General features: G+C 36.1%; 1 protein-coding gene and 1 pseudogene across 5 annotated transcripts; both read left to right on the top strand.

Annotated features, from left to right (window-relative positions):
* The first annotated feature begins 49,065 nt into the window (after positions 1–49,065).
* Positions 49,066–204,011, top strand: RPS6KA6 (ribosomal protein S6 kinase A6). 5 transcript variants are annotated; one of them, XM_058536259.1, is made up of 22 exons: positions 49,066–49,176; positions 95,438–95,497; positions 100,490–100,606; positions 111,622–111,703; positions 112,376–112,456; positions 114,173–114,252; positions 125,018–125,124; positions 125,404–125,441; positions 133,288–133,430; positions 135,961–136,031; positions 136,272–136,360; positions 137,189–137,247; positions 139,151–139,253; positions 139,877–140,007; positions 140,455–140,577; positions 141,061–141,150; positions 142,819–142,977; positions 145,412–145,573; positions 150,063–150,139; positions 151,953–152,070; positions 173,277–173,417; positions 181,002–186,624. In XM_058536259.1, the coding sequence occupies exons 2-22, from the start codon at positions 95,453–95,455 to the stop codon at positions 181,125–181,127; spliced, it is 2,142 nt and encodes a 713-aa protein (XP_058392242.1). In that variant the 5' UTR covers positions 49,066–49,176; positions 95,438–95,452; the 3' UTR covers positions 181,128–186,624. The 5 variants fall into 5 exon arrangements, with proteins under 5 accessions (XP_058392242.1, XP_058392241.1, XP_058392244.1 ...); XM_058536258.1 differs by lacking the exon at positions 49,066–49,176 and adding an exon at positions 49,260–49,620; XM_058536262.1 differs by lacking the exon at positions 49,066–49,176 and adding an exon at positions 51,287–51,367.
* Positions 204,012–269,926: 65,915 nt separating this feature from the next.
* LOC131400301 (vesicle transport through interaction with t-SNAREs homolog 1B-like) overlaps positions 269,927–274,342 on the top strand; it is a 16,578-nt pseudogene continuing 12,162 nt past the window's right edge.

Genomic DNA, 274,342 nt, shown 5'->3' with positions numbered 1-274,342 from the left:
TGCTGGAAATTCATCATGCCTGAAATCAAATGCTTCTATTTCCCCTATAAATCAGCTGTTCCTCTTGACCTACCTATTTCTATCAATATTATGATCATTCTAGTCACTCAGACTCGGAACTTGGGAGTCATTCTTTGCCTTCTCTCATCCATCACATAAAATTAGCTGCCAAGTCTATAATTTCTGAAACATCTTTTATATGTGCCTCTTCCTTTCCAATTCTACTGCCACAACACTAACTCATGCTTCAGTTTTTTTGTTTTTTGTTTTTTTTTTTAATATGGGTTACTGCAGTATTGTAACAGCTTCCCAACTGTCTCCTTTCTCTTGACACAATTGAACTTACCCAATTTTTTGTATGTATGCATGTCTTATCCTTACTATTTAGAGTATGGGCTACTTAGAGGCAGGCAGGCATGGGCAGTGTCTTTTATCTCTTCCTCTATGGTGCCTTGCATATGGTAGGCACTCAAGTGTTTCTAAGTGGATAAAATTAGATTGGGATTTGTTTTTCTGTCTGGAACTGAGAATTAGGGTTCAGGCCTTGGGGTTTGGAGTTCACATAATTCTTTCCAATTTATACAATCAGGTGAAGTTAGAGTTAATCTGGCAGTCTAAAAAAGCAGTGCTTCCTAAGTTCATATTCAGTATTCTTGTTAGCTATTCTGCAGAATCTCACCTTATCTGAGAAAATCATTTCATGAAGAAAATAAGTATATTGTGGGTGAAATGCCACTTCTCTTTCCTGAAACATGCTCACAGAGAGCATTGTCTCTCATTCTTTCTCCTTGTCTTGGGAGTCAAAGTTGAATTCTGAGCTATACTTTATTACCAACTTCCTATGATTACTTGGGTAAATTGTTACAAATCGTATAAGCTTGTTATGTTTATAGAAATATTCAGGCCTACCTCCATCCCTACTTTCTTCACCTTCCTCCAGCTACCTCATAGAGATGGAAGAAATGTGATCCTACATCCAATATAACTTAAGATTCTTAGAAGAAAAACTCGTTATAAATTCAGAGCAGGGGCCAGCCCAGTGGCGTAGCGATTAAGTTCACGCACTCGGGTTCGGATCTTGGGTGCAGACCTACACACCCCTCATCAAGCCAAGCTGGGGCGGCATGCCACATACAAAACAGAGGAAGATTGGCATAGATGTTAGCTCAGGGACAATCTTCCTCAAGCAAAAAGAGGAAGATTGGCAACAGATGTTAGCTCGGAAACAATCTTCCTCACCAATAAATAAAGTCAGAGCAATGTAATGAAGCTGCTTCTTGGAGAAAAAGGGAATGAAAATGAGATCTAACTGGCTCATTCCTGTGTAATTATGGAATTGTATTGTTAGCTTGTTCAAAGACCTTCAGAAACGGTATATATCAAGTAGTCTCAATGCAAACGACTTATTGAATGCATAGATAGTAATGCCTATATTCTTTCCTATTTATGTTACAAACACGCTTGGTGGATTTGTAACTATCCAGCCACCTATCTAGCTACCAACTCTAGAATTTCCCTTTGAGTTCCCCATGACAATTCCAATTCATTTTTGTATGGCATTTATAATACAAACCATGTTGTTTCTATAAATCTCTCCTGTTTTCATTTTAAGCACCAATTCACTAACATAAAACTCACTAACATATTTAAAATGTACATCATTCATTTCTAGCTGTGAATTTCAAGCCCCAAGACTTCTTCCTTTTGTTTTTATCAGATTGTTTTAACACCAAAGAAAGTCAGCACTCAATGCAGATACTGGCAGCCATGGCTTCTCCTTGATTCAGACCGATTATAGCCAATGCCTTTAGGTCTACATGACAAACAGGCTGCTGACATCACCATTGATTGCTCCGCTTCTCCCACGTCAAAGCAATCTGTTAAATCAGTGCAAAATTGATTTCTGCAACTTGAAGCTACAAGGATACAATTGGTTTCTAAGCTGCTACATCAATCAAATATTTAAAAAATCATTACTGAGCCTGGGTGTAATTCATGGATGTGCCCACCCACATGATTAGATGTGTTCTCTCTATCTACATACATTTTTTCCTTGAGAGTCATGTAATATGTGCAGAATAAAAAAATGCAGAGAAGTATACCATACTGTACAGGCTACTTCATTTAGATTACTTGTTGTGAATCATCTCAGAGCAGTTACTGTAGCAAATTTCTGAGCAATACTTGACTGTTGAAGAGGATATGTTCTTTTGGTCATTTCAAGCTGATAAAATCCCAGAGGCATTTTCTTAACCAGCTTCTAATTTGGAAAATTAAATTTTGTTGTAAATCTACTGCTTTCAGTAGTTCCAGTTGAGTAAGGTATTATTCTCTGGAGTAATTAGGGCCTCTACAGTTATCTCTATTCTCCACTTCCTATCAAAGCTTGTTACAACAGGTTGCCTGAGCTTTAACTCTGTCAAATGTACTCCAGAATTAGCTTTGTTACAAAGATGTATGAACAAATTTCTACAAGTGTCATGTTTGTCAAGAGTTTTTAGGCTTTGAAGAGTACAAATAGCTTCACAGTATCAAGGAGAATGGGAGTTTGGTTTCTTTTCAGTACTGAGATTTTATGAAACTGTCACGCATGCTGGAAATAGAAATTTATTGCTTTCCATGTGTGTATACGGAGGGAATTGGAAAGATTCATATGATGGCAAACAAACAAACAAACAAAAACTTCAGACAACTAGGGAGTAAAGCTAATTTATTCCAAAATTTGGATCTCAAAATCTTATGAAAGCAGACCCAGCTTGTGTGGCTGGTTTTGGAAAACATTAAACTAAAAGAACTAATGAAAGGCAAGTACATAAATTGGTCCTGATTGATACTCCATCCTGCCGGCTTCCTAGTGATTTCTGCATAGGTTCTTAATAGCAGAGGCCTTTTTATAAGGGTCCAGTGCATCATGTTATTTTAAGATCAACTATGCTCATTGCCCCTATGTTCACAAGGAGAGGGAATGCTTTAGTTCTGCCCCTCCTACCTCCTGTTTATGCTCAAGGAGGTGTCTTTTCTCTGATCCACAGACTAAGAATTAATTTTATAAAAAATACATATTACATGCAAGGTATTTTCACATAAGCTATAGCCATTTATCCCCACTACAATCCCTATTTTACAGTTGAGAGAAGTAAAGCTTACGTATTTTAAGTCACTCATCCAGGGTCACAAATTAACAAAAGGCAGAATTGTTATTGGAGCCCCTGGTCCTCTTGAATTATTAACGATGAGAATGGAAAAATTTACCTCTACCTGGACCCAAAAACAAGCACTCAAGAAGACGCCATTTCCTAAGAGATGCTCTTCGTTTGTTGCTAATCTGGTTATGGAAATTCTTCATAACATGAAATCAGTTGCCCAATATTCTTACAGTGATTTGCTTTTGGACTAGAAATATCCCAATAACTTGAAATAGTGTCTATAAATGCCACCTTGTAGATTGTCACTGGGACATGATCTATAACCAGGATTTTTTTCTAGCTACCGAGCTGAGGCATGGAAATTTCTCTCTCCATTTGCCAAAGTTACATTGTTAATTATTCGTTTTATGTAAGTTTTTAAAAATGTTTTTATTGAGAGACAACTGTGGAACAGCAGAGTGAGAGGGACTTGGAATCTGAAAGTCAGGTTTCATGTTCTGTCTCTGTTGCTGTGACCTTGGACAAGTTATCTGCCTAGGGGAAACTGATCTTAAATGGGTGGTTGTGATAACTAACAGAGATGATGTTTGTGAAAGTCTTTGTAAACTGTGAAAGTACTATATAAAGTTTAGATAGTAAGCATAATAGCTACATCTGAATATTTCACTATGTTAGAGTGTTTGCTTAACGGCCAAAGTCTTTGTCTCTTGGCCAAACTTCATTGGTTTGTTGTTATGATTCCTTCTCAGTGCATCTTATGGTGATGATCAGAAACAGCCATAAAATCCTTTTATCAGCTTTGTTTGAGAGCTAATTGCTGGAGAATCAAATGTGGTGGGTTGTTTTAAATCGATCTCTTGTTTTAAATCAACCTATTGTTTCTCATATGTCAGTCTCTCTTCATTTTCTGGTAAATCTTGGGACCATTACTCTTATTTTGGCCAAACATAAATTAAGAATTGCCAGATATATTTCTAAGTTAAACGTGTGCCTCAATTACTCTACCTTTTGAAAACAAAATGGCATCTTTTAGTTTTTCTGAAGGACATACAATATTTTATTTTTTATGAATTTCCAAAGAATGTGATCTGAGTATTACTTTTAATGACCATCACTATCCTAAATCACCAAAACCTTCAGTGTCACTAAGAAAGCTATCCATTTTTAGCCTTAAGATAATTTGATGTAACTTTACATTTAAAACCTCAGCTAAACCAATATAACTCAGAAAAGTGAAAGTCAGTTTTCAAGGCTGATTTTACTATTAGGTTGTTATAGTATAATCAAAGAACAAATGCACTATCTCCCACTCTTCATTGCAATGGTATAGAGGTAGTCATTTCCCCAACACTCTTATATAGATTATAATCATACTTGCTCTAAAAAGTTTACTTCAAGTATGACAATTTGGGGGCAGTTTAAATTTTCAATATTAATTATTCCTCTTCTCTGTCTCTGTGAAAAGCCTATGGTTCAATTGCAGCTTTCAGGTGAGATATACGATATTTTATCATTAGTAATCTGACCCTTCTGTCTGTTTTGTCCATTCCTATAACTGGGCAGTTAAGTGTCACCAAAGGAAGTTGAGATTCTTTATAAACCTCTGTCACGTTTTCAAATGATTACTAGTATCCTTAAGTCCTAAACTCCATCCTCACCCTCATCAGTTTTCCTCTCAGTAGTCCTTACATTGACATTGCCAAGTAAATGTTTGTGTAAATGAGCCCTTTTTCTTCTTTCCATCTCAAACCTCTATTTCTTCACTCTATCGTTTCTACATTCTCTTCTATCTACGGGACAAGTTTCTTTCCTTTACGTACAATGCTAACCCCTATACCCATGTCCTTAATTCTACTCTTATTCTGCCTGTACAGGAATTTTGGTTCATCTGTTATCCAGGTCTGTAGATAGGACCAACTTTTGGCCCAATAACAAATCAAGTAAGCAACGTTTTCTACCTCTTTCCTTTATTTTAACATCTTCTCCTGCTGCAATCTTGCCCTAGGAGCCCTTTCCACCACAGAATGTAGTTCTCTCAACTACTGGTCATAAAGTATTTGCGAATATTGCTGATAAAGTACTATGGTGCTAATAACTGATAATTACAAAAAGATCAGCCCTTGGCCTTCTTTGGGAATAATTACATTTTAATTTGGGATGAGGGAAGTGCTAAAATCTACCAGCTCTGAAACTCTTAAATTAATGAATTCCTAAGGATGGAATTTTAACCATTAGTTAAGGAGATAGTTTGGAGCATATGCCTCTCCCAATGTCTCTTAAATCACACCAGATAGGCAAGTGCCTATTCTGGCTACTTTAAAATCAGCCTTGTTTACCATTCAGAATGTTATTCTTGTCACGGTTTGAGTGGATGTTCTCTAGAATTATTTGGTAGATAGTAAATGTCCACATGCTGAAATTTAAAGCAGTGTTGCCTAGTGCTGGTTTTTACAATATTATGAAGAAATATTTTGAAATAGCTCTGGGTTTTGGCATGAGCATCTTGTATTAAAAATTCTGCAGCAGTTCACAGCTCAGTACTTTCAGATAGCTAACGAGTTTGGCCAGCAAACTTTTGTTCGGATAGTCTAGTGGGTAACATTTGAATAATTATCTGTTAAATAATTTCCCATTTTGCTTAAAGCATGTTGCTTCAGAGCCATTGTATTTCATTGTTTCCCAAATGCTTGCTTAAAATTCCAAAATCTTATAGTCGAGTTCCCATCCTCCTAATATTCAACTTGGAGCAGTTGTAATCAGGATAGCTTTTATTTTGGTTCTTCTGGAAATCCTTATTGGACTAAACATGTGAATACTTTTCTAAACAGGTGACTTGTCTTCCCCTCCTGCCCAGCTCAGCTTCTGCTCTTTGATGCGGGAACTTGTGTAAAATCCCAATTTTCATAAAAAATATTAGTCTAGTTATTCGTTAACATTTCTTGTAGACAGTGCTGTGATGTCCATAATCTCTACTATTATGAGACACAGTTTTCTATTTGTGGGCTTTAGGCTAGGCTGTTCTTTCCTCTTTACTGGCATAAACTTTAAATAAATACTTAAACAGGGAATAACTAGAGTTTAAAATAAATTCACTGTTCTCCCCTTGAAATACTTTCAATATTTGACAAATTCAATGATATGCAACTTTTGGAGGAGAGTATCACTGGAATTCTGTCCAACTGTGCTTCAGTGTCTTTAAATAAGTTCATGATAACATTAAGATGGTTTTCTCTTATGTCAAACATTTATAGATTCTTTCATTCACAGGCACCACTTGCTCTTTCTTTGTTTATCTTCTTTCATTATTCCAAGCAATAGCTTCATCTTCTGATTCATTAGCTGCAGGGGCTCCTTCATTTACTGTTTGGTTAAGTCCCCATTCTTCTGCAACCTCCTGTTTAATGGCATTGATTTTAGCTGTAGTTAGCATGTTTTCTTCCACAATGGCCTGCTGCCAATCTGCAATATTTTGTTCATTTTACCTACTTTTCTTTTCTGAATGAGGATACAAGGAAGGGGGTTGAGGGAAGCTGTGGGGATCCATTGCTGGCCTATCCTTTGTTTTGTCAGTTTCCAATCTAGTGGCTAAACAAGAATAGCATAATTCCATTCCTCTTGTCTACTTAATGTGAGTCCTGGGAAATGTGACTGGGTGATTGGTTGACTTGCATTTCAACCAGTCACCCAGTATTTCCCAAACTCCTCTGAGACCATTGTCTTGGTGGCTCTTGAAATTTTTTGTGGTGCCTAATCACTGGTTATTAACAATCATCCCACTGTCCACAATTTGTGACTGACTTTTGGTGAAAGCAACAACTTTCGCTTTTGTTTTGCCTCTTCTTATGTTGGTCACAGTAATCAAGACCTCCACAAATGAGACTTCAACATATTAATTTTATTTTCTCTCTTTTGGGATTGCCAAATCATCTTAAAAGGAATAGAATGGCAACCATTTCTTGATGGCGAGTCACTTATATTTAACTGAAATTTTGTGATTATTACAGGCATGCAGGGGAGTATGAGTCACTAAGTTAAGGGAGTAGTTCCCCCAGAACCAGATTTTTGTGTGTGTGTGTGTAAGAAAGTTCAGCCCTGAGCTAACATCCATGCCAATCCTCCTCTTTTTGCTGAGGAAGACTGGCCCTGGGCTAACATCTGTACCCATCTTCCTCCACTTTATATGGGATGCCGCCACAGCATGGCCTGACAAGCGGTGAGTCGGTGCGCACCCGGGATCCGAAGCTGGGCCACCAGCAGCAGAGTGCGCGCACTTAACTGCTATGCCATGGGGCCGGCCACCCCCCACCCAGATTTTTGCGTGTAACCTCCCTCCATTGGGCCTCTCTGTAAGCCTTAGAGAGGAACATGTGATTAGAGAAGCTGACCTACATATTAACATTTCAACCCTTGATCTACATGGCTTGGAGACCACCCAGGTAAGGCTTTGAAATCTACTGTAGATCATAATTGCTGGGGACAGCTGACCAAGGCTGATTGGACTATAGGATGTCATATTTTGAGAGGATTGTTATTATTAGTTTTATTAATGACTAAGAATCCCACTAAGAAAGGAAAAGCAGAAGGAAAAAGCCATAGGGGAATTAAAAAGGCCATACTGACTCATTCTGTTCTACTACAGCTGCTGTTCTTCTCCATAAGGGATTGTGATTGATGATGCAAGGTAGATGGTATAACATCCTCCTGTAAATGATGACTAAGGTAATATCTCCAGAAACGTTTATCCTTCACTTCCTAACCAGAGGTTCAGCCAAAAATTATCCTGAAAAAATGTTAAAAAGTACTTTAAATATTGTCTTTGCTTTCTTTTTAAAAACTAGTTCTCATTTCAACCAAATGAGTTTGCCTAGACTAAGTGTGTCAGCAAAGGAGTCATGAAACTCCTGAGTGGTAAACCATCAAAGCTTGAAATTACAGATAATAAAATGGATTAAAATGATAGGAGGGTTTCAAAAGTAGGAAAAAAACTTAATAAGAGATAGAAGAGATTTTTGCAGAAAATGTAAAGATAAATAATAATGATTTCAAGAACAAAGAAGAGAATGATGATCTATAGAGGAAATAGAGGTAAACATTTATTGCCAGAAGAGTTAGAGATTTCTAAAAAAAAATTACATATATATATGTATAATATATATATATATATATATAAAATATATATTCCCAAAAATAGAGGGAAGGAAATAAAATATTAATGTTTCCTCCTATCTACCTCTCCTTCCCAAAATAAATTTTTTTCTGGAAGAAAGGAGGAGAAAAAATGATTATTCAAAAAGAGAAAAAAAGGAAGTGAAGCATCTCCATGAAAGCTGTCAGAATTCAAGGACTACAGACTAGATTGCAAAGGGACTTTGCAATCATTTCTTTGAATGAGAAGACATTAAAATTGAAAATCGAGCAGGGAAGGGAGATGTGAAAACTAAAGGACAGAGAATGGGGTGAGTGGAAAGCAATGGTAGCTGGCATATCATGGGGCAACACAATTTGGGGGGAGAGTGAGCAAGGGATGAAGAATTAACAGCTTCAAAGTTATTGTTAGATAAGACGGATTTTTAAGACATCTGAAATTTTGGGGCTCAACTCAAAAGTTTATACTGCTAAAAAGCTGATGAAAATTAACTACCTCTGAAGTTTTGAGACCTTGGTTTGGGCTCACATAAAAAGTAAACTCGCAACTGGAATCTTATTTAACAGCAATCTACCCACCCTCGCAGTATTCACTTAGTAGAGCAGAGGAGAGAAAGCTCTGAATATGGATTGAGTAGCTCAGGTTTTCTAATGATTCAACCCACTGTTAATGAAAATATGTTCCTTTTTATGACTGCCTTAAGTGATGAATAATGAACTGCTTTATCTATCTGTCGTTATACCTTCATATCCGGTTACAGTAAACTGTGCTTCTAGGCACATTTACAAACGAGAGATTCTGGTTTGTGGACTGCTTTATCCTTAGGTCCTTTTGTTATTGCTGCTTCACAAGCATAAGCCATTTGAGTTTTCCTACAGCTCAGGAGGGTAGACTTTATTTGTAATTTGAGAAGACAAAGCTAGAGGGGCAAAATGGCAGTGTGAGGATTCAGTTTGGAGCTTGTGATTCCTTTTGAAATTGACACTTTTGTCAACAAGTATTTATTGAACACATAATGCAGACTGGACTTTTTAAAAAGTGTAATTAAGATGTGGAACACTTTCTTCTTTTGCCAGTTTATAGAGTTTGAAGTAGCAGGCACAGTGCAGTTAAGTGGTATTTTTTCTATTACTTTTTTTTCTGTTGCTCAAGTACAGGAAAGGAGGTAGGAAATAGTGGTTGTGAGCAAACTAGGTGTACCTATTTTTAATCTAGTATTTCCTCTGGTGCTTCTCTGCTTCTTGCTTCAGAGTCCACCCTTTAAGTCAGCCCAGGGACTACAGTCATGGAAACAATAAATAAAATCTACAAAACAATTAAACATTATATCCACCCCCAAAACAACCGTTCCTTCTAAAATCACAGCAGTTTCTGCCAGGCTGGATACCCAAAGCCTCCCACTAAAAGGAAAGCCTGAATCTCATCTGTTACCCAAATAGAGAAACTCTTGGAATACATGTTTGTGTACGCACTGAGCTTATTGAAATTAAAGTTTGAGTCAGGCAGTTTGTATGTTTTGTACAATATTTGTCAAATCAGAGCTTACACCAGATTCCTAATTTTGATTGCAAATCTAAGATTTTACCAATTGTGGGAACATTTGTTAAAGGGAGACCATAGCATTTGCCTTCATGGCCATAATCTTCCCCAGGAATGTTGAATAAGTTATTAATTTTAAAGAATATTTGGATTTAAATCAGTACATGCATCAGTAAATGATTCCACATATGCTGTCCAGAGGAGAAAAACGTTACTCATGTGTGTATTGGCATTTTCATTTTTACTGCAGCAATACATCATTCTTTTTTCCATGTGCTAAGAAATGCTGCTGCAAAATACACTCCAGATCTCAGGTAAAAACCCATGGCTGGCTTTTAAGAAGCTGCTCATTTAAATACAAATGTCAGCTAAAAGCCAAGGAAAATATGCTTCATTATCTGTCTATTTGTTCACCCTCTCCCAAGAGAATTGATACTTTCTGCTTCTTTTTTTTTTTTTAATTTTTTGTTTATTGTAGTAACATTGGTTTATAACATTGTATAAATTTCAGGTGTACATCATTATACTTCTATTTCTGCATAGATTACATCACGTTCACCACCCAAATACTAATTACAACCCATCACCACACACATGTACCAAATTATCCCTTTCACCCTCCTCCCTCCCCACTTCCCCTCTGGTAACCACCAATCCAATCTCTGTCCCTATGTGTTTGTTTATTGTTGTTATTATCTACTACTTAATGAAGGAAATCATATGGTATTTGACCTTCTCCCTCTGACTTATTTCACTTTGCATTATACCCTCAATGTCCATCCATGTTGTCACAAATGGCTGGATTTCATCGTTTCTTATGTGTGTGATTACTTACTGCAATTTCTGATGCAGTGCTTGGTCAGTAATTAGGCAGATGGGCAGGAAGGGTTCTAGCACCTCTAGCTGACTCTGATGACTCTAGAAAAAACAAGCGGCATTGGTTACAACAGCTGCAAAGAATGATCATTTAGTCTCTGACAATGTGGACTGTGAATGAATGTGTAGGTGTGAGTATGAGGGAGAAAAGAGACCTAGAGACAGAAAGGGAGATGGAGAACTAATAGTGATTCATGGCAAGTATAAAAACAGAAGTAATTTTAAAAGCAATGGGTGACAGTCTATAAAATAAGCCCATTTAACTCATCACCAAGGAGAAATTGTTGTGCTTAATGCTACCAAATATTTTTCCTTCAAAAACCCTGTTTGGATGATTTGCGTGCCTTTTCATTTTAGAATTTCTATGATAGGTGTTACATAAACCAGAGCTTAAGCTAGAAAAGTCTGAGGTGAGGTAATAAAAAATAAAAATAAATTAAAAACTTTTCCCATTTACCATTTGAGTTAATAACATCAGGGGGAAAATGGATTTTCTTCAGTTGAAATAAACAAAATAAGCATTCAAAATTGTCTTTATGGGAAATAATTAAACATACTTTGAACTTTAGTGCTTTCAATTGAGCATATGAGCAGTTCTTAAATGACTTTGGATTTATCTGTGGTATTAACATTTTAAAATGCCATCCCTAGCCTGTAAGTCGCAAAGTGTAGCCTAATGATTTGATCAGTGTAGTGGTGAATGAATCTCTGTGATGCCTGGCTAGGCACTTCCCCCTTTGGTCTTTCCTTGTAATGCACAAGCACCAATTGGGTATTGCCAGGAGTATGGGATTGAAAGGGGCACCGAACCCAGAGTGTCCATTTGCCCGTAAGTGCTAACCAATCTGATCCTTTTACTGGTTTACTTATTCTTTGTTTATAAAAAGAGTGTATTGCAGAGGCCTCTTGAGTATATGTACATAACTAATAACATAGGCCTCTTTTTCCAGGCACTTAAGCACTTGCCAAATAGAGAGAATCACAATATTAAGGAGGGGAAGAAAGGGAGAGGTCCCCAGGCAATGTTTGATAAACAATAGTGGTCCTTTACTTTCACTGTATCTGAAAGGCAATGGGATTTGACAGGCAAGAATAAAAAGGAAACTATGTGGCTGCTATCAATCTGCAACAGAAGCTCAAGGGATTCTGGTTGGCATCTGCAGAATTATTTAAAGGGTACGGGAGAAGGCCACAAGTCTATCTCTCAAAAGTCTTTCATAGTGCCTGAAAGTGTCACACATTGGGGTTAAGAAGATGTGGAAGGCTCTTATCACAGTCCTAATTTGCTACCTCAAAGCAGAAATTCATTAGGCTTTTATCATCTATTAATATATTAACATAGGGTATTTTCTCAGATCAGTTTCAATCTCTTAGCAAGTCCTTGAGAGGAAAGAACACAATCCAGGTAAGGGTTCCTAGCGAGAAACAGGAGGAGAAAGGTCCAGAGTATAGATGGCTACTCCAACCAAACAGGTTTGGGTAGGTAACTTGGGCAGTTGAGGGGATAATAGAAAGACAAGGGAGGCCTAGGCATTGTATGGGCAGGGGCTGGAAGAGAAGAGGTAGAGAAAGAAGACATAAGTACAAAGCCAAAAAAGCTCCTCTGCCTCTTTTATAGCTTAGCTGAGCACCCTAGCCTAGTCTAATGCACTGTCCTCTGTCTGTGGCATCTATTTCTTTCAGCCTTTCTTGAGCAGAGGATGGCCATGGTAGTAAAAGAAGACACTTAATAACCATAGGCCACCTCCTCTACTTTCCTGATCCTTTTCATTTCAGGTTCACAGATAGGGAAGGAAGATATAAACCAGCCTGGTTCACAGGAGGCTAGGACATTGCCCTTCCCTGTGGACGCTGAGTATAAAGCTGAGGCAAAAAGTCTTGAGAAAGAGTAGAGTATAATATCAATTAATTGGAAACAATTTTGTCAAAATTTTTGGATTGGTTAACACACTTCTTTGTGAAAGCCATATGTAAGCGTGTCTGTGGAATGATGAGAAACTCTCTTTTATCTGTGGCGTAGGTGGCTATGAAAGTGAAGAATAAAATAGCTTCAACCCAGTAAAATGAGTCAGTAGGAAATCAGTCAGCTTGCAGAAATCTCTTATTGTTAATCTTCAAAATATTGAAATATGGAATCTGGCTGTAAAGACAAGTGGCGTTGATAAAGAGCTAGAAATCGTATACCATGAGCAATTCATTAGTGTTTTTTAACCCCTGAACACCCCTATTTTCAGGCATAAATTAACAAGGAAAAATAATTGGCTTTGTGTGGTCCTGAATAGAGGGTTTGAAAAGACAAAAACATTCATGATATTTTGTTGAAACGTGGGTTCTCATCCTCTAAGCTGAATATCTCTTTTATTCCTATTAAATGGGTCTTTAGTTTATTTGCTTTTTGGAAATAGCATTCTGTTTGGTTTAAAACTTGGAAAAACTGTAGGGACTCTCTTGAAAATGGACCCAAATAATCAACAAGATGGAGACTAGGCCCTAACACAATTAAGGCTACTCTGTCTGGAGAAGAGAAGGATAAGGATTAATGTAATTGCTGTCTGCAAGAAAGGGAGATGCTGATCACTTGTCTTCTATGACCATGAAACAGTTTGCAGAGGAAAAGAACCAACTTAATATTAAAGCAGGGCAGATCCTGGTGGACCAAAAACAAGTTTTTCAGCATTAGGTAAAAAGAAAAAAATCCATGGAAATGAAAACTATGTGAGAAAGTGTAGGGAGTCCCTAAGATTTCTTGAGGAATAATAATCATGGACATGCAGGAATTTGTTATAATATTCTTCATAACTTTTTGTTATAAAGATATATTTAAATAATCAAAAAAAAGAATGCTGATACCATTGTAGGAGATTATTTTATTTTTAAAATTCATCTGTATTTTCCAATAATCCTACAATGAACACTATATTTTTTACAATCAGATGAAAAGTGATTAAAAAGTGTTAATGATGAGAGATGAAGGAATTACCTCTATTTTTTATAAAGTGGACATTTCTATATTTTGCTACCAAAACCTCTGATATTTTTCTCTAGTTTTTCTTCCTGTCTACCTTCTTCATTCTGCTAAGATTTTAAATATTTATTCAGTAACCATTTTTAAGTGCCAATGTACTGTATTAATTTAATAGATACAAATATGACTAAAGCACGGCATCTACATTCACATTATTTACAGTCTTATGGGTGACACAGAGAAGTGAATCAAACAATGGGGTAATTATCACAGTAGAGTTAAGAATAGGCTTTTATAGGAGCTCAGAGAAGTGAAGTTCTGGAGGAGTGCGTAATACCAAATCTGCAAGAGTCATTCAGGGCGAGATATGTAGGAAATGTCCTAGGTAAAGAGGAAGAAGGGAGAACATTTTAGGCACAGGAAGCACTATTTGCAAAAGCACAGAATTGTAAAAGGGCTAGCCATGTCTAGGGAATGGTAAAAAGCTCAGTGAAGAAGGAAAAGTCAAGGTTGACATCTAGATTTCTGGGTTAGGACAACTACATAGTTGATGAGGCCATTTACTGAGAATGGAAATAAAGGGAGAGGAGTGGTTCTAGCATTGTGGGTTTGGAGATGGAGGTTGATAAATTCAGTTTTGGATATGTTGAATTAGAGTAGCCTAAGCGAAGTTCAAGTGGAGTTACCAAATAGTTTTGAAGGGAGATCTGGATTGAAGGTGAGATTTGTGACATATTAGCATATAGGAATAAGATCACATGGAGAAGAGAGTGTAAAATGAGAAAAGTCAAGGGCTGAGGGTAGAACACTAAGAAACACCGATATTTAAGGGACTTTCACAGAAAGTAGATTTCCCCCCAGAGAAGACAATAAAGCAGTAGCTACATAGATAAGAGGAAAAGCAGGATAGTGTCTTAGAAACCAAAAGAAGAAGAGGCATTTAAGTAAGAGGGAGAGGTCTAGGTAACCATTGGATTTAGCAATAAACTGGTCATTGTAGACTATGGCAATTCCAATGGATCAGTGGAGTGAAAACAAGATTATAGTAAGTTGAAGAGTGAACAATAGGTGTGGACATTGAACCAATGAGTGTAGACAACTCATTAAAGATACTTGGCTAATATGCAGAAGCAGGTAATATTGCAGTAACTAGAGAGGGACATCAGATTAAAAAGAGCAGTGTTTGTTCATTTGTTTTTTAAAATAGAGACTTAAGCATGTTTTAATGCTGTTGGGAAGAACTAGCAGGGAGGGAAAGGTTAAAGATATAGGATAGAGAAAGTGTGAGTTTGGGATGGAGGAGCTGATGGAGTGGCAACCCTGAGACATCAGACAGCAGTAAGAACAAGAACATATGCTATGTGGAGGTATTAGCCTTATACCAGAGGTGGGTCACCTTTTCCATTGTGACAGGAGGGAAAGAAGAGAGACTGAGTACAGAGTAGGTATGTTTATAGGTAGCATGGCAGAAAATGTGAGGGTTTCTCATGTGATGGTTTTTAATTTTTCCACATATCAAGAGGTGAGATTGTCTGAAGAGACTACGAGGCAGAGGGTGGTGGTGGGAGAGTAGAGAAGGTTTGAAATAGCTGCTAAAAGAGAGCGAGATAGGAGGATTACTGGGTGGCACTGAAACCAAGTTGAGATTAGAGACCAAGAACTTGCATTAGGCAGAAATAGAAGTACAATGATGTACACCTGAAATTTTTAAAATGTTATAAACCAAAAAATAAAATAAAATAAAATAAAATAAAATAAAATAAAATAAAGAACTTGCATTAGACCAATTTGTAATTTTCTCCAACAAATTTCAGGAGTTTAATATAGTAGGGCTGAGAGGTGGACATTTGGATTGATATATCTTTTGGAATTTATCATGTGGATGCTACATAAGGACAATGAATAAGAAAGGTGAGGAAATCGACAAGAGAATAATTGAAGTGATAGATAATGGGATCTAGGCTGGATAGAACAGTTAAAACAGGGTTAGTCTCTTGACTATTCTATTTTTCCCTTCATTGTGTTTCCAAGGGAGTTGCAGTCCAAGAAAGCAGGCAGGCAGTAGACTTACATAGTTTCTGGGTTCTTGAAATATGTCAAAACACTAGTAAACTTTATTGCATAACAGGGACACTGGATATATTGTATAGTTTTATCAGAAGGTCAAAGATACAAATCATGCCCTGGAAGAGAATAAACCTTAAATCTAAAATATTAAATCCTTGAAATTAAGATTTTAGTGGGAGAGACTTGGCAGGGAAAAGTGGTCAACATGCAATGATCTGGGATAACAGAGTAAATAGTATAGCAAAAGCATGGGATTTAGACTTAGTGAGATTCTGGAGTCACAATGCAAAATGCTGGTGACAGCTTTGTCTGTTGCTTCAGCTCTGGCATGAGCAGGTGTGCTCAATTGACTTAAAGGCATAAGAACAGTAGGAAGGGAAGAATTTGATAAGACTTGATGACTGACCTGATAAAATGGGTAAAGGAAAGTGATGAATCATAGATGGAAGAATGATGCAGTCGAGAGAGAGAGAGTGGGTGGGAAATAGGAAAGAGACATTTGTTAGTAAAATATTATGAGTTTTGTTTTGGATTTGAGGAATCTATAGTAATGATTAATAGCCGTGTAAACATTTTCAGTAAGAAGTATGAGACTGGATGTTGCCTGAAGATCTAGCTTTAGCTGTCATCAACATAGATGTGATAAAATCTATGAAAATGAATGAAATTTCTAAGGTAAAGAGTGAAAAAAGAGCAGAGGCATTAAAAGCTAAGCCCACATAAAGGTATAGAAGGAAGAATAACCAGTGAAGTAAACAAAGAATGAATATGTGGGAAGAAAGGAAAGGAATCAAGAGAGATACTGTTGGGGCCAGCCCCGTGGCTTAGCAGTTAAGTGCGAGCGCTCTGCTACTGGCGGCCAGGGTTCGGATCCCGAGCGTGAACTGACATAGCACTTCTCCAGCCATGCTGAGGCCACGTCCCACATACAGCAACTAGAAGGATGTGCAACTATGACATACAACTATTTACTGGGGCTTTGGGGGAAAAAAATAAAGGAGGAGGATTGGCAATAGATGTTAGCTCAGAGCCGGTCTTCCTCAGCAAAAAGAGGAGGATTAGCATGGATGTTAGCTCAGGGCTGATCTTCCTCACACACACACACAAAAAAGATAGATACTGTTATGGAGGCCAGAGGAAGAAAGAGTTTCAAGGTGGAGGTGATGGGCAACAACGTGCTGTGAAGAGAGAATGTGATTTCTTAACGAAGAGGTCATTGGTGAACTCTGAGAAAGCAGTTGTCCTAGTGAGGTGGTGCATAAGTAAAAATTGAAATGGTATCTATAGGGAGATGTGACGTAGAAAGGGGAGAAAGCTTATGTAGACAGTTTGAGAAGATTGCATGAAATAAAAAAAAAAAGGTAGTAGCTAGAGGGAGCAGTAGGATTACGTAATAGTTGTTTCCAACGTTGGATAAACCTATGCTTCCAAAAAGTTGTTAAAGATTAAAATATTTGATGATTATTACATGCATGCTCTGGTTGTAAAATCTTCTAGTTATTCACCAAATCCATCAAACCATCAACCAATGTACAGAGCCAATAAAGACTTTTAGTTGATTGTGCATTGATGTTAGAGTATTAATACTACAGACATGTCAGCTCATCTTTAATCATTTATAATATACCCTGACAATGTTTTCCTTTAATTTGATTTTGGGAATAGATTCCCAGAAGTTTATATGGCAGTATAAATGATTAAACTATAAACATGTAGGCTAAGTTTGGGGGCTTGGAATACTAACCGTATTTAATGTTTAGGAATAACAGTTCTAAGGCTTAATCCTTAGAATTCACTTTTTTCTGGCCCTTATTTCTGAATGCAAGAAAGCAAAAATCTCCATCAATTTTTATAAACATAATTTATTTAGAAATAGTTCAACTCTGTAAATATATTTTGGATCTGAATAAAGAAGCTATATTATTTTATTTTATTGTTCTGTCAGAGTAGAATAGTGGGGAAAGGAATGAGTAGCCACTCTATTGGAAATTAACTTCTGTTTTTGTGCTTTTTTTTTCATTATGTTCTCTCTTTACCAGAGTGGTGAGCCTTTGGGCTCAGATTTCAATTCTAGTGTGAGCTATGCCACTAATTAGTTGTGGGCACTTAAACTCTCTGAACTTCAGTTTTCTTACCTGCAAAATGGGGATGATATTATCTTCTTTGTAGAATTTTGAGGATTTAACGAGGTAACATGTAATGCATCTAGCTCATTGTCTAACCTAGATATTTTTCATTTTCTTCTTCTTTAAACCTAACCACTCTTGTCTATAAAATTGAATGCTATTTTCATTGTTTTTATTCATATCAGCTACAACACTTATAGCCAAGTACATATTAATTCAGTCCAGGGTCACTAGCAATCATGAATTTGGTGGTCTTGGTAATTGATTCTAACAGCCAATGTGAAGAAATATTTTCAAAGGGTACTGTTGAAGAATGAGAAAAAAAATCATACAGTAGTCATAATATTTAGCTTTAATGGGGCAAACTCTATTTTTTTCTATCATATTACATTATTGGAGAGAGTTGAAAAGGAAGGAGATAGGGACACATTAGTTTAATGGAGAAAAATGTTCTGTCACCTCTCCATTCCTTAGAATAAGGATCTACACTTTTCAACAATACACTTTGCAATCCTTATCATCACTAGATGTTCCTTTAGAAAGGTTATAATCTTTTTTGGGGGGGAGCTCGTTATTTGGGAGCATTTAAGTAAAAATAGGAATGGTGCAAATATATAGAGTCTTTTTTTAATATTTGCATGAAATACTTTAATAATAATTGATGATAGCACACCTCCAATTTTATGTCAGTTGCCTTGTATCCTTTTTTGAAGTAGGTGGAGGTATAAATTAAAAATAAATAAAATAAAATTTCAATGTCAGGCTCCAGCTGTCCTCTGTTTGACATAAATCCAAGTGCTTAAAATTGCAAATTAACTTTACCTACATCTATACTAGGGAAACTGAAATGCCAAGTATCTTTTCAATTCATAAATACTTTAATCTCCCTGAACCCTTAATACTTTGGTATAATCTATTTTAAGTTTCACCACAAACTTACATTGACATAATAATACAATGGTTTATTATAACTTAATATATATTGAATGTTAATGGCATAGTAGATGCTGTCACTTGGGTTCACAGTCCAAGTTAATTACTCATGTTGATATTTGTGGCATCTAAATGCTGTATAATTAGGGACAATCTAATTATTGATAGAAGGGACATGGCCAATTGGCTGGTGGCCCAGAAGGTCTGGGCTGAGGTGGAAGGGTATATTTATGCCAGGAACTGCCCAGGGATAGAGACAGTTCTGAGATGAAAATGCCAGGAATATAAATGAGAAAGAGTAAGTGAAGGTCCCAGGAGAAAATAGAGGGAAAGGGAATAACTCAGCCTATTTTCTGCTTCTGTGCCTGAGGGATATTTAAAGATCAGGCTTTGTAGGGGGTGGGGTCTCATTCAACCTTTCTTGTGTGTTCTCTTCCCCTTGTCGCAGAGAAAGAGTTGACCTAAACAGTTTCATTATTTTTATTATTATTATTACAGCCAGCATAAAACTCTTTCTGTATCCCTGGAGAGCAAGGGTTAAGGTAAGATCTATTCTGGAAACTTCTTCCCCCACTCCATTCCCTCCCCCTCCCTGTGTATTGAATTGCCATGTTTCCCAGCTCCACTAATGTTTTACCCCGAGTCACATGTTTTTTTTTCAGGACCTACTCCAGGGGGAACACACTTATACACAGTATCCACTTTGAGGCGCAATGAGTTCTAGAAGGACACATCGTAGAGCATCTGACCATAGGGCCAACTCCAATTCAAGCCTGTGCTGTTTCCTTCCATTCTTTGAACATCATCAGCAGAGACCTGAGAATCTGGTAAGAGCATCTAGAAACAAGGCTTTGGGTTTTATTAGGCTGTGACTAAGGGGCAGAAGAGTGGGAAATGTTGAATGTCTTAGTGTTGTGACTTTGTGCAGATCTAAATAGATGTACTGTGTTTGAGACTTTCTCTAAGGAACTCATACAAGTCCAAAGAATTCTGCCTTTGTGGGTGTGGGGGATTTGGGAGGTGGGATAAGATTGGGATTCCAAACAACTTTGACAAGCTGAAGTGGATAAAAATAAACAAGACAAGTCTATTAAAGGCAAGCTCACTTAGGGAAGAATACCAGATTACAGAAATGAGTACAGGATGGTCCTGGATTGGTTATGTATAAGTATAGCAAATAATTGCCTTAGGACTGTGGGAGTCATAGGTCAAAAATGCCAGTAATAGAATGCCATATGGTTGAAAATGGTGAGCATTATCTCATAGATAGGTATAGATATATAGATATATTAATAGCATGAAGGGGCTGGGATGTAATCCTCTTGATATATTCTGCATTAGTTAGGTTTTAATCATGTCTTCCATGTGGAATAATATATTATTTCAGTTACTATGGCTTAAATGAGATGTGGAGTATTTAGAGAAGGACCAGGATAAGCTAGCCAAAGTGATTCCGTTGAAAGATTTAGAAAATGCCCCTGTAAAAAAATCATAAGAGAACTGAAGGGTTAGCTTAACCACAAGTCTTCAAATAGTTGGAAAGATATGATATGAGGAGTGGAAGGGGTGGATCAGGCAGCTGTTCAACATATCCACTCAAGTCAGACCAGAGGAGATGAGCTTTAATTATAGCCGGGCAAGTCAGAAGTTCGTTCTTACGTAACACTTCCCTTCACTCTACAGACTGAAAAAGTAGAATTCTTTGAAAATAAAGATAGATCAAAAATTTTTCCCTTTGAAATTTCTCTGAATAGGGCAAACAGCTAACTTTATGAAATGACTTTATTGCATATTGGCCATATGCCAAAGTGGATCTATAAGTAGACTTTTAGAAAACCTTTTAAGTAATGGAAGTCTGTGAAATAAGGTTCATTCACCTTGATATAAACAGTTCAAGGGGGAAAATTGTATTCGTAAACATCCATTTTGTTTCTCATTATAATTTTGATAGCATTTACCCTCAGGGGTGTTTTTAAACAGTTTCATAGACTTTAAGATTTCCCAGACCTCTTTTACATTTGTAAATATTTAACAACAACCTTTTTTCCGGTTCTCAATGTGGCTACACATTTGTCATTTGTTTATCCTGACTTTCTAGGCCATGTTCTAGCAACATAAAAATGATATATGTGAAAATATTTCTAGTTTGTCAGATTATTGTAGTTCTTTGTTTTCTACCTCTAGAATTTTTCTCCATGTCAAAAATAGATGTTTATGACAATTGGCTGAAATAAAGTGATCCACTAAGCTGACTCTCAATTCATTTTTTATTCTCTACTGACATAAATTCTCATAACATAAACTTATTTCAAGAGATAAAATGAGAAATTGGAGAAAAGTAAGAATTTTTAATGTGCTACTGATTCACTGAGTATATGTGATTGAGCACTGTGGTAAGCAGGGGATGTTTATTTTTCTTTATTCTAATTTCACCATAGCTGCACCAAGGCTGGAGAACCAAACAACTGGTAATTTCAGGCAATTAACAACTCTTTGGGGCTTAAAGACACTCAATACTGGTTTTTAACTTTATTTTTCTCTCTGAAATTTTCAGTGGAAATTTCATCCAATTAGTTGCTTCACCCACAGTGAAGTGGAGGATTGGAGCAATTATCCACATGATTTAAACAAAAAGATGACCTCTTTGACCTCAATTATAGTAACTGAATATTTTAAACAAAATGTAAGTTTTGCTTGAGAACTGGAAAGAATGCTGGTGTTAAATATTTACAAATGTAAAATTTGTTCGGAAAACTACCTAAATCCTCAGCTTCTGTGTTGGTTTATGTGTGTCTGAACATTAACTGCAATAGTGCTAATTAATGCAATGCGTAAAGTACTGATTCCTGATAAGAAAATCATTGTTTGAAAACAAATAGCACTTCTAAATTAGCCTTGTGAGAACAAGTTTGCTAGGAAAGGAGAAAAGATGACAGAGATTCTAAGCTGTCTCTTGTAGTTATCAGTATGATATTGTACCAAAAATGTATAATAAGATAAAAAGAAACTCTGAAATTAACATTTGAAATGGCAGCAAGTCAAATAATACAGAGCATACTAACAAGCGGTTACAAACAGTGGTGGCTGAATAATTAGAGGGTCTTTTCTCCATGACAAATATGCTTCTTTACTCCAACATCAGTTAATTGAAACTATTAGCAGAAACAAGGCAACAATAATCTTTTACTCCTGAACAGTGCTTTAAAGCAATAGAAAATGCAACATAGTTTATCATCATTACTTAGCAAATCAGGAAAACAAGAAAGCAATAACCCAGATAATGTGACTATCGAATAAGTTGTAGATTCAATGAATTTAGAATTTTGAAATTGAAGGTGTCTGTAGAACCACAAAAAACAGACCACACGACTATTTGAATTTTTGGCCCAGTGTGATCAATATAAATTGGTGACAGAATGGACATACATTTGCAATAATTAACTATTAATATGGCACTCTCCATTCCCATCTCCCCCCTTCCAAACGCTAGTAGGCATTTTCATACATTATCTTTTATAGTCCTCACAACAACTCTACAAGATAGGCTTAATTACATAAATTTAAAATTTTAGGAAATGGAAGTTAAGACAGCTTAAGTAACTGTCCCAAGGTCACAGAGCTAACATGTGGTACAAGCCATCATTTAAATCCAAGTCTGTCAGAAGCTACATCACGTTGCTACTTGTTGATGAGAGAAAGGATATTTAAATAGAGAAGTAGCCATTAAAACAACTGCCAGTGAATAGATGCCACCATTTACAAATATATTTATTATGTTATGAGGGTTTATTTGGAATCCAATTTGTAATATTTACTAGCTGTGTGACTTTGGGCAAATCTTTTAATCTGGGCCCAATTATCCTCATTTATAGAAAAAACATGTAAATCTATGGAGCCTTTCTTTGGCACTTCCATCTATAGCATGTGTGTAATTTCGTCAAAGCTTTTCTGCTTTCAAGATAGTATGAGAAATAGACATGTACACAGATAAGTGCAATAAAAGGGATATGTACAAAGTAAAGAGGTGACACAAGCGATCAACATTTATTCATCCAAAAATTAGTTACTGAGCCTTTACTATATGCGAGGCACTGTGCTGGATGATGGAGATATATAGTGGTGAGAAAAAGCAGACATGGCTCTGCTATCTTATAGCTTACATTTTAACAGGAGAATCAAACAGTAATAAAATGATCTCACAATAAATGTATGTATAATACAGAGTATAAGTGCCATGAAGGAAAGACATTTATACTTGATGTTATGAGAACAAAAAGGAGAGGAATTTGACCTAATCTGTTGAGTTAAGATGGCTTCAGTGAGGAGGGGTTGCTTGAACTAGGCTATTACAGAAATTTAGGAGTCATTTGAGTAGATAAGGAGGGGAAAGTAGAAGGTACAGAAATAGCTTATACAAGGACACATAAGCTTAAGTAACATGGCATAGGGAAATATAAGCTATAAAAGGGAAATTATCAGAAGATGAGGCTGGAGCGGTATAAATATAACAGTTCATAAAGGGGCTTGTATGCTACTGAGTTTAGATTTAATTCTGAATATAATACGCAGTCATTGAAGGTTTTTAATCCAGGCGATGGCGTGATCAGATATATGTGTTAGGAAGATCATCTTACCCTTCCTTCAAAGTCTAACTTAAATCTTAAATTCTACGAAGCCTTCTTTGATTTTCCCATCTTCTAGTAAGAATAAATCTTTTCCTCGTCCATACTGACAGCAAACAATCTGCTTTCTATCAATATTACTGACATATGAGTCTTTCTCCCACATTAGAATTTGAACTTCTGAAGGTTAGGAAATATCTTGGTCTCCTCTGTAGCACATCTGCAGGGGAAAGATGTGTATAAGGAGCCACAGAGATGAAACGAGAAAAGTCTCAGAGGCCTTACAAGCTAGACTCCCAGCGTAGTTCAAGAAAGCAAGTTAAGGAGACTACTTGGAGGCTCTTGAAATAGTCCAGGTAAGAAGTGATGAGTGACTAAACTGAGACCAGTAAAAGGAGAAATGGAAAAGAGAAAACAGATCTAAGAGATTCATTAATACATGCATTAATTCTTTCACAAATATTTATTAAGCACCTTCTATGTGCCAGGAATCAATTTAGCTGTTGAAGGTACAGCATTGAACAAGACAGATATAGTTTTTGTCCTAACGAAGTTGGATGCAGTATAATATGGTGGTTCAGAGCACTGGCTTTGGAATTCTTGGGATTTGAACCCAGGTTCTATCACTTGTTAGTTGTGTGACCAAGGACAAATTACTTAACCTTTAGAAGGCTCCCCATCTATTAAATAGAGATACAAATATCACCTGTTTCATAGTAAGTTCTCAACAAATATTAGTAAAAATTATTATTAATAAGTAACACAAAAGTAAAATAGACAGAGTGTGTTGATAGTACTTGACAGGAGAGTCTAATCTAGAGGAAGAAGTGGAGTCAGAAAAAGCTTTCCTAAGGAATGGAAGCGGGCAGTTACATTGGGCACTCATGGATGAGCAGGAATTAGCTAAACAAAATTTGAGGCATGTAGAAGAAGATGGGAAAAGGGTCAGTGTGGCTAGAATTTAGTAGTAAAATGAGGCTGAGGAGATACACAGAGCCTTATAGGCCATTGAAAGGAGTTTGGGTATTATTTTAGGCACATTGAAGGTCCAGTGAATATTTTCAAGAAAGGAGATCACATGGTCTCCTCTACACAGAACTGACTGAACTTGCCAACTGGATGTGGGAAATGAAGATGAAGGAGTTAAAGATAACTACAATATTTCTAGCACAAATGACTGTGTGCAAGATGATGTCATTAACAGAGCTAAAACACAAAAGACCAATAGTAGGATTTTTATGATGGGGAGAAATAAGGAATTTGGTTTGTGACGCACTGAATTTGAGGTGACTTAGGAATTTCATCTAAAGATGTTTAGCAGGCATTCAGTGATTATATTTAGAGCCCAAGAGTGTGGTCTGACTGAAGGTATTGACTTAGGAGTTATCAGTGTATAATGGAATGGTTGAAGCTATAGGAGTAGATGATTAATGGGAGGGGAGAGAAAGAGAGAGAAATGAAAGGAAAAAAATGTCTGTAGCTTTAGAGGTGCTTAGAGAAAGAGGAGTCATTATAGAGGACTGAGGAAGGGTCAGAAAGTTGTGAGGGAACCTAAAGGGTACATTGGGAGAAAAGCTAAGATGAAATATAGTAAACCCCAAACATATTTTATAGTCTTTCAGACACAATCTGAAATGGATTATCCTGTTGAGTGTTTGATATGAACACTCTTGGCATAAACATTTATAGTACATTTTTCCCTGATGAAGTCTGTAATCTCCAGTTGTCTGGAATCTTTCAAAAGTCAGTCTAGCTCCAAACTCACCTTTCATTTGTTCTATTCCGGGGAATGACTGTTCATCCTTGAGTAAATAATTTATCTCAATAGAGTGCTAAATATTGCTAATTTCTATCATTTAACTACCTGGATAATTACATGTGGATAGAAAAACACAGGGAAAGGGTAGAACAGGTGATCTACCAAAAGAAAATGGTCACATTGCCAGAGTAAATTCAATGGATGTGAGCAGAAGAGACAGCATTGTAAATCCATACTTTTCAGAAACATTATATATCACACATATAAAAGTGCACACACACATACACACAAACTCACCTTTGCTCCAACACAAAGAAACTATATTCAGTTCCCTCAAAGCAGCAGGCTTTCTCATGCCTCAGGACTTTTGCACATGCTGTTTCCTTACCTAGAATACCCTTATCTTCACTAATCTTCCTCTCTCTCTGCTTTCCCTCTCCTCGTCCTCAGGATGCACACGTACCATGTCAACCAAATTCCCATTTTCCCTTAAAGACTTATATCTGAGAAACTCTCCAAATGTATCTCTCACTCAGCCCATCCACTAATTGCCTCAACGCTGAGTATTGTGCCGTTTTCTGTACTCTTAAATCACTTTACACATACTATTTAGATTATAAAAGTTATTACACAGATGTCCTTTAATTTATGCATTCTCCAGTATTCTTCTCCCACTAGACTCTTTCTTTTTTAATAAACTGTTTTAGTCTGAAACAATTTTAGATTTACAGAAAAATTGTGAAGATAACACAGAGTTCTCATATACCCCATACCAATTTCACCTATTGTTAACATTTTACATTAATAGGTAAATTTGTCACAACTGATACTGATACATAATTACTAACTAAACTCCGTAATTTATTCAAATTTCCTTAGCTTTTACCTAGCATTCTTTTTTTTTTTTCCAGGTTCCCATCCAGGATATCACATTACATTTACTAAACTGTTTATTGACATGAGCTACTATGTTTCGTCCATTTCACTATCACCACTACCTAGTAGAGGGCCTGTAGATGCTGAGGAAATATTTTTTGGATCGATAGAGGAATGAAAGAATACATAAACTGGTGAATAATATTATGGAAAATATCGTCAGGTATAGAGTGATTCTCACTCTCTCTCTCTCTCTATATATATATATACTTTATAAATACAATTTCTCTATCTCTGTCTCTCTCTGTCTCTGTCTCTCTCTCTCTCTCTACCTCTCTATTACTTTAGAAAAGAGAGTCAAGAGGTAATATAGTCTCCATCAAGGACAACTTTTATCTCTCCTGATAGTGATATAATTAGAGCATAGATTTGTGACTTCAACTACACCAAGATAAAAAAAATGCAGATTTCATATTACACTACACATTATTAAATCTCCAATTACAAAATCATATATTCAAAATGACTATGAAGACCAATTAGAACACTGATCTATTGAAACAGAAAATTAAATAATTAAATAGCATAATAATTTCTTGTATTTCTGTAATACTTAATTCTTTGCAAAGCTTTTACACGTGTATTATTTTACCTGAGCTTCACAACAACGCTGTGAAATATCTGAATACTAAATATTTTAAAACACTGTTGCCAAGAACAGTGCTGTGGTGACACAGATTTAATAAAATTTACAACTGTCGGACTAACATAACACTGCCCAGTAGGAGCTAATTAGTATCAATTATGATAGAGAGGCTCAAGTGAACAAAGCAGAATTGAAGTGAAACTCTTAAGGATTCCTCTACTTATGCACACTTAGGACATAGTGAAAGGAAGATCTCGTAAATTGTGTGGCCAAAACAAGGCTTTTGGCAGCAAATTTCTATTTCTACACAGAATAACTGTGTAGTTATTGATGAGATGGATGAGACAGGCTTGCACCCAGGATGAGGGATAGAATCTTCCCTGTGGAGTTGGTCCCAAGCTGTGTCAAGAAAGGGGATAACATAAATGAATAATCAAAAGTAGTAGGTTAGATAGAGATTAGGTCTGATAGACATTAGGTCTGGAGGGAACAAATAGTAAAGGAATCTTCTGTGGCAATAAGGTTTTGTGTAGGGAAATGGGTAGGAAGTGAAAGTAAAGAGACGAAGCATGGGGTTTGGCAGAGATATCTTTGTTTGACTGAGTTTTTTGCAGAAAGAGCAGCTGATCCTGGACCAAATGTTACAATGCGGGAATTTTCCGAATGGACTAGTTGTGCTGACAGAAGTTTGTAGCCAAATATTTTGGACAATGGGATAGTTAAGGCCTTTCCTCAACATACTATGCACAGAGTGAGCTATTCTGCCTTTAAAGACTCCTAGCCTTGGAGTTAGATCAAGATGGCGGAATAGGAAAATCCTTAGCTCACTTCCTCCCGTAGATATACCAAAACTACAACTACATATAGAACAACTATCACTGAGAATGACTTGAAGACTAGCAGAACAGATTTTCCACAACTAAGGATATAAAGAAAAAGTCACATCGAGATGGTTTGGAGGGGTTGAGACATGGCCTAGTCAGGATCCACACCCCTGGCATGGCGACCCACAAGTGGGAGGGATATCACAACCTCAGAGGTCCTCCTGGACTAGTGAGGGGCCCCAGCCTTACATCTGGCTCTCAGCCTGGGAAACCTGCACCAGGAAGACAAGCCTCTATAATGTCTGGGTTTGAAAACCAGTGGGGTTTACATCCAGGAGAGCTAGAGGGCTGTAGGAAGCCGGGACTCCAGACTTAAAGGACATGCACACAAACTCACTCACTCTGAGTCCTAGTGCAGGGGCAATAGTTTGAAAAGTGCCTGGATTATACATGAAGAAGATTCATTTACTAATTTTAGAGCATGTGCCAAAGGGGCAGGGACCCAGTGGAAGTTTCCCTGGGGATAGAAGCACCAGTGGGTGCCTTTTTTTTAATCTCTTTCTACCTAGCTGGCCTTGCCCTGGTGGGTGCCATTTCCAACACTCTCCATCTATGTTGCTAGCGCCACTTGCCTGGCTTCAGCATTCCCCTGAAGACTTGTCCCTGCCAACATCCTTCCAAAGTGGCTTCTGCCCCACCCCACATGGCAGGTGGCCCCAGCCAGCACTGGAACCCCTCCAAAATGGCTCCCACCCTGGGGTGCCAGACGTGGACACCAGTGTGCCCACAGCAATTGCAACCCAGGCACAAGAGGAGAGTGCACAGCCTACACAGGGGACACACCTGGTGCCCCTGGCTCTGGTGACCTGGGGGAATTGTGCTACTAAGCCCCACAAGACACCTTCTATATAAGGTCACCCCTTCAAGACTGAGAGAAATAGCTGATCTACCTAACACACAGAAACAAACAGAGAGTTAGGCAAAATGAGGAGACAACGGAATATGTTACAAATGAAATAACAAGACAAAACCTCACAAAAAGAATCAAACAGAATGATGATAAACAATCCACCAGATAAAGAGTTCAAAGTAATGGTCATAAAGATGCTCACTGAACTCAGGAGAAAAATGGATGAACACAGTGAGAAATTCAACAAAGAGAAAATATAAAACAGAACTAATCAGAGCTGAAGAATACAATAACTGAAATGAATAATATGCTAGAAGGAATCAATAGCAGATTAGATGATGAAGAAAAACAGAACAGTGATCTTGAAGAAAGGGTAGTGGAAATCACCCAATTGGAACAGCAAAAAGAAAAAAAGAATTAAAAAAATGAGGATAGGTTGAGTGACCTCTGGGACAACATCAAGTTTATTAACATTCACATTATAGGAGTCCCAGAAGGAGAAGAAACAGAAAGAGACAGAAAACCTACTTGAAGAAATAATGGCTGAAAGCTTCCCCAGCTTGGCAAAGGAAGCAGACACCCAAGTCCAGGAAGCACAGAGAGTCTCAAATAAGAAGAAACCAAAGAGACTCACACCAAGACACAGTATAATTAAAATGTCAAAAGTTAAAGATAGAGAATCTCAAAAGCAGCAAGAGAAAAACAACTAGTTATGTACAAGGGAACCCCCCATAAGAACTGTCAGCTGATTTTTGAGCAGAAACTTTACAGGTAAGAAGGGACTGGCTCGATATATTCAAAGTGCTGAAAGGAAAAAACTTACAACTAAGAATACTCTATCCAGCGAGGTTATCATTCAGAATTGAGGGAGAGATAAAAAGTTTCCCAGACAAGCAAAAGCTAAAGGAGTTCATCACCACTAAACCAGCTTTACAAAAAATGTTAAAGGAACTTTTTTAAACATAAAAGAAAAGGTCATAACTAGAAATAAGAAAATTATGAAAGAAGAAACCTCACTGGTAATTCTAAACATATAGTAAAGGTAATGGATCAACCATCTATATAGCTAGTTTGATGGTTAAAGGACAAAAGTAGTAAAATCATCTATTCCTACAATAATTAGTTAAGGGATACACAAGAAAAAGATGTAAAATGTGACATCAAAAACATAAAATATGGTGGGGGGAGTAAAAATGTAGTGCTTTTAGAATGTGCTCAAACTTCATTGACCATCAACTTAAAATAGACTGCTACATATATAGGTTATTACATATGAAGCTCATGCTAACCACAAACAAAAAACCTATAATAGATACACAAAAAATAAAGAGAAAGGAATACAAACATAACACTAAGTAAAGCAATTCTATCAGAAGTGAAGAGAGCAAGAGAAGAACGCAGCAGAGAACTACAAAAACAACCAGAAAACACAACGAAACGGCAGTAAGTACATACTTATCAATAATTACTTTAAATGTAAATGGACCAAATGGTCCAATCAAAAGACATAGGGAGGCTGAATGGATAAAACAACAATACATAATATATGCTGCCTACAAGAGATTCACTTCAGATCTAAAGAGACACACAGACTGAAAGTGAAGTGATGGAAAAAGACATTTTGTACAAATGGAAACAAAAAGAAAGCTGGAGTAGAAATAGTTATATCAGATGAAATAGACTTGAAAAGAAAAGCTGTAACAAGAGACAAAGAAGGCCATTATATAATGATAAAGGGATCAATCCAACAAGAGGATGTAACACTTTTAAATATCTATGCACCCAATATAGGAGCATCTAAATACATAAAGCAAATATTAATAGACATAAAAGGATAAATTAAAAGTAATACAATAATAGTAGGGAACTTAAAAATCCCACTTGCATTAATGGATAGACCATCCAGACAGAAAATCAACATGGAAACATTGGCCTTAAATGACACATTAGACGAGATGGACTTAATAGATACGTATAGAACATTCCATCCAAAAACAGCACTATACACATTCTTTTCAAGTGCACATGAGACATTCTCTGGGATAGATTACATGTTAGGCCATAGATCAAGTCTCAATAAATTTAAGAAGATTGAAATCGTATCAAGCATCTTTTCTTATCATAACAGTTTGAAACTAGAATTCAATTACAAGAAGAAAACTGGAAAAAACACAAACACCTACGTGGAGGCTAAACAACATGCTCCTAAAGAGCCAATGTATCAATGAAGAAATCAAAGAGGAAATAAAAAAATATGTTGAGACAAATGAAAATGGTAAACACATTTCAAAACCCATAGGACACAGTAAAAGCAGTTCTAAGAGGAAAGTTTATAGCAATGCAGACCTCTCTCAGGAAACAAGAAAAATCTCGAATAAGCAATCTAATGTTACACCTAAAGGAACTACAAAAGGAAGAACAAAGCCCAAAGTTAGTGGAAGGAAGGAAATGATAAAAATCAAAGTGAAAAATAAATCAAATAGAAACTAAAAATAATAGAAAACAACTGGAAAACATTCAGCTGGATACATCAAGAAAAAAAAAGAGAGTGCCCAAATAAATAAAATCAGAAATGAAAGAGGAGATGTTACGGCTGACACCACAGAAATACAAAGCGTCATAAGATATTACTACAAACAATTATACACCAACAAATTGGACAACCTAGAAGAAATTCCTAGAAACATACCATCTTCCAAGACTGAATCAGGAGGAAATAGGAAATCTAAACAGACCAGTTAGTAGCAATGAAATTGAATCAGTAATTAAAAAACTCACGAAAAACAAAAGTCCAGGACCAGATGGCCTCACAGATGAATTCTACCAAACATTTCAAGAAGAGTTAATATCTATTCTTCTCAAATTCTTCCAAAAATTTGAAAAGGAAAGAATGCTTCCTAACTCATTCTACAAGGCCAGATACTAAAACCAGACAAAGACACTACAAAAAAACAAAATTACAGGCCAATACCCTTGATGAACATAGATGCAAAAACTCTTAACAAAATATTAGCAAATTGAATTCAACAATACATCAAAGGGATTATACACCAGTGTCAAGTGGGATTTATCCCAGGGATACAAGGATGGTTCAATATCTGCAAATCAATCAACATGATACACCACATTAAAAAAATGAAGGATAAAAATCATGTGATCATCTCAATAGCTGCAGAAAAATATTTGATAAAATTCAACACCCATTTATGATAAAGACCCTCAAAAAGTGGGTATAGAGGGAACATACCTGAACATAATAAAGGCCGAATATGACAAACCTGCAGCTAACATCATACTCAATGGTGAAAAGCTGAAAGCATTTCCTCTAAGATCAGAAACAAGACAGGGATGCCCAGTCTTGCCACCTTTATTCAACATAGTATTGGAAGTTTTAACCACAGCAATCACACAAGAAAAAGAAATAAAAGGCATCCAAATTGGAAAGGAAGAAGTAAAACTGTCACTATTTGCAGATGACATGATACTATATATAGAAAACCCTAAAGACTCCAGCAAAAAAATATTATAACTAATAAATGAATTCAGTAAAGTTGCAGGATACAAAATTAATATACAGAAATCTGTTACATTTCTGTAGCAATAACCATCAGAAAGAGAAATTAAGAAAAAAAATCCCATTAGTAATTGCATCGAAAGGAATAAAATACCTAGGAATAAATTAAACCAAGAAGGTGAAAGACCTGTACTCTGAAAACTATAAGACAGTGATAAAAGAAATTGAAGATGACAGAAATAAATGGAAAGATACACCATGCTCATAGATTGGAAGAATTAATATTGTTAAAGTGTCCATACTACCCAAAGCAATCTATAGATTCAATGCAATCCCTATCAAAATTCCAATGGCATTTTTCACAGAACTAGAACAAAGAATCCTAAAATTTGTATGGATCCACAAAAGACCCTGAATTGCCAAAGCAATCTTGAGAAAGAAGACAAAGCTGGTGGTATCATGCTCCTGGATTCAAACTATACTATAAAGCTATAGTAATCAAAACTGTATGGTACTGGCACAAAAACAGAAATATAGATCAATGGAACAGAATAGAGAGATCAGAAATAAACCTACATTGATTTACAACAAAGGAGGCAAGAATATACAATGTGGAAAAGACAGTCTCTTCAATAAATGGTGTTGGGAAAACAGGACAGCTACATGCAAAAGAATGAAACTGGACCACTTTCTTACACCACACACAAAAATAAACTCGAAATGGATTAAATACTTGAATGTAAGATCTGAAACCATAAAATTCCTAGAAGAAAGCATAGGCAGTCAGTTCTTTGACATCGATCTTAGCAATATTTTTTTGGTTCTCTCTTCTCAGGCAAAGGCAACAAAAGCAAAAATAAACAAATGAAACTACATCACACTAAAAAGCTTTTGCACAGTGAAGGAAATAATCATCAACAAAACAAAAAGGCAACCTAGTAAATGGCAGAAGATATTTGCAAATGATATATTTGATAAGGGGTTTATATCCAGAATATATAAAGAACTCATACAACTCAATATCAAAAAAACAAACAATCTGATTAAAAAACGGTCAGAGGACCTGAGTAGAGATTTTTCCAAGGAAGATATACAGATGGCCAACAGATACATGAAAAGATGCTCAACATCACTAACCATTAGGGAAATGCAAATCGAAGCCACAATGTGATATCACCTCACACTTGTCAGAATGGCTATTATCAAAAAGACAAGTTTGGTGAGGACATGGAGAAAAGGGAACCCTCACGCTCTATCGGTGGAAGTGTAAAGTGGTGCAGCCACTGTGGAAAACGGAATCAAGCTTCCTCAAAAAATTAAAAATAGAACTACAATATGACCCAGCAATTCCCCTCCTGGATGTGTATCTGAAGAACACAAAGATACTAATTCGAAAAGATATATGCACATCTATGTTCATTGCAGCATTATTTACAATAGCCAAGATACGGAAACAACCTGTGTCCATTGATGGATGAATGGATAAAGAAGAAGTGGTATATATATGCAATGGAATACTACTCAGCCATAAAAAGAGGAAATCTTGCTCTTTTTGACAACATGGATGGACCCTGAGCGTATTATGCCAAGTGAAATAAGTCAGACAGAGAAAGTCAAATACCATATGATTTCACTCATATATGGAATCTAAAAAAACCGAAACAAATGAACAAACAAAACAAAATAAAAAAAAACTCATAGATAAAGAGAACAGATAAGTGGTTACCAGAGGGGAAGTGGGGAGGGTGGGTGGGAAAAATGGGTGAAGGGAGTCAACTGCATGGTGATGGATGGTAAGTAGGCTTGTGGTCGTGATCACTTTGTCATGTATACAGATGTTGAATTATAAAGCTATACACCTGAAACATGAACGATACCAGAAATAAAATAAAGTAAATGCTTGATACCTAACAAAGTCATCACATGCTATTTACTGATGACAGATAATTACCTTAAAGCATCTTTATTTTTTAAAGGTGTATTTATAGATTTGTTAATTTTAGTTTGCTTTTTTTTTTAAATAATGACCATGGACTCTTCTTAGGCTTCTTTGCCACTGCCTTTCTCATGATAAATAAAAATTTCTTGATGGTGGTCACCAGAGGGGAAGGGGTTGGGGAAATGGATGAAATAGGTGAGGAGGATTAAGAAGTACAAACTTCCAGTTACAAAATAAACAAGTCAAAGGGATGTAATATATAGCATAGAGAATATAGTCAATAATATTGTAATAACTTTGTATGGTGACAGATGATTAGTTGACTTGTGGTAATCATTTTGTAATCTATATAAAAGTCGAATCACTATTTTATAATCTGAAGGTAATATAATATTATATGTCAACTGTACCTCAATAAAATAAAATAATAAAAACAAAGACAAAAAACAAACAAAAAACCTGCTTTTGAATACAATTCATTCCTGTTGTTTTTGCTAAATCAAATAAAGGCTTTAAGCCAAAAAAAAAAAAAAAGACAAACATTTCTAGTCTATGCCTTCTTTAGTCTAGGAGTTCCTGCCTCCCTTCCCCCTCTCCAAATGTGTTTTAGTAAAAAAGCATTGTGGAGATTTTGACAGAGACTGGAAGAGAGTTGAAGGACCTGGGAGTTGTCACTCTCTGATTTGTCCTTTGGGGTCATGCAAACCTCCTTGCAGCACTGCATTTGACCATGATACTGACAATTCTGGCTCAATGGGGAAAAATACTGGTAATGTCAAACAAGTTTTATATTATGATATTTTACTCATGATTTTCTTTCTATAAATTATCTTTATTTATATTATTCATTTAGTTCTAAGACAGACTAAAGCAGGAAACAATAAGAAATATTTTAGCTATAAAGTTCTTTTTCCCAATGATTGAAAAAGAAGGTCTGCCATAACATGTGTCAGTGATGATACATAGTTCATTTCTATGATGGTTATAAGGTCAGGTTGATTAAATATTTTCTGGCAGCTTGATTTTTATCTCTGAAAGCAAGATTGAATTATTTATCATGGTGAATGAATATTTCTAAATCAGCATCTTTATTCAAGTAAATGCGGTACACCATATACAATGTATCTAACTCTAATTTATCCATTAGGCATGTAATTCAAAATGCAGATTATTTTTAAAAGTACAAGTAGAAAAGTAAAAGTAATCTGCTTTTAAAATTGCAAGCATATTAGCTTCTATGCTAGATGGAGATGATCTAATCTAAGCAGAGCCCTGGCTTCTGATAAAGGTTTTAGTGCTGATTCTAATCAAGTTGAGATCAATAGTGCATTGTTCTCTTTCTATAGTACAGATGAAATAAATAGGTGACATTAATTCAGGCCTGGGTAGATGGATAGCCATATCAGAGCAAGACAATTAGGACTAAGAAGTATCATTATTTGAAGAGTTAACACGGATACAAGAACTGAATAGATAAATTCTAAAGACTCCACTTACCAATTTAGACATTTGTGTAGAGTTTACCAAAATAGCAACTGATTGAAATCTCTCTGTAGTAAGAGAGAGATTCAGCATGTAGGAAGAAAAGCATACTATGGGTAGGTAAATGAACTGAGCATGCCCTTTGCCCATAGCAGATGGTAGCCATGGGTGGGCCATTATGTAGGCCTAATAGTCTGACAGCCCCTGCTTATTTGCTGATGGCAGGATTAAAATTTGTACCAACTACATGTACTGTACGGACTCTTTAAGGTTACTAGAACTCAATATTGCAAATACAAATGATTTACTAGAGATTTTATGATAACCACTACATTTTCAGAGGTTTGAAGAGAGTGTGGCCCCAAGTTCTTTTTTGTTATTATTAAGACTTTATTTTTTTAGAGCAGTTTTAGATTTACAACAAAATTGAAACTCAGGTACAGAGATTTCTCGTGTACCCCCTGCCCCCACACATACATAGCATTCCCCATTATCAACATCACTCACCAGACGGTATATTTTTTACCAAGGATGAACCTACATTGACACATCATAATCACCCAAAGTTCATAGTTTACCTTAGAGTTCACTCTTGGTGTTTTACATTCTATGGATTTGGAAAAATGTGTATGTATCCATCATTATAATACCATACAGAGTATTTTCTCTGCCCGAAAAATCTTCTGTGACCAAGTTCTTTTTCTTTTTACATAAATTATTGATGATCTCTATCTCTATTGAAGATTTCCATACGCAACTGGATATTGTATGAATCACTTCTTTATTGGAATTAAGAGTCTTATTGGGAGATGTGATACATTTTTTTTCAAATTCCTTATATTAAAAGCATGTTTGTTGGTCAGCAAGGGAATATTATTTCTACCACCTTAATAAAATTGGAAATTGGATTATTTAACATACAATATGTTCTAAATAATCCGTTATCCATTTTATTAAACATACTCAGTTGTTCTAGCATCCCATGTTTATATTATGTTTTGTTGTAAGGAGAATAGCAATCGGAACATATGACTACCACTGTGTATGTCAGAATGAGAACTCAGTCAAAAGCATGATGGGCCATATGCCATGAGAAGTGAGTAACTGGAGTTTAACACGCCAAGTGGGATGGCCACTTTGCAATAAGTTTAGATGCAGATAATAAAAAGAGACACTAGAAGGCAGGTGAAAGTGTTCAGAGGGCATAGTGGCAACTAAGAGGTGGTAATCAAAGTAGTATTAGGGAGGTCATAGATGAGTGTTCCCCAATCAGATGAGGGCCTAAGAGGAGAAGGGCTGGAGGGCAGGAGATCAGGGAAGATACAAGGAGTGAGTGCGAAGGTAACAAAGTGTTAGGGGGCTGGGCCTGGTGAGAAGGGAATGAAGTAGTAAGAAGAGAATGCCAAGGAGAGGGAAAGGGTGGGTTCTTGAGGGAGAAAGAATGAAATAAGGGGGTAGAGAGAGCGCAAAGGGGCTGAGGGAGCCTGAACATAGAATGGGGTGAGAAGGAAGTGGGAAGGCAGAAGCAGTAGAGGATTGGGAAAGGAGGGAAGGTACATTGAAGGAGATGGGGTATCGTGGAGGCAATCAGCTGATTATTACAAGTTTGATGTATTCCAAGCAAAGAGGATAGATGGCATCTGCACATAATTTAACTTCCATTAATGTGAGTCATTTATTTAATTCCCATTTCTTTGCTCTGGTGAATATAAACAAGGTGGCTCCTCAAATTGTTTTGAGGCATAGGCAGAGTAAATAAATTATATACATAAACAATGTATTAATAAATAATTCTGACTCTTCCACTGCTAATTTAACGTCCAAAAAAGAGGTACAATTAAGATTAAGCAATGGGATAATTAGCAATATAGCTGCCTGGTTGGGAGGGGTATAGTTACTGAACAGACTGGTATTATGGCTATCCTTTCTCTTCAAGAAGTTTACTGTTGCTTTTTTTTCCTGAAATACATTTTGAATTTGTAATAATGGGAAAATAATTGAATTTGTAATAATTTGAAATAATGTGCTAATATGATAATGAGAGTAAGTAGCATAGGCCTAAATGGCTGTTAGAAACTACAAAAGGCAGTATGTAAGAAATAGCATTTCTTTTATTTTCAATATTGGTATTTATTAAATCTGCACATATAGCATATTCATTTCTGTGATATTGAATATGAAAGTTACATTTTAAAGGTATTGTCTTTCTCAAATATACATTCTTAACCATGTATATTTCAAACACATTCCAAAGAAAATGACTCTAAGAGCACTCAAATAATGATTTCTCTTCCTCTTGTATATGTTAACTTAATGTAAGTAAAATATATTTAAGAAAAGTAAGTCATTTCTCTGCCATTGAATAAAGCAATTTAAGCTCTACTGTGGTCACATTTAAAAAACACATATAAAGTTTAAAATATCTAAATTTGAATGTGCTCCTTTCTGAGGATATCTATCAAAATTTATTTAGGTAGAGCAAGTGACCCTAGGGTACAGCATATTAGCAATCCCTCTGGGCCTCCCATTTTAGGATGCTCTGCCCTATTGCAGGGAATATGTTGCTTGCACTGCACAGATACTCTAGAAGGACAGTGACTCAGTATGTTAGCGGGAGGGAAAATCAGGTGACATAACATGCTATTGCTAAAAAGGATTTGAGCTGTTCTTATATAATCAGCACATTAAACACTCACACCCACAACCAAGGTAACAAGGCTACATGGGTCACAAAGGTTTTCTGCCCTTTAAATACTCTCCTTGGGCCTCAAAATGCCCTTGTGCAAAATCTACTCTTTGTACTTCCCTACACAATCCTCAACCATCTTAACATTACCCTCCACTACTGTTCATATTTTGTGTCTATGTGTATTTCCTTTCTTTTGGCCTGTTTGATGCCCTTTTTTATAAGTCAGGTTTATTGAAGAATACTTTTTATACAATAAAACACTATTTTTAAGGTACAGTTATATAAATTTTGATAAACACATACAGTCACGTAACAACAACCACATAACACTTCTAGCACCCCCCAAAACTTCTGGCTCTTTGAACAAAACATTTCCCTTCAATTCCAGCCCCTGGCAACCACTAATCTGTTTTCTGCTCCTACAGTTTGCGTTTTCCAAGATGTCATACAAATGGAACAACAGAGTATGAAACTTTTTGAGGCTGTTTTTTTTTCGCTTGAAATAATGTATTGGCAATTCATCCATGTTGTTGCAGGTACCAATAGTTCCTTTATTTTTGCTGCTGAGTAGTATTCTTTGTAATGGATGTACCACAGTCTGTTTATCCATTCTCTAGTTGAAGGGCATTTTAGTGGTTTCCAGTTTTTGGAGATTATGATTAAAGCTGCTGTAAACACTTACATATAGGTTACTGTGTAAACATATATTTTCATTTCCTTGAGTAAGGTCTGGAAGTAGGGTGCTAGGTTATTTGATAAGTGTATATTTAACTTTATATGAAACAGCCAAAGTGGCTATAAAATTTTGCATTCCATTTAACAAAGTAAGAGAGTTCCAGTTGTTGTACATTCTCTTTAACACTTGGTATTGTCAGGTTTGTCTTGTTTGTTTTTCAATTATTCTAATAGATGCTGTCTTAGTGCGTTTGGGCTCTTATAACAAAATACCATAGACTGAGTGGCTTAAACAACAAACATTTTTCACAGTTCTTGAGGCTGGGAAGTCCAAGACTAAGGTGCTGGCAGATCTGATGTCTGGTTAGGGCCCGCTTCCTGGTTTTTAGATGGCCATCTTCTCATTATATCCTCACATGGCAGAAAGAAGGAGAGAGAGCTCTCTGGAATCCCTTTTATAAGGACACTAATTCCATTCATGCGGGCTCCACACTCATGACCTAATTACCTCCCCAAAGCCCCACCTCTTAATACCATCACATTGGGTGTTAGGGTTTCAAATACGAATTTTGAGAGAAAAAAACATTTAGTCCAAAATAGGTGTTCAGGGTATCTTATTGTGGTTTTCATGTGGATTTTCCCAATGTCTAATGGTGTTTAGCATTTTGTCATGTGCTTTTTTCAATCAGTGTATCTTCTTTCGTGATGTGTCAAATCGTTAGAACTTTTTAAAAATTGTTTTTCTTCTTATTACTGAATTTTGAGAGTTCCTTATGTATGCTGGGTACAAGTCCTTTGTCAGATATATGATTTGCAAATATTTTCTCCCACCCTGTGACCTGTCTCTTCATCCTCTTAATAGTGTCTTACAAGAGCAGACATTTTAAATTTTGATGAAGTCAAAGTTTTTCTGTTACAGATTTTGCTTTTACCGTCAAATCTAAGAAACCTTAGCCTAATCAAAGGTTACAAAAATTTCCTTTGTTTTTACATTATTTTTTTTAGAAATTTTATGGTTTTAGGTTTTACATTTATGTTTATGATCCATTTTGAGTTACACTTTGTATGTGCTGCAAGGAATGGATCAAAGTTCATTTTCTTCCACATGGATACCCAATTTTTATACCACCAATTGTTGAAAAGTTTGTTCTTTCTCCACTGAATCGCCTTTCTAATTTTGTGAAAAGTCAGTTGACCATGTATGTATCTCTATTTCTGAGTCTCTATTGTGTTCCATTGATCTATTTGTCTAACTTTAATAATATATTTTCTTGATTACTGTATCGTTATAATAAGTCTTGAAGTCTGATACTGCAAATCCTTCAACTTTGTTGTTTTTAAGAATTGTTTTGGCTATTCTAGGTCCTTTGCCTTTCTGGAACAATTGTAGAATCAGCTTATCAATTTCTACAAAAATCTTACCGGGATTTTTATAGATGATATTTGCATTGAATCTATAGATCATGTTGGAGAGAGTTAACATTTTAATAATATTGAGTCTGAATTGGGATCCATGAATGCAGTACATCTCTTCATTTATATAGGTTTTCTTTGATTTCTTTCATCAGCATTTTGTAGTAGTTTCGTCATACAAAGCCTGCACATATTTTGTAAGATTTATATTTAAGTATTTGATGTTCTTTCATGCTATTATAAATGGTACAGTTTATTTAATATTAATTTCCAATTGTTTGTTGGTAGTATATAGACTTAAAAAAAGATTTTCGCATATTGATCTTATAGCCTATGACCTTGCTAAACTGACATATTAGTTCTAGTAGATTTTTAGTATATATCTTTGGTTTTTCTATGTAGAAACTCATGTTTCCTACAAATAGAGAGTTTTATTTTTTTTCCTTTCCAATCTGTATGCCTTTCAATTATTTTTTATCCCATATTGCACTGGCTGGAACTTCCAGTGCAAGGTCAAGTAGCAGTTGTGAGAATGGACTTTCTTGTTCCTGATCTTAAGGGGAAAGCATTCAGTATTTTATCATAAAGTAAGATGTTAACTGCATGTTTTTTCGTGGATGTCCTTATTCAAGTTGAGGAAGTTTTGTCTGTTCCTAATTTGCTGAGAGTTTTTATCATGAATGGATGTTATATTTTGTCAAATGCTTTTTCTGCATCTATTGAAACAATCATATTTTTTTCTTCTTTAGTTTCTTAATATAGTGAATTACATTGATTGTTTTTCCAATGTTGGACTAACCTTTTAATTCTCTTGAGAAATCTCTCTTGGTCATAATGCATTTTCTTTTTTTATCTATTTGTGGACATTGCTTATATTTTGGTGATGATATTTGCATCTATATTCCTGAACTATAGGTCTGTATTTTTCTTTTCTTGTAATTTCTTCATCTTTTTTTTGGTATTGCTAATATTGGAATTATAAATAACTTGGAAAGTGTTCCCTCTTTTTATTTTCTGGAAGAGCTTATGTAGAATTGGTATTATTTATTAATTAAATATTAGTTAGAATTCACCAGTCAAGCTATCTGGGCCTGAATTTTCTTCGTTGGAATGTTTTTAACTATGAATTCAATTTTTAATAGATATAGGACTATTCATGCTATCTATTTATTATTGTTATTGAGATATAACTCACATACTATAAAATTCACCCTTTTGAAGTGTAGAATTTAGTATATTTACGAGATTGTATCACCATCACCACTATATAATTCCACAACATTTTCTTCACCCCAAAAAGAAACCCAGTACCCGTTAGTAGTCACTCCTCATTTCCCCCTCCTCTGAGCCCCTGGAAATACTAATCTACTTTCTATCTTTATGGATTTTCCTATTCTGGACATTTTATATAAATGGAATCATACGATATGTGGTCTTTTGTGCTTGGCTTCTTTCATTTAGCATAATGTTTTCAAGGTTCATCCATATTGTAGCATGTGCCAGTACTTCATTCCTTTTTTGGCTGAATAATATTCCATTGAATATTTATTTAGTCTTGAGCGAGCTTTTGTTGTTTGTTTCTTTTAAGAAATTGGTCCATTTTATCTAAGTTATTGGATTTATGGTCATAAAGTTGTTTTTAATATCCTTTTCATATATGTAAAATTTGTAGTGATATTCCCTGTTTCATTTTTGATACCTGTAATTTGTGCCTTCTCTCTTTTTTCTTGATTGGCGCAGATAGTGGTTTAGCAATTTGATTCATCTTTTCAAGAAGCATCAGATTTTGGTTTTATTGATTTTCTTTATTGTTTTTTGTCTTAAATTTATTGATTTCCAGTCTTATTTTTTATTATTTCCTTCCTTCTGCTTGCTTTGAGTTTAATTTGCTCTTCTTTTACTATTTTCTTAAGATAGAATTTTAGGTTATTGATTTGAGACATTTCTTCTTTTCTAATATAGGCATTTAATGCTATCAGTTTCTAAGTACTAATCTAATTTTGAGGGGACAAAAACATTCATATCACAGCAATGTTTATCTTATTTTTTTAAATATACTTTTTAAAGAAAAATTTTAGGTTCACAACAAAATTGGGAGGAAGACACAAAGATTTCTCATATACCACTGCCCATATATATGCACAGCCTCCCCCACTATCAACATCCTACACCAGAGTGCACATTTGTTGTAATTGATGGACTTACATTAAAATATCATCACCAAAGCCCATAGTTTATATTAGGGTTTACTCTTGGTGTTGTACATTCTATGGGTTTTGACAAACATATAATGGCCTGTATCCACCATTACAGTATCACACAGAATAGTTTCATTGCCCTAAAAGTCCTCTGTGCTCCATCTGTTCATCCTTCCCTCCTCGCTAACCCCCGATGATCATTGCTCTTTTTACTGCATCTTTTACATTTGCCTGTTCCAGAATGTTATATAATTGGAATCATATAGGACATAACCTTTTCAGATTGGCTTCTTTCACTTAGTAATATATCTTTAAAGTTCTTCCATATTTTTTCATGGCTTGATAGCTCATTTCTTTTTAGCATTGAACAATATTACATTGTCTAGATGTACCACAGTTTATGTATCCATTCACTTACTGAAGGACATCTTGGTTGCTTCAAAGTTTTGGCAATTATTAATAAAGCTGCTATAAACATCCATGTGTATGTTTTTGTGTGGACATGTTTTCAATTCCTTTGGGTAAAAACCAAGGAGCACAATTTCTGGATTGTATGTTAAGATTATGTTTAGTTTTGTAAGGAACCACCAAACTGTCTTCCAAAGTGGCTGTACCATTTTGCATTCCCATCAGCATTGAATGAAAGTTCCTGTTGCTCTACATCCTTGCCAGCATTTGGTGTTGTCAATGTTGAATATCTTTTCATGTGTTTATTGGCACATATGTCCTGTTTGGTGGAGTGTTTGTTCCTGTATTTTTCCTATTTTTTTATTGGATTCTTTTTTTTTTTCTGTTGAGTTTATAGAATTCTTTACATATTCTGGATGCAAGTCCTCTGTCAGATATGTGATTTGCAGATCTTCTTCCAAGATTGTGGTTTATGTTTTCATGCTCTTAATAGGATCTTCTGCGGGACAAAATCTTTTAATTTTGATGAGGTCTCATTTATCATTTTGTTCTTCTATGGATCATGGCTTTGGTGTCTTACTTAAGAACTCTTCACCTAAGACTTGTGACCCTAAGTAACAAAGATTTTTCATATGTTTTCTTCTAAAAGTTTTACAGTTTTTTGTTTTATAATATGATCCATATTCAAGTAATCTGCTGTTGCTTGTTATTTGGTACATGCTAGTATGGTGGTGGGACAAGGAGGTTTTTCTGTTGTCCTGGTTTAGCATCAGTCTTAGGCCTATGTCTCTGGTTTTCCAGAGTGGAGTTTCCTCAGTGATATTACCTCTCCTCCGTATGGCAGCCAATTTTTGCCTTGTATCTTTGGTGGGCTTTTGAGGGAAAGAGTTTTCTGCTCCTTCCCATCAGTAGAAAGGCTCAAATTATCTGGGTCTAGGACAGCTTTCTGCTCCTGTCCTAAGGAATAGAGGGATTTTTTTTCTTTTACCCTTCTTCAGAAACAGTGGGCGTTCACATGTTTCTTGTGGGGCAACAACATGTGCTGCCCCCAACTTCCCCCACCACCCAGCATTTGGTGGCAGAACTTTTGCCTTTCCTGCAACAGTGGCTGTCCCCCTCTTGCAGACCTTCAATGTTCAGGGACGCTTTATCTGGTGTTCTGCCCTGCTACCCATCTTTCTTGTGATCACCAAATGTAAGTCTGTGGAGAACAGCCTGAGAATGGTTACCAACTTCCCTTGCCTCTGCAGCTCCAAGAAGTTCTATAATCTCATGCTACTCCACATTTGGCCTTTAGAAATTCATTAAAAATTTAAACTCAATTCTCCTTACTGCTTTATGGCACCTTATGTCTCTTACCCCTGTGTTCTGCTATAGGTGAATCAATGCTTGCATTCTGTCTCTCCTTAGAAGACTTATCTTTGGATTTTAGGCTACTCTGTTGACCTGTGACCTCAGCTCTCTGATGGGCTCAAGAAATGTTGTGATTTTGTTACTTATTTGCCTTTTTTTTGTTGTTGTTAGAGTAGAAGTGATGCACTTTCCATCTTTTTACATCCTAGGCTGAAGTAGAACTCTGGTTAATATCTTCTTAAAACATCAATTTGTTTAAAGGTCAATTTGTAGGATCTCTGGGTGGTCTGTGGTCTGCTTATCAAAAGCCCTAGGTTCATATTTCACACGCCCTTAGTGGGACCAATAATGAGTTGGTTTTTATCTCCACATGGGTCAGTTAGCTTTTTTTAGTTAAATTACATGGCCACTCACTTTCACCCATGACCCTGGTTGTCCAGTGTGTGCTATTTGTCACCAGCTAAAGAAGTCAGTGCGGAGGTTTAAATATACCCTTTCCCTAGTCCTGGAAATACTCAGAACACATGCTCTAATGGTGGTGGAGCCCATCTCATCATCTTTTATGATGAACAATTACTATTTAGAAATTAGATATAGTATATCCCAGTTCCAGAACCACCAAAATATTCCCAAATATTGTGTAAATTTTTAATGCTATGCTACAATAATTGGAAATCCAGAGATACATAGGCATATAGAAAATTTCAGGCTAAAAATATTCTGAAGAGTGAAAAGAAAGCAACAATCTCTGTTGTGTATACTTTGCAGAAGACTGAGAAATTTGAGTCTTCCTCAATACCTGCCTTTGTGCTTAAAGTCATCATGTTCTTTTTTTTAGCCAAGGAAGATTTGCCCTGAGCTAAGATCTGTGCTAATCTTCCTCTATTTTGTATGTGGGTCGCCACCACAGCATGGCCACTGATGAGTGGTGTAGGTTCACACCTGGGAATGAACCTGGGCCACCAAACCAGAGCATGCTGAACTTAACCACTAGGCCATGAGGCCAGCCCCATCATGTTTTTTACCAACAATCCAACAGCCTTCTGGGCTAGTAGAAATTAGATCTAATAGACCCTGGTTACTAGTAACTTATAAAGTCAGACAATATGTCTTTGACATAGGGAGTCAACACAGAACAAGTAAGCATTAAACTCCACAGAGTTAAGTACTGACATACATTTTTATATCAGCCCACAGCTTTAACAGTGTCTGGCTAGAGTAGAGAAGTGTTGTTCGTCCATACAACATATTTATCATGTTTACTGAGCACCAGCCATATGATGTGAATGCAGAGTTTAATTCACTAACATCAAAAAGCTCAAAGGTTGCTGGTAAAGAAAGACAAAGAAGTGCTGAAATAAATATATGGAAAAGATGTTATGGAAGTACACAGGACTGGGTGACTAATTTTCCCCAGGAATGAGTGGAAGGAGGGTATGGAGAGGGGAAGGTAAGTTCAGAGAGGCTTCACAGAGCATCAGAGTGGGCTAGAACGTTTGACATCAGGCAGACCTGGTTTTAATTCTAGATTTTCCATTTAATATCTGTGAGTTCTTAGGAAAAATCACTGAATCTTTTCCAGGCTCAGCTTCCTCATCTGTAAAATACAGATAACATAAATTTTTACAAATTGTTATGAGGGCTAAATGAATTCATGAAGAGCATGTACCTGCAGCATAGTGGGCTCTCAATAAATAGTAGTTGTTAATATTAGTTGCTATTAAGAATAAGTTGTCTAGGGGCTGTCCCGGTGGCCTAGCAGTTAAGTTCGCACGCTCCTCTTCAGTGGTCTGGGGTTCGCCGGTTTGGATTCTGGGTGCAGACCTATGCACTGCTCATCAAGCCATGCTGAGGCAGCGTCCCACTTACAGCAACTTAGAAGGATGTGCAACTATGTTGTACAACTATCTAATGGGACTTTGGGGAGAAAAAGGAGGAAGGTTTGCAACAGATGTTAGCTCAGGGCCAATCGTCCTCAAAAAAAAAGAAAAAGTTGTCTAGGAAGACTGATATAGGGAAAAGACAATAACATGTGCATAGATTTGACTGGAATATGAGGTGGTAGATGAAGCTGGAAAGATAGTCAGAGGACAGATGGTGAAAACATTTACATTCAAAGCTAAGGAGTTTGGATACTTTATTGGAGATGATGGGAATCATTGAAGAATTTTGATCACTGGGCTGCCAGTGAAGAGGATGGGGTGGAGAGAGACAGTATAAATTTAGAGTCAGAAAGACCAGTTAAGAGGAATCATTAGTATCATTAGTTCAAGGAAATATTCTACAAGGTGAACTGAGGTAATGGCAATGGGGATGGACCAGACATTTCAAAAATACTTGAGATAGAAGTAAAAGGACTCGTTAACTGATTGAAAGATTTGAGAAACAGGAGTCTACTAAAACCACTGAATTGAGGAAGGGGTTTTGATTTTTTTTTTTAAATGAGAGAGATGTATGCATGTTTATATGCTAAGGGGAATGTTGAATGTACGAACATATATGAAAGTTAAATTTTACATAAAAGCAAAGGAATGCATTCATAGTGAGGTAGCTTCTTAATATAGGTGATGTGGTGTATTTATCAAAAGCACAAAACAATAGCAAAGGATGAATTTATTCATTCAGAAAATATTTACTGAGCCTCATTATGTTCCAAGCATTATGGTAGGTACTGGGAGGAATAAATAAACAAATATATATCACATGTTGATTGGTGTTATGAAGAAAAAGCAGGGTGAGGCTAGAGAATTACGGAGATTGTGTTTTAGAAAGGATAGTCATAGAAGGACTCTGAAGTGATCTTTGAGCAGCAAACTAGGTGGATTGTGGAAGTCACTAACTGCCCTGGAGAAGACTAGGCAAGGAGCAGGTTGGTTGGGGTCAAATCAAGAATCAGTTTTGTATAGTGATGTAAAACAAATCAGTGGTTGCCTGGAGCTGGGGATTGGGGATGAGGGGCATGGATTCACTTCAGAGGGGCATGAGGAACTTGTTGGGATGATGTAAATGTTCTATATCATGACTGGGGTCGTGGTTACATGACTGTACATTTGTTAAAACTGAGGGAATTGGACACTTAAAATTGGTGAATTTGCTCATATGTACATTATATCTCAATAAAGCTGATTTTTAAAAAGTAAAAAAAATAATTCAGTTTTGAATAGATTAAGTTTGAGATACCTATTAGATATCCAAGTAGAATAGGCAATTGCATGTACAAGTCTTGACTTCAAGAGTTTGTGGTTGGAGACAAAATTTGAGAGTCCTCAGCATACAGATGGGATTTAAAGCCATGGAACTGGATGGGATATGGGAATACCTAGGATGTGGGGGAAATAGAGGTTGAGGACTTAACCCTGAAGTTCCAACTTTTTGAGATTGGGAAGATAAAAGATGATCCAGCAAAGGACACTGAGAAGAAACGGCTTAACGATGTGGGAGGAAAATGAACTGTGTTTTTTGGGAGGCCACTTGAAGAAAATGTTTAAAGAAAGAGGGAGTCATGAACTGCATCAAATGCTAATGAGGGGTCTAGCCAGTTGAAGTCAGTAACAGATGCTTTTTGCTAATGGGAAAGGCCCAGTAGAGGGAGGAAAATAGATGCAAAAGAGAGGGGAGAGAATTGCAGAACAAAGCCTTTGAGTAGGCAAGAAGGGATGAGATCCAATGCTCAAAAGGGTTGGCCTTAGTTAAGAACACTGTCAGTTCGGCCAAACAGGAGTTTAGGCGCATGTGCACACACTCACATGTTTTCACTGTTTATAGCCCCATACGTCCACTACTTTCAAAGCTTTCACTTTTATATAATCATGTTCATAAAGCTCACTTTCTCCCTGGGATTTTAAGCAGAGTAGGTAGGGCGCTATTAGTGATCCTTGTTTTCAGTTCATTGCCAACCTCCGTGGTCCGCTTTACTTCGCTAGTGCTGGGCGCCAGATGGTGAAATAAATAGAGGGCATAGTTCAGTGTTTTCCGCCAGCACAACACAACAGCCCTAGGTGTAGTAGAGGGGAGGGGGTGCTGTGCGTTTTACGTCTACCCTTAGAAATCTCTTTAAGATACTGAGCCAGCTTAGTCGGCTTAGTCGCTGTTACAGTTGCTTTTTACCGCCTCTTTGAAGCGTCAAAGGTGGAATAACATTTTTACTTTGGGTTCTGAAGTGTTTCCATGAGAAGGATCTTGATCATCCCCCGTGCATGACACTGTATATCAGTTATATCGCTAGTGCCTAGTACGGTGTGTCGCTTAAAGTAGCGACACAGGTTTTAATTTGTACAGTACAGGTTTTAATTTGAAGAAGACAGAAAAATGATAATTACTGTCACTACAGGTCAAATATCCTCAGAGCGGAGTAGGGGTGAGGTTAGCTTCGTACATTCTGACTTCATTGCCACAAGTAGAGTCCAATAAGTGGCGTATGTGTGTGTGTGAACACTAGAAACACTGTGTGTAGTCAACAGCATGAAGGCAACCTAGCGGAAACACCAGTGAGAGGGACGGGGGAGGGGGAGTTAGGGAGCGCAGGTATACTAATTTATTTTAAATGCATTTTCTTCCTGCCTCTGGCTTCTAGGAGGCTAACGTATAATGCACTAAAATCCTCGCCCTAGTATTCCTTACTAAGTACCAAAATGGGCGTGGATCGGTGTATAGGACACCTGCTTTTGTGAGCCTTGCAAGCAGATATTTCTGGAGTCGTCCCCTGACGCTGACTTCTGCAACACTCAGGAGGCTCCCCCAATCCCCGCACCGTTTTTGGGTATCCTCCCGCTAGCAAGGCTGCTTCGTAGACTGGAGAGAGCCTGCTGAGCATGTGTGAACAGCGCCGCGCATGCTCCGTGGAGTGGGCAGGTTTACCGAGGCGCTAGCAGTGGCTTTTACTACTCTTCTCCCGCCTCCCCCACCCAGCACGCCCCCCCTTCCCTCTTTCCCACCCCCCACCACGCCGTCCCCCGCATCCACCCCCACCCCTCTTTCCCACCCCCCCTCCACCCCAGGCTGGGGAATCTCCATTGACGTTCGAGTGACGCCGCTGTGCCGCCGCCGTGGGGGGTTCCAGGCGCCGCACAGGTAACGCCGCCGCTGCCGCCATATTGACAGAGCTGGGAGCGGGGAGGGGGTCCGAGGAAGCGGGGTGGAGGAAGAGTCACCGCCGAGCGACAGTCGCGGCGGCGGCAGTGGTGAGCACGAGCCGAGCGGCAGCTTTCGGAGAGGCAGCACGGAGTTGTCTTCTCTATGGGGAGTAGTAGCTTGCGGCGACGGCACCCCCCCCCCCGCTGCTAGCCTCTGAGGGACCCCGCGGCACGGGCAGCGGTCGCTGAAGGCGGGGCTGGGGGTCTTGGCGGCAGCGGCGGCGGCAGCAGGCAAGCTCAAAAGACAGGATGCGTGGCCGCCACAGCGGTTGGCAGCTCCTGTTCGAGTGCTCCTGAAGGGGCGATGCTACCGTTCGCTCCTCCGGAGGAGCCCTGGGACCGGGAAATGGAGGTGTTCGGCGGCGGCGCGAGCAGCGGCGAGGTTAGTGTGGTGGTTGGAGCCACCCCCCTCCTTCCCTCAGGACCCTGGCCGGGGGCCCGAGAGAGAAGGGGCATGGGGCTGGGGAGTGGGGTGCCCAGGCAAGCCCCCTTGAAGCTGCGGGGCGGCGAGTCACGAGCTTCCCCAACTGCGCTTTCGCTCAGGAGCGGGCGAGGATGAGACGGCGGGCTCGGGCGTGGGGAGTGAGTGCAGCCCGGGCTCGGCCTCGGGCAGAGCGCCTGCCTCGGGGGCCACGCCAGAGTTGTGACTAAGTTTCTTCACTTTGCGACCCGAAGTGGGACTGGGGGACGCGCCAGGTACCGCGCCCAGCTCTGCGCGTCCCTCTTTCTCAGCCGCGCCCCGTTTGCTCTCTGGGAACACTTTAGGGGACAGCTGCTGACTCCAGCTCTCTGTTGAACCCCGGGTGCTTTAGGAACCAAGCACAACAAAAACACACCAAGGTGATTAAGTAACTCTGGGGACATTTGCACATAGGGACGAGTGCTCCTTAATTACTTAGCTTTCTCTCGGTTCTCTGTGACTTGTGGTTCTTTGTAACAACCGAAGTGGAGATTGACTGGAGGCCAGATTTCTTTATCTACATTCAGGTGATGTTTTGCTTCCTTTGCTGTCCCCTCAATTCTACCGCCCTCTTCCTCCTGCTGGTTCTCCCTTCCCTAACTGCTGTCCCCGCCCCGTTGGTCCCTAAAAGAAGACGAAAAGTAAACCCCAGCTGTTATAAGAGGAATCTTTGGTAAGACAGCGAGGTTCAACCAAAATATTTTGGTTTGCCTCTCTTCCTGCTCTTCTTACTTCTAAAACTATTCTGGTTGGGCTTTGGTCATCTGTGCAGTGAGAACTTAGATGTACACAGGTACTTTGTTTTTATTGTTGCTTTTTTGTTGTTAAAAGCGGGCAGCATTTAAACACAAAAACGAGCCTTTTCGGATAGAAAGTCGGATCCTTTCCTCATAACTTAATTGATTGACAGCCTAGTACTGCGGTAGAGGCCACTACAGACCTCCTAAAAATACTTGAATGCCAAATTGATTCACAGTAGGATATTTTGAGGTAGGACTCACAATCCTGGACATCTCAAGGTGCAAATTTGTCTTCAAATACTTGCTCTATCCTTAAAAATACACTTCGGACTGGTGTTTAACTCGTTCTTTTTTCTTTTCAAATTTCCAACTAAACTGGGGTTAAAATAACATTTAACAAGAAATGTGGAAATAAATTCAGAAAGTTTCAAGTTGAACCCTCTCTACTTATAAGAAATATTTTACTAGTAAACTGAGAAATGACAAGATACATTTTAATAATTTACATTTCTTAAGAACAGGATAAATGACGAGGGGTTCATTTCTTCTTGAAACATAGGAATGTTTCACGCTTGCAAGAATTTTCTAGCAAGACTAATTTAGAGGAGAGGAATTTTGTTTTGTTCATGTATGTAATCTATTGACTTATAGTCCCAGGCATCTGGTTTATAAAAACAGTTAAATGCTTGGATATAAGGATGGGATGGGAGGTTGGGGGAGCCTTTTGCATGCCTACTATTTTATTATTTTTGTTAGCTTTGAATGCAGAAATGTTTTAAATTGTAATTACCACATATGGTTTTTTTTTATTGTTTGCAGTATGTTTTAGGTATTATAGAGATTTAACAATGGGTCTCTCTATCTCAGCAATTTGGAAAAATACTCAAGTGGAAATTGTTAATCCCTGTGAAGTAAAACGAAAGGTGAAGGTAATGTGGTGAAGATAGTATTTCTGCCTTGTCTAAAACAGTTATGATTGGTTAGATTTAACCCTGCAAGTGACTTAATGAAAAATATTCTGGGTGAAAACTAAATGCTACCTCCGAACAGATCTGCTTAGTACTTAGAAGAGGTTTGTTGTTGTTGTTGTTTGTTTATAATGGTATTCTTTTGATGAGAGGGAAACCATTTTACTTCCCTAAATTTATATTTATTCAAATTACATGTATGTTGATGTTGGCTTTAGAAATGTTAACCTTTGAGCATGGGCTTTGCAGTCCTCAATCATGATAGTTTTTAGGACTGGCGTGCTTTCATCATAGAATATATTTTTTGAAAATGTGTTGGAATCCTTAAAGAAAATGTAAGTAAGAATCTGTTAACTTTAATGTCAAAAGAAATAATTTCTGTCATTTCTGTGTGTGTTGAATCCTGGTAAAATGAAAGATTATATATACTCTTATATATTACAGAGTCTTGTTCAATATCTTTTACCTGTCTTGTTTCATGGGCAGTTGTTAACCTTTGAATTATCATTCAGAAGTATGAGAATTGGTTGGTTGAGACCCTTAATGTGTTTTCTCACAGGAAAAAGTTATTAAGGTAATTACATTTTTAGACCAGCGCACAATAGCAAGGTATAATGATGAAGAGCCTAAGCACTGTTTGTAAAATTGACCTATGGGAAAATGGGTCAGAGGTTTCAAATAAGAAGTAGCTTGGTTCCAGTGAGAGGTGGAGAATGGACCTGAAAAAGGGAAATATAGATCCTGTTGGCTCCTGGGAAGAGGATTCTTGGGAGAGGGGAAATAGGATAAGCAAGAAGCTTTGATTCTGAGAGCTCTTGCAGGGATTGTCTCAATTAGGTCTACTGGGAATAGGGACTTCAAAGGGCGTCACCCCTCAGGCAGCTACAATATTAGCTCTTGCTTGGATGCTCTCAGGATCAGGGAAGAAGTGTTACTTGAGGTGTGATGGGTATTGATCATTCCTGGGCAAGAGTCGTAAAGAACAGCCTGTTTAGTGAAGTGAACTTTTCATGAGTTAGCACCATGTACATTATACTTCACGCACTTAGTTTTTGTTAGTTTGTTTTTTAGTGAGAGTGCTTGCTTCCTGATGGAAGAGTTGATTATAGAGTTGCCACATTGCATATTATATCATATATCATATCATCATATTATAATTGGTACTTTTATATTATTTCTTTAGCAATACTGCTTTTGTTTAAGAAAGTTAATTTTTTTTTATTTAGGTAACATTGATTTATAACATTGTATAAATTTCAGGTATACATCATTGTATTTCACCGTCTGTGTAGGCTACATCCTATTCCCCATCAAGAGTCTAGTTGCCATCTGTCACCATACAAATGTGCCCTTTTAGCCCTTTTGCACTCCCTCCACCCCCTTTCCCTCTCGTAACCACCAGTCTGTTCTCTATATCTTTGTGTTTATCTTCCACATATGAGTGAAATCATATGGTGTTTGACTGTCTCCGTGTGACTTATTTCACTTAATATAATACCCTCAAAGCCCATTTATGTTGTCACAAATGGCAAGATTTCATCTTTTTTATGGCTGAGTAGTATTTCATTATATGTGGTGTGTGTGTGTGTGTGTATATATATATACACACACACACACACAACACATCTTCTTTCTCTCTTCATCTGTCGATGGGCACTTAGGTTGTTTCCAAGTTTTGCTGTTGTGAATAATGCTGCAGTGAACATAGGGGTGCATGTATCTTTTCTTTCTTTTTTTTTTTTAATTTTTTGTTTATTGCAGTAACATTGGTTTATAACATTGTAAAAATTTCAGGTGTACATCATTATACTTCTATTTCTGCATAGATTACATCATGTTCACCACCCAAATACTAATTACAACCCATCACCACACACATGTGCCGAATTATCCCTTTTGCCCTCCTCCCTCCCCTCTTCCCCTCTGGTAACCACCAATCCAGTCTCTGTCCCTATGTGTTTGTTTATTGTTGTTATTATCTACTACTTAATGAATGAAATCATACGGTGTTTGACCTTCTCCCTCTGACTTATTTCACTTTGCATTATACCCTCAATGTCCATCCATGTTGTCACAAATGCCTGGATTTCATCATTTCTTATTAGGGTTTTTGTGTGCTTTGGATAAATACCCAGTAGTGGAATAGTTGGATCATATAGTAGATCTATTTTTAATTTTTTGAGGACTCGCCAAACTGTTTTCCACAGTGGCTATACCAATTTACATTCCCACTGGCAGTGTATGAGGGTTCCCTTTTCTCCACATTTTCTCCAACAATTGTCATTTCTTGTCTTTTTAATAATAGCCATTGTGATGGGTGTGAGGTAATATCTCATTGTGGTTTTGATTACATTTCCCTAATAATTAGTGATGTTGGACATCTTTTCTTGCGCCTGTTAGCCATCTGTGTGTCTTCTTTGAAAAAATGTTCAGATCCTCTGCCCGTTTCCTAATCGGATTGTTTGTTTTTTTGTTGTTGAGTTGTATGAGTTCTTTATGTATTTTGGATATTAACCCCTTATCAGATATATGGTTTGGAAATATCTTCTCTCAATCAGTAGGTTGTCTTTTCATTTTGTTGATGGTTTCCTTTGCTGTGCATAAGCTTTTTAGTTTGATGTAGTCCCATTTGTTTATTTTTTCTTTTGTTTCCCTTGCCTGAGGAGACATGATATGCAAAAAGATACTGCTAAAACAAATGTCAAAGAGCATACTGCCTATGTTTTCTTTATGGTTTCAGGTCCTACATTCAAGTCTTTAATCCATTTTGAGTTAACTTTTGTGTATGGTGTAAGGTAGTGGTCTACTTTCATTCTTTTGCATGTGGCTGTCCAGTTTTCCCAGCACCACTTATTGAAGAGACTTTCCTTTTTGCATTGTATGTTCTTGGCTCCTTTGTCAAAAATTAGCAGTCCATAAATGTGTGGGTTTATTTCTGGGCTTTCAGTTCTGTTCCATTGATCTGTGTCTCTGTTTTTCTGCCAGTACTGTACTGTTTTGATTACTGTAGCTTTGTAATGTATTTTGAAATCAGGGAGTGTGATACCTCCAGCTTTGTTCTTTTTTCTCAGGATTGCTTTGGGTATACAGAGTCTTTTGTTATTCTATATAAATTTTAGGATTCTTTGTTCTATTTCCATGAAAAATGTCATTGGGATTTAGATAGGGATTGCATTGACTCTGTAGATTGCTTTAGGTAATATGGACATTTTAACTATGTTAATTCTTCCAATCTATGAGCATGGAATATCTTTCCATTTCTTTGTCTCTTGTTCGATTTCTTTCAACAGTGTCTTATAGTTTTCAGTGTATGGGTGTTTCACCTTGATGAGTTTATTCCTAGGTATTTTATTCTTTATTTTTGCGATTAAAAGTGGGATTATATTCTTGATTTCTCTTTCTGCCAGTTGTAAGTGTATAAAAACGCAACTTATATTTGAATGTTGATTTTGTAGCCTGCAACTTGGCTGTGCTCATGAGTTATTTCTAGTAGTTTTTTTGGTGGTTTCTTTAGGGTTATATATATATAAAATCATGTCATCTGCAAATAGAGACAGTTTTACTTCTTCCTTTCCAATTTGGATGCTTTTTATTTCTTTTTTTTTGCCTAATTTCTCTGGCTAGGTCTTCTAATACTATGTTGAATAAAAGGGCAAGAGTGGGCGTCCTTGTCTTGTTCCTGTTCTTACGGGGATAGCTTTCAGATTTTCACCATTGAGTATGAAGTTAGCTGTGGATTTGTTACATATGACCTTTATTATGTTGAGGTATTTTTATTCTGTACCCATTTTATTGAAATTTTTATCATAAATGGATGCTGAATCTTGTCAAATGCTTTCTCTGCATCTATTGAGACAATCATGTGTTTTTTATTCCTCATTTTGTTAATGTGTTGTATAACGTTGATTGATTTGTGGATGTTGAACTATCCTTGCATCTCTGGAATAAATCCCACTTGATCATGGTGTATGATCCTTTTAATGTATTCAATTTGCTAATATTTTGTTGAGGATTTTTGCATCTATATTCATCAATGATATTGGCCTGTAATTTTTGTGTGTGTGGATGTGTCATCCTCATTTGATTTTGGTATCAGGGTGATGTTGCCCTTGTAAAATGAGTTAGGAAGTGTCCCCTCCTCAGTTTTTTGGAAGAGTTTGAGAAGGATAGGTATCAGATCTTCTTTGAGTGTTTGATAGAATTCAACAGAGAAGTTGTCTGGTCCTGGACTTTTGTTTTTGGGAAGGTTTTTGATTAATGTTTCAATCTCTTTACAAGTAATGGGTCTATTCAGATTCTCTATTTCTTCTTGATTCAGTTTTGGAAGGTTGTATGATTCTAGGAATTTATCCATTTCTTCTAGGTTATCTGATTTCTTGGCATGTACCTTTTCATAGTATTCTCTTATAATCCTTTGTATTTCTGTGGTATCCATTGTAATTTCTCCTCTTTCATTTCTAATTTTATTTCAGCCTTCTCTCTTTTTTTCTTAGTGAGTCTGGCTAAGGGTGTGTCAATTTTATCTTCTCAAAGAACCAGCTCTTAATTTCATTGATATTTTTAGTCTATTGTCTTGTTAGTCTTTATTTCATTTATGTGTGCTCTGATTTGTATTATTTCCTTCCTTCCACTGATTTTGGGCTTCATTTGTTCTTAGTTTTCTAGTTCCTTTAGGTGTAATGTTAGACTGTTTTGAGATTTTTCTTGTTCCTTGAGGTAGGCTTATATTGCTGTAAACTTCCCTCTTAGTACCACTTTTACTGCAACCCGTAGATTTTGGTATGTCTTGTTTTCATTTTCATTTGTTTCCAGGTATTTTTTGATTTCTCCTTTTATTTCTTCATTGATCCAGTAGTTGTTCAGTCGCCACCTATTTGAGACTTTTCCAGCTTTCTTCTTGTAGTTGATTTCTAGTTTCATACCATTGTGGTTAGAAAGAATGTTTGATATGATTTCAGTCTTTTCAAATTTATTGAGACTTGTTTTGTTTCTCAGCATATGGTCTGTCTTTGAGAGTGTTTCATGTGCACTTGAGAAGAATGTGTATTCTGCTGCTTTTGGATGGAGTGCTCTATATATATCTATTAAGTTCATCTGGTCTAATGTTTCGTTTAAGGCCAACGTTTCCTTGTTGGCTTTCTGTCTAGATGGTCTAACCGTTGACGTAAGTGGGATGTTCAAGTCCCCTACTATTAATGTGTTGCTGTCAATTTCTCCTTTAGTTCTGTTAGTAATTGCTTTATATGCTTTGGTGCTCCTCTGTTAGGTGCATATATATTGATAAATGTTATGTCTGTTTGATGGATTGTCCCTTTTATCATTATATCATGTCCATCTTTATCTCTTGTTATCTTTTTTGGCTTGAAGTCTATTTTGCCTGATAGAAGTATGGCTACACCTGCTTTCTTTTGGTTGCCATTTGCTTGGAGTATCCATCTTCCATCCCTTCACTCTGAGCCTCTTGTTTGTCTTTAGAGCTGAGATGTGTTTCCTGGAGGCAGCATATTGTTGGTCTTATTTTTTAATCCATCCAGCTACTCCGTGTCTTTTGATTGTTGAATTCAATCCATTTCCTTTTAGGATGATTATTGATATTTGAAGACTTAATACTGCCATTTTTTTAAGTAATTTATTTTTTTGAGGTGCTTTTTTTTTGAGGAAGATTGACCCTGAGCTAACATTTGTTGCCAATCTTTCTCCCCAAAGCCCCAGTACATAGTATATCCTAGTTGTAGATCCTTCTAGTTCTTCTGTGTGGGATGCTGCCTCAGCATGGCTTGATGAGCAGTGAGTGGGTCCATGCCCAGGATCCGAACTGGTGAACCCTAGGCCACCAAAGTGGAACACATGAACTTAACCACTACACCACTGGGCTGGCCCCTAATACTGCCATTTTATCTTTTGTTTTTTGGTTATTCTATATTTCCATTGTTTCTTTTTCCTTGTATTTCTGTCTTCAATTTCAGTTTGATGGTTTTCTGTGATGTGTTTCTCAGTTTCTTCTTTTTTTATGTTTTGTGACTCTGTTCTGAGTTTTTGTTTTGTGGTTACCATGTGTTTGTATAAAACGTCTTACAGATAAGATAGTCCTTTTTCTGCTGATAGCCTCTTATCTTCATTTACCTATGCCGGTTCTCTCCTTTTCCTTTTCCCCCTCTATGTTTTTATTGTCAGATATTATCCCTTTTTGTATCGTGAGTTCATTACAAAATTGAAGTGGTTACAGTTATTTTTAATGCTTTCTTTCCCTCTTACCTTTGTTATAATTCAGTGTATGCTATCCTATTCTGATACAGATTTGCAATTTCTGATTCTGTCTGCCTATTTATCATCTTGCTCAAAGCTTTGTATACCTTTGCCTTTTTGTTATAGGTAAGAGGGCTCCTTTCATGATTTCTTATAGGGCAGGTTTAGTGTCGGTGAACTCCCTCAGCTTTTGTTTGTCTGGGGAAGTCTTTACTTCTCTTTCATATCTGAAAGATAACTTTCCTGGATAGAGTATTCTTGGCTGACAGTTTTTATCTTTCAGTATTTTTTTTTTTTAAAGATTCGCCCTGAGCTAACATATGTTGCCGATATTCCTCTTTTTTTTCCTTCCCCAAAGCGCCAGTGCATGGTTGTATATCCAGTTGTAAGTCCTTCTGGTTCTTCTATGGGAGCCACTGCCACAGCATGGCAACAGACAGGTGGTGTGCTTCTGCGACTGGGAAGCAAGCTCAGGCTGCTGAAGCGGTGAGAGCACTGAACTTGAACCACTAGGCCATGAGGGCTGGCTCTGTCTTTCAGTATTTTGAATGTATCTGTCCACTCTTTCCTGGCCTGTAGGGTTTCTGCTGAGAAATCTGCTGATAGCCTGATGGGGATTCCTTTGTAGGTTATTTTCTTTTTCTCCCTGGCTACTTCTAATATTCTTTCTTTGTCATTTATTTCTGACAGTTTTATTATCATGCGTCTTAGAGAAAGTCTTTTTGCGTTGAGTTTATTGGGTGTTCTGTTAACTTTATGGGATTGTATATCCAGTTCCTTTTCCATGTTTGGCAAGTTATCAGCTATTATTTTTTTAAATAAGCTCTCTGCTCCCTTCTCTTTCTCTTCTCCTTCTGGGGTACCCATTACCCTTATGTTGCACTTTATAATGGAGTCATATAATTCTCATAGAATTGCTACCTTGTTTTTAAGTCTTAGTTCTCTCTCCTCTTCTACCTGCATCATTTCTAGGTTTCTATCTTTGAGCTCACTAATTATCTCTTTCATATAACCTGCTCTATTTCCAATGCTTTCTAATGCATTCTTCCTCTCATTTATTGAGTTCTTCAGCTCCAAAATTTCTGTTTGGCTCTTTTTTAGAATTTCAGTCTCTTTGGTAAAGTATTCCTTCATTCATTGATTTTATTCCTCAGCTCATTGAACTGCTTTTCTGAGTTTTCTTGTAGCTTGTTGATTTTTTTCATGACAGCTATTTTGAATTCTTTATCAGTTAGATCGTAATCTTCCGTGACTTTGTGTTTGGTTTCTGGAGAGTTGTTTTCTTTATGTAGTACCATGGTACTGTGGCTTCTTGTGGTGCTTGTTGAGTTATTCCTCTGCTGGCACATTTGTTGTAGCAAACACATTTTTTATTTAGGTAAAACTTGGATTGCTTGGAGATTAAATGACTTTCTTTTGTTTTTCAGTAGGTGGTGCTATAGCACTAGTTTTTGGTCTCTCTCACCTGTGCTGCCTCTGGCTATACTTGAGTATCTGCACATTCCACCCTCCACTGCCTCTATTTGGGGTGTTGCTGGTACTCTTGTCCTTGCCACCTGTGCTTCTGGGGGTCACTGATGCCTTGCTGTTGCTGGTGTTGCTGCAGTCACTGGCTTTGCCACCAGGGGCACAGGATGGCTGGCGCCTCAGCCACGTCTATGATCACCTGCTTTGGAAGCTCTGCTGCCATGGTTGGGGGAGGGAGAGGGGGAGGGAGCCTGGTACATGGGGCACCAGCTCAGCTGTTGCCTGTTACTTTGTGGTCATAGGTGCTGCTGTGTTTGGGGTGTCAGAGTTCTCTGTGCACCTCTGCTGCTACTACCAGGCTCTGAGCTGAGGCCAGGGGGCCTGGGATCATGGGGCTCCACCTCTGCTGCTGCTCTGCTTCCCTTGGTTGTAGGTGCTGCCGTGGCTGGCTGGCTGGAGTTGCACATGTGCTTCTGCTACTGCCCACCAAATTCTCTGGGGCTGGGGGTGGCTGGCTCAGCCTCTGCTGCCAGGATCCAGGATCCTGGGCTCTGCCTCTGCTGTTTCCCTGTTTGGCCTCCTCTGTGTGCTCCAGTTCACCCACTTTTTTTTTTTTTTTGAGGAAGGTCGGCCCTGAGCTAACATCTGCCAATCCTCCTCTTTTTGCTGAGGAAGACTGGCCCTGGGCTAACTTCCGTGCCCATCTTCCTCCACTTTATATGGGACGCCACCACAGCATGGCTTGACAACTGGTGCATCGGTGCGCGCCCGGGATCCGAACCAGCGAACCCCAGGCCGCCGCAGCGGAGCGCGGGCACTTAACTGCCTGCGCCACCAGGCAGGCCCCCAGTTCACCCACTTTTGTATCTATTGATGTGTGGATATTTCCAGGGTCCTGGTGTGTTGTGCAGTGTAGCCTTTGTTGGTTATGAATGTTTTATTCTCTGTAGGTTGAAGGGGAGAGACAAAAGGATCTTCTCAGGCTGCCATGATGATAATGTCTCAAGGAAGCTAGTTTTGAGAGTAATACAGCTCACTGATAAAAACAGTTTGGGATTAAAGCCACAGACTTAGAAAATTTAACCAGAGTGGCAAATATATGGCAGATTGGAAAAAACTGCTAGCTTCAATTAATTTCATGAGACCCTATAGTAATAGAGGGAAGAACATGGGTTTTGGAGGCTGATTATTCTGGGTTCCAATCTCAACTCCAACTCATACAAGCTGTGTGATCCAGTGCAAGTTACCTAACCTCTCTGAGTCTCAGTTTCTACATCTGTAAATGGGAGAAAAGACATCTTAAAGAGTGTTATGTAAAAGAAAAAATGAACTACTGAGTTGAACACACTTAATAAGGTGATTTGCAGTTACAGGTCTCCAGTACACAGTAGTTCCTTCTCTTTTCCCACAATCGTCATCATACCCTTTTCCCTGCCACTAAAGTCTGAATTATTGTCACCTTTATTAAAACCTTGGGATTTAGATAGCCATGGTCATAGCCTTAGCTTTCCCTGTTATGAGCAGTTTTTCTTAAGACCTTCTTTCTAGATCTGATCATTTCATCTAAGTACAGTAATCACACTCTATCACACAGATAGGGTGATTCAGGGATAAAATATGAGGATACATTTAGGAACACTTTGAGGGATAAGAGACAAATAATTTCATTTGTTATAATTGACTAATGAGGTGTTTTATTGACATTTAATTTTTAGATTTTTATTCTGAACTTTTGGTAGGTAGGAATTGGTTCAGTTCATCAAATGTTTATTGGGTACAAGGCAGCACAGTACATAGTACTATAATGTGAAATGCCTAAAGATATACCCCCCTGAGTCCCACCCCACCCTCATTGGCTTTCATTCAGGTGGGCAAGATAGACATGTGCAGAAACTGTTATGTAAGTCACAAGACCATGGACAGTGAGGTGGTTGTTGTGGTGTCTTAGGGATGGATCTGGTAAGGCCTTGTAAAAGAGGTGAAATTTTAGCAGGGCATTAGGGAGTGGATAATATTTTCACAGACAGAGATGAAAGGATTATATTTCTGGTGGATGGGGACAATATAAGCACAGGCATGAAGGTGTTCTCGGAGGAAGGAGGAATTTGATATTGCTGGGATATGAGTCTGTGATGTGAGAGTGGGGGTATAGTGTGAGAGGAGATAGGGAATGCACTAAAGGTAGGCTAGGCCCAGATAGTATGGGGCTTTTAAAGCCAGTTTAAGGGTTCAATGTTATTCTGTAAATGGAAGGTATTGAAGATTTTTTTTTTTTTTTTTTTTTTTTTTTTTTTTTTTTTTTTTTTTTTTTACATTTTTATTGATATTTTAATGGTTTCTAACATTGTGAGATTTTGGGTTGTACATTTTTGTTTGTCCTTCACCCCATATATGACTCCCTTCACCCCTTGTGCCCACCCCCCACCCCCCACCCCCCACCCCCACTTCCCGGGTAACCACAGTCCAGTTTTCTCTGTCCATGTGTTGGTTTATATTCCACATATGAGTGAGATCATACAGTGTTTGTCTTTCTCTTTCTGGCTTATTTCACTTAACATAATACGCTCCAGGCCCATCCATGTTGTTGCAAATGGGACGATTTTGTCTTTTTTTATGGCTGAGTAGTATTCCATTGTATATATATACCACATTTTCTTAATCCAATCGTCAGTCGAGGGACACTTAGGTTGCTTCCACTTCTTGGCTATGGTGAATAATGCTGCAATGAACATAGGGGTGCATAAGCCTCTTTGGATTGTTGATTTCAGGTGCGTTGGATAGATTCCCAGTAGTGGGATGGCTGGATCATAGGGCATCTCTATTTTTAATTCTTTGAGGAATCTCCATACCGTTTTCCATAGAGGCTGCACCAATTTGCATTCCCACCAGCTGTGTATGAGGGTTCCTGTTTCTCCACATCCTCTCCAACATTTGTTGTTTTTTGTCTTGGTGATTATAGCCATTCTAACGGGCGTGAGGTGGTATCTTAGTGTTGTTTTGATTTGCATTTCCCTGATGATTAGTGATGTTGAGCATCTTTTCATGTGCCTATTGGCCATCTGTATATCTTCCTTGGAGAAGTGTCTATTCATTTCCTCTGCCCATTTTTTGATCGGGTTGTTTGTTTTTTTGTTGTTCAATTGTGTGAGTTCTTTATATATTATGGAGATCAACCCCTTGTCAGATGTATGTTTTGCAAATATTCTCTCCCAGCTGGTTGGTTGTTTGTTCATCTTGATTCTGATTTCATTTGTCTTATAAAAGCTCTTTAGTCTGATAAAGTCCCACTTGTTTATTTTTTCTTTAGTTTCCCTAGTCTGGGTAGGCATGTCATCCGAAAAGATTCCTTTAAACCCAATGTCAAATAGTGTGTTGCCTATATTTTCTTCTATGAGTTTTATAGTTTCAGGTCTCACCTTCAGGTCTTTGATCCATTTTGAGTTGATTTTTGTGTATGGCGATAGCACATGGTCCACTTTCATTCTTTTGCATGTGGATGTCCAGTTTTCCCAACACCATTTATTGAAGAGACTTTCCTTTCTCCATTGCATGTCCTTAGCACCTTTGTCGAAAATTAGCTGTCCGTATATGTGTGGTTTTATTTCTGGGCTTTCAATTCTGTTCCATTGATCTGTGTGTCTGTTTTTGTACCAGTACCATGCTGTTTTGATTACTATTGCTTTGTAGTATGTTTTGAAGTCAGGAATTGTGATGCCTCCTGCTTTGTTCTTTTTCTTTAGGATTTCTTTAGCTATTCGGGGTCTTTTGTTGCCCCATATAAATTTTAGTATTCTTTTTTCTATTTCTGTGAAGAATGTCATTGGGATTCTGATTGGGATTGCATTGAATCTGTAGATTGCTTTAGGTAATATAGACATTTTAACTATGTTTATTCTTCCAATCCACGTGCATGGGATATCTTTCCATTTCTTTATGTCATCGTAGATTTCCCTCAATAATGTCTTGTAGTTCTCATTGTATAGGTCCTTCACCTCCTTGGTAAGATTTATTCCTAGGTATTTTATTCTTTTTGATGCAATTGTAAATGGTATTATCTTTTTGAGCTCTCTTTCTGTTAGTTCATTATTAGCATATAGAAATGCAACTGATTTTTGTAGATTGATTTTGTACCCTGCAACTTTGCTGTAGTTGTTGATTGTTTCTAACAGTTTTCCAACAGATTCTTTAGGGTTTTCTATATATACAATCATGTCATCTGCAAATAGTGAGAGTTTCACTTCTTCGTTACCTATTTGGATTCCTTTTATTCCTTTTTCTTGCCTAATTGCTCTGGCCAAAACCTCCAGTACTATGTTGAACAGGAGTGGTGAGAGTGGGCAGCCCTGCCTCGTTCCTGTTCTCAGAGGAATGGCTTTCAGTCTTTCCCCGTTGAGTATGATGTTAGCTGTGGGTTTGTCATATATGGCCTTTATTATGTTGAGGTACTTTCCTTCTATTCCCAATTTATTGAGAGTTTTTATCATAAATGGATGTTGTATCTTGTCAAATGCCTTCTCTGCGTCTATTGAGACGATCATGTGGTTTTTATTCTTTGTTTTGTTGATGTGATGTATCACGTTGATTGATTTGCGGATGTTGAACCATCCCTGCGTCTCTGGTATAAATCCCACTTGATCATGGTGTATGATCTTTTTAATATATTGTTGTATTCGGTTTGCCAATATTTTGTTGAGGATTTTTGCATCAATGTTCATCAGCGATATTGGCCTGTAATTTTCTTTCTTTGTATTGTCTTTGTCTGGTTTCGGTATCAGGGTGATGTTGGCCTCGTAGAATGATTCAGGAAGTGTTCCATCTTCCTCTATTTTTTGGAATAGTTTGAGGAGGATGGGTATTAAATCTTCTTTGAATGTTTGGTAAAATTCACTGGAGAAGCCATCTGGTCCTGGACTTTTATTTTTTGGGAGGTTTTTGATTACTATTTCAATCTCTTTACTTGTGATTGGTCTATTCAGATTCTCCATTTCTTCTTGGTTCAATTTTGGGAGGTTGTATAAGTCTAAGAATTTATCCATTTCTTCTAGATTGTCCAATTTGTTGGCATATAATTTCTCATAGTATTCTCTTATAATCCTCTGTATTTCCATGGTATCCGTTGTAATTTCTCCTCTTTCATTTCTAATTTTATTTACTTGAGCCTTTTCTCTTTTTTTCTTAGTTAGCCTAGCTAAGGGTTTGTCTATTTTGTTTATCTTCTCGAAGAACCAACTCTTTGTTTCATTAATCCTTTCTACTGTTTTTTTGGTCTCAATATCATTTATTTCTGCTCTGATTTTTATTATTTCTCTCCTTCTGCTGGCTTTGGGCTTTGTTTGTTCTTCTTTTTCTAGTTCTGTTAGGTGTAATTTAAGGTTGCCTATTAGGGCTTTTTCTTGTTTGTTAAGGTGGGCTTGTATCGCTATGAGTTTCCCTCTCAGGACCGCTTTTGCTGCGTCCCATATGGTTTGATATGGCATGTTATCATTTTCGTTTGTTTCCAGATAGTTTTTGATTTCTCCTTTAATTTCATCAATGATCCATTGGTTGTTCAGTAGCATGTTGTTTAATCTCCACATTTTTGTCACTTTCCCAGTTTTTTTTTCCTGGTTCATTTCCAGTTTCATAGCCTTATGGTCTGAAAAGATGCTTGTTATGATTTCAATCCTCTTAAATTTATTGAGGCTTGCTTTGTTTCCCAACATATGGTCTATCCTAGAGAATGTTCCATGCGCGCTTGAGAAGAATGTGTAGTCAGCTGTTTTTGGGTGGAGTGCTCTGTATATGTCTACTAGGTCCATCTCGTCCAGTTTTTCATTTAAGTCTAATATTTCTTTATTAACTTTTTGTCTGGATGATCTATCCATTGCTGTAAGTGGGGTGTTAAGATCCCCTACTATTATTGTGTTGTTGTTGATTTCTCCTTTTAGGTTTGTTAATAGTTGTTTTATGTACATTGGTGCTCCTATGTTGGGTGCATATATATTTATAAGTGATATGTCTTCTTGATGGAGTGTCCCTTTTATCATTATATATTTCCCTTCTTTGTCTTTCTTAACCTGTTTTATCTTGAAGTCTACTTTGTCTGATATGAGTATGGCAACACCTGCTTTCTTTTGTTTGCCATTAGCTTGGAGTATTGTCTTCCATCCTTTCACTCTGAGCCTGTGCTTGTCTTTAGTGCTAAGATGTGTTTCCTGAAGGCAGCATATTGTTGGGTCTTGCTTTTTAATCCATCCTGCCACTCTGTATCTTTTGATTGGAGAGTTCAATCCATTTACATTTAGGGTAATTATTGAAATATGAGGGTTGAATGTTGCTGTTTTGTCACTTATTTTCTGGTTCTTTTGCATTTCCTTTGTTTCTTGTCCCATTTGTTTTGGACTGCCAATTCAGTTTGGTTGTTCTGTCTTATGATTCTTCTAGTTTTCTCTTTGTTTATCATATGTGGTTTTAATTTGATTATTTGTTTAGTGGTTACCTTGAGGTTTGGGCAAAAAATCTTCTGTATGAGATAGTCCATTATCTGATAGCCTCCTATTTCCTTATACTAAGTCAATTCAGTCACTTTCCTCTTCCCCTTCTAAGTTGCTCTTGTTATACCTTATTCTATCTTGTGTTGTGGCTGTGTGTTTACAGTGATGAGGTTAAATTTATTTTTGGTGAATTTCTTCCTTTGATCTTTGAGTTTAGTATTTAAGTGGTTGCTAACCTATTCCGGTAAAGATCTACTATTTCTCTGATTTTGTCTGCCTACTTTTCTCCTTACTCCAAGCTTTGTGTTCCCTTTCTCTTCTTGTTTTCAGGCCTGAGGGCCTTCTTGAGTATTTCTTGTAGTGGCGGTCTCGTGGCCATGAACTCCCTTAGCTTTTGTTTATCTGGGAGAGTTACTATTTCTCCATCATATTTGAAGGATATTTTTGCTGGATAGAGTATTCTTGGCTGAAAGTTTTTGTCTTTTAGTATTTTGAATATATCATTCCAGTCTCTTCTAGCCTGAAAAGTTTCTGTTGAGAAATCCGCTGAGAGCCTGATGGGAGTTCCTTTGTACGTTATTTTTTGTTTTTGTCTAGCTGCCCTTAATATTGTTTCTTTGTCGTTGACCCTGGCTAGCCTTACCACTAGGTGTCGTGGTGAAGGCCTTTGTCTGTTAATATATATAGGAGTCCTGTTGGCTTCGCTTACTGGTATTTCCTGCTCCTTCCCCAGATTTGGGAAATTTTCAGCTATTATTTCCTTGAATAGGCTCTCTGTTCCTCTTTCCCTCTCCTCTCCCTCAGGAATACCTATAATTCTTATGTTACATTTTCTAATAGAGTCCGATATTTCTCGGAGTCTTTCTTCATTTCTTTTTAGTCTTAGTTCTCTCTCTTCTTCCATCTGGAGTATATCTGTATTCCTATCCTCTAAAGTACTAATTCTTTCCTCCATATTGTCAGCTCTGTTCTTTAAAGATTCCAGATTCTCCTTTATCTCCTCCATTGTGTTCTTCATCTCCATCAGCCCTGATAGGTTTTTCTTTATGATTTCAATCTCTTTTGTGAAGAAACTCCTAATCTCATTGAATTGTTTGTCTGTGTTGTCTCGTATTTCGTTGAGTGTTTTTATGATAGCTATTTTGAAATCTCTGTCATTTAGTTTATGGATTTCTGTGTCTTCGGAGTTGATTTCTGGTTGCTTGTCATTTTGTTTCTGGTCTGGTGATTTCATATATTTTTGCATTGTGGTTCCTGTGTTGGTTTTGGTTTTCCTCATCCTGGAAGTCTCTGGTTGCACTTTCCACCTGCCGCCACTGTGTGGTGGTGAAGGGCTGTGTAGTCTAAGCCCCCTGCGCTCTGCCCCAGTTTTTCTGCTGCGATCCGCAGTTTTGTTTTGTTTTGTTTTGTTTCTTTTCCCCACTGCGGTCCACGGGTCCAGTCCAATTTATTCAGGTCTGCCTCGGACCGCTAGATCTGGTCGAGCTGCAGACTCCGGGTTGTGGGGAGGGGGGAGCTCTCTCTTTTGCCCTCTGGGTCCCTGACGTGGGAGGCTTCTCGTTTGCCCCTCTTTATCCGCTCTCTGGGTTGCTCAGATGTTGATGGTAGCCCTGTGGCTCCTCTGAGCCCTCTGTGCGGGAGTTTCCCACTGGCTGAGAGCGCCCGAAGAGCTGCAGTTTCCCGCCGAGGGCCGCCCCTCCCCCCTCTCTGGGAGCCGCGCGGACCGGATCGCTGATCTGATGGGGAGGGAGCGGAGTTCTCCTTACCTCTCCCCACTTCCTCCGGGGGCCCAGCACGTTCCGCTCTCAGATGTGCGGCAGTGTGGATCCCTCCGCTCCAGCTTTTGACTGTCTGGGATTCCGTTGTTTGTCTGTGGCTGTTACTTTTGTTGTATTTTGTGGGGGAAGAATTCACGGGAAAGCTCACTCCGCCATGATGCTGACGTCACCGGTATTGAAGATTTTCGAGGACATGAGTGACATGATCAGATCTGTACTTTGAAAAATAACTGATGGCAGTGAGTAGCATGGATTGGACTTGGGGGAGAGACTGATGGTGGGAAATACCAGCTAGGAGGCTATTGTAGTAGTTATTGGAAGTAGTAGTGAGATTTTTGAAGTAGGACAGAAGGAGTAGAAAGGAGAGGACTGACAAGAGAGACCTTGCAGAGATAAAATAGAATTTGGTGTCTGATTAGATGTTGAGGATTAAGAGGGAAGAATGAAAAACAACAGAGATTAGGAATGTGTGGTAGGATTTAAATCAACAGATATTTATGCATGTCTGCCAGTGTAAGTGTCTTTTAGCCACAGGACTAATACAAAGATAGATTTTTGCAGCATAGGGAGATAGAAAGCTAAAATGAACTTCCCCCTCTCTTTATTGTCTTGAGCAAGAGCAAACCACTCCAGAGATTTCTGGTCATGCTTGGCATGCTTAAAATCTTTACTACCAAAGATGAATGCACTTATTTCTAGCTAAAAAGTGTTTCATGCTTTTTAAATGGCCCTTAGGCCTGTAATTCTTGCTTCATCAGTATTCATCTTAAATAGTCATCACCCCTGGGTGCAGAGAGCTGTCCTGAAAATAGTGACTAGTGCTTTTTTCTGTAATGTGAAAAAGAAAACAGGGGCATCTGTATTTCTTATATGCTTTCACCAGGTTTATTTGGAATAGAAAGTAGGGGTCAGGCCAACAGGTCCCTGGCCCCTCCCCTCCTGGATGCCTTCCCAGTTCCTCCAAGACTATCTTCCTTTAAACCTGTCTGGTCCAAAAATATTTAGGTCAGTTTCTTCAGGGCAGGGCCTCTGTATTTCCCTACTTTGATTGTTTCATCAAGAGAGCTAATCATTACCTCACCTTTCCATAATAAGGCGTGACTTGGTGCTGTTGCTTTCTTGGGCCATATTTTTCTTTCAATACCACCCTTCTCATAGTTTCCCTCCCTCTTCTATAATTTTGAGGAGGAAATACAATATTTTTTCCCTTCTTGTAATTTCTGTCTTGGTGGATGCTGTCATTGTCTTTAGCAGCAGCTCTGAAGATCTGGTAAGCACTTGGATTCTTGAGGTAAGCCTTTTAGTACTTTGGCAGAATTTGCTATATAATGTTTACACTTTTATGTTATTTCCAAAGGTTATTTACGATTGTTGCTGATAGCTTTTTTTTCTTTGTATATTTTGTTTTCTTCTGGTTTGTTTTTAGGTGGGAAAGGAGTTGGATGGGAGGGAGATATAGAGCTAAACTTAATCTGGCTTTTGTAGATAACAGAGATGTTTTCTGAATTGCCCTGGAGGCATTCTATGTAACTTATTTTGCTGCTAGATTTTAACCCATATCTGTACTTGTGAAGTAGTTTCTGCTGTGTGTATGAGTGTGCGCTTCTGTGTGTGTGTGTGTGTGTGTGTGTGTGAGAGAGAGAGAGAGAGAGAGAATGTGTTTTTACTCTTGCCTTGCTTCATTTCACAAAATATTTGAGATGGTTTATAGGAAATACAATCCAGTAACAAAGTATTTTGATATTCAAGATAAGGGAAAAAATAAAGTAGGAGATCTATGGAAAGGATGGAGGATGGGGTTGGAGGATGAAATAGAACACAAGGAAACAGGCTTTAAGGATCTACTGCACATTTAAAATATAGTTGAATTGCAAATTTGGCCTTGAATTTCCTCAGGCTGCTAGTTCTCAACGCTCATTGTATATTAGATATACCTGGGTGTTTTAAAAAAAATTTCCATGTTAGTGCCTCACTCACAGAGATTCATATTTAACTGATCTGGTAGGGGCCTGGGCATAATTCTCCAGATGGTTATGATGTATAGCCAAGGATAAAGAACCACAGCTCTAGACCAAAGTAAAAAGAGAAATAATCAAATAGTTCTCATTATCCAACAACAAAAAAACATATAAGTTCCTAAGCTAGCAATTATCTCTAAAATAAAATTTCTGTGAATTGGGATGTTTTTCTCTATATTTTATTCTGTTGTTTTAAGATATGACTGGGGCAAAGGAAGTATTTGAACTGTCTTGTATGTTCTTGTGGTGTAGTTTTGAGGAATTTGCTTTTCTATAAGAGTAAAAACAAAATTTTAATGTCCTAGCTGATTTTGATATAGTTTAGTCTTATAATTTGGAGATTAAATAGTCTGCATACCTTATTACTAGCTAAGTAAGGGGATAGTGACTCTGTTTTGAAAAAAATATCCCATAACATCTCTAACAAAAATTTCAAAGGGCACATATAATTATTCTTATTAGAGGACCTATCTGCCTCTCCTATAATGCGGTTGGGGACAGACTTCAAGAGGAAATATAGTAATTTTAACACCCAGTGTAAATTTTTTACACAAAAAGACATTGGAATCCATATATCTAAACTTAAGGGAGAAAGGTATGACATTTAGTGAGCATGTATTATCTCTTCAGTTTTATTTACTCTTCAAAATAGCTTGGTAAGAAAAAGGTGTGTTTTTTTTTTAACAGGTGAGAAAGAGACATACAGGGCCGGCCTCGTGGCTTAGTGGTTAAGTGCTCCACACTCTGCTACTGGCGGCCCGGGTTCGGATCCCGGGTGCGCACTGACGCACCGCTTCTCCGGCCATGCTGAGGCCGCATCCCACATACAGCAACTAGAAGGATGTGCAACTATGACATACAACTATCTACTGGGCCTTTAGGGAAAAAAAAAAAAAGGAGGATTAGCAATAGATATTAGCTCAGAGCCGGTCTTCCTCAGCAAAAAGAGGAGGATTAGCATGGATGTTAGCTCAGGGCTGATCTTCCTCACAAAAAAAAAAAAAAATGGGGCTTTTATAAAAAAAAAGAAAGAGACATACAAATCAGTGGGAGGCACATCTGGAATTTGAGCCTAGATCATTTTAAGTTCATGCTTTTTGCTCTATACGTTGTTGTCTCCCCCATAAGAATGATATTGAAGATAAGGAGAGGGTATAGACAAGTTGTTAGCAACCATAATAGATCAGTAAATCAGATCTGCTGCTGATTCAATAGCCATGTCTACTGAAAATAAAGATCAACAAAATCCAACAGCTTTTTTTGTAGACATAGACAAGTTTATTCAAAAATTCATATGTAAAAGTACAGGGCCTAGACTATCTAAAAACAGTTTTGAAAAAGAAGACAAAAATGCAAGGAATCACTCTACAGGATATTAAGGTTTACTGTGTTACTACAAGTAATTAAGACAGTGTGGTATTTGTAGAAGGATAGACTAGATTCACACAAATATGTTCAGCTGATTTCTGAGAAAAGTGCAGAAGCAAAATAAAGTCTTCAGTTTTCTCATATATAAAATGGAAATTAATGTGTTTATTTTGAGAAGTAAATAAAAGTGCTTTGTGTGTAATGTTTGACAAGAATAATAAAGTTCTTGTTGTTTTCAAAAAAATAACTCTTAAGATTTAGGTGTCCTAGACAAAGTACTTATTTTACCCTGATAAATAAGTCAATGGACACTTTAAACTTATTTCACATTCCCCAAGGTAGTATTTTAATGAAATTACTTGGACCTCATAGCTCTAAGAGGTTACTACAGAGGGAAGAATTACTATTAAAGAATGTGATGTATGTACACATGTCATGTATATGCGTGCATTCATCTGTACCACACATAATAATGGGTATCCTTTGAAAGTAAACTTTCCAAAGAATATGTTGTAGCTCATGTGAGACTGGCCAGATGGCCAGTGCCTTAGCACTGGGAACACTTTGGAGCTATTCAAAACCATTAAAGTCATTAGCTCTGATTTCAACCAAGCAGAGTGAACAAATCCTGCCTTAATAGTAACCAGGGAAGCTGCTTTTCGATCATTGAACCAAAGTTTTAAAAACTCAAATGTTCTATGAATACCTTCTAATGTGTTATAATATTGATATGCTTAGTTCAACTCATAGTAACTTATCATTTGTACAACTACTAGTCCTTTTTAAAGCATGATGATGCTTTGATTGGTTTTAATTGGTTCTAAATATTGTATGCATTCATTTAACAAGTGATTATTAAATGGCTGCTTATGTGTAAGGTGTTGTGCTAGTTACTAGATAGGGTTAGTTTGATTATTGCTTCAGGTTTCTGCCTTGATAACTGAAAACCACTTAAGTGTATATCTATCCATTCTTCCATAGTCACAAGGAAATGTCTGAAAAGACAGTATATTATGTGACAAAGACCAGCAGATTAAGGCTCATAGAAAGCTTTTTTCAAATTTTTATTGTTCTGGGGTATTAATGTTTTAATTCCATACTCCTATGGCATTACTTGCAGATTCACTGATAGCTCCTTCCCACTCCTTTGCCTTTTAAAATTGTTAATAGATTTCCTCCTATTCAAATCAGCTGTCAAGAGTGGAACCTTAGTATGTATGGCAGTCCAATTTGTGCCTTATTCTTGCCTTACATACCTCCCTTTACTCCTGGCGTTCAATTATGGCATTTGGAGAGGATTATTATGTTTGGGTATATGTCCCTCTAGCTTTTATTTAGTATTCTTCAATCATTTTTGCTACATGGGAAGGGGAACTTATTGTTACTAATGAATTGCGTTTGAATTGGGGTCTCAGTTCTTTGGACTTTCTGCATTGATGTTGAAATAATGAGGTTTCTAGAGGTTGGTTTTCTGGGTTAGCAAGTCACCCTTCAAGTTGCTAGTGGTAGTTCTCAATTCAGTAACATTTTATTTTGTATATTCCACCTCCAACTTGCTGAAGTGTATGCTAAAATATGGTAGAGAACATAAATGGCTATTATAGCAATAGTAGTAAAATTTTGAAATTAGGTTTCTTCTCATTTTCATAGTGAGATTATTCAGAACCTGGATAGCAAGATGAATAATAGCTTATGTGACCCATTTTAACAGATACATGTAAGCAGTCCCTGGGAAACATGGGTTTGACTAGATAACCTAGGGCTGACTTCAGCCCTTTTATTTAAACTATTGTACTCTATGTTGCAGAGAGATTATTAAGAGGGTGATGACATGGCTATTTTTCTATAAATAACAGCATCTCTGAACGTAGAGAGTGATCTTGAATTAAAGTATTCTTTTGGAGACTGATCCCAATGGAATAAATTTTGTAACTTTAGAGTCATTATCTCTTTTAATTTGAGAGAAACAAGTGTCATCATAATTATTTGTTTTTACATTCTTAGATGCTACATTTTTTTAAAGCAGTGTGCTTGACTTTCTTTGTATTAAATCCCTGTAACACTTAGTATGACACAAGTAAAATACTGAAAGTGATTTGGCTGAATTATGCCAGTTCCAAAAGTAAACTAAATATTCTTACCCATTAATCTCTTATTGGAATTAACAGCTTCTAAAATCTAATGTACTCTTCTTCCTGCCTTCAGGAAGGTGTATTTCACAAGTTTCTGCCAATACAGTTCTTGGTTTCAAAAAGCATGAAAAATAAGAATCTATTCTGCTGGCCTTTTTTTTCTTTTAATTTACAAGATTACAAGGTACAAAGAATAAAAGTAAGTTGAAAATACAGGTTGAGTGTTATGAAATTATGAATATATTCTGGGTGAAGCAATATTTTTTGTGTACTGCAGCAATTATAATCACATAGAGTAGATAATTTTAGTTCTTTCATTGCTAGGCCACCTTGGTACTTTTTGTGTATTTTTAAAATTTATGCTTATAATTATTAAAAATTTATATAGTTTAGACCAAGGGATGGTAAATTTTTTCTGTAAAGAGCCAGATAAATATTTTAGAGTTTGTCGCATATAACCTCTGTCACATATTGTTTTTTCCCTAGCAACCCTTTGCAAGTGTAAAAATATATATATTCTTAGCCCATGGGCCCCAGTTTACATAAATGGCTTTAGAATGTAGTTTGCGAAGTTAAGTTTGTACTAATCCTGCTGAAAAAATTGAGGGTTAGGAACCTAACTCTGAAAAACATAGAACCCTTTGAAATAATTTCCATGCAATATATGAAATATCAAAAAGTTATAAGATACTTTTTTTGAAAACAGTCTTATGAATGACCCAAGCTATATATTTTTTTATGATTTTGAAAGAGCTGAATTTCTGTTCACTGTTAGAATTGAAAATTGACTCAGAAATGATAAGCAAAATGACTAACTGGAAACATTTTATGAAATTAGGTTTCAAAGTTGCTTTTAAATGTTTTAAGTAAGAAAATTAATAGAAAATTAGTAAAATCTAAGGAAACCTATGGCAGTTATTATTATTATTTTTTTTTGTAAGGAACAGCCCTCAGCTAACATCTGATGCCAATCCTCCTCTTTTTTTGCTGAGGAAGATTGGCCCTGAGCTAACATCCATGCCCATCTCCCTCTACTTTATATGGGGCGCCGCCACAGCGTGGCTTGACAAGCGGTGCGTCAGTGCGCGCCCAGGATCCGAACCTGGGAACCCCCGGCCACCCAAGCGGAGGGCACACACTTAACCGCTTGTGCCACCGGGCTGGCCCCTGGCACTTACTTATTGTTGAAGTTATTTTTACATTTAATTCATTAAGATTACAAATTGAATCATTCCATTCCACAAATATTTTTTCTAGGATCTCTTATGTTCCAGAGAATTTTCTATATACTGAGATTACAAATAGTCATAAGACGTGATCCCGTTCCTCAGGGGTGCTTACAGTCTGATAGAGGGATGGAACAGATACTAAATAAGTAAGACAGTGTTTATGGATAGAAGTCTGTATATGGAAAGGTAGAATGAAAAAGGGAAGGTATGACATTGAGTTTTGATAAAGATGAGTTGATGTTCAAAAGCATAGGTAATCCAGAATGGTAAATACTTCAAAGATCATCCATATTTGAATTTGGACTCTTTTTATGCTTTGATTTGAACATCGGTATGTTTTATCAGTGAATTTATTTTATAGCAGAGCCTCATAATTGTTTTTAAATACTTGACTAAAGGAATAGCTTGGAGACTCTATACTCTTGCCCATCCTAAGACTGTTTAAAAGACAATTCTTTCAGATCAATTTGAAACAGAATTGTCCTTTCTTAAATCTTCCCTGAAGCAGTGACAGTGGTTAGATGGGTATGTTTCAAAGGACTAACCTATTAGAGTGAAAACAATAGGAATATTGTATAATTAGAAAGCCAGAAATGATCAAAGCAAATCATTTTAAATGACTGTTGTAGGTGCTATCAAATTTTCCGTGAGCAGACTATAGAATTCAATCTAAAAGATTAAAAAGATAAGAAGTCTGCTGGGGAAATTACCATAACTACTAATAAACCTTTGAAAATATTTAGTAGTTTAAAACTCAGGGTACGAATTAAACCTTCTATGTGGAATGCAAAACAAAAAGACCCTTATTTTTGGAAATGCCCAACTAAAGACTGTTAGTGAAATTGATAAAGTGTTGTAGTAAAAATATACAAAGATACTTTTCACTTCTCTTCATTTTGTGATTCTTAAAGCGAAGCGTATATGCATGAGTATGTATGTATTTTTATACGTTGGTTTGGAAGATTTCTTTTCAAGTTGACCAAAAATAATTATATCATTTTTTTAACAGTAATCTTTCCACAATAGTGTGACATGTTGAAATTAAAATTATTATGCATATGATGCATATGATGATGTGGTACGTTTTGATTCACAGATGTATTTTTTTGTATACAAGTAGCATTATTCACTTTTGGTGAATTATTAACTAAAATGTTTCATATACTTTTTTCCCTGTATTTTCTTTTTGGCAGGAAAACGTTCACACATCAGGCATTTATTGAGCACGTCAGACACTCTGCCAGCTGCTTTAAGAACATTATGTTAATCCTGATAATGTCCCTAAATTGCTTATTTTACAGATGAAGAAATAGAGAGTAAGAAAGTTTAAGAAACTTTTCAAGGCAGTAAAAACAGAATTATGGAATTTAAATCTAGGTCAGCTTGACACCAAAGCATTGCTCTTTTCATGATACTACTACTTTGCCGGACCCATGAATAAAGCACAGTATCTGTCCTCAAGGAGCTTTAAGTCTAGATGCATATGACAAATTCATTTGATATGGTGGAATTATTATTTATTATTTTTATAGCATTTAAAAATTGTTATACAACATAAAATTTACCATCTTAGCCATTTTTAAGTGTACAGTTAAATAGTGTTAAGTACATTCATGTTGTTGTACAACCAATCTCCAGGACTCTCTTCATCTTGCAAAACTGAAACTCTTTACTGATTAAACAGTAACTCGGCATTCTCCCCTCTCCCCAGCCCCAGGCAACCACCATTCTACTTTCTATCTCTGTGATTATGACTGTTCTAGATATCTCATATAAATGGAATCATAAAGTAGCTTATTTCATTTAACATAATGTCTTTAAGATTCATCCATGTTGTAGCATGTATCAGAATTTTATTCCTTTTTAAGGCTAGGTAATATTCCATTGTATGTTTATACCACATTTTGTTTATTCATCTGTCAATAGACACTTAGGTTGCTTACACCTTTTGGCTATTGTGAATAATGTTGCTTTGAATATTATGTACAAATATCTCTTTGAGATCTTGCTTTCAGTTCTTTTGGGCATATACCCAGAAATGGAATTGCTTGATCCTATGGTAATTCTGTTTTTTTTTTTTGAGGAACTACCGTACAGTTTTTCATAGCAGCTGTACCATTTTACATTGCCACCAACAGTGCACAGAAGTTCCAATTTCTTCACATCCTCCTCTGTGGTGGAATTGTTTTGAACAAGCAAATCCCAAGATATGTTCTGGCCTCAGTATACGTTGGAATTTTTTTTTCACTTTTTTATTTTTTATTTATTTTTTTCATTGAAGTGTAGTTGACATACAGTATTGTATTAGTTTCAGGTGTACAGCATAGTGATTTGAAATTTGTATACATTAAGAAATGATCACCATGGCAAATCTAGTAACTATCTGTCACCATACAAAGTTATTACAATATTGTTGACTGTATTCCCTATGCTGTACATTACATCCTCATGACTGACTTATTTTATAACTGGGAGTTTGTACCTCTTAATCCTTATGCTATTTCGCCCATCCACCCACCACCATCCCGTCTGGCGACCACCAGTTTGTTCTTTGTATCTATAAGTTTGTTTCTGTTTTGTTTAGTTTGTTCATTTGTTTTGTTTTTAGGTCCACATATAAGTGAAATTATACAGTATTTGCCTTTCTCTGTCTGACTCATTTCACTTAGCATAATACCCTCTAGATCCATCCATGTTGTTACAAATGGGAAGATTTAATTCTTTTTTATGGCTGAGTAATATTTCATAGCATATATATACCACATCTTCTTAATCCATTCATCCATTGATGGGCACTTGGATTGCTTCCATGTCTTGGCTGTTGTGCATAATGCTATTGTGCATATTGAACATGGGTGTGCATATATCTTTTCGAATTAGTGTTTTTATTTTCATTGGGTGAATACCCAGAAATGGAATTGCTGGATTGTATGGTAGCTCTATTTTTAATTTTTTGAAGAACCTCCATGCAGTTTTCCATGGTGGCTGCACCAGTTTACATTCCCACCAACAGTGTATGAGAGTTCCCTTTTCTCCACATCCTTGCCAACGCTTGTTATTTGTTGTCTTTTTGGTAATAGCCATTCTGAAAGGTGTGAGGTGATATCTCATTGTGGTTTTGATTTCCATTTCCCTGATGTTTAGTCATGCTGAGCATCTTTTCATGTGCCTGTTGGCCATCTGTGTGTCTTGTTCGGAAAAATGTCTGTTCAGGTCCTCTGCTCATTATTTATTGGATTGATTTTTTTAGATATTGAGTTGTATGAGTTCTTTATATATTTTGGATATTAACCCCTTATCACCAAATATATAATTTGCAAATATCTTCTCCAGTAAATTGCCTTTTTGTTTTGTTGGTTCTATCCTTTGCTGTGCGAAAGCTTTTTAGTTTGATGTAGTCCTATTTGTTTATTTTTGCTTTTGTTGCCTTTGCCTGAGGAGACAAATCCAAAAAAATATTGCTAAGAAGGACGTCAAGGAGCTGACTACCTATGTTTTCTTCTAGGAATTTTATGGTTTCAGGTCTTACATTTAAGTCTTTAATCCATTTTTTTTTTTTTGGAGGAAGATCAGCCCTGAGCTACCATCCATGCCAATCTTCCTCTTTTTGCTGGGGAAGACTGGCCCTGAGCTAACATCTGTGCCGATCTTCCTCCACTTTATGTGGGACGCCCCCACAGCATGGCCTGACAGGTGGTGCATTGGTGCGCTCCTGGGATCTGAACCCGGGCCAGCAGCGGAGCAGGTGCACTTAACCACTATGCCATGGGCCTGGCCCCACTTTAATCCATTTTGAGTTTATTTTTGTGTGTAGTATAAGAAAGTGGTCCAGTTTCATTCTTTTGCATGTAGCTGTCCAGTTTTCCCAAAACCTTTGAAGAGACTGTCTTTTCTCCATTGTATATTCTTGCCTCCTTTCTTGTGGATTAATGTGGGTTTATTTCTGGGCTTTCTCTTCTGTTCCATTGATCTATGTGTCTGTTTTTCTGCCAGCACCATGCAGTTTTAATTCTTTATAGTATAGTTTGAAATCAGGGAACGTGATACCTCCAGCTTTGTTCTTTTTCACGATTGCTTTGGCTATTTGGTGTCTTTTTTGGTTCCATACAAATTTTAGGATTCTTCGTTCTAGTTCTGTGAAAAATGCCATTGGAATTTTGATAGGGATTGCATTGAACCTGGATATTTTAACAATATTAATTCTTTCGTCCATGGGCATAGGCTATCTTTCCATTTATTTGTGTAATCTTCAATTTGTTTCATCAATGTCTTATGGTTTTCAAAGTACAGGTCTTTTACCTCCTTGGTTAAGTTTATTTTTACATATTTTTGATGCAATGGTAAATGGGACTGTTTTCTTAAATTCTCATTCTGATTGTTATTAGTGTATAGAAATACAACAGATTTCTGTATATTGGTTTTGTAGCCTATAGTTTTACTGAACTCATTTATTCTCATATTTTTTGATTGAGTCTTTAGGGTTTTCTATGTGTAGTATCATGTTATCTGCAAATAGTGACTGTTTTACTTCTTCTTTTCTGATTTGGATGTCATATATTTTTTTCTTGCCTAATTGCTGTGGCAAAGACTCCAATACCATGTTGAATGAAAGTGGCGAGAGTGGGCATCCTTGTCTTGTTTCTGATCTTAGAGGAAATGCTTTCAGCTCTTCACCGTTGAGTATGATATTAGCTGTGGGTTTGTCATATATGGCCTTTATTATGTTGAGATATGTTCCCTCTATACCCACTTTGTTGAGAGTTTTTATCATAAGTGGGTGTTGAATTTTGTCAAATGCTTTTTCTGCATCTATAGAGATGATCATGTGTTTTTTAATCCTTCATTTTGTTTATGTGGTTTATCACGTTGATTGATTTGCAGATGTTAAACCATCCTTGCATCCTTGGGATAAATCTCACTTGATTGTGGTATATGATCCTTTTAATGTATTGTTGAATTTGGTTTGGTAATATTTTGTTAATGATTTTTGCATCTGTGTTCATCAGGGATGTTGGCCTGTAATCTGGTTTTGGTATCAGAGTAATGCTGTTCTTGTAGAATGTGTTCCTTTCTCTTCACTTTTTTGAGATAATTTGAGAAGGATAGTTGTTAAGTATTATTTAATGTAAAGTAGAATTCACCTGTGAAGGCATCTGGCCCTGGAATTTTGTTTGTTGGCAGTTTTTGATTACTGATTCCATCTCATTACTAGTACTTGGTCTGTTCAGATTTTCTATTTCTTCTTGATTCAGTCTTGGAAGATTATATGTTTTTAGTTTTTATTTTTTAAATTAATTAATTAATTTTTGGTGAGGAAAATTGGCCCTGAGCTAACGTCTGTTGCCAATCCTCCTCTTTTTGTTTGAGGAAGATTGGCCCTGAGCTAACATCTGTGCCAGTCTTGCTCTATTTTTTGTACGTGGGTCGCTGTCACAGCGTGGCTTGAAGAGTGGTGTAGGTCCATGACCAGGATCTGAGCCCCCTAACCCAGGCAGCTGATGTGGAGCACGTGGCACTTTATCCACTATACCATTGGGCCAACCCCAGAGTGTATGCTTTTAAGAATTCATCCATTTCTTCTTAGTTATCCAATTAGTTGGTGTATAATTGTTTTATCCATTCAGCCACCCTCTGTCTTTTGATTGGAGCATTTAGTCCATTTACATTTTATTGCCATTTTGGTAAGTGTTTTCTGGTTGTTTTTGTAGTTCTCTGTTTCTTCTTCTTCTCTTGCTCTCATCCCTTGTGATTTAATTACTTTCTTTGGTGGTATGTTTGTATTCCTTTCTCTTCATTTTTTTGTGTATCTGTTATAGGTTTTTGGTATGTGGTTAGCATGAGCTTCATATATAACAACCTGTGTGTATAGCAGTCTAATATAAGTTTATGGTCACTGAAGTTCTAAAAGCACTACATTTTCACTCCCCCCACCATGTTTTCTGTTTTGATGTCTTATTTTACATCTTGTTATTTTATGTATCCTTTAATTATTGTAGATACAGATGATTTTACTACTTTTGTCTTTTAACCTTCAAACTAGCTAAATAGATGGTTGATCCACTACCTTTACTGTATGTTTGGCATTACCAGTGAGAGTTTTTCTTTCACAATTTTCTTATTTCTAGTTATGGCCTTTTCTTTTCTCTTCAAAGAAGTCCCTTTAACATTTTTTGTAGGGCTGGTTTAGTGGTGATGAACTCCTTTAGCTTTTGCTTGTCAGGGAAACTCTTTATCTCTGCTTCAATTCTGAGTGATAACCTTGCTGGGTAGAGTATTCTTAGTTGTAAGCTTTTTCCTTTCAGCGCTTTGAATATATCGAGCCAGTCCCATTTTACCTGTAAGGTTTCTGCTGAAAAATCAGTTATAGTCTTATGGGACTGGGAAGTCCTTTGTGCATATCTAGTTGTTTTTCTCTTGCTGCTTTAAAGATTCTTTATATTTAACTTTTGACATTTTAATTATACTGTATCTTGGTGTGGGTCTCTTTGGTTTCATCTTATTTGAGACTCTCTGTGCTTCCTGGACTTGGTTGTCTGTTTACTTTGCCATGTTGGGGAAATTTTCAGCCATTATTTCTTCAAATAAATGTTCTGTCCATTTCTCTCTCTCCTCCTTTTGAAACCTCTATAATGAAAATGTTTAGTATGCTCGATGTTGTTAATGTTGTCTCAGAGATCCTTTATGCTATCCTTTGCTTTTTTATTTTTTTTTTCCCACTGTTCTGATGGGTGATTTCCACTACCCTCTCTTCCAGGTTGCTGATCCATTCTTCTGTATCATCTAATCTGCTGTTGATTCCCTCTAGTGTATTTTTCATTTCAGTTATTGTATTCTTCACCTCTGATGGTTTTTTTTGTTTTTTCTGTCTCTTTCTTGAGGCTCTTACTGTGTTCATCCATTCTTCTTCTGAGTTTGGTGAGCACCTTTATGACTATTTTTTGTTGTTGTTGAGGAAGACTGGCCCTGAGCTAACATCTGTCCCAGTCATCCTCTACTTTTTGTATATGGGATGCTGCCACAGCATGGCTTGACAAGCAGTGTGTAGGTCACCTGGGATCTGAACCCACGAACGCCAGGCTGCTGAAGAGGAGTGTGTGAACTTAACCACTATGCCACTGGGCCGTCCCCATCATGACCATTATTTTGAACTCTTAATTTGGAGCATTGCTTATCTGAGGTTTTGTCTTGTTCTTTCATTGGGACCTGTTCCTCAGTCTCCTCATTTTGCCTAATTCTCTGTGTTTGTTTCTGTGTATTAGGAAGAGCAGCTGTGTCTCCCAGTCTTAAAGGGGTGAACTTATGTAGAAGGTGTCCTGTGGGGCCTAGTAGCACAATATACCCTGGTCAGCCAGAGCCAGGTGTGTCCCCTCTTGTAGGCTGCATTTGTCCTCTTATTGTGCCTGGGTCATGGTGGCTGTGGGTGTGCTGTTGTACAGGTCTGGACCCTCCATGGTGGGAACCACTTTGGAGGGGCTCCTGTGCTGACCAGGGCTGCCCACTGGATGAGGAGGAATGGGACCTGCTTTGGGCAGGTACTTGTGCTGGCTAGGGTCGCCTGCCTGGTGGGACAGGCAAGAACTGCTTTGGAGGGTCTCCAGTGCCATTGGGCTTTCATTTTATCTTCTGCATCTTTCATAGCGACAAAGCTGCAACACTTATAATTTATGTTCAGAGGGATAGCTCTTATGACACTGAAATATCCCTGATTGTTAAAGGAATATGACATTATGTTCTCTATACTGTGGTTATTAAATTAGTAGTTGATTTTTCAGAAAGCAGAATTAAAGGAGAAAAACATAACTGCTCAATCTTAAGTTAATTAAAACCAAAATTAATTAGGTAGCCCTATTGGTCATATGTTTTGTTTAACAGAAATTTGATTCTACTTGATTATTTTTCCTGGGTTATTTACCTGCATGTAATTGACAGTTTCATGACTACCAAATGAGAACAAAGACATGAGTTTAAAAGTAAAGATATATCCTAAAAGTATTAAACTGTAAAATTTTTCTCTACAAAGTCTGTTTTAGGGGAAATTTTAAATCACTGGCACTTTTGTCCAGTAGTAATATTGATTGTATTAATTATCTATTGTTGCATAACGAATTACCATAAACTTAGCAGCTTAAAGGAAGATACGTTTATTATTTCACAGTTCCTACACATCAGGTGTCCAGGCATTCCTCAACTAGATCTTCTCCTTAGGGTCTCACAGAGGTGTAATCAGAGTTTCAGCTATCCTACATTCTTATCTGGAGGCCTGACCAGGGAAGAATCTGCTTCTAAACTCCCTCAGATTCTTGGCAAAATTACGTTCCTTGTGGTTATAGGACTGAGGACACTGCTTCTTGCTGCATGTTAACTGGAGGCTGCTCTCAGCTCCTAGAGGCTGCCTTGCTATGTGGGCTTCCACAACATGACCACTTACTTCAATCAAGCCAGCAAAGATAGTCTCTAAGTTCTTATATAACATAACATAGAAGTGAAATCCCATCACCTTTGCAATATTCTATTGATTGGAAGTAAGACAGAGGTCCTGTCCACACTCAGGGGGATGAAGATTATACAGTGGCATGAGCACCAAGAGGTGAGGATGTTGGGGGCCCGTCTTAAAGTGTGTCTGCCACATTTATCAATTGGGAGGTTTCTTTCTTTGTTTCAATTTGTCATGGGCTTAATTCAATATATAGACATAGATGTTTATTCTAGGCAAGTGTGGACCCACTTTTAAGTTTAGATCTAATTTGCTGCAGTTATTTAAATGAAGTGTAAAAAATTGAAGTAGTCTTCTTTCCAAATCTTTCAGTGAGTAACCTGTAAACATGAAGCTTCTTTGAGAGAGAATATTTTCTTTAAATGTGAACTTCTTAAACATTTTTAACATTAGGTACTATATAAATATAGTGCTTTGTTTACTAGGTGAACTTTGGGGATCCTGGAGACTACTTGAAAGTTAATAATAGTATCAAATTTGTTGTGAAGACTGATGTATGTTTTGTTAATCATTTACTTCGCCCATATTTCTTCTCACTCACTTTGTACCTTATTCTTCCTTACTTGGTTACCTCTCTACTTCCTTCTTCAGTATATCTTTTAGCACCAAGGCATGAGCTCTGTTAATTAGTCTTGAGTTTAACACTGAGGAACAGGTGTATGCTTAATACAGTTATCATGGCCAGATAACCATTTTACAAAACTATATGTCCTTATATATTCATTTTTCCTCACCACCTCCAATTCTAAGGATCTGAATGAAAAATATTTTTTTCTCAGTTCAGTTTTCCATGATAAGCTGCTTTTGTCATTAATAGTGAGAAAATGATAGGTTTGAGATGACCCATGTGATTTTCTGAGATCAGGTGAGTATAGCTACTCAGTTTATTATTTCTGTTTGCCTAGAATCTTTTGAAGTGTGATCTATTTAAATATTTTCTAAGAAAATAAAAATAATTTTAAAGAATTATTCACTAGGCTCTAATATGAGAGTCTGTTCACTTGGGTTTTGGAGTATCTGAATAAATTATTACTACCTTTATAACTGTCAATAAGCTTTCCAGAGTCTTCTGTAAGAAATTGTTTCTTTCCTATTTGACGCTTAATTGAGGGAAACATGTCTGTTTGTCTTTGCAAATTACAAATTTTGTATTTTAAATAAAGGTTTGTTGTCCTAGAGAATTCTGAAAATATTTTTGATTTTATACAGGTGAAAATGACTTCAATTTAGTAAATATCAGTGAAAACTGAGATACTTCCTCTATGGGAATTAATATTTTTATATTTAAAACCTGATACCTTGTTGAAGGTAGATTAAGGGGGAGTAATGGAGTGTTCTGTTTTTAAAGGCCATTTCTGTAGACTGAAATGATTTGTATAATATAGTGATCTCTTTGACTCATTCAGATTTATTTTATTTCTCATTCCTTCAGACCCACAGCTTCATGATAAATTAGTCATAATATGGTGCAAATAGGAAGTAACCAGTAACTAAGGCAACAAAGGAAAGCAGTATTACCTTTTCTTATCAATATTTCTGAGAGTCATTTTGTAATAAAATTTCAGTTATCAGGATTCTGTCTTAATATTGGTTTTTGGACTATTTTGCTGAATGTGCCTCTTCCTATATTTTAATAATAAACCCATCACAGTTTTTTTTTCATCCTCCATAGTCTGTGTGTGCTTTTGAGGTAAGATGGTAGATGATGGTGCTATTTATTGAAATTGGGAACCCTGGGAGAAAGCAGATTTGTGTGTGTGTGGTGGTGGGGGATCACTAATTCCTTTTTGTCTTGGTTATTTTTGAGAGACATGTGAGATAAGCAAGTGGAAATGTCAAGTAGGCAGTTGGATATATGGATCAAGAGCTCAGAAGAGTAGTCTCTGAGTAAATGTGAGTCATGTCAATAAATGAGCTGTCTGGGGGAAGAATGTGGAGTGAGATAAGAACGTGACCCAAGTTCATTTCCTGAGGATCTATGGTGTTTCAAGGATACTGAAAAAGAGCAAAGAAATTGGAGTGAAAGAGAATGAAAGTGTGATATCACAGAAGCCAAAGACTCAAATAGGAGAGAGTAGTCAACAGTGACATGCTGCAGCAAGAGCAAGTAAGATAAGGACTGATGTGTCTGTTAGCAAAATAGTCATCATTGGTGACTTTTATTTGATTCTCATTGAGTTTTTTAGAAGAAAGATGCTAGTCAAATAAATAATGCTGGGTAATTGTTAATAAGTTTAAAAATTTACATATAGTAAAACTCTTTTTCATGTATGGTTTTGAGGTTAGACAAATGCGTAGAGTTGTGTTACCACTGCTGCAATCGAGATACAGAATAGTTCCATCGCCCCCCCAAAATTCCTATTGTTGCCTCTTTGTAGTGCACCTCTACCCATAGGCCTAACCTTTGGCAACTGCTAATCCGTTCTCCATACCTTTTCCAGAATGTCATATAAATGGGATCATGCAATATGTAGCCTTTTGAGACTATCTTTTTTCCATTTATGATAATGTATTTGAGAGTTATCCATGATGTTGAGTATATAAATGGATCATTCCTTTTCATTGCTGAGTAGTAGTTCTGTTCTTCTACCTCCTTCCCCTGGAAGCTAATGATATACATTCTTTCTCTTATAGGTTTGCACTTTTCAGAATGTCATATACATGTAGTCGTACAATATTTAGCCTTTTGGGTCTGGCCTATTTCAGTTAACAAAACCCATTTGAGATTTATCCATGTTGTTAAAAGTAACAATAGTCCTTTCCTTTTTATTGATGAGTAGTAGTCTGTTCTTTCTCCACTTACCAGTTGAGGGGATATCTGGAATTTTTCCAGGTTTAACAATTATGAACAAAGTTGCTATACACGTTTATGTATAGATTTTTTTGTTTTTGGTCTGTTTTATTTTATTTTAATTTTTTGTTTACTACAATAACATTGGTTTATAACATTGTATAAATTTCAGGTGTACATCATTATACTTCTATTTCTGCATGGATTACATCATGTTCTCATGTTCACCACCCAAATACTAATTACACTCCATCACCACACACGTGTGCCTAATTATCCCTTTCGCCCTCCTCCCTACCCCCTTCCCCTCTGGTAACTACCAATCCAATCTCTGTCCCTATGTGTTAGTTTGTTGTTGTTATTATCTACTACTTAATGAGTGAGATCATATGGTGTTTGACCTTCTCCCTCTGACTTATTTCACTCTGTATAATACCCTCAATGTCCATCCATGTTGTCACAAATGGCTGGATTTCATTGTTTCTTATGGCTGAGTAGTATTCCATTGTTAAACCCAGCAGTGGAATAGCTGGACTGTATGGTAGTTCTCTCCTTAGTTTTTTGAGGAATCTCCATAATGTTTCCCTAGTGGCTGCACCAGTTTGCACTCCCGCCAGCAGTCAATGAGAGTTCCCTTCTCTCCACATCCTCTCCAACACTTGTTGTTTCCTGTGTTGTTAATTATGGCCATTCTGACGGGCGAGAGGTAATATCTCATTGTAGTTTTGATTTGCATTTCCCTGATAGTTAATGATTTTGAACATCTTTTCATGTGCCTGTTGGCCATCTGTATATCTTCTTTGGAGAAATGTCTGTTCAGGTCTTTTGTTCATTTTTTAATTGGGTTGTTAGTTTTTTTGTTGTTGAGGTGCTTGAGTTCTTTATATATTTTGGAGATTAACCCCTTATCAGATACATGGTTTGCAAATATCTTCTCCCAGTTCTTAGGTTGTCTTTTCATTTTGTTGATGGTTTCCTTTTCTGTGCAGAAGCTTTTTAGTTTGATGTAGTCCCATTTGTTTATTTTTTCTGTTGTTTCTCTTGCCTGGTCAGACATGATGCTTGAAAATATGTTGCTAAGACCGATGTCAAAGAGCGTATTGCCTATGTTTTCTTCTAGCAGTTTCATAGTTTCAGGCCTTCCATGCAAGTCTTTAATCCATTTTGAGTTAATTTTTGTGTATGGTGTAAAGGAATGGTCTACTTTCATTCTTTTGCATGTGGCTGTCCAGTTTTCCCGACACCATTTGTTGAAGAGACTTTCCTCTTCCCATTGTATGTTCTTGGCTCTTTTGTCAAAGATTAGCTGTCCATAGATGTGTGGGTTTATTTCTGGGCTTTTGATTCTATTCCATTGATCAGTGTCTGTTTTTGTACCAGTATCATTCTGTTTTGGTTAATATAGCTTTGTAGTATATTTTGAAATCAGGGAGTGTGATACCTCCAGCTTTGTTCTTTTTTCTCAGTATTCCTTTAGCTATTTGGGGTCTTTTGTTGATCCATATAAATTTTAGGATTCTTTGTTCTATTTCTGTGAAAAATGTCGTTGGAACTTTGATAGGGATTGCATTGAATCTATAGATGGCTTTAGGAAGTATGGACATCTTAACTATGTTAATTCTTCCAATCCAAGAGCACGAAATATCTTTCCATTTCTTTGTGTCTTCTTCAATTTCTTTCAGCAATATTTTATAGTTTTCAGTGGACAGATCTTTCACCTCTTTGGTTAAGTGTATTCCTAGGTATTTTATTCTTTTTGTTGCAATTGTAAATGGGATTGTATTCTTAGTTTCTTTTTCTGCTACTTCGTTGTTACTGTACAGAAATGCAGCTGATTTTTGTATGTTGATGTTGTATCCTGCAACTTTACTGTATTCGTTTATTATTTCTAAAAGTTTTTTTGGTGGATTCTTTAGGGTTTTGTATATATAAAATCATATCATCTGCAAATAGTGACAGTTTCACTTTTTCCTTTCCAATTTGGATCCCTTTTATTTCTTTTTCTTGCCTGATTGCTCTGGCTAGGACTTCCAGTACTATATTAAATAGGAGTGGTGACAGTGGGCATCCTTGTCTGGTTCCTGTTCTTAGAGGGATAAATTTCAGTTTTTCACTATTGAGGATGATATTTGCTGTGGCTTTGTCATATATGGCCTTTATTATGTTGAGGTACTTTAAATCTATGCCCATTTTATTCAGAGTTTTTCTCGTAAATGGATGCTGTATCTTGTCAAATGCTTTCTCTGCATCTGTTGAGATGATCATGGGATTCTTATTCTTCATTTTATTAATGTGGTGTATCACGTTGATTGATTTGTGAATGTTGAACCATCCCTGCATCCCTGGAATAAATTCCACTTGATCATGCTGTATAATCTTTTTAATGTATTGTTGTATGTGATTTGCTAGTACTTTGTTGAGAATTTTTGCATGGATGTTCATCAGTGATATTGGCCTGTAGTTTTCTTTTTTTAAGTTGTCCTTGTCTGGTTTTGGTATCAGGGTAATTTTGGCTTCATGGAATGAATTAGGGAGCTTCCTCCCCACCTCAATTTTTTGGAAGAGTTTGAGAAGGATAAGTATTAAGCCTTCTTTGAATGTTTGGTAGAATTCACCAGGGAAGCCGTCTCGTCCTGGACTTTTATTTTTGGGGAGGTTTATGATTACTATTTCTATCTCCTTACTGATGATTGGTCTATTCAAATTCTCTTCTTCATCCAGTTTTGGAAGATTGTGTGATTCTAAGAATTTATCCATTTCTTCTAGATTGTCCAATTTGTTGGCATGTAGTTTTTCATAGTATTCTCTTATAATCTTTTGTATTTCTGAGGTGTCTGTTTAATTTCTCCTCTTTCATTTCTGATCTTACTTATTTGTGCCTTCTCTTTCTTTTTCTTAGTGAGTCTAGCTAAAGGTTTGTCAATTTTGTTTATCTTTTCAAAGAACCAGCTCTTGGTTTTATTAATTTTTTCTATTGATTTTTAGTCTCTATTTGATTTATTTCTGTTCTGATTTTTATTATTTCCCGTTTTCTACTGATTTTGGACTTTGTTCTTCTTTTTCTGGTTCCTTTAGCTGCATTGTTAGATTGTTCATTTGAGATTTTCTTGTTTGTTGAGATAGGCCTCTATTGCTACAAACTTCCGTCTTAGAACCACTTTTGCTGTATCCCATAAATTCTGGCGTTTTGTATTTTAATTTTAATTTGTCTCCAGGTATTTTTTGATTTATCCTTTGATTTCTTCATTGACTCAATCGTTGTTCAGTAACATTTTGTTTAATCTCTACATATTTGTGGCTTTTCTGATTTTCTTCCTATAGTTGATTTCTAGTTTCGTACCGTGGTGGTCAGAAAAGATGCTTGGTATTATTACAATCTTCTTAAATTTATGTAGACTTGTTTTGTGGCCTAATAAGTGATCAATCCTAGAGAATGTTCCATGTGCATTTGAAAAGAACGTGTATTCTTTTGTTTGGATGGAATAGTCTATATATCTCCTAGGTCCATCTGTTCTAGTGTGTCATTTAAGGCCAGTGTTTCCTTATTGATCTATCCGTTGGTGTAAGTGGAGTGTTAAAGTCCCCTACTATTATTTTGTTACTGTCTATTTCTCTTTTTATGTCTGTTAATATTTACTTTATATATTGAGGTGCTCCTATGTTGGGTGCATAGATATTTACAAGTGTTATAACCTCTTGTTGGATTGTTCCCTTGATCATTATGTAATGCCCTTCTTTGTCTCTTTTTACAGTTTTTGTTTTAAAGTCTATTTTGTCTTATATGAGTATTGCTACCCCAGCTTTATTTTCATTGCCATTTGCGTGGAGTATCTTTTTCCATCCCTTCACTTTCAGTTTGTGAGTGTCTTTAGGTCTGAAGTGTGTTTCTTGTATGCAGCATATATATGGGTCTTGTTGTTTTATGCAATCAGCCACCCTATGCCTTTTAATTGGAGCATTTAGTCCATTGACGTTTAGAGTAGCTATTGATAAGTGTCTACTTAACTGCCATTAAAAAATTTTTTTTCTCAGTGTTTTCTTAGTCCTTCTCTGTTCCTTTCTTCTTCTGTTGCTCTGTTCCCTTGTTGTTTGATGGCTTTCTATAGTATTACATATGGGTTCCTTTCTCTTAGTTTTTTGTGTATTTATTGTAGGTTTCTGGTTTGTGATTACCATGGGGTCCATATACAGAGTTGGTGGTCTCTTTAGTTTGACCTCTGTCTGAAAGCTCTAGTCTTTGACTCCCCTCCTCCCAGATTTCATGTTTTTGATATCATATCTAACCTCTTTTTTGTGCATTTGTATCCATTACCCTCTTATCATGGAAATAGATAATTTTTCCTATTTGTGGTCTTCTCTTTTCCCCTTAGATAAGTCCTTTTAGCATTTCTTGTAGTACTGGTTTCTTGGTGACAAACTCCTTTAATTTTTGGTTGTCTGGGAAACTTTTCATCTCTCCTTCCATTTTGAATGATAACCTTGCCAGGTAGAGTATTCATCGCTGTAAGTTTTTTCCTTTTACAACTTTAAATGTATCGTGCTACTCTCTTCTAGCCTGTAAGGTTTCTGCTGAGAAGTCAGCTGTTAGCCTTATGGGGTTTCCTTTGTATGTAACTTGTCTTTCTCTTGCGGCTTTTAGGAATCTCTCTTTATCTTTAATCCTGGACATTTAATTATGATGTGTCTTGGTGTGGGCCTCTTTGGGTTTATCTTGTTTGGTGCTCTCTGTGCTTCCTGTACCTGGATGTCTGTTTCTTTCCTTAGGCTGGGGAAGTTTTCATCTATTATTTCATCAAATAGATTCTCTGCCACTTTGTCTTGCTCTTCTCCTTCTCGGACACCTATAACACGGATGTTAGTGCGCTTGATGTTGTTCCAGAGGTCCCTTAGACTGTCCTCACTCTTTTTAATTCTTTTTTCTTTTACCTGTTCAGCTTGGGTGATTTCTCCTAGTCTTTCGTCCAGCTCGCAGATCATTCTTCTGTATCCTCTACACTGCTTTTGAGTCCCTCTAGTGAATTTTTCATTTCCAGTATTGTATTCTTCATTTCTGATTGGTTCTTTTTTATATCTTCCATTTCTTTGTTGACGTTCTCTCTGAGTTCATCCATTCTTCTCCCCAGATCAGTGAGCATCCTTAACACTCTTTGTTTGAACTCTCTGTCAGGTAGGTTGCTCATTTCTGCTTCACTTAGTTCCTTTTCTGGGGTTTTGTCCTGTTCCCTTACTTGGAATGCATTCCTTTGCCTCTTTCTCTGTGCTTTTGTCTATGTATTAGGTAGGTCAGCTACGTCTCCTGCTCTTGGAGAGGTGACCTTATATAAGTGATGACTTATGAGGCTCGCAGTGTGCTTTCCTAAGTTCTGAATGTTGCAGGAGTGACCCCTATGTGGGCTTCGTGTTTCTTTCTGTTGTGGTGTGGTTGTTCTCCCTGTAGGTGCCCAGGGAGGCTGAGTTATGCTCCTGGTGAACTCTTGTAATGCTCAGCTGCTTGTAGATGTTGTGGGCCCTTCAGTCTCTTTATTAGGTGTGGGGTGCCCCAGCACAGTTGGCTGCAAGTTCTAATACTACATTTGTGTTGCAGTATTTCTTTTAAGTGAGTAGGCCCCCAGCATGGCAGGTTGTTAGGCTCAGGGGCTTACAATTGGTATAAGCCTCCAGCCTTTAGGTCTCTTCTCAGCTTCTGAGGATTGCAGCTGTGTGGGACTGGCCTGAGGCACAGGAGCACCCAATTGTTTCAGGCTTTGGAAGGTGGGGCCAACCCCCTATGCGGGTCTTTGAGAAGCACAAGTCTTCTGCAGCTGACAAGCCCTGCTATCCACAGGTCCACACACACAGTCAACACAGTCCTGCCCCGTGTGCGCACCCTGAACTCCTGAAGCAGAGCCAATCTCTCCATGGTCGAAGCCCCACACACTCCACCACAGCCCCACACTCTTCACCTGCTCCTTGTGCATGCCCTGCCCCACTGAAGTAGGCCCACTTGCCAGGCTGCTGAGAATCCCGTCACCAGTCTGTGCAGACCCACAAGTTGCCTGAGGGCTTGTTGTTGGGTGGGGCCAATCCCTAGGGTGGTCTGCCTGCCCTGGCTAAGCTGGATTAAATCGGTGCTCTAGTGGTTGGGGCAGACCCTGGGCTAGCAGGCCCCAGGGAGAACTCCAATGGTGTCTGCCAGTGTCTGTGTCAGCATGCCAATACCAGGCCACAACAATGGCCGCCGCCAATGTCCCAGTCCCTGGAAAGGTCTCACCTCTCACTGAGATGCACTCAGAGCCTATGAGGTGAGTCTCTTTTCAGCAAAGCACTGTGCACCTTTCTGTCTGGTGATTTTGGTTGCTTTCTGAACCGGGTTTATTTGTGTGTGGGCCCTTTAAGAGCCAGTTTTAATTTGTGAGCCAGCTTTTCTGGGGCTACTCCCCAATGTTTTAGTAGCAGTCAAAGTCAGATATTATGCCACTCGTGTTGATTGTGCTGGGTCAACAGAATGCCTACAGCGGATGCACTCGCTGGCTCAGGGCCCCGCTCCTCCAGGGAGGGTTGCGTACCTTTGAGCTGCTCCCAGGTGGCCGTGAAGCTGGCGGCTTGTGAAGGTGGCAGTTTTTTCTCTCCAGAGGGAGTTTGTGCCTCTTCCACCTCAATTGGGATTGTCGTTTGTTGCAGGAGTTTCTCCTATCCAGTTTTCAGTTCTCTCTCAGGGGTAATTTTTCCATGAGTAATTGTAAATTGGCTGTGTCCGTGGGAGGAGGTGAGTTCAGAGTCTCCTTTCGCTGCCATCTTGACTTCTCCATGCTATGTGTGGATTTTTGTGTTAACGTAAATTTTCATTTATCACAGGTAGATATTTTTCCACTGTTTTCTGACCTCTATGATATCTCATGAGTAATCAGCAGTTATTTAATTTGATGTTTATGTAATGTGTTGTTTTTCTCTCACTGCTTTCAAGACTCCCCCCTCTTTTTTTTTGGTTTAGAGTACTTTAAGATACCTCTTGGGTTGCTTTTTAAAATTTTATCCTTTTTGAGGTTCACTGAATTTCTTGAAACTGTAAATTTATATCTTTCACCAAATTTGGGAAATTCTCAGCCATTTTTTTAGAACAGTTTTATTGAAACATAATTCACATACCATATAATTCACCCCTTTAAAACGTACAACCTGGGGGCTGGCCTGGTGGTGTAGTGTTAAGTTTGCACAGTCTTCTTCAGCTGCCTGGGGTTCACAGGTTCAGATCCTGGACACGGACCTACGCAGTGCTCATCAGGCTGTGCTGTAGCACGTGTCCCACATATAAAAAATGGAGGAAGATGGGCATGGATGTTAGCCCAGGGCCAATCTTCCTCAGCAAAAAGATGAAGATTGGCAGCAGATGTTAGCTCAGGGCTAATCTTCCTCACCAAAAAAAAAAAGTATAACCTAATGGTTTTTAGTATATTCATAGGTATGGACAGCCTTCACCACAGTCAATTTTCGAATGTTTTTATCACATCAAAATGAAACGTTTTACCCTTTAGCTATCTAAGCAACGACTAATTTACTTTTTGTCTCTATGTATTTTCCTTTTCTCAACGTTTTGTCTGAATAGAATTGCCATTATTTAAGTAATTTTTTCTGTACCTCTCACTTTCTTTTTCTGGGAAGTTGATATGGATTTTATGTCTTTTGATATTGCTCCACATGTCTCTGAGGCTCTGTTTATTTGCTTTTAATCACTTTTACTCTCTTTTTTATATTGCTCTATCTTCAAGTTTACATGTTCTCTGCGCTCGCCATTCTTTATTGAGTTCATACAGTATTTTAAGAAAAGGACATATTTTTATTTTTACTTCTAAAATTATTTACATTTTTTTTCATAATTTCTATTTTTCTGGTGATAACTTTTTATCATTCCATTTAAGTCTGTTCATTTTTACCCACGAGAGTGTGGTTATAATAGCTGCTTAAATTCCTTGTGAGATATTTCAACATTGGTGTTACCCTGGAATTGATAGCTGTTGATTTTGATTGTTTATTTCAGCAGACAGTCTGCCTGGTTAGGTTTAGACTTCCAAGTTCTATCTCACCATCTCTGGATGGTGGTTTCACTGTTAATTATGTTTTCAGAGTGTTTGCATCAGCACCCCGCATGTGCTGCTCAGTGCATGTGCTGACTCAGTGGTTAGTCTGAGGCTTGAACAGTGGTTAATATTGGCATTTAGTTTTCAAAGCCTTTTGTTAGGCTGTTTTGATTCTATTCCACACACAAGCAGTTTGTTGTTGAGACCAGGACTTGTGTCTGTTCATGCACAGAATTAGGGGATCTCCTTCTTCCATTTGGCCTTTTCCATGGGATTCTCCCATTCCCATGGGCTCTTTATCCTGGTTCCTCTGATCAGAAATATGACTTTCTCTCAGAGTGTTGGCCATTCATGGTGTCACACAGCTTTGCGCTATTGTGGCTGCCCTTGGGGTGAAGTGAAGGAGAGAGTGAAAAAAAATAAGAGATTACCACTACACTTTTCTTATCATATGAGCCTCTATTCCTGGTTTCTCTGACCAGAGAGATAGGTTTTTCTTTTGTTTGAGGCTTGCCTTGGAGCAGGACTGGGAGTCAAAACATTTAAAAAGTGGGAAAAACAGAAAACTTGGGGTTCTCCTTGTGCTCACCAGCTCAAAAGTGCATCTTTTCCTGGTCCTCGATCCAGAAAGTGGGACTTTTCTTGGAAATTTGTTCATGCTCACTGTGGAGTTCTATGACTCAGTCACTCCTTGGGTCAAAGTCAGGACATAAAGGTGGAAAATGAACCCAGGAAACTCAAGACAGTACTGTTATTCTCATTTTGATCTCTCTCCTTAATCTGCTTGCTATTTAATTTTAGGAGTCCTCAGGTAGTTTATTGTTGTATTTTGTCCAAAGTTTTTAGTTTAATCAGAGGAGAAATAGACTTATTCCATCTTGGCTGTCACCAGAAGCTCTATTTAATTTACTTTTGTCTTCTTCTTCCTCTTCCTTTTCCTCCTCTTGTTCCTTTTCCTCCTCTTCTTCTTCTTCCTCCTCCTCTTCTTCCTCTCTCTCCTTCCTCCTCCCTGTCTCGAGGCTTCTCATCCTTGTCCTTTCTAAGCCTTTCTCTTCTCCCTCCCCCTCCCCCTTTCCCTCCTCCACCTCCTCCATTTCTAAATAGGCAGTGGTAAAATTTTTTTTTCCAGACCATCTTGCTGTTGCTTAATTTTCAAACATCTTAGATCAATGGTTGGCAGACTTTTTCTGTAAAGGACCCGATAGTAAATATTTTAGGCTTTGCAGGCATAGGGTCTCTGTCAACTGCTCAACTCTGCTGTTGCGTGAGATGAGAGCCATAGATAATATGAAAACAAATGAATGTGTCTGTGTTCCAGTAAAATTTTATTTATAAAAACAGATAGCAGGCCAGATTTGGCTCATGGGCCATAGCTTGCAGACCCTTGATCTAAGTCCTCTACACTTACTCTTTCCTGAAGCAGTGCTTGAAGAGTATTATTACCCACTGAGCTTTGTATGTTGAAATAATTTACTTTCCATGGCCACTAATATTTTTCTCTTACAGTTTATTCTTTCTTCTGTAGAGTAACTCAAAATTTAACTGAACTGAATGAAAGGAAATGAATTCACAATAGTGCAATTATATAAAACTCTTCCCATCCGAATTTGCTTTGAATATATCCCCACAATAGATTTCTCCTGTGGCATTTTTTCCCCTGCTCATAAATATTTGGTTGGAGACAGTCTTAATGAAATTACACAGGTCATATGTTCAGTATATATTCGCCCATCATAGCAAAGTTCTAAACAATATAAAATGAAACATGCAGCTCTGAAATTCAAAGATTCTCAAGGACAATCTGGAAACCGTATTAATAATGTTCCTTTTCTAAGTACCTTCTATGTGTCCTTTGTCCTTTTTTGTTTCAGTAAGTGTGGATCTTGTTGATTGTGAAGGAAATACCTAGGGTTATATTTTTCTCAGTTATTACTCTTATTCTAGTACTTTTGAACTTCAGTTTTTGAACAATATTTTTCAGGTGAATGGTCTTAAAATGGTTGATGAGCCAATGGAAGAAGGAGAAGCAGATTCTTGCCAAGTAAGTACTTGTGTTATCTTTTTAAGCTACATTTTTAGAATGTAAGGAAAGAGAATAATGAGAAAGGAGAAAATCTTCTGTCAATTAAAGAAATTTATTCAGGTAAGTTAATAATAAGCAAATCCAATTATTAATAATAAAATCAACTGTCTCTGCAGATAGTGATGATGTAACAATAATCTCAGTTTTGATTAACAAGATGAGAGAAAAAATGACATTTTAGCTTTTGCAATTAACTTAATACTAATAACTTATATGTTAACTTTGAGTATAATTAAATGTAAACTTCTATCAAAATCATCTAGAGCTTTATATACAGATCATATGGATGAAGATGCATAGTAATATTTATGTTGCTAGTTTATACAAGATAAAGAGTGTAAGGAAATACAAAAGGCAGTGGGGAAGGGTGTTTTTCAATATTAGTAAAGCTACAGGGAAATGCCATGCCCTACACACCATAGGAAGAAGAAAAAAACACATGCATGTATGTGTACATGTGTAGCCAACATAAATGCATAGACCTATACATAGGGTTATTGTCAAATATTTACCTTTCTAATTTTAATAAAAGATGAATCAGGAAGTACAATTTTAATGGAAAGATAGTAAAACTATACAGTGCTAGATACTATATGATTTATATTAGACAGTCACCTTCAGTGGCTAGAAAGGGGAGTCTGAAGTTTTTCAGAATAAGGGAGCTAGAATCACTTCCAAGGATTTGATTTAGTTTGTGGCCTGAGTTATCTGGACTTAAAACAGTGTACTTTTTCTGTGCAGTGGTTCATCTTCTGTCGATTAAATGATATGGGTGATAAGAAACATTAACCATGTAAGTTTATCATCCTTTTAATGTTTTCATATATAGGATTTTTTTTGGTTGTAGTTGCCTATTCCAATGTGATGCTAGCAGCAGTGTGTTTTTTTTATGCTTGGCTTTTTTTTTTTAAATAATGGAGGGTTGCAGAGACTGCTCTATGATGCATAGATTCTTTAAACAGTGTTCCTTAACTTTGAACTTTAGGTATTGCCTATGTGGCCTGATGCTGTTTTGTGATTGACTGATATAGACAGCCAATCCAGTCCATCTCAGTTATTGTAGCTTTAGACTTTCATGGTCATTTGGTCTCTTGACTTCAGTTAAAACAAGCAAAATTAAATAAAATGCTTCCCATACACCATATATATCTAGCATACAATTAGCAAAGCTGACTTATAGTTAGTATAATTTTAATATGTCTAGATTTGTTATGAGGCATTGTTGCATTTCTCAAGACAGTCTTCACATTTGGTGAGTATTAAGTAACAGGCCACTGATAAAAGATATCTCATATCACATTTCACTACCTAGTCCCCGCCTTCTCCCAACAATGTCCAGGTTAGAAAAAATATGTTATGATTCTTCTTTAGTAGATGACTGACGTGAGATAATTTTTTATGCTGTCAAAATAAGCATAGATGTCTTATATTTGCTAGTTTATGATACATTTATATTTACTTTTAAAGTTTGTATGAAATGGTTGTTATTTCCTGAAATAAAATACATCACATTTTTAATGCTACCAATATTTTAGAAATTTCAAAAGAAGATTCACTTAACAATTATATATTTTGTTGATTCCATTAGCACAAGGTCAGCAATAGGTTTAGTCTCTAAATTGATTCATATTTTTATTACCCAGAAATGTAAATGTCACACTTAACTGAAAATGTACCTTGAAAGAAACAAAACTGATTTCCTGAGTTTTTAAGCCCTAAGTTTTTAATTTTAGAAACCATTCTTGACATATGTCTCTCTTAAGAATCCTTTTAAAAATACTCTTTCACAAGTGTGTTTTACTTAAACTTGTGTGTAGCCTTAAGTAGGGACTATTTTAAGCTGGAGGGCCTGCTTCATGTATGGTGGATTTTTCCTTCCTATATTTGTCTTTCCATTCTGATGGACATTTATCCTCGTTGTGCTTCAATATTTTTCTTCCCTTGCAAACTTGGTGCTTATCTCTGCTTTTTAATCGTTTACCTTTTTTTTTAAATTTGGAGCCCTTGTACTACAGATATGCAAAACTCTTAGATAAACCGTTATTGTTCAACAAAATATTGATGTGCAACCACTGTAAGGCGGAATTGTATGCTACACTAGAGGGATGCAGAGATAAATAGTATAAATAAGTTCAATAACTTGAGTTTTTATTGATGTTTTGTGGTTTTCAAAATTCTAAGTTTACTCATAACTGAGATCTGAAATTGATAGGGCGGGTTTTATTCCCATTTTATAGATGAGGGAACTAAAAGTGCTAAACCCTAGTAAGTAGAATAAACCAACCCAAGTGGGAACTAGTTTGCCACCCTTCTTTGACAGTTATCAATACAAATTGATACAATTTTGCAAGTTTAAATATTCTGCAATTCCTTTCTAATGTGTACATCATTTGGTGTGTTTAGTTAACCCTAGTGGTGTTTTGACATTTATATTATTATTACTGTTAGCCTTCTTGCAAAGTATGCTGATAGGTGGCTTGGTTTTCAGTCACCCTGGATTATTCACTGCATGCGAAGGGTACATCAAGCTGCTTTTCCAGATCTCTGCATGTACATTTTAACAAATCCACAACTAAATTTTTCTTGGAATTTCAGGGTGATCAAATTTGCCTGTCTACCCACAAATAAAGCAAATGTTTGAACAGATGGATGTTGCGTTATTACATAAAAAACAAAAACTTAGGCTTTAAAAATCCCTCTTCTTTTGTTTTGACCTGTTTTCTAGAGATAGCTATGCTTAGTTCCACAGTCCTATGAAGCTGCGATAATAGTTATATAGTACGGTTTCCTAATAGATTGTTATCAGCTCTTGCTCTTTCTGAGTAACAGGTGATTTCTTCCTCCTAATCAAATCAGTTGTCAAATGAATTGAGCAGTGGTATATTTGGCAGTTCGTTTTGTACTTTTTCAGTATGTTTTTCCAGTGTTACAGCATTGTTGACCCCTGAATTAAAAAGATGATCACAGATTGTAGTGGTCAGAGCATACTATTTTGGTTGTGGTTGAACCTTCATAGTTTTTCTGTTTATCAACAATTACTATGACGTTCCAAAAAAAAAACACCTCTAACTCATAATCATTCTTGCCTCAGATTTGCTGTTTGATGTTGGAAAGAGTAGTGGTCCCTATTTCAAAGTTTGGTGAAACTAACTAGAATAGAGTACAGTTGTTTCCTAGCTCTGAACACTTTTAAAAAAACTGATGTCATTATGACCCATGTTTGTAATGATGATCTTCAACGTGGCAGAAACTGAAGTGCCTTCTTAAACATAAAGATACTGTATTGTGTTCCCTGTAGAATGATAGACTTGGAGAGGACCTTAAAGACCTATCTAACATAACTTGTTTGTCATGTGAGAACACTGAAGTGTAGTGGTTTGTGATTTAGCCAAGGCTGCTTAGCTTATGCATGGCAGAGCTAGGAGCAAAACTTAGTCTGTTGACTCTTCTACCAGTGTTCTTTCCACTGGAGAAAATTTCCAATAAGTATGTTTTTGTTATATTCCATGTTTTAAAGACCAGTACTATATTCATTATATGTGGTGAAAACTCAGTTAACTATCATATTAATAACAGTATATAATCTGATGTTGCTTTTGGTATACATATATTGCAAAGGTGCATACAGATATGCCGTACTTTAATGTAATTCCAAAATGTCAGCTACAAAGCATATGTATTTGCATTAAAAAAGTTCTTGACTTTTTAAGAAAAGATCCCTTCGAAAGGGGAAGCTAAGTTTCATAGCTACTTAAAAGGGTCTGGTGAAATACTGTTTTGATGTATAAGAAACATCCGCGAACGTACTTTCAGAGCTGATTCTTCATTTCTGACTGATTAGTGATTGTTAAAACCTAAAGCTAAAATTTCTCTGTCTAGATATCCCTCTTGAGAGAGTGAATGTCTGACTAGCTAATGTTGTAACGTGAAAGTTATTTTAGCTGCCATGAAGCCTAGCTTACTTGGGACTGTGTTTTTGCCCAATTTGGCCACAGTTACCATTTATTAATCAATTAAAAGGTGAATTGATTGAGAACCTTCTTGCCAAACCAGTATTAATATGGTATAATGGAAAGCTACCAAGACTTCTAGACATTGTGATTAACTAGTCATGTGAACTTAAACTCTGTGGGTCTCAGTTTTCTCCTTTATTAGTCGGAAGGTTGGATGATATATCTCAGCTCTTGTTATTTTGTGATATGTAATACATCTGAGATTTTTTACATCCTGGCTGCTGTGCTTTTGTAGCATCTAGAATTACCGCTTACTTGAGTGTAGTCTTCACAGCTGAGTAGAGTCCTACATCAAGGAGCAGAAACACTTCCTGGGTGGCTACCTTTCTGCCTGACCCAGGTGGTAGGAAATCTAGTTCATAATTTATATACAAAGTTTCAATAAAAGTAGGGTCATGTCCTGGAAGCAATGATTGGGCTTCACAGATTTTGTTTGTCTATGCCAATTTCTTTTTCAATTATGTGGCTAGTTGGACATTTAAAATATTTACTTATCACTGACTACTTAAAAGGGTATAGTGAAATACTATAAAGAACTCTTGAGGTTCACATTTTTTGCCATGCCCTATAACTTACAAGGTTTTATCTATCTCTTGACTTTCTCTGCGTCCACCTCATAAGTCACACTCCACTGAGGATCTTAAGACTCTTGGTTGTTGATGTTTTTCTTCTTTCGCTACCTAGTTGAAAGAGAAGGCTGAAGCATGGATTTTATATGCTTCTATTTACTTGAACTTATATAATAGGGGTGATGGTGGTGGTACAGCTCTGTGTGTTAGAAAACAGGGAAATGGGGATATTAGTAGTCTATAAAACTCTGTGTTAGTTTGAAGGAGGTGGATATTAAATTATTTCTGGTATGATTTTTGGTTCTAAATGGAGTTAATCCTAAGATACTGCAACTGGACTTGAGTATTGTTTGGATTTCTTTTTACAGGATGATGGAGTTGTTAAAGAAATCCCTATTACTCATCACGTTAAGGAAGGATATGAGAAAGCAGATCCTGCACAGTTTGAGTTGCTCAAGGTTCTTGGTCAGGGATCCTTTGGAAAGGTAATGAATTTTTTTTTCTACATTGTTTTGTCTTCTAAACATTTAGCAAAAAGGTGTACACATGGAAATCTGATAAATGTGCCATTTCTAAACTTGTCAAAGGATACACACAAAGGTAAGTCTCTAATTTTACTCCTTTTATTTCTGTTGTACTTTTAGTCCCATTTCCTTATACTTCTCTATAATAATCAAGGTTTTCCGCTCCCCTGAGCTCATTGATTTCTCTAGGACAAAATATAGCATGCTGTTTATTAGCTGCCTAAATCAGGGTAGTTTGATTTTTGTAAAAAAGATCTTCCATGTTTCCCTGTTCACATGCTGGCATGATTACAGCTTGCTCTCTCCTGGTGATTGCATCTATATTCCTTACCTCTGTCACAGAAATCAGAATGTATGTAGCAATTCATGTATGAATGCATGATTTCATCTATTATCTGTTAAAGCACTATGTGTATAAAGTACAGCAAGGGTAGGTACTGGGTGACATATGGATTATGTGAAACTGCTGCCTTCAAGGGGCTTAAATTTCAAGGGAGAAAGCAAGATTGAGAAAGATTAATTCTAACACCTACTAGTAAAACTGTTTATTAAGTATTTAATGGCATATGATTCTTGTAAAAGAAGTATATAGGTCTGGTTCCTGACTTTTGTACACCTAACATCTAGGACATGAAAATTATTACATACACATAGTAAGTAACAGCTTTAGGAAAGCAGAAACAATTTAAGGGTAGAAGGATAAGGAGAAACTACTAATTTCAGGGTGGCTGAGATTTAGTTTCAAAGGAGAAAAGTAAGTCAATTGAACAGTGATTATTTATTATGTTCTGAATCACTTTAAAAGAAAGACATTCATTGAACACTCAGTGCACAGCAGTTGTAAAAGCAGTATTGGTGAATATAAAATAGACATTAATTGTTTTAAAGTAGGTCAGTGTCTATGCTGTATAGAATATAACATGTAAAATATAGAGAAACATTTTCAGGACAATAAAAGGACAAACTAGGGTGGATTATGGTTTGGCAGTGAATTTGGTACAAGAGATATATGAAGACAAGGAGAAAGGACTTGAATAGTTGTGTTGGGGAGAGTAAAACTAGAAGGAGCTTTTAATAGATTGTTTTGGGGGGTGCTGTTTATAGAACTGACCTGTAGAGTAGGCATGTGCATTCTACACCTTTATTTTTTAAAGTTTCTAAAAGTTCTTTTAGAACAATATTCTTTTTTTTATTGCGGTAACATTGGTTTATAACATGGTATAAATTTAAGGTGTACATCATTATACTTCTATTTATGCATAGATTACATCATGTTCACCACTCAAATACTAATTACAATCCGTCACCACACACATGTGCCTAATCATCCCTTTCGCCCTCCTCCCTCCTCCCTTCCCCTCTGGTAACCACCAATCCATTCTCTGTGTGTTTATTCGTTGTTGTTTTTATCTTCTACTTATGAGTGAGATCATACAGTATTTGACCTTCTCTCTCTGACTTATTTCACTTAGCATTATACCCTCAATGTCCATCCGTGTTGTCACAAATGACTAGATTTCATTGTTTCTTATGGCTGAGTAGTATTCCATTGTGTATATACACCACATCTTCGTTATCCATTTGTCCCTTGATGGGCACTTAGGTTGCTTCCAACTCTTGGCTATTGTAAATAATGTTGCAATGAACACAGGTGTGCATGTATCTACGCATTGGTGTTTTCATGTTCTTTGGATAAATACCCAGCAGTGGAATAGCTGGATTGTATGGTAGTTCTATACTTAATTTTTTGAGGTATCTCCATATTGTTTTCTATAGTGGGTGCACCAGTTTGCACCAGTGTATGAGAGTTCCCTTCTCTCTACATCCTCTCCAACACTTGTTGTTTCCTGTGTTGTTAATTATAGCCATTCTGATGGATGTGAGGTGATGTCTCATTGTAGTTTTCACTTGCATTTCTCTGATAGTTAATGATGTTGAACATCTTTTCATGTGCCTTTTGGCCATCTGTATATCTTCTTCGGAGAAACCTGTGTTCAGATCTTTTGCCCATTTTTTAATTGGGTTGTTAGTTTTTTTGTTGTTGAGATGTATGAGTTCTTTATATATTTTGGAGATTAATCCCTTATCAGATACGGGGTTTGCAAATATCTTCTCCCGGTTGTTAGGCTGTCTTTTTGTTTTGTTGATGGTTTCCTTTGCCGTGCAGAAGCTTTTTAGTTTGATGTAGTCTCATTTGTTTATTTTTTCTATTGTTTCTCTTGCATGGGCAGACATGGTACTTGAAAATATGTTGCTAAGACCAATGTTCAAGAGTGTACTTCCTATGTTTTCTTCTAGAAGTTTCATGGTTTCAGATCTTCCATTCAAGTCTTTAATCCATTTTGAGTTAATTTTTGTGTATGGTGTAAGATAATGGTCTACTTTCATTTTTTTGCATGTGACTGCCCAGTTTTCCCAGCACCATTTGTTGAAGAGACTTTCCTTTCTCCATTGTATGTTCTTGGATCCTTTGTCAAAAATTAGCTGTCCATAGATGTGTGGGTTATTTCTGGGATCTTGATTCTGTTCCATTGATCTGTGTGTCTCTCTTTGTGCCAGTACCATGCTGTTTTGGTTACTAGAGCTTTGTGGTTTATTCTGAAATCAGGAAGTGTGATATCTCCAGCTTTGTTCTTTTTTTCTCAGGATTCCTTTGGATATTTGGGGTCTTTTGTTGTTCCATATAAATTTTAGAATTCTTTGTTCTATTTCTGTGAAAAATGTCATTGAAACTTTGATGGGGATTGTGCTGGATCTGTAGATTGCTTTAGGAAGTATGGACATCTTAACTATGTTAATTCTTCCAATCCAAGAGCACGGAATATCTTTCCATTTCTTTGTGTCTTCTTTGGTTTCTTTCAACAATGTTTTATAGTTTTCAGTGGACAGATCTTTCACCTCTTTGGTTAAGTTTATTCTTAGATATTTTAGTCTTTTGTTGCAATTGTAAATGGGATTGTATTCTTAATTTCTCTTTCTGCTACTTCGTTGTTAGTGTTTAGAAATGCAGCTGATTTTTCTATGATTTTTTATCCAGCAACTTTACCATATTCATTTATGATTTCTAAAAGTTTTTTGGTGGATTCTTTAGGGTTTTCTATGTATAAAATCATGTCATCTGCAAATAGTGACGGTTTCACTTCTTTCGTTGTAATATGGATCCCTTTTATTTCTTTTTCTTGCCTGATTGCTCTGGCTAGGACTTCCAATACTATGTTAAATAGGAGTGGTGAGAGTGGGCATCCTTGTCTGGTTCCTGTTCTTAGAGGGATGGCTTTCAGTTTTTCACCGTTGAGGATGATATTAGCTGTAGGTTTGTCATATATGGACTTTATTATGTTGAGATACTTTAAATCTATGCCCATTTTATTCAGAGTTTTTCTCGTAAATGGATGCTGTGTCTTGTCAAATGCTTTCTCTGCATCTATTGAGATGATCATGTGATTTTTATTCTTCATTTTATTGATGTGTTGTGTCACGATTGATTTGTGAATGTTGAACCATCCCTGCATCCCTGGAATAATTCCCACTTGATCATGGTGTATGATCTTTTTAGTGTATTGTTGTATGTGATTTGCTAGTATTTTGTTGAGAATTTTTGCATGGATGTTCATCAGCGATATTGGCTGGTAATTTTCATTTTTTATGTTGTCCTTGTCTGGTTCTGGTATCAGGGTAATGTTGGCTTTGTAGAATGAGTTAGGAAGCTTCCCCTCCTCTTCAATTTTTTGGAAGAGTTTCAGAAGGCTAGGTATTAGGTCTTCTTTGAATGATTGGTAGAATTCACCAGCGAAGCTGTCTAGTCCTGGACTTCTATTTTTGGGGAGGTTTTTGATTACTGTTTTGACCTCCTTACTGGTGATTGGTCTATTGAAATTCTCTATTTCTTCTTGATTCAGTTTTGGAAGGTTGTATGATTCTAAGAATTTATCCATTTCTTCCAGATTATCCAATTTGTTGACATATAGCTTTTTGTAATATTCCAATGTAGGAGCACCTAAATATATAAAGCAATTATTAACAGACATAAAAGGAGAAATATACAGTAACACAATAATAGTAGGGGACTTGAACATTCCATTTACACCAATAGATAGATCATCCAAACAGAAGATCAGTAAGGAAACATTGGTCTTAAACAACGTGCTAGAACAGATGGACTTAGTAGTTATATACAGAACATTCCATCCAAAAACCGAAGAATATACATTCTTTTCGAATGCACATGGAATATTCTCCAGGATTGATCACATATTAAGCCACAAAAAAAAGTATCTATAAATTTAATAAGATTGAAATAATACCAAGCATCTTTTCTAGAACAATATTCTTTAACTACATTATATTTTTATGATGTTAATTTTAGCAGAACAATGATATTCTTTTATATCCCAAATGTGTGCATGCTTATATATTAACTTAAATAAAATCTCATCAGGCAAACGTTTCAAGCCCTAAAAGTATTTTTTGTCATTTGATGTCTATATTTATTCATATACATATTTATTTACATCCAGCTTTGTTCCAGAAATGATTTAAGGCTTTCATAGATGAATACTAAATGAAATAAAATTTTAAAATAAGTGGAGAAGATGGTAGAATCAGAAAGCTTAGAGCAGGAAAGATTAGATGAAGCCAGGAAATCATTCTCTTGTTCGTAAATGCATGGCATAAGAACCTAAAAGTCTTCTAGAAGTGGGACAAAAATGAAGACTTAAATTTTCTTGCAGTCATTATAAAGAAGCTGATATATTTATTTGTTTGATTATTGGCAGTATCTTTCTGGTAGAAGCAGATCAAACAGACCAGAGAAATTTTTCTCATGGGACTTCATAGAGAGAATACAGTATATCGTAATGAAATGTCTTCAATAACGTCTTCACATTGAAGATAGCAACATGCTGAAAAGTTGTCAGTGTAGTCCTTAAATTCAGGGAACACTCAGCTTTGTCTGTGCAGGATCTTTAGTTTAACAAGAATGTCATAGAAGCTTTTTTAAAATTCCTAATACTAAAATACAGAATAGTGATCTTTATGTAGTTTATCAACCAAAAAAATATTAAGGAGGTGGCTTATTTTATTTTCTTCCTAGGATATGAACATACTTGCTTGTCAGTATTACATCATTTGTGTAGGCGTTGTGTGGGTGTGACTTGTTATATACTGAACCTATTCAGGAGTTTGGCCAAGGCTGTGAATCAGATAAGTGTAGGAGCAATTCCAAGAAACTTTGGGCTGCAGTCTTATTTAAGTTTTTCTACAAAAGTTCCATTGTTAAAATGCAATAAATTGAATTTTAGCTTATATAAAGCCTTATGACATTAAATATCTTTATAGTCTATTTAATAGGGGAAAATCCCTACTAAAGTCAGTTGTAAAATTGTGCTTTAAAGAAGCATGCATTATCATCATGAAAGATGCATATAAAATTCTGTACTTAAGCTCACCATGTATAATGCTATTAATGATCATTAATGTATGGATTGAAATGTAGTATACCAAAACACTTACATTAATTATTTTAAAAGACAGTCAAATAAAACACATGAAAACATGTTTGAAATAGACTAGCCTTTCTTGTATTTCACATGCCCGGTCATATTTACACAAAGCATACATTTTAACATTTATGGATTATAAAAATTTTTTTTGCTTTTGTGATAGTAAAGCCTTTAACTATAGAACTTAAAAATGAATTTTTGAAAATATTAAACCCTTGCCCTCTTAAGTAATTAACTACCAAGAGATAGTTTTAAAAATATATTTATGTCGTAAAATTTCTTGCAGTTGGTCCTTTCTCTTCAATCAGGGTTAAAGCGGTGTGATCTTTCAGTTCACTTCAACAAGCACTTATTGAATACTTCTTAATGGAAAATATAAAAGTCCATATGACCAAGAGAAAAGTATATGGAGTAACTAATTCATTTCTCTTCTGGACAGTTTCTTAGAATTGGATTAGGGTGACTGAAAAGAAACCTCTCTGATCAGGATAGATAGCTTTTTAGATACAGTAGTTTGAAGCCACCCAACTTCTTCTGTAGTTGATCATGGGAAGAAAGCAGAGTGAGATGATGTTTTCTTATGCTAGGAATGTTCACCCATAAAATCTGAATATCAGGTGATGAACAAATAAACAGTTACTTCTCTAGACGGTAAATGATGGTTTCTATTAGATGTCATATTGGGATGCTAGTGAGTATTAGAAGAGCTAGAGAAAAAGTGGCTGCTTTGTGCAAGTGTCTTCCTGAAAGCCTGAACTAACTTTTTCTTTCTTCCTTGATTCCTTCTTATTGTTCTCTATACTTCATTCTTTTAAACTCTATTAAGGGCAGTGTTCTAGAACAGTGGTTCTTAAAGTGTGGTCTGTTTACCCCTGGGCATCCACAAGATGCTTTCAGAGGTTCCTCAAGGTCACAACTATTTCATAATAATACCAAGATACTATTTGTAAAACTTGTGGCACCTTGGCCCAATCAAGGCAGTGACTCCAAACTATGTCAGTAGTCATTGTATTCTTCACTGCCACACACTTGCAGTTTTGTTTTTTTTCTTTGCTGAGATAGATTCAGCCTGAGCTACCCCACCTGTCGCCAATCTTTCTTTTTTTTACTTGAGGAAGATTGGCCCTGAGCTAACATCTGTACCAGTCTTCCTCTATTTTATGTGTAGGTCACTGCCACAGCATGGCTGATGAGCAGTGTAGGCCTGTGCCTGGGATCTGAACCCATGAAACCTGGGCAGCTGAAGTGGAGTGTGCTGAACTTAACCACTAGACCACTGGGCTGGCCCCACTTGCAGTTTAAAAAAAATGCAAAGTTTACTTAAGAATGTCCTTTATGGGGCCAGCCCGGTGGCATAGTGGTTAACTTCACATGCTCTGCTTCAGTGGCCCAGGGTTTGCAGTGTCAGATCCTGGTCGTGGACCTACACACTGCTTATCAAACCATGCTGTAGCAGCGTCCCATATAAAGTAGAGGAAGATGGGCGTGGATGTTAGCCAGGGCCCATCTTCCTCAGCAGAAAAGAGGAGGATTGGCAACAGATGTTAGCTCATGGCTAATCTTCCTAAGGAAAAAATAAACAATGTCCTTGATGAGGTGTTAACAATGATTAAATTTATCAAATCTCAACCCTTGAGTATACTTCTTTTTAATATTGTGTGGTGAAATGAGAAGTACACATATAAAGCACTTTAGCTGCATACTGAAAGAGGGTGCTTGTCTCAAGACAGAGCACTTGTGTGAACTTTTGAGTTGTGAACTGAACTAGCCATTTTTTCATGGGATACCATTTTTACTTGAAAGAATGATTGACAAGCTCTGATTACTTAAACTTGGGTATTAGGTAGATGTTTTGTCAAAAAGGAATGGAGTGAGCCTGTAATTTCATGGAAGACAACTGACAATATTTTTGTCAATCATAAAATTTGAGCTTTGAAGCAAAAAATTAAAATTTTCAAAAATTTTTATTTACTACCATGAGCTTGATATCTTCTTAATACTTAAAAGACTTTTCTGATATGAGATTGCTACTGTCAACATGTGGAAGATCTGCATAACTCAGTGAACCAATATTATTGAGATGACCAACACATGATGTTATCAAATCAAACATGAGTACAAAATCCATTCAAAGTGTAAAGTAGACCAATGGATTATTGCATAACAGAATATGGACAGTTAGTTTATATGGTTTCAGATTCTTCATTGTAACTAACCCTTAAACTGCCAGTTGTCAAGTTCATGTGTTGTATCAAAGAAGAATAACACAATTATATGAAAAGGCTATTAAAATACTTCTTCCTTTTCCAAATTCATATCTGTGTGAAGCCTGATTTTCTTCCTGTACTTGAAACAAAACAACTTAATTGCAGCAGATTGAATGTAAACGCAGATATGAGAATCAAACTATCTTCTATTAAGCCAAGTATTAGAGATTTGCAAAAATGTAAATCAGTGTCACGCTTTTCATTTATTTTTTTGTTTTAGAAAATAGAGTTATCTTTATAAAAATATTTATGCTCACATGTAACAGGCTTAATATTTTTTAATGAATCGATACATAGGTCATTTTTTCTGTTTTAATTTCTAATATGGTAAATATCAATAGGTCTAATCCACAAAAACAAAAGCACTTTGGAGTCTTCAATAATTTTAACATTGTAAAGGATTCCTGAGAACAAAAAGATTGAGAAATGCTTTCCTGGAAGAGACTAATAAAGATAGTTCTCCTACTTGTGGTGGAGTTATCACTCATGAAATGACTTGATTCCTTTGTTGTCATCATCTTGGTCACATGATATTGATTAGGAAAAAGGAAATTGGTTGTCTGCATTTATTTGCCCTTATCAGTAAAATTGCATGGAGACTTTCAGTCTAGTGCTTAGGGTTAATGCCATTTGCTTAACTTTGAAGCTTTTTTTTTTGTGTGTGTGTTGTGGCAATTCATTTAATCTACTCTTTAAAAGACTGATAAAGACTGCCTCTTAAATCAGCTATACAAATACATAGAAGTCCACTTGTTTGCCAACAACTGAAAACTTGAAAAAAACAGATGAGAAAATATGTATCTAGGGTCGTACCTTCTTTAGCTTAATCAATAGGTTTTATATGACATTTAGAGCCCCATGGTAATCTAGTTTGAGTGTGTATTCTGTCTGACCCAGGTTAAATGATATTCTTCAGTGATTAAAAAGCACTGTTCACTTATAAGATATTAATTTTATCTTTTAATGCTTCTATTTTATAAAAGACACTGAGGGTAGACTATAGGTGTGTAAAATTTGACACTCTTTGCTCAAATGCTTACCATTTTCATCAGTGAAAAATTATGGACTTTTAGGAATATCTTTTCCAAGTTTAAATCCAGTAAAAATAACTCCATGGAATGAAGCCACTGAAATCTTCTGTGGCAAGATGCACATTTTCTTAGGTTTCTAAGTTGTTTGGGGAAATCTTGTTGGAGTTCAGACTAGATGTTAGACAGGCAAGTTACACAGGGTAGTAGTTTTAATTTGTTAGCTCTTTCAGTACAGAAATAATTGTGGTGATCTGCAAAATTTATGATTTGGTTCAACCCCTTCTTTTCTCCAAAGATAGTTTTATGTTGCAAAAACCTACCATTTTTTAATAAGTGGATGCTCTTGCTTAGTCTATGCCAAGCATGGTAAAAACTGTTTGTTACTAGTTCACTGTGAGACACTGAGAGTAAGCATTAGAAACTTTTACGGAAATTTGACAGAGTAATTTTGTGTGTGGAATCTATTAGTTTAAAAAGGATTGTATGGAGGCTGGCTCAGTGGTATAGTGGTTAAGTTCACACACTCCTCTTCGGTGACCTGGGGTTCACAGGTTCAGATCCCGGGCACGGACCTATGTACCGCTCATCAAGCCGTGCTGTGGTGGTGTCACATATACAAACTAGAGGAAGATAGGCACACATGTTCGCTCATGACCAATCTCCCTCACCAAAAAAAAATTAAAAAAAAAAAAGGATTGTATTTTGTATGACATTTAGATTTCATTTTTCTAAATAATATGTTTTGATTATATTTTATAAAAAGTGTGGTCTGCAGTGGATTGGAGGAAAGAGAAAAAAAGACTGGTTTGTCTACATAGAAAGTGTGAGAAGCACTACCCTAGATCATTGTGAAAACTCTAAACTTGAGTTTAGATCTGATCTAAAGCTTTACTTTCAGAGTAGAAGAAAGCAGAGATTCCATGAAGTAAACACCCCTCCAAGTTGGCTGCTATATAGATATCACATAAAAAGATCTGGAATAAAGGGTTTTGAGCTATGCCTTGGAAAGAGGCAAAATAGAAATTACTCAATAGCTCTCCCATATGCAATTTTATGTGAACAAGTTAGTAACTTGATCACATTTTTAATTTAAGCAACACTTGAATAGAACTTGTTAGGGATGGCAGGTTGAGGCAGTGAACAAGTTTTACTAATTAAGTTTTAAAAATGAAACAGTCCTTTACTAATAAATAACTCATAAAACTGTAATCTATTCATATTTATCTTCATAACTGAGGCTTTTTAAGAACTTAGCTTTTAATGAGTCATAATCTTAGTTTGAAAATATGAAATATTATTACTTAAGCTTGCTTAGTAACTTTAAAGAGTTTAACTTTCATTTGTTTATTGAAATAATTTGCTGTCTTTTTTTTTTTTTTTGTGAGGAAGATCAGCCCTGAGCTAACATCCGTGCTAATCCTCCTCTTTTTGCTGAGGAAGACCGGCTCTGAGCTAACATCTATTGCCAATCCTCCTCCTTTTTTTTTTTTCCCCCCAAAGCCCCAGTAGATAGTTGTATGTCATAGTTGCACATCCTTCTAGTTGCTGTATGTGGGACGTGGCCTCAGCATGGCCGGACAAGCGGTGCATCGGTGCGCGCCCGGATCCGAACCCGGGCCGCCAGCAGCGGAGCGCGCGCACTTAACCGCTAAGCCACGGGGCTGGCCCTAATTTGCTGTCTTGATTCTTCTACCGGGCAGACAGATAAGAGTTGCCTCTGATTTCTTATTAGAAAATAAAATGCCTTGTAACTTCTAGAATGAACCAATAAGGAAGTAGAAATGAAGTTATCAAATTAACAACTGTCATCATATGTTTTTGCTCTTTATTATGGTAACAAAAAGAAACTTGGATCTTAAAAGGAGCTCCCTTAGCTCAAATTGTCTTTTGTTATGTTATTTATCTCTTACATCTTTATCTCTTGCATCACAAACTCCTCAAAGTCCATGACCATATCATCTGTTTTTAAAATTTTGTTTTCCACAGTAGTATGTATGAGAGTGTGATTTACTATAAATGAATGAGAATGAGAAAATATTAACTAAGTATAATTTATAGAGAAAGGTATATCTTTATAAAATTAGAGAAAATACTAGGACATATGTGTGTGCTACTGTGTATGTATAGCAAGAATGGCTTGAAATGTGAATTTTACTTTTTTTTAATTCTCCTATTAGGTTTTTCTCGTTAGAAAGAAGACCGGTCCTGATGCTGGGCAGCTCTATGCAATGAAGGTGTTAAAAAAAGCTTCTTTAAAAGGTAGAAAATTAGATAGCTTATTAAAATAGGATTTTATACAGCTTGTTTTAAGAAATATGCTGTTTATTGCTTGTATAAGGTGAGTAGATTTAGTTTCCTTTTAATATTAGTCATTGTTGCAGTTTTCTAGCCAGTAAGTGATATTTCTAGGTTTGATATTGGCATATGCCCTAATTTAGTGAGAATGTACCCTGGTAAAAATTTAATGGTATAAAAAGTGACACATTTTATTTAATTTAAAGTGAGCTTATTTTATTAAGCTGTGTTCTTTTATTTCAAGGTTCTTATTTTTTTCTGTTCTGTTTTTCTGTTCCATATTGAGAAAGCACAAACTCTTGCATACACTTATATACATCGTCTTCTAAGCTGTGACAACAATAACACTGTGCTCAGTTTTAATCAGTGAACTCATTTGAGCAATTAGAGACTAATATATAATAAATGCATATTAGCCAAATACTTGTTTATGTCACTTTAACCCATCTCTAGATATAAACTGAATTTGTTGGCTTTCTGAGAATGTGGTAATTACTGTCTAGGAATATATAGATTCCAAATTTAGGCACTTATAAAGTTATATTTTATATTTTTATGTGTTTGGTGAATTATTGATGGTATCTTTACTGAAATTATATACAAGAGGAATATATTCTACCCTTCTGTAATTTTTAGTTCGAGACAGAGTTCGGACAAAGATGGAGAGGGATATACTGGTGGAAGTAAATCATCCGTTTATTGTTAAATTGCACTATGGTATGTAATCTTTTTTTAAAATTTATGGAATAAGAGAATTAAAAGATTTCCTTTCGAATAATAGTATAACAAGGAATAAATATTTCAAGCTGATTTAATACATTCAACTATGTAAAATGTATTTATCTCAAATAAGAATCAATATCTAGCTTTTAGTTGTATTTCCTGTATTTGTTGGTTAACTTATCTTAGGTAACAAGATAGTGTCTTCTGATTACTTGTCTGGTAGTAGTTCTATAGTCTATTGGGCTATACCTCCAGTGATCTTAGGCTATAGACTACTATGATAATTTATTCAAAATATTCTGGTGTTTGGAAGTGCTCCTCTTACATGTTCATAATGAGCGTATTAATCTTACTTCCTGGTTCTATTGAAGATAACCATGTAGTTATATTAATCTGTTTGAATTATTCTTTCTTATATTTAGGGGGAGAGGAATACCAGTGAGAAGTAGTAGGTATGATAGAAAGAACATGAATTTGGAGTCTGACAGTTCTGAGTTTGAATCATGGCTCCATTATTAATTTAATGTATGCATGAGATTGTGAAGTTTTGCTTCCCTGGGGAATTTAAAGGTATATACATCATAAATCACTAATATGGTCTACTTTGTCATTTACAGTTTTTGAGTCTTAAAAAAGTAGCAGCTATTGATCGTATTCTTAGGTAATTTTGACAAATAATGCCTTAAAATATGTACCCAATTATCTCTATAAAAAACCCTCAAGAAATTCCCACCCATTGTTCTTTCACTCTCTGTTACTCTAATGGAATGAAGGTAGTAGTATCTAAAGACCTCCTTCCTTGAATCTCTAGGATGTCATTAGATTAATCTGTAAACACCAATTGGGTGCAAAACACTATTTAATTTTTTTTTTTTTGTGAGGAAGATCAGCCCTGTGCTAACATCTGCCAATCCTCCTCTTTTTTTTGCTGAGGAAGACAGGCCCTGGGCTAACATCCATGCCCATCTTCCTCCACTTTATATGGGATGCCGCCACAGCATGGCTTGACAAGCGGTGCGTCGGTGCACCCGGGATCCGAACCGGCGAACACTGGGCCGCCGCAGCAGAGCGCGTGCACTTAACCGCTTGTGCCACCGGGCTGGCCCCAACAACACTGTATTAAATGCAGGTGAAACAGCCTCTGATCTCAAGAAATTTATAATCTATAGGAAACACAGACATGTAAACAAATTAATTGTACAAATCAAAATGGAATAAGTACCATAAGAGAGACATAAAGTACAATGAGATCTCAAAAGTAGTGGCGAGAAATTCTGATAGGGAAGAGGGTAAGGATACTCTAGGGAAATGTGAAAAAGGGAAAATCCTTAGTAGAGGAAAGCTTAATAGAAGAGATGGTATTTTTGTTGAGCTTGAAAGAATTAGTAGATTTTCAATAGGTGGGGAGGCAGAGTTCAGGCAATTGCAGTAGAACATGATGATCCATAAATCAGGAAAATGATGGTTGTAGAAGTTTCTGTGTAAAGCCACAGGCGAGGTTGATTATGTTCTGGGAAGGGGTTTATAGCTATTTCAACACTAGATTTAATTTTGAGATAATGTCATCCAATAATGGACCATGTGAGTAAATGCTTAATTGCTTAATAATGTTTAGTGATAAAATTCTAAATATACATATTAATTAAAAAGTATACTAAGCTTTTTAAGCCTTTAAGATTGTTCTATTATTACATTTTGATTTCTAATTAGCCTTTCAGACTGAAGGGAAGCTGTATTTAATATTGGATTTTCTCAGGGGAGGAGATGTCTTCACAAGATTATCCAAAGAGGTGAGTATCTGTAAATGTTTACTATATTTTATCAAAACAAAACTAAGAAAAATCTTTTTTGTTCCTTTGCTAATTACCTTTTTCCTATAGAAATTTTAAATGATAATTATTCTGTTTGTTTCATTGCATAGTATTTAATGGATGTGCCAGTTAATGACATTATCTGTCTAACTGTCATGTAGATCATCTCAATGTGCTACTCGTTATTCTCTTAGGCGCAAGATCAATATAAATAGCTGGGTGAAGTAGATAGGGACAAGCCTAGCACTTTGGCTAGTCAAGCTACCAAAATGCTTCTGGGAGTAGTGTTTAATTTATTCATGTTTAAAACAGCTTTATGGAGGTATAATTGACATACAATAAACTGTACATATTAAACTATACACTTTGATAAATTTTGACATTTTGTATATACTAATGAAACCATCATCACAATCAGAATAATTAGCTTATCCAGCATCCCCAACAGTATTCTTGTGCCCCTTTGTAATGGCTCCCTCCTGCCCGTTCCTACTGAATCTGCTTTCTGTCACTGTTTGGTTTGCGTTTTCCAGGACTTGATATAAATGGAGTCATATATTATGTATTCTTTTTTTATCTGGCTTATTTAACTCAGAGTAATTATTTTGAGATTCACCATGTTGTTGCATGTATCAATAGATCATTCATTTTTATTGCTGAGTAGTATTCCACTGTATGGATACACCACAATTTGTTTATTCATTCACTTGTTGATGGATGTTTGAGTTTGCAGTTTTTGGATATTGCTAATAAAGCTGCTACAAACATTCAAGCACAAGTGATTGTATGGACATATGTTTTCATTTTTCATGGTTAAATACCTATGAGTGTAATGACTGGGTTATATAGTAGGTATATGTTTTAACTTATTTTAAAGACACTGTCAAACTGTATTCCAAAGTGGTTATGTAATTTTTACATTCCCACCAGCAGCATATGAGAGTTTCATTTGCTCCACATCCTTGCTGACACTTGGTATGGTCAGTCTTGTTTTAATTTTGGACATCTGATAAGTGTGTAGTGGTACCTTATTGTGGTTTTGAATTGTATTACCCTAATGACTAATGGTGTTGAACGTCTCTTCATGCACTTATTTGACATCTATCTATCTTCCTTGATAAAATGTCTGTTTAAATCTTTGGCCCATTTTTTATTGGGTTTTCTTTTTCTTACTGAGTTCTGAGAGTCTTCATATATTTTGGATGGTAAGTCCTTTATCATATATGTTGTTTGCAGATATTTTCTTCTGATCTATGCTTTGTCTTTTTGTTCTCTTTAACGTCTTTCAAAAAGCAGAAGTTCTTTATTTTGATAAAGTCTGATTTATAATATTTTTCCTTTTATGAATTGTGTTTTTGGTGCCCTATTTAAGGAATATTTGCCTAATCCCAGGTCACAAAGATTTTCTCCTATGTTTTGTAGAGGTTTTTTGGTTTTAGGTTTTACATTTAAGTTTATAATCCATTTTGAGTTTATTTTAGTATATAGTGATAGATATGTGTTGAAGTCAAAGTCCTTTTGTTTTTGCGTATAGATATCCCACTGTTCTAGCATCATCATTGGAAAGACTACACTTTCTCCACTGAATTACCTTGCATTTTTTTTGAAAATCAATTGACCATATATGTGAAGATCTATTTCTGGACACTCTATTCTGTTCCGTTGATCGGTTTGTCTATCTTTATGCACACTTTCTTGAATACTGTACTTTTATAATGTATTTTCAAGTCAGATAGTGCACATCCTTGAGCTTTGCACTTTTTCAAAATTGTTTTGCCTCTTCTAGGTCCTTTACATTTTCTTATCAATTTTTTTTTGTGTGTGTGTGTGTGAGGATCAGCCATGAGCTAACATCCATGCCAATCCTCCTCTTTTTGCTGAGGAAGACTGGCCCTGAGCTAACATCTATTGCCAATCCTCCTCCTTTTTATTTCTCTTTTTCTCCTCAAAGCCCCAGTAGATAGTTGTATGTTATAGTTGCACATCCTGCTAGTTGCTGTATGCGGGACGCCGCCTCAGCATGGCCCGACAAGTGGTGCGTCGGTGCGCACCTGGGATCCGAACCCGGGCCGCCAGTGGTGGAATGTGCACACTTAACCGCTAAGCCACAGGGCCGGCCCCTCTTATCAATTTTAAAATCAGCTTTTCACTTTCTACAAAAAAAGCCTGCTGAGATTTTGATTGGAATTGCATTGAATCTATAAGTCAATTTGCAGATAATTAACATTTTCACAATATTGAGTCTTCTAATCCGTGAAAATGGTCTCTCTCTCCATTTATTTGAGGAGTCTTTAATTTCTCTCAGCAGTCTTGTGGTTTTTCAGTGTACAAGTCTTGCATATTTTTAGTCAGATTTATCTCTTTATTTAAATGCCATTGTAAATGGAATTACTTTCTTAATTTCATTTTCGAATTAGATGGAAATACAATTGATTTTTTTATACTGAACTTGTATCCCACAATCTAACTAAACTTACTTATTACATTTAGCAGTTTTTTTGTAGATTCCATAGAATTTTCTATTTGTAATCTGTAAATAAGGAGATTTTCTTCTTCTTTTCCATTATGGATGTCGTTTATTTCTTTTATTTTTCTTTGTTGCATGGGCTTGACCCTCAAGTCCGGTGTTGAATTGGTAAGAACAGACATTTCTTGGCTTGTTTCTGATCTTAAGGGGAAAGCATAATTTCACCATAAATTACAAAGTTAATTGTAGGTCTTTTCACATGTTCTTTATCGGGTTGAGAAAATTCCCTTCTGTTACTAGGTTTTTGAGAGTTTGTATTAGGAATGTATGTTAGGTTTTGTCAAATTCTTTTTCTGCACTTATTGAGATAATCATATATTTTTTCTTCTTTAATCATTTGATATGGTGAATTACGTTGATTGATTATCAAATATTGAAGCAGCCTTGCATCTGTAGATGAACCCTATGTGGTTATGATGTATCCTTTTTGCATATTGTTGGATGATATTTGCTAAAAGTTTGTTAAGAATTTTTACATCTGTTTTCATGAGGGATATTTGACTGTAGTTTTCTTGTATTGTTTATGTCTAGTTTTAATGTCAGTACAATTCTGGTTTCATAGAATGAGTTGGGTAGTGTTTTCTCCTCTTCAATTTTCTGGAAAAGTTCAATGTTAAATTGTCATTAAATGATTGGTAGAATTCACCAGTGAAGCCATATGGGCCTGGAGTTTTTCTTAATGGTAAGATGTTTAACTACAAATTTAATTTATTTAATAGACTGGGGCTATTCAGTTTATCTTTCTTTTTTGAATGAGGTTGGTATCTTGTGTCTTTTAAGGAATTTGTCCATTTCATCATAGTTATCAAATTCATTGGCATAAAGTTATTCATAATATTCCCTTATTATCCTTTTTATAGCTGTAGACTCATCAGTGATGTTGATACTGTCATTCCTGATGTTGGTATTTTGTGTCTTCTCTTGTTTTTGTCTTGCTTAGCCTTGCTAGAGGTTTATCAGTTTTATTGTTCTGCTTTAAAAAAAAATCAGCTTTTGGTTTCCCTGATTTTCTCTATTGTATTTGTTTTCTGTTTCATTATTTTTCACTTTAATCTTTATTACTTCATTTTTTCTGCTTACTTTGTGTTTTTGGTTTCTAAGATGGAAGCTGAAGTTATTGGTTTGAGACCTTTCTTCTTTTCTTTTTTTTCTTTTTTTCTTTTTTAATAAAGAGCTTGTGTTTTTTGTTGGGAAAGATTCGCCCTGAGCTAACATCTGTTGCCAGTCTTCCTCTCTTTTTTCTTTTTTCCTTTTTCCTTCCTCTCCAAAGCCCCAGTATGTAGTTGTGTATTATAGTTGTAAGTCCTTCTGGTTCTTTTATGTGATCTGCCGCCCCATGACTACTGACAGGTGAGCAGCCTGGTTCTGCACCCAGGAACCAAACCCGGGCCGCCAAAGCGGAGCATGCTGAACTTTAACCACTAGGCCATCAGAGCTGGCTCCTTTCTTCTTTTCTAATACAGGTTTGTAGTAGTATAAATTTCCTCTAGACACTGCTGTAGTAGCATCCCCCAAATTTTGATATGTCATGTTTTTATTGTCTTTCAGTTCAACATACTTTCTAATTTCTTTTTTATTTCTTCTTTGACTCATGGGTTATTTAGAAGTATGTTATTGACAAATATGTGGGCGTTTTCCAGATAACTTTCTATTATTGATTTCTAATTTAATTTCACTGTGATCATAAAGCATACTTTGTATGACTTGAATTCTCTTAAATTCACTTATAATTGTTTTATGCTTCAGACTATAATGTATCTTGGTAAATGTTCCATATGCACTTGAGAAGAATGTGTATTCTGCTGTTGGGTAGTGGAAGGTTCTATAAATGTCAATTAGATTAAGTTGTGTGATAGTGGTATTAAGTCTACTATATTCTTCCTCATTTTTTGCCATGTGTTCTATAAATTTTTGAGAGAGATTGAAACCTTTGAGTATACTTATGGATTTTTCTATTCTTGAATTTCTGTCGGTTTTTGCTTCATGTATTTCAAAATTATTTTATTAAGTTAAGCATAACATTAAGCATAAACATTTAGAATTATCATTCCCTCTTAATGAATTGACCCCTTTATCATTATGAAATGACTTATTTTATCCCTGCTAATGTTCTTTACTTTGAAATCTACTTTGATATTAATATAGTTACTCCAGCTTTTTTATTATTGTTAGCTTGGTATATTGTTTTTCATATTTTTATTTAATCTATTTCTGTCTTTATATTTAATGTGCAGTACTTAAGGCAGCGTATAATTATCTTTGCTTTTTATCCAGTAAAAATCTATGGCTTTTAATTGGAGTGTTTGACCTATTGCATTTAATATGGTTATTGATATCATTGGGTTTAAATCTCCCATCTTGCTATTTAGTGTTTTTTTTTGTCCTATCTGTTCTTTGTTCTTTTTCCTTTCTTATTATGCCTTATTTTTAATTAATTATTTTTCACAATTTAATTTTTATCTCTGCAATTGCCTTTTTATCTATAATACTTTGTTATGTTATTTTAATAGTTGCTTTAGGGTTCGTAGTATAAATCTTTAACTCAGGAGTCAGGAATCTATGGTCTCAGGCCAAATATGGCCAGTTGTTTGTTTTGGTAAATAAAGTTTTATTGGAAGACAGCCACACCCATTTGTTTAAGTATTGTCTATGGCTGCCTTTCATGCTTCAATGGCAGCATAATTGCCTAGTCATTTTTTATTGGATGGCAGGCATTGTGAATTTAAGTTTCTTGTGCTCTAGATACTTTTGTTTTCTTATAAGTAGTATTTAGCTTTGTTCTGGGGTGCAGTTAACCTTTTGACTCTTGCTTTTAAGCTTTGTTATGTGGAACCAGAGCAGAATTTAGTCTAGGATTAATTTTTCCCAATACTGATGCATGACCCTTCTTAGTACTCTTGCCAACACCCTGTGAATTATAAGGTTTTTCACTCTCACTGTTGGGAACGGGACCTATCCTGCTCCTTTCTGAGTTCTTTGGGTTTTTTCTTTTAATCCTTTAGAGTTGTTCCTTTCCTGGGCTCAAGTAGTTTCCTCAGATCCAGGATTGGCAATTTTTTATTGGATAGCAAGCATTCTGAAATTTACCGTGTTAGGTGGTGAATATTTTTGTATTCTTATAAATATTGCTGAGCTTTGTTCCAGAATGTGGAACTAGTTTGATTCTTTCAGGTTGTTTAATCAAGGGTTAATTTTGCTCCACTCTGAAACCAACCCTTCTGATTACTCCACCCAATGTCCTGTGAATTATAAAGTTTTCTGCTCTGGCTGGAGGTAACAGGAACTATTCCTAGCCCTGTGTGTGTTCCGTAGATTAGTCCCTATAATCCTTTCATTGGTTCTTTTCCTGGCTCAGATTGGTTTTCTCACTTACATGTGCTGAGCATTTCTCTGCTGAATACTTGAGGGAGACCGTTTACATAGCTCTATAGTTCTTTCTCTGTGCACTTCTCCCGTCTGTATTCTATCTTGTGAATTCTATCCTTCTTGTCTCCCCAGACTCTCAGCTCCATCTCATCAACTCAGGGAGTCTTCCAGGCTCTGCCTGATTTATCCCTCCCTGCACTGCTGCTTGGAAACTCTTTCTAGGTAGTAAGCTAGGACAGTTGTAGTTGTTAATTCATTTGTTTCCCATCTCTCAGTATTCACTGTCCTTTGTTGCGTGATGTGCAGTGTCTTGAAAAGTGTCATTTCATATATTTTGTCCTATGTTTCAGTTGTTTCATCGGGTGGGAGATTAAATCCTGTCCTTGTCTACTTCATTTTGTCTTGAAGTGGTAGTCTGGGAGTAGCATTTTAATTGGGTGATAGTGGTTCAGCATCTCACTTCCAGAATTAAAATGTTGAGTGTAGGGGAGCTACTGTTGATTCCCAGATCTCTGGAACTTGCTGTGAAAAAGGAACAGTGTGCTTCTGGGATGCTAGCCAGTGCTTAAGTGGCTAAGGTCTCTGGCTTATATCTGTCTACCTCCAGTGCAAAACGTGCCATGCATGAACACAAGACTGTGATCTTGGTATATTGTTTACTATAGAACAAAATTCAGTATGTGGTAGGGTCTGTCTAGGACCCCCTTCCAAGGAGGGTCTTTAAAGGATGTTGTTAAAAGCTGGTCCCAAGACACAGAGGGACAACAGTATAACAAGCTTCCAGTATTCGTGATTTCTTTTGTTAGATTGTAGAAGTGTCAAGAATGTGTTTGAGAAGTTCTTACTTGTAGTCATTTCTAATTTTCTTTTAAACTCTTCAGACCTCCATTCTCGATGTGGGACTATCTAAACCCATACTAGCACAGAGATGCAGTCAGTAAGTTTTGATTCCTAAGTCTGGAATATTAGGTAAGAGCAAGAATTTTAAATGCATTTCCCAAAAGACAATAAATTAGTATATTCATTGAATAGGCTTTTAAAAAATGATTTAATGGTTACTTGTATAGATAGCTTATTAATAAGAAGTTGTTTATTGGTTATATGTTACTTGTGTGTACAAAAAAATCTGTTATATCATTCAAAATGAGGACTTATTCTTTATGCCTTAGAAAAAGACTTTAAAGAGTACATTATTTTATGTGTTAAATAATTTTATAATGTACATCATATATATTTTAAAGGGAATGATACCTCCCCAAATTTCTCTCTCCCAAAATAAACACATAACACATACACACACACAAACACACACAAAATTCTTAAGCCATGCCCTTCTTTGCTAATATCAAGAAAATACAGTGGGATAAATGGCTGATAATTGTAAAACTGCCAATTCTTCAAGAGTTTATTTATAGGGGTAAAAATATTCTGAACAAAGTCCCAGTAGGAATTTTTGTTTGTTTGAAGTTGACAGAATGATTTTACCAGCTTATCTGGAAAAGTAAACAAATGAATACAACTAAGACGTTTTGAAAATAACACCCTTTCCTTTCCCTACTTCTTATTTAAAACTTTATAAAACGACTGCTATAAGCAAAACATCAGTGTGTCAACACAAGATTAGACACTGTTATAGCCCAGGAATATTCTGGTATATATGACTTACCATATGTTATTATGATAGAGGAAGAATCACAAGTTCATGTCAAAGATATTGATTTTTCAGTAAACAGTATATGAGAAATTGGTTAGATATTTCAGAAAAAAATCATTTTAAATTGTCATCTCTACCACATACAAAGATAAATTTTACTTACATTGAAGAGCTAAATCTGGAAAAACAATCATCCTAACAGACAATTCAGCTGAACATATAGTCGACCATTGAATGGAGGTCTCTTTAATCATTAAAGTAATGAAGGAAAATCATACAGAAATAAAACATAAATTTGACTAAAAAATTAGGAATTACTGAACATCAAAAACCAGCACAACAGGGAAAATATTTACAAGTAATATGGAGAACTGACATTTTTAATATTTAAAGGGCTACACCAATTGAAAAAACAGTAAGTCAGTAATGGAAAATAAGCAAAAAACATTACTGATAATTCACTAAAAAAATAGAAAAGCCACTAGACATGGAAAAAATGTTTAGCCTAAGAATCAAAATTTAAATTAAAACAATTGATGCCATTTTTGTATATCCAATTAGAAAAAATTTTGTAAAAGGTAATATTCGGTGCTATCATGGATGTGGTAAGACAAATGCTTTCATAAACTGCTGATGGGAGTGGAAATTATTGTAATCTTTTTGGAAAATAATTTTGTGTATATCAAGAATTGTGGAGTATTTATGCTCCTTGACCCAGTATTTCCTGTTTTATTCCTTAGGAATCCATTTTGGGGAAATAATCATAAATATCAAAAACATATATGTATATTATAGAGTTATTTAAAATAGTGAAAAACTAGAAATAACCTAAATGAATATTTAGATAAATTATGGTAAATTAGTATGTTGATATTGTGCAGCTGTTGAAAACTCTTTGTAAATAAGTTTTACAGATATAGGAGAATGCTCATGATATAGTATTAAGTAGAGAAAAGGGAAGCCACTAAATAGTATATATAGTATGATCTCAAATATGTTAAAACACACACGCTCATACACACACACATATACATACATACACGAACTATTTGAAGAGCAGTCAACAAAAGACTAGCAGTGCTTACCTTAGGGTGCTGGGGTTTTAGATGATTTTCATTTTGGGGGGGTATTTATGATAGGTTGATTAGTGAATAGGAAAGCATTAATGGTAGTGAATCTAAAACTAAAAAAACAGTTGTAACATGGCATATCACAGAAGTGGCTTCTGGGGAAGAGATAGTTCTTATGGACAGGTATTTCTGAGTTCAAATCCTGGGCCTGTTTCTTACTAGCTTTGTTATTCTGGGCAAGTTACTTTATCACTGAGTCTCTTTTTCCATACATAAGGTGGTGATAATACCTACCTCATAGGCTTGTTTGGAAGACTGTAGTAACATAATGAATATATAGTGACTGGCACATAATTGCTACTTGTAAGTTTCTCATTTGCATCCATCATGAGGCTTTCCACAGATTCAGCTTCATGACAAGATAATATGCTTGCCATAAACTGTAACCTAGGCAAAGTTTCTTCTTTAAAGTTTGAAAGATTTTTGTTTAGGGTTTTCATATGTGTTAGGTTTCAGTGAACATTTGTGTGTGTGTGTGTGTGTGTGAGGAATATTAGCTCTGAGCTAACATCTGTTGCCAATCCTCCTCTTTTTGCTGAGAAAGATTGGCCCTGGGCTAACATCTGTGCCCATCTTCCTCCACTTTATATGTGGGACATCTGCCACAGCATGGCTTGATAAGCAGTGCATAGGTCCGTGCCCGGGATTGGAACCTGCGAACCCTGGGCCACCAAAGCAGAGTGCACAAACTTAACCACTACGCCACCAGGCTGGCCCCACAATGAACATTTTGATTAGCCTTCCTCAGAATTTAAACAAGTAACAAGTATTTTTATTCTTAATAAAATATCAAGTGAAAATGATGTTTTTCTACTTTTACCATTATATAATATTCAAGTGAACTCGTCTGAAACTTAAAATAATAAACAATCTTTGTTTCTCTATGGATTATTTTTTAAAGTAGGTGGAGTATCAAAATTTATCTTCAACTGCTCATTCTCTGCAATTTTACTAGTAACCTGAGTCTGTGTTATGTAATTCAGTGGCTGTAATTCTAAATAGGCAAGCCAATTACAAGATTTTATGAAATTTCATTCAAATTTTGAGTTTTTCTAATAATCCAGATATTTGTATGTAAATTAGCACTCACTTATGAATGAATATAGACATAATAATAATATATGTAATAATTAATATTACAATAATATAATTGTAATTACATAATAATTATATATTAATTAATTATATATTAATTATGTAATATAATAATTATAATCTATATTATATATTAAAATATGTAATAATACCTCAGGGTTGCACACAAAACATTTTACAATTTACACAGCTTTTTTTCCACGTAAACTAATTTGACTCCCACAACTACCTTGTTAGGTAGATATAGCAGACATTATTATCCTTATTTTTCGGGGTTTAGAAACTGAAGCCTGGAGGGCTAAGTGACATCTCAAATGTTACACTGCGAATTCTGATTCCAAGTCCAGGGCTCTTTTCACTTCATCATAGCAGCTCTATTCCCAGGCACAAAAAGATCAAGGAATACAGTGCCATTAAACTCATGTACTTTACTAGCAGAAGAGGCCTGGAGCTACCCCTTAGGTCACAGATTGGATTTAGAACTATGTTCAGTATAAGAGTTACTAATTTAACAACTTGTGTTGGTATATTAGAAGCTTTGGGTTAGTAGAGCTGCTAAAGGCGAAATCTCTGAGAAGTGATAGTAGACAGTGAAAGAGAAAATAGTGGAATTACCAACGCTAAATCAAAATATCCTATATACTTCAAATGCCTTCCTGAGGGCATACCTATGTTGTAGTAGAGTACTAAAATTAATAATCATATTATGACACTAAGTCATTAAGAAAATAAATCCTGTGCAGTATACTCAGTGTAATAAGATATGCAAACTACATGATATATTTTAGGAAGATTTAAATTAAAATGGTTAATATTGACGAGAAGGATTCTTAAACAGGTTAGTTTCATCTATCTACTTCTCTTATTTTCTTATTTGCCTAGAATTGTCTGTTTACTGGTTTTTAAAGAAGTAAATTAAAAACAAATCAATATTGCAAAAAGATCAAATGGTAAATTATTATTTTATTTTAGGTTCTGTTTACAGAGGAAGATGTGAAATTCTACCTTGCAGAACTGGCCCTTGCTTTGGATCATCTGCACCGATTAGGAATTGTATATAGAGACCTGAAGCCAGAAAAGTAAAGCTGTATTCTCCTTATGTATCCTATAACTACTTTTTTCTCCATTAAGTCTTTTATTTTCAAGATTATATGAAAATATATATATATGAATTATGTAAGTATATGAAACTTACTAATAAAAAGTAATCTTCATAAGATGCCCTTTGATTTTCAATCATTTAAAAAATTTTCAGTATATCAGATACTTAGTATTTTAAGTTTATGATGATTTTTATGTAAATGTTTTATATGAAAATATTTTATTCCATCTTGTTGAATGTGAATTTTGATTTACAGCATTTTGCTTGATGAAGTAGGACATATCAAGTTAACAGGTATGCAAATTTTCTCATTTTAGCCTAAGCCTATTTTATACTTTTCATTATTTTAATACATATTTGTCTAAGCCTGTTTTCTTTTTTCCTTTTTCTTGATTTAATTTGCATTTTGTTCATCTTTTTATGAACTAAAGTTCATTTAAAAGGTAGATAAGATAGTTCTAAATATGTTCTAATTGTAATACCAAAAAATTATACAATAAAGTTGATATCCTAATTAAGAAATGACATTTGGTTTTTTAGGTAAAAGCACATTATCTTAGTTTCAGTCTAGACTGAAAGATTTATCATTAGTTATCACATTTGAAATTAGTGAATTATAAACTTAAGTGTTTCACAATCAGTGGTTCATTTTGTTCTATATTTGTAAAAACGTATGTTTTATTTTGAATATTGAGGGTTTACTATGTCTAACACACTATGCTAATCCTCACAGGACTCTTAGGCCTAAAGTATCCTTATTATACCTTTTTAAAAAACTTTTTATTTTGAAATAATTATAGACTCAGAATAAGTTGCAAAAATAGTACTGAGAGGTCCTGTGTACCCATTACCCAGCTTCCCCCAATGGTGACATCTTACAAAACTGCAGTGCATTATCTAACTCAGGAAATTGATTGGTACAGTACAACTAACTGGACTATATACTTTACTTAGATTTCACTAGTTTTTGCATGCATTTGTTTTTCTGTTCGTGTATAATTCTGTGACATTTTATTACATATATGGATTTGAATGCTACCACCATAATCAATATGCAAAACTGTTCTACAACCGCAAAAGAACTCTCTTGTGCTGCCCATTTATAGTCACACCCTCCCTCCCCCTTCCCTAACTCCTGGCAACCACTTATCTGTTCTATGTGTCTAATTTTGTTATTTTGAGAATATGATATAAATAGAACCATACAGTTGTCACACTCCTGGGCATTTATCCTAAAGAAATAAAAACTTATTTGCACACAAAAACCTATACATGAATTTTCATAGCAGCTCTATTTGTAATAGCCCAAGACTGGAAATGTCCTTCAAAGAGTGAATGGATAAACAAACTGTGATACATCTATACAAAGGAATACTACCCAGCAATAAAAAGGAAAGAACTCTTGATGTATGCAACAACTTGGATGAACTCAAGGGCATTATGCTGAATGAGCCAATCTCAGAGGTTTCTTATATTTTAAATAGATAGTAAATTCTATATTTAATTATCAGAATGTTAAAACAGAGATAAAATGAAGATGTGGTCTTTACAGAGAATTTTGGACCAGTACACTTTAAAGGTAAGTTGCTTTAAATTCCTAAGTATACTGCTTCAATGTAAAAATAAAGTATGAAGCTGTTAACTTGAAAGCTGAAGCAAATGTGACAAAGTTCAAATACAGTTCAGTGAATCTTATTGATTCATAGCCTGCTTCTCTTTTTCATATGTAAAAGAAGCAAAGTAGATTTAAAGGGATTATAAAAGGAAAAGGAAAAAAAGTATGAAGAGAGAACATCGGAGTTTTGAAATTTTGTGTAGAATATAATTTTTATTTTACAGCAATAAAACTTGAGTTGCAAAGCTAATTAGAATTTAATTCTTTTCACTTTTCTTAATAAATTATACCTGTTTTATCAGAAGTGAGGAAGGGAGGTGGGAAACGAGTAGAATAAATCCTACCTATATCTCTCTTCTACATAAGTTAATAATGATGTCAAATTGTTTTATATTTAGTTTTATAATGTGAATTCTGCTTTTACACCTTTTGAACTTAAACTAGATGAAGAGAGAAGAGTATTTAGAATCAATGTTAATTTATAAGCAAGGGACACAAGGCTTGCCACAGGAAGAAAATGTTATTTATATATATTTTTTAACAATTCAATCTATTTTCCTTAAAATGGCACCCATATTTCTTTAAAAAAAGTACAAAATAATAAATATTAAATAATTTATACTGTTTTATGATTATAACCTAATTGAGAGTTTTGTAATGAGTAATAAACTTATTGATTTAACCTCACAACATTCCAGTAAGCTTGGTTAAAGTGTGATCATTCACAGCAAGTACTTTAAAACTTTATTTTTCATTTTTTCCTTTATTTTATTTTTATTCTTTCCTTTGTTTTCTTCTTTTCTTTTTCTTCCTTACTTGGTTTCTTATCTTCTGTGTGTCTTTCCTCCCTCCTTCCCTCCCTCTTTTCCTCCTTCCTTTTCTATCTCCTTCCTTCCTTCCATTTTGAATACTATAGTCAAAAGTACCAGATTGATTGCTATTTGTCATTGATACCAGTGATATGTCTAATATATCATCCCACCCCCTATCTCTCTCTATTCTCTTACCAGGTTTTCTTTTTCTTCTTAGCTCTTAGTACTTCCTGACATATTGTATATTCATGTGTGTAATTGTTTAGTAACCCCCCCTAACTCCCAGAATGTAAGATCTATGGGAGTGGGGAATTTGTTTTTGTTTACTGCTGCCTCACCAGCACCTAGATCAGTGCCAACTCACAGTAATACTCTATAATTTTGTTGAATGAATTAATGACCTCAATAGCGCATATGAGATAAGGTATTTTATCCCCATTTTATGGATGAGAATACTGAGGATAAAAGAGGTTTGACAATTGGCAAGTGTTTTAGAGCTGAGAAGTGTAAAAGCCAGGCCCTTAACCTCAGACTTGACTCTGAGGCCAGCCTTCTTCCCACTCCAGGCACACTACCTAACCCCAGCACAAATTGGCATTGCAGGCAGAAGCTATGAATAAATATACTGAACAATTTACCATTGAAAGTGAACTCACAGATTTTTAACACTATCTACTGAGATTTTATTCTGTAAAATCCTGACTGATGTTTTATGTTCAAGGACCTTCACTTACGTGTGACACTTGCAATCAGTTATAATAGGCAGGGTCTTCCTCAGCATTCTAAGTTTCCCCAGAATAATCTTTGGAGAGGGGCAATACCTATCTTTTTGCCTGTCCACTTTAAAAATTCTCCAGATATATAGAATGGACCTAATGTTTAACAGGTTACTCTGGAATGGCAGTAGACTAAAGAAAGGTTCCTTGGTAGGATTGTGCTTTGGGCTTGATTGACCTCATACTGAGGTTATGATTGTATAGTAGAAGATCAGGGGAATGAGAGTGGATACCCCCAAAATATCTATGTACTTGCTAATATATTATTATTATTTATACTGTCTTTATGTCTTAATTTTTTCTGGAACACCCCTCTGTAGTCTATATAAAAACTATATGAGTTGTCTTGTTTAGAAAAAAATGTTTACTCATAATATCTCATTAAAAATTACAAATTGAGCACACAATTGATTTGCGTTGTCTGTGGTTGCTGTAATGTGTTTTCTAAGGGACATAATTCAGGAGTAATTTCTATAAAGTGAGGGAAGAAAAAATATATAGTGTCATAAGTTTAAATCACACAGTACTTGAGGTGAATATTTAAGGAAAAAATGTGCACACAATTTTATTGATTTTTATGATTATCTGCAAATTAGCCAATGAGATTACATATAGTAAATACTCATCAAATTATTGTGTTCTGGGTGTGCTTCTACAATTTGAAGTCTTATAAAAAAAAGTCATTTAAGGTTACAAAGATATACTGCCCCTTATATAGCTGATTCCTACATTTTGTTTTCTTTTCAAATTAGTGGCTTGGAAAAACCACTGATTAACATATGTTTTATTGAATCTTGTAGCTAACTCTTATTATTGTAAAATCTTTGTCAATTTGTTACTGGCAAATTCTAGTGTTAAATGTCAGTTTTGTCAGAAATAGTACAGCAAAGGACCTCTATGGAGTGGCATAAGTCTCTGAAAGGTAACAGAGGATAAGAAAATTCTCTTCCCTTCCTCCTCCTCTCTGGAATGGCCAAAGAAGCCAGTGTTCTTCTCTATAAGGTATGTTGTTATATTCAGCTGAACTGACCTCAAAGACTAGCTTTTATTACCTTTAATTTTTGAAATGAAATGTGTAAAGCTTAAAAGTGTCCAAAATGTAGAGAAAGAACATAGCAATACATTGGAAAGATTTTTTAAAATTATGCTGAAAATCATAATGCGTTTAGTTATTATACAAGGATAAGTGGTTTTTAGATGAAAATATTGAGCATGGTTAGAAATTCAGTTTTGAGTTCTAAAATTAAGTATTAATGTTGGCATTTTATTTTAAAAGAGCAGTATAGAGCTTATAGCTTTTTTTATTTATAGATTAAGGTATAATTTACACAGAGTAAAACTCATCCTTTGTGGTGATGGATCCTTGCGGTGATGGAACTATTCTGTATCTTGACTACATTATTGTCAATATTGTGGTTGTGATATTGTAATATAGTTGTTTTTTTTTTAATAATTTTATTTATTTATTTTTCCCTCAAAGCCCCAGTAGATAGTTGTATGTCATAGTTGCACATCCTTCTAGTTGCTGTATGTGGGACGCGGCCTCAGCATGGCCGGAGAAGCGCTGCGTCGGTGCGCCCCCAGGATCCGAAACCCGGCCGCCAGCAGCGGAGCGCACGCACTTAACCGCTAAGCCACGGGGCCGGCCCAAAGCATTCTGCTTTTTTTTTTTTTTTTTAATTTTTATTTATTTATTTATTTTTCCCCCAAAGCCCCTGTAATATAGTTTTGTAAGATGTTACCATGAGGGAAACTGGGTAAAGGGTAAACAGGGCCTCTGTAGTATTACATATAACTGCATGTGAATATACAATAGTCTCAAAATATAAAGTTTATTTTTTTAAAAATATCACTTTTTCCTATATAGTTCTGCAAGCTTTGACAGATGCATACAGTCTTATAATCACCACCAATATCAAGATATAAAACAGTTCCAGTCTTATAATCACCACCAATATCAAGATATAAAACAGTTCCATCACCCCCCACTCCAAATTTTCCCATTATAAGTCAGTCTTCCCTTTACCCCTAGACGACCAGCAATCTGCTTTCTGGCCCTATGGTTTTACCTTTTCCATAATGTAATATAAACAGAGGCATACAGTATATAGCCTTTTGAATCTGGCTTCATTTACTTAGTATAGTGTATTTGAGATTCATCCATATTGTTGCATGTATCAATAATTTGTTTTTTTAATTGCTGAGGAGTGTTCCATTTTATGCTGGTACCATGGTTTCTTTATCCAGTCCCCAATTAGGAGGCATTTGGGTTGTTTCTTGTTTTTGGCAGTAACGAATAAAGCCACTATAAATATTCATGTACAGGTTTTATGTGAAGATAAATTTTTATTTCACTTGACTAAATACCAAAGGAGTGGGATTGCTTGGTCATATGGTAAGTGTATGTTTAACTTAATGAGAAACCTCCAAACTGTTTTCCAAAGTGGTTGTACCATTTTGTATACCCACCAGCAGTGTATGAGAGCTCCAGTTGCTCTGCATCCTCACCATTACTTGGTATTGTCAGTATTTTTTATTTTAGCTCTACTAAATTGTGATTTTAATTTACATTTCCCTAATAACTAATAACATTGAGCATATTTTCATGTATTTATTTCTTTGGAGAAGTGTCTGTTCAGATATTTTGCCCATTTAAAAAAATTGGATTGTTTTCTTGTTATTGAATTTTGAGTTTTCATACTCTGAATATAAGTTCTTTATCAGATATGAGATTTGCAAATATTTTCTCGAAGTGTGTAGCTTCTTTTTCATTTTCTGAACAGTATCTTTTGAAGAGCGGTTATTGATTTTGCTGAAGTCCAGTTATCAGCTTTTTTCTTCTATGGATTATAATTTTAGTGTTGCATCTAAGAAATCCTTCCCCAGCTCAAGATCACAAAGATTTTCTTCTATATTTCTTTTGGAATAATACAGTTTTAGGTTTTACATATAGTTCATTTTGAGTTAATGTTTGTTTATGGTATGAGAATGGATTTTTGTATGTCAGTATCCTATTGTTCTGGCACCATTTGTTGAAAAGACTGACCTTTCTCCATGGAATTGCTTTTACGCCTTTGTCAGAAATCAATTTACAATATATAGCCAGTTCTGTTACTGCGACACATGTGAATATATAGCCAGTTCTGTTACTGCGACACATGTGATCTTAAAAATCACTGCACCATGCATAATTGCATAATAGAAAGCACACGACTTATGGGGAAAATGGGGTTAGGGGTTTAACACTAAAGTATATAACCAGTGTGACACATTAAAGAAAGATAAGAAGCTGATTAAAATGATAGTATTGTGTTACATGTTCTAAATGATTAGGAATATATAAATACTACAACAAATATGGTACTTTACCTTGAAAAAAATCCTGAAATTTGCTTGTAGAATTGGTGTCAGAAAGGTTGAAGTTTGTAAGTTATTGTGAAGTAGGGGAAGATAGATTATCTGGAATGGAGAGGAAAGTTTTAACACTACAGGTGGACCGGAGTGGCTCATAACACACATGATGAGCTAAAATAGCTGGCAGATGTCTGAGGTGTGTGCATGTATGTATTTCTACTTGGTTCGGTTCAGCTAGGTGCAGTTTTCTAGTGTTTTACGTGGTGTTTCTTGCAGACAAAATTACACGTGAACCAACCTGACTTCACGTTATGCTCAAATTGTTTCCTAATGTATCAATTGCATTGGAACAAATTTGCACTTTCAAAACAAGCCTTAGAGTAGAACTGACTGTATGTGTCAGTCTAGAACACAGTCCTGTTGCATTGATATATATATATGTCTAGCCTTTCTTCAATACCACACTGTCTTGTTTACTAACTTTACAGTAAGTATTGAAGTCAGGTAGTGTAAGTCCTTCAGTTTTTTTCTTATTCAAAATTGTTTTGGCTATTCTATTTTCTTTGTCTTTTTATATAAATTTTAAATTCAGCTTGTTGATTTTTACAAAAGAAATCTTGCTAGGATTTTAGTTTCATTGAATCTTTATGACATCTTTAACAGAATTGAATCTCCCAAACCATGAACATAGTATATCTCCCCATTTACTTAGATCTACTTTGATTTCTTTCAGTGGTGTTTCTAGTTTTCAGCATATAGGTCTTGCATATACTTTGTATATTTATACCCGTGGATTTCATGGGGGTTTTTGGTGGTATTATAAATGATACTTTTTTTTTTTTTGTGAGGAGATGAGCCCTATGCTAACATCTGCCAATCCTCCTCTTTTTGCTGAGGAAGACTGGCCCTGGGCTAACATCCATGCCCATCTTCCTCCACTTTACATGGGACGCTGCCACAGCATGGCCTGCCAAGCAGTGCGTCGGTGCACGCCCAGGATCCGAACTGGCGAGCCCTGGGCCGCCGCAGCGGAGCGTGTGCACTCAACTGCCTGTGCCACCGGGCCAGCCCCTATAAATGACGCTTTTTAAATTTCAACTTCCAATTTTTCATTGTTAGTACATAGAAATAAGATTGATTTTTATATAATGATACCTTTAGCTCTTTGAAGGCTGTAACAAAAATGGAAGCTCACCGAAGCCAAAGCAAAATTTCCTTTTTAAACATTTAAAAAAGTGTAAGTTACTGTCACTTTTTTGTCTTAATCTATTTTAAAACTTAGATCACTATGACAGCCTCGATTTAATTGTTGTCCTCTTAAAATTCTTGAACAATATTCTAGTATAGTCATGAAAACATGTATTTTGAGGATGAGATTTAACTGAGCAATCTTTAAATGCTCTTACAGTATCATTATGAAATGCAGGCTGCTTTCCGTTATTGGTCTCACAGGAGCTTTCTTAAGAGTAATCATAGGCCATTGGTGAATAGTTTTCAGGTTTAATACATAATTTTGTTTCCTTTGGTATTTTCTATTTTCTGAAAATCTTCAGATATATTTTTGTGTAACATTTTTATTATAGATTTTGGACTCAGCAAGGAATCAGTAGATCAAGAAAAGAAGGCTTACTCATTTTGTGGTACAGTGGAGTATATGGCACCTGAAGTAGTAAATAGGAGAGGTCATTCCCAGAGTGCTGATTGGTGGTCATATGGTGTACTTATGGTAAGTAGTGTTATTTTTTTAAGTTATGCCAATATAAAGTTAATATTATTTAGAATTTTAATTTAAATTTTGGGATGTGTCAGGTGAAAGGGTTCTGATAATTCATGATTATCATTAAAAAACTTGTGATTGGCTAGCTGTTATACAATAAGAATTAGAGTTTTGGTGTTCTGATTTCTCTTCAAGTTGCTAGCTGAAAAGGTAAATGGCAGCATTCTTTTACAAACTATTCAAATTTAAAACTTAGAAAAAGGCCTACCAGATTTTACATTTCACTATACTGTATTTAGCAGTTATACGGTGTTGTAATTAGGTATCATAGAGTTTAGCATCTTACGTATACTGTCTTATTGTCAAATTGTTTCAAGCAAGTCCCTAGTAAGATTGTAAACCTCTTGAGGAGAGCAATCGTGTCTTACACTACTTTTCATCTCCCACAGTACCTAGCATATGGGCATATGGAGTAATTTGGTATAAAATTAAGCATAGAATTTGCAGCATTAAATAGGATGATAAGTGCATAGCTATTGAATCAAATACAATTTTCTTTTGAAGCCTGATAATCTATTTTGCCTATTTATCACTGAATGACACACTATATGACACATCATTATATTAAGTGACTATTATAAGCCTGGCATTTGGGGAGGGCAGAAAGGTGGGAACAGACTAAAAGTACAAATTTGGCATTTTGTATGACCTAAGAAGGCATATAATCTGGTTGGGGAAACAATCGGAATAGCTAAATAAACTGTGCGGAAATAACTTAGGAATTCAGGCAAGAATTCATATAAGTTGGTATAGGAAAAGTGGAGGAGGTGGAACTTAAATTAAGCCCTGAAGTATGGATAAAATTTAAATAGCTGCATGTCAAGAAGGATAGCATTGTGATCATATTAGCAAAGACGTGGATAACCAGTTTGACTAGAATAGTGGTGGAGAATGAAGGTGAAGGTGGAGGAAATGAGGCTATAAGCCTGTAAGCATTTGCATGTAATTTTCTAGGTAGGAGGAAACTTGTAGATTCTTAAACAGGATGGTAATTAGAGAAGAAATGTATTTAAGAAGATTAGCCTTGGCAGCATTATATAAATGGATTGCAAATGGAGGAAACTAGAAATAGGGAGACCAACAAGGTCTCCTTACAAGACAGTTGTAAGATTGTAGAATAAAAAAGAGGAAATCTTAAAGACATTTCAAAGGAAGAAGTGGCTGACCTTAGTAGCAGATTAAATGTCACAGATGAAGGGAGAGGGGAAGGGTCAAAGATAAAGATACCTCTAAAACTTAAGAACTTTAGGGGATTGAAAGAATGGTAGGTCAATAGAAAAGAGATGGGGGAAGGACAGCTGGTTTTGGAAGTGAGGAAAGAATTTATTTTGAACATGGTTCAGAGGTTACTGTAAGTTAGTTGTTAACACCTTGGTGCTAATAAGTTAGGAGAGGGCAGTGGAGAGAGTATCAGAATCATCTGGAGACCTTTTTTTGAAAAAAAACTACCCAGCCAGTCAGCATATAGTTTATTTGAGAGGAAAGTGTGATTCCGATATACTGTCCTTCTCTTTTTGTCCTTGCCATTCCCACCTCTACTCCTCCAGTCCCTAGTGGAGAGCTATTTAGGTTTGCAGCTTGAGAGAGATGATCCCCATACACCGTACTTTCCTTCTTCCTCTTTCATTTTCATTTTCTATGACTCCTACCCCTATCTCTTCAGTCTCCAGTTGAGAACCATAACTGTAGATTTGCGAGGGAAAAGTGTGTCTTGAGAGAGCTTGAGGCTGCAACAGATTTTAGAGTCATCAGGGTATAGCAGAGAGTCGAATGGATAAGCTAAGGTTGTGAGTTCAGATAAATGAACAGAGGACTGAGGCCAAAGCCATTATTGAATCTAAGTTTAAGGTTTAAATATTAGGGATATAAAAACTGTTCTCTTTAATGAACTATAAAGATCTTCATTTTTAGACCTAGTCTTTTTTAATACCATTATTTAATGTTCCAGTTATCTGCATTGCGATTAAATCTCTTAGAGAAAATGTTTTCCTTATGCTGTGTACAACTGTCTCAATTTTTTTTTAAAAGATATTGGGGGGGGTGTGTGTAGCTTCTCCTTTTTGGTTCCTGTTTTTAGAGAAGTGAGGGAAATGAGAATGGTTAAATCTTTCTTGAGTATGTATGAATTTGAAATGGTTCAGTGATTATTTTTTAATTTCCTTTCATTGTTAAATGTTTGCTTTAAAAGCATATCTTTGTTTTAAAAGAAAATGCCTTGTGTCTATTTCCAAATTGGTTTGGTTTTAGGAACTTAGCCAAATTAGACAGGACTGAAAAAAATTGGTTGGTTTCATTTGCTGCAGGTCACTTATCTGGGCTATATCTAGTGGGGTACCAGAAGTGTATTTCCTTAAGTGACCTAGTTTTCTGGTCCTATTTTGACCTACTGTCATGTATATCCTGCATGATTTGATGATCATGTATTACAAGTCTCAATTTTTTTTCCTAAGACTTTCATTGTGTTTTTTGTTTGTTTTAGTTTGAGATGCTTACTGGTACTCTGCCATTTCAAGGTAAAGACAGAAATGAGACCATGAATATGATATTAAAGTAAGTGTCAACACTGTGTTTTTGTTTTGGGAAAAATTCCTTGCTTTCAGTTTTGGGAAACTTGTTGTGGTTTTAAATTGACACAAAAGAACATTTTTCACACTGTGTTGTTCCCTTCTCCTACCATATAGTGGACGTTATTTGCTGTTGTGAAAGCATTCTTTAAAATTCCTTTTGAGATTTGTCAATTTAGAAGTATTGCTAGATTTGAATGAAATTTTCTAAAATCCTCTTTTCCAGAGCAAAACTTGGAATGCCTCAGTTTCTTAGTGCTGAAGCACAAAGTCTTCTAAGGATGTTATTCAAAAGGAATCCAGCAAATAGATTAGGTATTGTTTATTTTCTTAACTTTCATAACAATATACTGCATGCTTTGGGAGGATAATTATAACTTTGTTTTATGGCTTAAGTTCATATACTGCTGCTATGTATTTATACCTAGAACTTTGCATTTTGTATATGCAAAGATTCCAGTAAACTGTTAGGTCCATGATTAAAAACTGGAGTAGTCTAGTTATGCAAAACTTCTAATATATATCATTATGTATATCATATGGATCACCTCTTTTGAAATAATTTACGGAATTCTCCCTTGTATAGGTAATTCTTTTATCTCCAAATATCTATTATCTTTTATCTCCAAATATCTATCTGAAGATAATTATTTTGTCCCTTCCAGTATTCTTCAAGGTAAATATTATGTTTCCGTAACTGCTCATTATTTGACTGCTTTCTGATAGCCTTTCCCTAGATCCAGATGTAATCCTGTTATCCTATTTGTGTCCTTGTGTTAAAATTTCAATGTCACTTTATTCCATTGTACTTTTTAATTTGGCAAGTAGATATGAGGTCATAAGTTGAATTATGAAGAAAAGAGAATGTACTTAAATTTTAATATGTTCAACATGATTTTGATTTGATTCAGAAGATATTTCAGTATTTCATGATACTCCATGTGCTTCAATATGAATATCAGTTATTTTTTATCATATTAAATTGAAAGGACCAATTAATAAAATACCAGATAAGCAAGCATAAACTTTTCACTGCAAGGAATCTTTGAAATGTGTGTACTCCTGTTTATAGATAGCAGCTTGGAAACCAGGTAGAAAGATTAAAAACTCATATCAATAAAAAAATTCTTTCCATTTTTATAGGATCAGAAGGAGTTGAGGAAATCAAAAGACATCTTTTTTTTGCAAATATTGACTGGAATGTAAGTTCAGTAGAAAGTTTGTTACTGAGTAACTTTGATATGAGCAAAAACTGAAGAGTAAATGGTAATATATGGACTTTACTGATAAACTTAATCCATTTGTTTTTTTTTTTTTTTTTTTTATAATTTTATTTTATGTTTTCCCCAAAGTCCCAGTAGATAGTTGTATGTCATAGCTGCACATCCTCCTAGTTGCTGTATGTGGGACGCGGCCTCAGCATGGCCGGAGAAGCAGTGCGTTGGCACGCCCCCGGGATCCGAACCCGGGCTGCCAGCAGCAGAGCGCGTGCACCCAACCGCTAAGCCACGGGGCCGGCCCTTTATCCATTTGTTTTATATTTAGTAGGAGATGTTTATTTACAGGTGTAGACTATCATGGCAATTACCTTGAACCAGCAGATGTGTGGATAATATTTAGTAAATCTTTGCTTCTCCTTTGTTTTACTTTAAGTATGGTTAATAGTCTCCCCTATTGTAGGTTGGAGAATGTGAAGGCAGAAGGAAAAGGGAAAGAGGATGAGTGATAGGGCAGATTCTTATAGAAAATGAATTCTAAAGAATCTAAGATGTTATTTAATTTCAAATGGTTCTTTGTCATATATTAGAAGAAATTAAATTTGTTAAGAAGTGAATATCTTTGTATGGGTATTTCACTAAATTTTGAGAGGACATGAAAACAGAAACATTGTGAAATTCTGCTGTTATGTATAGAATTTTAAGTTGCAACTCCCAGACTAATAAGCTTTTTTTAGAAAAGCTAACTTTTTGTTGTTTGTTTTATAATACAGTTTTATGTATTTTATGTACTATTAATCATCATAAGTAAGCATTTTTGATTGTCTAGTTCTGGCATTGGTACTGAAAATTTTTTCAAAAGAGAAAGTGTCTTTTTCAATTTCTAGGGCAGGAGTAGAAAGCCACTATTCACTGACCAAATCAACATTTCACCTGGCTTGTATAACAAGTTTCAAAGGCAGTATTTTGATTTATTTTTATAATTGTAAAACTGCAACATAATATAAGCCATTAGTATTAAATATCCTAAAAGACCACTCAGTGGACATGCTACATGGGAGTCTGCCCTTTGGCATATATGTGTGCATCCTTCTATTGGTGTCCTTTTATCCTCTTGTCATTTTTTTCTAAAGCTTCTCTACTCTTCCTTTCTCCTTAACTAGACAAACTGGAAGCCTTTTTTTTTATCATTCTTATATTTAAACAGTTAATATTCTTTGCTCTTAATTTAAATAACAAGAGTAAAATGTTTACATATTTAAATAAATGAAAATTACTTTAAAGTAATTCTCTATTAATTTTCCCCCACTATGGCACTGTGAGCTTTTAAAAAAGTAGATTTTCATATATTGTAAGATATTTTATGTCTTTAAAAAACATAATTTTTAGGAAGTTAGATTGTTAGACAAGATAAAATTTTTGAATTCCATAATAAGAGCCCTAAACAGTACATTTAATGCATATTTTTGTGTGAAAAGTAAATATTTTAGGTGAAATATGTACTTCTTTAAGATAGTCTAATTATTAATTTTGAAGTTCCTGAATGTGATTAGTTATTTCTACATGGTAACATTGTGATATATTCTCTATGGTTATTTTACCAGTGAGAGTTCAAGACTGTTTTTGATATCCAAAGCTGAATATTCTTATTCCTTGTGAATGCAACCTGTAGCATCACTGCTATGTTCCCAGGTCTCATTTGATTCTGTACATTATCTCTCAAATTTTTAGAATTTGGTTAATAGGTCTGAAGCCTGTTGAAATTTCATTTTTGAAATTGTGAGTCTTCTGATAAGGACTAGTGAATACTATGTTCTGCTTTCCCTTACAAAGTATAATAATTTTAAAGTGTTAATATGTTTTTGTGTTATCCTATTGTGTCTTCTAGAAATTATATAAAAGAGAAGTTCAACCTCCTTTCAAACCTGCGTCTGGAAAACCAGATGATACTTTTTGTTTTGATCCTGAATATACTGCAAAAACTCCTAAAGGTGATGCATGTTTATGTGTAGCATCAGGGCTTTTATTTTATTAGATGGTTAAAATAAACTAATTTCTTAGGTAAAAACTAAAAGAATTGTAAGTGTGCATAGGATTGGTTTGCCCTTTACAGAACTGTAGATCCTGTATACAGCATTGCTTGGATACCTTTCAAGTAGAGGCTTTAAATGGGAAATATTTATCAGGGAAGCTGGGACTAGAGCAAAGGGTGCAAGTTTTTTTTCTCTTCTTTTAAAGTCCTTTGACATTGCTAATGCATTAGAGAGTAGGGGGTAGGAGGTAAGACAGAGATATATCACTCTGACTCTTATGGTTTAGTATTTAATGAGGTTTACTTTTAGTGGCATCTGTTTCATACATTCGTTCAACAAATATTGAATACTTAGTATGTAGTAAGCAGTGAGGATGCAGCAATGAATAGGATGAAAATTCCAACCCACATGGCGCTTGCGTACTAGTGTTGGGAGACAGATAATATACAATAAATCAAATACATAATATAGTATGTCTGAGGGTAACATTTAATGGTTTCCTTTGTTTTCAAAGAAATGCTGACATTTTATATCATAGAATTCTGTGTAGTTCTAATTAAATACAATTATTTGGACATTAGATTCTCCTGGTTTGCCAGCCAGTGCTAATGCTCATCAGCTCTTCAAAGGATTCAGCTTTGTTGCAACTTCTATTGCAGAAGAATATAAAATCACTCCTATTACAAGTGCAAATGTATTACCAATCATTCAGGTAAATTCCACTTAATCTGATTATTCAGTTTAGGGATAATTATTTCTTTCAGTTATTGCTAATGGATTTACAATAATTTTTAAGTGATTTTGAACTTCTTCATTTATCTCTGTATAATAATGAATTAAAGTTGTCCCCGTATGTTTTGGAAAAAAGCAGACAGTAGTAACCTTTGATTATATTTATGTAATCTCTTTTGGCAAGAAAATGTCGTGGTGATGTATAAGCTAGTTGATTTATTGTATTGGCTTTGGGGGATCAAGAAAGCCTGTAGTTTAGGATCATCTCAGTCTGCTTAAGCCATCTATAAATATTGATAAAACTTCTCTAGAATGAGTTATTCTTGATTTTTTTAAAGATTCAAGATGGATGTATATTTAAGAGAGAACATAAAACATGTGGAAATATTTCATTCTTCTTAGTATTTTACTTTTTTGAAAAAAACAGATAAATGGAAATGCTGCACAATTTGGTGACGTTTATGAATTGAAAGAGGATATTGGTATTGGCTCCTATTCTGTTTGCAAGCGGTGCATACATATAGCTACCAACATGGAATTTGCAGTGAAGGTATCGTCTCTGAGCCTAACTTTTTTGTTTGTTTTATATATGTAAGTTAAATTATAGGTTAACTACACACATTTTTCAGTGGAGCAAGTGGAGATAGCAAGAATAAGATGGTGAAAAAGAACTCTTAAGACTTAATATTTTCATTTTGAATTTATTTTCAAGACTTTATTTTGGAGGAATAGTATATTTCATGAATGTCTTGCTTTTGAATGTTTTATTTTAATGTAGTATGTTAAGATTGAGCAATTGTGACAATTACTATCACATTTGGATCACATTATCAGTATATTTTCAGTTAAATGAAATATAATGTTAAAGTGCTCTTCTTTCTATGTTGTTAAGTTTCAGTTATAGGAAATTTTTAAATGTTGAAATAATATGAGACAAGCATCACTCTTGAGTTTTAAGTATATTGATTCATTCATTTTTAGACAAAGAAAATAATTTGTTTTCCGTTGAGATTTTTATTGTCTTATTTCTTAGATCATTGACAAAAGTAAGAGAGACCCCTCAGAAGAAATTGAAATTTTGATGCGCTATGGACAACACCCCAATATTATCACTTTAAAGGATGTGGGTATTTAAAATCTATGTATCAGCTATGCTAGTGAGTCATGACTTGGCATTTTATTTTCTTATTGAAACTTTTCATGTCTATGGTGTATTTACTTTCATGCCACAAAATCTCAAGACTCTTAAATTTGCCACTTCAATTCTTTATTTTTTCCCCGTGATTCTATACTCCTACCCTTCTTAGAGAACATCAAAAAGGAACTATGATGGTTGGTAAATGAAAGTGTGCTGATTACTTGAATATATTTTGGCTGGTTAACTAGTTAACATTATAACCAGCACCATTTATTTTTCTGTAGTACTATAAATATAGAAGATATAGGACATTGGGAATTTTCCAAATTCTAGGAGATTTTACTTTGATTGTATAGCAGTAGGCTGTAGCATTATGGATTGTTTCTTGAGTGAAATGGCATGTCTATAGTTTTGTAATATGAACATGTAACTCATATTAATAGATGTTACTGAATGCTGACTCTTCACATAAGAAAATAACGCTACATGGGCCGGCCCCGTGGCTTAGCGGTTAAGTGCGCACGCTCTGCTACTGGTGGCCTGGGTTTGGATCCCGGGCGCACACCGACGCACCACTTCTCTGGTCATGCTGAGGCCGCGTCCCACATACAGCAACTAGAAGGATGTGCAACTATGACATACAACTATCTACTGGGGCTTTGGGGAAAAAAAAGGAGGAGGATTGGCAATAGATGTTAGCTCAGAGCTGGTCTTCCTCAGCAAAAAAGAGGAGGATTAGCATGGATGTTAGCTCAGGGCTGATCTTCCTCACAAAAAAAAAAAAAGAAAATAATGCTCTTTTCCCTGTAGAGAAGACAGATAAATAAGCCATCACCTTGATCAGTTTGTTTCAGATAATATGCATTTTGATTCATAATCTTTAAACAGTAGTTTATATATATATATGTGTATATATATATCTCTTTCTCACATGCCGTGAGTGAAAGAGTATATATTGGGCCGGCTCCATGGCTTGGCGGTTAAGTGCACGCGCTCTGATGCTGGCGGCCCGGGTTCGGATCCCGGGCACGCCCCAGGGCACCACTTCTCCGTCCAGCCCGAGGCCGAGTCCCACGTACGGCAACTAGAAGGATGTGAACCTATGACATACAACTGTCTACTGGGGCTTTGGGGGGAAAAAAATGAATAAATAAAATGTTTAAAAAAAAAAAAAAAAGAAAGAGTATATATTTTTATCTTATTTATTCTCTGATAATAGCATTTGAATTCAACAGATATTTAGGACACCATGTCAGATAACGGACTGTGGGGAGGATATTAAAAAACAAATAATATATTTACTGCCAGAAGGAAGCTTACTATTAGTAGGGAAGAGAAGTGGCTATAATACAGTAAAAAATGAGATAGATGCCGTTTGAGAGGTACAGAGTTCTGTTTTTCCATTTATATCTTTGACAAAGTGTAATGTACAACTTCAAACATTAAAATTCTATGTTTAACATGATCTCACAGGACTGTGTAACAGGTTGTTTATCCAGTTTAATCTTCATTGCAGCCTATATTATATTAATAGTAAAGGAATAATGTCTTTTTTAACACTAGAGGTTTACTGAAAAAGCAAAGTAAATAAATTTAAGCATTTCAGAATTATAATTATAAATAATAACATTTTTAAAATATGTTCTCTTTTAGGTTTATGATGATGGTAGATATGTTTACCTTGTTACGGATTTGATGAAAGGAGGAGAGCTACTTGACCGTATTCTCAAGCAAAAATGTTTCTCAGAACGAGAAGCTAGTGATGTACTATTCATAATAACCAAGACAGTTGACTATCTTCATTGTCAAGGAGTAAGCTGTAGTTATATTCTTTCCTTCAATTCTGGGACTTTTATCTTCGTAAAATTATGTATAGGACATGCCACCTAAAATGAATTACTTTTTCTATCACATATATTTTTATAGAGAATATCCTAATAAAACTCATAATGTAGTGAAGTTTATAGATTTAGGAAATTGGGTGATGCTTTATTAATTCTCTTCACTCTGCCTGTTGGCCCTGATTTAATAGCATATTAGTTTTAAAAATGATTTGAATTATATAAATGTATCTAACCTTGACTTTGAAATAATTAAACCTAACCAAACTTAAAAGTGAAGCAAGGACATGTTGTGAATATTATTCAAATTATACTATATCTAACATATAAAGTTCAGGCAGTAAGAGAAGTGTACATCTTGATCCTTGCCAACCTCTCTCCCAAATATAATAAGAAATTTGGATTCTAAGTATTTAAAGTATTAATATATTAAAATTGGTAATGTAGGGGCAGGCCTGTTATTTGGCTTCCTGTCTCTTCATAAAGAAATCAAACGAATTAAGTTATCAACAAAAGGTCAACATTTATTATATATAGCTATACAAGGAAATAAAGTCTCAATTTAAAAATTTAAATTTGAATCAGTTGTAGTAGTGGATATGTGCCCAGTTAAGTATAAACAGTAAAATAATGGATAATTCAGAATTGGCACAGTGAAAATTCTACATGGAATCCTTTTATAATTAAGAAAAATAAGCTAGTACTCAGTTTTGTGTGTGGTTTAATAGAATACATTTTCAATATTTTGAACGATAAACTGTATAATGCTAAAGGAGTAGTTCTGTTATAATTTAATTCCTTGATTATCTTTGTGAACACTCTCTAAAGGCCAGCCAGAATTTTTGAGAAGAGGAAAATGATAAGCAGCTTTTCTTTAGTGTATTATTTTAGAAACCTTCAGGTTCTTACATCAGTTAAATAAATTAATGACAGACATGTATTGATCATTTCTACATGCCAGGCATTGTAAAAGGTGTTGCAGATTGAAACATGAGTAAGACTTGGTCCTTGTCTTGAAAGAGCTTTCAGTGTGGCAACTGCTGATTAAAGATAGGACTAGATTAAACGAAGTAGATAGTATCAGTAGGAAATCATCATATAGAGAATTTTAGAATATTTTCCATTTCTAGCATTTCAGTGGGCTCTTATTCATTGTTTCTTTTTCTGCTGAGAGTTTCATTCATTGAAAGCACGTTTTGTTTTACTTCATTGAGGATAGTTATAAGAGCCACTTTATTTTTAAAATTTTTTATATTTATTTAGTCTTGTGAATTTTGAATAATACATTTTTGTTGAGGTATGATTGACATATTACATTGTGTAAGTTTAAGGTATACAAAATGTTGATTTGATACATTTATATGTTGCGATATGATTACCACCATAGCATTAGCTAGCACCTCCATCATGTTACATATAATAATAGCCACTTTAGAATCCTTGTCTGTTAGGTCCAACGTGGTTCATCTTAGAGTCGGAGTTGATTGATTTTTCTTTTTTCTTAAAACTGTGTTCCATTTTCTTGGTTCTTTGTATATCAGATAATTTTGGATTTTATACTACACATTTGAATATTAAGTTATGGAGATTTTTTTTGTATTCTGTTATTTTTCTCCACTGATTATTATTGTTTTTTTTTGTTTTAGTGGATAATTTTCTTGGCAGGGTTTGCACTGAAAACTCTGCTTTTTGGGCAACAGCTCTGGTCTCTGTTTATATCTTTTGTCTTTATATAAACTACTTTGAGCCTCTTCTATACATTTTTGGCACAGGGGTCAGTTCTGGCTCTTTCCCGCGCAGCATTCCTCCACTCAGCATTCATGGTTTCCCAGAATCTCTTTTCTGATCCTCCAGGCCAGAAAGGCTGTGGGCTTTTCCATGTGTCTCTTCACCACCACTGTGTGCCTTAAGGACTGCACTTAACCCTAGGCTAAAAGCCACAGATATGGGAATCTACTCATAAAGCTTCCTGTATTCCCTCCTTCATCCAAGTGTGTACTCCCCACCAGAGTCTGTCTGCTTCTGTTCACTCTCTAGTACCTCAGGTAGTTGATATTATGTTCAGATTTTATAGTTTTTGCTGTGGAGAGGGGTGTGTTGAGTAGGGTCTTACTTCGTGATATCCAGAAGTGGAACTGAGAATTGAGTTTTGATACTTTGAGTTTGGAAGTGGTTAACAAAACTGGTTGCTTGAGTAGAAACTGGATCATCTATCTGATAGAGATAATTTCCCCTGTGTACTTCAGGCTCTTAAGGCTATTAAGGTTGGAGAAAGTGTCATTTTCAAAATTTTATGATTGAGAAAGTTCATTTTCCTGGAAATATATTAACTTAAAATGTTTTATTTTCACAGATATTTAGTTAGCTAAAGAAATGTAATGCTTTTTTTTTCTTTTATGATCAAGGTTGTTCATCGTGATCTTAAACCTAGTAATATTTTGTACATGGATGAATCAGCCAATGCAGACTCCATTAGGATCTGTGATTTTGGGTTTGCAAAACAACTTCGAGGAGAAAATGGACTTCTCTTAACTCCATGCTACACTGCAAACTTTGTAGCACCTGAGGTATTCTTTAAAACTTCCAGTATTTGCCTTCATTCTTTTCCTTTAGTTGAATGTGTATGATGTCATGTATGTGTTATGGTAGGTAGGTAAAAGCTGAATTATCTTGTCCTTTCCCAACTATAAAGCTCTTTATATCAGAGAATTCTGATAACCCCTAATGTAAACATTCAGACTTGTAACTAGCATCTGAAACCAACCTGAATGTAGTGATCAGATTATTCTATTCTGTTGGGTTATGTACTAGTTTCAGAATCATACCTTTTTAGAGCTGAGAGGGAGAGTAAGATAACCCCACCTTCAACATATTAAATATTCTAAATGGAGAAACTCAGGCTCAAAGTACTTAATTAACTTTCTCAGGATCCAGCATTCACTTAGTAACAAAGTCAGGATAGATCTTTAGATATTTTGGTTTGTGCCAAACATGAGGTAGTTTATATTTTTTAGCATTGCACATAACGTATAAGGGCAGTGCCATCCCTGATTGTGTTTAAGATCTTCTGATTCCTGGAGAAAACAGCTTCACAGGGGTTTTTATAAGGAGTGGGGTTTTTCTTGACAAATATCATTCATACATAGATCTTAGAGGGAAGAGTCAGGAAAGGTGAGACTGGGGAGGTTAAGGGGTCCAAGTTTCACATTTGGCAAGCTCCAACAGACAGTTCTGATGATAGGGATGGGAGCTTTGACAGTAGCAACTCCCACAGCAGTGAAAGTATGGTTGATAAAAAATGAATCAGGGATGGTCTTGGCCATATAGATTCTTTGTAAGCTTTGTTTGTAAGTCAGGAACTGTTATTATATGTTATAAATAATGCTAACCTGTATGAATTATCATATGTTCAGTATAAATCAAAATACACAAGAGTCCTCAGGTTTGAAAAATTGAATTTTCCAAGTCAGGAAAGAAGAGTAAAATAATTTGAGGATGAATTCCTATCTCATGTGCATGTTTTCTGATTTTATTTTTATATCAAATACTATCTCTTTCAGGATAATATTGCACATCAGATATAACATAAGCCAATTGTATTTAAACATCAACAAATATGTATTTTAATGAATCTATTAGAAAAATATTTCTAATAATGAAAATAGAAATGTAGAAAATAGAAATGTAGAAAATAGAAAAATAACTTTCTAATAATGAAAAATTCCCATGTTAAAATTTATTAAATCTTCCTTTAAGATGTTGATGTTGAGGAAGAAGCATAACACCTACTTTACAGTAGTCCTATGATAAGAGATTTGCCCTATAAGAAATTAAGTACATAGCCAGAGAATGTGCTTTAATCTATATTTTAATTAAATTCATAGAATAATCAGTATACAAATTTTTATCACACTACAATATATAGATACAATATTTCCCAAAATAAAAATTGGAATGCATGCATGATCCCAGAAGGAGTTATTGTACTGCCCCCAGGTGTAAAAGATATAACTTAGACATAAAAAAAATTAGCCTTTCTAGGACATTTCAATGGTTTTATGGGATGGGAGGACAGAATATTTGAGATTAGGGCTCTTCTGTTAAATATAGGATATATAGTCGTAAATACTCAAACATTTCTGCAGTAGACACGACAGAAGAGCATAGAATAACCATTTTAATGGCCGAATTCTTAATATTGACTTAATCTTGTGGACCTGGACCCTTGGTATGATGGAAACTTCTCACTGGAAAAGGGTTAGGAGTGAATGTGTCCAAAATGAACATCTCACAAACAGGCATTAAAGTGAAAAATATACAGTATATCTGTGTTTAGATTAATGGTTAGGTAAACATTTTTAAATGATCCACAGAGTAGAATACAGCCCATTGATGCTTTTTATTCTAACTGACTTCCGTTGTAGTAAGATACTCTCACCATTGTAATAGTGAAGATTTTCAAGTGGGCATGCAGAGACCACTTTTCTGTAACTACTGCCTAACTACCTTTGGCTAGTATTTGTATTTTTAAAATGCTTTGAAAAGTTTTATCAAGTGCTGAAGCCTCTGCTAGCAATCAATGAATATTTGTAAGTTGTTGTGAATGAAACAGAGGTTTTGGCTAAGACTTTTATCTAAAATTTCAGACCCTTTCAGAAATTAGTAATGAAGTAAGTATATGAAATGCATTACCTTTTAAACTAGAATCAGAAAGATTCAAGTATCCATGCAGATATTTGAATAAATAATAGCATTTATGGGGGTATAAGTTCATCATTTTATCACAGTCCATAAATAGTCCTTGTTTTCCAAGAGATAAACTAATTAGTACAATTTCAGCTTAATAAGGAAGGAATATTCATTCACTTTTTTGGTGTGCATCAGTTCGATCAACCTCTTAAGGTTTACTTAATTACATGTGCTTTTCTACTATACTTATGTCACAAAAATTAATATATCTCCAAATATATTTCATTCTTTTATATCCATTATATTATTAGATCCATTATATTGGATCCATTATATTATTCAACTGATATTTAATGCCTTCTGAGGTCTAAGAATGATCCTGAATTAAAGGAACTTATAATAAATTGGATGGATCCTGTGCCTGCAGCTCTTTATAAAGTAATTGTGAAATTACCCTACTTTGCTCTGGCTCCGGGCTGTTGTATGTTTTGCTTCAAATATGAATTGATTTGAACTTTAGAGCAAAGGTAATGAGAATCTCTATCTGTGTTACTTTTTGCTAATTTGGGAAGCCAGATGAGAGAAGCTAATGGCATTAACTACTTTAATTCTGACTTCTATCTTCTTTATGTTTAACTTGATGCAAGTAAGAAGGTATGAAACACACCTTCTGCACTGTACTCTTTCATTCATTCCACCACCTTGCCTTGTTTCTTTTATTGCTAGTTATTCTTAACTGTTATAGGGCATTGAGACCTGCTCTAGAACAAAAGACTGCCTCTTCTTTACCCATACAAAATGGGTTTAAGTGTGTGGTAAATCTAAAACAAGTTTTTCATGGTGGGTCCTGATTAGGTTAAGCGATGTGACACCTTCTGTGCCCTTCTTCTTCTTAACTAGAAAAGATATGGGAGTATGAAATACCTATAGTTGACTCACGGATTAACCTTCACCTGTCCAGCTAGTTCCTGAGCAGTCTCTCAACCTTCGCTGTGCTTTGGATTATCTGGAAAGCTTTAAAAATACTGTCCTAAAGGAACCAGGAAAAACATGGTGATGCCCAGAACTATAAGAGATGATGAGAAAAGGAAAGAGATAGGGGGATAAAAACAGGAGAGGTTTGTGTTTTACTAGAGGATGCCAACTTAGGTTTACTGTGATGTGAGTGGTTTAGCTGCACCTCATTATTTATTAGGGCTTTTGTAGTCCCTACTTGTGTTATTACATAAGCCAGTTATATAGGTGTTTTTATAACCTCTTCAACTTCTCAAGTTTGCACATATGTGTGTGCTTATAAATACACTTTGACTAGGAAGAAAACATTATATCTTGAATTTTAAGTTAGTTAGGTACTCATTATTCATGTCTGGCAGTGGTCAAAGCCAAACATTAATATTTTTAGCCTTTTATAAATGAAATGTCCATGCTGGTGGTTATGCAATCCCCAGTGTTAATGCATTAATAATGTTTCTATTTTGTTTCTATGCCTAAAGGCTTTAGCAGTGGGCTTGTTTTTCTAAATGAAAAAAGAGGGCTCATTTCATCTCTCTGTTTTTGTAACAAACTATTTATTAACTTCATAGAGAAAATTCACATGAATATATAATAAATACATTATTTGATTTTTATTAATACTGGCCCCAAAAGAAAAAAACTACCTAAATTAGTATATGAAAAATTAATGAAACCATTCAGAATTTATCAAATGTGTATTTGTGATCCAGAAATATACTGATCTTTTCAAGACATGAGCTTTGTATGTAAAATATAAATTCATCTTGATTTCATAAGATCATATATTATGTTATCATCTCTTGTGTAGTAAGGAGGCAGTTATCATAGATACTAAGAGCACAGGCTCTAGAGTAAGAAGACCTACTCCACTACTTAACTAGTTTTGTGATAGTGGGCAAATTACTTAACATTTGCCTCAGTTTCCGCGTCTTTGAAGTGGAAATAATAATATCTACCTCATAGAGGCAGTGTCAGGATTAAAAAACAGTACTGTGTGTAGTATATATTAAATTCTGTGTACGTATTAATCTTAAATTTTGATGTCGATGTCTGGTTTTCCTAAAAGGAGAAGTGAAAGCTCATTGAGATCAGGGATCATATCTTACTTACAAGGTTGTTTTTGTATGGCCCATGTTACTTAATCACCTTATTAATAGCCATTATTCAGTGCTTGCTAATTGCAGAAGACTTTGCCTTTAGCATTAAGTGAATCTGTTTTTGAAAAGATTAAAATGATCTAAGTTTTTAAATTGTGAACATTTGTAAGATTATTAGAAGCACAACAACTTTCTTTTGGATGAGAAAACTGAGTTGATACTAAATAATACCAGATAATGAGTATTTCTTTCTCAGGTTCTTATGCAACAGGGCTATGATGCTGCTTGTGATATTTGGAGTCTGGGAGTCCTCTTTTACACGATGTTGGCTGGGTAAGAAACTTATATACTCAAAATAATACACATCATTATTTGAATTTCACCTCTATATTTTTATCTAGAAAGAGGACAGATGAAAATAACCTTAAGGAAAATGCTATCAGCATTTCAAAGTATTATATATTGTTTACGTATAAAATTAAAAAACATAAAGTAAGGCACTTAATAAGGCACTACTCAGATATATAGTTAAAAGAGTTTTCAACTGGAACTAAAACTTTTTAAAGCATATGTTTTTATTTAGATATTTTACATGGCATGCATTAGTTTTTGAAAATGTTTACTTGAGCATAAAATAATTTCATGTTTCAACAGGTACTTGCCCTCTGAACTTATTGATATTGAGTTAATTTTTTAAAAAAATACTTGAATTCTGGCTCTCCTGGCAATACAGATATAGTAAGATGGAACTTTATAACAAATCTAAATAGTAACAGAATACCAAACTACAGAAAAATACACTGCTGCCTTCCCTTAAAAGAATAAAGAAATACTAAAGAAAAGTAATAATTGGATTATGTTAATGTTGATAATTTACAGATAATGCAAGTACTGTTGTACTCTTGATAATGAGTAGCAATTTCATTTAGGAGTAAAATTTATGGCTATAGAAAAAGACTAGGTTTAACAAAGTCTAATGCATAGAATAGAATTTGAATAATTATAATGTAATTATAATGTACTTAAGTGTTACTTTTTAAAGTATTTAGTGTAATTGAAATATGCTTGACATAACAGGAACTTTTTAAATATGTTATGAAAATGGTGACTCTAAGTTATTTATTGGCTTGGTGATAATTACATATGTCAGTGTGTTACACGTTCTTTTATTTCTCTTAGATATATTATAAATGTATTCAGGATATTTACAGACCACAGCAAGTGCTAAAGTTAAGGGTAGCTAAAGTTTACATAGGACCAGCAATGCAGCACTATTGGTTTCAAACCATGTGATACCAGTTCTAGATTGGTGCTTTCAAATATTTACTTTTATGATTAAACAAAACATGATTGAGTGTGTGTGTTTTTAGTGTTATCTCAACTCAGTTGTTACATGAGGGATTTAAGACATTAACATATTAAGACATTTTCCTCATACTTTTAACCATAAGTCTTTCCATTCCCAAATTTGAATACCATTTTCTGTTCCATCTGTTAAAATGGTACAAAACTGATCACTTTTTGTCATCTATAATTAATTTTAAACTATATTAATTTTATACAATGTATTTGTCTTCCTATCCATGAATATTGAGTCACATAATAATTTTAATGGTTATAGAGGTTTTTTTTGTTATATTGATATATTTAACTAATTTTTCATAGACATTAATTAAAAATATTCTTAATCTGTTTCCACTGATAATAATGGTAAAATGCTAATGAATAAATTTGAACCAATGTAATAAATACTTACGAATATATAAAAGTATAATTTGTTTTAGTAGGAATATTTGGCTTGCTAGCTTATGCTTGGGAGAATACAAAATTTGTGTGTTTTACTCTGGTCTGATTTTAAGACTGTGGCTCTACCTGAAAAGCCACCTTTGTTTTATTTTACATTGATTAACAGATCAAAGACAAAACTATTGATGTAGGCCAGACTCTGCATTTACTAAATAATTTGTTAGGATTAAGTTCGTTGTTTGAAATATAAAATTTGATATGAACAGTGAAGGGAAATATTAGATGATATTCTTAATTTTCTATAGTAAATATTTGCATGTAGTCTTACACTCATCACTTTCATTCAGATTTAATATGTATGTTAGGCCCTTATGTCTATTAAAATCTATTTTATTAATAGCTACACTCCATTTGCTAATGGCCCCAATGACACTCCTGAGGAGATACTGCTGCGTATAGGCAATGGAAAGTTCTCTTTGAGTGGTGGAAACTGGGACAATATTTCAGATGGAGCAAAGGTATAAATTATAAATGTTTTGTTTTGTTACATTCATGTTAAATTGCTGAAATCTTTAAGTTATAGCCTAGTCTGTATTTTCAGAGTACATGATGGTGTTATATGTCAATATTTGTTTTTAAGTCAATGCACATGTATGTGTGGATTGAATAAGACAAAGGCTGGCATTTTTTTCTGCCATGCTTCTGAGCCACATTCCTCTCTAATCAGTGCATATGTGTTCAGTAATATAAACTAGTTTCAGTATTAACTAAAACTAAAAGTGTAAATCTACTGAGAAAAAAATACATATTTAAAGCCAACTAAAGTTGATTTCTGCATTTAGTGTGTTTTTACACATCATTTCTTCTTTAGCACAGACATTGACTAGTGATTATGTAAGCACTTTTTATAATGTTAACTTATTCTTAGAGAATATATGAACTTTTTATCAGTAGCACCTAGATATTTATTATTGATGGCTTAGAGCTGTCCAATAGAATATAATGGATGCCACATATGTAATTTTAAAATTTCTAGTAGCCACATTAAAAAACAAAAAGAAACAAAAAGAAACAGGTGAAATTAATTTTAATAATATATTTTATTTAACCTGGTATATTATATCCAAAATATTTCAACATCTAATAATATAAAAAAATTAATGAGATATTTTACATTCCTTTTTCATATTAAAAATTTTGAAATCTGATGTATATTTTATGCTTTCAGCTCATGTGAATTTGGATTACCCACATGTTTAAAGTGCTTAATAGCCACATGTGGCTAGTGGCTGCTCTATTAGATAGTGTAGTTTCAGAGTAACTGGCCTTACTTTAGGAAAAAAAATAATTGATCAATCCTTGACTACTAATTCTTACATTTATAATTTAAAAATTTTAAGTTTTAAAACAGAAACCTAAAAGTTGTCAGCATGTGGCTTATAGGGCCCTGAAGCTTTTAAACTTCAATTTGAAGTAGAAAACATTTTAAGAAAAAAGGAATTGCTTATATTTAATATCTGCTAATGATAAAGCCTAATTGTCTCAAGAAGACTAGCTAATCTGTAGGGTATATTATGGAATAAATCTCGTATCCTGATGATTGTAGAATAAATAAATCAGGGATTTGATTGTCACTACTTTTTTTTTATTGAGGTCATATTGGCTTTTAACATTGTGTAAATTTCAGGTGTACATTATATTTCAATTTCTGTATAGGTTTCATTGTGTTCACCACCAATAGTCTAGTTTTTATCCATCACCATACACATGTATGGTGTACATCACCCTTTTCCTCTGGCATCCACTGATCTGTTCTCCTTATCTATGTGTGTGTTTATCTTCCATGTATGAGTGAAATCATACGGTATTTGTCTTTCTTTGTCTTATTTTGTTTAGCATAATACCCCTCAAAGTCCATCTGTGTTGTCACTAATGGCATGATTTTGTCTTTTTTATGACTGAGTAGTATTCCATTGTGTGTGTGTGTGTGTGTGTGTGTGTGTGTATGTATATGTATGTATGTGTGTATGTGTATATATATGGTGCATATATCTTTTTGAATTATTGATTTCATGTTCTTTGGACAAATACCCATACCCAGTAGTGGAATAGCTGAATCATAGGGTAGTTCTATTTTTAGTTTTTTGAGAAATCTCCATACTGTTTTCCATAGTGACTGCACCAGTTTGCATTCCCACCAGCAGTGTATGAGGGTTCCCTTTTTTCCACATCCTCTCCAACACTTATTTCTTGTCTTGTTAATTATAGCCACTCTGACGGGCGTGAGGTAATATCTCATTGTAGTTTCGATTTGCATTTCACTAATAGTTAGTGATGTGGAACATCTTTGCATGTGCCTGTTGGCCATCTGTATATCTTCTTTGGAAAAATGTCCGTTTGTATCCTCTGCCCATTTCATTTTTTGGTCGGGTTGTTCATGTTTTTGTTGTTGAGTTATATGAGTTCTTTATATATTTTGGAAATTAACTCCTTGTCAGATATGTGATTGGAAAATATTTTATCCCAGTTGGTGGATTGTCTTTTCATTTTGTTAATGGTTTCCTTTGCTTTGCAGAAGATTTTTAATATGATGTAATCCCATTTGTTTATTTTTTCTTTTGTTTTTCTTGCCTGAGTAGACATAGTATGCAAAAAGATACTGCTAAGACCGATGTCAAAGAGTGTACTGCCTATGTTTTCTTCTAGGAGATTTATGGTTTCAGGTCTTACATTCAAGGCTTTAATCCATTTTCAGTTAATTTTTGTGTATGGTGTAAGATAATGGTCTACTTTCATTGTCATTACCTTTTAAACTTGTGTTTGGATCTTAGCCATAACACAGGTGTGCTGTGTGATATAGTAGAAGAAATAGCTGATTGGAAGCCAGGAAAACTGAGTGCTCATTTTTGATCTACTAAGTGGCTATGTCAGTTTTCTCTTCTGTAAAATTTGGAAACTAAATTCTCCCTTTGGTTCCTTCCAACTCCAAAATTCAGTTTCTATGCAATTGGGTTTATTTATAGTTTGTCTGATTTCTCCTTGTAAAATGGTTGAAACTACTAGTATTTTTCATTAAATATATGTACTTTATTGTCAGCCTGTTTGTGCGTCAGAAAATACATTTTCCCAAGGAACAATTCCAATGTTTAAAGCTATACATCTGATCCTCTTGCATTCCTTTAAAAAAATAACTGGCAACAGCGAATCTAACACTGAAATAGATATTTATATGCCAGTTGTGCTTAGATTTTTGTTTTCTATGTTCCATGTGTTTTATGTTTTGAGTCCATCTAGTGCTTAAGCAATAATACACATTAAAGTTCAGTTTTATTCTCATCTTCTCTTTTAGTCTGATATTCTGGAGAAATTAACATAGGAAAAGATATTGGGGGATATTGTCGAAATATTTCACAAGGTCTTGCATGTATTCCCTTTTTATGAATTAAGTTACTTTAGCTTGTCTTTGAACCTTTTCTGAGAATGTGGCAGATTACTGAGCAGAAGAGCGATATGAACCTTTTAAAAAACTATCTCCTGTACATTTTAACAGTATGATTTTTTTTGTCTGTTTTAAATTAGTGATTAAGGTAAACTATTGTTCAGTTGTCCATAACCTCTTAAACTAGTTCCCTTTAGTTGTGAGAACTGTGGTATTTGCTGTCACCTCATGACAATTGTTTTACTTCATTATAGTTCCTTACAAGCTACTTTTCCCTTTTAAATGCTTTTCTTACTATTGGTGAGTACCATCAGCAGAAGCATATAGAAGAAATTCTGTTTGCCTCCTGTCCGCGCAGAGTTGTTAGACTTTGTTCATTCAGTTAAATGATGGTGGGGGTGGGAGTGATAGTGAAAGTCATGTTAGCTTTGTGTGACTTATTGCTGCAATAGTTTCAGCCAACTCCTCACCTCCAAACCTTAAACTTTGAGAGCACTGGCCTTGTCGCTCCCCTTTTGTAAAACAGGGGAGACAAAAAGAAGAATCTGGCAAACTAAGAAAAAGTAGAAGAGGCAAGAGAGTAATGAAAATTTCATGGTGTTACTCCATATTAAAAACAAACACAATAATAGCAGATTAATTAGAAAGCTGTTCTATCTAAATTTTAGAGTATTTTAAATAAATTAAGTGTTACTTATTTCAAATACATATATCCTTGGTCAGTAAAGAATTGCCCAGTAGAAGTTTCTATGGGACAATTATTTATGACCTCTTCCCTTGCCTCCTTTAAAAAGAGCAACTACTTTTCCCCTACTGTGTTTTCATTACTACATTGTATGTATTTTTATTAGAGCGCTTTTCACATTCTCCTTTATCATATATTCGTTTGTGTACATTTTTATTCTTTCCACTCAGGGAGCTTTAAATGTTATCTTCATTTTTGCATTTCCATTCACACCCGGCATAATAAATATTTTAATTGAATACTTTTTCATAAGCTGTTTAATCTTTAAGTATACCTTGCATTAATTTACACTGTAAACTTTTTTTGTCCATTGTATTAAGATAAATGTCCTATTGTAAATGAATATAAATTTGAAGTAAGTTGCCAGGTTTTACACAAATATTTCTTTTCCATTTTGGCTTCAAGTTGCTTTTAATAAAAGAGTCTTTTGTTCATGTATTTACAAGTCATAGATTTCTAGAGCTAGAAGGCATCTGGTCCATCATTTTGCAGATAGGTAAACCAAGATGTGTAGAATTTATCTTCTCCATGGTCACACCCTAATGAGTGGCAGAACTGGAACTGATTTTCAGTCCAGTACTCTTTTCAGTCTACCACATGTTAGAGAAGACTTTATCTGGAGGAAGAAATGCTTTATTAGCTTGGCTTATGTGGATGGAACAGAGGAAAAAGAGGTGTTAATTCTTTAATAATAGAAGTCTCAAAGGAAAGGTGTTATTGTTCACCTACTTCTTTTCTATAATATGGAAATTAAGTATACTGATGCTTATTACCCTTTATATAATCTATATTGCAGAGCAATTTTACGGTTAAAACATTATATTGAAAACCTTCTAGAACTTCTAGTACCATAGCTTTCAAACACTTTATGCCAAATTATACTAGAGAAAGACTACCATGTCTAAACAAAGCTAGGAAGATACACTAGCAAATTCAATAATTAGAATTCTACTCTTAGTTTTATTCTGAGGGATAATTGTTGTTACCTGTAATCAAGGTAGAAAGTGTTACTTAAGTATATATGGAATTCAGTCTTTTATACTGAGGAAGTATGAATTGTAACACTTTAACCAAATTAAAATGCTTGCAGTATGATTAGTAACAACTGTGATTAAAAAAAATGGTTTATCTCACTCACATGATTAAAATTGAAATAGAAGTGATGAATTATTAATCAATAGTTTCCGAACTTTAATAAATTTGCCACCTGAGCCCTGTGAGAAGAATAGGAAGATTGCTGTTCTCCTGTATTCATGTGCGCTCACAGAATTTGGAGTTTTGCTGGCTTTTACTTATAATGGATATAAAAAAATAGAAATCTTTGAGGTCTAGGTTAGATTGTTAATAATTTTTTATTAGTAATGGTTTTCTTCCAATTAGGTTATCTAACTAAATACCCAACTGATTGTATATGAGTGACCATTCTTGTCATGGCTCAGTATCTTTTTTTTTAAACTGGCCAGCACTACTATATCCACTTAGAAAAAATGGAAAATTACTCATATGGAGGTGACAGATTTTTATGAACTGTGGGTGAGCTCATTTTCCTCTTAACTATCAAGAAAATTCAGTGCATATTACTTAAGATAATGACACTTTTGCTCTTTCATTTGTCATCCATCCTCTGCTTATCATTCTGTCAAGGAGATCTTCCTGCTTATTTCTGAGGGAAGTTAAAAAGAAATAAGATAAATTAAGTCCTATTGAAACTACTTCAAGGTCTTTAAAAGAAAGTAGCAAAATGTTAATACTTCTGCTATGAAGCCATTTGATAGCATAAACTAATCAGCATTCTGTTCATATCTTTCCTAGGATACAATTATAATGTTTTGTAAACATTTAGGAAATGGCCCCATTTACCGCATTTTCATTTTATGCGAATCCACTTTGCTTTTGGAAATCAGTCTTTGTTTCCAAATTAATTGACCATTTTGTATGCTTAAGCACCTGTGAAACATTTATAAAAGTACCTTAGTCTTGTATAACTTAGCTGACTTTTACCCCAGAAGTAATTATATCCTTTTTGCTTTGACTAGGTTGAACATACCTAACAGTTTGCCTGGGACAGTCCTGGTTTATGCCTTTCACTCTCAAGTGTCCTGGTTTGGATAACAAATTATATGGCCATCCTAGCTTTAATTGTCCTTAATTTCAGTTAATTTTTTTCAATGAATATATAATAGAACTTAATATTGTTACACTTAATTATGGAAAACTGAATTTTTTTTCTGAAACAAAGGTTTTGATATTTTCCACAAATGCTTACTTAATGCTATAAATGTTAATACTTACTTTGTGTACGTGATAGTTATTATATTAAAAAGAAAGCAATAATTATATGAAGTTTAGGCATCAATATTGAGTTTAATGGAGAAGAATGAGAGATAGTGTAGTTTAGTACTTATGAACCAGAGTCTGACTGACTGCCTAGATACATGTACTTACTTACTATCTATATAACACATACTCACTAGCTGTGTGACCTTGGGAATGATGCTTAATCTCTTTGTGCCTCAGATAGTAATAGTACTTACCTCAGGGTTGTTACGAAGATTAAACAGGTTAATATATGTGGCAAAGAGTAAGTGTTCAATAAGTGTTAGTTGATGTCATTAAGAACGTATAAAGCACTCTGACAGTCTAATGTTAATCTCTGAACTTCCCATTGGCAACAAAGACCCTCATGAGTAAAATTTAAGGCATAGCAGTGTGTTTCAATATCTGTAGAGGCTCATCTCCTAAAATTCTTTTTCATTCTCTCACCATCACTACTTGTACCTTTCAGTAATCCCTCAGAATTCTCAGGAAAGTTCAAAAGGTCAGATAAGTGTAATGATGAGCAGAGTAGTTTTTTTTTTTTTTCTTATTAAATTTTAGTATGTATAGTTGGTTTATATGTTGAAACATACTTTGGTGAGTGGGAGTAGAGAGACATAGTCTTTTGGGCTAGACCATTGATTTTTTTTAAACAATTTTACTGAGGTATAACTGATACACAATAAAATGCATGTATTTAAAGTATATAATTTAATGTTATGACATATTTACACACCAGTGAAACCATCACCAAAATCAAACTAATAAGCATATCATCCATAACCCCTAAAAGTGTCCTCATGCTTCTTTATAATCCTTTCCTGCTGCCCTACATCCCCAAATCACAATCCCCCACCTCCTTATTCTCTGGCAACCTGTTATCTGACACTACGGGTTAGTTTACATTTTCTAGAAATGTGTATAAATGGAATCATACAGTATGTACTCTTTTTTTGGTCTCTTTCACCCATCATAATTATTTTGAAATATATCCATGTTGTTGGAATGTAGCAATAGTTTGTTTCTTTACATAACTGAATAATATTCCATTGTATGGATACACGACAGTTTGTTTATCCATTTGCCTGTTGATGGACGTTTGGGTTGTTGGCAGTTTTGTAGTATCACCAGTAAAGCTGCAATGAATATACATGTGCAAGTATTTGTATGGATGCATGCCTCTTATTTTTTGTATAAATACGCAGGAGTGGAATGATTGGGTCATATATTTAACTTGTTAAGAAACCACCAAACTGTTTTTCAAGGTGCCTGTATCATTTTACATTTCCACCAACAGTGTATGAGAGATTTAGTTCTTCCATATCCTTGTCAACACTTCATATGATCATTTATTTATAATTTTAGCTATTTTTAAAGGTATATGATAGTAACTCATAGTATTTTTAATTTGCATTTCCCTAGTAACTAATGATGTTGAGCATTTTTCACATGCTTATTTGCCATCCACTTATCTTTTTTTGAATTGTCTATTGAAATCTTTTGCCCCTTCTTTTTTTGGGGGTCATTTTCTTGAGTTTTGAGAGTTCCTAATACAGTCTAGATTCAAGTCCTTTATCAGAGCTATGCTTTGCAAATGTTTTCTTTCAGTCTGTGGATTGTCTTTTAATTCTCTTAAGTATCTTTTGAAGGGCAGAAGTTTCTAATGTTGATAAAGATCAATGTCCTTTTATTTTTCTTCTGTGTATCATGGTTTTGGTGTTATAGCTAAGAAATCTTTGCCTCACCCAAGGTTTCAAGTGTTTTCCCCTGTATTCTAGAAGTTTTATAGGTTAAGGTTTTACCTTTAGGTCTGTGGTTCATTTTGATTTGATATTTGTATATGGGTCAAAATTCATTTTTCCATATGGATACCCAATTGTTTCAGCACCATTTGTTGAAAATACTAGCCTTTCTGCACTGAATGGCATTTGTATCTTGATCGAAAATCAACTTCAGATATGCATGGTTCTATTTCTGTACTCTCTTTTCTGTTCCATTGAACCTACTTGTCTAACTTTATCCATTACCACACTGTCTTGATGATTGTTTCTTTATAAATAAGTTTTGAAATTACAGTACTGCTAGTCTTCCAACTGTTTCCTTCTTATTCAGAGTTGTTTTGGCTATTCTGGGTCCTTTGCATTTCCATGTGAATTTTAGAGTCAGCTTTTCAGTTTCCACCAAAAAAGCTTGCTAGGATTTTGATAAGATGGTGTTGGATCTATAGATCAATTTGGGGAGAATTGACACTTGAACAACATTGAGTCTTCTGAACCAATTTGTTAGGGCTTCTTTAGTTTCTCTCAGCAATGTTTTATGCTTTTCAATGTGTAGGTCTTGCACATCTTTTATGGCATATTTTACCTAAGTGTTTCCTATTTTTCATACTCATGTAAATGGCATTGTTTTTTAATTTCATGTTCCTATTTTTTGTTACTAGTATGTAGAAATAGGATTGTTTTTTATATTGATCTTATAAACTACAATTTTGCTAAAATAAGTTAATTCTGGTAGCTTTTTTGTAGATTCCATCAGTTTTTCTACATTGACAATCATGTCATTTGTGAATAAAGACAGTTTTAATTCTTTCTCATATGAATGTATTTTCTTTATTTCAGTGGCTAAAGCTTGTAGTAAGTGTTTTAGAAGTGGAGAGGGTGGACATTCTTGTTTTGTTCCTGATCTGGAGGGAAATCATTCATTTTTCACCATTAACTATAATGTTAGCTGTAGCTTTAATGAAGATGCTTTTAATTAGGTTCGGGAAGTTCCATTCTGTTCCCAGTTTGAGGAACATTTTTATTAAGGATGGTTGTTGGACTTTTGTCAAATGCCGTCTTTATATCTATTGAGCTAAATCACATGGTTTTTATTTTTTGGTTTGTTGTTATGCTGAATTACATTGATTTTCAATTGTTAACCCACCCTTGTATTCCCAGGATAAACAATACTTAGTCATGGTTTATTATCCTTTTTATATATACATATAACTGAATTTGATTTGCTAAAATTTTGTTTACAATTTTTACATTTGTTTTTGTCATGGATATTGGTTTGTAGTTTTTTTGTATATCTTTTTCTGATTTTGTTATCAAGGTAACACTGGCCTCATTAAATGAGTTGGGAAACGTTACCTCTTCTTCAGTTTTCTGGAAGAGTTATTTAGAACTGAGTTACTTCCTAGTGTTTGTTATAATTCGCCAGTGACTCCATCTGGGCTTGGAGTTTTTTTGTTGGAAGTTTTTAAGTATAGATACAATATTTTAAATAGCTGATGGCTATTTAGGTTATCTGTTTCTTGTTGAGTGAACATTGGCATTCTTTTTCTTTCAAGGAATTTGTCCATTGTCAAATATAGCGGCATAAAGTTTTTCATAAAATTTCCTTACTATCCTGTTAATATCTGTAGGCTCTTGTGATGTCTACTTTCTCATTTCAACCATACTTATGGATTGGTCTTTTTCTCTTTGCAGTTATATCAGTTTTTGCTTCATGTATTTTGAAGCACTGTTTTTAGGTGCATAAAATTGTTTATGTTTGTCTTCTTGATTAGTTGTTATGAAATAATCTTCTTTATCCCTGGTAATTTTCCCCATTGATTTTGTAGGATGTATTCACTCAATATAAAATGCTAAGTTTCCATATTTTTTTTTGTTTCCGTACTTTAAAGATATTTTTCCAATGTTTTCTTTATTTTTCCAGCTTTATTGAGGTGAAATTGACATATGGCATTGTGTAAGCATAGGGTATACAATATGATTATTTGATACACATATATATTATGGAATAATTACCACAATAAGATTAGTTAACACCTCTGTCACCTCATATAATTACCATTTTCTTTGTCATGAAAACATTATCTACTCTCTTAGCAACTTTCAAGTATATGATAAAGTATTGTTAACTAGAGTCATCATGCTCCTGCACATTAGATCCCCAGAACTTATTAATGCTATAACTGGAAATTTGTACATTTTGACCAACATCTCCCCATTCCCCCACCACCTAAGCCACTGGTGACTACCATTCTACTCACTGTTTCTGTGAGGTCGGCTTCTTTAGATTCCACATATAAGTGACACAATACAGGATTTGTCTTTCTGTGTCTGACTTATTTCACTTAGTATAATGCCCTCAAGGATAATCCATGTTGTCGCAAATGACAGAATTTCCCTCTTTTTTTAAGGCTGTGTAATATTATATTCTGTGTGTGTGTGTGTGTGCGAGTGAGAATATCTCTCATACATCTCACATTTTCTTTATGCATTCGTCTGTCCACGAACACTTAAATTATTTCCATATCTTGGTTATCGTGAATAATACTGCAGTGAACATGAAGGTGTAGATATCTCTTTGAAATAGTGCTTTTATTTCCATCGAATATATACCCAGAACTGGGATTGTTGGATTATATGGTAGTTCTATTTTTAATTTTTTGAGGAACTTCCGTAATGTTTTCTATAATGGCTGTACCAATTCACATTCCCACCAACAGTGCACAGAGTCCGTTTTTCTCCACATCCTCGCTAACACTTATTATCTCTTATTTTTTTGATAATAGCCATTCTAACAGGTGTGAGGTGATATCTCATTGTCCTTTTGAATTGCATTTGCCTGATGATTAGTGTGTTTAGCATCTTTTCATGTACCTGTTGGCCATTTGTATGTCCCTTTGGAAAAATGTTTATTCAGGTCTTCTGCCCATTTTTAATTGGATTATTTGGGGGTTTTTTTTTGCGGTCGTATGAGTTTCTTATATATTTTAAATGTTAACACCGTATCAAAGATATGGTTTGCAAATATTTCCCCCCATTCTATAAGTTACTTTTTGTTTTTTTTTAATTTAAGATGTACAGTGTGTTAATATGATATATATATATTTTTTTTTTTTGGTGAGGAAGATCAGCCCTGTGCTAACATCTGCTAATCCTCCTCTTTTTTTGCTGAGGAAGACTGGCCATGGGCTAACATCCGTGCCCATCTTCCTCCACTTTATATGGGACGCCGCCACAGCATGGTGCGCGCCCGGGATCCAAACCAGCAAACCCTGGGCCGCCGCAGTGGAGCGCACACACTTAACCGCTTGCGCCACCGGCCCGGCCCACTATGATATGTTTATATATTATAATATTGCTGTTGTAGTGATATTTATCATATTATATAATTATAGCACAGTATTGTCTATATTCATTATACTGTGCATTAGAGATCAATGGATTATTTACTACTTGTTACAAGTTTGTACCCTTAAACACTATTCATCTTTTCCTCTACCCTCCATGCCCTAGTAACTACCATTTTACTCTCTGTTTTTTACAGGTTTGATTTTTTTAGATTCCACAAATAAGTGATATACAATACTTGTCTTTTTCTGTCAGACTTATCGTGCTTGACATAATATGCTAAAGGTCCATCCATGTTGTCACAAATTGCTGGATGTCCTCCTTTCTCATGGCTGAATAATATTCCGTTGTGTATATGTACCACATCTTTTTTATCCATTCACCTGTTGATGAGCATTTGGGTTGTTTCCATTATTTTGGCTATTGTGAATAATGCTGCAATAAACATGGGAGTGCATATATCTCATTGAAATCCTGTTTTCATTTCCTTTGGGTATATACCTAGAAGTAGAATTGCTGAATCATATGGTAGATCTGTTTTTAACTTTTTGAGGAAGTACCATACTGTTTTCCATAGTGGCTGTAGCTATTTACATTCCCACCAACAGTGCACAATGGTTCCCTTTTCTCCACATCCTTGCCAACACTTGTTATCTCTTGTCTTTTTGATAATAGCCATTTGAACAGGTGTGAAACCAGCCCTGGTGGTCTAGTGGTTAAAATTTCACGCTTTCACCACCGTGGCCCAGGTTCATTTCCTGGTCAGGGAACCACACCACCCATCTGTTGGATGTCATACTGTGGCAGCTGCATGTCACCGTGATGCTGAAAGCTATGCCACTGGGGCTATACCATCAGGGTTGCGCCCGGTGGACAGACTTCAGTGGAGCTTTCAGACTGAGACAGACTAGGAAGGAGGATCTGGCCACTCATTTCTGAAAAAGTTGGTCATGAAAATCCTATGAATAGCAGCGGAGCATTGTCTGATATAGCACCGGAAGATAAGAGGATGGTGCAAAGACCAGGCAGGGTTCCACACTGCTGTACACAGTGTTGCTAGGAATCGTAATTGACTTGACGGCACTAACAACAACAGGTGTGAGGTGATATCTCATTTTTATGCACCAGTTGGCCATTTCTATGTCTTTTTTGGAAAAATGTCCATTTAGATCCTCTGCCTATTTTTCAGTCGAGTTATTTGAGGTTTTTTAGCAGTTGAATTGTATGAGATTCTTATGTGTTTTGGATATTAACCCCGTATCAGATATATGGTTTGTAAATATTTTCTGCTATTCCATAGGTTGCCTTTTCGTTTTGTTGATTGTTTCTTTTGCTGTGCAGAAGCTTTTTTTTTTTTTTGTGAGATCAGCCCTGTGCTGACATCTGCCAATCCTCCTCTTTTTTTTTTTTTTTTTTTGCCGAGGAAGACTGGCCCTGGGCTAACATCGGTGCCCATCTTCCTCCACTTTATATGGGTTGCCGCCACAGCATGGCTTGCCAAGCAGTGCGTCGGTGCATGCCTGGGATCCAAACTGGTGAATCCTGGGCTGCCACAGTGGAGCACGTGCACCTAACCGCTTGCACCACTGGGCTGGCCCCCAGAAGCTTTTAAGTTTGATGTAGTCCCACTAGTTTTTTTGTTTTTTGGTTTTTTTGCCTTTATTGCTTGTGCTTTTGGTGTCATATCCAAAAAAGTCATTGCCAAGACCAGTGTCAAGGAGCTTTTTCTCTAAGAGTTTTATGGTTTCATGTCTTACATTTAAGTCTTTAATACATTTCCGGTTAATTCTTGTGTGTGGTATAAGAGAGTGGTCCAATTTCATTTTTTTGCATGTGAATATCCACTTTTCCCAGCACCGTTTATTAAAGAGACTATTCTTATCCCTTTGAGTATTGGCTCTCTCGTCAAATATTACTTGACCATAGATGAGTGAGTTTATTTTTGGGCTCTTGATTCTATTCCTTTGCTCTGTGTGTCTATTTTTATGCCAGTACCATACTGTTTTGATTATGACACTTTGTAATATAGTTTGAAATCAGGAAGTGTGATGCCTCCACTTTGCTTTTTTCTCAGAATTGCTTCAGCTTCTTGGGGCCCTTTGTGGCTCCATACGAATTTTAAGATTATTATTATTGTTAGTATTATTTTTTTTTCCTATTTTAATAGGGATTGCATTGAATTTAAAGATGGCTTTGGGTAGTATGGAAATTTTAACAGTACAGTCATGCATCAGAGAATGACATTTTGGTCAACGACAGGCTGCATATATGACAGTGGTCCTATAAGATTATAATAGACCTGAAAAATTCCTATTGCCTAGTGATGTCATAGCAGATGTGATGTCATAATGCAACACGTTATTCACATGTTTGTGGTGATGCTGGTATAAACAAACCTACTGCACTGCCAGTCATATAAAAGTATAGCACATAAAATTATGTACAGTAGATAATACTTGATAATGATAAGTGACTATGTTACTGGTTTATGTATTTACTATACTATACTTGTTTTTGTTATTTTAGAGTGTACTCTTTCTACTTATGAAAGATAGAGTTTACTCTAAAACAGTATGCTGTATTACACTGGGAGCAGCCTTACACATCTCGTGCATCATTTTCTCTTGTGCTTGATTTAATTTCATTTTGTTCTGTTCAACATGAACATGGGCCCTACACATACAAGATTCACTGATAGTGTTGCCAGTGAGAGTCCGTGTCAGGTGATTGACCTGGAAATGAAATTAAAAGTGATTAAGGACTACAAAGGTGGAAAATCAGTGATGGTTATTGTTTGCCAGTCAGGCATGTCCCATTCCACCATAGCTGTGATCTTGAAGAACAAGATCAATGTGATGAAAACTGTTAAAGGATCTGCTTCATTGAAGGTAATGAAACTAACAGAAGTTCGAGAAGGGCATACATCAGACATGGAGAAACTTCTAATGACCTGGATGAAGACCAGACATGGAAGTATATCCCTCTCAGCACCATGACAATCACAGCCAGAGCAAAAAGTTTGTTTGAGATGTTGAACGAAAAGGCTGAACCTGACTACAATGTTGAGTTTACTGCTAGCTCTGGGTGGTTTAAATGATGGAAGAATTTTTATTCATTACGTAATGTGAAAGTGAATGGTGAGTCTGAGAGTCTGAGATGTGAAGGCAGCTGAAAAAATTTTTGAAACTCTAGATAAACTGATTGTGGAGGAAAATTACTTGCCAGAGCAAATATTCAATATGGATGAAACCTTCCTATTCTGGAACGAGCTGCCTGAAAGGACTTTCATTCATAAGGAGGCCAAGTCAATGCCAGGTTTCAAGGCTTTTAAGGACAGGATAACAGTCTTCCTTAAGGGCAATGTTACAGGCTACAAATTGAAACCCTTTGTGATCTGGCACAGTGAGAACCCCAGGGCCTTCAAGCATATCAGCATACACTGCCACTGTACTACAGGAGCAATAAGAAGTCATGGATGACCCAGCTCCTCTTCCAAGATGCCCTCCTGAATTCCCATGCCAGCGAAATGGAGAAGTACTGTTTGGAGAATAACATACTTTTCATGATTTTGCTTATTTTTGATAATACTCCCAGACATCCTCCTTTTATTGGTGATCTTCGTCCCAATATCAAAGTGGTATTTCTCCCTCCAAACACCACTTCTTTGATCCAACCAATGGATCAAGGAATTATAGCAGCTTTTAAGGCCTACTACCTGATGAGGACCTTTGCCAGCCAAGGCTATTGCTGCAACTGAGGAAGACACTGATGCAATTCTGGAATGATCACATCCATGACTGCATCAAGAACCTTGCTTGGGCTTGGGGTGATATCACCAAGGAGTGTATGACTGACATCTGGAAGAAGACACTCAAAAGTTTCGTCCATGACTTCAAAGGATTTCTAAGGAGGAGGTTACAAAAATCAACAAGGCTGTGGTTGAGATGGCAAACACCTTTAACCTGGATGTGAGTGAGGATGACATTGAGGAGCTCCTAGACAGTTCCTGAGGAATTGACTAATGAGGAGTTGTGGGGACTGGAACAAGAATGCATAGCTGAAGAAGAGATAAGAGAAAAGGAAACTGCAGGAGAAGAAAAAGAAGAACCCCCCCCCCAAGAAAAATCACAGTGAAGCATTTAGCAGAAGCTTTTGCAGGCCTCAACATGCTCCTTAAAAAGTTTGAAAACATGGACCCCAACACCAAAATGTTTTCCTTAATAGAGAGGAATGTTCATGATGCATTATCTGCTTACAAGCAAATCTATAATGGGAAAAAAACAAAACCAAACTACCATGGACGTGTTTCTGAAAAGACACACTCCTCAAGAAGAGCCACAGGCAGGTCCTTCAGGAGGTATGCCAGAAGAAGGCATTGTTACCATAGGATATGACAGCTCCATGCATGTTATCGCCCCTGAAGACCTTCCAGTGGGACAAGATGTGGACGTGGAGGACAGTGATATTGATGACCCTGACCCTGTGTGGGCCTAGGCTAATATGTGTGTTTGTGTCTTACTTTTTAAATTTTTTTGTTAAAAACTAAAAAAAAAAAAAATTAAAAATAGAAAAAAGCTTATAGAATAATGGTATAAAGAAGGAAAATATTTTTGTACAGCTGTACAATGTGTTGTTTGTGTTTTAAGCTAAGTGTTATTAGAACAAAGTCAAAAATTTTTTAAAAATTAAAAAGTTTATAAAGTAAAAAAGTTACAGTAAGCTAAGGTTAACTTGTTATTAAAGAAAGAAAAATATGTTTTCTAGATTTGATGTAGCTTAAGTGTACAGTGTTTATAAAGTCTACAGTAGTGTACAGTAATGTCCTAGGCCTTCACATTTACTCGCCACTCACTCACTGATTTGCCCAGAGTCACTTCCAGTCCTGCAAGCTCCATTCTTGGTAAGTGCCCTACAGAGATGTACCATTTTTTATCTTTTATACCATATTTATACTGTACCTTTTCTATGTTTAGATACATAAATACTTACCAATTGCAATTGTGTTACAGTTGCCTACAGTATTCTGTACAGTAACATGCTGTACAGGTTTCTAGCCTAGGAGCAGTGGAGGTACCATATAGCTTAGGTATGTAGTAGGCTATACCATGTAGGTTTGTGTAAGTACACTCTATAATGTTTACACAATGGCAAAATCTCCTAACAACACATTTCTCAGAACATAACTCCATTGTTAAGTGACATATGACTGTATTAATTCTTCCAGTCCATGAAAACACTGTATCTTTCCACTTATTTGTATCATCTTCAGTTTCTTTCATCAATATTTTATAATTTTAGTGTACTGATCTTTCACTTCCTTGGTTAATTTATTCCTAAATATTTTATTTTTTTTGCTGTTATTATAAATGGGATTGTTTTATTTCTTTTTCAGATAGTTAATTGTTAGTGCACAGAAATGGAAGTGATTTTTGTATGTTGATTTTATATTTTGCAACTGAATTTGTTTATTAGTTTATTAGTTTTAATAGTTTTTTAAATTAGTTTTTAAATTTTTTAAATTTTTTTTTAATTTTTGTTTATTGCAGTAACATTGGTTTATAACATTGTATAAATTTCAGGTGTACATCATTATACTTCTAATTCTGCATAGATTACATCATGTTCACCACCCAAATACTAATTACAACCCATCATCACACACATGTGCCGAATTATCCCTTTCACCCTCCTCCCTCCCCCCTTCCCCTCTGGTAACCACCAATCCAATCTCTGTCCCTATGTGTTTGTTTATTGTTGTTATTATCTACTACTTAATGAGGGAAATCATATGGTATTTGACCTCCTCCCTCTGATTTATTTCACTTTGCATTATGCCGTCATTGTCCATCCATGTTGTCACAAATGGCTGGATTTCATCGTTTCTTATGGCTGAGTAGTATTCCATTGTGTATATATACCACATCTTCTTTATCCATTCGTCCCTTGATGGGCATTTAGCTTGCTTCCAAGTCTTGGCTATTGTGAATAACGCTGCAATGAACACAGGGGTGCATGTATCAGTTTTTTGGTGGAGTCTTCAGGGTTGTCTATATATAAGAATATGTCATCTGCAAACGGAGATAATTTTACTTCTTCCTTTCCAATTTGGATGCCTTTTATTTCTTTTTCTTGCCTAATTGCTCTGGCTAGGACTTCCCATACTATGTTGAATAGGAGGTATGAGAGTGGGCATCCTTGTCTTGTTCTTGATCTCAGAGGAAAAGCTTCAGCCTTTCACCACTGAGTATAATGTTTGCTGTGGGCTTGTCATATATGACCTGTATTATGTTAAGGTACATTCATTCTATAAACAATTTGTTGTGAGTTTTTATCATGAAAGGATGTTGAATTTTGTCAAATGCTTTTTCTACATTTATTGGGAGGATTATATGGTTTTTATCTTTCATTCTATTAATGTGGTATATCAAATTTATTGATTTGTGTATGTTGAACCATTCTTGCTTCCCAGGGATAAATTCCACTTGATCATAGTGTAGGTTCCTTTCAATGTGCTGTTGAATTCGGTTTGCTAGTGTTTTGTTGAGAATTTTTTTTGTCTATATTCATCAGGGATATTGGCCTGTATTTTCTTTTCTTGTAGTATCCTTATCTGGCTTTGGTATCAGGGTAATGCTGGCTTCGTAAAAAGAGTTTGGGAGTGTTTGCTCCTCTTAAGTTTTTTGCAAGAGTTTTAGAAGGATTGGCATTAATTCTTCTTTACATGTTTGGTAAAATTCACCAGTGAAACCGTCTTGGCCTGGGCTTTTCTTTGTTGGGAGGTCTTTGATTACTGCTTCAATCTCTTTACACATTATTGTTCTGTTCAGTTTTTCTATTTCTTCATGATTCAGTCTTGGTAGGTTGTGTGTTTCTAAGAATTTACCTGTTTCTTTTAGGCTATCTAGTTTGTTGGCATATGATTGTTCATAGTAGTCTTTTATGATCCTTTGTATTTATGTGGTATCAGTTGTAATGTCTACTCTTTCATTTCTAATTTTATTTGAGTCGTCTCTCTTTTTCTCTTAGTCTAACTAAACATTTGTCAATTTTATCTTTTGAAAAAGCCAACTCTTAGTTTTGTTAGGCTTTTCTATTTTTCTTGTCTCTCTTTCATTTATTTCTGCTTTGATATTTATTGTCTCCTATCTTCTGCTAGTTTTGGCCTTTGTTTTTCTTTTTCTAGTTTCTTGAGGTGTAAGGTTAGGTTGTTTATTCGAGATCTTTTCTTTTTCTTAATGTAAGCATTCATTGCTATAAATTTCCCTCATAGACCTGCTTTTGCTGCATCCCATAAGTTTTGGTATGTTGTATTTCCATTTTCATTTATTAAGGTATTTTTTTATTTCTCTTTTGATTTCTTCTTTGACCCATTGATTGTTCGGGAGTTCTATTATCTTGTAGTTTGAAATTTTTTCTGACAAATCTGCTATTATCCTTATCTTTGTTTCACTATATGTAGCCTGCCTTTTTTTCCTCTAGTTGCTTTTAAATTTTTCTCTATCTTGAGTTTTGAGCAATTTGGTTTCACTTGCCTTGATATAATTTTCTTTATTTTTCTTGTATTTGGGGTTCATTGAGCTTCTTGGATCTATGGGTTTATGGTTTCCATTAAATTTGCCAATTTTGGAGGCATTATTTCTTCAAACATTTTTTTCCTCTTTTTCCTTCTGGGCCACCAATTGCACTTGTGTATTATGTCACTTAAAGTTATCCTGCAGCTTACTGATGCTCTGTTCTTTTGCTTGTTTGTTTTACACTCTGTGTTTCTTTTTACTAGTATCTATTGCTGTCTTCACCAATCTTTTTACCTGCCATATCAAATTTGTTGTAAATCCTATGCGGTTTATTTTTTTTGTCTCTCATTTTTAGTTTTCATCTCTAGAACTTTGATTTGTGTCTTTTTATATCTTTGTCTCTATTTAACTTTTGAACATATAGAATGGAGTTATAATAACTGTTTAATGTCCTTGTGTGCTAATTCTAACATATGTGTCAATCGTGGGTTGATTTTGATTCATTGATTTTTTTATCCTCATTATGCATTGTATTTTCCTTCTGTTTGTATGCCTGGTAATTTTTAATAAGAAATTAGACATAGTGAATTTTACCTTGGTGGGTGCTGGATGCTTTTTTATTCCTATAAATATTCTTGACCTTTATTCTGGGCCACAATTAAGTTAGGTACAATTTGATACTTCTGTGTCTTACTTTTAAGACTTTCTAGGTAGGACCAGAATAGTGTTTAGTCTAGGGCTACTCACTACTCAGGCAGGTTTCTTTCAAGTACTCTACCAAATACTACATGAATTATGAGATTTTACAGTCTGGCTGTATCCTTCACCCTATATAAGCTCTGATTTCCCTCGAATCCTTTCAGATAGTTCTTCTCATGGCCTTTGGTATTTTTTTCACATATGTGGAGTTATCAGTAATCAGCTGAATACTTGTGGGAGACCCTCTACAGATCTCTCTAGTTCTCTTTTTGCTCCTCTCACCTCTCTGGTAGTTTGTCCTGTTAACTCTATCTGCTTTGGTCTCCCCTGACTCTCAATTCTCTCTCCTCAACTCAAGGAATCTGCCCAGGCTCTGCCTAGGTTCCCCTTACCTGCACAATAGCCTAAAAACTCTCTCAAGGTGGCAAGCTGGGGCAGTCATAGGGATTACTTGATTTGTTTCCCATCTCTTAGGAATCACTCTCATTGCCTAATATCTGATCTCTTGAAAACTCTTATTTCCTGTATTTTAGAGTCTTTTTTTTGGGGGGCCGGGGGGGCGTTGTTTCAAGCGAGTGGGTGAATCCAGTCCCTGGCATTCCATGTTGGCCAGAGGCAGAAGTCCTTGAACTTTTGAACTTTTATCATTTTTTATGATTGTTATTTAAGTCTATTTTATTGAAGTAATTCACTGTTTTTTTGTTTTTTTAATATTATTTTCCCTGTATTTCTGAACATCTGTTCTTTTTCTAATAGATTTTTTTTTTTTTGATGAGGAAGACTAGCCCTGAGGTAACATCCATTGCCAAGCCTCCTCTTTGCTGTGGAAGATTGGCCCTGGGCTCATATCCATGCCCATCTTCGTCTACTTTATATGTGGGACGCCTACCACAGCATGGCTTGATCAGCGGTGCGTAGGTCCGTGCCCAGCATCTGAACCTGTGAACCCCAGACCGCTGAAGCGGAGCACGTGAACTTAACTACTATGCCACCCAGCCAGCCTCTGATAAATTTTTTTTGGTTGGTTATTCTATTCCCCTGCGTAGTTTCAACCAATTACATTATTCTTCAAATTCTGATGTTACTACTTAGAGTCTTCAGTTTCAGTGCTTCTGCTATTGAGGAAAAGTTCGCAAATGATGATATTGTTTCTATTTTAGAAGATGCTTATTAAGGGGCATTTACTTCTTTCTGTAAAAGATGCTTGGTAGAGATAGTTTATTTAAAATTGTTACAACATTTAATATATTTAAAATTGTGTTTTACTATGAGGTTATATTACATTTACAACTTGTTATTATAACACAGATAAAATAAGATATTCACAGTTACTCTGATGAAAAACTTTTGATACTCTGACCACTACTATGCTAGCAGTTAGCTGCTAACCTTGGGTTTATGTTTTGCTATCTTTAGTATTTTATATAGTAAACCCCAAGTTATTGAGTGAATTAACAACATAGAACCCTCCCTTCTCTGTTGTATCTGTATGCAGATACACTTATACTTTGGGGCCAAGCTTACCAGCAAAGATCGATAGCTCCTTTCTCCTCTTGATCAATTAGCACATCCCAGGATAACTCCTGCTACTCTAGTTTTTCTTCCTCCATCTTTGATCACATTCCATTTCCACAGATTTGGTATCCCCTAAGTTAAAAATGATAAATAAGTATTTATTGTATGTTGAAAAATCTGTTTCAAGCTTCTCTTTTGGCAGTTAACTGTGCAGAATATAGGTTTTGTTTTCCCTAAAGGTAGGTCAAAATAAAACAGATCACGAAGCTACTGATGCTTGCATATTTTAAGAAAATGTGAAATGATGTATTTCACCAAAACCTTTACTGATATATAGTTTCATATATGTATATTTTTCATTTTAATTTAGGATTTACTTTCCCATATGCTACATATGGACCCACATCAGCGGTACACTACAGAACAAGTATTAAAACACTCATGGATCATCCACAGAGACCAGTTGCCGAATGATCAGCCAAATAGAAATGATACATCCCATGTCATTAAGGTAAAACAAACATACTTTTATACACCTTCTAAATGCTTGATGCTTGTCACAGCTGCACCTACCAGCAGGGCCAGGAGCCAGCCTTGCCCACCAACATACCACAGCAGTTGTGGCTGCGCCTCCCAACAGGGATGGGCACCAGTCCTGCCAGTCAACACACTGCAGCAGTTGTGGCCACACCCTGAAGCAGGGCCAGGTGCCAACTCCACCCACCAGTGTACCCCAGCAGTCGCAGGTGCCCTGCCCCTCCTCACGCCAGAGCTGCGGCCCAACCACAACAGGAGGATGCCTGCAGCCCACATAGGGGACACCCCTTGGGCACCTAGCTCTGGTAGCCAGAGGGGATTGTGCCTTTGGGCCCCACAGGACATCTCCTACATAAGGCCACTCATTCAAGACTGGGAAAGGTAGCTGATTTACCTAATACATAGAAACAAACACAGAGAGTTAGGCAAAAATGAGGAGATAAAGGAATATGTTTCAAACAAAAGAATAAGACAAATCCTCAAGAAAAGAATTAAATGGAATGGAGGTAAACAGTCTACCTGATAAGGAGTTTAAAGTAATGATCATAAAGTAATGATCATAAAGATGCTTGCCAAACTCGGGAGAAGAATGGATGAACATGGTGAGAACTTCAGAGAGATACAAAGTATAAGAAAGTGCCAAACAGAAGTCATAACTGAACTGAAAAATACACCAGAGGGGTTCAACAGCAGACTGGATAAAGTAGAATCAGCAAGCTGGAAAACAAAACAATGGAATTTACCCAGTCAGTGCAGCAAAATGGAAAAAGAATTTGAAAAAGTGAAAAACCTTAAGGATCTCTGGGACAACATCAAGCAGAATAACATTCGCACTATCGGGTCTCAGAAGGAGAAGAGAGAAAGAAAGGGCCAGAAAAATTATTCGGAGAAATAATAGCTGAAAACTTCCCTAGTCTGGGGAGGGAAACAGACAGCCAAGTCCAGGGAGCCCAGCGAGTTCTCAATAAGATGAACCCAAAGGGATGCACACCAAGACACATTATAATTAGAACATTAAAAGTTAAGGACAAAGAGAGAATCCTAAAAGCAGCAAGAGAAAAACAGCTAGTTACATACAAGGGAAACCCCATATGGCTATCAGTAGATTTTTCAGCAGAAATCTTCACAGGCCGGAAGAGAGTGACATGACATATTGAAAGTACTGAAAGGGAAAAACCTTCAACCTAGAATTCTCTTCAGAATTATCATTCAGAATTGAAGGTGAGATTGAGTTTTCCAGATAGGCGAAAGCTAGAGGAGTTCATCACTACTAAACTGGCCCTACAAGAAATGTTAAAGGAACTTCTTTAAGTGAAAAGCAATAGCACTAATCAATAGTAAGAAAACAGGAAAGTAAAAATCTCCCTGGAAAGAGTAAATATATGATAAAGGTGGATCAGTCTATATAAACAAAGCATGAAGGTTAAAAGACAAAAGTAGTAAAATTAACTAAAATTGCAATCAAGAGTGAAGAGCTGCATAAAATAAAAATATGTAAAATGTGATATGAAAAATACAAATTGTGGGAGCAGGGAGTAAAAAGGTAAAGCTTTGGAATGTGTTCAAATGTAAGTTGCTATCAACTTGAAACAGACTGCCATTTACACAGGAAGTCATATGTGAACCACACAGAAACCACAAGGGAAAAACTTGTAGTAAATACACAAAATAAAATGAGAAAGGAATCTAAACATAAAAATAAGAAGACATCAAGTCACAAGGAAAGAGAAGTAAAAAGAAACAGGAACTACAAAAAGGCAGGCAGCAATTAACAAAATGGCAATAAGTACATACCTATCACTAACTACTTTAAATGTGAATGGAGTAAATTCACCAATCACAAGACGTACAGTGACTGAATAGATTAAAAAAACTAGACTTATCTATATGCTGCCTACAAGAGGCTCACTTCAGAAGTAAGGGCACACACAGACTGAGAGTGAAGAGATGGAAAAAGATATTCCATGCAAATGGAAATGAAAAGAAGGCTGAATTAGCTATATTCATATCAGACAAAATAGACTTTAAAACAAAGACTGTAATAAAAGACAAAGCCATTACATGATGATAAAAGGGTCAATCCACCAAGAAGGAATGACATTTATAAATATATATGCACCCAACGTAAGAGCACCAAAATATATAAAACAAAGATTAACGTAACTAAAGGGAGAAGTTGAAAGCGATACAATAATAGTAGGGGAATTTAAAACCCCACTTGCATCAATGGATAGATTATCCAGACAGAAAATCAGTAAGGAAACATTGGCCTTAAGCAACACATTGACCAAATGGACTTAATAGACGTATACAGAACATTCCATCCAAAAGCAGCACCATACAATTCTCAGATGTATGTGGAACATTCTCCAGGGTAGAGCACATGCTAGGCCACAAAACAAGTGTCAGTAAATTCAAGAAGATTGAAATCATATCAAGCATCTTTTCCGACCACAGTAGTATGAAACTAGAAATCAATTACAAGAATAAAATGGGGAAAACTACAAAAACGTGGAGAATAAACAACATGCCATTAAACAACCAATGAGTGATCAGAGAAATCAAAGGAGAAATCAGAAATTACCTAGTGGCAAATGAAAGCAAAAATACAACATACCATAATCTATGGGATGCAGCAAAAGCACTTGTAAGAGGGAAGTTCATTCACAATACAGGCCTATCTCAAGAAACAAGAAAAATCTCAATCTAACTTTACACCTAAAGTAACTAGAAAAACAAGAAGCAAAGGAAGCCAAAAATTAGTAGAAGGATGGAAATAATAAGTCAGAACAGAGAAAAATGAAACAGAGACTAGAAAAACCAGTAGAAAAGATCAGTGAAACTAAAAGCTGGTTCTTTGAAAAGATAAACAAAATCGACAGACCTTTTAGCTAGACTCACCAAAAAAAGAGAGGGCTCAAATAAATAAAATCAGAAATGAAAGAGGAGAAGTTACAGCAGATACCACAGAAATACAAATGATTGTAAGAGACTACTACAGACAATTAAATGCCAACAAACTGGACAATCTAGAAGAAATTGATAAATTCCTAGAAACATAACAATTTTCCAAGATTGAATCATGAAGAAGAAGAAAATCTAAATAGACTGATCACTAATAAGGACATTGAAACAGTAATCAAAAACTACAAAGAAACACAAGTCCAGGACCAGAAGGCTTCCACAGCGAGTTCTACAAAACATTCAGAGATTTAATACGTATTGTTCTCAAACTATTCCAAAAAATTGAAGAGGAGGGAAAGCTCCCAAAACCAGTTTTACAAAGCTAGCATTACCCTGATACCAAAACTAGACAAGGACAGCACGAAAAAAGAAAATTACAGGCCAGTATCCTTGATGAACACAGATGCAAATATCCTCAACAAAATATTAGCACATAGAACTCAACAATACATTAAAAGGATCGTACACCATGATTAAGTAGGATTTATTCCTGGGATGCAAGGGTGGTTCCACATCTGCAAATCAACGTGATACACAATATTAATGAAACAAAGAATAAAAATTGTATGATCATCTCAGTAGATGCAGAAAAAGCACTTGACATAATTCAGCATCCATTTGTGATAAAAATTCTCAACTAAATAGGTAAAGAGGGAATGTACTTCAACATAATAAAGGCCATATGTGACAAACCCATAGGTAACATCATACTCAATGTTGAAAAGAGGAAAGCTTTTCCTCTAAGATCAGGAAAAAGACAAAGATGACCACTCCAGTCATTTTTATTCAACATTACAGTATTGGAAGTCTTAGCCACAGCAGTTGGGCAAGAAAAAGAAATAAAAGTAATCCAAATTGGAAAGGAAGAATTAAAACTGTCACTTTTTGTAGATGACATGGTACTATATATAGAAAACCCTAAATACTCCCCAAAAAACTATTAGAACTAATGAATGAATTCAGTCAAGTTGCAGGATACAAAATTAATATTCAGAAATCTGTTGCATTTCTATAGACTAATAATAAACTGTCAGAGGAATTAACAATCCCATTTAACATCCGAAATTAACATCCCATCAAAAAGAATAAAATACCTAGGAATAAATTTAACCAAAAAGGTGGAAGACCTGTACTCCCAAAACTATAAGACATTGATGAAAGAAATTGAAGATGTCATAAATAAATGGAAATATATACCATGCTCTTGGATAGGAAGAGTTGATATTGTATTAACATACATACATACATACATTTAACATACATTGAATGTCCATATTACCCAAAGCAATCTACAGATTCAGTGCACTCCCTATCAAAATACCACTGGCATTTTTTCAAAGGACTAGAACAAGTGATCGTAAAATTTGTATGGAACCATGAAAGACCCAGAATAGCCAAGACAATCCTATGAAAGAAGAACAAAGCTAGAGGAATCATGCTCCCTGATTTCAAGCTATACTACAAAGCTATAGTGATCAAAACAGTATGCTACTGGCACAAAAACAGACACATAGATCAATGGAACAGAATAGAAAGCCCAGAAATAAACCCACACCAATATGGCCAATTAATCTACAACAGAGGAGGCAAGAATATATGATGGGGAAAGATAGTCTCTTCAATAAATGGTGTTGGGAAAACTAGACAGATCCATGCAAACGAATGAAACTGGACCATTATTATTATTTTTTTTTTGTGAGGAAGATCAGCCCTGAGCTAACATCTGTGCTAATCCTCCTCTTTTTTGCTGAGGAAGACCAACTCTGAACTAACATCTATTGCCAATCCTCCTCCTTTTTTTTGTTTTGTTCCCCGAAGCCCCAGTAGATAGTTGTATGTCATAGTTGCACATCCTTCTAGTTGTTGTATGTGGGATGCGGCCTCAGCATGGCCGGAGAAGCGGTGCGTCAGCTGCACCCGGGATCCGAACTCGGGCCGCCAGTAGCGGAGCGTGTGCACTTAACCGCTAAGCCGTGGGGCCGGCCCTGAACCATTATTTTATACCATATACAAAAATAAACTAAAAATAGATTAAAGACTTGAATGTAAGACCTGAAACCATAAAATTTCTAGAAGAAAACATAGTAAGCTCTTTGACATAGGTCTTAGCAATATTTTTTTGATCTGTCTCCTTAGGCAAAGGCAGCAAAAGCAAGAATAAACAAATGGGATTAAATCAAACTAAAAAGCTTTTGCACAGTGAAAGAAACCATCAAAAAGATGAAAAGGCGACCTACTGAGTGGGAGAAGATATTTGCAAATGATAGATAAGGGGTTATTTTCCAAAATATATAAAAAATTCATCTCAATAAGAAAATAATCCAATTAAAAAATTGACTGAGGACTTAAATAGACATATTTCCAAAGAAGACATACATATGGCCAACAGGCACATGAAAAGATGTTTAACATCACTAATTATTAAGGAAATGGAAATCAAAACTGCAATGAAATATCACTTCACACCTGTCAGAATAGCTATTATCAAAAAGACAAGAAATAACAAGTTTTGGCAAGGATGTGGAGAAAAGGGAACCCTTGTGCACTGTTGGTGGGAATATAAAGTGGTGCAGCCACTATGGAAAACAGTATGGAGGTTCCTCAAAAAATTAAGAATACAACTACCATATCATCCATCCATCTAGCTAGTCCACTTCTGAGTATTTATTTGTAAAATACAAAAACACTAATTTGAAAAGATAAGTGCACTCCAATGTTCACTGCAGCATTATTTACAGTAGCCAAGATATGGAAACAACCTAAGTGTCCATTGGCAGATGAATGGATAAAGAAGATGGTGGTGTGTATGTATCTCTCCCTCCCTCTCTCTCCCTCCCTCTCTCTCCCTCCCTCTCTCTCCCTCCCTCTCTCTCCCTCCCTCTCTCTCCCTCCCTCTCTCTCTCCCTCTCACACACACACACACACAGACACACACACACACACACACACGAATCTCTCTCTCTCTCTCTCTCTCTCACATACACACACACACACACACACACACGAATACTATTAAGCCATAAAAAGAATGAAATCTTGCCATTTCCAGCAACATACCTTGAGGGTATTATGCTAAGTGAAATAAATCAGACGGAGAAAGTCAAATACCATGATTTTACTCCTGTGGAATCTAAAAATACAAAGCAAATGAACAAACAAAACAAAATCAAACTCTTAGATACAGAGAATAGATTAGTGGTTAGCAGGGGGTTGGGGATGGGTGAAATGGGTGAAGGGGGTCAACTGTATGGTGATGGATGGTAACTAGGCTTGTGGTAGTGATCACTATTTAATGTATACAGATATCAAATTATAAAATTATACACCCGAAACTTATACAATTAAAAAAAGTAAAATAAATGCTTGATACCTAATAAAGCCATTGTATGCCATTCACTGATGATACTTACATAATTACCGTAAAGTATATTTTTTAAAGGTATATTTATAGATTTTTTTTGTTTTTTTCTTTTTTTTTTAAATAACAACCATGGATTCTTCCTAACTTTCCTTACCTACTGCCTTTCTGATGATAAATAAAAATTTCTTGATTATATTTAACTTGCTCTTAAGAGACACTGGGGCTAGAAGTGGACTAAATGCAAGTTTTATATGGAAACAAAAGATTGCAATTGGTTTCTAAATTAATAACCATTGGTGCAAGTTCCCATATTTATAGATGTTGAACCTAGATTTTAAATTTTGGTGTGTTTATGCATTCATCTGTTGATAAACACTTAGGTTGTTTCCATATCTTGACTACTGGGACTAATGCTGCAATGAACATAGGAGCGAGCACAGATATCTCTTTGAGGATAAAGAATGTGTGATGTATATATATATATCCAATGAACTATTACTCAGCTTTAAAAAATGAGATCCTGCCATTTGCAACAACATGGGTGAACCTGGAAGACATTATGCTAAGTGAAATAAGCCAGACACAGAAAGAAAAAAACTACATGATCTCTAAAATGGATCTAAAAATGTTGATTATGTAGAAGCAGAGAAAACGGTAGTTACCAGAGGCAAGGAGGAGGGGGAAAAGGGGAGATGTTGGTCAAAGTGTACAAAGTTGCATTATGTAGGATGAATAAGTCTAGAGATCTAATGTATAGCATGATGACTATAGTTAATAATACTCTGTTGAATACTGGAAATTTTCTAAGAGTGGATTTCAGGTGCTCTCATCACAAAAAAAATGATAACTGTGAGGAGAAGATATGTTAATGAGCTTGACTGTAGTAGTCATTTTACTATATATATCAAAATACCGTGTTGTGTTCCTTAAATGTATGTAATTCCTATTAAAAATAAAATTGAAAAAATATTTAAAAACAACTGATGAAAGACTGATAGAAATAATACATTTTAGTATTTTAAACATTTGTAAGAAGCATAGTTATTGAAAAATATATATACAAGCAATCAGATATTAATTCATCAAGGGAGCATCAATGTACAGATCAAGTATACTCAATCGTTTTCCTGGGAAACAAAGTTGCGTTCTAGTTAAATCTCTCATGATATGATGTGAAAATTTTTTCACCTTTAGAGATTGTTATTCAATTTGTGATGTTTCTCATTATTTTAGGGAGCAGTAGTTGCCACATATTCTGCCCTGACTCACAAGACCTTTCAACCAGTCCTAGAGCCTGTTGCTGCTTCAAGCTTAGCTCAGCGACGGAGCATGAAAAAGCGAACATCAACTGGCCTGTAAGATTTCCAGTGTTCCTCAGCCAAACTGGATGAAGAGAAAATTAAATGTATGGCTTTTTGCCTAATCTTATATCAGAGGCATAGTTTTCTGCTACATTACTTGAATATTCTGTTTAAGCCTCCTTTTTTAGGGGGAGTGAGATAAAAAAAAACATACACAGGTCCACAATATTCATACTATGTTTTCCAGTAGTGTCCAAATGTTTATTTAAGTATATATAATTGGTGTCCACAAGGTCCTGACAACTTCTCTGCACACTAACTTCTAAAGTTCCTTTCAAATCAAGTTACTTTAATAGTTCTTCTGGTTTCATACAATAATGGTTTGGAGAATCATTACCAACAATCAAGATGCAAATATAATGGTGTAATGCTAAGCAATGTCAGTATTTTTTAACATCAGATCCTGAAGGATAGGCTTTTTTTTAAGAAAGCAAAACAAACAAAAGATGTACTGTAGGAACCTGTTATTGTGTACAGCCAAAGGACTCCATTCATTTGACTCTGTAGTTACTAAAATATAGACATAGTAGTTTGGTGCCAGAGCAAAATTCATTTGTGCTAATATGTGAACTCCTGAAATGGTTGGTGCCAAATTTTTATAGAATTAAATCACAGATAATATATGCAGACAGACCTGTATAGTATCCATAAGTGGCCTCATGTAGAAATAAAGATTTCCATAAGGCTTCTGTGACTTTTACATCTAATGGAATTGTAGTACAAGTGAAGAATTTTTTAGCCAAAGGCTTTATGTTGATGTTGTAATCTGCTAAATAGGTCATAGCTAAGCCTTTGAAAATAAAGTACATGGTGTTGATACTACGTTGGTGTTATGTAAGCTGACTTTCAAGTTAACCAATTTGATTTTATCATCTATTTCCTTTATAATGAACTACACTGTTATTTTTTGGACTTCCATGTGGTTTGAATCACAGTGTAGCATATTAATCTACCTTGAATCCTATGGTAATATAATTGAAATTTTACTGTACTGGGCTTTGCATACATGATATGACATGTTTCAGTAAACTTTAGATAATGCTACATCAAGAAGATAAACTAACATTTTAAATGGGAAGTAATATTAATGATCTACATAAAATTTGAACACATTTTGAAATCATATTTATTAAAAAAAGATCTGGCCGAATTGGTCTTATTATTAAATTTATGATTCAGAACCACTGTGTAGGATGTATTATTTTCTCTAAATGATGAGATTTTAAAGAATCTTTTTGTGTTGAAGAAAATATCATTACTACTACTACTACTATTGCTACTACTACCACTACTACTGACAGAAAGAACTCATGAATGTAAACTGGAGGATATTACAGTTTTGTTTAGTGAATATAAGTGAACTACTTGTGTGTGCTAGGTGTACTGTTTGCTGTGTATTTTATTTTGCTTAGTTCAGAGAGAGAGTTGATTGCTGAGTGCTGAAGTATACAATTTAGGAGACTTGTAACTTCGGTATTTAATAAAAGAAACTATATATATTCTCTTTATAATGTAAGTGATATATATTCCATGCACAAAGATCTGTTTCTTGGATGTGATTTATAAAAGTACATGTCCTTATTTTGAGATGTCGTTTTGCAATAATTGAAAGACATGAAAGAACATCTAATGCTACATGGAAAACATATGGCACTAAGAAAATGACTGATATCGTCATCTTGTGGATTTTATGTCCCAATTTGGCTTTTTCTTTCTTCATTTTGCTTTATTACTAGAAGTACTTGCATGTAACAATTTGTGTCTGTATATTCTAGCTTATTTTCCTTGTCGTTATCTTATTTGTGCTGTTATGCCTTCTTATCAGAATTGATATGACAAACCCAGAGGTATGATTTTGGTGTTGAACTTTTCAGAACAGAGATACTATTTTCATGTATGCTTTTCTAGCAATAGAATTAGGGTAAGTGAAATTGGAAAATGAAAAATGATCACAAAATAACTTTCAACCTTTTCATATTCAATAGTTTTTAAAAGTAGATGGTCTTAATTTTTTAATGAGTTTTCTCAGAAGGGTCATGTCATACAGTCCTTTCATGAATGGAACACGGCCAGAATTATGCAATGAACAGCATGATTCCTCATCACTCAATGAGGATTGACAATGTGTAAAAGACGCAGATATGCTAGTAGATTTTCCCAGTAATTGTGCGAGAGTTTTCTGCTGGAAAATTCAAACACGGTAGCTTAACAGCAGTAGTGGAGGGCAGCTTTATTATAAGGGAGAGCTTCAAACTATATCCTCATTTTGTAGAAGGAACCCAGGTAGGGATGTCCAATGATTTCCATTTTGGCTAGAACTCTAGAGCAACAAATGCAGATGTGAATGGGACATTTTTTTGATGGGGTTTCTGTAAATACTTCACCAGTAAAAACTAATCCTTTCTATGAGACTTTAGGATACTGTGGTTTCTGAGATTCATGAACAATTATTTTGCATTGCTTTTCTTTCTAGTTGATGGTTCTTGGTAGTATTTAATGATAGCACAGTTTGGGATTTATCTTGTTGTTTTGGAAGGGAGAAGATATTGTGCTTTTTTTTCCTCAAAGGGAAAACACCAGGTTTGCCCAGACAGACTAACAATCTCTTGTCCTAAAGCACATATTATCATGAATTAACTCAGGAAACCATTTGAAAGAAAATTAAAATGTAGTACTGGTGGATGGTGATTTTGTGAAAAAAGTGGTTTCAATTCTTTCATAAAAATCAAACTATAGCTCATTTTGTTAGACCCAGGAATGCCTAAACATTGATTTTTGTAATTTATCACCATTGGTAATTAAACAGAGTAAAACATTTTGATAACACTTCTGGTTATCCCAAAGGGATTTCATATGTGTAGGCAACCCACAAACTTAAGAACAGATGCTTGGTGTTTATGCTGCCTCATTGAGAAACATCATGTTAAAATAGTATTTCCCACAGAAACTTATTCATACTGATTGAATAATATTTTCCTGACAGTAAGAGGCCCTTTATATGTGAAGAACGAAAAGAACTGCTTACCTTGGCCTTAAGGTTAACTAGAAAACATAGGCTTAAACTAGGCAAAGTATGTTTTTGGCATTCTCTACATTCTCTTTCTCCTGGCTTTCCAGCTCCCACATGCTGTCCTACTTGAGTACCTCACCAAGAGGACTCCATGATTAAAGCTTACTCCAGAAGCCTTCTGTGCCCCCAAAGGACCTCACAAATCTCCTTCTCCAAATCAAAACTTCTATTCTCACCAAACAGCTATTTTCAGCTAAAAAGGTGAAAGGAGCGGTATCTCTAAATTAATTCACATTTTTCTGTAAGTAGCTAGTAGATAATTGGCGTTTTTCAAGTTCCATTAATCGAATGAGTTTCTAGTTGCTGGATTTTCAGGCAATCTAACCAGATGAGAATAATTTTAAATTCATTTTTTATCAGGGAAGATATGTTTGGGCAAGGAATTTACACAGTATGCCCCAGGGTCAGATTATCCAATAAACTGTTTCTTTTTTGCACAGCTCCTTCTTTTCTACTTCTCAATCTACATTTTCTCTTAAAAACTTGCAAGCTTTTTAATCACAGTGAACTTGTATGATAGCATGGTGTGAAGGGAGGCAGTTGTTGTTAAGCCCATATTTATCTGTATTCTTGTTCCTCATACTATATGATCTGTAACATAAGGAATCTTCCTTCCCCAGCCCCTATTCCTGTTGTACTGATAAAGAAACAAGAGCACAGAAAGGTTGAATGCAAACTATCAGTGGAGTCCAATTCTCCAGGTCCTTTGTCTAGATTTCAGGACACAGAGATCCTATTTATCACAATGTTACTTCTCAGCAAGAATGCAAGCCGTATTAAGTATAGATTGGTCAACTGCAATTAAATTCCCTTAGAACAGTTTCTTATATTTCAAAGCTTATTCAGGTATTTTTGGCATGTATCTCAAAATGAATGATTGCTGAAATTAACAATACAATTCAGTAGTGTGCTATCTGCCTTTCTATGAAAGAGCAGAGTGGCATTGACAGTGATTATTCACAAATACATTATACTCATGGTTCCACTGTTCCTGGTTTTAGTCTTACAATATAGTGAAGTCTGTTGTATAATTTGAATAAAATAATAATGCTTGATCACCTGAAATTCAATTTGGTTGCTAACACTTGAAGGTATAGTAAGTCCTAAATTATAGGCATAAGTTTCTTTGAAATATGGAAAAAAAACACAAAAGGAAAAGTAATACAGAAATTCAAGCTTGCTCACTTACATTATACATGTATTCCACAAATTATGTACCTTTTAGTTTATTGACCAGCAAGAAATCTTAGCTAAATTCTTAGAAATAAATATGTATGTGATTGCCAAGTTAGGATTTTTTCTGTATTCACATTTCTAAACCTTAGACAATAGAACTTCTTTGGATGACTGTTTAGCTTTCATTCTGTTTGTCTAATTATGTGAACTAATTTATTTTTCAAAAGGTATTTATTAAGCATCTAATTTTATGTGGGTCAGTTCTAGAGAATGTACTAAGTGCATTAATTTCTTAATAAATTCTCATAATGTGACCAATTAGATTTATTTGCTTTTTTCTTTCCTATCAACTAATATTGCTTAGGTCACATTTGAGTTCTCTTTTCAAGTTCACTCTGTCTGAAATTGCTACCACTTATAGCAAAAAAATGTAAGTTCGTTTTTGAGTATGATAAAATTATTTTTGACATCATGAAAGCAGTCTAGCAGGAAACAGCCATTTTAAAAGTTATACAAGAAACCTTAATTAAATATCCAAATGCCAACATGGTTTGGAAATGAGAATTTATCTTGCAGTAATTTCCACAGTGCAAAACAAGGAGAATGGTGGTTTTTCTGTGTTTGATTTTTTTTTAACAGTAAGTAGTGTTGGTAGTTGTTACATAGGATTTATGTAGAGTGAGCATAATTCGATATAGCCACAATAAAAAAAAATGTCTTGCCAGCACTTCCCAAGTACTTTGGGATTCCTCAACTTATTTCTTGATCTAGAAAATATTATATTTACTGGCATTTTATTGCACTTCTCAAGAAAGAAATGGCGTTAAATAGAAGTTGTGTATAAATTTGATTCACATATACTTAAACACTTAAAAGCTGCAATTGGAAAAAAAGGTCCTCACTATTCGGATAACTGTATTTTCTTTTTCTGACTACATTATGGAGTTTATACCATCGTTTATTTTATGAATGTTTTCTTTGAAGCACTGTTCCTTTTGACATTAAAATTTTCATTGTACTACATTTTTCATGTAAGACCAAAGCTAGTAGTGCATTTTACAGTGTTTTTTCCCTCACAGTGCTGCTTAAAGAAATGGCTGTCATTTTGAATTTACAACATGCCAAAGATGACACAGAAATTATATTTATTTTTGTTTTTGTTAAATCTTTGTGAGCAACATTTATCAAGATATCATGTTAAATTACTGGCATTCTCTGGGTACTAAATAAAAAGGCTGCAACTTTCTAACATTTTACAGTTGACCTTGCTTGATCATTTATGGATATAAAACTGTGTCTGCTTTTATAAACACATACATGCAGATTTCATTGAAAGTTGCTATACATTGTTCAGGAGCCAATTGTAAAAAAAAAAAAAATGTTTCAAGATATTATTTATTTATGCATATACCTTGATATTTCCTGAACTGTAATATTTTCCCACTTTAGCATTACTCTTCTAATGTTCTTACAAGGCAAGGAAATTCCAGGAAATGAAGATGAAAACTTAAAATATTATTAGGACTTATCAGGAGAATGCATTTGTCTGTAACTTAGTTAAGGTGACAACCTTTTCTGCAGTAAGGAAAAATTAAAATCTTAGTCTCTAAATGTCGGAAAAATTATCATAACCTTGGAATCAAGTAGAATAAGAAATTCTGCACCCCCAAAAAGTCATACTTTGCAGGCCATATTAGACTATAGCAGCTATGCATACACTTATAAAAACTTGATTTCATATGAGGTTCAGAAATGCATTTGGAGCCTGCCAATTAAAATCTCCATGTACCTCTTCCATTCTTTTCGACTTCTTAAAGGTAAACAGGATAGATCCTAGGACAAGTTTGGGAAGTCTGCAAAAATTGCTTTCCCACTGACCACCTCTTTTTCATCTCTCTTCTGCTTTTGCTTCTTTCCTGCCTCGCATCCCCCCAATCCCTTAGTAAAATATCTGATCATCATTTATACATCATAATGCTTTAAGCAACTTATTCCCACTAAAGTATTACTTCATTCTGCGTTTGTCTTTTAAGCATTAGCTGTCAAGATAAGAAATGCATCTTTTGGTCAGTGGAGCCCTGAAATAATTTAGGCCTACCGGGCTAAACCTGATTTAATCTTCTTAGGTTGACTTGGAGGGTAGGATGAGGGGTAGAATGAAGCAGACCACAATTTGTTTCTCCCATGATTCGCCGAGTGCCCTCCTTTTTACTTGGAGAGAGAGATTGACTGAAAATGTTGGGGACCTATTTTTGAATGTAGAATTTACGTCCTTTTACTACTGGCTTCTTCTAGAATTAGAACCTGCTCTACTCAAGCCTATGGTAGCCTCTCTATATCTCTCCTTCCCTCATCCCTGTGCCCCACCTCCCTGCCTAAGCACAGGTTAGGACCCAGGCCTTACCTTTCTCCTTCTGCTTCTGAACATAAATGTTTTATATATATATATATATATTTTTTTTTAGTATTTTAAAGTAAGCCACTGTATTTGACCACCTCTGATTATTCAGATTCTGACAAAAACACATTCTCTTTGTTAATAGATGCATTTTTTACTTAACAGATGTATATTCTGTGTCTGTGCCAGACACTATTACTGATTTTATTCTCCCTTCTTCTAAAAGAGATTCAAGGTTGTTGATAGTAACAGACATGTATGCAATAAGGCTGTTAAAATTGAAACACACACATACAAAAACGTGAAAATGAGAAGAAAAGCATGCCCACGGCCAGGCCTAACAGGTAGTTTAATTGGTCATTAAATTTTGGGCTGAGCTTCCTGACAGGAAAGGCAGGAAGAGAAACTCAGCAGGTTACATAATAATTATGTGACGAGAAACATGCCAATTCTGCAAGATATACTTTTTGCTGATACTGTATTAAAAGTGTTAAAAGTATTTGACATAGGATAACCTTATACAAGGGGCATTCAACTGAATAATGTCTTTAACCATGGTTCTGCAGCAAATCCATTAAGACCTTCTTAGTTGCAAGTGCTAATACCTAACTCAAACTGGCTTAAACAAGCAAAGGGTATTTATTGACTGGATTCGTATCTTAGGCAATAGCATGGGGACACTTTTTCTCCAGCTTTCTGATCTGTTTTCAATTCTGGCTCATTCTCAGGCTCTGCATGATGGCAATATGGCAGTAACAGGTCCAAACCTTACCTCCTCTCCCATGTTTAGCTCCTGGGAGGTAGAGTCAACTTCATAAGAAATACTTCAACAGAAAATGGAAAGAGGAGTGATCCGTCTGATGGAAATTGATGTAACCATAAGAATGGCAAATTGCTTCCACGTAGCAAATCATGTCTGCTGTTCTCTTCCTTTTGGCTACCCAATATCCTTCCCATACGTACACTTTTAAAAATGCCTATGCCTACATAAGCTGTATATACCACTTCCCCCAGCAGAATACCTAAAATCTCATCCACTTAAATAATGTACGTTTAGGAATGTACCAGGAACTCGAGGCGATGTGCAGTTCCCTCCATCAGATAGGGATGCGAGGTGACTTATGGCTAAGTTTTCTTGTTGTTTCTCTTCAGTGTGGTTATGTTTTTCATTTGAAATTCGATTGGGTTTATTTGTTTCAAATTTAGCCCTCCTTTTCCCATTCTTATTTTTTTTTTTTAAATTGAGATATAATTAACATATAACATATTAGTTTTAGGTGTTACAACATAATGATTTGATATATGTATATATTGCAAAATGATTACCAGAATAAGTTTAGTTAACATCCATCACCACACATAGTTACAGATTTTTTTATTGTGATGAGAACTTTTAAGATCTACTCTCTTAGCAACTTTCAAATAAACAATACAGTATACTTAACTATAGTCACCATGCTGTACATTACATCACCATAACTTATTTATGTTATAGCTGGAAGTTTATATACCTTTTGACCACTTTCACCCATTATATTAACTTTAGTTTTGAATATGTAGAACTTCAACATTTTTCCAAAAGTCAAAACCATACAAAAAGGTATGTTCAGAAAACTGTCATTCCCTTTGGTATCCTCTCTACCTCATTTTTCCACAGCCCTTGTAGGTAACCAACTTCATTGTTTTCCGGTTCATCCTTTCTGTATTTCTTTATGTAAAGAAAAACAGATATATGTATGCTTTCTTATTTTCCCTTTTTCTTACACAAAAGGTAGCATACTCTGTGTTCTCTTGCACTTTGCTTTGTCACTTAATATATTTTGGAAATCCCCTATCAATTCATAGATATCCTCCATATTCCCTTTTACAGCTGCATAGTACTTCATCATGTATGTGTTCTATAGTCTAGTCAACCAAACTCCTATGCTTTGACATTTACGTAGTTTCCAATATGATTAACAGATGTTTTGTCCTGTCCAAAACATCCATGGAGACATAGGGTCCACGCCAAAAGGTCCTTGACATTTGGTCCTGTCCAAAACCATTTGGCATGGAGACCAAATATGCTCATGGACATTATGGCATGGACCTTTTGTCAAAGACCTTTTGTCATGGACCATATGTCTTATAGACCAAATGTCTTATGGATGTTTTGGACAGGACCAAATATCAAGGACCTTTGTCATGGACCAAATGTCTTATGGACATTTTGGACAAGACCAAATGTCCTGCAAGGTCCAATAAATTACAATAACAAGCAGTGCTGCCATAAATAACCCTATACATTTTCATATTGTTAAAGCTGTGTGGTCAGGGTAAGTTTCTGAAAGTGAGATCGCTTGATTGAAGGATAAGTACATATGTAGTTTTATTAGATATTGCCAAAATCCCCTCCATAGGTGTAACGTTATTTTGCATTCTCCCCAGCAATGTATGAGAGCACCTGTTTTTCCATAACCTCACCAACAGAGTGTATTAATAGGCTTTGGTATTCTGCCAAGCTGAGTAGTGAGAAATGATACCTTAGTATAGTTTTAGTTTGCATTTATCTTATTATGGGTGAAGTTTAATATATTTTCATATGTTTGTGTCTGTAGGATTTTGGTCTTTCTATTCCTCTACTTTTAAAAATTCTTTATATAAATTAGGGCTGTTAACCCTTTATCTGTGATATATATTGCAAATATTTTCTCCCAGTTAGTCATCTGTTTTTGACTTTGCTTATGGTATTTATTTCCATGCAGAATTTTTAAAAACATTTTAAATCAAAATGATCATATTTTTCTTTTATTGTATCAGGATTTTTAGTCATAGTTAGGAAGCCTTTCCCAAAACCCAAGTTATAGAGTAACACATGTTTTGTCTAGTACATGTGTAATTTTATATATCTAGTTTTCCCAACACCAGTTATAAAATCACTAACTTTGCCAAAGTAATTTGAAATTTGAAACAACCTTTATCATACACTACACTTTTTATGTACTTGGGTCTTTTCTGGTCTTGCTATTCTATCCCATTGATTTGTCTGTTCAATGCTTCAGTGCTACAGTGTTTTACTTGTGGAAGCTTCATGGTAGAATGTTTGATATCTGATGGAGCTAGTTCTTCCCTGTCTTAATATTTTCCTTTTCAGTGTTTTCTTAGCCATTCTTGTGTGTTTATTTTTCTGTATGAACTTGAGAAAAGTTTATGATTCGTTAAAATGTAGCTAAATTTTAACTATACCAACATATGCTGTTGGAGATAGAACAGGATTGATTATTGCAATAAAAATCCTCATTTGGATGATGAGAGAATGGGAAATAATACTGTGGTCCTCAGTCCATAGAACATAACACGCTTCTGGACTGGAATAAGGATTTCCTGCCCTAACAGTATAGTGAGGCCCTCAGTCACTTGATATTTGAGCACCTGTTTTGCTCTTTTGGAGTATGTTCATTGTCGTCCATGGCCACATCTGAAATAGGCATTTAGATGACCTTAATGAAGATTTCTGTCATTAGCAGCCTACTTTCTTTCAGTGCTCCTAGGCACTGGAGATTGACTTAGGCCACTGGTTCTCAAAGTGTGGCCTCTGGACCAGCAACATCAGTATCATCTAGGAACTTGTTAGAATTGCAGATTCTCCGGCCCACCTCAGCTGTAGTGAAGCAGAAACTCTGGAGGTAGGATCCAGTGATTGGTGGTTTAACAAAATGATCCTTCAGGCGATTTGATACATGCTCAAGTTTGAGAACTACTGGTTTAGGAGTTGAATAAGCACAGGATATTATTTATCAGGCTTGGGAACTCTGGTAATCTAGCACCTTTAAAAGTTGAGCATACTTTCAATTATTTTCATTTGCTAAATGCCATGAATTAGTAACCAAACCCAGCGAGTTTGCTAAGTCATAATCTTTGAACATAGAATATATCCTGGGAATTTCTATTTCACAGCAAAAACCTGCTCATCCCTCTAGCTGTCAATTCAGTATCTTCCATTTTGACCTCTGACCATTCATAACAACCACCATGGTGGAGAGGCATAATAGGGGTAATTGTTGCCTTTTTCAGAAAGGGAACTCAAGAGCTCAGGAACAGGAGACATTTGAGAGAGGCCTAGGGATGTTGTTTTTCTGATATCCCAATTTTATCTCCCATTTTGTTTCCAACACCCTGCCTTTTTGATCATTAATTTAACCTTGAGCAGGGGATTTGGCTATCCCAGCCTTACCAGGATCTAATATTACCTGATACTTAGCCATTCCAATTTCTGGTTAAAGGCAGAAAGGCCGCCTTTTAGCAAGGTTGTGTTTTCTTTCCTCCCTGCTTTCAAATGAGCCAGTTTCAGCCTTCTCTTTGTTATAGGACCTCACCTAGAGCCAAAAGAAGTAACCAGCATGCTCCAAAATCCTAAACTTTTCATATCAAGTTCCTTAACTTTACAGCCTTGATAGATTTATGTTCTGAGTCTTAAGCTAAAACAGGTGACATTTTAGCCATCTCTTTCACTACTACATAACAAAGATTGCCAACTTCCTACATAATGATAGAGGAATCCTTAGCCCTACACCTTTGCTCAAGTCAGCCAATTCTATATTTTAGGGTTCTGTCACCTGTAAACTCTTTTGTTAACAATTTTGATTACAACTGACAGAAAACTCAAACTGGCTTAAGTAAACAAAAGATATTTATTGTGTCATATAACTAAAAACTCCAGAGGTAGACCAGTTTCAGGAATTGCTGGATATAAAGTTCAAACAGTGTCATCAGAACTTGTTTTCTCCCCATCTCTTGACTCTGCTTTCTTTCATGTGGGCTAATTTTCAGTTTCCACATGAGGACAAATTGTTTAGAGAGACTCCAAGCTTCTCGTTAACATCCAATAGGAGAGAGCAGGAGTGGTCGAAGTTCTGGCAGAAGTAGGGTCACTAGATTAGATACAGGATACCTAGTTAAATTTGAATTTCAGATTAGCAATGAATATTTTTTGTGTATGTCCCAAATATTACAGGAGACACCTCTCATACTAAAAATTAACTGGGCATCCTATATTTTATTTGCTAAATCTGGCAAGCCTAAACAGAAATTTCATTTCCTATCATTGGCTGTAAGTTACTTGCTGAACTCTAAATTAGTATTGTGGCCTAGTGAATGTAATAATCTGAATGACCAGGCCTGATTCATATAACTGCCTCTGGGGCCAGGAGAAACTCCACCAGAAATACGTAGACTGAAAGTGGAAAAAGCACGGTCTAGAAGCAGATCAAAGTCAAGGTATGGTTACCAAAAGAAAGGTCAATGGTATTAGGCAGCAAAAACAACAGATGTTATTCATAGGGGTGTTTCTTTTATCAACCTGTAAAAAAAAATGACAAAAATATAACGCAACAGTGACCTTTAGTGAAGTAATTGTGTGGGGACAAACCTAATATACTCAGGTATAAAATGTTCGGGTACAAAAAAAGCATGTATATCATGTCCTTTATCCTCTCTTCCTTAAATACTATTTCTCTTAACCAGGATTTTGATAGGAGCTAGACATCAGATAATTCAAGAATATACTCTCAGAAGAAATTAGGGAGTTCTGATATTCTTTGTTGCTAATTGTGGAGAGTTAATACTCAGCCAATTTTTGCCTTAATTGTGTTGCAAAATGGGAAAATATGCCAGCTATTTAAAACTTTTCCAAATATTGATTAAGCAACTTTAAGGCTAAAATGCACAGAAAAGTCACTTCTATCTTTTTTCCTAACTTTCATTGGGTTGTTTGTTTGCTCTTTTCAATGATTAGCTCTAGCAGAAAGTATCTTAATCTCTCACCCAAATTCTTGTTTTGTCCTTCTGCCAGTCACTAAGCTTCCAATCTCTAAGCCCATACTGCTGTCATCAACTAACTCCACCTTAGCTAAGGTGTGAGCTTCTCTGTGCACACTGGTTATCCCATACCTTATGTAACTGATGATAGGTGGTGGTGACTTGGAAGTTAACTGCCTCAAATGATGGTATGTTTCATTTTCAGGCAGCTGTAGTTATTAGAAGGTTTTCATTATATTGAGTTAAATAATGCTTCCCTATAACTATTCTGCACATTATTCTTCTGGGTAAAATTAGGATCAACAGAAAATAACTATGCTTCCTCTTTCAAATCACAATCCTTTCAAGTATTTAAAAACAATGTTTTCATTGTTCTCCTCCTCTCTTAGGTCTTTACTTTCCTTGCTACATATTATAATTCTTTAGACTGTTCCTTATATGACAGTTTATTTTCAGATTCTTCACCATCCCAATCACTCTTTCTTGACTTTTCTTAAAGCATCCATTTCAGGAGTAAGTACCTCAGATGTAGTTCACTAATAATTTTGTCTACATCCTGCACTTTATAATGTAGAGTAGAATCACGTTAGATATTTTACTGGCCAGGTCAGATTTTTAGCTTATAGTTGGCAATGGTGGGATGGTTTTTCCTCTCACAAACTATCTTCTAGCCAGGTTGCCTCCTCTTCCTCCTCAGTCTTTACTTATACAAATGATAAGTCCAAAACTTTACTTTGCAGTATACTTCTAGACTTCCTCCAGGTTCACATTAACCCTTGGATTTTTTTTTAACTAGTTGTAAAACTACATAATAAAACTATCATTCAACACATAGTTCTACATTTTTTCACTAAGTTGTGGCAACTTTGTCAAACACCGTGCTGAAAGGAAGATCCACTATTTCTACAACACTGATTTCCCAGTCTAATAACCCTATTAATAAAGTAAATTGGCATTAATTGTTCTTAGTCACTTTTTTATTAAGTATATTTCTGTTAAATTATTTTTTGAACATCGCTAGGTCTTTAAAGTGTACTACTAGCTTATAGTTTCTGGAATCCATTTCCTCACACCTTTTTTAATACTCAGACACCATATTGACAACTCTTGGCTTCTGTTAATTTTTCTTGTTTTCAATAATTTCTCACAGATGATGATTTTGTGGTCATATCTGCAAGTTATTTCAGGGCCAAGGAATGTAAATCACTAGAGGCTTAAGATTTACATTCATTTAGGTACTTTTACTTATCTTTCATTTTTTTTCATGTGTCTAGAACTATGTTTAACTTCAGCTTTCCAATGTGAAGCTTATTCTCTTTGGTGGACAAAATGGAAGGAAGATTTGAGTTAAGCATTTCTGTTTTCTCACCATCATTTCTTAAAATCACAATTTTCCATTAGCAATGTGTCTATCCATTTTCTACTTTTTCTTTTAGTTTTAAAACAAACCAAAGTAAAAGAAGACCCCCATTGTTGTCACTAACATTTTTATAAACTTTGGTTTGTTCTCATATATAGCCTGGCTAGACAATATTTCTACAGATTTGTACCACTCAAAAAGTTAATCCTTGATTATTTTCTTTAATTTTTGGATGTCATTTTGTTTGTATTTAAGCTCATCAGCAAGCTCCCTCTCAGCAATCAAATCCTTTTTTATTTTGGATTATTTTAGATGGCTCTCCCCTATGTTATTATTGCATTGTGTATGTTACATTCTTTTTCTTTCATACTCTTTGGATTACACATATATAATTTGTGAATTTTTCCAATTTGACTCTTCTTAAGTCCAGGATATGTGCATGACTATCCCCATCACTCTCTTCTTTCATTAACACAAGCTTCAACATAATATGATTCCTTTTTCTCAAGATTCCTATCACTTTTATATCACCAGGCCGCTTATCCCTGTTCATCAAAATTTAATTTAGAGTGGCAGTTTTCATGTTTTTCTGTCTTCCAAAAGATGAAATTTTCAGCAGGGCAAGTAAAGAATTTTTAGCAGCACTATTCTTATCAAAATGAGATTTCATGTTTGAAGTCTCCATGAGAGGTGACATTCTGTCAGGATTCTATCTTTTCTTTGTAACTATTGTGTAATCTATTTTAAAGATGTTAGAAAAGCAGAACCAATGCTTTTGGTTAGCATTGCTATTCTCTAGTAGATTACTAAAACTTCGTTTAGGATTCTCTCTCCTTTGATTATCATCCATGTACTTTATATCATGACTGTCCTCATTTTTTTTTCCAAAGCTGTCCAAAATATAACAGATAAGCCTGCTGAGATTAGTTTTCGATTACTAAAGATAGTCGAGTGAAAGTTGGTGACCACTTGTCTTTCAAATTTTAAGGCGAGGGTCAAGCGTTGGATAGGGATTCGGAATGATGCTTAAGGTCTTTTCCAAAACGAAGTATATGATGCTGAGAATAAATGTAGTACTAATATCACTATTTCTCCCAATTTTTTTGTGTGTGTGAGGAAGATCAGCCCTGAGCTAACATCTGCCAATCCTCCTCTTTTTGCTGAGGAAGACTGGCCCTGGGCTAACATCCACGCCCATCTTCCTCCACTTTATATGGGACGCCGCCACAGCATGGCTTGCCAAGCAGTGCATCGGTGCACGCCCAGGATCTGAACCGGTGAACCCCGGGCCGCCACGGCAGAGTGCGCGCACTTAACTGCTTGCGCCACCTGGCTGGCCCCCCTTCCAATTTTTAATCTCATATTTTTATTTTAATCTGTTCTATTTTTAATATGATGTAATCTTATAGTTTTATATGGGGTCCTAATTCCTTTATTATATAAATTGTTAAGTTTACAACTCATAACTCATATAGAATTATAAATATATTTAAGTCTAATTCCAAATTCTGCAGTCTTATAATAAAAATTACTGGGAATTCACTTTCAATATCTTCTGTTATTCAATTTTAATTGCAGTATTTTCTCTCTTTCTCAAATTTCAATTTGAAGGAATTTTGATCAGATTTGTAAGTCTCCTACTAAATGGACTCTTCCTAGTATGTACTCAGTCCCTGGTCCATCTATTTGTCATTGTAGATTATGATCCAATAACTAAAATACTGTTTATTGATACCCTCAATGTATGCAGTTGGAGCTGTCCTAAATCTGCTTTCTGTTCCAATATTACAGTCTTTAACTGGAAGAATAAATAAAAGGTAAACCCCTACTCCCCTCTCTAAGCCACTCAATTTATTTACTCAGCCCTTCAAAGTAAAATAAGAGACAAGAGTCAGAAAAAAATTGGAATACATTTCCTACCAGATATTGAAAATATAAATTTCGGAAGGAAAAAATCTGCACTGGTAGTTGATTTTTCATTAACATCAGAGTGTTGATAGAGGATTAAAATCTTCTGTGGTACCATAGAGAAGTTAAAGCACTTTCTGGAAATAAGTCATAAAATAGAAATCTAAAAAAGTAGATCAACATGTCCTCTCATCCAGCTTTCTAAGGAAAGCATAATGATACCTCCCCTCCCTTTAAAAAAAATGACACCTGAGTCTTCAGCTAAACTAAATGTGAAAGGTATATTCAAGAGAGATTTCCACTTCTGGTAAGATTGAGTAGATGTACTTTTCCCTATTCCTCTTACTAAGTACGACTGAAAACACTGACATTATATATAAGACAAAGATAAGATGACACTAAAATGTAGAGAGAAGACAAATCAGCTAGGGAGGGACCTTGGAACTTGAAGAAAAACATGGTGGTGAGTTCTCTGGATTTTCTTTTTGCCTCATGTATCCCAGACTGGGTGCTGAAGAAGCTAGTAACCCACAAATGCCCAAGGTTTCAGAAGAATAAAAGCCCCAACAAAAAGCCTGCTCTTTATAGCTAAAGTACCACAAAAGGGGCAGCTTAGCAAGATAGAAAAATTTTAGACAATAACTGCTCTACTCCAGCCAAACACCACAGAAACAGCTATATCCATCCTCATCCCTGCCAGCAAAAGCCAAGTAGAGAACCTAGATTTCCACTCTCTCCAAGATGTAATGAAGCACCCCAAAATCCCCTCCAGGGTGGTTTCAGAGAAGGTGGGGTAGAGAGACGACTTTCATCCCTGCTGAGTGGTAATGAACATCTCCCACCTGCACTGTTAGAGGAGACCACAAGGGGCAATGAGGAGGCTGGACTTCTACTCACATCTGGCTGTGAAGAGGCATCCCTCACCCTCCACGCTGGGGTAGTGTCAGAGGAGACAACATAATGGAGAGTCAGGACTTTCACCATCAGCCAGCAGTAATAAGGCAACCCCACCTCCCTTTCGGTGTCAGTGAAGGCTATGTGGGGAGTAGTAATGAGGCACTCTACTGCAGTCAGCAAGGGAGGTATGAAAGGAGGCCTAGCAGAGAAGCTGTAATATCCCCAACCAGAAGTAATAAGGATTACCCTCCGTTGGGTGCCAACAGAGACTTTTTGTATCTATATATTCAAGAAGCTGAGCAAACCCAACACAGAATAAACTTAAAAAAATTCAAGACACATCATAATTAAACTTCTGAAAACTAAAGACAAAAATAACTTGAAAGCAGCCAGAGGAAAATGACAACTGGCCTATAGGGGAAAAACAATTCAAATGACAAGGGTATCTCATCAGAAACCATGATGCCAGAGGAAAGCATCCAATTATTCAAGTGCCAAAAGAAAAGAACTGTCAATTCAGAATCCTATACCCAGTGAAATAGCCTTTATGAATAAAGGGGGAAATCAAGACATTCTAAGATAAGGAAAACTAAGAGAATTTGTTGCTGCCAGACTTACTCTAAGAGTCTTTAAATAAGGCTATTCTAAGTAGAAAGGAAAAGATATAAGAAGCAAACTTGTAACATCAGAAAGGAAGAAAGGATATAGCAAAAATATAGATAAATACAATAGACATTTCTTTTCCTTTTGAGTTTTTAAAATTGTGTTTGATGGCTGAAGCAGAAATTATAACATTGTTAGATGTGGTTCTAAATAGGTAGAGGAAATACTTAAGACAATTATATTACAAATGGGGGAGGATAAAGGAATATAGAAGGAGGTTAGTTTTCTGTACTTCATGAAAACTGTTAAAATGAGACCAGTAGATTGTAATAGATTATGTACAAATAATGTACTACCTAGAGAAGCTACTAAAAAAGCCATACAAAGAGTACACTCAATCATGCTATAGATAAACTAAAATGGAATTATAAGAGAGATACAAGAAACCCCAGGAATACAAGTAAAAGAAAACAGAGAAACACAGAAAGAAAGAACAAAGAGAAAACAAAAAGTAAAATGGCAATCTTAAGCCCTAACGTATCACAAATTACGTTAAAGCTAAATGGTCTAAATACACCAACTATAAAACAGATTGACAAAGTGGATTAAAAAATTACCCAACCACACACTTTCTACAAGAAACTCACTTCAAAATGATATAGGCAGTTGAAAGCAAAAGAATGGAAAAATATATATGATGTAAACATTAATCAAAGGAAAGCAGGAATGGCTACATTAATGTCAGATCAAGTAGACTTCAGAGCGAAGAAATAGAGAGGGAATTATATGATGATAAAAGGAGAAACCCACCAAGAAGACATAGAAATCTTAAATGTCTATGCCCCAAATATCAGAGCTGCAAAATATATGAAGCAAAAACTGATAGAACTTAGAAATAGAAAAACGCACAACTATAGTTGGAGACTTCAACACATCTCTATCAACGATTAATAGACCAACTAAAGAGAAAATTAGCAAGGATATAGAAGAACTCAACAACGCCTTCAACCAATAGGATCGAATTTACGTTTATGCCACACTCCATCCAACAACTGCAGAATACACATTTAAGTGTCCGTAGAACATATACCAAAATAGACCATATCTTGAAACAAGCGTTAACACATTTAAAAGAACTGAAATTATGCAGAGTGTGTTTTCTGACCACAGTAGAATCAAACTAGAAATCAATAAGAGAAAGGTACAAGAAAATCTCCAAACACTTATAAATTAAACAACATATTTCTAAACAATTCATGAATCAAAGAAGAAGTCTCAAGGGAAATAGAAAAAATTGTTGAACTGAATGAAAATGAAAATACAACATATCAAAATTTTGGGGACACAGCTAAAGAAGTGCTCAGAGGGAAATGAATAGGACTAAATGCATGCATTGGAATAGAGAAAAAGTCTCAAATAAACATCTAAGCTCCCACCCTAATAACCTGGAGAAAGAGGAGCATAAACCTAGGCCAAACAGAAGGAAGGAAATAATAAAAAGACAAGATCAGAAATAAATGAAATGAAATTGGAACAGAGAAAAAATAGAGAAAATCAGTGAAACCAATAGTAGGCTCTTTGAAAAGATCAATAAAATTGGCACACCTCTAGCAAGACTGCCAAAGAAAAAAGAGAGAAGACACAAATTAACAATATCAGAAATGAGAGAGAATACAAATACAGACCTTGTGGACATCAAAAAGGTAATCAGGGAATATTGCAAACAACTCTACACACATAAATTTGACAACTTCGATAAAATGGACCGATTCCTTGAAAAACACACACTACCATGTAAGAAATAGATAGTTTAAATACTCCTAAAACTATTCACCCAATATGGAGTAGTTTCAGTAGTCCTATAACTATTTAGTGAATTAAATTGGTAATTAAAAAACACTTCTCAAGCCAGCCCTGATGACTTAGCTGTTAAAGTTTTGCACACACTACTTCTGAGGCCCAGGTTCGGTTCCTGGGTGTGGAACCACACCACTCATCTGTCAGTAGCCATGCTGTGGTAGTGGCTTACATAGAAGAACCAGAAGAACTTACAACTATATACAACTATATACTTGGGGTCTGGCAGGTAGAAAGGAAGAAAAAAAGGAGGAAGATTGGCAACAGATGTTAGCTTAGGACAAATCTTTCCCTGCAAAAAAAAAACAAAACACTTCTAAATTCATTTTATGAAGATAGAATTACTATGATAACTAAGAAGGCAGTAAAAAAAAAAAACTATGTACCAAAATCCCTTATTAATATACTTGCAAAAATCTTTAACAAAATATTAGAAAATAAAATTCAGCAACATATCAAAAGAATTATGACATCTGACCAGTGATTATGACATCATGACCAGTGCAGTTCATTTCAGGGATGCAAGGCTGGTTCAATATTCAAAAATCAATGTAATTCACCATATTAAGAGGCTAAAGAAGAAAAATTACATGATTATATAAATTGGTGCAGAAAGTGATTTGACCAGATTCAACACCTATTCATGATAAAAATTCTCAGAAAAACAGAAATTGAGGGGGACTTTCTCAACTTGATAAAGAATAGCTACAAAAATGCTAGCATACTCAATAGTGATATATCTATGCTTTTCCCTTAAGATTGAGAACAAGACAAGAATGTCCACTGTCATTGCCCTTATTGAATATAGTGAGAGAAGTTCTAATTAGTGGAATAAAGCAAGAAAGGGAAATAAAACTGTTTGAAGATGACATAATTGTCTACATAGTAAATCCCAAGGAATATAACTCCCCAAACAAAATCTCCTAGAAGTGATAAGTGAGTCAACACTATGGCAAGATACAAAATCAACATACACAAATCCATTGTATTTCTATGTACTGGAAATGAACATATGGACACCAAAATTAAAAATACAATACCATTTACAATATCTCAAAAAAATGAAATACTTAGGTGAAAATCTAACAACATGTATAGGACTTGTATGCTGAAAACTACAAAAAGCTAATGAAAGAAATCATAAAGATCTAAATAAATAGAAATATAGTGTTCATGAATTGGAAGAACCAATATAGTAAAGATGTTAATTCTCCCCAAGTTGGTATACAGATTTGATGACACTCCTGTCAAAATCCCAGCAAGATCTTTATAAGTACAGATAAAATTATTCTAAAATTTATATAAAAAAGAAAACAAACTAGAATAGCTAAAAACATTTTGAAAAGGAAGAATAAAGCAAGAAGGACCTGTATACCTAATTTCAAGAATTATGATATAGCTACAGTAGTCAAAACTGTGTGGTATTGGTGGAGGAACAGATACACAGATCAATGGAATAGAATAGAGAATCCAGAAATAGAACCACACAAATATCTCCAACTGATTTTTTTACAAAGGTGCAAAAGCCATTAAATGGAATTACTCCCTTCTCAACAAATGATGCTGGGACAATTGGACTTCCATAGGCAAAAGAAAAAAAAGGAAAAGAAAAGAAAGATCCTCAACCTAAACCTCACATATTATATTAAGTTAATTCATAATAGATCATGGACTTAAGTATAAAACATAAAACTATAAAACTTTTTGAAAAAAACATAGGAGAAAATATTCAGATTATAGGGCTGGGCAGTCTTAGGCTTTTCACCAAAAGCGTGATCCTTAAAAGAAAATATATATAAATTGGACTTTCTCAAAATTAAAAAATTTTGCTCTGCAAAAGACTCGGTTAAGAAGAAGAAAAGACGAGCTACAGAGTAGGAACAAATATTTGCAAACCACATATACGACAAAGGTCCAGAGTATAGAATATATAAAGAACTCTCAAAACGCAACCAAAACAATCCAATTAGAGAATGAGCAAAAGACGTGAAGACACAGTTTAATGAAGAGGACATACAGATGGCAAATAAACATATGAAAAAGTATTCAACATCATTAGCCATCAGGGAAATACAAGTTAAAATTGTAATGACATATTACAATTTTACACAATTGTAATTTTACACAATTACAATGACTACACACACCCATGAGAATGGCTGAAATAAAAAAAGCATCACATGCAGAAACTCTCTCTCATACATTGCTGGTGGGAATGTAAAAAGGTACAGACACTCTTAAAACAGTTTGGCAGTTTCTTAAAACACATGCAACTACCATGCAACCCAGCAATTTCACTCCTGGGGATTTATCCCAGGGAAATAAAAATTTATATTCACACAAAGTCTGTACACAAATGTTTATAGCAACTTTATTTATAATAGCCAAAAATTGGAAACAACCCAGATGTACTTCAATGAGTGAATGGTTAAACTGTGGTCCATCCATACCATTGAATACTACTCAGCAATAAAAAGGAATGAACAGATAGATACAACAGCCTGGTTGAATTTCCAAAAGATTATGCTGAGTAAAAAATGCCAATTCAAAAAGGTTACTTACTGTATTATTTTATTTGTATAACATTCTTGAAAGGACAAAATTATAAATATGGAGAATGAATTAGTGCTTGCCAGGGTTTAGAGATGGGGGCAGGAAGAAGGTAAGTGTGGCTATAAAAGAGCAACATGAGGGATCCTCTGGTGATGAAAGCATTCTGTATCTTGATTTTATCAATCTCAAGATCCTAGTTGTGATATTGTCTTATAATTTTGCAAGATGTTACTATTTGGGGAAAGTGGTAAAGGGTACATGGAATCCCTCTGCATTATTTCTTGTAACTGCATGTGAATATACAATTTTAAAAATTGGCCTGGCAGAGCTAGGGAGCTGTACATCTTATAAAATCAAAATTAGAAATTATTTTTATAAGTGGTATGATCCTTGGAGAGTTTATATTGGATAAGTTTTCCATTGAGAACTTTCTTATAAAATTCCAGTTAAATAGTTTGTAGCAAGTAACAAAGCAAGGAAAAACTGCCGTAAGATTGTGTGCCAGAGTACCTCTTATGTTCCCAGGGTGCTGTGGCCATAGAGGGATTAGTTTAACGTAATTGCTAATGAAAAAAGACCTTGATATTTCTGCTTAATAAGCAATAACCCTGCAGTTCACTAGAACACTCAATGGTCAGTGTGGAGGAATGATTCATGGCTATAATCACATTTTTTGACTGCACTTTTTTTTCTCCTTACCACAGGAAAAATCAAAACAACAAGAAAAGAAAAATTCAAGAAATTAGGAAAAAAAAGAAATGGACGTGACATTAAAAAAATCGAGCCTTTTCTTGAGCAAATAATATCTGCTTTACATGTAGGTGGAGTACATTCCACTCTGGTTGAGAAGCAAAATTATTCATTCTTATCCACCAGTGAAATGGGAAGGCCCTGCAAAGTGGAGATTGGCTCAGGACACGGAGTTTTGGAGGGCTAGAAGTTCCTCATTAGCCTAATGAGCAAGATAGTAGCTTGTGTGGGGTAAGGAAGGGAAAATTTTCTTTAATTCTTTCTCTGAAGAGCTAAACTACTAAGCAGAGCTTCCCCTTAGGTAGTAATTCCCTTTACTACATCTTCTGTGTGTGTTACTGATTTCTGAAAAAAGGCTGCATTTCAGAAACAATCCCCTCTAGCTTGTTTTTATACTTGTGAAATAAATGATAATGTTAATGGTAACTCAAGTAGGATTAAACCCTCCTTACCTCATTTGATTTAACTTTCGCACTGAAACATAGGCTGGGGTGAGGTTTGAGGGTGCAGTGGTGTGCATGAAAGCTCTGTACACACCAGGGAACTGTTTTGTCAGTTATTTCTGAGCTGTAGTCTTTTTTTTTTTTAAGATTTTATTTATTTATTTTTCCCCCAAAAGCCCCAGTAGATAGTTGTATGTCATAGCTGCACATCCTTCTAGTTGCTGTACATGGGACACGGCCTCAGCATGGCCGGAGAAGCGGTGCGTCGGTGCGCGCCCGGGATCCAAACCCGGGTCGCCAACAGCGGAGCGTGGGCACTTAACCGCTAAGCCACGGGGCCGGCCCTGAGGTGTATTCCTTAGCTTTCCAATCCCAAACATCAGAATGTTGGCATCCCTGGAGTTTCTCCCTTTTCTTTTTCACCATCCTATACTTTCCACATTTTCTTCCCCTTCCTTCAGGGCCTTGTCCCCAAAACCTCGCCTTGGGCTATTGTGTCATACAGAAGGGAAGTGGTTGAATTGTTACTTTTTTTCTAAAGGAGACTAGTTTATCTCCTTTGTAGGAGATTTTTGGAATGTTCCTGGTAAGAGGCTTAATATCAGATCAAAGTGCCCTTCGCTGTAAATTACAGATATTGAAATAAGACAAAGTTCCTAAGAGAAATATACTTATACCGTTAGAAAAGGGTACTGCATGGCTTTCAAAGTTGGCTTCAGTCATCCCCAGCCTTGTTCCCCATACCTTTTAGAGACAATAAGGGATATATAGTTCCTATCTCTTTTACAGATCAATGTTGAGTCCTTGCCTTAAAATGTGAAAATCTTGTATTTTTTATTACAGAAGAATGCATGCTTATTGTAACAAATTCAAATAATACTGAACTGTTTTAGTAAGAAGTCAAATCCCACCTACCCCTTTTTTTTCTCCATTCCACCCCTCAGAGGTAATCTGCATTAATAGTTTAGAATGTATCTTCCCAAATATTTTCTTATGCATATAAAAATAACTTTGTGCACATTTTTCTCTGCAAATATAAGATTATACTATACATATTTTATACCTGAATTTTTTAAAAACTTAACAAGATTTTATTTACTTAACAATATTTCTTTCCATGACAGTACATACCTCATTCTGTTCAATGACTAGCTAACGTTCTATTGTGTGGATGTACAATAATGGATTTAATTAGTCTGTTATTGATAACGTTTTGAAATGCATCCAATTTTCCCATGGTAAAAACAATACTAGAAAGAATAACCATATGAATTTATACAAGTATTCACATATGAAAGATTCCTAGAAGTGGGATTTCTGGGTCATAGGGTCATCAAGTATATACATTAAAATTTGGATAGTACTGCCAATTTATCCTCTAGAAAGTTATCAATTTTTACTCCCACAAAGTATGTATCTGTAAGTGCCAAGTCTTCAATGTTGAAGAACTTGAACTGTATATTTTAAATACCAATAGCTATGGTATTCAATTTCTGAGAGCTTGGGACATGTGCATTTTCACCTTAGCTCAAGACTTCTAGGATTCTCTACAGCCTGGGGACCAGAGTGAAAAATGAGGTCATGTGGATTTACCTGAGGTCAAAAAATAATAAATCTTGGATGCTGTTGAGTACACTACTGAAGTGGTATACTTTGAGATCTAGGCTGGATAAGAAGGAAAGCAAGACAAGAAGGGAGTAATCTAGTGGGAAAATAAGGAGTGCACAAGGCACTGGATATAAATATCAGAGTGGAGTGGGAGTAGGGGTGGTTGAGGAAGAAGGGTAGGAGGTAGTTGACAGAGTGTGGAAATCACAAGTTGGGTATCTTGGAGGTATAATGTGACTGCTTCAAAGTTACTTCACAGATGGAGGGAGGCTAGTTTAACATAAGACTCTGACTTGGGATTCTTGTGATTCCTAATTATGTTATCTTCACTAGGCAAGTGAACTGTGGGATTTTATTTTCAGAGTAATAAGTTCTGAACAAGATCATAAGGACCAACTCTTGGTAGAATTGTGAGTTGGTTTTCAATGGCCTTCCTAGACTGTGCCTTTCACCTTAAGAGGACTCCACCCCTTCAAACCCAGTGCCCTCAGCTACTAGAACTGTCTTCCTAGGGACTCCATCTGTCTACCAATCTTCTCAAGCCAGGCCTAGATTTTTATCTCCTTCTAGTCCTTCAACTAAACCACCAGTTCCCTGTTCTAGTCTCATTAAACAACTGATTAACCTGATAAATGCATCTACTGTAATTTGTTTGTCTCCAGCGCTCACTTCTACTTCAACCTTAATAATGTTTGCATTTCAAGCACCTGGTCTGGCCAGTGTTTTTTAATCAAGGAATGATCTTTCCTTCTACCTGTCATTCCATGACACCATTTAAGCAGTCATTGCTTATGAATAAGGCTGTCTGAAAGTCATTATCTAAGACTTCCAGGTACCATAAAAAGTAGCAAAACTATTTATCTGACCCCAAGGACCCATATGCCTTCAGCAAACCTCAGTAGTCAATAATTATACTAAATCTTCTTCTCCAAATCTTTTTGTCCTGCTCCTCCTTTCCCCAGGATGTTTGCAAAGTTCGAGCTGTTGGAGCCTTAATGAAGTAAGGATGTCTGGCAGGTAAATGCAGTCTTTTAATTTCAAGACCAGGTATACACATAAAAACAGCACTTACCTTGCTATAGCTATTACCCTGTCAGTATTGTGTTATTTTCTTTGTTCAGACAGAGTCTGTAAAATTTTGTTCCCAGATATTCTTTGGTGAAGGCCTTAAAGCCATTGGATTGTTGCCAGGCCAGAAAACAGACATTAATCACTAATTTCTAGGTTTTCCCAAGAAGATTTCACATCAGAGGAAAGAAACCACATAGAGGAAACTTGTCCAGAATTTTGTCGTTGGATATGGGCTTACAATACGAAATTGTACTTTCTTGGATGTGTCAGAACTAAAAGCCCTATCACAACTTCATCTAGAAAATATTTTTGTTTTGTTTTGTTTTACATTTAACATAGGAAACAGAAGATGATGCAAGACAGAAGATATAAAAAATGTTTGGAACTGCAAAAATTGTAAACAAGACGTCTGGATGAGCAGAAACCTTCAAACAAAAACAGTACACCTATAACTTGATATGAGTAACAATAATGATGACCATTTGTTAAGTGCTTTCTATATGCCAGATATTGATCTAAGTGATTTTTATGCTCATTACCTCACTTAAACCACGACATCCCTATAAATTAGGTACTGTTATTATCCCTATTTTTTTCTGATGTGGAAATTCAATCTCAGAGAGGTCAAGTAAATCACCTAGGGTCACACAGCTAAGGATGAACTGAGCTGGGATTTGAACTCAGCTTTCTTTGATACCAATGCCATTGTGCCCAACCACTATCCCATATGACCACCCACATGTGGGCCTTTGACAAGATATAAAAGACAGGTAAGGGTTTTACAAACAGAGAGAATATGAACAATTCCCTGAAGGTATAAAGGAATATAAGTATGTGTGTGTGTGTGTGTAGTGAGTGAGTTGTGAAGAGACCCAGCCTACGTGACATGGTTGTGGGTACTGGTCCCTTTGGGTGGGACAGTTCTCAGGAACTGCATGGGAAACTCTGCAAAAGCTGCCTTTTCTTTGTTTTCCTTCCACAAGAAGTGAGTAAGGCTACTGTTTAAGTTTATACTAGCAAAGAGGTAACGCTAATAAAGTGGTAGAGCTTGATTTTTAGGCTGATGGTCTAGGGCTAAAGGAAACTCTAGGTTCTCACTACATCAGGACTCTGTTAAATTAAAAGCAAAATTAAAATGTACGGAGTCAAAACCTGAATTAGTCAATTCCCTTTTAACTTAAGATTTGAAAAATGCTATTATAGAGCAAAAGAAAAAAAAATTGATGTTAGGTGGTACACTGTTTTATTTTTTCTAATTAAATTATAACCAATATTCTCTCTCTATTCATAGCCTGCTCACAGCTAGGTGCTTTTTATTTATTTATTTATTTAGAGGATGATTGGCCCTGAGCTAACATCTGTTGCCGATCTTCTTCTTTTTTCTTTTTTCTCCCCAAAGCCCCAGTACATAGTTGTATATCCCAGTTGTAGGTCGTTCTAGTTCTTCTATGTGGGACTCCACCTCAGCATGGCTTTATGAGGGGTAAGTAGGTCTGCATCTAGGATCCAAACTGGTGAGCCCCGGGCTGCCAAAGCAGAGCACGTGATCTTAACCCCTACAGCACCAGGCTGGCCCCCATAGCTAGGCTTTTTTAAGAAGGCTGGTTTCATTTATAATTCCAGAAATTTGTAATAAATCAACTTAGGCCCTCTCTTCCATATACTCAATTAATTCATTGCTGAAACTGAAACAAAGTACATTTAGAATTCCAGTGTAATAAGGGCCTTTTTACTCACTAACTTACATGATAACCACAAGGAAAGACCCCTTAGCTTCCTAGTTTTGTAAAGAGCTAGCTCCCTTCACTGAAATGACCTGAAGAAATCTTTACAACGCTTAACCTGCCTCTTGTAAGTTTTGGTCTAGAGCAGACTCTAGGCTTAGCTCTTTTGCTCTCAGGTTTGTTTCTCAAGTTTAGTGTGATTGATTGATTTGGCCGAACTTGCCCTTTTAGGAATAAAGATATGTAACAATGCCATTGCCTCACTCAGTTTCAGTTAAGCTAATAAATTAGATGATCTATAATGTCCTTTCTGTCTTGAAAGTTCTGAGATGCTCTCACATGACTATAATTTGACTGCTAGATAGCCACACTAATTCCAACAACTTTATGCAATATAGAATATTGATTAAATATTTAGATCCTGGCTACTCAAGTTCAAATCCTGTCTTCACCATTTACTAGCAGTGTGGCGTTAGGTAAATAGCTTAAGATCTCTTTGCCTTTGCTTTCTTCATCTGTAAGTGGGGCTTCCTCAAAAGGCTATTGTGAAGCTGGAGTGAAATGATGCAAGTAAAATACTTAAACAGTACCTGAACATAGTATAAATTTAATAAATGTTAGCTATTGTTTGGAAAATTAAACATATCTAATAGATTTCTTTCCAATGGTGGTCTCTAGCCATGTGTTATAAAGATTCTAGTTTACAATGACAAGGCTTTTGTCCTAGTGTGGGATCAAATCCTACTGTCAAATTTAAGGAAATTAAGCAGATCTTTTATGTTCTCAGTTAAGGGCAGAACCATCTGCTCAATCAATAAACTAAGCTGAAGGTAGAGTCACTTATTAAGCTATAGAACACATATGCACATATAAAGGTTGACATATCCATATTGCTTGCTGCCAGTAATATCAGGAGGCAATGTGAATAACTGTGAAAGGGTTAGTAAAACATTTAATGAGAAATTCAGTTTAAAAGAAGCACATCTTGAAGAAGACTTGAACAATATTATAACCAACTAGACCTAAGAGACATCTATAGAACACTCTACGCAACAAGAGCATAATGCACATTCTTTTCAAGTGCACATAGAACATTCCCCAGTATAGAATATATATTAGGTTGTAAAATAAATCTCAGTAAATTTTAAAACAGAAATTATACAAAGTATGTTTTTGGACTATAATAGAATAAAATTTGAAATCAATAACAGAAGGAAATTTGGGAAATTCACAAATATTGTGGAAATTGACTAACACCTAAATAATCAATGGGTTGAAAAATAAATCACAATAGAAATTTGTAAATACTTTAAGATGAATGAACATGAAAACACAACACATCAAAACTTATGATATGCAATGAAAGCAGTGCTTAGCGGGAAATTTATAGCTTTAAATTAAAACACCCATATTAAAAAGAAGAAAGATCCCAAATCAGTAACTTAATCTTCTATCTTAAGACACTGGAAAAATAAGAGCAAACAACTAACCCCAAAGCAAACAGAAAGAAAGAAATAATAAAGATGAGAGCAGAAATAAGTGAAATAGAGAATTTTTTAAAAAACAATGGACCGGGCCGGCCCCGTGGCTTAGTGGTTAAGTGCACGTGCTCCGCTACTAGCAGCCCGGGTTCGGATCCCGGGCGCGCACTGACGCACCGCTTCTCCAGCCATGCTGAGACCGTGTCCCACATACAGCAACTAGAAGGATGTGCAACTATGACATACAACTATCTACTGGGGCTTTGGGGGAAATAAAGGAGGAGGATTCGCAATAGACGTTAGCTCAGAGCCGGTCTTCCTCTGCAAAAAGAGGAAGATTAGCATGGATGTTAGCTCAGGGCTGATATTCCTCACAAAAAAAAAAAAAAAAAAATGGAGAAAAAATAATGAAACCAAAAACTAGTTTTTGGAGAAATTCAACAAAATTGACAAACCTTTAGCTATACTGACCAAGAAAAAAGAGAAAACACCATAACTTCTTTATTTTAAAATAACTTGCTTTACTTTTTAATATAGAGATGTATAAAGAAAAAAATGAATATTGATTCTATCACTGAGAAAACTTCTGTTGACACTTTTAACAATGAGAAATAAATAACATTCACATGGAACATTAAAACAGAATGGACAGCTATAAAATAAAAAAAGAAAGAAAATTCAAATTACTAATATCAAGAATGAAAGAAAAGATATTATTTTTGATTTTACCAGAATAAAAAGGATAATAAGGGAATACTATGAATATGTACATTCTTATAAAATAGATAACATAGATAAAATGAACAAATTCCTTGAAAAACACAAACTACTGAAACTTGCTAAAGAAAAAACTGAATAAACTATAACAAGTGTAGAGACTGAATTAGTAATCAAAACAACTACCCACAAAGGAAAGCCCAGACCCAATGGATGCACTGGTGAATTCTATCAGACATTTAAAGAAGAATTAATACTGGAGTGATGTCACCAAGATGGCAACAGGTTATTCCTAACTTTAGTGCCCCTCACAAGAAGAACAACTAACAATTATTGATGGACAAGACACCACTGAGAGAATCCTAGAACATGGGTGAGAGCCTGAAGCACCCTCATGCACCACAGAGACCAAGACAGACTGCATTGGAAGGGTGAGAGGACTGGCTACATGCTGAGTACATTGCTCCTCCCCCAGGCTGGCTCAGCAGTGCACTGAGAAGACTCCCCTGAGCTTAAGGTTCCTCCAGTGAGAAAAGAGAGCCTAGGGTGGACATCCAGATCCCCCAACATTGTGGTCACTTCTTGGGAGCCCACACTTTGTTGTTACCCCACAGGGACTGTGAGAGAATCTGCAGTGCTTGACCACTGGGAATCTGATTGTGACAGAGAAGTGGGAGGGACTTGCAACAACCAGCACTTGGATCTTGGCAGACCCAGTTCCTACCTGCAGCATCCAAGAAGTAGTAATAACCAGCAGCTTTGCTCACCTGCAGAGCCAAGACAGTGGCACAGTCTGACCAGGGAACTCAGAGGAGTACAGGTCTGCCTGATACAGGTCTTCAAATGAAGAGCATTATCAACTCTGGAACCTGGTCAGCCCCCACCCAGGCAGGGGAGCTGAATCATAGCCTGGCCCACTGCTGAGTGTAGCTTCCAGCCCTGCCTGACCAGAAAAGCTGGACAGAACACCTGGAAGCTGTGTAGCCCTGCAACACTTGAGCAAAGTATGGTGGGCAGAACTGATTGTCTGCAGAGCAAAACCAGTGGCCCAGTTTGGCCGGGGAACTTGAGGTGTAGGCCAGCTTGAGTCAAGACCATAAACAAAGAGCTTTGCCAGCCTTGGAGCTGGTTCTTCCCCTCCACCCTGGCAGGAAAAGTAATTTGTAGCCTCTCCCATTGGTGAACATAGCCTTCAGCCTGCCTGGCAAGGGAACCTAACTGAAGCACACAGGAAGCTGTGTAGCTCATCCAACAGTCCTGCTTTCAGTGGCACTTGAACAGAAAGTACAAAAAGTGGCTTTCCCCATCTGCAGGGGAAAGCTGGTGGCCCCATCTGGCCAGGGAATTCAGTGCACAATCCCGCCTAATTCTGGCCCCCAAACAATGAGCCATGCAGGCCCTGGGGTCCATCATAGCCCTGCCCACCTCTAGGTATAGTTAGTACCCGGTCCCAACAGTCCAGGAAGCCTGACCAGAGAACCCAGGCAACCACGGAACCCATCCTACAGCCTCACTTGGGCAAGGAACCAAGCCAACAGCCCTATCCAACTGTTCTCAGCCAGTGGCACACACTCCAGACCTCAGAGCTTGGGCAGTTGCTTCACCAAAAAATAGGCCATGATAGCAAGCCCCACCTGCCCAAGGACATTACCAGCAAATCCAAAATGAGCTGAATGGGAAGAACTATCTCTGCCAAAGGGAACTTGTAAAGTCTGTTAGAGGAGACCCCTTCTCAAATGCGCAGATACCAACATAAAGAATCAAGGATCATAAAAAATCAGATAAAAATGACACCACCAAAGAAAACTAATAAAGTTCCAATAACTGATCATTAAAGAAATGGAGGTCTATGAACTGTCAGACAAAGAATTTAGCATAATCCTCTTAAAGAAGTTTAGTGAACTACAAGAACACACAGACAGATAATCAAATGAAATTAGGAAAACCATGCATGAACAAAATGAGAAGTTCAACAAAGAGATAGAAACCATCAAAAAAACCAAACAAATTCTAGAGCTGAAAAATACAATGATTGAACTGAAGAATTCAATAGAGAACTTCAAAAGCAGACTCAGACATGCAAAAATAAAAATCAATGACCTAGAAGACAGGATATTTGAAATTATCCAGCGAGAGTAGCAAAAAAAAAAAAAAATGGTAAAGACTAAAGAAAGACTTTGGGACTTATGGAAGACAATCAAAAGAAACAATATCCACATTATGGGAATTCCAGAAGAAGAAAAAGAGAATGGGACAGAAAATATATTTAAAACAATAATGGCTGAAAACTTCCCAAACCTGGGAAGAAAAATGATTATCAAGATTCATGAGGCTCAAAAGACCCCAAATAGGTTGAACCCAAATAGGGCTACACTGAAACACATTATAATTAAATCATCAAAACTCAGTGACAAAGAATTTTTGAAAGCAGAGAGAGAAAAGAGACAAGTACATTCAAACTATTGGCAGATTTCTCAACACAAACTTTTCAGGCCAGGAGAGAATGGGATGATATATTCAAAATATTGGGGGAAAAAAGTCAACCAACAATCCTATACCTGGCAAACCTGTTCTTCAGAAATGAAGGAGATAAAGATTTTCCCAAACAAAAGCCGAGAGAGTTTATCACCACTACACCTGCCTTACAAGAAATACGAAAGGTAATTCTTTGAGTGAAAGTAAAAGGATGCTTATTAACATCATAAAACTCACCGGTAATGGTAAATATAAAGTCAAAGTTAGATTCTGTAATATGGTAATGGTGGTGCATAATTTACTTACAACTGTAGTTTAAAAGTTAAAAAACAAATGTGGTAAAAACAACCATGAATACAATAATCTGTTATTGGTCACACAATATAAAAATATGTAAACTGTAACATCAATAACCTAAAATGTGAGGGGGAGGAGAAGTAAAAGTGTAAAGTTTAGTAATACTATTGAAGTCAAGTTGTTATCAATTTAAAATAGAGTGTTATAATTTTAAGATATTTTATGTAAGCCTCATGGTAACCACAAAGGAAAAACCTGTAGTAATTATACAAAAGAATATGGTAAAAAATTCAAAGCATATTGATACCACAAGACATCAAAACACAAAAAAAGACAGCAGCAAGGAACAAGAGATCTACAAAACAGCCAGAAAACAATTAACAAATGGCAATAGTAAGTCTTTACCTATAAATAATTACTTTAAATGGAAACAGATTAAATTCTCCAATCAAAAGACATAGAGTAGCTGAAAGAATGAAAAAACCAAGATCCGACAATATGCTGCCTACAAGAGACTCACTTCAGCCTAAAGATACACGTAAACTAAGAGTGAAGGGATGGAAGAAGATATTTCAAGCAAATGGTAACCAAAAAAAGCAGGGGTAGCTACTCTTATATCAGACAAAATAGACTTTAAACTAAAAGTATTAAAAAGAGAGAAAAAAGTCATTATATAATGATAAATGGGTCAATACATCAAGAAGATATAGTAATTGTAAATATTTATGCACTCAACATTGGGACACTTGACTGTATAAGGCAAAAGCTAACAGAGGTAAAAGGAAAAATAAACAGCAATATAATAATAGTTGGAGACTCTAATACTCCAATCTCAACAATGGATAGATCATTCAGAGAATCAATAAGAAAACAGCAGATTCGAACAACACTATAGATCAAATGGACCTAACAAACATAAACAGAGCATTTTAACTGACAACAGCAGAATACACATCTTCCCAAGTGCACATGGAATGTTTTCTAGAATAGACCATATGTTAGGCCACAAAATAAGTCTTAGAAAATCCACAAAGATTGAAATCATACCAAGTAACTTCTCTGACCACAATTGTATGAAACTAGAAATCACTAACAGGGGAATTAATGCCAACTTTTCATACATTCTTCCAAAAAGAAGAATTATGCACCATGACCAAATGGGATTTATCCTTGGATTGCATGTTCGGTTCAACCTATGAAAATCAATTAATGAAATATATTATATAATTATAACAAAGGATAAAAGCCATATGATCATCCTAGTAGACACAGAAAAAGCAGTTGTCAAAATTCAATACCCTTTAATGGTAAAAACCCTCAACATACTAGGAATAGAAGGGAACTTTCTCGACCTAATAGGGCACATGTACAAAAAACCCACAGCTAACACAATATTTAATGGTAAAATACTGAATGTTTTCCCCATAAGATCAGAAACAAGACAAGGATGAGCACTCTCAACACTTTTATTTAACATTGTACTGGGGATTCTAACTAAGACTATTAGAAAGAAAAATAAAATAAAAGTAATCCATGATTGGAATGGAAGAAGTAAAAGTATCTCTATTTGCAGATGGCATGAAGTTATATACAGAAAAGATTATAAGAATCAACTAAAAAACTATTAGAGCTAATAAATGAGTTCATCAAGGTTGCAGGATATAAGATCAGTACAGGCATACCTCAGAGATATTGCATGTTTGGTTCCAGCATACTGTAATAAAGGTAATATTGCAATAAAGTGAGTCATACAAATTTTTGGTTTCCCAATGCATATAAAAGTATGTTTACACTATACTGTAGTCTATAAAGTGTGCCATAGCATTATCTCTAAAAAAAAAAAAGTACATACCTTAGTTAAAAAATACTTTATTGCTAAACAATGCCAGCTATCATCTGAGGCTTCAGTGAATTGTAATCTTTTTGCTGGTAAAGGGTCTTGCCTCAACGTTGATGGCTGTTGACTGGTCAGGGTGGTGGTTGCTGAATGCTGGGGTGGCTGTGGCAACGTCTTAAAATAAGACAACATTGAAGTTTGCCACATCAATTTACTCTTCCTTTCATGAACGATTTTTCTGTAGCAAGTGATGCTACTTGATAGCGTTTTACCCGCAATAGATCTTTCAAAATAGGAGTCAATCGTCTCAACCCTGCTGCTGCTTTATCAATTAAGTTTATGTAATATTCTAAATCCTTTGTTGTCATTTCAACAAACTTCACAGCATCTTCACTGGGAGTAGGTTCCAGCTCAAGAAACCACTTTCTTTGCTTATCCATAAGAAGCAACTGCTCATCTGTTAAAATTTGTTCATGAGGTTGTAGCAATTCAGTCACATCTTCAGGCTACACTTCTAATTCTAGTTCTCTTGCTATTTCTACCACATCTGCCAGTTACTGCTTCCACTGAAGTCTTGAACCCCTCAAAGTCATCCATGAGAGTTGGAATCAACTTCTTCCAAACTACTGCTAATGTTGATATTTTGACCTCTTCCTATGAATCAAAAATGTTCTCAATGGCATCTGCAATGGTGAATCCTTCCCAGAAAGTTTTCAATTTATTTTGCATAGATCTATCAGAGGAATCACAATCTATGGGAACTATAGCCTTATGAAATGTATTTCTTAAATAATTAGATTTGAAAGTTGAAATTACCCCTTGATCCATGGGCTGCAGAATGGATGTCGTGTTAGTAGGCATGAAAACATCATTAATCTCATTGTACATCTCTATCAGGGCTCATGGGTGACCAGGTGCATTTTCAATGAGCAGTAATATTTTGAAAGGAATCTTTCTTTCTGAGAAGTAAGTCTCAATAGTGGGCTTAAAATATTCAGTAAACCATGTTGTAAACAGATGCGCTGTCATCCAGGCTTTGTTGTTCCATTTATAAAGCACAGGCAGAGTAGATTTAGCATAATTCTTAAGGGCCATAGGATTTTTGGAATGGTAAATGAGCATTGGCTTCAACTTAAATTCTTGGCTTAAATTCTTGGCCCCTATCAAGAGAGTCAGCCTGTCCTTTGAAGCTTTGAAGCCGGGCATTGACTTCTCCTCTCTAGGTATGAAAGTCTTAGATGACATCTTCCAATATAAGGCTGTTTTGTCTACATTGAAAATCTGTTGTTTAGTGTAGCCACCTTCATTAAATATCTTAGCTAGATCTTTTGGATAACTTGCTGCAGCTTCTACATCAGCACTTGCTGCTTCACCTTGCACTTTTATGTTATAAAGACAGCTTCTTTTCTTAACAACTCATGAACCAACCTCTGCTAGCTTTAAACTCTTCTTCTGCAGCTTCCTCATCTCTCTCAGCCTTCATAGAATTGAAGAGAGTTAGGGCCTTTCTCTGGATTAGGCTTTGGCTTAAGGGAATGTTGTGGCTGGTTTGATATTCTGTCCAGACCACTAAAACTTTCTCCATATCAGAAATAAGGCTTTTGTGCTTTCTTATCATTTGTGTGTTCACTGGAGTAGCACTTTTATCAATTTCCTTCAAGAACTTTTCCTTTGCATTCACAACTTGGCTAACTGGCATAAGAGGCCCAGCTTTTGGCTTTTGATGTGTTTTCCTCACTAAGCTTAATCATTTCTAGATTTTGATTTAAAGTGAGAGACATGGGACTCTTCCTTTCACTTGAACACTTGCAGGCCATTATAGGGTTATTAATTGGCCCAATTTCAATACTGTTGTGTCTCAGGGAATAGGGAGACTTGAGAAAAGAGAGAGAGATAGAGGAATGGCCAGGCGGTGGAGCAGTAAGAACACACACGTTTATCTATTAAGTTCATCTTATATAAGGCCACATTTCCAAGATTGGGAGATGTAGCTGATCTACCTAATACATAGAAATAAGTGCAGAAAAGTAGGCAAAATTAGGAGACAAAGGAATATATTCCAAATAAGGGAACAGGACAAATCCTCAGAAAAAGAACTAAATGAAACAGAGATAATCAATCTACTTGATAAAGAGTACAAACTCATAGTCATAAGGATGCTCACTGATCTTGAGAGAAGAATAGATGTACACAGTGAGAACTTCAACAAAGAATTGGAAAATATAAAAAAGAACCAATCAGAACTGAAGACTACAATAATGGAAACAAAAAATTCACTAGAGGGAATTAACAGCAGAGAACATGACACAGAAGAACGGATCAGCAATCTGGACAACTGAAGTAGAGGAAATCACCCAAGCTGAATAGAAAAAAAAGAGTTAAAAAGAATGAGGACAGTCTGAGGGACTGCTGGGACAACATCAAATGTACCATCTGCATTATAGGTGTCCCAGAAGGAGAAGAGAGAGGGACAATGGGGCAGAGGACTTATTTGAAGAAATAATAGCTGAAAACTTCCCTAACCTGGGGAAGGAGGCAGACATCCAGATACAGGAAGCATAGAGAGCACCAAACAAGATGAACCCAAAGAGGCCCACACCAAGACACGTTATAATTAAAATGTGAAGAATTAAAGATAAAGAGAGAATCCTAAGAGCTGCAAGAGAAAAGCAACAAGTTACACAGGAAACCCCATAAGACTATCAGCTGACTTCTCAGCAGAAAACTTCAGGCTAGAAGGGAGTGGCGTGTTATATTCAAAGTGCTTAAAGGAAAAAACCTACAGCCAAGAATACTCTACCTGGCAAGGTTATCATTCAGAATGGAAGGGGAGATAAAGAATTTTCCAGACAAGCAAAAACTAAAGGAGTTCATCACCACTAAACCAGCCTTACAAGAAATGTTAAAGGGACTTATTTAAGTGGAAAAGAAAAGATCACAAATAGGAATTAAACTTGGGTAGCAAACATAATGTAGTCTACACAGCAATTGAAATATAATGATGTACACCTGAAATTTATATAATGTTACAAACCAATGTTACCTCAAAAAATAGATATATAGATCAATGGAATAGAATTAAGAGTACAGAAATAAACCTGTGTATTTGTGGTCAGTTGACTTTTAATCAGGATACCAAAATAATTCAATGGAAGAAAGAATAGTCTTTCAACAAATGGTGCTCGGGCAAGTGGGTAGAAAGTACAAGTTCATGTTACAATGAGGATGAACCTTGAAAGCATGCTAAGTGAACACAGCCAGACATAAAAGGCCACATAATGTATGATTTCATTTATGTGCAATGTCCACAATAGAAAATTCCATAGAGAAAGAAAGTAGATTGGTAGTTGCCAGGGCCTGGGTGAAAGGAAGAATAGGGAATGACTGCTAGTGGGTATGGGGTTTCTTTTGGGGGTGATGAAAATGATCTCAAATTAGATAGTGGTGGTGGTTGCACAACATTGTGAATATACTAAAACTCACTAAAATTTACACTTTAAATGGATGAATTATATAATACTAGAATTATATTTCAATGAAAAAAAATGTTTTATGCAGCCACTCCATGCCAGGCACTGCACTAGATTGTGCCTATAAGGATTGTCTAAGTGGAGTGTGTATCACAATTGCCTAGGGAGTTTATTGACATGCAGATTATCAAGCCCTAGCCTGAGAATTTCTAATTCAATAGGACTGAGTGAGAACCAGGTTGTGGAATTTGTATTTTTTTACAAATATCTCAGGTGATTCTCATGCAGTTTCTTCCTTTGAGAAAATCCTTTTTCTACGTTCTGGAGCTATTTTAATAGTATGCAATGAAAACAAGGGAAGATATCACACCTTAAGACATATCTTCCTATATATAGTATACATTCATACATGCTTATACATGCCCAAAAATACCCCTAGGAGGATACTCAAGAAATGGGTAACAGTGGTTGTGTCTGGATAGAAGAGCAGGGTAGAGCCAGGGCTATATGAAAGATGTATTTTTCATTGTATACCCTTTAGAACTATATAAAAATATTTTACCATGTTTGTGTATTTTTAGAAAGTTTTCCTATTAAATTCACTTGAGGCATTCATTATTGTTACCATGTATAGACTTAGCTAGGGAGGCTGTTAAAATGCAGTTTTGACAGCACTACTGCTAGAGATTTCAATTCAGTAGGTCTGGGGTGGGACCTGTGGCATTTCATTTTTGACATGCTCCTAGATAATTTTGATGCATGTGATCCTAAGACCACACTTTGAGAAGGACTTTTATAATGAATACCCAGAGTATAAAAGATTCTTTGCCCTGTGAACAGGGGGCAGAATGACAAGGCACAAAAAGATTCCTGAATGGCTGTTAATTTTAGAGAAATCTGCTTTTTATTGAGCTGTATATTATGCTTTCCTTTGGGTTTTATTTCTACCTTCACAAAGAAGAAAAACACTTGGAAAAAGCATCTGAAATGCCAAAAAGTTAACAGTGGGTGTGCTAAGGCAGTGGGTTGTTTTATTCTTTTCTTCACTTTCCATAATGTGGTACTATTACTTGTGAAATAAAAATACATTTATAAGAAAAAGAAACACACACCCACCCACAACCACACATATTGGAGAAAAATCTGTTTACTCTGAGCCTTATAGGGAAAAAAATGGCCTGAAATTCAGTTTCAAAAAATGAAGTGTTTAAAACAGTAGATTGACCTACCAGCTGCACACCCCCCCCAATCACCCATACATGCATGAACGCACACACACACACACACACACACACACACACACACACGGCAGCTGATATGTTCATTCAGCTAAAAGAGCATTTTAATTTGCAATAGCAGCAGGTTTGACTCACTCTATTAGAAACTAAATTTAGGAGGAGGGAAGGCTGAATGAGGGCAGTTTCAGAGTGGCAACAACCAGATAGCTTCCTCGTGATTCTAAAAGTGCTGCTGAGCATACTAATAAGAATACCTTACATTTCCATTGTGCATTATAGTTTTGCAAAGTACCTTTACATTCTTGTCCATTTTGCTCTGCAGCACTTCCAACAACTTTGTAAGTAAGGTGAGAAAACTGAGGCCTGGAGATGTTGGATGACTTGACCAGAGTCACATAACTAGTTGATATCTTCTGACTCCTAGATGCTGTGCTATTTGCATCTCCTGAAAAGGGCAGAAAGAAGAGAACTTGTAGTTGTTGCATACACACTGTCTTCCATGCACTTCGTATTTATAATGTCATCGATTTTTCAAAATAATTCTATGAAGCAAGTGTGATTACTCTCTCCATTTTGCAGGTTGGGAGTAGGAAAATGAGTAAGTTACCCACTGCCACAGAGCTAGTAAGTGACAGAGCCAGGTTTAAAATCTTCATTAATGTGATTCCAAAGCCAAAGCTCTCTCTTTCATGCTGTCTTCTAGAAGCAAAGGGCTTAAGGGATGGAGACCATTTGTCCCAATGATTTTAGAAGGAGCAGATTAATGTAACTTGAATAATTCGTAGCATTTGTGATGAGACACCAGTGCACATCAAACAGTGGTCTGTGGTCAGCCTAGTAGTCCCATTAGCTTGACCAGGCTTGCTTTTTCCCTTTATCTTAAATCTTTCACTATATATAGCTGGTTATAGCTGTGAGTGTTTTGCTATTTGTGCACAGGGGCTGCATATGCTATTTCAAAAGTTCCTCAAAGTGCTTGACACATTGTTAGTCACCTTGTAGCTGTGCCATAAATACTCTTGACTGGTTCATAAGATATAAAATTCCTAGAAATGAAACACCTTCTTTGGAGAGGAATTATTTGTATAAAAATTTATTTAGTAACTTATTATAATGAATCAAACTATCAGATGTATAGGAAAACTGGTCAGTTGGGCTTTTATAAAAAGATGTCTGTGACTAAAAGCTGTGCAATATATGGTAGTGTATTTTTCCTATTGATTCTCATTTTAAAATTTTCCTCAAAGGAAGAGGAAAAATATAGACAACAAATATAATGAATTCAGATTTAAAAATGAAAACAACAACAAAAAGAAGTAAAATGCCCAAATGCTACCCCCAACCATTTTTGCACCAATTCAGAAAAAAATTGACAAGAAAATATGTAGTCAAAAGGATTACAAATGCCAGAAATTCCACAAATGCCAATTGGAGATGCTCTTCTGGAGCTGCCACAGTGAGCTATGTGGTAGCAGGAAAGAACTTTATGACTTGCTTCACTCTGTGAGTAAACTCCAGTCCAGTGGCCCCTGCTTCTCTTGGCCTCTCGGAACACACACTCTTTATGCTGTCTGGCTAGTATCATTGTTATTTACGTAGCCACCGCCACTCCCAGACTGTGAGCTCCCTTGTCTCCCCTACAGGCCAAGCACAGTTCTCCACATAATAGTCACTCAGTAAAGGTTTGTTGAATAGAACAAATGAATGAATAAAAGATGAATGAGTGATTCAGGCTAGGCTACTAGTGTGGGAGGAAGGAGGAAATTCGGTGGTTTTCTCTGTATCTGGGCATCTCAATTAAGTTTTTGTTTTGTGTTTGTTTTACTCCCTTTAACTCTATTGCACCTTTATAAAACTTTTGGCAAGTTTTTTTTTTAACCCATCCTTGCCTGCTCACTTGCTCTCCCTCCCTTTTTCTTATCCTGACAAATGAGTTGAAACACATGGGTCTGAGAAACTTTAAGCTCTTAGAACCAAAGACTATACTTACACCAGAAACACCTTACATATACATAGTGGCTCCATAATAAACATTTTTGATGATATAAATACAATTTCTAAATTCTCAGTAAGCTTTCTATCTTCTTCTTCCTAGAATGTGCTCAATAGCCACCTACTTTCCACCAAAACAATGTAATATTGGAATTCTGAGAAACAAGCCCAGAAATTAGTCTTCTTTCTAGCATTTTAGTTGTAAATACCAGGACTTCAATTTAACAAGTTGATATTGAGCACCTACTGGGTGCTTAGCACTGGAGGCTAAAGGAGACAAGGTCCCTGCCTTAAGCAGCTTATTGTCCCATGGAGGATAGCACAAGTATACAAAGTGCTGCAATTTGGCTTCAGGAGAGGCACTAAGCACATCCATTCATTCAAGGGATAAGAAACCTTGCTTGGATCAGATAACATTTGGGTCAGGCTTGCATGAATTTTGCTAGATAGAGATGGAATGAAAGGCATTTCATGCAAAAAGAATAGCATGAGTGTCTTAGTCATCTTGGGTTGCCATAACAAAATACTATAGACTGGGTGGCTTAAACAAAAGACATTTATTTCTCACAGTTCTGAAGGTTAGAAATTCTAAGATCAAGGTGCCAGTCAGTTTTGGTTCTTGGTTAGAGCCCTTTTCCTGGCTTGCAGGTGGCTGTAATCTCACATACTGGAGAGAGAGGAAGCTCTGGTGTCTCGTCCTCTTCTTATAAATGTACTAATACAATCATAGGGGCTCTACCCTGTTACTTCATTTACCCTGAATTACCTCCCAAAGGCCCACTTCCTAATACCATCACACTGGGGGTTACTTCTTCAACATATCAATTTTGGGGGGACACAGTTGTTCACTCCATAACAATAAGTGTGTGGAGGAGTGAAAGTGATGAGCACATTCACCAAACAGCAAGGGGTCTAGGTTAGGGAAGAATCACTGATGTAGAGAAGGATGGAAAAATAATTTGGAATCCCAGAGTGGAAAGCTATAAAATGCTAGGCTGGGTTTGGACTTAATTTAGTAGGTGATGGGGAAACAGTGAAGGTTTTTGAGCAGAGATGGAGAAATATCATGAACAAAGCTGTCCTTTGGTAGTCTAGAAGTAGTATAGAAGATGGAATAGGGATGGAAAGTGATTTGGAAACACGAGGTCACAGTTTTGGTGAGAAGTAGGAATACCTAATATTGATTGAGCCATTACTGTATATCTTGAGCTTTAAAAAGTGCTTTGTAAGTATAAGTCATTTAATCACTACCAAAACCTTTTGAGGTAGACATTCTTATTGTCTTCATTATATAGATGACATAATGGAGGCTCAGAGAAGTTAACTCACTCAAGTTCACAAAGTTAGTGGTAGAGTCAGAATTCAAAATAGATCTATTTGACTTGAGAGTCCAAAGTTTGTTTAATCTTTTTTAAATACAGAATTCATACAAATCAATAAGAGAAACTCTAAGACTCAAAATGTATATATATTCACATACATACATTTATATATAATATACTTTGGAAAAATTATAATCACAATCAAATGAATTCATCTTACAACAATGAGATACTACAGTGGTAAATTTAATCTTTTAATATAGAGTTTTTAAAACTATAATAATAGCTAGAGCTGACATTTATTGAGTGCTTACTCTACATCAGGCAATGTTTAAGGATCAATGTATTAATTCTTACAACAACCCTATGAGGTCTATTATTATTAGCTCCATTTTACAAATGAGAAAACTATGATGTAGAGAGATCAAGTAACTTACCTAAGGTCACACAGCAATAAATTGGCAGAAGAGGGAGTGCACACCCAGGTAGACTGGCTCCAAAGTACACTTTTAGCTATTAAACTACATCATAACAAAGAGGGGTGAGATAGCTACTATCTGACAGACTGTTGATGAGATTTTGTTCATTCATTTAAAAAAAATGTATTAACCACCAAATATGTGCCAGGCACTGTCTTAGGTGATGGAAATATAGTGATACAGTGAGCAAGATAGACATGATTCCTGCCTGCCTAACTTTTACAAGCTTGTAAAATGATACATCCTTTCTAATAAGATATTTGGCAACTTATATTAACAGCCTTGTAATATTGATATCCTGTAACTTAGTAATTCCACTCTTAAGAATCTATGCAAGAGAGATATTGAGAAATGGCAGATATAAGTTTATTCCCCAAATTTTTTTGCAGCATTATTTATTGTAAATTATAATAAATTTTATTTATTTAATCATCATGAAGGCTACACACACATACATGTGCACATACACATACAAACACATATATATCTGCTATAGTCCCAGTGACATTTACAGTGCCTGGAATATGGTAAATGCTCATTAAATATTTGTTGAATGAATGAATCAAGAGCAAATAATAAGAAGAAAGAAAATATTCAACAAGAAGTCTTGAATTACAGTATATTCACATAATGAAGACAACCATTAAAATAACTATCAAAAGTTTAAAGTTTGAGGGGAGACATTTCTAATATAAAACTTGAGAAGGAGGATATGGAATTGTATTTATGCTATAATCTCGACTACAATACATCAAAAAGAAGAAAGACAAATTATAGAAGAGTACACAGTATGATATATTCATTATAAAATACAATAAACATGCTTGTATATGCATAGACCATTTATTGAAGGATACACAATAAAATGCTCAAAGTGATTACCTCTGGAATAAGAGAATAGTGAGGGAGACTTTACACATTTAATTTTCTGTTCTGTTTGAAGTTTTACTATGTGCATGCATTCATTTTGTACTTAAAAAATAAAGCATCTATAAAAATTTTGCAGAACACACAGAAATGTTCATCATTATTGCATTTTCAGTGTTTGGGCCCTAATTTTTTTATAATCTTTTAAGAAGATGACTGATTTTTAAAATAGTAAAATAAAATAAAATTGAAAAAATGTATAATGGATCCTTTCTGGCTTGTAAAGAGCTTGGAAGTTGTCACTCCTGTCCTCACAACAAGCAAAAAGCTGAACATACTAAAAATCAAAAACTCTTTTGAGATTCATCATAGAATTGAAGTCCTAGGGCAAATCACCACCTTGATAACTGGAGAGACAGGTGAATACAGAGAATCATCTCTTCTTGGGAACAAAAACTCTCTGAAGCCTAGAGGTAACACTTAAAGGGTAATTAACTACTTGCTGGAGATTGAGCATGGACTAACTTGAGAGATTAAAAATTCTTCAGGGCCAAGCATTAGGGGGCCCTCACACTTTCATGACTTTACATACAGGAATTCCACCTACTGCTCAGGGTGAAGATTTGGAAAAAATCCCTTTGGTCAGGGGGAGAGGAAAAGTAACCATTTTGATGTATACCCAGAGCATTCTATTCTGTTTATAAAAGGTCTACTCTCAAGGAAATTATTCCACCAAAGCCTAACCAATGTGGGTTTTGCCAGAGCCTAACTGATACGGGGAAAGGGCAATATCCAAATCCAGTTCCATTTAGCCTTCTTGTCTTGCCTAATGGGGGAAAAAGCTAAGAAGCACTTGTGAAGTTAACAGCCTGGGTACACAAGGCTAACTAAAAGATGGAGATTTAGTCATAGATATATAAAACAGTTCCACTACCCTACACCTTACCACCATATCAATAGGGCTCCTGTATGATAATAGGGGATTATAGATGAAAGAACTGTAAGGCTCAAATGCTAATTATTAATGATTCCCTAGGAAGACCCAAAGACAAAAGGAGAGACAAAAACAAGGACACCAGAGGAAATTTTAGCCTCTGACACCTCTAGCTACAGCAAACATTAAACACAGCCTTACTTTGGCAAGATAAACATAAAATCTCTCACTATAACCCTATTTGCCTCAGAGCCTTTTACTCAATGTATCATGTCTAGATTTCAACAAAAAATTACAAGGCATGCTAAAAGATAGGAAAAAACACAGTTTGAACAGATAAAGCAAGCATCAGAACCAGTTTGAGATGTGGCCGAGATTTTGTAATTAACAGTCTGGGAAATTAAAGTAACTATGATTAATATGCTAAGGCTTCTAGTTGAAAAAGTGGACACCATGCAAGAACATATGGGTAATGTGAGCAGAGAGATGGAAACACTAAGAAAGAATCAAAAGGAAATGTTACAGACTGGGAGACAATGTTTGTAAAAGATATATCTGATAAAGGACTGTTATCCAAAATACACAAAGAACTCTTAAAATTCAACATAAGAAAATGAACAACCCTATTAAAAATAGGCAACATATTTGAACAGACACCTCACCAAAGAAGATATACAGGTGGCAAATATGCATATGAAAAGATATGCAATATCATATATCATTAGGTAATTACAAATTAAAACAACAATGAGATACCACTACACACCTATTAGAATGGCCCAAATCCAGAACAATGACAAGACCAAATGCTGATGAGGATGTGGAGCAATGGGGACTCTCATTCATTGCTGGTAGGAATACAAAATGGTACAGCCCATTTGGAAGACAGTTTGGCAGTTTCTTACAAGACTATGCATACTCTTACCATATAATCTAGCAATTGTGTTCCTTTGTATATACTCAAAGGAGTTGAAAACTTATGTCCACACAAAAATGTGCATGTGAATGTTTATAGCAGATTTATTCATAATTGCCCAAACTTGGAAACAACCAATACGTCTTTTAGTAGGTGAATGGATATATAGATTGTAGTACATCCATATAAAGGATTATTATTCAGCACTAAAAAGAAGTCAGTTGTTGAGGGCAAAAAGACATAGTGGAACCTTAAATGTATATTATTAAGTAAAACAAGCCAATCTGAAAATGCTACATACTGTATGATTGAAAATATATGACATTCTGGAAAACGCAAATTTGTAGGGAAAGTAAAAAGATCAATGGTTGCTAGGGGTTTGGAAGTATGGAGGGACAAATAGATGGAGCACATAGGATTTTTAGGGCAGTGAAAATACTCTGTATGATAATATATAATGATGGATACATTTTATTATACATTTGTCTAAATCCATAGAATGTAAAACACCAATAGTGAGCCCTACTGTAAACTAGAGACTTTGGGTGATAACGTGTCAATGTTGGTTCATCTCTTATAACAAATGTACCACTCTGGTACAGGATGTTGATGATGATGTCTCTTTGTGCATGTTCAGGAAAGGGGGCAACTGGGGATTTTCTGTTTTTCTAATCAAATTTACTGTGAACCTAAAATTGCTCTAAAAAATAAATTCTATATCAAAAACTAAACTAAACACACACAGAAGAAATGCTAGAAATCACAAACACTATAGCAGAAATGGAGAATGCCTTTTATGGGCTTATCCATAGACTGGGCACACTAAGGAAAGAATCAGTGAGCTTGAAGATCTGTGAATAGAAACTTCCCAATCTGAACAGTGAAGAGAAAAAAGAAAGGAAAAAAAAAAAAAACAGAATAGGATATCTAAGAGCTGTAAGACAATTATAAAAGAGGTAACATACATGTAATGGGGATACCAGGGGAGAAGAAAGAGAGAAAGACAAGAAATTTTTGAAGTACTAACGGCTAAAAATTTTCTAAAATTATTGACAGACAAAAAACCCCACAGATCCATGAAGCAGAATAAATACCAAGAAATAAAACATAGGCACATCATATGTAAACTGTAAAAAATCAAAGACAAAGAAGAAATCTTGAAAGAAGCCAGAGGGAAAAAACACCTTACCTATAGACGAACAAGGATTAGAATTACATTGGATTTCTCTTCAGAAACCATTCAGGCAAGAAGAGAGTGTAGTGAAATATTTGAAGTGTGGAAAGAAAAAATCCCACCAACCTAGAATTCTTTATCCAGTGAAATTATCCTTCAAAAGAGAAGGAGAAACAAAGACTTTCTCAGACAAACAAAAATTGCGGGAATTTGTTGCCAGTAGATCTATCTTGTAAGAAATGTTAAAAGAAATTCTTCAGAGAGAAGGAAAATTATACAGGTCAGAAACTCAGATCTACACAAAGAAAGAACATTAGAGAAGAATTAAATGAAGGTAAAAGAAAGTATTTTATTTTCCTTATTATTAACTGATCTAACAGGCGGCAGTTTATCAAAATAATAATAGCAACAAAATATTGGCTAATTATAACTTAAGGTAAGTGAAAGAAATGACAGCAATATTATAAGGGATGGGAGGGAGTAATTGGAAATAATCCATTATAAGGAACCTGCACTACCTGTGAAGCAATATGGTGTCACTTGTGTTGGTTGTAAGTGTATATTGCAAACTCTAGGGCAACCACTTAAAAATGCTAAAAAGAAGTATAATTGATATACTATGAGGAGAAAATGGAATCACATAAAATACACAATTAAAATCAGTAAAAAAGGTGGAAGACAAAAAAACACAAAGAATAAGGGTGACAGAGAACAGTTTAAGATGTGACAGATATTAATCCACATATATCAGTAATCACCTTAAATGCGAATGGTCTAAATATGTCAATTAAAATACAGAGACTATCAGAGTGTGTAAAAAAATAAGACCCAACAATATGTGTTCACAAGAAACCTACTTTAAATATAAAGACACAGATAGATTAAAAGTAAATGGTTGGAGAAACAAATGCCATGCTAATACTAATAAAAGAAAGCTGGAGTAGCTATATTAATTTCAGAGAAAGCAGATTTTAGAGCAAGGAAAATTATCAGGGGTAAAGACAGGCATTACATAATGATAAAGGGGTCAATTCTCTATGAAGACATAACAATTTTTATATATGAATGTACCTATCAACAGAGCCTCAAAACATGTTAACAGAAACTGATAGAATTGCAAGGAGAAATATACAAAATCAACTATTACAAATGAAGACTTTAATACTCCTCTATCAGTAATTGACAAATCCAGCAGGCAGAAGATCAGTAAGGATATAGTTGAACTGAATAGCAGCATCAATCAATTGGATATAACTAGCATTTACAGAGTATGTCATCCAACAGCAGCAGAATACACATTCTTCTCAAGCTTTCATGGAACATTCACCAAGGTAGACCACATCCTGGACCATAAACACACCTTGAAAATTTGAAAGGATAGAAATCATTGGGGCTGGCCCAGTGGCATAGCAGTTAAGTTCACACACTCTGCTTTGGTGGCCCGGGGTTGGCGGGTTCGGATCCTGGGCATGGACCTACACACCGCTTGTCAAGCCATGCTGTGGTGTCGTCCCATAGAAAGTAGAGGAAGGTGGGTACGGATGTTAGCCCAGGGCCAATCTTCCTCCACAAAAAAAAAAGAGGGGGATTGGCATCGGATGTTAGCTCAGGGCTAATCTTCCTCACAAAAAAAAAGAGAGAGAGAGAGAAATCATACAAAATATGTTCTCCAACCAAATAAATTACAGAAATATAGCTGGAAAATCCCCAAATATTTGGAGATTAAGCACATTTCCTTTTTTTTTTTGTGAGGAAGATCAGCCCTGAGATAACATCCATGCCAATCCTCCTCTTTTTGCTGAGGAAGACCAGCCCTGAGCTAACTTCTATTGCTAATCCTCCTCCTTTTTTTCCTTTTTATCCCCAAAAGCCCCAGTAGATAATTGTATGTTTTAGTTGCACATCCTGCTAGTTGCTGTATGTGGGACACTGCCTCAGCATGACCAGAAAAGCGGTGCGTCGGTGTGTGCCCAGGATCCAAACCTGGGGCTGCCCGTAGCAGAGCACATGTACTTAAACGCTAAGCCATGGGGCTGGCCCCAAATACGTTTCTAATTAACACATGGGTTGGAGAGAAATTCTCAAAAGATATTAAAAAATATTTTGAGCTAAATGAAAATATAACATCAAAATTTGTAGGATGCAGTGAAAGCAGTGCTTAGAGGGAAATTTATAGCATTAAATATATATGTTAGAAAACAAGAAATATTTACAATTACTAATCTACGTTTCCACCTTAGGAAAATAGGAAAAGAAGAACAAAATAAATCCAAGGTGAGCAGAAGAAAGAAATGGTAAAAATTAGAACAGAAATTGATGGAATTGAAAAACAGGAAAACAATAGAGAAAATCAATGCAACCAAAAGCTGGTTTTAGAAAAGGTCAATAAAACTTATAAAGCTCTAGCCAAGCTAACCAAGAAAAAAAGAAAGAAGACACAAATTGCTAATATCAGAAAAGAAGGAGTAGCTTTCACTACTGATCCTATGGACATTAAAAGGATAATAAAGGAATATTATGGACAACTCTATGCCCATTAGCATTTATTATTAATATTAAACCTCCAAACCCAGCCCTGTTCCCATGACTTACAGCAGATGACCTCCTCTTTGCCAACTCAAGTCTTCCCTGTATGTTCTCAAATCCTAACCGTCCATCAAGCACCTCCTCTTTCTCTTGCATCTCTCTCTTTCATTAGATTCTTGTCCTTGGTGTACAAACATGCAAATGTTTCATTTATTCTATATTTTTTCTTATTTTTCAAAAATATTACCCCTTTTATCTTCCATTTGCTCCCCCTTTTTTGAGAATAGTCTAAGCTTTCTGCCATTACCTCTTTATCCTTTAATCTCCGTACTTTGGATTCTGCCTTTACCACTCCAATGTGATCAGTGACCTCCTTCCAGAAATTCATCTTTTTGGTTTCCATGACACAGTATTGCCTGGGTTTGGGACTCTCTCAGACTTCTCGTTCTTAATTTTCATCACTGTATTATCTATCTCCTTCTTACTTCCAAATGTCAGGGGAGATGGAGAATCTCCCTCTGCCCTTTTCCTTAAGGTTCTTATGGCTGGCCAAATAATCAACAAGACAGGTTAGCAGGAGAAAATAATACCAAGTTTAATAACATGTATACATGGGAGAAACTCAGAAATGAGCAACTTGTCCCTCTGTCTAAGCTGCTTGCTTAAGTATTGCAGCTAAAGGTGAGAAACGTGTTGGGGGTGGGTAGTGGTCTGGGACTTCGGAGGCCAGGAAGACAGTTCTTTTCAGGGTCATCTATAGATAATGTGGTCAGGGAGAGACAGAGTTTTTGATAAAAGAGGCTTGGTGCCTTTCCTATTGTAACCTCTATCTTACATTATCTTTACAGCCATCATGATAATAACTCCTTCCTGAAACAGATCTTTTGTTTTAAATTCTTTAGGCAGTTTGGGAGGGGAAACTCGAACATTCTTCCTGAGTTCTCTGAGTCCTTATTGTCTTCAGCTCGAAATAATCCGCATACCAGAGTGGTGCCTCCTGGGGTAGCTTGCCCTGAGCACCATCACAAACAAGCCACATTCCCCAGGCTTCTGTTCTTGGCCACTTCTTATAAGTGTCTGCTAAGTGATAAGTACACATTCTGCTATTGTTATTAATATCAACATATTTGCTGCAAATAAATTTTTTCCAACTTGTTTGCCATAGACTTTTCTATTTAAAAAAATTGTGGATTCTTTAGGATTTTCTATATATAGAGTCATGTCATCCACAAATAGTGAGAGTGACATGGAAGTAACCCAAGTGTCCATCAATGGATGAATGGATAAAGAAGATGTGGTGTGTATATATATATATATATATATATATATATATATATATATGGAATGGAATACTACTCGGCCATAAAAAAAGACAAAATCATGCCATTTGCAACAACATGGATGGACCTTGACAGTATTATGTTAAGCAAAATAAGTTAGAGAAAGACAAATGCTGTATGATTTCACTCATATGTGGAAGATAAACAAGCACATAGATAAGGAGAACAGATTAGTGGTTACCAGAGGAGGAGGGTGTGGGTGGAGGACAAAAGGGATAAAGGGGTACACATGTATGATGATGGATAGAAAAAAGTCTCTTGGTGGTGAACACAATGCAGTCTATACAGAAACTGAAATATAATAATGTACACCTGAAATTTACACAATGTTATAAGCCAATATGACCTCAATAAAAAATTGTTGTAAAATGTACATGACAAAAAATTTACCATTTTAACCATTCTTAAATGTTAAATTCAGCTATATTAAGGAAATCCTCAATGTTGTACAACCATCACTACTATCCATTTCCAGAATTTTTTCATCGTTCTAAGTAGAAACTCTATACTCATTAAACAATAACTCCCCATTTCCCCTCAGCCCCCCATCCTAGCCCCTGCCATGGATCCTTTCTAAAAACTACAAGGGGTGAAGCCAAGAATCTTGGGCTTGGAGCTTCAAAATCCATTCCCTGTTAGAAGCAGATTATTTCTTTGCCTCCCTGAGTAGGATTCTGATGCTTGTATGTGGTGCTATATGGCTGCCTTTCTGCTTCATCCGCTTACCTCTTAGGGTTTGCCATCTACTTGACTCTTTAGTCACTGCCTGAAAGACCTATTTCCCTGTTCTCTGGCGACTGTTTCTCTGAAGTTGCTCTTGGCCACAGTTCCAGGAGCAAATACCAGTTTCCTAAAGATTATGATCCCCTCTTTGTTCCACATAGCCCTGTCATTAAGCACCAGAGACCATTTCACCAATTATGCCTTGACAGTGTTACCATTGGGTGGTCATGCCCAAATGGGCATCCAGCTAAAGACTAAATTCCCCACTAGACCACATACCAGTGGGCTGTTACATGAGAAAAAAAGCCTTTTATCTTGTTTAAGCCACTTGTTTTGAGTCCCTTTGTTACAGCAATGTAGTCTGTACCCTAACAAGAGATGTAGAAACATTTTTAAGAATTTATACACACACATTAACAGAAAGCTTTGTACTTATTTATACTCCCATTTATTTCTATCCCACAGTAGAGAAGATGTCCTACTCACTCTTAACTTGAGTATTGGTGGTATTAAAAAAAATTGCAAATGTGACAGAAAAGAATAGGTTTTTATTTTATTTGTTTCTTTTGAATTACTAATAAGATGGAAGAGTTTTTTTTAATGCATTTATAAGTCATTTGTATTTTCTCTCCTAGGAACTATCTGGGAGAAAGTAAGGTCAAGTTTGAGAACCTCTGCGAGCTCATAAAAGAAATCTTGGATACATTGAGAAGGTAACAATTCCCAAGGGGCTTGTGTCTTCACCCTACTGTATTGTGACTAACACCTATGGCTGAATAGCTAACATGGAGCGAATCATGAGAATGTAGACACTTCAGGACAAGTCGACAATGGGATACATGATGGCCAAAAGGCACCTGGAGATCAACCCTGACCACTCCATCGTGGAGATGCTGTGGCAGTAGGTAGAGGCGGAGAAGAACAACAAGGCTGTTAAGGACCTGATGGTGCTTCTGTTTGCAACGCCACTATATTTTCATTGGGGGTCTTAATGTTATTACTATTGGTTTAAATTTCTTTTTAAAAATTTTATAATTGACCTTTGAACTTTATTTATGCTTTTCTGATAGAAAAATTGATCATTTAAATTTTAGTTGTTAATGTTGCATAGGTTCAAGTATTTACACACTTAAATTTCAGAAAGAACAAAAGTGTATATTTTGAAAAGTCGCCCTTCCATCCAGTTCCAAACCATCCATTTTCCCTTTCCACAGGCATCCAATGTTATCAATTTGTCAAGATTCCTTTTACATACAGTGCGCATACATTTGCATACATATTATATATACATATATGTACATAATACATATATACATATCCTTCCTCCCCGTTTTCTTTTGTAAAAATTCTCTGCACCTTAAATTGTTCACTGGACAATATATTTTGGAGACCACTCCATGTCATTCATTTTTATGTGTGCTCAGGATTCCAGTGTATGGATGTGCCATAATTTATTTATTTTACTGAAAATTTTTATTGATATAATTCACATATCATCAAAATTCACCCTTTAGAAATATAAATCAAAACCACAGTGAGATACCACTTCACATCTGTTAGAATGGTTATCATGAAAAAGACAAGAGGTAACAAGTGTTGATGAGGATGTGGAGAAAAGGAAACCCTTGTGCACTGTTGATGGGAATGTAAACTGGTGAGGCCACTATGGAAAATTGTGTGGAGGTTCCTCAAAAAATTAAAAATAGAACTACCATATGATCCAGCAATTCCACTTCTGGGTATATATCTGAAAGAAATGGAATCACTCTCAAAGGGATGTATGCACCCCTTCATGTTCATTGGAGCGTTATTCACAATAGCCAAGATATGGAAACAACTTGTGTCCATTAACAGATGAGTCAATAAAAAATATATATGCAATGGATGAGAAAGAAGGAAATCTTGTCATTTGCAACAACGTAGATAGACCTTGAGGGCATTATGCTGAGTGAAATAAGTCAGAGAAAGACAAATACTATATGATCTCACTTATACATGGAGTCTAAAGCAAATCTCAGAAACAGAACAGATTGGTGGTTGCCAGAGGTGGAGGGTGGGGAGTGGGAGAAATGGGTGAAGGTAGTCAAAAGGACAAACTTCCAGTTTAAGATAAGTTCTGGGGATGTAATGTACAGCATTATGACTATAGTTAACAATACTGTATTGTACATTTGAAAGTTGCTAAAAGAGTAGATCTTAAAAGTTCTCATCATAGGAAAAAAATCTTGTAACTATGTGAAGTGATGGATGTTAACTAAACTTGTTCTGGTAATCATTTTGCAATATATACATATATCAAATCATTATGTTGTATACCTTAAGCCAATACAATGTTATATGTCAGTTATAGCTCAATAAAACTGGGAAAAATAAAATTCATCCTTTAAAACGGTATGAATCAGTGGTTTTTAGTATATTTACAAAGTTATGCTACCATCACCACTAATTCCAGAACATTTTCATCACCCTTCAAGAGAAACTCCCTATCATTAGCATTTGCTCCCCATTCCCCTCTCTCTCCAACCCCTGGCAACCATTAATCTACTTTCTGTCTCTATAAATTTATCTATTCTGAACATTTCATATAAAGGAAACCATGCGACATATGGCCATTTCTGTTTTTTTTCACTTAGCATAAACCTCGGCCATAACTAAATCCGGTGAAGGAATCTATGACCCTCTATTACGAGGTTGGTCTGTGTCCCTTCAGGCTGACATAAAGCCTAATGAATTTCAAAGACTAGGAATCTTTGAATATATTTCATGGTTCTTGTGTTGATGAAAGGAATGTGGAACCTTACCACAATTACCCAGATTTCTTGGTAAAAATCTGTATCCACAGAAAATCTGACCAAACGCCCACTTCACTGGGTTTGCATGGAGATGGTGGCTACGCTGGTTGCTTAGGACAGTTTTACTAGAGGTTTATGCAAGACCAGGTATATACGTGGAATATATTAGTGTATCATCCAGATGTAAAACTTCTTCCTCAACTGGCAAGACAAATGAGATGTCATTAATTGCAAAGGCTAAAAGGCATGAGGCAATACTGAACAGGCATTGCCAAAGTTTGAAGGAAATCATCCACCTAACATGAAATTCCACAGCTCTTTTTTTCAATTATTTTACTGAGATCATAATGGTTTATAACATTGTGTAATTTCAGGTGTACATTATTATTTATCAATTTCTATATTGCCTGCGTTGTGCTACCAGTAGTCTAATTTTTATCCATTGCCATACCTATGTACCCCTTTACCCCTTTTGCCCACCTCCCAGCCCCCTTCCCCTCTGGTAACCACAAATCTGTTGTCTTTATCCATGAGTTTACCTTTCACATGTGAGTGAAATCACACAATATTTGTCTTTCTCTGTCTGGCTTATTTTGCTTAACATCATACCCTCAAGGTCCATCCATGTTGCCATAAATGGCATGATTTTGTCTTTTTTATGGCTGAGTAGTATTCCATTGTGTGTGTGTGTATATATATATATATATATATATATATATATATATATATATATATATATATATATATTTTCCTATCTTTGCCTGGTTTTGGTATCAGGGTAATGTTGGCCTCGTAGAATGAGTTAGAAGTGTTCCATATTCTTCATTTTCCTGGAATAGTTTGAGAAGGATAGGTATTAAATCTTCTTTGAATGTTTGGTAGAATTCTCCAGAGAAGCCATCTGGTCCTGGACTTTTGTTTTTTTGGAGGTTTTTCATTACCGTTTCTATCTCTTTACTTGTGATTGGTATATTTAGATTCTCTATGCCTTCTTAATTCAATTTTGGCAGGTTATATGAGTCTAAGAATTTATCCATTTTCTAGGTTACCCAATTTGCGGGCATATAGTTTTTCATAGTATCCTGTTATAATCCTTTGTATTTCTGTGGTATCCATTGTAATTTCTCCTCTGTCATTTCTAATTTTATTTATTTCAGCCTTCTCCTTTTTTCTCTTAGTGAGTCTGGTTAAGGATTTGTCAATTTTGTTTATCTTATCAAAGAACCAGCTTTTAGTTTCATTGATCCTTTCTCCTGTTTTTTTTTTGTGTGTGTATCTATTTTATTTATTTTTGTTCTAATTTTTATTATTTATCTACTTCTGCTGACCCTGGTCTTCATTTGTTCTTCTTTTCCTAGTTCTGTTAGGTGTAGTTTAAGATTACTTATTTGAGATTTTTCTTATTTGTTGAGGTGGGCCTGTACTGCTATGAATTTCCCTCTTGTAACCCCTTTTGCTGCATCCCATGAGAGTTGGTATGTTGTATATTCATTTTCATTTATCTCCAGGCATTTTTGAATTTCTCCTTTGATTTCATCATTGATCCAATGGTTGTTCAGTAGCATGTTGTTTAGTCTTCACATATTTGTGACTTTCCCAGCTTTTTTCTTGTAGTTGATTTCTAGTTTCATAGCATTGTGGTCGTAAAAGATACTTGATATGATTTCAATCTTCTTAAATTTATTGAGGCTTGCCTTGTTTCCCAACATATAGTCTATCTTTGAGAATGTTCCATGTGCACTAGAGGAGAATGTGTATTCTACTGTTTTTGAATGGAATGCTTTCTCTGTATGTATGTATTAAGTCCATCTGATCAAGTATTTCATTTAAATCCACTATTTCCTCATTCACTTTCTGTCTGATCTATCCATTGATGTAAGTGGGGTGTTGAGGTTCCCTGTTATTATTGTGTTGCTGTTAATTTCTCCCTTTAGGTCAGTTAATAGTTGCTTTATATATTCTGATGCTCCTATGTTAAGTGCATACATATATTCATAAGTGTTATGTCCTTTTTCTTGAAAGTCCCTTTTCTCATTATACACTGCCCCATTTCTCTCATTCTCTTCTTTATCTGGAAGTCTGCTTTGTCTGATATGAGTATAGCAACACCTGCTTTCTTTTGTTTGCCATTTTCTTGAGTATCATCTTTGATCCCTTAACTCTGAGCCCATGTTTTTCTTTAGAGCTGAGGTGTGTTTCCTGGTGGCAGCATATTGTTGGGTCTTGTTTTTCAATCCATCCAGCCACTCTGAGTCTTTTGATTGGAGAATTCAATCCATTTACATTTAGAGTGATAATTGATATATAAGGGCTTGCTATTGCCATTTTATCTCTTGTTTTCTGGTTGTTGTATATTTTCATTGTTTCTCTTCCTTTGTGTTTCTGACTGCCATTTCCGTTTGGTGGTTTTCTGTGGCGGTTTTCTCTTTTTTATGATTTTTGGCTTTGCTCTGATTTTTTGTTTAGTGGCTACCTTGAGGTTTGTATAAAAGGTCTCACAGATTTGATGGTCCATTTTCTGATAGCCTCTTATGTCCATTAGCCTGAGCAGGTTCCATCTCTTCCCTCTTCCCCTTCTGACTTATTATTGTCACAAATTATTCTGTTTTGTGTTGTTAGTTTGTGACTTAGTTGAAGTGTTTCTAGTTACTTTTGATGCTTTCCTTCCATTTATCTTTTAAGTTATAATTAAATATTTGCTATCCTGTTCTCAAAGAGAGCTGCAGTTTTCTGATTTTGTCTGTTCGTCTCCTTGCTCAAGGCTTTGTAGACCTTTGTCATTTTGTTTCAGGTATGAAGGCATCCTTGATCATTTCTTTTAGGGTAGGTCTAGTGGCAATGAACTCCTTCAACTTTTGTTTATCTAAGAAGGCTTTTATTTCTCCATTGCATCTGAAGGATAGTTTTACTGGATAGAGTATTCTTGGCTGAAAGTTTTTGGTTTTCAGTTTTGAATATATCATGCCATTCTCTCCTAGCCTGTAAGATTTCTGCCAAAAAATCCAGTGAAAGCCTCATAGGGGTTCCTTTGTAGGTCATTTTCTTCTGCCTTGCTGCCCTTAATTTTTTTTTGTTGTTGTCATTGACTTTTGCCAGTTTTACTATTATATGCCTAGGAAAATGTCTTTTAGCATTGATGTAATTATGAGTTCTATTGGCTTCTTATATTTATAAGTCTAGCACCTCTGCCAAATTTTGTAAGTTCTCAGCTATTTTTTCCTTGAACAAGCTCTTTGCTCCTTTCTCCCCCTCTTCTCCTTTTGGAATACCTATAATCTTCATGTTGCATTTCCTAACTGAGTCAGATATTTCTTGAAGAACTCCTTCATTTGCTAAAAATCTTATTTCTCTCTCTCCTCTTCCACCTGAAGCATTTCTATATTTCTATCCTTGAAATCAATAATTCTTTCCTCCATAACATTAGCTCTGTTTTGTAAGGATTCTAGATTATTTTTTATTTCATTAATTGTGTTCTTAATATCCAGAATTTCTGCTTGTTTTTTGTTGTTGTTGTTTCTATCTCTTTGGTGAAGTATTCCTTCTTCTCATTAGTTTTATTCCTGAGCTCATTGAACTGTCTCACTGAGTTTTCTTGTAACTGTTTGAGTTTCTTTATAACAGCTATTTTGAATTCTCTGTCATTTAGATAATAAATTTCTGTGACTTCAGGGTTGGATTCTAGAGATTTGTCATTTTCCTTCTGCTCTGAATTGTTGCTGTAGTTTCTCATGGTGTTTGATGAACTAATCCTTTGCTGGCACATTTGTGGTAGTATCTGTTTGCAGATTCCACCTGCTACCACTGGGGGGAAACAAGAGCTGTGTTTCTGATCTCACCCCATTTGGAGGCAGTGTAGGGGTACTATGGATGCTCCCGCTAGCTAAGAAAGTGCTTGTGTGTGTGTGTAGATCTGCTACCACATCTTCTTGCAGTCATGCCAACTGCTGTGCTTGGTGGTCAGGTCTTCTTACAGGGTCCAAGCATGTGCAACTCTTTGGGACCATAGTGGCACAGTTGGCTGTCCTGCCAGCTGGGAATGTGTTTGTGTGTGGGCTCAGGGCTGCTGCTGCTTCTTCTTACAGTCATGCTGAGGCCCATTCCCACTTGTGGGGCCTCAGCAGTACAATGGGAACTCCCACTGGCCAAGAAAGCATTCATGCCTGTGCATAGATTTGCTGCGGCCTGTGCTTATGGTTGCGACAGCCGCTGTGCTTGGTTGGGGGGGCTTCTTCATGGGGTCCGAGCCTGGGCCACTCATTGGGACTTCAGTGGCCTGGAGGCTTTCCTGCTGGCCAGGAGAGCATTTGCACGTGGGCTCAGGGCTGCCTCCACCTCTTCTTACAATTGTGCCAAGGCGATTCCCACTTGCGGGACTGCAGCTGCACTGTGGCTGCCTCTGGCGAGGAAAGTGTTTGTGCACATGCACAGGGCTACTGGGGAAGGGTCAGGGAGTGCTCACATATCTCCACTACTTCCTGGAGGCCCAGTACATCTGCCTTCAGATGTATAGCTGTGTGGGTCTCTCAGATGTCCTGTTGTGCTGTGTGGATAGCCTCCATTGGTCAATGAACATCCATTTACTTGTAGTGCAAGTGGGTAGAGATAAAGGGAACAGCTCACTCTGCCATGTTGCTGAAGTCATCTCAACACCAGATTTTGAAACCCAGAGGCCCATGAGGTAGATACAATAGGTCAGGATAATGGTAAATGGGAGTTGGTATCACATTATCATCATACTCTACCAGGGTAATTGTGACAGAGCTCCCTTCAGCTGCATTTGCTTTTATAACAGTATACAGGTCATCTTAGGGAGCATTGGGAGATAGATATAGTTGGCAATGGGTTTTGAAAAGGCCCATGTTGCAGTTCCAGGAGGGATTGTGCTTATTTGGCTAGAATCTGTGCCCTGGTGATAGAGGTAATTGTCTAGTCACATTGTTGTGGGAAACAGCAACTCAGCATACTCAAAGTTTTGCTCCTTGTTGGCTGCATATGTTTTTATATTATGGAAGGTCAAATAAGTCCATGGACAGTGATGTTGACAGCTAACCCAGGTAAAGATCATTGTTTGCTAATTCCATGTCATCACAGAGACTTGGATCTTAAGCTAGATTGGACCTAGGACAAGAAGCTAACAAAGGAAATGGATCCTGTAAACATGGTAGCTCCAAGTTGGCCCCCAAACAAACTTCTAGGGGCAGAGGTAATTATGTTCACATCTGCCCCTCATCAACCCATACACCATGTGCTTTAATACCAGTCAAATTGTCTTAGACTACCTTGATTTTGTCCAACTATTTCAGTTTCAATCCAGCCTCATTCCTGACTCTAGGCTTGATATTCCATTTTAACCTCGTGACTATCATTTGGATTTGTGAACTGATCATTATGTATGTGACTTGACTCCCAGTACATGAGCAATGAGTGGACTGATGTCCATATAAAACAGCACTTAGCCAAGATCCAGAGGCAGCCAAAAGTTCCTAAAGAGGCTAAATATAGAGAGGTTCATACATTTATGAATCATTGCCCTAGAAATCTATTCACATGTCTTGTACTTCTTCCCTTATACTACCTTTACAGGCCAATATGATGTATTAAATACATTTTATATGCCCCCACTGGGACTTCTGGAAGATTACAATGTAACATGTGGCCCAACTGTAGTCCCAGCATGTTATTACACCCACTTTTGACTCCTTATGCTCATTGGAGGGCATTACCATTAATTTAAAAAAGGACATTGCTTCTAACAAGGGCACCATAGTGATGGTAAGATGGCATATTTTATTCTTTGCACTGGACTTCCTACCCTAGCTCCCAACATTGACCAACTTGGTTGACAACCCAATAGCATTGAGTACTGTGACACCTAAGAGCCTCCTGTTTAGCACTTAGAAGAGCTATAAGAAATGCAGTAATCTCAACAGGACATCCTTCAAATCACCAAAGATCACGTCAAAACATATATCATGGAGGTACAAAATATTTAGTAAAAGAAGTGAGATTGATGTACTGAAAACTCCAAGAACGCTTCCTAGATTCATTTACCTGAATTTACCATATTTCCTGTCACTCCCTATTTCGTAAATATCTATACCTCATCCTATATCCTCATGTCCAGCCCCTAAAGGTATAAATCTGTTACTATCAACCTTTAATTAGCGTCACAGCCTATTCTAATACCTGTTGTGGTAACATGTACACAAGAAGAGCAGCCACAGAAATGTCTCCCACCTTGAGAATGTTTCAGAATGATAATGTTTATAATTTGAATCGTTGTCTTTTATTGAATTTATGTTATGCATTACACATATTTCATTTAATTCTCATAGTATACTTTTGTGGAATGAAGGATAGATATTATCTGCAAATGAGGAATTGTTACCTAGCTAGTTAGTATAAGTGTATTGAATGTCTGAGTAATCCTCAGTGCTGTCATTAACCGAGGAAGGGGTCATAGGAGGAGGATGTTTCGTTTGGTTTTAGGTGATTAGAGATTAAGAGCTCCATTTGAACATATTAAATTTGACATGCCTATTAGGCATCCAAGAAGAGTTGCTTAGTAACCATTTGGATATAATTTATGGACTGATGCTCCATGGAATACGTGTTAGGAAATTTAAAAGTCATGCTCTGTTCTAGTGCAGTAGATAGACTTTTCCTGTAGTTTGTAGGTTATATAGCAATGAAAGTATTACTCCTCTATAATCCCATTTTAAAAAAAATCTGTTCAATCGCCTGTTAGTTTGGGGTGCTATAGAGATAAACCTGAATGCAAAGGGCATTGAATAGGCTTTTCCAGAACTGAAATATAACCTAAGCACAGTGTCTGATATCAAGAAACTTTTGTAGTCCATATTGTTGAAAGATGTCCTTGGTGAACATAGTGATAGGTTGGTGTGAAAAATGAACCAATAAATTGGAATCATGTGTATTGCACCCACCACCACCAGGAAGAAACCATGACTATGGGAAGGGACCATGTTCATAATTAGATCTGGAGTGAAGGTGTCCAAAAGAGTTTGGGGCTCAGGATTCAGTGATGTATTCCTTTAGGCATTCTGAGGCTGCTCTTGGGCAAGGCACACTTGGTTACAAGGACCTATGATGGGGATGACATTGAGTTACACTTTTCAGTGGTGCTGTTTGACATGCCATGTTATGGTAGAACTGAGATATCCAGCCATTGCCTCTGCTGAGATATATGTTAGACTTTGTTATAGAAAGAACACTGCACTTCCTTAACATACTGAAATATATCTCTCTTGTATTAGTGGGTAAAATGTAATCCCCCTCCCACGAACTGTCTTGTTATCAGCAAAGGGAGAGGGATACAGTGACACTCTAGTAGAGGAGAGGAGACATTGTGATACTCAGCAGGAGAGGAGAGAACATGCAAGATGGCCCAATAAAACACCCCTCACTCTTATCCCCCCCAACAACAATAATTTGGCATCCATGCATGGACAAAAGTGCCTTTGTGGGAACTTTCAGATCCAGATAGGAGATTGTGAAACCTTGATGCAGTCCATGACTGAGCAGAGCCATTTTGAGAAAGTAGGCTCACAGCCAGGTGGCTAACTTGCCAACCATATTTCTGGCAATGGACCTGGAAACAGCTCTGTACCCATGAAGACTCAGCTGCAGCCCAATTTGGCTTTGTATCTGTCACCAGTACCATACACCAAAGTACCTGGGAAGAATCATGCCCACTCATGCATTGGGTAATCTGCATACAGGCATTAGTACCAGATTTGGACCCTAAAGTGGCCTATGAACCAGCTCCAGCCCCTCTTGACTGTGGTCTGGGAGCCCCTGGAGGTAAGAACTATCAAATTCAGTCAGACTATAGATTCTAAAAGGGCCCAGTCCTTCCAAGCTGCAATCTATGAACAGTCTTGCTGGCACAAGGAACCTTCAGGAGACAATCCTGTTTATACTCCCAAAGATCTTGAAGGGGCCCTGTGCTTGACTCCAGGCTACTACCTGCCATAGTCCAGGGACTAGCACAGGAGTCAGGTAGGAGAAACTCCTGTCTGCACTCCTGGAGATCCTAAAAGGGCCTTATACTCAGCTCAAGCCCCTCCCAGTCACAGTCTGGGAGCAGTACTTCTGACTGAGGGAACCAGTGGCTGATACTCCCATATGCACCCCCAGGAGATGCTGAAAGGCCCTATAATTAGTTCCAGCCTCTCCCAGACACAGTCTGTAAGCAATCCTGCTGGCACAGGAACCAGGCAGAAGACACCCACATATGCACCTCAGGAGATGCTGAATGGGCCCTATACTAGACTTCAACCCCTCTAGGCATGGTCAAAGACCAGTCCAGCCCTCCCCTCTCAGGACCCTGGTGGGAGATATACCCCTCCATGCCTCCAGAGCCAGGCCTACAGATCTCAATCTTGGCTGTGGAACCTGAAACATCCCTGAGGCTTGGTTGCAGCCCCTCTCAACCATGGCCCAGGGCCAGTCCAACCCAACCAGGGACCCACCCAGTGACCAGGCAGCAGCTGTCCCAGGGGCCTGGCAGGAGCCACACCTGTCCATGCACCTGGTAATAGGCTCACTGTCTGAGGGCCCAACAGTGGACCCTGAGGTGGACCATTGTTACAGTGCCACCATACTGAACAAGGTACTGGAGGAGGTCCCATTCACTCAGAGACCAGATAGGATTCATGTCTATCCAAGCCCCTGGTAACAAACCTGCCAACCACAGACTCCACTGCAAACTCAGTGACAGCCTTGTAACCAGCTCCAGCCCAGCACAACTGTGATTCTGTAAGTAATCCCAATAGCCTAGGGAACAGACAGAAGAAAGTCTTTATCTGCCGAAACTACTCAGTAAAGACTGGAAGAGGTGTTTGCTCCTTCAAATGCACAGACATCAACATGATGCTACATTGATCACAAAAAATCAAGCAAATGTAACCTCACCAAAGGAAACTAATAAAGCTCCAGTAACAATCCCCAAAGAAATGGAGATCAGTGATTTTCCTGACATAAAATGAAAAATAATTATCTTAAAGAAACAGTGAAATATAAGAGAACACAAACAACAAAGCAAAATCAGGAAAGCAATGCATGAATGAAATTAAAATTTAATAAAGAAGTAGAAACCATAAAAAATAACCAAACAGAGTTCCTGGAGCTGAAGACTACAGTGACAGAACCAAAAAATTCAATAGAGAGCTTCAATAACAGACTTGATCTTGCAGAAGAAAGAATCAGGAAACTCAAAGACAGATCATTTAAAATTAGTTAGAGGAACAGAAAGAAAAAAGAATGAAAAAGAGTGAAAAAGCCTACATAAATGATGGGATACCATCAAATGAATGAGCACTCACATCATGGAAGTCTTAGAAGGAGAAAAGAGAGAGAAAGGGATGGAAAACTTACTTATTTAAATAAATAGTAGCTGAAAACATCCCAAATCTTGGGATAGAGATAGACATGTAGGTACAGGAAGCTCAAAGGGCCCCAAGCAAGACCAACCCAAAGAAGAGTATCCCAGACACGCCATAATAAAAATATCAAAAGTCAAAGACAAAGACAGAATTTAGAAAGCAGCAAGAGAAAAATGACTTATCACTTACAAGGGAACTCGTACAAGGCTATCAGGGGATTACTCTGCAGAAAGCTTTCAGGTCAGGAGAGAGCAGTGTTATATAATAAAGGTACTGAAAGAAAAAAAATGCCCATCAAGAATACTATACTCAGTAAAACTGTCCACCAGAAATGAAGGAGAGATAAAGACATTCCCAAACAAAAACTAAAGGAGTTCATCATGACTAAGTCTGCTTTACAAGAATTGCTAAAGTCAATTCTTCAAGGTGAAATGAAAGGACACTAAGTAACAATATGAAAACATAAAAGTATAAAACTGACTGGTAAAAGTAAATATATAGTCAAATTCAGTATATCTTCATACTGTAAGTGTGGAGCGTAAATCAATTTTATCTCTAGTATAAAAGTTAAAAACAAAAATATTAAAAGAATAACTATAGCTAAAATAATTTGTTAATAGATGCACAATATAAAAAGATGTAAAGTGCGACATCAATTGCATAAAATGTGAGGGAAGAAAAAATAAAAATGTAGAGTTTTTATATGAAATTGAAGGTAAGTTGTTATCAGATTAAAATAGATTGTTATATCTATAAGGTGTTTTATGTAAGCCTCATGGCAACCAAAAAGAAAAAAACCCTATAGTAGATACACAAGAGAAAGAAAGGAATTAAAACATACCATTACAAAATATAAATCAAAGAGAAATACAGCAGAGAGGAAGAAAGGAACAAACAAACAAAAGTGAGAAAACAATTACTAAAACGACAATAGTAAGTCCTTACCTATCAATAATTACGTAAATGAAAATGGACTAAATTCTCCAATCAAAAGACATAAAATGATTGAATCATAAAGAAACAAGATCCAATAATATGCTGCCTATAAGAGACTCACTTTAGCTTTAAGGACACATATTGAAAGTGAAAGGATGGTAAAAGATATTTCATGCAAATGGTAACAACAACAACAAAAAAGTGCAGGAGTAGCTATATTTAAATTAGATAAAATCGACTTTTAGTCAAAATTGGTCAGAAGAGACCAAGAAGTTCACTATATAGTGATAAAGGGATCAATTTATCAAGACAATGTAACAGTTATTAATATACATGGACTCAACATTAGAGCACCTAAGTATTTAAAGTAGATCTTAACAGAGTGAAGTGAGAAATAAACAGAAATACAATAAAAGCAGAGAACTTCAGTATTCCACCTTCAACATTGGATAGACCACACAGACAGAAAATTAACAAGAAAACAGCAGAAATGAATAACACTATAGACAAAATGAACCTAATAGACATAAGAACACTCCATCCAAGAGCACCAAAATACACATTATTCTCAAGCACACATGGAACATTCTCTGGGATAGACCATATGTTGGGACACAAAGTAAGCCTTAACAAATTTAAGAATATGGAAATCATATTTACTATCTTTTAAGACCACGATAGTACAAAACTAAAAATCAACAACAGGAGGAAAACTAAAAAAGCCACAAAATAAGTGGAAATTAAACAACACACTCCTGAACAATGAGTCAAAGAAGAAATCAAAAGAGACATCAGAAAGTACGTAGAGACAAATGAAAATAAAAACACAACATATTAAAACTTATGGGATTCAGCAAAAGCAGTTCTAAGAAGGAAGTTTAAAGTGAGAAATGCCTACATGAAGAAAAAGAAAGACCTCAGATAAACAAGCTAACTTTACACTTCAAGGAATTTAAAAAGAACAAATCCCAAAGTTAGCGGAAGAAAGGAAATAATAAAGATTAGCACAGAAATAAATGAAATAAGGTCAAGAAAGACAATAGAAAAAATCACTGAAACTAAAACTTGTTTTTTTTGTGAAGATAAACCAAACTGACAAATCGTGAGCCAGACTAACCAAGAAAAAAACAGAGTGGACTCCAACAAAAGTATAAATGAAAGTGGGGACATTATAACTGACACCACAGAAATACAAAGGATCATAAGAGGCTACCATCAATAATTATGCACCAAAAAATTGGATGACCTAGAAGAAATGGATAAATTCTTAGACTGAAACACAAACAAATATGAAGTCTGAAGAGACCAGTAAAAACTAAGGATATTGAAGCAGCAATCAAAACTCTCCCAAAAAGAAAAGTCCCGGACCAGATGGTTTCACTGGTGAATTCTACCAAATACTTAAAGAAGAATTAATGGCTATCCTCAAATTCTTCCACAAAATTGAACAGGAAGGAACACTCCCAAACTCATTTTACAAGGCCAGTATTACCCTGATACCAAAGCCAGATAAGGATACTACGAAAAAAGAAAAATACAGGGCAATAAATCTGATGAATATAGATACAAATTTTTTCAACAAAATTCTGACAAACTGAATTTAACAGAACATTAAATGGATCATACACCATGAAGATATGAGATTTATTCCAGAGATGCCAGAATAGTTCAACATATGCAAATCAATAAACATGATACACCACATTAATAGAATGAAAGATAAAAATTATATGATCCCCTCAACAGACGCAGAAAAAGCATTTGATAAAATTCAACATCCTTTCATGATACAAGCTCTCAACAACATGGGTATAGAAGGAACATACTTCAGCATAATAAAGGCCATATACGACAAACCCACAGCTAACATCATACTCAATGGTGAAAAGCTTAAATCTTTTCTTCTAAAATTAGGAATAAGAAAATGGGCCCACTCTCACCACTTCTATTCAGCATAGTACTGGAAGTCCTAGCCAGAGCAATTAGGTAAGAAAAAGAAATTAAATTCACCCAAATCAGAAAGGAAGAAGTAAAATTGTCTCTGTTTGCACACGGCATGATCTTACATATAGAAATCCTCAAAGATGCCACCAAAAACTGTTAGAACTAATCAATGAATTCAGTAATGTTGCTGGATACAAAATTAGCATGGAAAAATCAGTTGCATTTCTATACACTCACAAGGAAATATCTGAAATAGAAATAAAGAAAATAACTCCATTTACAAGAGCATCAAAAACAATAAAATACTTAGGAATAAATTTAACCAAGGGGGTGAAGGATCTGTTCACTGAAAACTATAAGACATTGATGAAATAAATTGAAGAAGATACAAATAAATGGAATTATATCCATGTTCATGGATTGGAAGAATTAATATAGTTAAAATGTCCATACTACCCAAAGCCATCTATAGATTCGATGCAATCCCTGTCAAAATTCCAATGGCATTTTGCACGTAAATAGAAAAAAAAAATCCTAAAATTTGTATGGAATCACAAAATATCCCAAATAGCCAAAGCAGTCTTGAGAAAGAAGAACTAAGCTGGAGACATTACACTTCCTGATTTCAAACTATATTACAAAGCTATAGTAATAAAAACAGTATGGTACTGGCATAAAAACAGAAACAGAGACCAATGGAATAGAATAGAGTCCAGAAATAAACCAATGCATCTACAGTCAACTAATATTTGACAAGGAAGCCAAGAATACTCAATAGGGAAACGATAACATCAATAAATGATGGGAAAATTGCATATTCACAGGCAAAAGAATGAAACTGGACCACTATTGTACAACACTCACAAAAATTAACTTGGAATGGATTAAAGACTTATATGTAAGCCTTGAAACCATAAAATTCCTAGAAGAAAACATAGAGAAAGAGCTTTTGACATTGGTCTTGGCAAAGATTTTTTGGATTTGACACCAAAAGCAAAGGCAACAAAAGCAAAAATCAACAAACGTGACTACATCACACTAAAAAGTTTCTGTACAGCAAAAGTAACAATCAATAAAATGAAAAACAATCTATGGAATGGGAGAAAAATATTTGCAAATAAAATATTTGTTATGGGGCTAATATTCAAAATATATGAGAAACTCCTACAAATCCATAGCAAAAAACCCACATAATCCAATTAAAAAGTAGGCAGAAGTTTTGAACGTTTTTCCAAAGAAAACATACAAATGGCTAACAGGTACATGAAAAGATGCTCATCATCACAATCATCAGGGAAATGCAAATCAAAACCTAATGAGATATGACCTCAAACCTGTTAGAATGGCTATCGCTGTTCTCAAAAAGACAAGAGATAACAAGTGTTGGTGAATATATGGAGAAAAGACAGCCCTAGTGCACTTTTGATGAGAATGTAAATTGGTACAACCACTATGGAAAACAGTATGAAGATTCCTCAAAAAATTAAAAATAGAGCTATCATATCATCCAGCAATCCCACTTCTGAGCAAATATCCAAAGGAAATGAAATCATTTCAAAGTGTTACTTACACCCCATGTTCATTGCAGCATTATTCACAGCAACCAAGATGTGGAAACAACTTAAATATCCATTGAGGGATGAATTAATAAAGAAAATGTGACATATATATATATATGTATATATGTATCTATCTAGATAGATAGATACATATATGTATATGCTATGGAATATTATTCAGCCATAAAAAGTAAGAAATCCTGCCATTTATGATAACATGGATGGACCTTGAGGGCATTTTGTTGTTATTAGTGCTGTGAAGTAAATTCCGACTTCTAACGACCCTGTGTACGGTAGAGCAGAACCCTGCCTGGTCTTTTTGTGCCATCCTCTCAGCTTCTGGCGCTATAGCAGACAATGCTCCACTGCTATTCATAGGGTTTTCATGGTCATTTTTTTCTGAAGTGGATGGCAGGTCCTTCTTCCTAGTCTGTCTTAGTCTGGAAGCTCTGCTGAAATCTGTCCACCATGAGTGACACTGCTGGTATTTAAAATACTGGTGGCATAGCTTTCAGCATCACAGCAACATTCAGCCACCACAGTATGACAACTGACAGATAAGTGGTGTGGTTTTCTTACCGGGAAACAAACCCAGGCCACAGCAGTGAGAGCACCAAATCTTAACCACTAGACCACCAGGATTGGCCTTGAGGGCATTATGTTACGTGAAATAAGTTAGACAGTGAAAGACAAATACTGTATGATCTCACTGTTATGTGCAATCTAAAAAAACCCACCCAAACTCATAGAAACCGAGTAGAATGATGGTTTTCAGGGGCTGGGGGTTATGGGAAATGTAGAGGTGTTGGCCAAATACTACAAACTTCTAGTTAAAAGATGAATATTTTCTGGGAATCTAATGTTCAGCATGGTGACTGTCATTAACAATACTGCATTATATACTTGAAAGTTGCTAAGAGACTAGATCTTAAATGTAAAAAAAATGTAATTATGTGAGGTGATGGAAGTACTAACGTTATTGTAGTAATCATTTCACAATATATATGTGTATCTTAAATTATCATGTTGTACACCTTAAACTTACACACTGTTATATGTCAATTATATCTCAACAAACCTGGGTGGGGAGGGGAGAGGCCAGACCCTGTAGCAAGCTTTAATGTGACTTTTTAAAAGGGGTGCTAATAAAGTACACTTGCAGAGGGGCACAACAATAGAATAATAACACATCGAGTTTCTACCGTTTTATTGCTACTAACTTTCTTTAACTACTCATATGTAGTGCTGTTATATTAGGGACATGTTGATTTCATCGTTAGCATTCCAGCTTGAAGTTTCATAAAAACCAAGTTAAAGAGACAATAATTAGGGAATGGGAAAATATTCATACAGAAAACAACGAAGAGAAGAAGAGATGTTAAAATGTTTATAAAATTAATGACACAATGAAACAGAGGGTATTTGGTTTGTGGACTACATGGAAATGTTTTCATTATATAAAATATGCTTAATATTTCAATATATAATATGAGAGTGTGAAGCAGCTACTGAAATGAACTGAAAAGAGGTTGTCATTTTAATAATCATTTAGGCCTTTTTTGAAATGGAGTAGGGTACAAATAAGATGTATACTCTAGACAGATTGGGGGTTTCAGGGCCAAGAACAGTGTATGCAGTTTTAGAAATAAAGTGAGCTTCCTCTCTGTACATACGTGAATGGTGACTGCTTAATCGAACATGTCAAATTTTGATCATCTTGTCAGAGATTCCCAAAAATCATTGCACAGCTTAAAACTGTACACAGGCTAGTCAATATATTTGTATACAAAAATGGAATTACTACGTTGAAATCACAGCAGCATAAAAAATTTAGGGCTGTTATGACCCCTAGTGGACATAGAGAAGAATGCCACCAAATCTCCCAAACAAAGGAATTGAACTCTGAGCCATATTTTAAAAAGTACAGAATGCTGGAAAGAGACCTCACAGATGTGTTATTGTGTTTTGCAAGAGCTAGTGCAAGCTTTATTTCAGAGATGGTCCACTGCTGAGAGCAAAATCTTTTAGGCATCCCAACAGAAGTGTTTGTTAAGAGGAGACATTCCAAAGATTGGGGCCCCCAATAGACTCACTCATAATATTTAAGGGCGTCTCAATGAAGGAGCAACTGGGATCTTATTCCTTGGTGAATGTCTGAGAACTCTAGTACAAGTAGACCAAGTTTTGAGAAATGACATTAGGGCAAAGTGACATCGTTAATTGAAAGAAGGCAAAAATTTCACCCCCATAGTTTCCTGTGGGTAGGAGTTAGGCATAAGAGACATTACTCAGTTTTCCATGAGTCTAAGCCAGGTTGCAGGAAGAGGGCCAGGTAGAATCAACTTGGCTTAACAGGTGGAGCTATGCACTGGCAACTGGGAGACATGTGGAAAGAGACCACCAGAAATAAGCCCTGAAAGTGGCACTTTCCTTTGAAGGATCATAAATGTAAAAACGCTGTGGAGATTAGACAAGTAGACTAACAAAGCAGAATAGATCAAAAGAAGACTTATTCACATATGAACACTTGTGGCAGAGGTGACACCTACATTGCAAGGGAAAAACGTTCTTTGTTAATTAATGATGTTTGATCAGTTGGATATCCATGTAGTAAAAAAAAATTGAATCTTGACTTCTACTTTGCACATACATCAAAGTCCTTCCCAAGCGGGTTAACCTGAGAGAGTATATTTATGACCTTGTGGGTAGGCAATGAACTTTTACCAATAGCTGTTTTAATATCCTTGTCTACTATTTTTATTATCTGTATAAATTTGGGGACTGTTTCTATTGATTGAATTTTCTCCTCATTGAGTTATATTTTCCTCCTTCTTTGCATGCCTGGTACTTTTTGATTGGATGCCAGACATCGTGAATTTTACATTGTGGGGTGCTTGATTTTTTTTTTATTCCTTTTTTATTAAGCTCTGTTCTCAAACACAGTTAAGATACTTGGAAACAGTTTGATCATTTTGAGGTTTGCTTTTAACAGTTTTTAGGTGACACTAGAAGCTACCAAGATATTTTGGTCTAGGGATAATTTGTCCTCTCCACTGAGGTAATAGCTTTCTGAGTACTTTATCTGATGTCTCACTCAGGTTTCTTGATTTTGGTTTTTGGGTTGTGAACTATTTACAACCTTGTTTAAGCACCAAGAATTGTTCTGCCTGCTCTTTTCTGATGGTCTGAGAGCAGTTTCCTCATATACATGATCAGAACTTAGTAGAAGACTGGAGGGGGAAGCCTCTTCATGTCTCCAGAGCTCTAACTCTGTGCAAACTTCTCCTCTCTAGTACTTTGCCATGTACATTCTTACACTGCCTCCTCAAATCCTCCACTCTGTCTCCTCAACTTAGTGAGAATACCAGACTCTTTTTGGATTGTCTCTTGCATTATGTCCTGCAAACTCTTTCCTGGCAGTAAGCTAGGGCAATTGTAGGGCTCACCTTATTTATTTCCCTTCTCTCAGGGATCCTGTGAGGCCTTGTTGTCCAATGTTTAAAAATCATTGTTTCATATATTTTGTCTGTTTTTTTTTTTAAAGTTGTTTAAGATGGGAGGGAAAATCCAGTCCTTGTTACTTTATCATGGCTGGAACTGAAAGTCCACATTTAATTTTTGACCCAGCAATCCCAGTTCTAAAAATATATTTAAAAAGATACACAGCAAAAATATGAAAATACTTTCATACAAAAGGCTGTTTGTTGTAAGATTATTTGTTATAAAAAGACTGGAAATACAAGGGGACTGTAGAAGAAATTATGGAACATTCACATAATGGAGTACCAAATGGGTGTAAAAGAAATCAGGAAGACCTCTATATATAGTGATGGAAAGATCTTCAGGATATATTAAGTGAAAAATGTAAGATGTAGAATTCTGTATTTTTATGCTGCCTTTTGTAATCACACAGGGGATATAAATATAACTATATATTTTTAGATATTTTTAAAATGAAACAATTAAAGGATAACCAAAAACTAATACAAATGTTTATCTATAGGAGAGGGATGCAATAGGGATAGAAGTAAGATTTTGTGAATATACTTTGTTACATGGATTTGACTTTGGAACCATGTAAATATTTTTACATAATTAAAAATAAAATTTAGAAAGTAATCCCTAAAAATTAAGTCAAATGTGACAAATAATCTAAGCTGTATATTAGATTTGTGACTACTACACATAGCAATCTATGCTCGCTTCCCCATCATCCTAGTTGCACCCTACACAGCAGCCATGTCCCTTATCCATAATAGCATCTCCAAATATAAAAATAAACAAAAAACCTGTATATTAACTATGGCGTAACCACATAGAGAAAACAATTATTTCAATTGACTTTCTTTTTTTAGTTTAAAAATTTTAGTGAAGAGAGAAATAAATATGTATCTAGTGATGGTGCTCAGGGCAAGCTGCCCCAGGAAGCACCACTCTGGTATGCGGATTATTTCCAGCTGAAGACAATAAGGACTCAGAGAGCTCAGGAAAATATTTGAGTTTCCCCTCCCAAACTGCCTAAAGAATTTAAAACCAAAAAATCTGTTTTAGGAAGGGGTTATTATCATGACTGCTATAAAAGATAATTTAGGATAGAGGTTACAATAGAAAAGGCACCAACAAGCCCATCTTATCGGGAGTCCTGTCTCTCTGGCCACATTCTTTGGATGGCCCTGCGAGGAGTTGTCAGACAATCATTTACAAGGGAAGTCTCCATTTGTAAAGGTATCTCCCTCTCTGTATTGAGAAAAAGGGGGGCGTGAGCTCATTTCTAGTAACTTATCAATGTGGAAGATGAGGCCTTGGGGCTGTATAATAAACCTTACTCTTGTTTACTGTGCTTTAGTGGTAATCTCCTGTAACTGACTCCCCCACCCCCAAAATCCTCCTTTGTCATTGGCTGAAAATGATATTTAAGACGAGAATTTCTGCTATTGTGTTGAGAAACGCAGTGTCCCTGCTTTCTCCCATGTATACATGTTATTAAACTTGGTATTATTTTCTCCTGCTAACCTGTCTTGTTGATTATTTGGCCAGCCATAAGAACCTTAAGGAAAAGGGCAGAGGGAGATTCTCCCTCTTCCCCCGACAGTTTTGGCGAGCCAGCCAGGAGAAGCACTGGCTGGTAAGTTGCCTTCTCTGGCTGGAAGACCTGCCTTCTCCCTGGACTACTGCAGATGATGAGATACGGGAACGCCTGACGAAAGCCGGCAAAAGGTAAGACTTCTTACCACGTCAGCCTCCCGGAATCTCTATCTGCGGAGTCCGGCGGAAGGAAGTGGTGAGAATTTTTTCTCTTTCTAAATTTAGATTGGCAGGAGAAAATATTTGGGAAACCAGTTTCTTGGGATTTTAGTGACTCTTGGTTTAAATTTGGTAGAGTACTCTTGGTTTTTGATCTTGATCCCTTTTCCTCCCAGAGATAGTCTCTGTTTTTCTCTTTTGTCTGTGTCTTTTGTCATAAGAAGGAAATACCATAGGGTAGGACGCAGGCATAGGCCCTACAAGCCTGCTGTCCGGGCCGGCCCCACAGACTGGTGAGTTTGCGAGTCTCACCAGACTGGCGTCTACAAACTTTGCTGTGGGTTATTATGCACATGAAGTGAAGGTCATTGCCAAGGGCATCTTGGAAGCCAAAAAGGCCACAAATTTAAGTGGGCGCGGGTCGAGCAGTTAAGAGCCATTAGGGCGCTCGCCACTTTCAGAAGACTCCCGTGACAGGATAAGTTGGATCACGGAACGGGGTAGATGACACAGGTCCCCCGCCAACTGCAAGAAAATGTCCGTGCAACGACGAGGTACTCTGTAAAAGCACACAGTCCCCAACCCTGCGGCACCTCCCCCCCAGGTATTATTCTGGCTCCAAGAGACCTAAGGTGTGACTAAAGCTGTCATTGTGCACAGAAAAAAAAAAAAAAAAAAACCGGATGAGGTTTTTCCTTCTGTCTTGTTCTGTGTCCTGAGAAAACTTGGCTTTGTGACCAGTGAGACTATTCTCCTTGGTCTCCACCATACGGAAGGTGCATTTACCGGGGTGCACCTTGGTGGCCAGTCGAGTAGACTGGAGTTCCGAACTGTCTCTTTGTCCGGCTGTGCCAAGTTCTCAGGGGAGTTTGTCATAAAAGGCCCAGTCCATAAGGGCTTTTGTCGTCTTTACCTTCGTTGCTTGTTAGTGCTGGAAAAATCCCATTCCAGTATCGCCCGCCCGGTGTCACAGATTAGCGGGTCTGTGACTGGAGGCGTCCCACACTATTGTGGGAGACCGGAGACACCCTTTTATCCTTACCGCCTGTGCAACGAAGGTCTTTACTTTCTCTGAATATCTTTGGGAGTGAATTCTGTGGATCATGGGGGCTACATCATCTGCGCCCTCACCAGGGACGCCTCTTGCGTCCATGGTGAAGATTTATTCTAAGCGTGGAAAGTTACCTCCGGGTCTTTCCTTAAAAAGGCTTATTGGTTCGAGTCACTATTGGAATAAATATACAAGTGAAGATCCTACTCGTCAATGGCCAGACGACGGATCCTTTGAAGTGGAAAAACTTCTAAATTGGGGAAAAAAAATTTTTTGAGAGCTCTCACATAATTGCTTAATTGGTACCTAAGAATTAAGGCCAGAAAAAGGAAGGGAAAAATTTGACTAGTCTTAAGACCTTGACTCAGGTTACAATTGAATTGAGAACATGTAAAAGTGTAAGTGTTGATAAGATTATAAAGGTTGGAATGTTTGAGCTAATTTTATACAAAGAGGTTACATCAACTTTGCCTGAGTATGTTTTAAAATGTCTGACTGGAAATGCTTCTCTTGTCCAAAATTAGAAGATCAAGACCTATTGATAAAAATCTTAATGATAATTATGTTTAAAGGTATAAGAGGTGACGAAATTTACATGAAATTTTGTAAGAAAAAAACTGATGTTATTTCTGTTACAGAACTGGTTAACAAAAATAGTAATTTAAATGATGGCTAATTTTATCTAATGTCTTATGAAGTCTTATAGGTAATCTAAATAGTTATTGGGAATAAGTAACTAAATAGTTGTGAAAAAGATGAATGTTGGATGAACTTTAAACAATAATTATGTGTTATGGTGGTTACAGCTTCCAAACTCTTTTTGGTGACTTAAAACTTGAGAGTTTTGCTAAGTTTTATGACAAAAATTCTCTGAGTATCATCGTTTCCAAATAAGATAAGATATTAGACATTGATTGCTAAATGTACATTTGTCTACTTTTGGCTTTTCATTACAGGAAAACTAAAAGGTGTTTTGGGTCTATTGGTAAACATGTGTTTTATTAAAAGATTGTACTATAAAGTAACATATTTCTAGAAGTTATGAAGTGTTTATAAATTTTCCAAGCCACAAGATACTAATGTAAAAAAAAGTTTACAATTGTTTACTTAGTTTTTACTTACAAATTAAGGTTTCTAAGGGGTAAAATTCCTAATTAGTATACGTGATTGAAGCTACTAAAAATTAAGAAAAATATGTCTGTGTACAAGGAAAGTAAGATGTATAAAGGTACAAAGAATGGAAATATTTTGGTTAAGAAAGATAAATTTGTCCTCAAGTACTAGGAGGGAAAAGAAAGACATGGGACAAATTCTGAATGTAAAAGGAAAGTTATAGAAGGTTTGTGGAAGAGGAATTCTGGAAAAGGAGTTTTATGCATGGTCAAGTTGGCTAAGATTGAAATGAATTTAATTAAGTAAATGAGTTTTAATAGCAGAAATAAGCTGGTGCAAAATTAAAATTTGGTCTTCTGTCTCTTAAAATGATAATTTGCTTAAACTTGATAAAGAGGTTACAAAAGATTTTTCTTTACCTTTGAGTAAGTCTACCTAAAAGACAGAAAAAAAAAAAACTGTTAAAATAATTTCCTACGTTCAAAAGACTGAGGTCTCTCTATTAAGACTTTTGGACTGTTAATGCTCTGTTTGCTTTGATTGTTTATATTTTTGACAAGCTCCCCCAAAATTCATATCTTAAAGTCTTTTTTTTAACTTTTATTTCTTTGGGAATTTTCAAAGGGCCCTGGAACTTCTCAAAGAAATTTGCTCTCTTCCTATAAGGGGAAAGATATTAAACTTATTAGGCTTATTCGATATGTTCAATTACATGAAAAACATTGTCAGAACAGTGATGATAAGCCTGTTTAGGTGCTATTATGTGGGCAAATGTTATTGACATAGGTGTTTTAAAATTGTATAACATTACTGAAATTCTGATCTATCCTGGTTATCAGTCATAATTCTGGTTATTATTATTTTAAAGTGTTGTATGTCACAAAATTAACCAAATTTCCTTGTCAATTGCCATTTTGAGGTCTTGTTGTTTACAGACTTATTTCTTTGCTCTAATGCTTTTGCAAAATGTTTCGACTTCAGAAAAATTCATGGAAAGGACTCTGACATTTACACTGGAGTACAGGTTTCTGACAAACTTTCTGATCATAAAACTGAACTTGGTAAAAAAATTACAGAAATCCGATGGAGAAACTGATGACTTCATAAAGCCACTAACAAAAAGAGTGGGATCAAAAATGGATTACACAAGACTGAATAAACTGATAAGGATGCTTATAATTTTTATGATTTTTCATTTGAAGTATTGCTGAATTTTTAATGTTTTGTTTTTTCAGATTTAAGGAAAACTTTTTCTCTTTTCTCCCGAGATAGCTATGACTTATAGCAATTTGGTAAATGATACTTTTGTAAGTAAAATAGAAATATTTATCTTTTTCTCTCTACCTGATCCCTCCAGGATTTGGAAACTCTTAATAAGTGAGTATTGTTGTTTTCATGGCAATATAATTATTTGCATAAGTTCGGTAAAAATCTGTTCTCCTTATAACAGGACACAATTGAAAACACTGGTTATATTACCAAGGTTGTGACTGGAACATCATATTTGCCATATAACCATACAGCTTTTGAAAAATGAAGATTGGACTTTATGGAATAAAGCCACGTGGAAATATTGGCCTGGTACCTTATGTTCCAAGCAGCACTTACCAGGATAAGTAAAAAATGTCACTTATCTGGCAGGTACAAAGAACCTCGAAATATTTGGGGGGAACCTCGGAAGAGAGGGATTCACCCAAATCTGTAGGTATTACAGGCAAAGTCTGATGACAAAATCCTTGGCTTGGCTTTCCTGGCCTCGAGAGACCTTTAAAGTTCAATCTGAGATTCCTTATAAAAAGTTCCAGCAAAGCAGATTTAAAAGAGCCTATGTGATCAACTGCTATTCTTGCTGTACCTATGTAAATAATTGGGCCAACTCTATTGGAACTAGACTTATTTTACAAACTAGTTAGTTTTAATTTGGCTATCTTTGATAAAAATGAGAGTGATTTTAGAGAAAAAAAATTATATTTCAGTAAAAACTATTTCAGTATAAATTTGCGGATATTAGATCCTAGTTTTGTTGTCTTTTGAGGTTTTTGTTTTATATCTGTTGTCTGAACTGGATCCTGATTTCTTCTAGTCTCCTGAAATATCTGGCTACAGATGTCCAAACTAACGTTTTTGATTTTTTTCCATCATTTTCATTTAAAATCACTGAGAACTGAACCTGCCCTTTTTCCTGAAGCCTTACAAACTGAAGCTGATGAACTTGATATAAACTTAAGAGATGACCTGACGACACCATCAGAGACATTTTAAACTGCAAAAGATACTTTGACGCTGACATCTAAAATTCTTCTTCACTGGCTGTCCTCTGAACTCAAAAACTGGTTTACAATTTGCTCTAACCATTAATCTTGTTTTTCTTTCGTTTACACAAATATGCTTCTGGAGTCTGCCATGCTGTTGGCACAATTTAGAAATCCCGTGGATTCTTAACTTCTGCAGGAACTCCTATTGCTAATGGACACTTAATTGCAGCCTTATTACAAGCTATTCACCTTCCTTCAAAAACTGCCATTGTTCATTGTTCAGCCCATACTAAGGAGACTGATATCATATCTTTAGGGAATGACAGGGCTGACAGAGCTGCTAAATATGCAGCTCACTATGGACCCCCTTATCCGTTTTCCACCCAATTCTTAAACCTGCCTTTATCCCTGACTGATGTTATTAACTATCAGGCAAATGCCCCACAATCTGAAAAAGACAATTGGATACAAAAGGGTGCCAAACAATTATCAGATAGATTATACATTGGACCAAATGGACTTCCAGTAGCTCCTTTTCTTTTGACTTTTTGGCTTGCACTTATCTCCCACCAAATGGGACATATGTGCAAACGGGGGATAGTTAAGGAACTAAAAGACAATTGGTTTTGCCCTGGCATCCATAAAATTTCTGACCAAATCCCCTCCCAGTGCACAACTTGCAAATCTTACCAAGTCTCTGGGAGAAATCAGTGTGATCCAGGAAGTCCTCCCAGGCCCACGCTGCCTTTTGCGGCACTCCAAATGGATTTTATAGACATGCCTTCAGCTTTAGGTTACTCTCACTGTTTGGTTATTGTCTGCATGTTTAGTGGATGGACTAAATGCTATCCGACCAGACATGCAGATGCCACAACAGTGGTAAAGAAATTAATAACTAAAGTTATTCCTCGCTTTGGCATTCCTTTATGGATTGAATCAGACCAAGGAACTCATTTTACAGCAGAGATAAACCACTTGCTTGCAAAAACTCTGGGGTATTCATTAAAATTTCATACCCCATATCACCCTCAGTCATCAGGGCAAGTGGAACGTAAAAATCTAGATATAAAAAGAACTCTAGGAAAAGTCTGTCAAGAAACTGGACTTAAATGGCCAGAGGCTCTGCCCTTGGCCCTTATGAAGATTCAAAATACTCCAAATAGAAGGCATGGACTGACTCCTTTTGAAATAGTTTTTGGACGTCCGATGCCTACTGGCGTCTCTAAACCTTCAATTCCTGGATTAAATGAATATTATGGGAACTTAAGTGAACAATTTGATGCTATGACTTGTTATATACAAAAATTAACTAGTATACTTGAAGCATATCGTCAACAGGTAAAAGAGGCATGGCCACCACCTTCTGACAAGCCTTGCCATCCCTTTCGACCAGGAGACTGGGTGTACATCAAGGTCTTTAGAAGAAAACACGCACTGTCACCTCACTGGGAAGGACCTTATGAAGTCTTACTGACGACCTGCACTGCCATCAAAATAAAGGAAAAATCTTCCTGGATCCATGCGAGCCACGCCAAAATAGACCCAGAACATCGCTCTCAAGACAACTGGGAGATAATCCCCACAGGAGACCTTAAACTAAGGATTTCGAGGGCCAAAACCCAGGCCCCAGAAGCAGCCGACATCACGAAGTAGACAGCTTTTCCCAAGATCACGGATCGAGAAAACCTACTTTGACCCATTTCCTCCCCCTTGCTTCAAAACTCCCTATATATATACACACTCACACACACAAACTATTAGTGGATATATATATATATTTTTTTTTAATCATTTAATAGAAAGCTGACTGGAGAGTGCTGGTCTCTATCTGTCCCTCTTCCCCTCTCTAAGTTTCCGCTATGGGCTCTTTTCCGATCTGTGTCTTGCTTTTACTAACTCTCTCCTTTTCAACAGGTCGGGCACAGACCAAACACCCCCTCGTGCCAGTTTACCAAGCCTTAGCCACGTTAACTAATCAATCTGACTGTTGGTTATGTCAACAGCTAGATAGTGCAAAAGAACCTGAACTCGTCTTTGTTCCTGCTGATGTGAACACCTGGTGGACTAAGTACGGAAAATGGACGAGTAACAGAGTATGATATCCGCAACAAGGGAAACTTCACTCTGCTTCTTCTCCTGGTGAGTCACTTGGGCCCCAGAAAGATTACTTAAAAGGTCAAGGACTGTCCCTTGCCTAAGCACAAACAATAAGTGAAAGTTTTTCCCTCTGCATTAAAAGTAAACATGGCACTGGACCTTTCCTGGGTGATATACCGAGACAATATTGCCATCAAACTCTGTGGTTTGATTCCGCAGGTGGCATCTTCAGAACTCTCAAGGGAATTGTAAGTGACTCTATCACTACTCCCTCTGGCACAAACATTTGCCAAATCACCAAGTGCTCTGGATGGCTTACAAGCCACCCGTGTGCAACTTGGGGTATAGCAGCTATCCGCATGGTTAAGCTGCCCAATGCCACAGACTATATATGGGTGGATCAAAAATCTGGACTCACCTGGTCAGGTGACAAGACCAGGCTTTATAGCTGTCAGAATCAGACTGCAGGCCTCCTGTACCAGCTATTCCGCAATCTGTTCTGTTCTCGCAGACTGACAGGAGTTCATGGGAAATGGAGATGTTTAGGTAGTAACAGTGCAAGTGGTACAGATCATGAAATAGTCCAGATCCTGGGAACTACAGACTCAATTCTAACCTTGTCTTTAAACTACACTGGTCTTTTCATTTTATGCGGCAACAAAGTGTATAAAGGATTCCCACCTAATTGGTCAGGACGATGCGGACTTGGATACCTGGCTCCTTCTGTCACCAAACACTCCACCTTAAATGCTAGCCAAATTACAAACTTGGGTTTGTTTGTTCATAAGATTGTGCCACATAAACGTGCCAGTCGAGAAATCGTGGAAAATCCACTTGTATATCACAACTCCAAGTTCTTTTCAGCCTTGAGAGTCCTATTCCCCGGCTTTGGAGATTATGAGTTAGAAAAAGCAATATTAAATCTCTCTATGGTAATGGAACAAGAGTTCAACACCACCATGCAAACCTTAAACATACTCCAGTCAGAGATTAACAGCCTAGCATCTGTGGTGCTCCAAAATCGACGTGCTCTGGACGTACTCACTGCCCAGCAAAGAGGAACATGCGTGATCATTGGAGAAAAATGTTGCTTTTATGTGAATCAAACAGGTCAAGTAATATCTAACTTAAATCTATTAAAAGAGAAGATTGACATTTTTCATCAGATAAACGAAGCTCACGCATTTTATTGGACTGACTTTTTTCCAGGATTGGGGGACTGGTTTAATGGAGTGTGGGGAAATGTGCTCCGATTTGTTCTTTTCTGCTTGTTCATCCTCATTCTAATCTATGTTCTTTTATCTCTTTGCAGACTTCTTATCACCCGGGTACTAACCCGATTTCTCTCTCCACAGTCACCAGCTCAACTTTTAATATGTGAAACTTCTAGAGAAGTTTCAGAGGAGGGAACTGATGGTGCTCAGGGCAAGCTGCCCCAGGAAGCACCACTCTGGTATGCGGATTATTTCGAGCTGAAGACAATAAGGACTCAGAGAGCTCAGGAAAATATTTGAGTTTCCCCTCCCAAACTGCCTAAAGAATTTAAAACCAAAAAATCTGTTTTAGGAAGGGGTTATTATCATGACTGCTATAAAAGAAAATTTAGGATAGAGGTTACAATAGAAAAGGCACCAACAAGCCCATCTTATCGGGAGTCCTGTCTCTCTGGCCACATTCTTTGGATGGCCCTGCGAGGAGTTGTCAGACAATCATTTACAAGGGAAGTCTCCATTTGTAAAGGTATCTCCCTCTCTGTATTGAGAAAAAGGGGGGGTGAGCTCATTTCTAGTAACTTATCAATGTGGAAGATGAGGCCTTGGGGCTGTATAATAAACCTTACTCTTGTTTACTGTGCTTTAGTGGTAATCTCCTGTAACTGACTCCCCCACCCCCAAAATCCTCCTTTGTCATTGGCTGAAAATGATATTTAAGACGAGAATTTCTGCTATTGTGTTGAGAAATGCAGTGTCCCTGCTTTCTCCCATGTATACATGTTATTAAACTTGGTATTATTTTCTCCTGCTAACCTGTCTTGTTGATTATTTGGCCAGCCAGAAGAACCTTAAGGGAAAGGGCAGAGGGAGATTCTCCCTCTTCCCCCGACACTAGCAACAAGATCAAGAAACAAAACTTTATTGGAATGCTTTTAATTATATTTCCCTGATGGTTATTGAGTTTGAGCATCTTTCATTTTGTTTATTGGAGATTTGAATATCCTCTATTGTGAGGTGCATATTCAAGCATTTTGCCAATTTTAGTTGTTGGGTTCCAATCATTTTCTTATAGATTTGTAGGAGTTCTTTATATATTCTAGACTCAATCCTTTTTAGCTACTTGAAAAGGAAATGTCTTCTCTCAGTCTGTGGCTTACTTTTCCATTCTCTTTATGGAGTCTATTGCTGGAAGAAATTATTAGTCTTAATTTAGTCCAATTTGCCAAACTTTTAAACTTATGGCCAGCAGTAATTTTTACTGTTTAAGAAATCTTTGCCTACTCAATGTCATGAAATACATTCTTCCATATTTTCTCCTAAACGTGATTGTTTTACCTTTCATATATAGGTCTGCAGTCCATATGAAATTTATTTTGTCTATTGTGTAAGTATGGCATCAGGATATACTTTTTTATATGGATATCCAATTAAAGCAACAACATTTATTGATCACACCAGCTGTGGTAGATCGAATTATTTACCTCAATTCTTCATTTCTCCTTGCATCCGTTTCCTCTGTCATGTAACTTTTCAGTTCCGTTTACAATGGAGATATTTATTTCCCCACCCTTGATTTTGGCTTGCTTTGGCCAATGGGATGTTAGCAGATGTGATGCAAGATAAGACTTAAAATATGCTTGTCTAGTGCACCTTGATTTTCTTGTACTCTGCTATTGCCATGAGAAGAATATGATTTGTCTAACACACAGGAAGAGGAAGAGAATCATGTAGTTGAGCCACTCCCAGATGACCTACAGAGTTTTTCCAATTGCTAAAGCCTGAAACAGAGCTCCACTAGCTGGCCATGAAACTTACAGGTGAGAAACAAATGCCTATTTTTGCATGTTGCTGCGATTTTAAGACTGTTTGCTTTCCTCAAGAACATGGCATATGCATTGAATCTGCAGCTGTTATATGGTGTTGGCTCTCAATAGTTAGAATATATGAGTTCAGTAATCAAGGAGTATAGGTAAAAATACTCCCTCTCACCATTATTACCAACGACCCAGTGAAGAATTTCTGCTTTCTATTTCTGAAACTTTAGGTCTTACTTCATAAGAAGTCCTGATTCCTGAAGGGGAAGGGAGGATGCTTCCACCAGGGAACCTGGTAAGGTTTCTATTGAATCTGAGGCAACAATTGCTGCCTGGGCTCTTTGAGTTGTTTCATGTTAGTGTACCAGCAGGCGAATAAAAGAGTTACCACTGATACTGAAGCTCTTAATCTGAAGTTCATGTGCCTGATGCACAGTAAGCCAATCACTGAGACATTGGTACTTGGAGATGGAGAAAGGTTTATTTGAATTGGCCAAAATGGGAAGGTGGGAGGATAGGTTCTCTCAAATCTGCCTTAACAAGAGTAGAAAGCAGGGGGGTTTATAGATCTAAAGGGCTTAGCAGGAGGAGTTTCAGAGAAACAAATAGGTAATCCGTGAAGTTATTTTAAGTTTTCTTTCACTCCAGATAAGCCCTTGGGCAATCTGACATCTGGGCTCAACAGCAGCTGGGGGCTGGTTATCTGGTGATCATAACTTCCTTGAAGGTATTCTTTTTCTTCTGTAAAATAAAGCTCATAAATCTTTCTGACCCTTGAGTCACCCCTCAGGTTAAAGAAGAAAACAGCAAATTGACAAGATTAACTCCTTTTCATAACAAGGTTGAAAGGTAATCTTATTGTATATTTACAGTAACCCTCAAGTACCCGGCTTTACTATGCTGGTGGGGTCAATTGGCCCTAAATACCATGATGAGCCAGGGTTGTTGGTACATAATGAAGGTAAAGAAGGAACTTTTAAGTGATTCATTTTGATATCTTTTCATGCTTCCATGCCTGTTTGTAGTTAGTGAATGGATAATTGCAGCAACGATGGCCTGACAAGGACGAGATAACCAAGAAGCAGATCCCTCAAGGGAACTAACTGAAGTGCTGGAATATGGTGAGGGAAATCTAGAATATGTAGTGGACTTCTATTTTCCATTCTGATATGTAAAGGGCTTAGAAGTCATCATTCCCATCTTTGCAGCAATAAAAAAGCTGAAAAACTGAAAATTAATAACTCTTCTTAGATCATCCAGAGAATTGAGGTCACAGGAAGAATGACTGCCCTGAAAACTGGAGAAACAGGTGAATGCAGAGAATCGTAGCTTACATGGAACAAAGCCACAGCTGGAGCTAGCAACTGATAAGAACACTTAAATGATAATTGATGAATCATTGGAGGCTGAACGTGAGAGTTAAAAACTCCTGGGGGTCCAGTCTTAGGGCCGAGTTTCAAGAGTTTTACCATCAGGAGTCCAATCAGGTTCTCACAATGAATATTGTAGAAAAATTGCCTGTGTTTGAGAGGAGAAGGGGGAAAGCAACCATTTTGAAATATGCTCAGAGGAAAAGTATTCACTTTGAAATATTCCCAGAGTGTCGTGTTCTCCCCTGCAGAGGCCTGCCCTTAGGGGAAACTACTTTACCAGAGCCTTGTCTGATCTAGGAAAAAGGCAATTGGATGGTGTGATGGTTAATTTGTTTTGTCAACTTAGCTAGGCCTTAGTACCCAGATATTTGTTCAAACACTATTCTAGATATTTTTGTGAAGGTATTTTTTAGATAAGATTAACATTTAAATCAGTAGACATTGAGTAAAGCAGATTACCTTACTTGGTGTGGGTGGGCATCATCCAATCAGTTGAAACCCTTAAGAGAAAAAAGACTGACCTTCCCCGAGGAAGAGGGAGTTCTGCCAGCAGACTGCCTTAGGATTTAAATTGCAACATCAACTCTTCCCTGGATCTCCAGCCTGCCAGCCTACCTTTCAGATTTTGAACTTGTCACCCTCCACAATTGCATAAGACAATTCCTTAAAATCTCTCTGCCTCTCTCTTTGTTTCTCTCTCTTTCTCTGTATATGTATATATATGTATGTATATATGAAAAGTATATATATTGGGAGGTTAGGTATATATATTGGTTCCTATTGATTCTCCTACTGATTCTCTAAAGAGAATCCTACTGGTTCTCTTTCTCTAGAGAACCCTGACAAACACAAATTTTGCTGCCAAGAGTGGTACAGACTTTTAAGGAATATAATTTTAAGGATAAGTTTTCTGAATTGGTTCTGGGGTTTCTAGAATTGGTTTGTTAATCTGATTAGATATAAAGGCACTAATGACTATTTCTGGTAGTAAAGAGAGCACTGATAGTCCATGGTGTGATGTAGCAATAAAGATATGCAAAATATCACCATTGGATACTCCTAATTAAATACTTATAAGACGCAAGGTTCAGGGTGACCATGTGTATGATACTTTCAAATATTTTTGTCAAACTAATGAGTATAATGAGATTGGTTGGTTGCTCTTAATTTCACTGGACAAATTGGAGAAAGAAAAGGATAAGGTTAGAGATTCAAATTCCCAGCTCAAGCACCACATAAATGACTTGAAAGCTTCTATGTCTGCCCTGAAAGATATTCTCATCTCCTGTAGCCACAGATCTGAGATTGCTGGTGACCAAACACAGAATCTTATTTTGCTAATGGCTGAGTTACATTGCAAATTGCATTTCCAACTTCATAAGGTGTCTACTGTTAAAGTGAGGACATTTATTGGGAAGAAATGGGACCCTGAAAATTAGAATGGGGACATATGGAAAGACCCTGTGAAGCTGGGGACATTGAACATCTAAATTCTAATGTCTTCTTTGCTAATAGAAATAGCTGCTCTACCTCCATCTGAGGAGATCAACCCTCTTTGCCTGAGGAAACTATAATGGCCTCACCTGAGGTAGTTGCCTTGCAAGACACTGCTGGTTCTCCTCAGGACTCACTTTAAACACCCCTTTTTTTATAGGTTTCTAGACCTATAACTAGACTCAAGAACCAGCAAGCTTCTAAATCTGAGGTACACAGTGTGACCCATGAGGAAGTGTGCTACATTCCAAAAGAACTACATGATTTTTTCAATTTATATGAACAGAAATCTGAGGAGTAGGTGTGGGAATAGATATTAAATGTGTGGGAAAATGGCAGAAGGAATGTAAAGTTGGATCAGGCTGAGTTTATTGATATGGGCCCACTAAATACTTATTCTGGATTTAATGTTGCAACTTGGGAGGTTAGAAAAAACTCTAGCAGTTTAATTGGTTGGCTGAAGCGTGGACTAAAAGGTGGCCCACAGTAAATAAGGTTGAAATACCCGACTTGCCTTGGTATACTCTAGATGAAGGGATTCAAAAGCTTAAGTGATTGGAATGCTGGAGTGGATTTGTCACTTAAGACATGCTCACTCACCATGGGAAGGTCAAGAAGAAAAACCTTTCACCATGATTGTGAGAAATCAATTTGTAAGGGGAGCCCCAGCATCCTTGAACAGCTCTGTGATTACTCTTCTCTGTAAGTCAGACATTACAGTGGGAACTGTTGCCACTGAATTGGGAAACTGAAAAACAATGGGGGTAATTGGATCCCAGGTGGCACTCAATCGCTAAAGTCAAGATGGATGTGGTTACCGTAATGGACAGCAGCGTCAAAGCAGCAGTGGAATAGTCTGACTCACAGAGATCTATGGCATTGGCTAGTCAGTCATGGGGTTCCTAGAAGTGAAATAGATGGGAAGCCTACTAAATTCTTACTTGATCTGTACAAGCAGAAGAATTCTAGGTTAAATGAACAAATTCTAACTTGAATCATAAAAACAGAGACATGGCCCCTCAATCAATTCCCAGACTTAAGCCAATTTACAGACCCAGAAACTCTTGAATCAAGAGGAGGCCAGGTCCCCTTGAGGAAGGCCCCACTACACTGGCAATATTTATACTGTTAATCTTTCTCCCAACCTTCCCCAAATAGACTCATGACTTTTAATCAGGGTGACTGTTCATTGGGAAAAAAGAAATAATTAGACCTTTTGGAGATTACTGGACACTGGCTCTCAGCTGACACTAATCCCAGTAAACCCAAAACATCACTGTGGTCCACCAATCAGAGTAGGGGCTTATAGTGGTCAGGTGACTAATGGAGTTTTAGCTCAGGTCCATCTCACAGGGGATCCAGTGGGTCTCCAAACCCATCTGTGGTTACTTCTCCAGTGCCAGAATGCATCTTGGAATTGACATACTCAGCAACTGGCAGAATCCCCACAATGGCTCATTGACCTGGGGAGTAAGGGCTATATGGTGGGATTGGCCAAGTGGAAGCCACTAGAACTTCCTCTACCTAGGAAAATAGTAAACCAAAAGAAATATTGCATTTGTGGATGTATTTCAAAGATAAGAGCCACCATCAAGGACTTGAAGGATGCAGAGGTGGTCATTCCTACCACATTTCCATTCAACTAACCTATTTGGCCTGTGCAGAAGATTTAGGTATATGGATCTTGGAGAATGACGGTGGATTATTCTAAGTTTATTGTAACTAGGTGGTGATTTCAACTGCAGCTACTATACCAGATGTGATTTCATTGCTTGTTATCTGGTATGCAGCTATTGAGCTGGCAAATGTTTTTCGCTCCGTGTCTGTTAGTAAAGACCCCCTGAAGCAGTTCACCTTCAGCAATACACCTTCATTGTCCTACCTCAGTTATATATCAACTCTCTAGCCCTATTTCATAATTCAGTTCTCAGAGTTCTTCATGTTTTCCTTTCACAAGACATCACACTGGTCCATTGAATTGATGACATTATGCTGATTAGACTTATTGAGCAAGAAGCATCAACTACTCTAGAGTTATTGGTAATACATTGGCATGTCAGAGGGTGGAAAATTAATCTGACAAAAATTAAGGGGCCTTCTATCTTGGTGAAATTTCTAGGAGTCAAATGTTGTGGGGTTTGTGGATATATCCCTTCTAAGGTGAAGGATAATTTATTGCATCTGGCCCTTCCTACAACCAAAAGGAGGCTTAATGGCTAGTGGCCTCTTTTGGATTTTGGAGGCAGCATATTTCTCATTTGGGTCTGTTACTCTGGCCCATTTACTGAGTAACCCAAAAAGCTTCTAGTTTTGAGTGGGGCCCAGAACAAGAGATGGCTATGCAAGAGGTATAGGTTGTGGTAGAGATTACTTTGCCACTTGGGCCATATGATCCAGCAGATACAGTAGTGCTTGAAGTGTCCGTGGCAGATAGGAATGCTGTTTGGAACCTTTGGAAGGCTCTTATAGTTAAATAATAACTCAAGTCCTTAGGATTTTTTGAGCAAACCCCAGCCATCCTCTGTAGATAACTACTTCCCTTTAAGAAACAGCTCTGGGCCTACTACTGGGCCCTAGTAGGGACTAAATGCTTAGTAATGGGCCATCAAATTACCATGAGACCTGAGCTGTTCATGATGAACTTAGTGTTGTCTGACTCATCAAGCCATAAAGTTGGGCCTGCACAGCAGCACTCCACCATCAAATGGAAGTAGTATATATGAGAATGGACTTGAGCAGACCCTGAAGATTCGAGTAAGTTACATGAAAAATTGACCCAAATGCCTGTGGTCTCCACTCCTGTTACACTATCTTCTCTCTCCCAGCCTGCACCTAAGGCCTCATGGGGAGTTCCCTATGATTAGTTGACAGATAAAGAGAAAACTCAGGCCAAGTTTACAGATGGGTTCTGTGCAATATATAGGCACCACTCAAAAGTGGAGAGCTGTAGCACTATAGCTCCTTTCAGAGCTATCACTGAAAGACAGTGGTGATGGGAAATGTTCTCAGTGGGCAGACCTTTGAGCAGTTCACCTGACTGTTCAATTTTCTAGGAAGGAGAAATGCCCAGATATGCAATTATATACTGATTCAGGGGCTGTGGCCAATGGTTTGGCTGGATGCTCAGAGACTTAGAAGGAACATGATTGGAAAATTGGTGATATGGAGGTCTGGGGAATAGAGATGTGGGTAGACCTCTCTGAATGGGTGAAAAATGTGAAGATACTTGTGTCCCATGTGAATGATGAATTAAGAGTGACTTCAACTGAGGATCATGTTAATAATCAACTGAATAGAATGACCTGTTTTGTGGGTACCAGCCTCTTTCCCCATGACCCTGTTATTGTCTAATGGGCTCATGAACAACATGATCATGGTGGCAGAGATAGAGGTTATGCATGGGCTCGGCAATATGAACTTCCAGTCACTAAGGTCAAGCTGGCTACAGCCACTGCTGAGTGCCCAACATGCAGGCAGCAGAGAACAACACTGAGTCTCTGATATGGTACTATTCACCAGGGTGATCAGCCAGCTAGCTGCCCAGGGGCAGGTTGATTACATTGAACCCCTTCCTTCACAGAAGGATCAACTTTTTGTTCCTACTGGAATAGACACTTTGCATACAGATTTGCCTTCCCTGCATGCAAAGCTTCTGCACAAATTACTATCCATAAACTTGCAGAATGCCTTATCCACCATCATGGTACTCCACACAGCACTGCTTTTGGTCAAGGAACTCAGTGAAGGGTGGCAATGGGCCCATGCTCATGGACTTCATTGCATTTACTATGTTCCCTACCATCCTGAAGTAGCTGGCTTGAGAGAATGGTGGAATGTCCTTTGGAAGACTCGGTTACAGTGCCAGGTGGGTGGCAATACTTTGCAGGGCTGGGGCAAGGTTTCCAGGGTATGCTCTGAATCAGCATCCAATATATGGTGCTAATTCTTCCATAGCTAGGATTCATGGGTCCAGTAATCAAGGACTGGAAATGAGAGTGGCACTATTCACTATTACCTGTAGTGACCCACTAGAAAGTTTTTGCTTCCTGTCTCCATGATCTTGGACTCTGCTAGCCTAGAGATCTTAGTTCCAAAGTGAAGAATTTTTCTACCGGGAGACACAACAATGATTCTATTGAACTGGAAGTTAAGGCTGACACCTCTCCACCTTTGGGTCAACATGATTCTAAAGGAAGGAAGGCAAGGAAAGTAGTTATTTTGCTGGCTGGGTAATTATTCCTGATTACCAAGGGGAAATTGGACTGCACTCTATAATAGAGATAAGGAAGGATATGTCTAGAATACAGGAGATATCTTAGGGTATCTCTTAGTATTCCCATGCCCTGTGATTAAAGTCAATGGAAAACTACAACCCAATTCAAGCAGGACTACTAATGGCTCAGATCTTTTATGAATGAAGGTTTGGGTTATCCCATCAGGTAAAGAGATATGACCAGCTGAGGTACTTGCTGAGAACAAAGGGAATATGGAATGTGTAGTAGAAGAAGGTAGTTATAAATACCAGCCACGACCACATAATGACTTACAGAACTGACAACTATAATTGTCATAAGTATTTCTTCCTTAGTTTGTTATGAATATTTATGTGTGAGTGTGTGTGTGTATATTACATACAAACATGTCAAACATTCTTTTGGTCTTGTTCCTCTGGAGAACCATGACTACTACAACTTGCTACAAAGCTATAGTAAACAAAGTAGTGTGGTACTGGCATAAAGATAGACACATAGAACAATGGAATAGAATAGAAAACCCAGAAATAAACTCTTACATATATGATCAAATCATTTTTGAAAAGGATTCCAAGACCTTTCAATGAGGGAAGGCAGTCTATTCAGCAAATGGTGCTGGAAAAACTGGATATCCACATGCAAAAAATAAAGCTGCACCCTTACCTAACACCATGTACAAAAATTAAATCAAAATTGATCAAATGCCTAGAGGTAAAAGCTAAAACTAGAGAACTGCTGGAAGAAAACATAGTGGAAAGCTTAATGACATTGGATTTGGCAATACTTTCTTGTCTGTGACATCAAAAGCACATGCAACAAAGAAAAAAATAAATTTGACTACATCAAAATTAAAAACTTTTGTATATCAAAGGACACTATCAACAGAGTGAAAATGCCTCTCTTTATAAACTTTAGAATCAGTTTGTCGATATCCACAAAATAACTTGCTGGGATTTTGATTAGGATTGCGTTGAATCTACAGATCAATTTGACATCTTGACAATATTGAGTCTCCCTATCTGTGAAAATGGAATATCTCTATTTATTTAGTTCTTTAATTTTGTTTATCAAAGTTTTGTAGTTTTTCTCATATAGAGCTTGCACATATTTTGCTAGATTTAAACTTAAGTATTTCTTTTTCTGCAAATGGCATATTTTTAATTTCAATCTCCACTTGTTCATTGGTGGTACATAGGAAAGGGATTGACTTTTGTATATTAACTTTGTATCCTGCAACCTTGCTATAATCACTCATTAGTTTCAGGAGGTTTTTTTTTTGTTGTTGATTCTTTTGGATTTTCTGCATAGATGATCATGTCATCTGTGAGCAAAGACAGTTTTATTCCTTCCATCTCAATCTATATACCTTTTATTTCTTTTTCTTGACTTGTATTAGCAAGGACCTCAGTAAAATGTTGAGAAGAAGTGGTGAGAGACAACATCCTTGCCTTGTACCTGAACTTAGTGGGGAAGCTTTAAGTTTCTCAGTATTAAGTATAACATTAGCTGTAAGATTTTTGTAGATATTTTTATCAAGTTGAGAAAGTTTCCCTCTATTTCTAGTTTACTGAGAGTTTTTATCATGAAAGGCTGTTGGATTTTGCCAAATGCTTTTTCTGCATCTATTGATATGATCATGTGATTTTTCTTATTTAGTCTGTTGATGTGATGGATTACGTTAATTTATTTTCAAATGTGGAACCAGCCTTGCATACCTGGGATAAACCCACTTGCTCATGGTGCATAATTTATTTTATATGGTGTTGGATTCAACTCGCTAATATTTTGTTGAGGATTTCTTCATCTATATTCATGAGAGATATGCTCTGTAGTCTTTTTTTCCTGTAATGTGTTTTTCTGGTTTTGGTATTAGGATAATGCTGGCTTCATAGGATGAGTTAGTAAACATACATAATCAAATACATTGTTGGTATTATTAGTTTTAACAAACTGTTATCTGTTAGATCAAATGAGAATAAGAAAAATAAAAGACTATTTTACCTGTGTTTAATCCTCCTTTGATGGTCTTCCTTTTTTGTGTAGACCTGAGTTTCTGACCTGTATTATTTTCCTTCTCTCTAAGGACATTTTAGCATTTCTTGCTAGGCAGGTCTACTGGTAACACATTCCCTTAATTTTTTCCTGAGAGAGTCTTAATTTCTCCTTCACTTCTGAAAGACAATTTTGCATGGTCCATAATTCCAGGTAGATTTTTTTCTCTCAACACTTTATTTCACTCCCCTCTCTTCTTGTTTGTATGGTTTCTGAAGAGAAGTTGGATGTAACTCTTATCTTTGGTCTTCTATAGGTAAGGTTTTTTTCCTCTGGCTTCTTTTGAGATTTTTTCTTTATCTTTGGTTTTCTATAATTTGAAAATGATACTCATAGGTGTAGTTTTTTTGACATTTATTCTGCTCAGTATTCTTTGATCTTCCTGGATTTGTGGTTTGGTGTCTGACATTAATTGGGGGAAATTCTTAGTCATTTTTTTTAAAATAGTTCTTCTGTTCATTTCTCTCTTTTTTCCCCTTTCATGTATGTTACACCTTTTTCAGTTGTCACACAGTCCTTGAAGACTCCGTTCTGTTTTTTTCCATCTTTATTTTCTTTGCTTTTCATATTCTATTGATATATCCTGTAGCTCAGAGATTTTTTCCTTAGCCATGTCCAGTCTACTAATAAGACCATCAAAGGCATTTTTAATTTCTGTTACAGTGTTTTTTATCTCTAACGTTTCCTTTTGGTTCTTTATTAAGATTTTCATCTCTATGCTTGTATTGTCAATCTGTTCATGCATGAAGTCTATTGTATCATTAGAATCCTGTAATGTAAGTCTTGACAGTTTTTCTTTTTTTGTAATGCAAGTGCCTGACTTAAGCTTTGATTCCTGAGGCATCCACTTCAAAGAGGCATTCACTTCAAAGATGGCTATCTGAATAAAAACATTGCCTGCCACATGACTATATAAAGAACCAGGCTGCTCCCGCCCTCTCCCTGAAGCTACTCTGTTTTAGAGATCTTGGTTGATTTTGATAACTGACTATTTGAGCCACTTGTTTTTTTCTCTTCCTACACTTTGAATTCTTGATCTTATGTTTTAACTTCACCAATAAAGAGTGAGCTCATGAAACCCTACCTCCACCCTTGACCCCAGTAAAAGCAGAACCCAGGCCCATGTTATCTCTTTCCCCAACATCATAGTGTGGCCCCAGATGTGCTGTGTAATTTCCAAGACTTGTAAGTAATAAACCTTGTCTCTTTCAAAGTTTCCTGATGCTTATTGCAGAGGGCATCTTTCAATCATAATAATAACTACAGTGGCCAGCCCAGCCACAACATTGGTTATTGATAGACTGAGACTGGCACAAAACAATTGGCATAGCTGGCAGGATTGTATGATTGTCCTTGCAGTTAAACAAGGGGAACGCCCTTTAGCTGAAATTTGCTTGCTAACCACCTAACTCAGTTGGATAACACCATCCAGGAAAGAAACACCACTTGCTGGGGGTCTGTCACACTGTCATGTGCTTTTACATATTGCCCCTGCCATGTGTTGGCTGTGATATGCAACCCAAAAGGTCACAACTTCCATAATAACCCAACAATCTCCCCAGAGCTTGTGATCAAGGCCATATGGTCTAATGAGATAATTAGACCACTAACTG

Source organism: Diceros bicornis, chromosome X (assembly GCF_020826845.1).
Source record: "Diceros bicornis minor isolate mBicDic1 chromosome X, mDicBic1.mat.cur, whole genome shotgun sequence".
In the NCBI taxonomy this organism is placed as follows: domain Eukaryota; kingdom Metazoa; phylum Chordata; class Mammalia; order Perissodactyla; family Rhinocerotidae; genus Diceros; species Diceros bicornis.
The sequence above is the reverse complement of the archived record's forward strand: the minus strand, read 5'-3'. Positions and strand labels throughout refer to the sequence as shown.

Excerpts from the sequence above, each read along its gene's own strand:
- RPS6KA6 (XM_058536262.1), top strand. The coding sequence starts at position 51,287 with ATGGGTCTCTCTATCTCAGCAATTTGGAAAAATACTCAAGTGGAAATT. Across the intron at positions 140,578-141,060 it reads ACATGGAATTTGCAGTGAAG|ATCATTGACAAAAGTAAGAG; the intron begins GTATCGTCTCTG and ends CTTATTTCTTAG. Across the intron at positions 150,140-151,952 it reads TTTTACACGATGTTGGCTGG|CTACACTCCATTTGCTAATG; the intron begins GTAAGAAACTTA and ends TTTTATTAATAG.